The 214,959-nt window shown below is 35.4% G+C and overlaps 20 protein-coding genes, 1 long non-coding RNA gene and 1 other non-coding gene across 46 annotated transcripts; 13 read left to right on the top strand and 9 right to left on the bottom strand.

The window, feature by feature from the left end:
• The first annotated feature begins 8,766 nt into the window (after window positions 1-8,766).
• Window positions 8,767-15,243, top strand: LOC127801219 (60S ribosomal protein L3-2). 2 transcript variants are annotated; one of them, XM_052336138.1, is made up of 6 exons: window positions 8,767-8,911; window positions 10,288-10,400; window positions 12,158-12,268; window positions 13,186-13,490; window positions 14,282-14,691; window positions 14,789-15,243. In XM_052336138.1, exons 2-6 carry the CDS (start codon window positions 10,316-10,318, stop codon window positions 15,045-15,047), a joined length of 1,170 nt encoding a protein of 389 aa, XP_052192098.1. In that variant the 5' UTR covers window positions 8,767-8,911; window positions 10,288-10,315; the 3' UTR covers window positions 15,048-15,243. The 2 variants fall into 2 exon arrangements, with proteins under 2 accessions (XP_052192098.1, XP_052192099.1); XM_052336139.1 differs by having other exon boundaries at window positions 8,792-8,911; window positions 10,296-10,400.
• Window positions 15,244-16,797: 1,554 nt separating this feature from the next.
• On the top strand, window positions 16,798-20,282 carry LOC127801220 (uncharacterized). Of its 6 annotated transcripts, none has more exons than XM_052336143.1 (6): window positions 16,798-17,117; window positions 17,714-17,763; window positions 18,727-18,824; window positions 18,964-19,081; window positions 19,565-19,920; window positions 20,010-20,282. In XM_052336143.1, exons 5-6 carry the CDS (start codon window positions 19,633-19,635, stop codon window positions 20,154-20,156), a joined length of 435 nt encoding a protein of 144 aa, XP_052192103.1. In that variant the 5' UTR covers window positions 16,798-17,117; window positions 17,714-17,763; window positions 18,727-18,824; window positions 18,964-19,081; window positions 19,565-19,632; the 3' UTR covers window positions 20,157-20,282. The 6 variants fall into 6 exon arrangements, with proteins under 6 accessions (XP_052192103.1, XP_052192100.1, XP_052192104.1 ...); XM_052336140.1 differs by lacking the exon at window positions 16,798-17,117 and adding an exon at window positions 17,129-17,287; XM_052336144.1 differs by lacking the exon at window positions 16,798-17,117 and adding an exon at window positions 17,315-17,599.
• A 781-nt stretch (window positions 20,283-21,063) lies between these two features.
• On the bottom strand, window positions 21,064-29,462 carry LOC127801218 (MACPF domain-containing protein At4g24290). Its single transcript, XM_052336137.1, has 7 exons — window positions 28,600-29,462; window positions 27,433-27,671; window positions 26,017-26,218; window positions 24,568-24,636; window positions 24,256-24,442; window positions 23,733-23,899; window positions 21,064-22,077 (listed from the first exon to the last, which is right to left on the bottom strand). The coding sequence occupies exons 1-7, from the start codon at window positions 28,849-28,851 to the stop codon at window positions 21,388-21,390; spliced, it is 1,806 nt and encodes a 601-aa protein (XP_052192097.1). The 5' UTR covers window positions 28,852-29,462; the 3' UTR covers window positions 21,064-21,387.
• Window positions 29,463-35,480: 6,018 nt separating this feature from the next.
• Window positions 35,481-43,246, top strand: LOC127802046 (coatomer subunit delta-like). 4 transcript variants are annotated; one of them, XM_052337693.1, is made up of 12 exons: window positions 35,481-35,566; window positions 35,918-35,987; window positions 36,226-36,265; window positions 37,504-37,727; window positions 38,214-38,456; window positions 38,544-38,721; window positions 39,292-39,596; window positions 40,649-40,841; window positions 40,933-41,086; window positions 41,749-41,811; window positions 41,898-41,994; window positions 42,829-43,246. In XM_052337693.1, the coding sequence occupies exons 2-12, from the start codon at window positions 35,985-35,987 to the stop codon at window positions 42,916-42,918; spliced, it is 1,590 nt and encodes a 529-aa protein (XP_052193653.1). In that variant the 5' UTR covers window positions 35,481-35,566; window positions 35,918-35,984; the 3' UTR covers window positions 42,919-43,246. The 4 variants fall into 4 exon arrangements, with proteins under 4 accessions (XP_052193653.1, XP_052193654.1, XP_052193656.1 ...); XM_052337694.1 differs by lacking the exon at window positions 35,481-35,566 and adding an exon at window positions 35,641-35,786; XM_052337696.1 differs by lacking the exon at window positions 35,481-35,566 and adding an exon at window positions 35,655-35,679.
• An 823-nt stretch (window positions 43,247-44,069) lies between these two features.
• LOC127802047 (uncharacterized) lies at window positions 44,070-46,583 on the top strand. Of its 2 annotated transcripts, none has more exons than XM_052337698.1 (2): window positions 44,070-45,368; window positions 45,956-46,192. In XM_052337698.1, exons 1-2 carry the CDS (start codon window positions 44,870-44,872, stop codon window positions 45,991-45,993), a joined length of 537 nt encoding a protein of 178 aa, XP_052193658.1. In that variant the 5' UTR covers window positions 44,070-44,869; the 3' UTR covers window positions 45,994-46,192. The 2 variants fall into 2 exon arrangements, with proteins under 2 accessions (XP_052193658.1, XP_052193659.1); XM_052337699.1 differs by lacking the exon at window positions 45,956-46,192 and adding an exon at window positions 46,546-46,583 and having other exon boundaries at window positions 44,073-45,368.
• A 2,877-nt stretch (window positions 46,584-49,460) lies between these two features.
• On the top strand, window positions 49,461-52,310 carry LOC127801688 (uncharacterized). Of its 2 annotated transcripts, none has more exons than XM_052337026.1 (2): window positions 49,461-50,423; window positions 51,008-52,310. In XM_052337026.1, exons 1-2 carry the CDS (start codon window positions 50,177-50,179, stop codon window positions 51,844-51,846), a joined length of 1,086 nt encoding a protein of 361 aa, XP_052192986.1. In that variant the 5' UTR covers window positions 49,461-50,176; the 3' UTR covers window positions 51,847-52,310. The 2 variants fall into 2 exon arrangements, with proteins under 2 accessions (XP_052192986.1, XP_052192985.1); XM_052337025.1 differs by having other exon boundaries at window positions 50,987-52,310.
• A 609-nt stretch (window positions 52,311-52,919) lies between these two features.
• Window positions 52,920-58,542, bottom strand: LOC127801685 (stromal 70 kDa heat shock-related protein, chloroplastic). Its single transcript, XM_052337021.1, has 8 exons — window positions 57,751-58,542; window positions 56,215-56,467; window positions 55,563-55,642; window positions 55,306-55,448; window positions 55,115-55,213; window positions 54,659-54,848; window positions 54,046-54,444; window positions 52,920-53,594 (listed from the first exon to the last, which is right to left on the bottom strand). Exons 1-8 carry the CDS (start codon window positions 58,303-58,305, stop codon window positions 53,193-53,195), a joined length of 2,121 nt encoding a protein of 706 aa, XP_052192981.1. The 5' UTR covers window positions 58,306-58,542; the 3' UTR covers window positions 52,920-53,192.
• A 463-nt stretch (window positions 58,543-59,005) lies between these two features.
• LOC127801686 (phosphoribosylamine--glycine ligase) lies at window positions 59,006-64,294 on the bottom strand. 3 transcript variants are annotated; one of them, XM_052337023.1, is made up of 5 exons: window positions 64,175-64,268; window positions 63,483-63,832; window positions 61,694-62,067; window positions 60,740-61,270; window positions 59,006-59,704 (listed from the first exon to the last, which is right to left on the bottom strand). In XM_052337023.1, exons 2-5 carry the CDS (start codon window positions 63,721-63,723, stop codon window positions 59,300-59,302), a joined length of 1,551 nt encoding a protein of 516 aa, XP_052192983.1. In that variant the 5' UTR covers window positions 63,724-63,832; window positions 64,175-64,268; the 3' UTR covers window positions 59,006-59,299. The 3 variants fall into 3 exon arrangements, with proteins under 3 accessions (XP_052192983.1, XP_052192984.1, XP_052192982.1); XM_052337024.1 differs by lacking the exon at window positions 64,175-64,268 and adding an exon at window positions 64,007-64,150 and having other exon boundaries at window positions 63,483-63,748; XM_052337022.1 differs by having other exon boundaries at window positions 59,007-59,704; window positions 63,483-63,748; window positions 64,175-64,294.
• A 1,060-nt stretch (window positions 64,295-65,354) lies between these two features.
• On the bottom strand, window positions 65,355-75,919 carry LOC127801789 (shaggy-related protein kinase kappa). 2 transcript variants are annotated; one of them, XM_052337192.1, is made up of 13 exons: window positions 75,622-75,919; window positions 74,227-74,466; window positions 73,836-73,928; window positions 73,658-73,717; window positions 73,305-73,577; window positions 70,192-70,266; window positions 67,905-67,961; window positions 67,682-67,822; window positions 67,516-67,566; window positions 66,827-66,922; window positions 66,334-66,417; window positions 66,002-66,104; window positions 65,355-65,810 (listed from the first exon to the last, which is right to left on the bottom strand). In XM_052337192.1, the coding sequence occupies exons 2-13, from the start codon at window positions 74,371-74,373 to the stop codon at window positions 65,722-65,724; spliced, it is 1,269 nt and encodes a 422-aa protein (XP_052193152.1). In that variant the 5' UTR covers window positions 74,374-74,466; window positions 75,622-75,919; the 3' UTR covers window positions 65,355-65,721. The 2 variants fall into 2 exon arrangements, with proteins under 2 accessions (XP_052193152.1, XP_052193153.1); XM_052337193.1 differs by lacking the exon at window positions 75,622-75,919 and having other exon boundaries at window positions 73,817-73,928; window positions 74,227-74,375.
• On the bottom strand, window positions 67,987-69,491 carry LOC127801790 (uncharacterized). Its single transcript, XR_008023188.1, has 2 exons — window positions 68,713-69,491; window positions 67,987-68,620 (listed from the first exon to the last, which is right to left on the bottom strand). It is a non-coding gene; the product is annotated as an uncharacterized LOC127801790 (long non-coding RNA).
• A 3,776-nt stretch (window positions 75,920-79,695) lies between the features above and the next one.
• Window positions 79,696-90,727, bottom strand: LOC127802652 (prolycopene isomerase, chloroplastic). Its single transcript, XM_052338586.1, has 10 exons — window positions 90,343-90,727; window positions 89,603-89,826; window positions 88,585-88,695; window positions 86,212-86,265; window positions 85,562-85,849; window positions 84,518-84,709; window positions 84,262-84,420; window positions 82,488-82,724; window positions 81,442-81,765; window positions 79,696-80,418 (listed from the first exon to the last, which is right to left on the bottom strand). The coding sequence occupies exons 1-9, from the start codon at window positions 90,710-90,712 to the stop codon at window positions 81,451-81,453; spliced, it is 1,950 nt and encodes a 649-aa protein (XP_052194546.1). The 5' UTR covers window positions 90,713-90,727; the 3' UTR covers window positions 79,696-80,418; window positions 81,442-81,450.
• Window positions 90,728-92,409: 1,682 nt separating this feature from the next.
• On the bottom strand, window positions 92,410-106,196 carry LOC127802361 (regulator of nonsense transcripts UPF3-like). 2 transcript variants are annotated; one of them, XM_052338119.1, is made up of 13 exons: window positions 105,745-106,196; window positions 104,683-104,789; window positions 104,293-104,388; window positions 104,083-104,181; window positions 103,871-103,950; window positions 102,965-103,066; window positions 101,187-101,334; window positions 98,259-98,332; window positions 95,596-96,043; window positions 95,214-95,297; window positions 94,959-95,083; window positions 94,838-94,890; window positions 92,410-93,221 (listed from the first exon to the last, which is right to left on the bottom strand). In XM_052338119.1, the coding sequence occupies exons 1-12, from the start codon at window positions 105,882-105,884 to the stop codon at window positions 94,852-94,854; spliced, it is 1,542 nt and encodes a 513-aa protein (XP_052194079.1). In that variant the 5' UTR covers window positions 105,885-106,196; the 3' UTR covers window positions 92,410-93,221; window positions 94,838-94,851. The 2 variants fall into 2 exon arrangements, with proteins under 2 accessions (XP_052194079.1, XP_052194081.1); XM_052338121.1 differs by lacking the exons at window positions 92,410-93,221; window positions 94,838-94,890 and having other exon boundaries at window positions 95,214-95,301; window positions 95,574-96,043.
• A 1,353-nt stretch (window positions 106,197-107,549) lies between these two features.
• Window positions 107,550-111,699, bottom strand: LOC127802500 (elongation factor 1-gamma). Its single transcript, XM_052338337.1, has 8 exons — window positions 111,579-111,699; window positions 111,297-111,341; window positions 110,398-110,544; window positions 110,251-110,311; window positions 110,120-110,172; window positions 109,816-109,917; window positions 108,624-109,137; window positions 107,550-108,312 (listed from the first exon to the last, which is right to left on the bottom strand). The coding sequence occupies exons 2-8, from the start codon at window positions 111,303-111,305 to the stop codon at window positions 107,933-107,935; spliced, it is 1,266 nt and encodes a 421-aa protein (XP_052194297.1). The 5' UTR covers window positions 111,306-111,341; window positions 111,579-111,699; the 3' UTR covers window positions 107,550-107,932.
• Window positions 111,700-130,244: 18,545 nt separating this feature from the next.
• LOC127802344 (putative 12-oxophytodienoate reductase 5) lies at window positions 130,245-133,551 on the top strand. Of its 2 annotated transcripts, none has more exons than XM_052338096.1 (5): window positions 130,245-130,481; window positions 131,248-131,388; window positions 131,742-131,872; window positions 132,280-132,441; window positions 132,575-133,551. In XM_052338096.1, exons 1-5 carry the CDS (start codon window positions 130,408-130,410, stop codon window positions 133,168-133,170), a joined length of 1,104 nt encoding a protein of 367 aa, XP_052194056.1. In that variant the 5' UTR covers window positions 130,245-130,407; the 3' UTR covers window positions 133,171-133,551. The 2 variants fall into 2 exon arrangements, with proteins under 2 accessions (XP_052194056.1, XP_052194057.1); XM_052338097.1 differs by lacking the exon at window positions 130,245-130,481 and adding an exon at window positions 130,600-131,028.
• Window positions 133,552-135,768: 2,217 nt separating this feature from the next.
• On the top strand, window positions 135,769-138,245 carry LOC127802455 (12-oxophytodienoate reductase 2-like). Its single transcript, XM_052338289.1, has 5 exons — window positions 135,769-135,908; window positions 136,110-136,250; window positions 136,812-136,942; window positions 137,258-137,416; window positions 137,614-138,245. The coding sequence occupies exons 1-5, from the start codon at window positions 135,814-135,816 to the stop codon at window positions 138,210-138,212; spliced, it is 1,125 nt and encodes a 374-aa protein (XP_052194249.1). The 5' UTR covers window positions 135,769-135,813; the 3' UTR covers window positions 138,213-138,245.
• A 3,146-nt stretch (window positions 138,246-141,391) lies between these two features.
• Window positions 141,392-144,793, top strand: LOC127802456 (ras-related protein RABA2a). Its single transcript, XM_052338290.1, has 2 exons — window positions 141,392-141,694; window positions 144,089-144,793. Exons 1-2 carry the CDS (start codon window positions 141,530-141,532, stop codon window positions 144,569-144,571), a joined length of 648 nt encoding a protein of 215 aa, XP_052194250.1. The 5' UTR covers window positions 141,392-141,529; the 3' UTR covers window positions 144,572-144,793.
• Window positions 144,794-144,906: 113 nt separating this feature from the next.
• On the bottom strand, window positions 144,907-152,362 carry LOC127802457 (probable serine/threonine-protein kinase At1g09600). Its single transcript, XM_052338291.1, is given in 8 exon segments — window positions 144,907-145,366; window positions 145,732-146,264; window positions 146,347-146,447; window positions 146,714-146,773; window positions 146,775-146,942; window positions 148,179-148,496; window positions 150,148-150,432; window positions 151,340-152,362. Coding segments are annotated over 7 exon segments (1,494 nt in total). The 5' UTR covers window positions 151,766-152,362; the 3' UTR covers window positions 144,907-145,366; window positions 145,732-146,128.
• Window positions 152,363-155,728: 3,366 nt separating this feature from the next.
• LOC127802866 (sirohydrochlorin ferrochelatase, chloroplastic) lies at window positions 155,729-160,325 on the top strand. 3 transcript variants are annotated; one of them, XR_008023353.1, is made up of 8 exons: window positions 155,731-155,936; window positions 156,317-156,473; window positions 156,767-156,975; window positions 157,091-157,152; window positions 158,696-158,806; window positions 158,984-159,076; window positions 159,537-159,716; window positions 159,812-160,325. XR_008023353.1 is itself a non-coding variant. In XM_052338934.1 (8 exons), exons 2-7 carry the CDS (start codon window positions 156,427-156,429, stop codon window positions 159,636-159,638), a joined length of 624 nt encoding a protein of 207 aa, XP_052194894.1. In that variant the 5' UTR covers window positions 155,731-155,936; window positions 156,317-156,426; the 3' UTR covers window positions 159,639-159,680; window positions 159,763-160,325. The 3 variants fall into 3 exon arrangements, 2 of the variants coding, with proteins under 2 accessions (XP_052194895.1, XP_052194894.1); XM_052338934.1 differs by having other exon boundaries at window positions 159,537-159,680; window positions 159,763-160,325; XM_052338935.1 differs by lacking the exon at window positions 158,696-158,806 and having other exon boundaries at window positions 155,729-155,936; window positions 159,537-159,680; window positions 159,763-160,325.
• Window positions 160,326-162,033: 1,708 nt separating this feature from the next.
• LOC127802702 (uncharacterized) lies at window positions 162,034-165,911 on the top strand. The gene is made up of 2 exons (XM_052338675.1): window positions 162,034-162,225; window positions 164,023-165,911. Exon 2 carries the CDS (start codon window positions 164,452-164,454, stop codon window positions 165,652-165,654), a length of 1,203 nt encoding a protein of 400 aa, XP_052194635.1. The 5' UTR covers window positions 162,034-162,225; window positions 164,023-164,451; the 3' UTR covers window positions 165,655-165,911.
• A 1,325-nt stretch (window positions 165,912-167,236) lies between these two features.
• LOC127802829 (cytochrome c-like) lies at window positions 167,237-176,675 on the top strand. The gene is made up of 3 exons (XM_052338876.1): window positions 167,237-167,521; window positions 175,102-175,235; window positions 176,137-176,675. Exons 1-3 carry the CDS (start codon window positions 167,410-167,412, stop codon window positions 176,227-176,229), a joined length of 339 nt encoding a protein of 112 aa, XP_052194836.1. The 5' UTR covers window positions 167,237-167,409; the 3' UTR covers window positions 176,230-176,675.
• A 1,229-nt stretch (window positions 176,676-177,904) lies between these two features.
• Window positions 177,905-191,190, top strand: LOC127801904 (uncharacterized). 7 transcript variants are annotated; one of them, XM_052337418.1, is made up of 21 exons: window positions 177,905-178,030; window positions 179,157-179,227; window positions 180,818-180,928; window positions 181,717-181,773; window positions 181,870-181,940; window positions 182,660-182,759; window positions 184,099-184,169; window positions 184,321-184,421; window positions 184,508-184,611; window positions 184,709-184,762; window positions 185,014-185,069; window positions 185,159-185,197; window positions 185,314-185,557; window positions 186,411-186,592; window positions 186,670-186,737; window positions 186,972-187,044; window positions 187,116-187,177; window positions 187,258-188,185; window positions 188,514-188,804; window positions 189,656-189,967; window positions 190,802-191,190. In XM_052337418.1, the coding sequence occupies exons 2-20, from the start codon at window positions 179,162-179,164 to the stop codon at window positions 189,933-189,935; spliced, it is 2,958 nt and encodes a 985-aa protein (XP_052193378.1). In that variant the 5' UTR covers window positions 177,905-178,030; window positions 179,157-179,161; the 3' UTR covers window positions 189,936-189,967; window positions 190,802-191,190. The 7 variants fall into 7 exon arrangements, 5 of the variants coding, with proteins under 5 accessions (XP_052193378.1, XP_052193379.1, XP_052193375.1 ...); XM_052337419.1 differs by having other exon boundaries at window positions 185,314-185,458; window positions 190,818-191,188; XM_052337415.1 differs by having other exon boundaries at window positions 190,818-191,188.
• A 10,804-nt stretch (window positions 191,191-201,994) lies between these two features.
• LOC127802967 (small nucleolar RNA R71) lies at window positions 201,995-202,101 on the top strand. Its single transcript, XR_008023412.1, has one exon. It is a non-coding gene; the product is annotated as a small nucleolar RNA R71 (small nucleolar RNA).
• Window positions 202,102-214,959: the final 12,858 nt, after the last annotated feature.

Below are 214,959 nucleotides of genomic sequence, written 5' to 3'. Positions count from 1 at the left end.
TAATAATTAATAAATTTTTATTTAAATCTTGTTTACATATGCATAACACAAACACCCGGCACACTTTACGTGTGTGTGTGTGTGTGTGTGTGTAGGCTGAAAAGGAAAGCCCCACTGCGTGGCCCTGACAGTGAACAGTAGTTATCCCAGTGACAGTGAGCCACACCAAACTAAAGCTCCCAAAAATCACTGGCTCGCCCCCTCCACTCCACTGTCCCTCACTTTCTCCTTTTTGAACGTTTTGGGCACTTCAATGCTCCCTCAGTCAGTCTACAGTCAGCCATTATCACCTTCGGAGTCGGTCCAAATCCAAATTAAGTACTTTAGGGTCCCACCAGTCGTCCCTTAAATTTGATTTTTATAATCTTATATTTTACTAATATTTTATATTATATATTAACATTAATATAACTATTTTAAATATCATTATTATAAGTGTTAAATTTGATTGTTTTAATAATATTTTTGTCTTATTAATCCCTAAGGATAGCAGAGGTAGTTTATTGCATGCATTCCCGAGTTTGTGATATAGTGAAATAATAGATTTGATTATGTCTACGTATGGAACTATGTAGTTGGTTATATATATTTTAGGAGTTATGTCCCAAACTTTAACTTGTAACGAATATGTTTATACACCTAAGTCAGATCAGAATAGATTGTGAATTTTAAAAAATATGAGATAATTCAGATCAAAAAATGTTAATGATCAAGGACTCCATGAGACTTTTTGCGTTAAAAATAATATTTTTATCTTGTTAACCTTTAAGGATAGCACATACTATTTGTCGCACACATTTATGAGTTTGTAATACTGTAAAATAATATATTTGATTATGCTTTCGTAATAGACTCCATAGTCGTATGTGTCATTTTAAGAGTAAGGTCTCGAACTTTAGCATGCGACGAAACTGTTTATACACTTGAATTAGATTAAAGTGAATTGTGAAATTTTAGAGAGGGTCAAATAATTTTGACCAAAGACTAATAGTGGTCAAAAAATTTCAGAGTTTTTCATATTAAAAAATATATATATTTATGTGTTGTTAGTTTTACATTATTTTATTTTCTTTTCTTGGAAGCTTAATTAGATTCAAAAGTTGTCTAATCCAATGATGAGAGAGTGCAATGAATCATAGAAAGATCTGATTGCCTTTCTGCTGAGTGGGATTTTTGACAGCAACATCTGCGTTGGGATTAAGTTAAAAAAAATTAATGAAATCATTTTTGTGAGTTTTTTAATATTTAATAAGAACTAGAAAAGCTTTTACAAAAAAAATTATAGTTTTTTTACTAATATTTAGAGTTTAAGTAGTCTATGTTGTCACTTAACGACAAGACTACATGAGAGATACTAAGTAGCATGAACACATAGAAAAATGGAAGAATATAGTGTTGATCTTATGTCGAATATGGTCACATTGGCCAATAATTATGTTGCACGAAAATAAAAATAAAAAACGTTTTTAAGTAGAAATGGACAATTTTCTAAAAAAATAGACATAAATAGAATCCGAAACGAAAATAAAAAATATTTCAAAAACGTTTTGAAAATAGAGAAACGACATCTATGAGGTGTTTCCATGCAACATAAGTCAATAAAACTCTAAACACACAATTTTATTAAAAAAATAAAAAAAAAAATACAGATACACACGTCCAACATTTAAGATTGAATTTGGTATGAGCATGAATAATGTCGAGATATCATAATTTACAATTTATCCTGTAACCTGAATTTGAGTTTAAGTTATTTTTAAATGACAATGACATGTAGTTGCCAACAAATTTAGAGGACAGTGATTTTACAATTTCTAGTAATTTTTAAAATTCAAAGAATATTTTATATTATCGTACAGATTTAATGATAATTTTTTTGTAAACTATTTTAATTATAGGGAAATTGAATTTATAAATTACACTTTTTTTTTATAATTATACACACTCAGAGCACCTCTTTTGATGTATCATTCGGATAAATCTAGATACAGTCACAGTTTTTACGCACTCAAAGCTAGACATTCGACGCAATTCATGTGGAACTTGTCTTTCAGTTTTACTGTTACCTTTCTAATAATAATTTTATTTTTCAAGTCATCGCAATGATTCAAATTATGATACTCTTTGTGAAATTCTAAATATTTTATCAATTTGCCAGGCCTGGAGGCAATTTTTACTACATCTTGGGATGGTTGCCCTTGCGCAGCCCTCGATAAACATGCCATTGATTATGCTAGAAAAAGTTAATCGCAGGTTGAGCTTTTGACTCTTGTATAGGGCAAGAATTGAATTCGCAACTCACTAAATTAATATCGACGTATTACTCATCGACAGCTCTCTATGAGCTGCAATTTTTACTACATCTTCAAAAGCAAAATCCCTCATCTTAAAGGCCCCTCTCCATCGACCCCATAGATGAAGAGAAGAGGTTAATCAAGAAACCTAACAACTAAGGATCTAACAATTTTTTCCTAATCTTGTACATATGTCATGTGGTGTCTATATCACCGTATTCACCTGCGCTACTTAAAAAAGCTCTATAATTGCAATGTTAATGCACGTCGTAATCTATTACATCATTTGATTAAGGCTTAATTGAGTCATGACTGATAAGAAAATCCATTATTTCTTGGCCTTTTTCGTATTTGTCTTAGTATAACGATGGGCAGATTAGGAAATACATGTGCCAATAACGTCTTAATCATCATTTTATTAACTCTTAATCATGCACCATTGTTGTGCATGTTGTCGTCACTTAGTAAGAATGGATTTTTTTCCCTTTTTATTTAAGTAATAAATTAATGATTTAGGATAAAATATACCGTATTTAGCCTTATCTCATAGGATGTAAGTGTAATTTATTTAAAAAAAATCTTCAAATTTAAATTAGATAGTATTGTCAATCGAACACAATAATAAATATATTAACTAAAAACGTCATCGTCAAATTACTCGAATTCTATAAAAAAAAAAAATGATTAGAAAGCACAAAAAATCCCTGCGCAAATGTTTCGATATTTAAGTCAGGTATTAAAGTATTGAAAACCTATTAAAAACAGTATTAGAGATATATCTCTTTTGGAATAAGAGTTTATTTATTTATAGATAAGCATTAACTTTCTTAAATCTATTAGAATTATGGTTTTTCTTAAATAATGTTTATCTAAGAAAAATATGAAAATAGCATTTTCAAAAAATAAAAAAAATCTGTCATATGATGGGAACACGTTACCAGTTTGAGCATAGTCAGTGCAGTTCCACTCCTCCTGATCTCTGCAGTTGAATTAATTAATTAGCAGAAAGGATCATTGTCGGCCATGAAAGACAAATTAAAGATGAATTTTGGCGGGGAAATCTATAGGGTTTTGTCGTTAACGTTGTCCAAATCAAAAGCATGGCATGCATGCAAAGCCTCTAAATCTGCCAAAATCTTCGGCTCTATTTGCCTTTCATGTTTTGCATTAATTAATTATGTGATCATGAGCGGACCGATCATCAAAACTTGTCTCCACGCAGAGTATCTGTAAAAAAAAAATGTAAAATTAATTTCTCCGGATTTAATTTTCAAAATTAAAATTCATAAAAAAAAAACAGAACTAGAAATATGTAACGAGTACTTATAAGTTAGATGGTTTAAATTAGGGATATTAGTCTTTATACAAGCAATGCGGATTAGGATATTCCAGAGTTATCTCTAAAAATCTCAATCTCGATTATCTTATACGATAATAAATTTGTCAAGTCAATTTCAACTAATAATTTATTTATTGAATAAGTTAAGATATAAGATTTAAATTTTGTTAACTTATCTCTTAAATAAAAAAATACAAGACGTTTTATTATTTAAATATAAATATACATGTAAAATTACAATTAGTTGTTTCAAGGAATAATAATAATAATAATAATAATAATAATAATAATTTGATAATCTCAATCTTTAAGTGCTCCCCCTCCATCAAAATGTGAATTTAAAGCAACAGAGGCACTATCAAAAAGCATATGGATTTGTGGCTTTTGAGATTTGTCCCATCCTCAGGGCTCAGGCTGAAGCAGCTCCACTGTGCCAAACAAGATATACGTAAGGTCATATGCATTAATTAATTGCCTCCTTGCAGCTCTCTTCTTTTGATTCCTTTTGACTTTGTATGTCCCAATTCCAAAATTGATACGATGCCCATATTTATAATACAAAATATATAATACATTAATATATATATATATGAGTATTGAAAAAATATTATACTTGAGTGTTTAAATAGCATTTTTATTATATATATATAGATGAATTAATTATGATAACTATTATCCTAATAGTAATATTCAAATACTAATAAATATACCATATTTAAGGTTTATATTTTTCAAAGTACTAGGTGTCGCGTTAATATGCATTGATTACATTACTATTATATCATTTTTATATATATTGGTTGAATCGAGCGTCGAAAAATCTATTAAGAGATCGAATCATACATCTTTTTGCAAATAGAGCCAGTCTAAATAAGTTCGGACTCGAAAATTACTAAGAATATCTTGAAATTGAAAAAAAAAAAATCATAATAGAGTAATATTGTGACACACCCTTATTGACACCATTTATATATACAAAAAGCTAGTTAACACGTGGTGGTCAATGTATCGATCACTGCAGGAACCTAACTCTAAACTCCTAGCTAGATCTATCACTACATGCATGCACGCACGTACTGGGCAATTACTTGTAGATTAAATAAAGCATTATCTTATCACCTTCCACTCTCTTCATTGTTATTTCTCCCAACGATTCGTTGCTTCTTTTTGTGAATAAAAAAAAGGCACATTTGGTAGCACCAATGAACTTACAATATATATGCTTCAGAATCTACCTTGAAATTCTTTTGTGATTTTCCATGTGTCAGTGTGTGTCTGTACACATTAGAGGGGTGTAAAAAATAAATATTTTAAGTAGAAATTTAAAGTGATATTTCACAGATCATAATGTTTTCATTTGGAGTCAATCGCTAGTAAAATAGAGTAAATAATATTTTAATTAAATTAAAATAATTGAATTGAATTGAATTGATTGAAATTATTAATTCAATTCAGTTCAATCGGTAGGTTAGTTCATTTCAGTTTCTAAGTTAATATGACAATTCAGTTCAATCGTGTTATTTATATGTAAATAAAATAAAAAAGTTAAATAAATATTTATAAGGTAACATTTAATATTAATTATTTAAATTTTAATTTTTTAGATAAAATTTTAAATGAAATGAGTTGAGACATAGTGGTAAAATTATTTTTAAAATTAATTATTATTTAAGAGTCATGAATTTAATTTTTATTTTTTATTAAAATACATGAAAAATATTTTTTAAAATAATTTATAAATAAAGCTTCGTAATACTAAAATTTAATATTTATTTATATAATAATATAAAGGTATGTATATATATCTGCACAATATGTTGGACTCAAAAAGTGAAAGAATCGATGCCTTTGAAAAATAAAATAAAAAAAAAGTTGAAAGAATCGATGCCTCTGAAGGAATATAAGACTATGCATAGTGTGACATTCCTTAATTGGTAAAAATATTTTAATAAGTAATTTTTATAAATCAATGTGAGATATAAATTTATAATAATTTTACCTTCTTTTTTTTGTGTTTTAGAATACGATTAACTAACATATTAATTAATTTATTACGATAAATTAGATAAAATTTTACACTTTTTCTTTTACTGTGTCTCAACATGACATAAGTGTTAAAAGAGGTAAGAATTCATTTTATATTTATAAGGACTAAAATTACTTATTTTGGCTATATATCAAAGTCCATTTTGTTTTGAACTTTAAGAAGTCAATGTTGTCAATTGAACACAACAACAAATTTAGTGTTGATAAATGTCGTCGTCAAGTCACTTGAGTATTTTTTTAAAGTGAGGGCATGTTTATTTATAGTGAATATTTGAATAATCTTAAATCTCTTATAATTATGATTTTTACAATTTATGCTTATCTTAATATTTTGAGATTTTATTATGATTATAATTTTTAGAATTTTTATAGGGGATATTCGAATATTAAAATTATCTAGTTTGAGCAATATTGTGTGAGACCCCCTCCCATTTACCATAAAATTTACACATTTATAGCCAAAAAATTATTTTAAGCTTTTGAGATTTTTTATTCTTTTAATAGGATTTTTTCTGTAACACAACAGTTAAAGACTAAATCATTATTATCAAACACGACTTAATAATAATATTTTTTTTCTCCAACCATGCCCTTTGCCCTTTAATTAATTTATACCATTTCTCTATTAAACTAAAGGTAACCCTACCATATAGGGCTACTAAAAAGGAAGAAAAAAACATTTGTGCCCAAAGGGCAAAGGTGTTTACCAATGTAAATCAATGATAATGTGTGCATTTTGATCCCCTTTGACATCATGGGATTGACTTGGAGTGTGGTGGGAGCTTATCAGCCCTGGCACTAGTGGAAATCCAAGTCACTTTGAAATGGGATTGTCCACCCTTTCCCTTTGCAGCATCATTGTCACTCATTGCCACCCTCCACAAAATTTATATTTCCCCATTCAGCTCCTCCATACCCTTTCAAAAGAATATATTCACCATTCCCCTGAATTATTGCTTCTGCATGCCCAATTTTTTAAGGCACCCCCCAACCCTACAAATATTTATAAATAAAGGGTATTATACAATTGTTTGAGTTGTCACTCTCTATGAGATTCACAAAGTTAAAAGGAGAATATAATTACCATCATGTTCTCAATTGAAAGCAAATGTGGTTGCAAAGTGCTCTTTTGTGTGCTGTTAATGCATTCACATAGTTAATTTGTTGCCTTTTTTGCCAACATTAAGTATTGTTTCCAAATGCAAATGTACAATTGGCTATGCCCTTATGATAATCTAGTCAATGAGATTGGTATTTTGAATTAAATTGCTTTCTTGGGCCCTGTGGTGAGAGTGTTGAAAGTGGTATGGAAGAATATATTCTTCTCTTTTCTGTTGAGTTTTTGTGATTTTAATTTATGTTGATAGCTAGATATATGCTTTATTAGGTTTTTTTTCCTATTATCATAAGTTTTTATAAAATTTGATAAGAACAGCAAATGTCTCGTCATAAAAATTCATTTATAAAGTTCCCTCTTCTCATGTCTGTCTTTAAAGTTCATTTACTTACCTTTTTTTTTTTTGCGGAACAATGTAATTAATGATTCAATTCTATTATTCCTTGAAACAATCTATATAAATAATTTATTCTTAAGATTTATTTCATGTTTTTAATCTTATTTTTTCTTCCTTTATATGGGTCCCTCATCTAAAACTACTGCTAAGATTAAATATATATATGTATATATATATGCTCTATCTTTGTTACAAACACTTATAAGAATGTGCGGGTCTATGTTTCTAAGATAATCTTCGACGCTTAGACTAATAATAAAACTTAAAAAAAATAATTATAAAATTACAGTCTCATGATTTTACCTATATAATTTGTCCTTTATATAAACTACAAAATACAAGATATTTAGAGTTATTATCGAGATTTATTGAGATTCTCAAGTTTGACTATTATGCGATAATAATATGGCTAATTTGAATTTACAGAACAAAAAATGGCTAATTTGAATTTAAATTCAGATAGACTTATCAAATTTGACACAAGTTTTTTTATATTAAGATTCAAGACAAACTTTTAATTTAAACAAAAGTTAGATAAGGATAGCATATTACTTTCCTATTACTTAATAATTGGAAGACAAGACTAGTCGTGACTTTTAGTCGAGCTAACTTAATAATTTCTATATCTTGAATACTTCCACAATAATATGTTAAATAAAAATATTTTTGAAAAACAAGGAAAAGACTAGGAACTAGAGAGGAAAATTAGCAAAGCAGTGGGTGGGACATCTATAGGAATAAAGGGCAAAAGCTGACCCTACCCTCCAATTCTTTAGGGTTCTTCTATGGCCCTCTGCCCCTTTTGACATGATGGGATTGAGCTTTGCATTGTTGGCTTCCCATTAAGCATTCCCACAAATTTATTTATTTTTTGGGGGGCAAAATATAATATTTTTATCAATTTATATTTTCTTTTAAAAAATTATAATCAGAATGATGGATTTTCCTCATTTATTCTCTAATTGAAAAGATAAAATATATTATCATTACAGACATATTATTATCAATATTTTTTTTTATTTATGCATCATCACGAGCGTCCTCCATTATTCGACCTCGCGATATCAACAGGAAAGGTAAATCAGGAACCCAACAGGCAACAGCTGAATTTTGATACCAGATACATTCACTAACGTGAAGACAGAATACCCATCTCTCAATCGTCATTTGACCGCTATGCCCCGGGGGCTACTGTTATTATGACTTTGTTTAAGGGAAAATCAAGTAACGTTAGAGAAAGCATCTTTGTTGCCACCATGTGGTACTTCTAGAATGGGCTCAAAATTGGGCCTTCAAAAGGCCCAAATGGGCCGACACTAACAGCCCAACATTCCGTTCACTAGACTCTAGGGATAGCAGTCCCAAAAAAGCAATAGACTATCTAACACAATTCGGGGGGAGTCACAGTGGATCAAGGCCAATTCAGAAAATGAATAGTAGGAAGGTGCATCATAAATTTGATGAGCCAATCAGTTTGCCCAACGTTTGTAATCACAAAGATTGAATGACTTAGTTCCGGTCCCGTCGAACGTTGGGCTAGGGCTTTATAGAGTCTTAGGAAGAGTAAGCTTTAATCCAACGGCACCTATCGAACCCTCGAAGTTAACTACAGCCGTTGATTCATCCAATCCAATTTTATTTAAAGGCCATCGCTCACACACACGTAGGGTTCATAGGTGCCTGCGGTGCGGCTCTCATTTTCGCGTCGTCGAATCGAGGTAATATCGTTCGGTTTTGTTTGATTCTTAGCCAATCTATCATTATGCCTGGCTTCCGAGAAGCTGAGGATTATCGAAGAAATCTGTGCTTCTGATCGGATGTTGCTTCTGTTTTTTCATGGATCTTGAGGTTAATCAAGTGTGCCTATAAGCGAAGGTCACAAGAAGCTATTTTGTGGACGATTTTTGCCTGATTAGTTTAGATCTGATAGTTGTAACTGCTTAGTTAATTCGTAAGAACTCTCTGATTGTTGATAGCACATTGTGGAGCTTGAAACTTAATATCCTGTGCATGTGCTTGCAGTGCGACATTTGATCTATTATAATACGAACTTTTAAGACGTACTACTTTTTTTTCATTCGTGTGTGTTACCTTTAGCTCCGAAAATCAAGTGTTAAGTGTATTAATGAAATACAGTATGTGAAAACAAGTGTGTTTAAACAAATTATAAAGACCGTGTTCTGTAATTGCACACGTTTCTACTTCTGCATGTGCTGGACTATTGTTTGTCGGAACTCAGGTCTTGTTTGGGTTGAAAATTATGGATTTAGTCTGTCGATAGATCTAGTTTTTGACCTAGTAAATAGTGCCACCTTCTCTGTAGTTCATGTTGTTAACTTGATTTACACTTCTTTTTTAAGACTATTCTCATTAGCTGATTTTATTCTTCATCTATTTGTTTGAAGTACTTATTTTCTACTATATTAATAAATTTCAGATTTTAATTGATTGCCTTTTCATCCGAATACCAGTTTCCATGTGATGATTGAAATGCCTCCCACGAGTAACATGAATGAGTAATCAAGGCTGGAGTCTCAAAAGGGCTCTTTCGACAATACCCAATTTTGGGTATTTGGAAAGAAACACTAATGAGCCCGAGAATTGGCATAGTATTATGCCATAGGCCTTTGGTAGGAGGGGCGCATTTCATATCATTTACTGTAACTGTTGGTGGTTGAAAGGTATATCTATATTGGCCAAGATTCACAAATTTCAATAGTCTGGAAATTGCTTTGCTGACACATTAAGTTGTTGAAATTAACTTTAGAAATTTGTTTGCTGTAACCATGTAAAACCTGATTTGCTGTCGGATTGCAGTGTGTTAATGTATTTTGACATTTTTAGTTTCAATTCTTCCAAGACTCTCTCAGAGGTTGTATGTGCGCAAACATGTGCACATGATATGTAATTATGTGCATAAGGGCATTGTATGTTATGAACTCGAGTATTCTACTGGATAACTTGCATCTGAACTTACAAAAGAGCATGGGTGTACAAATGTGTACTCGGAATTGTTTGTTTAAATATCATTTTTTATTTAAGGCCTTGTTTATTACGTTAGATTGTTGAAAGTCAGAAGAGAAATTTATTATAGTTTTGCAGAGAAATTATAAGGTAGCAAGATGTCTCATCGCAAGTTTGAGCACCCTAGACATGGCTCCTTGGGATTTCTTCCAAGAAAAAGGGCCTCTCGACACCGGGGAAAAGGTATTTAATTTTGTTTAGCTTATACTACTGTTTTTAGTTTCTAACAATCCAATTCTAAGATTGTGATATGTTTTTATTTCACTGATGACATGCCAAGGGTTGTTTATTAGTACTTCTTTAAAATTTTTTGACAAAACCAAGGGATTTTACTTATGGGAAAGATTTTGATATGTTTCCCTATGTTAATCACAAGCTTGTTGAACCTTGTGTTATTGGCTTATGGAGGGCCATGGGTAGGAAAATTTACAATATTTCTTTTAAGGCTTTAACATGGTTGCATTGTAACTTAGATTTTTAGTATTTTACTAGACAATATCTTTCAGTAGTTGCTTGGACAACATTAAAAGTATTAAGAGCATGGTTTTAAAGGTGTGAGCATCACATGCCTTTTCTCTGAAGGTTTTTATTTTTATGTTTTTTTGGTTTGAACCGGGGCTCTTTATTTTGTTTGTAATCATACAAGTAATTTCTTGGCAACACAAATGCTTATTAGTGTAGATGTGGGTCAGGCGAGCCTGTCAGCGGTGACTGTCTGCTGGGGCTACTGCACTGTCATGAGCTGGCAGCCCTCTGCACATGAGCCTCACGCCTCGGCAGACAAGCTATTTTGTAATTGCTAATGCTTATGTTGGTTAATTTCAATTTTCTCACCGCTGCAGTGCTGTGGTTTCCTGCTAAACTTCTTCCCCCAGAACCCCGCTCTATATTTTCTTTTTTGTTGCTGGACATTTTTTTTGTTTGCTGAACATGCTGTTCTCAATTGATTTTCACTATTATTTTATTCTTTTCAGTATTATTTATATGGCGTCTTTTTAAAGAATTTTTATGGTGAAACTTCTTGTTTATTTTAAAGTAATTTATATGTTTACAATAATTATATTATATTATATAGTATATATTGTGTATGATTTAAGTGTATTATATATTATTTCAACTTGTTTATTTGCATCTATATTATTTTCAGCATCTTTATAGATATTGAAAGTCTGACATGAGTATTTTATAAACATTGTGAATAAATGTGCTTCTCACATACATAAGGCTCACACTTCACCTCGTGCCTTGTTCCTTGGCCTGAACCACCCATTGCTCCTCAGTGTGCCTTGCATCCTTGGCAAGTATGATCCAAGAGTGGATCTTTTTGCCCCATTGACGCATCTTAAGCTCACATCTTTGTCTGGAGGCATTCTTTTTCAATTACCCAGCTCATGTTACACTGGAGGACCAACCTACCATTTCACTTGTTTTTAAAGTCATGGATGAGTTATATACATGGAAATGCAAACAGTATGTAGGTTATTTTGCTATGCTTCTTGAACATGCTCTTGGGTATCTTGAAGCCATAAGCCGAAACATGCATTTTTCCAGAAAACATTCTCCTGTTTGGAAATGTCCCAAATGAGAGTGATTCAAACAATTGAAAAGTTTCAAAATTTGTTTAATCTATTTTTCTGCAGCAATCCCGATTTTTTTTTTTCACAGTTAGTTGAGAGAAATTGATGCCCAACGATATTCAATCTATGCATCTGTGAAGTTGGCTTATCATTGCAATATTTCATTAACATATTAATTTTTTTAAAGTCTTGATTGAATGTTAAATTGTGGTTTTATTGCATTGTAATTTTGGAGTATATTTGTACCCTGTTTCTGCAATGTTCTTCAGTCCTTTAATAAATTGCATCACCTCTTTAGTTTTATACAAAAATTGTTTTTTTGGTACCTTTGTCTGTGACATTTGTGCATTTTTGTTGTCACAGTGAAGTCCTTCCCTAAAGATGACCCATCAAAACCCTGCAGATTGACTGCTTTCCTTGGATACAAGGCTGGCATGACACATATTGTTAGAGATGTTGAGAAGCCGGGATCAAGTGAGTTGCTCTTCATTATGCATTAGTGCCGTGGATCTTTTTGTTCTTGAGTATGATGGGATGGACCATGGATGTAAGGGGTGAAAAACCATTCAAGTTTTAAAGCTAGAAGAAACTAAATATCTTTGTTCCCTGCTTTTTTGTGGAGTGCCTTGAATCCCCTGACCTCTTGAATCCCCATTTTACCTTCTGTAACGAGTGAGTGGAAGTGGTAGTTCTTGTGTAAGAGATTTGCAAGGTGATAAACAGACTTGGAATTCCATTTGATAGTTTTTTTTTTCAACTTCCTTTTGTTGGTCTGTGTTTTCCATTTAGGAATGACTCATAAGCAGTAGGGAGGGGGGTTAACATGGCTCTGAGTCGAGCCAGACAGAAGTGGCTTGCCTAGCTTTAATTTGAAGTGTTCATTTATCCAATCCCATCTATATTGATCTTCCCAGTCATGAGATGAGGGGGAGCCTTCTTCCCTCTGACTATTAAGTCTTCTTCAACCCTTTTTTCTCTCACCTCTTTCCACAAGGGAGAACCACGAGAACTGGATAGAATTCTGTTATTTTGTAAACAATTTTTTTTCATAGCTTCAACAGTGACCTATCTTTTCTTTAACCTGGAGCCAGGATAAGTTGTTTATTTAGTTATGCTGCCAGTACTTTTTCACTTCAGAAAGAATGTGTTCTTTCCTGTATAATTTGCCAATGAAACTGTTGAATGCCCATGAAGTCATGTTGACTTGCAGTATTCAATGAAACTGTTGAATGACTTCATGGGCATTTGATGAAACTGGCAGCTCAACTAAATAAACAACTTATCCTGTTGACTTATCCTTTCATAAAGTCATGAAGCCATATTTTCATTTAAATATTGATGTTTTCTATTATGTTTCTTTTGCTTTACTGATGAATTTCATTTTCTATCAGAACTCCACAAAAAAGAAACTTGTGAAGCAGTGACAATTATTGAAACGCCTCCAATTGTAGTAGTTGGTGTTGTTGGTTATATTAAAACACCCCGTGGCTTGCGGGGTCTAAGCACTGTTTGGGCTCAGCATCTTAATGAGGAAGTGAAAAGAAGATTCTACAAGAATTGGTGCAAATCTAAGAAGAAGGCTTTCACAAAATATACAAAGAAGTATGAATCTGAAGAGGGCAAAAAGGACATTAAAGTGCAGTTGGAAAAAATTAAGAAGTACTGTTCCGTGATTCGTGTTTTGGCTCATACCCAGGTATTACTTTTATTGGTCTTTAGGAAACTATTTACTGTGATATATAGAGGGAACTTGGTATTCTTTTATGCTGGACAAACTGTAGCGTGAAAGGTCCATATCCAAACATTGGATATGCTCTTGGACATGCATGGAAAACATTTTTCAGGTGTTACTATATGAACTCTCCAAAAATAAGGATCTCACTAAAATTAGCTTTTTTATACATTAATTTTGGCCATTCTTAACCTAAATAAGTCTGACATTAACAGCCAGCCAACCTCTCCCTAATAACCTAAACAATTCCTTTTCATCTCTGCCTATTTTATTCTTCACCCTGCTATAGTATCATTTTTCTTCTCTGTTCATTTTTGTCTTGATGACTGAATCGATTGTAACTACTTTTTTTTTTTTTTTTTTTTGGGGGGGGGGGGGGTTGTTATTGGTTGAGGCTTTAGTAGATTGTAATAGCATTTTCATTTCTGCATTTGTCATGCTTTTTTATTGTTTTGTTAATTAATATATTGATCTCTTAAGCTTTTCCATTTTATTTACATAAAATTTATGTTTTACTTGTATATTTTAAGTGTGTCCATAGTTCCTGTACGTGACATGGTGTTTTTATTGACTGTCCATGCCCTTTCTTCATAGCTTTTTAGTATCTCTATTCTATTTGGTATGATGTTGATTAGAATGTCCTGATGCTTGTTCTGTGTCATACCCACCTGCAAGTCATGTCTTTCCCGTGTACTGGGTGGGCTTCCATTCATTCCTCAAATAACAATGTTCCTTTTCTGCATTTATGGTTGTAGATTCGGAAGATGAAAGGCCTTAAGCAGAAGAAGGCCCACCTGATGGAGATTCAGGTTAATGGTGGAGATATTGCTAAGAAGGTTGATTTTGCGTATAGCTTTTTTGAAAAGCAGGTTCCTGTGGATGCAGTGTTCCAGAAAGATGAGATGATTGACATTATTGGGGTTACCAAGGGTAAGGGCTACGAGGGGGTTGTTACCAGGTGGGGTGTAACCCGGCTGCCTCGTAAGACCCATCGTGGGCTTCGCAAGGTAGCCTGTATTGGTGCCTGGCATCCTGCAAGGGTATCATTTACCGTTGCCAGGGCTGGGCAAAATGGGTACCATCATCGCACGGAGATGAACAAGAAGATTTACAAGCTGGGGAAGTCTGGTGACGAGGCTCACTCTGCCATCACGGAGTTTGACAGGTTAGAGATTTGTGGTGTTTTTATTTATTAGTTTACCTTGAAAATTGCAATGTTTGGGTGGTCTGATTTTAGCAAGGATATTTAATTTATGTTGCAGAACTGAGAAGGACATAACACCAATGGGGGGATTTCCACATTATGGTGTGGTGAAAGATGATTACCTGATGATAAAAGGATGCTGCGTAGGCCCAAAGAAGCGGGTGGTCACCTTGAGGCAGACATTGCTGAAACAGACATCGAGGGTTGCAATGGAGGAAATTAAACTCAAGTTCATCGATACATCTTCCAAGTTTGGCCATGGCCGCTTCCAGACGACACAGGAGAAGGCCAAGTTCTATGGGCGGCTCAAAGCCTGACCTTGAAGGCGGCCTCCTCACCCGGGAATGGAAAACTTCCATATCTATCTGTTACCGTTTTGCTACTGTGTTTCTTCCTCAACTGTTTTCCCCATCCATTATTCCTTTTTTGAGCACAAAACTTATATTTCATTGATACATCTTCCAAAAGTTTAGTAACTATGCGATTGAAAATTTGTGGTGCCCTGATTCATCATATTGGTCTCTCTTTGCAATGCAAGCTCAGAGTCAAAAAACTGTGTTAAATGTGGATAATTTTATTTTTGCAGCCCGGGATGTGGCAACCTTAATTTTATTTTTGCCATACTAAAGTTGCAAAATATAATATGCCAGGCCCTGGCAGTTTTGTTGCTGGCTACAAGCATGCCGAGCTCAATATGGAATTAATTTTTCGCCGTTAAACGGAATTTGACCAATTTATGTGGGGATAGATTTGGGTTTGGGGGGGGTGGTTGTTTGGCCGCTTATAAGTTACATAGCTTATTTTTTTTGAAATGTTTGGCAATATTTATTAGTTTAAACGTCACTAAGCTTAAATGATAATTCACTAACCAAAAGCTCTTCCCTTCCTTTAGTTTTTTAAAGAACGCTATTAGAAATGTTTTGACCAATGAATTTAGCGATTTACCTTCAAACATTTTACATAACTCATTTTCTGCCTCCTCCATTGCAGTAATGCCACCTGCAGCAAATCGGCCGTCGGTTTCATCCCTGCCTTGTTGTCTTCGTCGGATCTCTTTCTTTGCTGCGTCCACCGTCACCTCTTACTTGTAGATCAGCTATTGTCGTCGCCACCTTTTGCTGAGTCCATTGTTGCCTTCTTCTATTGCCTCGACCATCGCCTCCTCTCGCTGTCGCAAGCCACCCTTCACTATATATATATAATTATATATATATATAACACAATATATATTAATTTTAATAAGACATTGTATTAATATATTTTTTAATAATTGTAAGTAAAATTTTATCAATTAGACATAAATTTATAATTTATTTTTTAAAAATTAATATTTTTATATATTTTATTTATATTATTCAACATGTTTATTTTTATTTTTTTGTCAAGTTCTGATGATTTATTAATTTTTTTAAATTAAACACATAAAAATACATTTATTTAAGCACATTATCAGTTTAAATATTTTTTAACTTTTACTTTACATAATTTAAAAACTAAATAATTTAAAAATTACTGAAAAAAATGATAAGCCAAAACACCCCTAGAAGTGTTTTCGACTTGTTAAAGTCAAGTATGGCTCCAACTACAGTTATTAGTTACTAAAATCAGAAAGAAGTAGGTGGTTGTAAGAAAGAAAGAGAAATTGAGTGACAGATTGTTTATTAAATTTTAGGGGGCAGCGTGGTCTTTATAATTTTTAAAAAATCACCTGTAAATTAGATATGCTGCTGACATGTTAAAATAAGTAACTCGGAGACTATGAGAAGATGACTTGAATAAATTTTGTTATTTTTTAGAAGTTATTTAACTTTTGTTGGGCATTTATTTGTGTCTTTACTCAAGTCAAGTGTATGGGTATTTCAGTGAGGCTTTCAGGATGAGACTCAACAAGTACCTATTTATACCTTTGATTTAAGAAAAAAATCTTATCAAGAAATAGAAGTGGCAAATAGACATTGGTTGATGATATGTTCAAACGTATCTCCTTAATTTTTGCAATAAATTCATCATCCACAAACGATAAAGAAATTTGATGCTGTAAAATTCAGTTGGTTGGTTAGTCTTGATCTTGTGGGCTCCTGGGATTACTTGGCACGAACAATGTTTTGGAAAAGCAAAAGTTTGCTTCAGTGGAGGGACTTGTGCTCAAAAAGGAACAAGAAAAGAACAGAAAATATGATGATTCAACAAATTTTTTTTCAACACTCTCTTTAGTGTCCTTTCTTGTCATGGGCCCCCTGCTCTCTTTAGAAAATGTCTGATTTAGAGATGGAAACATTCCCCATTTGCATGAAGCCAAGAAATTGATCTATTTATTGGCTTTATTCAAGAAAAGCATAATATATCCTCATATCAACAAACCATGAAGTGGATATATTTTAATTCAGGTGAAGATTAAATCCCACGGTTTCTTCTTCTTTTTCCTTCTGTTTCTTTATGGATAAATAAAGCAGCTGCTTCAGGTTGGAAAAAGCTTAAAACTTAGAAATTGAATTATATTATGTCCTGAATCCAATGGGTTTTGTTGAAATGAGGCGAAATCATTTGCTGGGAATAGGTATGGATAGGCTTTCACTTCTTTCTCAGACATGGTGATTGTCTTGTTGACAAAAGACCCTCTATGCATTGGAGGGAAAAGAAAGAAAAAGCTTCCTTCTTCCCCTCTCTCTCTCTCTCTCACTCACATGGCCTTGCTTATCAATTAGATATCAATTATTGCTTTCATTTCTTTTCTAGAATTATCAAAGGCTCTTGGCTCCATGTTTACAATTTGCATAAACTCAGATACAAGGGCATGATCCTTGTGTGGTGCATTGAGTTTAGGCAGGCACTTCATCTGTTTGCTTTAATGCTTCTGACAAAAAAAGTTGTGGGTTCCTCTCAACAGATCTTTTAAGGCCAAAATTGAGGAATAAATGTGGCTGTGGACCTCTGGTCTCCATCACCTCCTTTTCTAATAGCTCTTCCCTCTTTTTTGTTGCAGACCCATTTCTTTCTTCACTTGAATCATGGCTGATCTGGTAACGCACAGCTGTAAGATATCCAACTTTGATTCTCTCTCTCTCTCTCTCTCTCTCTCTCTTTTCTGCTACGATTTGCTGTACTTCTTTTCTTTATGTATGCATTTGATCATGCACCTTATCAACACAATTGCATATGGAAAAATATGATCCTAATACATAGATTACCCACCTTGTAGCAGCCTTTTGTTTTTCTTATGTTTAGATGGCAGCTTTCATTTCTATTCCACATAGTGGGAGATTAGGTGACACATGGTGCCACCTTTCAAATGATGAAACCCAAATGGTTCTGTTTGGTTTTTTCAATAGGGCAAGTGGTGGTTAGGAGGTTCCAGGCGCCAGGCGGTGAATCTACCAACCTAGTTTCCTAATCTCTCCACAGGAACAAAATCCTTGATATTTAGCTATTTGAGAGGTCAACAACCATACTTACTGAAAAACACTGGGCCTGTGTGATTGTGGCCTCTGTGTTTGGTTTTGTTTTCAATGCTTTCAAAGTCAAAAGCTCTGAAAATTTTTGCAACAGTTTCATCTTTATCTAAAAATAGTTTCCAAAACCAGAACAGTTTCTTAAAACAATAACTTGATGAACTGTTTGCTTTGTGGTTAAAGTCAATTCACAGACTAGAGCTCAAAATATTTAACCCCTAGAGGAGCCTAATTTGTGGGGTATTCACCTCAGTGGTTACTTATAAACTTACATGCTTTTAGAAGGAGTTCACAAATAGGCCACTCTGTTTTGGCTCTGCAGACAGGAAGGCCCATACTTTTAATTTCTTTAAGTTTGCTTCTCCAGACAAGGTATAGTATTCATTAAGTTAGGCATCAAGATCTTGAGCATCAAGACATCAAAAAGTGTGGTACTGGGATTATCATACAACTTTGTCTTTACATTTTCTATTGGTATAAAGCTAGGAGTGTTGGGTTGCTTTCTTTCATGCAATGCTTTGTGTAATGTGGTGTCTTGTTCTTCCAGGACATAGAGCATCTAGTATAGGAAGTCTAAGATGACAACAGGTTGCCACTGCCTCTCTGGATAAATACCAAGGCCCTTGCAGATTCTCCTAGCTACAGGTTTGGAGTTACTTGTGCTTCTTTGTTTATAAGCATACAACCTTTGATGTGAAAACACATTTCTACCCTACCATGTTTTCTAAATTGCATTTCCTTCCAAGTTTGAATCAGTGATTCATCGTATTCTTTGCTTGTTCAGAAGCTTCTCCAGGAGCCTGAGACTCTGGCAACCAGGCTCATGATAAACATTTCAGGAGAAACTGAGTTCGGATTGAAGTGTGTGATTGATCTCAAAGCAGAACCAATATTTCCGTTCAGTAAGTTGATCTCACTAAAACAACATGGCTGCTAATTTGATCAGTGTTGACCTTTAGCATTTGAAGATGTTCCATTTTCCTTTTCTGCAATTTCTTGATTACATTTGATTGGATTCTTTCTCATATTCTCTGTTGCTACAATTGGGATTGGGAACGTGGGCAATGAAGATTGGGGACTATTTTGAAAAAAAATAGAAACTTTGAAGTACAATGGGTCGGAAACGTATTCTTTCCAATTTTCCACCTAAGCACAATTTGCAGATCCTTCTGCATTTTCAATTCAATTAGGAGGGGACTCTGATAATTTGAGTTCATGGTGTTGTTTGTAGTAGAGCATCATAGACCAAACCATCCCTTAAAATTTGCTACTTTCTGTTCTTCTACGAGTGTTGAAGTGTATTAACCAAAACTAGAAAAATGAGGAGTTGCTTAGTTGGGATGTCCACCTGATATTCAGTCCTCAATGTGTTGTTCTTCTCCCAGGGCTTGTTGCAGCCACAATCCAATTTGCTCCTATAGCCCACTTGAAGGACCTGAAGCAGATATAAACCATGGATGAGTTTGGCTCAGAGAGATCAAAGACATGGAACATCTATACCAGTTCAGACCCTAGCCCTTCCCATACTGTTGTCGATAGAGAAGGTCCATGGAAGAGCTATGGCTCATCCATGAATGCCATTTCATTTGGCTTTGTTGCCACAGCAATCTTAATATCAATGTTTCTCATAATGGCCATATTTGAGCATTTGTTCAGGCCAACTTCTTTCTCTTCCAGTCAAGACAGCACCAGCAGGTCCCTGGAAACATGTACAGCTGAAAAACTTAGGAACCAGCAATCAGTAAGTTGACAGAATGGCATACTCTCTTTTCTTGTTTATATTCGATTTGGGTTGACAATTTTTGATTGGTTAACCGTTCCTGGTGACAGGCGTCGACAATGCAGGCATCAGATTTCTCAGTGGTGATGCCAGGGCAACACTGTCCTACCTTCATAGCCCAGCCTGCTCCTCTTCTTCCCTGTCCAAGGGAAGGTGTCCACTGGCCCCCCCATGAACATGATTCCACCTTGCCTTAGCCTATCTATGTATGCTACGTCAGTGTATGCTCCTATATTAATGATTTTATGTATTTCCCACAGAAGGATTAAGACATCACCGATCTCATTCTCAACCCTTTTCTACATTGCTTTTGTTTCTGAAAATGGAATGCCAAACATGATGCCCAAGTGCTTGAAGCCCAAAATAGACGAGCAAAAGAGAAGGGAGACGCAAAGCTAATTTGAGCATTGGTGAGTAAATGATTTCATGAAAGCTATTAGGGCAACATCATGAGCACAATGACTACTTCTAAGTTAAGGGTAAAACCAAAATCAATTTTGGTTAATTCCATTAAGTTGAATTTTGGTTTTAAAAGATTGATTTTCAATTAATTTTGTTACCTTGACAAATTATGGAATGCACTTCTTTTTCTTTTCTTTTTTTCAAGTTAAATGCAATGTTTTCATTATTAACTTGGACACCCATTATTTTGAATAACTTAATAATTCGGTTATTCCAGTAAATTTTTATTAGAATGGTTAAAGTGATCATCTAAATTGCAATACGGCTAGTAGAATTATTCAGTTAATTCAATTTAATCCTAAACTATTCTATAACACTCTTATGAATTAACCGAATGTTCACCCCTCCATCTAAAGATAGATGGGTACCAAAGTGCCTATAACAAGCCAAATACATGGTACAGATGACGGAATACGTGCAATCTGCTGTTAACAGTTGCGTTAAGTTATGAAGCATGAACTAGACCATCCCGTTTCAATCTTTCTTCAACTAGGGTTTTGGTTCGCTAGCTTCGTTCAGATAAAATGATAAGAGCAACAGTAGAGTGAATTATGCCATATGTTAGTTCCCAATAGTGTTGGCATCAAATACACCCCCACCCCCCCCACCCCCCCCAAAAAAAAAAAAAAGTACACATCCAAAGATCAAATGGGTGTCAAACCCTAGTAATTATATTACACAAAGGGGGAACCCATTGACAGGACGCAGTAAGAATTACACCAAACGAGAAACAAAGAGAGATCAAACTAAAACTTCAAATACAATCACTGTTATAGCTCTCTCTGATCTTTTGACGTCGAGACAACTACAACTTCGAGCTGCCTTTCATTTTGGCGTGACATGCATTTCAATTCCAAAAGGGGGATCTACGACAAAATGCAGCTTCCACACCCCAAAAGCTTTTGCTGGTTTGATCAGAAGTTTCACTATTCCAGTTCTGAGGAAGACAAAAAGAGGACTTCTTCCTTACTGCTCTTCTGGGACTTCATCATCAGGTACAATTACGGTCAAAAGAGAATATTTAACCCGGAGGGAGATCTTTCCCTTCTCAACAAGGAGGCTGGCACCGGTAACGACCCAATAGCCAGGTGTTTCCTGTGGTCCTCTCGTCATTTCTGTGGTGTCGACAAACTTCAGTAGTTTTGGTGCTTGTACAGGAACCGGAGGGCCCCCAGGGTAAACGGCAGAGTTAATGTTCACTTCAGCAGGGTGTGGAGGTGGCTTCACAAATGTTGTCGTGAAATGATGACTAATTAGGGTTGATATAAGTCCCGACTTACGAGTCAAACCTGGTGACCCAGCCCATTCTGGGTGCTTCACCAACACAGCTCCCACAACAGTTGAGAAGCGAAGTCGCAAGAAAAGAACTTTTCTGAGGCCATAATCCCCTACCTGTAATTGAGCTCCAGTTACTATGGAAAGATCCTCATCAGACTCAACTGGTGCAGTGCAGACATGTGAGAAGTTCTTCCATTGAACTTTCTCATAGTATTTACGATCATAGGACTCCCTGCGGAAGTTTCCATTTGGATCATCTACAAGCTTGATTATGTTTGGTAGGGAGGAGAGATGCTGCAAGTGTATGGCTAAGCGATTGCTTCTTTTCCCTTCTAGGTACAGCCGAAGGCCAGTCACAGGCCTTTTACCCACATCAACCTGCCATTAAATTGATTAAGGGGAGCAAGTTAAGGTCCCGCTTCAACAAAAGACATATCACATGTTGCACTAATCTCTATTTATTGTTAATCGTAGTAGTTAGCATGCCTATGCAAAAATAAGTGTCAAGCATATGTGCAGAGATAACAAGTTTCCAGGACCATCAACTCAAATTTGATTCACATGTAATGCCATCAATTCAACAGTTCAGTTGGACTAAGGCCTAAACACATTGAATAATATGCCAGAACCATATAGAACAGTAGAAAATTAATTATGAGATTCAAAAGAAATGGAAGTTTAATCAGATTTATTTCTGGTGGCAACATCCGGGAGTACAGCCCCAGAAGGAACCTGCAAGCTACCACTTGAGCAAAATAGATCAACCCGGGTTAAAAACCTTACATCCTTTATTTGGAAAATTTACAATAGAAGTAGCCAGCTCAATAAGTAGAGTCCATGTAAAAATGAATTAGCTTGCATAAAATTTTACTGCCATAACATTATGGAGCATAAGCTCTCCCTCAAGGGATGAAAATCATAAGTGTTCTACCCCCACCCCCCCAACAAAAACACCATCGATTCATGTAGACCCATGCCCAACTTGTTACATGGTTCATGGAATGAGTACATCCAAAGTGACATCATCAAGTCACTAAATAAAAGCCACATCCATTTGAAACTCTTTTTTTTTATAATTACTTAATATCTTATAAAAAAAATCATACATAAACACCCCCAAGGAAAAAAGAAATGTTATCTATGATGGCTCATGAAAATTTTGCATAGCTGATGCCAGTAAAAGCTTTAGATGGTACACTCCCGACACACACACAAAAACAGAAAGAAAGAAAGAAGACAGAAATAAAATGGTGCAAAGGAATAACACAAGGAAGTCTTATCCAAAGATAGGATCCCAGTTCAACATCACTTTTATCATTTCATATTTGATTCAAAATCCTTTGTGTGTGTGTGTGGGGAGTTTTTGTTTTTTTTTTTTTTTTTTGTTTTTTTGAGAGGGGGGGGGGGGGGGGTGGCTTGTGAGCACAAATGTTTTCAAAATTATATAAATTGAAAGCATATAATAAAATGAAAAGAAGCCAATGAGAAAGCAACAAAATTATGAACTTAATGCACTCACGCTAAGAATTTTGGGTTCATACTATGCCCTTTTTCAAGAGTTACATTATTTTATTTCAAGTTCGTGAATTATTTGTAAGTTTATTTATGGTTTCATATGTCTAAGGAGTCTAGGCCCTCATAATTCCAAGATTTGCTAGGCGTGGACTCCAATTGTAATTTATGGAACTTATTGGGAGTGTAATCTATCAATTGGTCAAGTAGCCTGTCAATCTTATTGGGAGTAATCAGTCCATGGGTCTTCCATGCTGTTTTTGGTAAGAATGTTCTCAATGGTTAAGGTTTCAAAAGCCCCTACTGTGGAGTATCAATTCCAAGATAATGATGAGATGTCAGCAAATTATCTAATATCTATGTTATCCTCCAACTCTAGAGTTCATTTTGCCTGAGTCTTTTGTGGAAACATGCTCCAGCTTCGAATGGAACAGAATGCAAGAGTAGAATACATTCCAGATTGCGGATGCTAAAAAACCAATAAAAAGATGAAAATAATCTAAGAAGTGAGTATGCTTTACTGGTGTGGTATTCACGTAAAGCTTGGGACCCATGAAGCTGAACTGCAATGATGCTGTAGTTTGTTGCTTCCGCTGAGGAGCAAGCGGAAGTTCACTAAACACCGGTGCCCATTGCCGTGGCAGTTGAAATTCCAAAAATTGATGCAGTTCTTCAATTGGTGGCTTATCTGCAAGTAGAAAACATGATATGTGTCAGATATAGTAAGCTTGAATGCTTAGGGATCAACTAGCCATAGAGAATGAAATGGTACATTGAGCAAGAAATTTATTGGTCCTGCCCTCAAAAGGTCCATGCATACTTTTTCCTTTCTTTGGATGGAATCTTCATACCTTTTGAGGTGTTATCAACTCACTCAAAATAAATCAACCCCTTCAGCCAAGATGGTAGAACAAGGGTTCATCACAATAGTAAAACTCAGGGGACAATAAACTTTGACATAATAATTAGTGTATGGAGATCCATATGATGCAAACATAAGAACCAAATTCAATGAATAAGCAAGCGAAAGCATAATTTTCTTACAGCGTAAATAAAGGTTTATGGCGTGGCTCAAAAACCCACTGCCAGAGACACCATTCAACAGAGAGGTTATTGGGATAAAGGACATTGAGATCACATCAGGTTCGAGTTGTACTGTCTGCAACCACTCATTGTGTGATAGATTTCTATTATCACTTCCACCTCTCCTCTTACAAATGCTCACAATATCCTGTTATAGAAATAACTAACTGTGAAAATGCAAACTCAAATAAAAGTAACATCAAGTGCAGATTTCTTAATCCATTGAGCAGGCACCAAAAAAGGCTACAGAGAAAAGTATTTGCAAGATCAAACCTCCTTGCGTGAACAAGAACTTGATGGGCTCATATCCACAAACCTCAACCTCTGCTCCCTGATTTCATACTGAAACAAAATATTAGATGAGAGACCTTGAAAATAAATCCATCAAAGTGCAAACATAGCAGGTCAAACATCTTGATAAAGTTCAAAGAGTAATGGAGTATACACATCAAATTGAGACAATAGGAGTAGCAGTTAACCACCAAAAGCTACATTCAACAACCTCCTCCCCAATCCTCCTCAAAAAGAACAAAAAACAAACAACACAAATATAGAAGAAAAATGGTACTCAAAACAGCTTAATGAAGTTCAGGGAGTAGTATACACATCAAATTGCAACAACATAAGTATCTGTTAACCACCAAAACCCTGGTACTTCAAACATTAAAATTTGGTATGACACATTGCGCTGGCAAAATGTAGACTAGTCAAACCTCCTCTCCCACCAACTCAGATGAGAGGGAGAGGGGTCACCAAATGATCCGTGTCTCTTCAGCTACCCAGTGCATGCAACACCAGAGGCATCGTGGAGAAACATAAAGGGCATGGTTAGCAAAAGAATCAACTCGCAACTTCCGCTCTATGCCCTCAACAACAAAACCAAAACCTCAATTGGCATGACTCACTGAAATGACAAAAGACTTAAAACAGCACAAAATCTCCGCACACCACACCCCCCCCCCCCACCCCCCCCCAAAAAAAAAAAAAGAAAAGAGGAGAAAAATGAGATGCATACACACAAAAAGCAAACAGAGACAACGATTAGTTAATGGTTTGGTATGATATTACTCCAAAGCAGACAAAGTAATGAAAGAAACATTCAGTTAAGGCTCCAAATTATGTCTCCGTTCTTTGCCAAAGTAGAGATGCAAAAGTAAAGATTCAAAATTGGCACCATAACAGCAGTCCTTTAACATAGAGGGGGGCAGGCATAGATCAAGAGCTCAATGTCACAGTACCCCCAAACTCCTCTTACTAGTATTACTCAATGTCGGTCTCCCTTGATATGTACTCCCTGTACATAATTGCAAGTAGAAGCTCCATATTTTAGGCATTCCAAACTCTGTCATTGTAGTGAATTCATACCCAATAATATCACTACTAGAACATCTACCTTTTCTTTAATTTATTGTTTGCACAAGGGAATCCATTAAGGCGGCAATGAACCAGCGTAAGTGTTGGCCTTTAACAAACCACAATATTAACAATTTACAGATCTGGAATGAGCTGATTTCAACAATCCAAAATCAAATCTACAACCAAAACACAAAAAGGATTAATTCCATGGCATACATCTGATTTAACCATATTTTTCATCTCACTCCAACAAATCCCCAGGAAGCAACAAACCCTTTACTACTAAACCAAAAAACAATTAAATAACTTACACACCAAAATTGTATTTTTTAAATAGACTGGCACAGAAAAGATAAAAAAACAAACCTTGTCGCTCTGATAAACCCGTCCAGAATCCATGTTAAATTGTTCATTTGCATCTAAAAATCTCTTGTCTGCCATCTTCTTTAACCTTTTCTGCACATCAGCAGGTTGAAGTGCTGATGAATGCTGTTGCTTCATATAAATTACATCCTTCCCTCCCATTTTCACACCAACAATAATATGAGTCCCAAAATTTTCAATGAACCTGGTTTATAAAAACAAGCACTAAATTCATCATGATTCTAATGTGTAGACACCATGCAATTTGATTAAACAATGATTCAAAGTAGATTGAAGTAACTTCTCACATAAAAGTTTTAGGTTTTATTCACTCACTGAAATCATGAAAGCTAAAGCAGGAAGATGAAAACGGTGATATACCTTAATAGAGAAAAATGAAAACACTAGAAAAGGATTAAAGTGGATTTTTGGAGCCAAGTCTTCTAAAATATTAATGTTTGCAAGGAAAAAATTGTAGAAGTAGGACTGCCTGATTTTTCCACTTTAAGATATGGCTATATAATTATAATAATGTGTTTTTGCAGCACCAGGGTCCATATTTAAAAATATAAACAAAAATGACCGCTCACACTACTGCATCTTAAAACTCAAAAATAAAATCTAGAAAAATAAGAGTAAAGAACAACATTTGCAAGTACAGACAACTTAAGCAGAGGCTTTTGTGAAATCCACCACTCTTCAAGCCATAAAATGACTTTAGTTGCACCTCCTAGACAAATGATTTCCTCTTCTGAAACCACTCTTGCACATCTCATTAGAAAACTTCACTTCCGCCAGATGGAGCATCAACTAACTTGGTAGATGGTACAAGTTCGAGTCGCAAGTGAATCTTTGCAGCCAACAAGAGTCAAAAAAGATGAAACTCAGCATTCTACTAGCAAATTTCACCAGAGAAACCTTCATTAAAACAATCTAGAATGAAACTCAGCATACAAATGATTTCCTGTTGAAGTACCTCACTTGTGCCTTCATCCCCTTCCTTTCTCCCCATTGCTTCTTCCTCTCTGCACTTTACCAATGATTAGCACTTCCTCTCCACCACACCAGGCCATTATTCTCTAGTTCTACACCCATCACTTATATCACCACCAAGGTTACCATCACAACCAAATCATGACAACAATCAAACCCACTTCCATATCAAAACAACAAGAACTTCTGCTCAGATAACCTTGTTAGAATAGTTTCAAAAACCTTAAAGGAGGGCATGGCAGGGGAAATGTAAGTTAGCATCAATCTCAAACTTCAAAATGATGGAGAAGATATGAGCTGAGCAAAGAAAAACACAATACAGATTTCCTAATTGAAGTGAATATTCATTCAAGAAAACCATTGTTGGGGGTTGGGGGGGGGGGGCGGCGCAGCACGGGAAGAATACTAAAGAAAATTTTTATTCACCTTGACAATGCAGCAGGTTCCCACGATGGTGGAACAGCTTTCTTTACACGATCACACAGCATCATCTGAGATTTTTCTAGTGCAACTGTGTAAAGAGTGATGAACACTCCGTCAAAAGCAAGGGTTTTAGTGTGAGTTGCATCTTTCTGCCAACAACCTGAGAATTCAAACATGGAGTTGAAGAGGCCTGATGGAATTTTCCCAGTCAAAGATATTTCCTGGTTGAATTGTTCTGACATCTGGAGGCAGAAAAGGGGAATGTCAACACAAATACAATGAAAGGTACAGTATACATGCACCCATTCACATGCTTGTGTATAAGGACCTATGAATTCCCTAACAAAGACAGCATTGTCATGGAATAAGACAAGCCTACATGCACACAGAGTCTTCTCTACTTTCATTAAGAAAGATGCAACAGAAGATTGCATATTTCATAGTGTCAGTATCTCAAATACTGTGAGCTTTCTGTACATAAAATAAATAAAAACATATAGACATAGGGTCACAGGCATCTATTTCTTTCCACCAAGTCAATTTAGAAGAACACAAACTTGAGATGGAACAAAGATATATTCTCGGCTAAGAAAAATTTGGAGTTGCATACTGGCAGTAGAAGGCAACCCTTGGTAGAAATAATTAGATTGCTCCATGGTGACAAAAATGTCACAGGTTCAAGTTGCAGAAACAGCCTCTTTGCAAAGCAAGGATAAGGCTGAATATAAAAATGACCCTCCCCTGACCCTCACAAAGTGATAAGCCTCATGCAATAGGGACGCCCTTAAGCTAATAAAGAATCTATAAGCCCGCCTGAATCAAATTCCCAATATCTTGGCTAATTTGGAAATCCCTGTTCCTCAAGTATTTAGCCATGCAACTGAACTTAACAAAAACTAGGTGAAGCGTCCACAATTTGCAGCTAAAATTTTTCAAGTCTGAATATGATTGATGCTCTGGAATTTGCAGAACAAATAATTTCTGAAACCATGGCAACAAGACAGCTGAATAAAGTTCTCAGCCTTCAACAACACAATGAGGAGAACCCACGCAAATGCATGTGTCTATGTGAAAAAAAAAAAAAAAATTGAATACACGAAAAGGAAAAAGTACAAAGAAAAGAAAAGCAAAGATAAGTAGATTTACAGAAAGACCATCAAGTAAATATACCTGCTGGAATGAAAGAACATCGGACCGAAACCTTGTTCGTTCACCTTTATCACATCTTATTGATTTTGACACGTTTGGGATTGAAATCGAACCTGGAAGAATAATCTCCCTCCCGTGATCCTCATCAATTTCAATCAAGCGCGAATCCCCCTTGCAGCACTTCAGCCTCAGATCTAATGAAATGTCATATCCACGCCCAATTGACTGAATTGCTATATTAGCAGCTTCAGAAGGTGAAACCTTGAGCGCCATTACCGGGATGAACACTCTCTTTCAGTAAAACCACACACAAAAACCACGCATGCAGTCCAAAAAAACCCTACTTGCTTACGCCGAATTAAGCGTGAGTCCGACCACGCAATGCAAATATAAATGCATTGAGATGCGTATCAGTTCTAAATTTACGCTAAATACAAACAAGTCCAGATCAAAAACTAGTCTCAACTCCGAAAATTATCACAGAACCCACACGATTCCACTTCTGCGAGCTGAAAACCCTTGCTTTCGAAATCAAATTTTCGGTATCCGAAACTCGGACTACCCTTATGAATCCCCAACCAATCAACACAACTCGAAATCACAAAAACTCGAAATAAAAAAATGAAGTGAACAAGCAGCAAATCCCTCGAAATTGCCGGAGAGCGCGCTGCGAATCTCAAAGTCACTTCGAACGCAAACGCGAACGCGGGGGGGAGTCTTGAAGTTGGTCAAACTGCATTGGCGGAGAGGCTCGAGAAAGAGAAGCCGTAGAGAGAGATTCGAGATCCGGAAGGGCTCTTTGGCAGAGACAAATAAACCCTAGAAAACAGAGCCCGCTGCTTAGTTCTGGTGAGCCAAGTTGTTCTCAGTTTTGACTCCCAAGTTTCATAACGAATTTATACTCCCCGGCGGAGGAGACTTTATGTAAAACGACTTATTTCGGGTGAGGTGCTGAGCCGCATTGGAGTTTAGGATTTTTATTAAAATTTTTAAATATTTATTTATAAATTGTTTGTAAAATATTTAATATAATAATATAAAATTTTGTTTTATTTTAAAATATATATATATTTTTCTACGGGTTTCTAATTATATAAGCTAAAAAAGATAAATGAACCAAATGTTCAAGTACATATTTTTTGCTCTTATATTCCCTTTTTATTTTAATGTTACTTGAACTTTTTTGTCATTTTAGTTACATTTTCAAATTACACATTTTTGACTCAATTGTACATTTCAATTAGAGTGTGCAATACACAAACACTTAAATGCCTAAATTGTCCATCACACACGATCACTATTTTTGCCACAACTTCTTTTTTTAATAAACAGTGACGTGATAAGTGTAAGCTAATAACTATGATGAACGGTGCAAAAGCTGTCGTCAGTCGAAAAATGTGGAATGCGAAGACGTCAACTGTAGCCAGAGATATGAAGGCCGTCAAGGGCCTTTTGCCACTACAGATGCCCTCACCTTTTTGCCTTCCACCATTGTCAAAGCCTTCATTGATGCCTTTACCTTTTCACATTCTGCTTTCTCCAATTGACAACAATCTCTATATTTTTTGCCATATTCGTCAGCCTGTACCTACCCCGTCGCCACTATTTAGATAATGTTTATTAACCAATATATACAAAAAAAAAAATGACATATTGAAAGTATTTCGAATAAAAGTATTTTTCGTTGTATTTATTAAATTTATCTGGGAAAAAAATCACGTGACTTTTTATCTTAGATTTTGCAGATAAATTTATCTATCTTTCCGTTTCAGATAAATTATCTTAAATTTTACAAATAAGTTATTTTGATGCAATTTATCTTATTTATTTTAACAAATGCTATCTTAAATAGTAAGTTATGGCAAATATAGTGATCGTGTGAGGGATAATTTAGGTATTTTAGTGTGCGTATATTACACGCTATAACTTAAATATACAATTAACTCAAAAATATTTAATTCATGTGTATAATTAAAATAATAAAATATTTGAATGACTATAAAAAAAATGGAAGTACAATAGTAAAAAAATATAGCTCATAGCACGTGGTGTTGTGATTGCTATAGTACTTTGGGCAGTCAATATCCAATGTACAATATAAAAAACAATGGCAAGGTGTAAAACTAAAAGTGATTGTAGTGTAACACTAATAGATATAATAATGTAATTCAAAAATAAATATAATGTAATTTTTAGGAGTGAGGGGTATATTCTAAGTACCTTAGAATTTCCTGATGTGTTGCTAAGTTCCAAAGGATTAGAGTATAATGGTAACAAAATGCATTCATTTATATTAATACCGGGTCAACCAAAATATAAAACTTAAGATAAAAACAAAATAGAAAATATATATACTTTTGTATCTTATAAAACTATTACACTTACAAAACACATTAGGGGTAACTTTTATGAAAAATTGTAAATAAATTATAAGCGTCGTATGAAAAATTATAGTGTATATAAAAAAATACTTTAAAGATTAGGGATATATGAAAAAAAATATTGACATATAGAGGGTAAATTAAAAACCATTAAGGTTAAGAATTTGTTTTTATATAAAATGGTGATTTATTATTTTAAAAAATGACAAGTGATTTAAAATAATAAAATTATCCATCCACTCTTAATTTAATTTGTACAAATAATAAAAGGGTAAAATAACTATTGTGTCTAAGAAAGTGAGGTTATGCCTAATGATTAGAGATGGCAAATGGGCGGGTCGGCCCGGCCCGGCCCTGCTCGCATCCTGTTTGGCCCACCAATTTGGTGGGCCGGACCGAATTTGGCCTACGAGGAAGACGGGCCGGGTTGGGCCAAAGAAATGGAAACTTGGGCCCGGCACGGCCCTGTGACCCTTAATAAATGGGCCAAAGTGAGTTGGGTCGGGCCATGGGCCTGCTGGGTCGGCCCGTGGGCCTGCTAGACAGGGCCAACCCGTGGGCCTAGCTATTTGGGTCGGCCCGTGAGTCATTTATTTTTAATTTTTTATATATATTTTTTTAATTTTTTTTCAAATGTAACTAATATTTTTTAAAATATGTTTATTAATGTTTACTTATAATTTTGATGTTTGTAAAATTATGATGTTCACAGTAAATATTATGTTTACAAAAATTACACTAAAATTATATTTACAAACATAATAAGCATTATGTTTATAAGAAACATAATTTTTAATTATTATGTTTATAATTATTAAATACAAACATAATTTTTTAAATATTTTTTTATTTTTTGGTCGGTCGGGCCGGGCCGCGGGCCACATATTGCTGACCTGGCACGACCCTCATTTTGCTAGGCGGGCCGGGCCGGGTCGGGCTATGAGGCGAGGCGACCCATTTCCCATCTCCACTAATGATAGACTTAAGCTCAAAAAAATAAAGTGAAAAACATATCAGAAGAATAAATCCACAAAAACAAGCCACATAAGCACGAAGTCATCGAATAATTGAGATCGAGGGAGATCACTCCTAAATGAGAGGTTGGGGAGAAACTTGCTTGCTAGAGGCTCGTAAACACTAAAGTAAGAAACTTGGACGAGGAACCAATGCGGCCAAAAAGCTAATAAAGTCACCTGACAACGAGCACAACTGAGAAACTGAGAAAATTTAACCAAACTTATATTTGATGTGCTCACCTACAAATTTGAAAAAGAACTCAAAATAATCGCCAAATATTTTGGTTATCTCTTCAATTGTTTGTCTCGTCACTCTGTAAATAAGAAACTCATCATCTAACAAAGATATGTTTACAACTCCAAAAAGACTATAGTTTGATATTTTTTTATTTTTTACATTTTATATTTCTATCCAGAAATTGACTTAAGTATTAAAAAATTTGAACTGGAGGTCACCCGTGCCCTCAATCGATTTATTCCTTATAGATTACCTGTAGACTAATTATTCACAAACTTCTCGAGATACTTTTATACATAAAAAAAATATTATTATATTTAAAAAATAATAATTACCTTTTATTAGCAAGCAACGGGGGGTGAAATGTGTAATACCCCATGTTCGTATAAGGATGCCACGTAATTTCGATGAGTTTAGAATACCGAAAAATTGGCTTGATAGTAGTTACAAGTACCGAATCGACTGCAGGGAATGCCTCGGAGTGAAATTATTTAAGGAAAATTATATAGTCTCGACGAGCGTATTGAGATAGGATTTATAGTATCGAAAGAAATCAAATTCGGAACGATTTTTGGTACAGCTAACTGCCATTTAGGCTGTAAAACCGAATCGTCGTATTGGACTCCCAAAAAATCAACGGAACCCTAGGGGGCTCCGGTTTTGCATAACGAACAGCCCTTCAGTGGTTTCAGGAGGAAACAATAGCTTGATGAGAACATTGGGATGAAATCGTCATTATCGAGTAATTTTAAAGTTATTAATTTTGCATTTTCGGTATTATAATGCAATTTAATTCACTGTTTGAGGGTATATTTACAATTAGGATATTTTATAAGTGAAATAGGGATAAATTTTTAGATTAAAATATGTAATTTTTCTATTATTATAGCTTAATATATAGTTATATATATAATATAAATGTTGGCGTATGTATGGTCCATTCCCTACATCTTTAATCCATCCCTCTGCCAAATCATGTCTAGGAATTGAGTAATCTTCACGCCAGCAGTGTGGAAAAGTAATGTGGTGTTTTAATTGTGATGTGAAGTGTATATATATTTATATATGTACGTGTGAAAGGAGGCCATGCCTCTGCAACGCCGAGCCATGCCTGCAACTCCAAATTAGCCGCGTCTCTGCAACCGAAGATTACCCTTGCAAGCTTGGTAGATTTTACACGCCAAGTTGAGTAATGCCCAAGGTACATTTTGCTATAAATAGGAAGCTTCGGAGAAGAGAATGGCAGGAAATGGGAAATGGAAGCAAGGGAGAAGCTGGTCGAGAGAAGGAGCGGAGATGGAAGCTCGCCACGATGGCCGGAGGCAGCCGCGAGGGAAGCCGCAATAGAGCAGCTGTAGCGGAGATGGCCGGCCCAGCCATGGGCGGGCGAACGCGAGTTGCTGTACGCAGCCATGGCCGACGCACAGCGAGCATCATCAACGGCAGTGAGTGGCTGGTTCGCGGTAATGGCGGAGCTGGTTGCGCGCGGAGGAGACGGTGGCAGCCATGGTGGTGACCAGCGATGCTGGTGGCAGCGGGAAGAGGCCCAAGCGTTGGCGGCAGTTGGGCATGGTCGTGCCCAGCCCATGTTTGGGCGTTACAGAGAAGAAACAGAAGAAGGAAGAGAAGGAGAAAAAGAAGAAAGAAAGAAAGAAAAAAATGAAGAAAGAAAGAATGGAGAAGAAAGAAAATGAGTAGTTGCAGGCGCTGGAAGAGAAGTTGGAAGAGAAGTTGGAGGTAGAAGATAGAGTGGAAAAAAAAAAAGAAAAAAAAGCAAAGAAAAAGAAAAAGAAAGGAAAAAAAAAAGAAAAGAAAAACAAAAAAAGAAAAATAGGAAAAGGTCTCGAAAAAATTTTGAAAAATAAGATTTGGTGATCTATTACTATTCCGGAGATTTTGGCAAAGAAAAATTGTCCGGGTAGGCGTTTCGAGGATATGGCACGCATATCGAGAAAATCGAAGATGCTAAGTTAAAGGTAAGTAAATTCTCTAGAAAATTTCAGAAATTCAAGAATATTATTTTATGAATTTTCGTAGCGAAATAATTGAGAAAATATTTTAGAAATATTTAATTTGGAATTATTGAGGAAAAAATGGAGAGAAAATTATAGAAATACCAGAAATTATGAAAAAATAGGTTTTAATGTTTATTTAAATAATTATGGTGATTATGATACTTTGAGGCTAAAGTTGAAAATAATTATGGTGATTAGGATGCTTTGAGGAATAAGTTGAAGTGACTTGTCAAATTTTGAGGTTGGCACGCAAATCGAGGTGATGTACGATGCAATGCACGGATATCGAGGTAGCCCGATAATCTTGAGAATATAAGTGGTACTCCCCAATTAAAGTTAGTTTTATTGAAAATGGTTGAGTTGTAAGTGATTTATGTTCCTCGAAAATGTTTTCATCATATTGACATGCCCTAATATGTATCCATCACGTAGACTGCATACATGACATGACTATGAAATGCATAAATACACGTTGATATCATTGATCACTCGCATTTGAGGCCGTAGGGAGTACGAACTAGCACCGCTACTTTACTAAGGGTGCACTCATACACCTCGGCTTCGAAAGAAGGGACTGCAAAAATGGTAGGTAGCATGAGGGGTGCAGTTGACACCTACGAGGTAATACATTACATACACACATGATATAACATTATATACTCTTACTTAGATGATTCATCATCTAACTTGAGTTTTACCCCTGGAATATTCAAACGTTCTAGGTAGAGATTATAGCAGATTCGAGGATAAATGAGGCATGAAACGACACTTAGCAGAGAGAGTGTATGAAGAGTGAAATGTATGTTGTACAGCCCATGTATTTAAGTTTTGCTACTTTAGATTCTGAACGTTTTGAGGAATGTTGAATTTATTTACGATTAATGTTAAGATATCAGGTTTCGATCTTTGCTTCCTGCATTTAATGTGTACAGTGATTCTCTTTCGAGATTAATGTATGGGAATTCTAGGACGGATTCGAGGAATGATGTGGTTTAGCTTTAGTGATTGAAAGAAAAAAAAAAATTTGTCCCAGAATTGTCCGAATTATAACGCACCCAAGAAAGCGGGGCGTTACAAAATGACTCATCTAGGTAAAATTACAAGGACTCGATAAAGGTTTTTAATTAAGTGGAAGTGTTTATTTTAAAAAGGGAGATTTTTGAAGATATTTTTAAAATACAGGGTGTTATTTGTAAATAGCCTAGACCACGAGGGTTTAGGTGCAATTTACACAACTATTTATATATATGCTGCAGTACATATACGGTGATTTACAAATTTATAAATCACGGTTCTCTCCGTTTCTGATCTCCATCCCGGTCATTGATTCGATCTCTGGTAAGTTTCGATCTCTCCAGTATTTAGTCCTCAACGTAGCCTCCCTCCCTCTCTCTCTCTCTCCCCCCCCGTGTGTGAGCATTTCAGATCTAAATTCAGTTCGATCAGTTGGTGTAAGTTATTGGCGCCAGATCTAGGTTTTTTCAATTCTGTTAAGGCTCTCGTTGTCCGATCTACATTGCTGTGCTACTTCGAGATCCAATCAATTAGACGAATTGTGGTCGGTTAGGGTTTCTCGCAGATCATTTAATTTGTTAAATCAGGCTCAATTACACACGCGTGTCTTGTAATCTCTAGCTACATTTTCGTGTATTTGTATGGATTTGCATGTTAACTTGTTCTATTTGCTAGGTTTCCGGTACGATTGGTGGCGCTATTGCTTTCCCATCAGTGAACGTAGCTCGGCCATTTGGTTACAATGGTAAATTTGCTGATTTCATCATTGGAGATCAGGAGTTTCTGGAACTAATTTATAAGCTAGTTTGTATCTTTCGTCGAGGTGTTGAAATTTGACGAGGATCATAGTTTGTTTTCTTGCTGCTAGATACAAAATTTATCACAAGATTCTTTGATATGTTGCCGAATTTGTTTTTATTCATGTCCAGTAGTTCCCAATGTAATTATTTTTTGTGTGATTAATGCATACGTTTGTGATGCAGGTTGTTCTTGCTGCTTCTATCATTAGTAAATCTGGCAAAGGTGATTCTCACACTCTCTTCGTAGACACGTCAGAATTATCAGTGCATATAAAATGCGTATGCTGACTCATTTTGTTTTTATATTTTTCTTTTTTTCCCCAATCACCATACATAAATGGTGCAATTAGGTAATCATGGAATGGATTACATTTGGGTAATCCTGAACAAGGAATTGTGTAAATGTTCATATTTACCTCATGACTAACTAAAAATTACCGAAAAGAAATGCATCCAAAAGAGAATGTAGACGGATCATTTTGGATAGATTGCCATAAAAAATAAATAGACACAGCTTCAGAAAAGTTGGGAATACTAATTATTATTCAACCTTTATATGATAGTATGCTATATATTTGAAATATGCATCGCTTGAGTTTTGTAATTCGTTCATGGTTTCTGATACATTGAATGGGATATGACAATGCCTTAAATTTAGATTCTGGTGTGGTGTTATAATTATGAGTCAGAGTGTAACACTGTGAAACAGTTAACTCTAATTCATCTCTTGTATTTGCATGTACTTCTAGAAAATGAAGTTATTGAACAAGAATATATGTGTGGGCTCTTACGATTATAAGATTTATCTATGTTATCTTAGGCTACTGGTTTGGGCATGCATTTGGATTTTATGGGCATACTTAGCAAAAGATGTAAAGCAAGACTAAGAAAAATTTGACGGAAGACTCTTAGATATTAAGAATCATCCTCAAACATACAAAGCATTCAGATCTTTGAGTGTTTGTTTTTTTTAACATAAAATACTTAAAAAATAGAGAAAAATGTTTTTATATAATAATAAAATAATTTTCAAGCATAAACATTTTCTTAAAAAATATGTAAAATATATTGTTTTTTTAACATATATATTTTACATGAAAATGCAAAACCATCATTTGTATGCATTTGAGAACATATTTTCAATTTTTGTGGAATTTGAAATGCAACCCAAACACCAGAACATAAGATAAAAAATAAATTGTGTAAATTTTTTTATATGAAAATTGTTATCCAATGTAAAATATTTTATACTGAAGCAAACAGAGCCGAAATTTATGACATTTAGTATTGGAAATTTTCCTGGCGGTAAGTTCATTTCTAAAGTTGAGATCTGCCTGATGTTTTGTTCGGACTGCTGCCAGACTTCCATATTGTGCTTTCCTTCATCTTCTACTTTTTGTGCATATTTGAACTAATGCTGTTAATTGTTTTCTCTCACGTGTATATACATATATATTGCAGCACTTGTTTCCAGACAATATGTGGATATGTCTCGCATTAGAATTGAAGGGCTCCTTGCAGCTTTTCCCAAGTTGGTTGGCACAGGAAAACAACATACATATGTTGAGACTGAAAATGTCCGATATGTTTATCAGCCAATAGAGACATTATATTTACTGCTTGTAACAAATAAACAGAGCAACATTCTTGAAGATTTGGAGACACTAAGACTTCTTTCCAAGCTAGTATCCTTTAACAATTTTTAGCTGTTATTTTTACTACTGAACCTGTGGTCTTGATATACGTGCCCATTTGTTTGAGAGAGTAGGATAATCTTTCTTTTTGACCAGTTCAGTTTTTCATGGCTCTGGTTTTGAAAAGGAAAGGAACGCATTTGCCATCTGATTTTGATGTTTTGAACTTGTGCAGCTTTGTGAGAGACTTCTCTATAGTCTATACAAACAAAACTTTTTCCTAATAGTGATGCTTTTCAAGATATTGATATATGTGTCCATTTGTTTGAATGAGTAGGATAGTCTTCCTTTCTGGCCAGTTCAGTTTCCCATGCTTCTGGTTAGAGAAGGAAAAGAATGCCTTGTGTCTTTTATCTTCTGATTTCGATGTCTTGACATTGTGCAGCTTTGTGAGAGCCTCCCATATACCAACTGAACCTTTTATTACCAATGATGTCAGACATTGTTTATTGCCTCAATTCCTTAACTGTTTATTAGGTTCCTGAATATTCTATTTCGCTAGAAGAAGAGGGCATTTGTAAGACAGCATTTGAGCTGATTTTTGCATTTGATGAAGTCATCTCTCTCGGGCACAAGGAAAATGTGACTGTGGCACAGGTTAAGCAGTACTGTGAAATGGAGAGTCATGAGGAGAGGTTGCACAAGTTGGTAATGCAAAGCAAGATCAATGAGACTAAGGATATCATGAAACGCAAAGCCAGTGAGATTGACAAAAGCAAGGTAGATGCCAGGGTCCCAAGAAGTAGTCTGAAATTTGTCTTGTTCTTTTATCATTTGTTAACCATGTTTTTAACTAAATGTTTCCAGATTGAAAAGAATAGAGGTGAAAAAGGAGGGTTCATGTCTTTACAGTCAATGGGTTCTGGTAGACTTGATACTGGTTTTGGGAGCGATATGAACATTTCCAGCAGTGGAACTGGATTTGGCAGCGGTTCTGGGCTTGGATTAACCACTGACGTGGAATCCTTTTCTAGCAAGTCTAAAGGTTTATCCTTGTTAATTTTTGTTTAATTTGGTAATGCAAAGTCTATCATTTGGATGCCATTTCAAATTGTCTGTGAAATAAAAAATGTGAGGTAGTATGTTAACTTGGTAAACCATAGCTGAAAAATCACCAACTGCACCTTATATAATTAGCAATTTTTTTATTTTGCTAATTAGCTGTAAATATTTTGCATGAAATTGATGTAGAACCCAAAAGAAAGAGCACAAGAATAAACTGAAAACTCAATCAATAAACTCAATAATCAATACAAGTAGTAATCCTTGAGGTTGCTCAAGTCTCTTATTACTTAAAACATACACAGATACACAAACTCCTTTTCATTTGGTTTTGCATTTTTTTTTTGCCAATCCAAAAAAGGAACAAAAGAAAAAAAACAACACTGGTTTATGCACTTCTGAAATCAATTTTATTCTTGCAAGTTTGGTTATGCAGCGTTACACTTGCCAAATTAGTGTCCATTGTCTCTCCATATCAAAGGCATCTGCTCTTCTTGATATATGTTATTACTTGTTAGATGATTGGGAATCAACTAGGAGCATTTTTTGTTAGGTCGCCCAGCTGCCTCTGCTACTGCACCTCCAAAGGGTCTGGGCATGCAACTTGGTAAAACACAAAGAACAAACCAGTTTTTGGAATCTCTGAAAGCTGAAGGTGAAGTCATTCTTGAGGATGTCCGTCCAAGTGCTGGTCCAACCAGAGCAGTTGCTCCACCACCTACGGATCCAATCACATTGACTGTTGAAGAGAAGCTCAACGTGACACTCAAGCGAGATGGTGGTGTCAGTAACTTCGATATTCAGGGAACCTTATCTCTTCAAATTCTTAACCAGGATGACGGTCTCATCCAAGTTCAGGTTCTCCTCTCTCTCTCTCTCTCTTGTGTGTGCATGCTCTCGTGCGTTTGTATCATTATGTGCTTATGCAGTGTGCTGCATGGATCACACAGCAGTATGATAATGAATGTGCCTGTATGTGTGCACACTTGTGTGTTACTTGTAACTTTGTGTATTAATGAGAGTATGATGAATCTAGTACACACCAGGAATGTTGTAAAAGGTTAGTCCATTTTAAATAGAGCTTCAGTATCAATATTCTTGGGGGGATACATTATGTTTAACCTTATACTGACTGGGTTTGTGATGAATTATGGTTAACATTGTACTGAATTTGTGTCGGCTTGCCTGACTTGAGATATTTATAGAAATCTGTTATCGTAGATATAATTTGAAGTGTTTGAGGGAATATAAAAGTAAAGTTGTCAAGTGATAATTTCCAATCACTTCACACCCTAAGATTTCTGTTGCTGAAGCATTTCATTTGGTAAAAGCATTTGCTTTTCATTTTATAGAACTTGCTACTTGAATCTTGCTTACCTTCACTGGCCAAGAATCGTGTGGTGGATTTAAGTGTAACAAATTCAAAAACAACATTGGTAAGAAAAGATACCAAAGAGTACTCTTCTGTAGTTACATATAGGGCCTGCCTAGACATGAATTTCACCATTAACAAAGTATATGGCATTTTTACATGAAGGTAGATCAGATTGAATGGAGCCATTTTGAAAATTTTGGGCATTCATTGATTTATTTTCCTATGATAATTTGGTTTTTACAAAATAACTGTCTTAATATTCCACTGCAACCTTGAGACACCTACCATATTCATAAATGCCTCTGTTCGAGGTGCGCATGTTTTACCTTGAAATATTTGTGAGAGTGGAATGGGTCTATTCACTTTTAGTAGAAGTCTTCAACTCGCCTGTAACTCTTCACCATATCTAGGGAAATGCCACCTTTAATTTTTTTCTGCAGTTAAAGATTAATGTTATTCAATTTCAGTTTTTATGATATTCTAAATTCTGATGTTTAATCCAATTGCATGCTTTAACATTTTGCTTCACTTTCAGATCGAGACAGGGGGAAATCCAGGCATTCTCTTCAAGACACACCCAAACATTAACAAAGATTTATTTTCTAATGAAAATATTTTGGGCCTCAAAGATCCTAACAGGCCATTTCCTGCTGGTCAATCTGGCGATGGTGTTGGTCTCTTGAAGTGGAGAATGCAGAGTGTAGATGAGTCAATTGTGCCCTTAACAAGTGGGTTCCTTTCCATGTATCTTTATGGTGTGTAGCCTTCTAATTGTCTTTTATACCTTTTTTAATATTTTCTGATATCGTTTTGTCTCAGTCAACTGCTGGCCTTCAGTCTCTGGAAATGAAACTTATGTCAGTATCGAGTACGAAGCTTCTTCAATGTTTGATTTGCAGAATGTTGTGATCTCAGTTCCTCTTCCAGCTCTTAGAGAGGCACCTAGTGTAAGGCAGATAGATGGTGAATGGAGGTAAGTTTCTAATTATACTGTTAAATCTCATGCTACATTTTAGGTCATTATTGTTTCAAAGTGGAGAAATATTTTATGGTGTCTTGGACTGAGTTAAAGTTGGTCTTACTTTTATGAGAATTGGATTTTGGTTAGATTGTATTATATTGTTAAAAACTCATCTTGGAAAGTAAGATGGCATACAAGGTGGGTATAATTCCAATTTTAGGCTCATTATTCTTTTTATTGATATACTTCTTCGTGTTATTTGGCTGTGTCCAGTGGTATGAGCAGAGGGGGAACCTGGAATGCATTTTGGGTCCAGGCAGCCGGTTTTCTTGCATCTTACATATCATAGATTTTTAATTCTCCAGATTCCATAATGTTATATTAAGATGCTTTTTTAAAGGAATGTTTTAAGGGCGGAGAATAGATGTTCCAGCTCAGTTGAGCTTCTTTGTTGCAACGTTCTCAAGTTATAGCTCAGTAGTCATCCAAACATTACCGCAAGCAGCCTTGTATTTGTATATGTGTATGAGCATTTCTTCTCATGGTTCAGCTTCACTGAACTTTCTATAAAATACTGAGTTTTTGCTTTTCTCAGTAGTCATCAATGAGCTCTTTGTATAACTTCTCCTTTTTGATTGAACTGGATTTACAATATCCTCATGTTTTGATCACAGGTATGACTCCAGAAATTCCATTTTAGAGTGGTCCATACTTCTTATCGATAACTCAAACCGAAGGTCAGCATAGATAATGTTTAATATTTCCACACAAATTGCATTTTCTAGTGCTTTGTTGTTTCTAACTTCACATTGGGAACTGGCAGTGGATCTATGGAGTTTGTTGTCCCTCCAGCAGATTCATCAGTGTTTTTTCCCCTCTCTGTTCGTTTTACTGCAGCAAGCACATTCAGTGACCTAAAGGTTCATTTTTCTTTTTATTTGCATTGTGCTATTGTCTGACAATAATAATTGGTCCATTCTTGTAGTACAATTCTGCTAGCATTCGAGTGCATGAGCTAAGTCTGCAATGGATTCCTGCTATTACACCCACATAACTCTTGAATAGTGAACAAGTTCATTGATGGGAAGATAGCTGTATGCACTAACTAGTCAATTGAAATATACTCATGGAAAAATACAAAAGAGATCTTAAGGGAGTAAGAAGGTGTGAAATATCTCAACACCCCCCCCCCCCCCCCCCCCTTTTTTTTTACCTCAGTTGATGCTTATTTCATCTTTATTTGCACTGTTTATTTTCCCTTGCAAAGTGGGGAGGCTTGTGCACTGGGGATGCCCTTTTGAGTTTTACTACTCTCTTCCCCCCTTGTGGGCGAAAGATGTTTTACTGTTGAGATTCTGGTTTCAAACAATTTCCTCAGTGTAGAAGGAGACTCCATTAAAACTGGTTCAAATGTATGAACTTGAAAATGGATTACAGAAATGGAGAAACTAGAGTTTAGTTACAAGGGAGGATGGGTGTTCATGGTTAAGAGAATCATATAATAAGGGACTTGTAACATGTTGAAAGTAGCAATTATTGGGTTTTTGTGTTATTTATGCTGTAAAGAAGTCTCTTTTCAATAAACTTCTATGAGAACATTGAAATCTGTGTTTTTCTTTTGGTGTTCCTCCTCATTCATTTTCCGTCCTGATCTGCCAAAGTTTTTCTGATCTGGACTGATAAGCCTGTTTCTATAGTGCCTACAGTTGATTTCAAGGCACAGTTTTTGTGACAAGTGAGAATAATGTTTGCAGGTCGTTAACGTCTTGCCACTGAAAGGCGGGCCATCTCCAAAGTTTTCCCAGAGGACGCTTCTATCCACGGAGAACTACCAAGTGGTGTGACCAAATGGTACTCTATATATTGGGTATAGTTGGAGCATATTTTCGAAGATGTTTCCTTCGGGATTCCTTTTTCGTCGGCTTGTTTCATGCTTGCTCAATTATTCGTCATACGGTTTTCCATTTACTTGAACCTTCTTCCTCCCTGGTCACCCCATTCCTGCACCCCTCCAAAGAAAAAAAAACAAAGGAAAAGAAAAAATATATCTGCAAGCAGTTGCTATTGTTTTAGAATTATTTTGGCACTATTTTACAATTTTGTGGCACAGCTGTAACTCATTATTCTTATAGTTGTTTTGAACTAAAAATAAAGGAGATATTTTTGCCTGCATTGTTTCTCTTTCATCAATGTCACATGTAGCGGAAGGATGGCAGTGACCTAAATCCATGTTCTTTTTCCTTGCCAGTGAAGTTAACTTCCAGGAAGCAACACCAGTCAATGGAAGTGGTTGGTTCTGTGGAAAGTCCGATCCCAAGTTAGCTAAAAGTAGGGAAAAAAATGTAGAATTGCTAAAGAAGAGTCAAAAATGGCCGTCTTTTGAGGAATACCGATCATCTACTTTCTACTATTCTTCCTGCTTTTATGTCCTACCGCCCAAATTGCTTCGCTGCATGTTGAAATCAAAGCCTATACGCAATATTTACTCAATTATTCTGAGGGGACGTCTGAAGCGTTCATGCAAAACTCTCACTTCTTTCGCCTAGTACTAGTTGGCATTATTATATTATTATTAATTGGGCAGCAAACATCAACATGGCCAGCATTGAAAACGTTGAGAAGATGTTCCATCAACCACCACAGTAAAATTTGGGGGGCCTTCTCATTCTGTTCTGTGCTCGGATCCGGATGTTGACACGAGTGGTGATCCTGAAGCCTCAAGGCATGTCATCAACATCTCCAATTCTCTCTTTCATAAGTAGCCATGTTAGGTCGGCAGCGTCCAAATTGAAATTATTATTATTATTATTATTATTATGAATCTCTCCTCTCGTGTCTAGCTCATTTCCCACCTGAACTACTCACTATTCTAATCTAATGCTTGGCTTAATAATGTTGACCATATGATGCCGTGGTTCCTGATTTCTGTACAATTTTTTATCATCACATCTTAGACTCTCGCCACTTCTACCCATATGACCCTAATTTTTTTAATCATCATCTCAGGTCACAGTTCCCCTCCTCGAGAGAAAGCATAATCCTAATCTTGTTTGTTTATACCCTAAACATGTCCCTTCACATTCCATAATTACCATATGGTATGGGTGGGTTACACTCAAAACACACAGCATAAGAGTTGACCTGGTGGTAAGTCTGCAAGCAATGTTTAGACATTGGAGATGAGTAAATACACAATTTTTATGTGCTTTGATTTTCGAATCACCCCAAATTCTTGGTTATTTTGGAATATAACGAGCATGGAAGAATAGGGCAATAGACCATTGCTCCAATCCCCATCATGCTTCAAATGAGATTAGTTTGAAAGGTAAACTCAAAAAGCTTGCTCCAACCTTTTCCCATTCCCATCACATGGTTCACACGAGATCCCTTTCTTTCCCTCCCTCCTCCCTCCTCCCTCGTACCAATATTGAATTCTCCCCATGGACCATCATTTTACAATGATGACACCACATCTTGCTGTTGCTGCTGTCCCAATTCATCCCACCAAAATGGAGCCCTGTTTCTACATATGTCCACTGAGCAGTCACACATCAAGATCGAACATCTTCTGTAATGTTCTCCTCCAAAATCTACCCTTTTCACTAGTCCAGTAATATTCTCATCCACATCTTCCGTCTAGTCTTTTCTTACCTTTCATGCCCCCATCCTTTGTCTCTCTTTCTTGGGCCCCGCCCTCGATCGAGAAACCTACAACTGTTCCTCCTCCCCCAACTTTCCATATATAATCTCTTATCTCAATCTCTGGTTCTTGCCCCTTTCCTCTTCCCAGCAAAAATGTATGGGTATTCAAAGATCAAACTTATCCGCTCCACCAAATCAAGATCCCTGGATTTTGAAGATCTCCTATCCCTGCCCACAATCCCAAAACCCACTGGGGATCAAACTATCCCAAACACCACTTCCTTCACACTCGAAGAAACCAAACAGATCAAAACCACGGATTATGCCAAAAACACCAATACCCATGAATCGCTTTCCGAGCTAGAAGAAGATGAGGGTGGGAGAGGAGAAAGGTTTGGGGATGTTTTGAGGAGGAACTTTTCAGTTTCTTCAGCAGCCTCCCACAGGAAAGAAAGTCTGCAGTCTGCAGTGAAGAAGGCATTCTCAATGAGAAGATCTTCATCAGTTTCTGAGAGGTACTGTAGGATCCATGACCAGTGTGTGGCTCTATCATCCCCTTTTGAAGATGATGATGATGATGATGATGAAGTCATGGACAAGAGCTCAGAGCAGACAAGATCTGTGAAAAAGAAGAAGAAGCAAGGGAGGACTGGTAAGATCCTGAGAGCCTGTAAGCGCATTTTTGGGCTTCAGTGAGTGGCAAACAATTTTGTTTTATTTTACAGTTCATGAATGAATTAATCCACTTTGAGCTCTTTTGTACTGTCATTTTAGTATCTTATTATTGTGATACATTATTGTTGCCTTTTCACTGGCTTTTCATCATGGGGCATCTCTGTCCCTCTAGGCTCTGGCTAGCTAGGTCTTTTCAAGTACTTCAGATCAGAGTTACTCCTGATTCTTAATCATAGGGTATCATTAGTTTATGATATTTGTAGCCTTGTTTTCAGTGTCTTGGACTAGAAAAATTTGTGAAAATTTTAAGAACATTTTGTTTTCATATAATTTTTATTTTCTTATATTAGTGGCTTTTTAGTATTAGAAAAATATTTAATTTAATAATTCTTTTAAAACCAAAGAGTTATAAGTTAAATTTTCTTAAAAATGTGTTTTTTTACAAACATGAACAAACAAGCAATGTATTCCAATCTCAGAATATTCACCCATATAGCAGTAGAAGCATAGCAGGGTAGTTATTGCTTGTGTTCTCTCTCTTCCAAGAACTTCTTAATCTTGCAGTGTATCAAGAAAAAGGGATGATGTTAATGGCACCCTGAAAAGAAGAGAAAAAGAAAAGGGTTTAGAATAGCAACAATGATTGAGGAGAAATACAATGAAAAAGGGAAAGACTCAGTTGAATCCATCTTCCCCAAATACAGCTTGCTTCTGTGATTGTGACTTCATGACCCTTTCATGGGGCCAAGCCAAGAAAGTATTCATCACCTTTTCAATGCTGTCTCATCTTTCATCTTCTCAGTTGGGATTTTGTATGTCAACTTGTGAGACCTTTGGTTGAATGAACTGTGAAATGCAAAAAAGAGGAATTTATTTGCAAAACCATGTTGAAGCATTAGGCTGTGCTGCCAGTGCTAGGGTTCACGCAACTGTCTGCTGGTGAGACCATGCTATCAAGGAAAAGAATTATGAAACAACATTATCTTTTTCATAATAACCATAAAATTACTCTTTCTTTACAAAGAAGTGCATAAAAAAATTACATATAAATCTCAATTCTTGCAAAATAGAGAAATTCATGCACCCGGGCACCCCTCTTCTTTTTATAGCATTATTACTGGCATCTCTTTTCACATCATGAATGTGCAATCCAGCATACAAATTGGCCAAAACCTGAGGGCTTTTCAGGGAAGCAGAGTACGGATGCTTTTTGATGGGACAAGACTGAATCAACATGGAGGGTTGTCATTGTTTGTATATCCCTTGGTGAAAAGCACTGGCTGAAGAGGTTGAGATGTGTGGTAGTGTACCAATCAGCCAAACTCTGAATCTTCCTCTTGTTTGGACTTGTTATATAAATAGCAATAATCATCCACCCAAACATCCCTTATAGATATAACCACAAAAAGTTAGGCTTGCCCATAAACCATCTTCTTTCCCTTCCTCTTCCTCCATCTCTTCTGTTTATTAAAAACTAAAGGTGTGACCTATACTATATTATTTACAGATAAATAGGAAGATAAAAAATTTTAAATTAAGATTCATTAGGTCATGTAGTTAAACTCTTACTTTTTTAGGAAAACTTAAATAAAGGTAAATTTTAATGTAATGATAAAATTAAGTTTATTATCATTTGGAGGTAATAAGTTTAAATTTTATTTATAGAGTTTTTGTTTCTTAACAAAAATTATGTAAAAAGGGTATTCTGAAAATTCACTTTGTTTACAAAGTTCCATAAAATTATTTTGACTCCACATTTCTTTCCTTCCATATGTATATTTTCCTTTTGTACTATAAGGGATAGTAGACAAATAGAAATTTTATATAAACTATTTAACTCATTTTTTTTATTAAAACATTAATAATTATACATTAGAAAACACTTATTAAAGTGATTGATGATGATAATATTTTATTAGTGCATCATTTTACTAACAATTTTTATATAAAGGGTAAATTTCATATGCTATTAAGATTTCTCAAAATTACATCAACTGTCCTTGTGTTTTGGAAAATGATGCCAACCTTCACTAATTGTAATAAACTCTAAAAATTAACTAATTTGCCCTTGAATTGTGGGGAGAAAAGACAACAAATCAACAACATAATACAAAGATATCTAAGGTTGTTGATTTTTTTCTTATTGCCTGAACTTAGTAGGAATTAAACCAATCAAAATATAGTGTAATACAAAATATGTGTAACAATCAATCAACCACAAAATAATTAAATTTATGTGAAAAACTCTCTTAATATGAAGAGTAAAAACAATAGAATTAGAGTCCAACCAAATCTTCTTTTATCAAACAAATAAAGAGAATTCATAGGAGTCTTTTTTAATTATCAATAATTAGAGATATATAATAATATATCTTTGAGAATAATTAGTAATTACTATTGAAAACCAAATAGCTATAATAAGAAAATATGAGAGATATCATAAAATAGAAACTTGAAAAATTATTATATAAACTTGTTGACAAATAGCTCCAAAATCGATCTCTATCGTTTAGATTATAGAGGTATGTGTTGTGAACACACTAATCAAATTTCAGTCAAATCGAATCACGTATCAACTTTCAAATAATCTCTTGATCAAAATTGAACTATATATCTTTTAATAAAATTTTGCATTTTTTTTAATATACAACAACCACATTAAAGGGGTTAAAACCTTTTTAATATGAAACTCCTTGATATAAAAATGCCCTTAGATCTTTCTTATGAGCTTAACTCACATGGGTTTTACTAATTAATTAATAAACTAATGGGCTATCTACACAAAGAAGCAAATCAATCCAACAGTTACTAGTGAGTGAGTGAGAAGAGTGAGGTGAAAAACGGAGAGAAAGAAAGATATAGGTATATAAATAAAAAGTTATTTTGGATATTTAAAAAATCATAATTTTTAAAGGACGAAAGGTCTGTACTATTTTAAAAAATATCAGAATAATCAGTACAATTTAAGCAACTAAGACTTGTGAAGCTTAGCCTTTATATAAATTATTTTTATTTCATTATAGAACAAAATAAACTGGGTGGGCCAGGTCGGCCCTTACAGGCCCAACAGGTCAGGCCCGCCAAGCCTGTTGGGGCTCTTATCTTTTTAATTTTTTCTATAAAGCGTTGGTGTTGGTGGCTATGTTAAGGGCTCCATAATTTGTTTAGGGTACACTGCTACTCTAAGGTATTTATTTTTTTTAAATTAAAATGATCGAAAATAAGATGTTTGATTGGCTGCATTTTTTATGCAAAATGATTATTTTTCACCAAAATTCCAAATTTTAATGTGTTTGATTATCCAAATTTTTTATAAAAAGTAATTTCTATCTTTTAGTCATGTGGTGGCTAATTTTCACTTTTGCTAAAAAACAAATTTTCAGGGAGATTGGAAAAACTTTTCTAGGGAATTGAAAGTAGGCGGCTAGTAGGGGGTGATGAATCGAGATAGTGAAAGAGAAAGAGAGAGAGAGTGCTTCACTGAAGTTTGCCGAATTGAGCGACGATGACGAGATCAAGGGCAGGGGAAGAGAGGGATGGCGGGAGAGGTGGCGGAAGAAGGGAAGGAGGGCTGGAGCGATGATGTTGGCGGTGGGGGTTGACGGCGATGCAACGACAAAAACAACGAAAGGGAGATGGAGAGAAAGTGAGAGACGAAGATAATAATGTTGGGAGTTAATGACGATGCAACGACGTTAAGGGTGGGGGTCGACGGGGTGCAGTGACAGAGATGGCGGAAGGGAGAGAGAGAGAGAGAAAGTGAGAGAAAGGGTGAGAGATAGAGACAACGGTGGCCAGTATGGCAGGAAAAAAAGAGAAAAAGTAAAGAAAGATCAAAGATTAGGTTTAGGGTCAGACATTGAATATTTTCATAAAAATTAATTACTATCAAACATTAAAAAGTTAAAAAAATACAATAATTTTTAAGTAAAAAATTAAGTCAATCCAATATCTTGGATTGATATTTTTTCAAAAATTTAATTTTAGATAATTTAATTGTTTAAAAATTATTTTTTTTATATAAATTTTATGCAAATGCACCTGACAATTGTTTGAAGGCAAGAGTGAATGAAAGAGAAGACGAGTGGCACTGAGAACTGAGAAAACACAGGAGAGAGAGAGAGATCAACGAAGGATGAACCAAATGCAGGCCGGCCACGCAATCTTTGGCGCCGTATACGGTGGCAGCTTAGAACGTCCGCCGCTGCATTTGCGCCACTGAAAAAGATGAACGTTGACGAGGAGGAGCTACCTGAGTTAATCCCCTAATTTTCACCTGAATTTTCTTATTATTTACCAAATTAATCTGTGAATCTTAAAACGTTTCTCTCATGAAGAGAGAGAGAGAGAATCAGTGGTGAGGATGAAGGGATGGAGATGAGTCATTGGATCTTTCCCTATTTTTCTGGATTTTATCCAAAGCATTTCTAAATATGGCTTCTTCTCTTCCCTTATCTCAGGTTGCCCGCAAGGTGTTTGTTAATTTCTCCCAAACAGCTCTTCCTTCCTCTCTATCTATATATATCCATATCCACCCCTTTTTTTGTGCGTGTTCGTTTTTGTTCCTACAATCCTGGCTGCTTATTAGTTATTTCTTCATTCCTTTCCATAAAGTAACCCCCCATTTCCAAGATTCTTCTGGGTTTTGGTTCTCCGATCTGATTCTTTTGTCACTTGTTTGAATCATATTACTACTTCACTTGGGAATCCAATCTAGAAACCCGTCCATAATCTAAGGTGGCTTGTGGGGTTTGCCTGTTTTAGCTAGCGGTTTCAAAAGGTGTGATGGCGGAGGAGGAAGGTGGTGGTGGTGGTGGTGGTTGTGGAGAGAAGAACACGGCCACCGCCATGCCCACGGCGATGACTCCAGCTGGCACGCCGCCGGGGTCGGCACCCGGGTCGCCGCAGAATAAGGTGAAGTTGCTGTGCAGCCACGGCGGGAAGATACTGCCGAGACCTGCCGAGGGAATTCTCAAGTATGTCGGCGGCGAGACCCGCGTCGTCTCTGTCCCCCGGAACATCAATTTTTCCGGTACTTCTAACCTCCCTTTGCTATCTCATACACCATTTATGCAAGTCCATGGATAAATAATCTTTCTATGAAACAACATAATTTATCAAAAACATTTTCCCTGGATCCGGTGGCCCCTGGCCCCTTGTCCTGGAGGGGATTTGGTAAAAGGGGACAAGTTTTGGAGATTATATAGGAATAGGTCAAGCCCTTTTGCCTAGATAGCTCATGAGATGAGATTTGAAGGGGGCAAGTCATACACCTTTTCTTACAACATTCAGATGATACCATTTAAATAGTAGCATTATTAGTCTCTCCATCTTTAAACTTAGAAAATCACATGGTAGGCCACCAACTATAGGCTCCAAATGACAGGAGCAAGGTGGCTGCTGCTCATGGAACTTGACCTTTATACCTCTTAAAACATGTACGCCAATGCACCTTGGTCACTGGCTAGCCTACCGGCTTATATAGTTCTTTCTTTCATTTCATTGGTCGTGATATGTCATCTTCATCGACATATAGAAGATTTTGGGCGCTCAGCTTATATACATTTCTCGTGCTCTTTCTTCCCATCCGCGCAGAGCTGATGAAGAAGCTTGCAGGTTTATTAGATGGACACATTACAGTGAAGTATCAGCTGATCCCGGAAGAGCTTGACGTTCTAGTCACAGTAAAATCCGACGAGGATCTCCGCCACATGTTCGACGAGTATGACCGGTTTGAAGGCGCTGGAACCTCCAAGCTTCGAGTCTTCCTCTTCCCGGCCAACCCCACCACTGTAGCGGACAACCAGGTGAGTTCCATCGACCCCCAGGCTGTTGAGCAGCGCTACATCGATGCCATCAATGGCATAACCCGCCCCGGAGCTGTGGCCAAGAAGCAGCCACACGCTAATGGGAACCCGTCCCCGCTCGGCCCCTCTTCTGCCGGCTCCTCCCCGAAGTCACCGGAGAGCTGCATGATAGACCACTCAAACCATGAAACCGTCCCACAAAACAGCAACCACCATGGCCGAGTTGGTCCTGGCATGCATAGAGTGAAGAGCTCGCCGAGCATATCCAACCTTGCCAGCAACCAGTTGCAGTTGCAGCAGCAGCAACCGCCACACCACCACCACCAACACTGCTACCCGAACTACCATCAGCCCCATCAACAGCAGCAGCAGCAGCATCACCACCATCACGGGTACCATCCTCCGGGAGGACAACCGCCTGAAAGGCTGATGTCAGTTAGGTCCGTGGGGAGAGCGGACTCCTGGAAATACCAGGTGGTGATTCCCACCAGCCCGAGCAACCAGTACCCGCCACCAATATCACCGGTGGCGGCGGCTAGACATAACCGGGGAGGTGGTGGGTACTGCAGCAAATGCACGCATTGGGATGACAACGGTGGGTATATGGGTAGGAAGTATGATATGACTGAGAGTCGGAGCCCGGCCTAAACCCTAACACCGCCGCCAAGATTTCTGCCGGAGAAGCTCATATTTGAGCCAATGGTACTAGTAATGAAGGGACTAACAACTAGCAGCACGCCTAGCGAAGACCATTGCCAATTCGGTGATGGGGTGTTTCTCTCGATCGCTATACCTTACTGTAAATAGTACATATATAGGTCTAAAAGCACTTGGGCTGTTCACCAACTGCCGTTAGTGCTGTTGTGTATTTCCTATTAGGAAGGATTGGTCCGAGTTTGGGACCAATTTAACTAGTTAATCCTCCCATCATGTCAGGATTTTTTTTTTTCTTTTTCCTTTTAGACTGAAGATTTTCAGATCTTCTACCCTGATCCTATGACGGGAACTTCATGGTACCTCAAACCTTTTTGTTTTGTTGAGGTATAGTTACATGAATTTGAACTCTTAAATAATCTTTGTTCATGATAAGATCTTTTAACAATCTTTTCGGAATTGCCTTCAGTTCTCCGGCCAGCATTGAACAAGTTGAAATAATTTAAACTTGCACGGATTAACTAGACAATTTTTGGAAAATTCAAAACCAAACTATGACTGCATTATTATGTTCAGAACAAATCAAGAACAGTCCTCTTCATGTTAATATTTAAGACATTTTAATTGTACAATTGAAACACATTCCGGTTATACTAAACCAATTGTTTCTTTTAAACCCATTCTGAATTATGATTACTCCCTATAACCAACAACCACCTCATTACGTTAAATCCTCATGTGGGATTGTTATTCACTTGGTATGTTAAAGAATGCCTTCAAATGCTCTTTAAGAGGAGATTGGGAGAAATTTTAAGTTTATCTTGTGCCTGAATGAAGTCCATACAAGAATTTCTCAGAGATTGGGCCATGCTGATCATCGTATACGTAGTTGCTAAGATACTCCGAATTATTAATTTCGAAGAGATTCCACACACAAACACAATGGCAAGGCCAAAAAAATAAAGATACAAACAAGACATTTCCTGGCTGGCTCATTCCAATGCAAACAAGCTGATTGATAGTAGAACCAACGAGTATATTATATATGGGCTCTATAACCAACAATATATAATGAAAATACAAATGTATCATTCCATGTTATCCTCTATTCTTTTTTAGAATCATGGGAGTTAATCTAGAATTACAAGCTTAACCATATGTACCAACCAAGAAAGTCAAATCCATCCGTTATTTTCCTCATAATTTTTCCCACCACCCCATGGAATCAAAATCTTGAAATAAACCCCAGCTACAAATTCCATACTCGCAAAATCATCTCTTATACACAATTTAAGTGGAAAACTCAGCTAACCATGAATATTAATATCTGGTGTTTTCCATCACTTGCTGTCTGTGAAGTCTGCATCAATGACATCCCCGTCAGGTCCCTTGCCCGATGATTCTGAAGGATCGGCATTGCCACCAGGTGAAGGCCCAGCACCGGGTGCTGCACCACCGGGCTGGTTATACAGGGATTGGCCAAGCTGCATTACTTCCTGGTTAAGGGCAGCCATGGCATCTTTAATGGCCTGAGTTGACCCCCCTGAGATTGCATTCTTGAGCTCTTCAAGTTTTGCCTCAACCTTTTCCTTCACTGGACCTGGAACCTTGTCTCCCAAATCCTTCAGCTGCTTCTCTGTTTGGTACACAACTGAATCTGCCTGGTTCTTTGTGTCTATGGCATCTCTCTTTTCCTTGTCTTCCTTGGCAAACTTCTCAGCTTCTCTCACCATTCTCTCTACCTGCAAGATTTCATACAAACTCTCTTAACATTATTCTGCTTTTTCTAGCTTATAAAATGTATCTCTTGCCTTATTGTACAATTAAATAAGTAGATAGTTTTAGGCACATGAAAAATGGATGAGGTTACTGGTTGCATGTGGTCCAAATGGACCCGTGCATCATAACCCAAGTCCCGTTCAAAATAACAATTGTCAAGTATGGTCCATACAGGTTTACTGCTTGCAAACAGTGCCACAAAAGGTTAATATAGCCCCCCTCTCAGTCAAGCCACAGGAAAAGTCCCCACTGTATTGAAGTGGGGGAGAGAAGGCTAAGAAAGCACGGTCATATCTCTAATGGGGCTCGGAGAGATTTGTCTGACGCAGTGGCAGGAGATGGCACCCCAGCTAGCAACTGGTCATAATAATAATTACTTGGATGATAACAGAGACTTCAGGTAATGAACCATACCTCATCACCTGGTAAGGTGCTAGCACCAGTAATTGTAATATCTTGCTTCTTCCCAGTGCCTTTATCAACAGCAGTGACAGATAGAATGCCATTTGCGTCAATATCAAACTTGACTTCAATTTGAGGAACTCCACGTGGGGCTGGAGGAATTCCGTCCAGACGGAAGCTACCAAGAGATTTATTGTCCCTAACAAATTCTCTCTCACCTTGGAGAACATTAATCTCTACACTGGTCTGCCCATCTGCAGCTGTTGAGAACACCTCAGATTTTGAGGTGGGCAGTGTTGTGTTTCTCGGGATAATTTTTGTCATAACACCACCAAGAGTCTCCAAACCCAGAGATAATGGTGTCACATCAAGGAGGACAATGTTACTGACATCTCCAGACAAAACACCAGCCTGAAACAAATTGAATGAATGCACAAAAAATTTAGTCAAAAATCGGAAGCTTACGACATAGTTTACATCAGAGTCATACCAAGAGGTAACCATAACTAACAATCCAACTACAAGACTACTAGGCTTTACCATGGATTGAACTGAATGATGTGTACACAAGCATACAGTTTAATGTGATAAATATCACAGCAGGAAAAACAAGAGAAGGATTGACCTGAACAGCAGCACCAAGGGCAACCACTTCATCAGGATTTACAGACACATTGGGTTCCTTTCCAGTCATTCTTCTAACAAGTTCCTGAACAGCAGGAATACGCGTTGATCCCCCAACAAGGATCACTTCATCTAGATCATTAAAAGAAAGTTTTGCATCCCTCAAAGCAGTTTCAACCGGTTTTTTAAGCCTAAAGCCAAAAAAGAAGAGAATTTAGTTATAACAGCCTTCATATTTTTCAAAGGATCAACCCCAAATAACAAGTCAAGACAATAGCCAACCTAAAACAAGAAAAGGGGGAAGAGAGGAGGAAAAAGTGAACAACCACCGGGATAGTACAAACTGATATGGCATGACTTATAAGGAAGGAGTAACAACTGAGCATTTTATAGCAAGTAATGACACAAACATAAAAAGAAAAAAAAAAAAAAAAGTCCATTGGAAGGACCTAATCACCTGTCTAGTAAGTCGGAACATAATTCTTCAAACTTTGCCCTTGTAAGGGTGGTTTCAATGTGTTTGGGCCCATCAGCAGTTGCCGTAATGAAAGGCAAACTGGACAAAAAGAGTACAAAAATAAATAACAGAGAAGATAAACATGTTAAAACAACAAAACTCAGAAATATCATGAATAACACCACATATACCTAATATTTGTCTGTGTCAAAGATGACAATTCCATTTTTGCTTTTTCTGCTGTCTCAGTTAGACGCTGAAGAGCCTGTTTGTCCTTCAAAAGATCTATGCCTTCATCTCTTTTAAACTCAGCAGCAAGCCAATCTACAATTCTCTGTAAGAATAATACAAGTCATGATTCATCTTCAGCAATAACCACCTTAAGAAAGAAAAAGCAAGATAAAACTAAGAAATGTTTCATCAAATGGCATAGACAAGTAACAGCAACCTTGTCGAAGTCATCACCACCCAGATGTGTATCACCAGAAGTAGAAAGGACCTCAAACACTCCATCGCCAACCTCAAGAACTGTGGTTCAAAGAGGCAAACAGCATCACCTCAAAGTCCCTTACAAATATAAAAAACTAGTACATTTTCTGTGAAGGAGATAAATATCCACGGGGCATGTCAAGAGAATAACATCTACTTAAAAGAAGCATATATCCCAGCTAATTCGGATTATTGGAGTGCAACCAAAAAAACAATAAGAACAGGAACTGATAAAAATTCAAACCTAATTAGTTAAAAGCAAGATTAAAATGCATGCATGAAGGCAACTCATGCATCTTATACCAGTGCACCAAAAGTCTGGAAGATAGAAATTAATAAAATTCTAACCTAATCTGCCAAAGCATATTCAAATGCATGCAACTGGGTCACAGAGGTTCAACAACTGATCTCCAAGTAAAGACTGGTAAGCAGAATAGAAGTAATCCCCAGGATAGAAGGAAACAGACACATTATAACAATAAGGAATGACTTTTACCGTTTCTTTTCTTGGTTCACCTTGGTTATGTATAAGAATGGCCAAAAAGGTTTCAGGATAGAGAGATGCACATCCCAGATGCAAGATAGACATGAAAGTGAGACAGTTACCATACCTGAAACATCAAAGGTGCCACCTCCTAGATCAAACACCAGAATGGTCTCATTGTTCTTCTTTTCAAAACCATATGCCAGTGAAGCAGCAGTAGGTTCATTTATAATTCGTAGAACTTCTAAACCAGCAATCCGGCCTGCATCCTTTGTTGCTGTCCTTTGGGAATCATTGAAGTAAGCAGGTACCGTGACTACAGCTTTAGTGACTTTATCGTTCAAAAATTTTGATGCATCATCCACAAGTTTTCTCAAAACCTATTTCAGAGTGAAATAGAATTACAAATCCACATTTTGAAAGGGAAAAAAATAAAAAAAAGAATCTGGGAGGGCATATTTGGCATAATCATTGAGACTTCTTCCCCCGTCCCCCAGTCCACCCTTTTCCTATTAAGCACAAAAATTTATAGCACAAACAAGAATCTAATAGGAGCATATTAGAAAATGGCTGTTATTAAAGTTCCCAGCAATCAGATACAGCAATAGGGTATGCCAAGTTTGATTTCCAAATTTGATCAATTCTAAAAAGCATGGCCCATGATATTTGGCCATGAAAAAATACTAAAAGAACATGTTGGGCTGGCCCCTTTAATGAAAACCCATTAGGGCAACGAATTAGGGAGTGGCTTATACCCCCATGTTCAGCTGCAACCCCATTATTTTGGTGTATATACAAATCTTCTCTCTCCAGCTCAATAATTCCCAGATCTTTAGAATCTCTCCATGTATCTTGCTCTCCAGAACTCTTTCTTTTGGTTGCCATTTCGTGCTTGAACTCATTAGTACTTCACTAGGGGGTGAGCTGTTAGTGATAAATGAGCCATTGTGGGTGTCTCAAAACCCTTGGTAGTACAATCAGTTATATTTATGGGTTTGAGTTTTGTTCTTGGGTGAACTTTCTCAGTTGGAATTTTTGAGTTTGAAGATGTTGATTAGGGGTTTTGCTATTCCTTTTCTTGTCTTCACGGTTGTGTTAGGTGTAGAGGTTTGGTTATGCCATTTTTGGTCAATCTTCATCTTCTTCACGTTGATCCCTTGATTTTTCTCCTCACACAGAAACCCCTTTCTCTTCATTCCAAGTTGGGTCACAATTCTAATTGGGTTGTTTACTTTTAGTTTCATAATCTGTTCAGTGGAGTTCCAAATGGATTTTGGGGCTTTCACATAGGAGAAATGGAATTTTGTTTACATCCTTTTCTTGATTTCAATTTTGGTTTGGGCCAATTTGCATTCTAAGTTGAAATCAAGTAATGGCCCACAAGCTTTCTATATCAACATCTTCTTGAGTGGGTCGCACGTGATTTGGTTGTATAGAGAAGGGGGGGGGGGGGGGGGGGGGGGGAGGAGATTGAAGCCTAACCATACGATTTGGGTTTGGTGAACACTCGACAACAAACCTCAAACCTATGAACACGTTTGAGAACAATCGGACGCTATCTTCGATGCTATATCTAAAATCCACATCAATCAATCGTTACATGCTTGTAAGTATACAAAGTAGAATCTCTTAACTTCTAACAGAAGAGAGTCAACGGCTATACCTGAGCAGAAATTTCCTCGGCGGCAAACTCCTTCCCCATGGCAGGGCACTGGAGCTTGACATTGCCATTCTCATCACGGACCACAGTGTCGGAAACCTGCTTGGCCTCCTCGCCGACCTCCGACATCTTCCTGCCAATAAACCTCTTAACGGAGAAGAAAGTGTTCTCAGAGTTAACCACCGCCTGGCGCTTCGCAATTTGACCCACGAGCAGGTCGCCGACTTTGGTATAAGCCACCACCGACGGCGTCGTCCGCTGGCCCTCAGAGTTCGTCACAATGACAGGCTTGCCCCCCTCCATCGCCGCCACGGCGGAGTTGGTCGTGCCGAGGTCGATCCCCACCACCTTTTCCGCCACCACCCTGACCGGCCCTGCGACGCCAGAACTCCTCCGGCAGCTCTTACTCAACGCCGGCAAGCGAAACGACGCCGTCCTCCCGCCCAGGCCGTGGCCAAAAAACACTGTTCTCGGAGATCTTATAGTGGAATGCTTCGACGATGAAGAAGCGAAGCCATTCCCTCCGAGAACGTGAATCTGAGCGGTAGACGTCGCCATTTCCCTCCACCAGAAAAATTCAAAACCCAACCCTAGAAAGAAAATTACTATATATGTGTATGTGTGCGAGCGCGCGTGTTTATCTTTCTGTGTCTAAGCGTGTCTGCAAGTAAAACAGAGAATTTTGGGAGAGAGAGAAGAGACCAAGAAGAAGGAAGGGTTCTAGAGAGGACGAGAGAAGGAGAGAGTGAGTATATGATGCCACGTGGCCCATTCTAGAAACATCTTCTTCCCCCAAACCAGCCCGTCTCACTCTAGTCTAGAAACATCTCCTTGCCTAAAGTGACCGTCCTTCCTTCAACATTCCGAAAATAACTCGCATACGCCTCACCGAAAACCAACTTTTTGCCCTCTTCTTTTGCATATTTTTCACGTGATTATTTATTTTTTTATTATTTTAATTATATTTATATTTTTAAATTAATTTAACATGTATTTTGATGTATAAAAAAATAAAATAAATTAATTTAACCTTTTTTTATGTCAAAATATATAAGATTAAATTAACTTAAAAATATAAATATAAGATTATAATTAAAATAATAAAAAAAATTAAGTTGACATAAAAAAAAGTTAAAAATATAAAAAAATTAATTAATTTAAAAATAAAAAATTAAGTGTTCACAAAAAATATATATATATATATATGAATTTTGCAAACTTTTTCATAATTATTATCCGGCACATCAAAACATTCATTTATGTTGAACAAAGCAAACAAAAATAAAAGCTAAAACACACTGTACACCCCTGAATTCAGTATAAATATAGAAGGTACCCCTCATGTTTCATAAATTCATTTTTGTCGTCCAAAAATTATATCAGCTTATCCTCTAGTGCTGGATACATTCGATACACACGCAGGTAATTCTCGACATTTACAATCCTTGCCAGATTTCTTAAGATAATGTCTGTTTATGAGAGGTTAGCATAAATTTCAAAACGAGAGGGGTACGCACTGTAATATATATTTTAGAGGGGTTTCGAGTGTAATTTACTCTACAGAACGGGGAAGCGCCCTCCAGCCGATGTCTCGCCGATAGAACCCGCCTTCCCAGTTAATTTCCTCGACAGCTTGGTAAGCTCGGTCCCGGGCCTCTTGGAGATCTCTTCCCTTGGCGGTCACGCCGAGGACGCGGCCGCCGGTGGCGATCAAGTTGCCCTCCGGATCAGATGCAGTTCCGGCATGGAAGATCTTGACGGATGGGGCAACAAGCTCTGCTTCTTCCAGGTTTCGAATCACAGTTCCCTTCTCGTAGCTGCCAGGGTAGCCTTTGCTTGCCATGACCACTACCATGGCGGACCCTGGCGACCATTTCAAAGAAACCCCACTTAGTTTACCCTTACAAGCTGCAAGTAGAACTTGGGCCAGATCGGATTCCAGGCGAACCATCAGCACCTGTAAATGTGAACCATTAGACACAGAAAATGTTAGATCGTTTTCAAGAACATGGGGATGTGCAAGATAAACTTGAGTTTTGGGACCAATAACTTCATGCAGCTTGAAGATAAAATATGCCAATGTTACATGATTATTCCGGTGAAAGTATCTGTCAGTTATTTTCAACATAGACATGATCCTGTAAATTCACCAATAAAGCAGAGTTGGAGCCGTGTGGTAGTATTCTCAATTATAAATGATGAATGTAACTCAAGAAAATCGAACATGAAAATATCTCCCCTATGCTGTAAGATGCAGGGCATATTTCTTGAACCAACTAGCAGTGAATCACCAGACTGCATGTCTTAACCGTTAAAAAACGAGGGAAGAGAAAAGGCTGATAAGATTAAATAAAGAAAATATAGATTTTTATTCAAATTTAACTTGGACAAGGAACTTGTCACGACCTAGATGAATTAAGAAGTTATTTTTATTCAGTTGTTATTTACAATTATGAATTAGGAGGAGCTAGGCTTTATTTACAGTTAATTTATATTTATGTAGTGGGGAAGTAGTGGAATAATAGTAACCGCTGTAAATAATTGGTCGATAACTTTATATAAAAGACTGCCACAGTTCTGAAAATGACGACAGATGAGATCAGAATTTAAGAAATATTAGAATTCTGGTTCTCCCTCATTTCACTATGTTTTTCCTTACTTTCTGTTAATCTCTCTCATTTCTCTCGGTTTACACCTATTATTCTATCTGTTTTTCCCTCACTTTCAATTCTATTTTGAAAGTAAACCTTAATTAGAACTAGAGTCCTGACAGAACTCACTGTTCACTTTCATTAAATTAAATACTTTGCTCCTATCTGCTCAAAATCTGTTGAGGCTGCATAAATGAGAAGCAGCTTTCTGGGGGGAAAATGACTGCTACTAAATGCAGATTCAATATCTACTACAGTGTCTAACAACTAGGCGACAAGTCATTATCACCTGCAACTTAGGGTTATTGTAAATGGAATATCATTAGCTGTACTTTACTCACCTGACACTCGGGATCTCCAAACCGCACATTGTATTCAATTAATTTGGGCAACCCAGACTTCTCTTCAATCATGAGTCCAGCATAAAGAACCCCAACAAATTTGCATCCCTCTTCTGACATCCCTTTTACAGTGGGAAGAATTATGGACTCCATAACCAAAGACTGAAGTTCTTTAGTTAAGATAGGTGCTGGAGAGTAAGCTCCCATTCCACCAGTATTAGGCCCCGTGTCACCATCCCCTACTCGTTTATGGTCCTGTGCAGATTCTAAAGGTATGGCATTGTCTCCATCCACCAGAGCAAAAAATGATGCTTCTTCGCCCTGTAAAAATTCCTCAACAATGACTCGGCAACCAGCAGAGCCAAAAGCTCCCTTTACAAGCATCGAGTCAACAGCTTCATAAGCCTCCTCCAATGTTGTGGCAACAATTACTCCTTTTCCAGCAGCTAATCCATCTGCCTTTATAACAATAGGTGCACCCTGCTCTTCTATATACTTCTTTGCAGATGACGGATCCGTAAAAGTTTGATACTGCACCATATCAATGAATACATAAATAAAAAACTATTTTTAGTCTCATTAATACAACATTAATAAATTAAAAAAAGATAGAAGTACAAACTTTCTAATTGCATACCATGGCCAGAACGATATAATGCCATCACACCAAATGCAACACTGGTTATCAGTAAACATCAAGATAAGTTATTACCATCCTGTTTTTCCCAACAGTTAATTTTCATTGTCTATTTCTCAGAAACCGATCTTAATTCTGACAACTACAGATTCACCAATATAATGTTTAATTATCCATCTAAAAGAACTCAAGCCCTTAATCCCTAGAAATTTTCGGTAATAACTAATCCAAGCTTAATAATTTTCATGTAATAAAAATAAAGCACAAGAAAGAAATATCATTAAGTATTTTGATTTGAAGTTAAAACAAGTGGCAACCTTAGCAGTGGGAATTCCATATTTGACGCACAAATTCTTCATGAAATTTTTGGAACCTTCTAATGCAGCAGCCTCTGATGAAGGGCCAAAAGTAGGAATTGCAGCCTTAACTAGATCATTTGCAAGACCCGCAACAAGAGGAGCTTCTGGTCCTATTACAACTAGCCCCACACCCCATTTTCGACAGAAGGAGATCACAGCTGAGCTGTCAAAAATATCAAGATCTGAAATGCAAGTGGCATCTCCTGAGCTGGAAATTCCAGCATTTCCTGGTGCACAAAAGACAGCATCACAAGAGGGAGATCTCTTAAAGGCATAGCAAAGTGCATGTTCTCTTCCCCCTCCACCAACAACCAACACAACCAACCGTTCTTCTGCAAAAACCAGTTCAAAATATGGGCAACTTAGCCAGATGGGACCAAAATGCATGGCTATGTGATCAATAATTTACACACCGTTGTTTCTTCTGATGGGCATTCTAACATAATCGATATTTACTACCAGCACCTTAGATTTTTCTCAATATCCAGGTAAAAAGAATAAAATAAAATAAAAAGTAAGTGCTATTCTTGAGTAGTGCTTATGTATTTGCTGGACCCCTATCAAGATTGGTAGCCTCCTAACATTGTGTTTGGAATGAAAGGATTTGATGGAATTTGGAATTAAACATGGAATTTAATATGTTGTAAAACAGGTAGAGAAAGGCCAAGTAAAACATGAAAAAAGACTCTTAGGTATGATGAGTTATAAAATCCTTCCAGAGGATAATACCATAGATAGAAAGAACTAGCAAATTAGAATTCATGTCGCCAACCACACATAGTAGGAACTGTGGGATTAAGGCTTGATATGTTGTTGTTTCCCCTTAATTTTTAGTGAAACTACCCCATTTTATTGCTATTACATACTCTCCAACTAGATAATAACTACTTCCATAACCCCTTATATCACAGACACTAAGACTAAAATTCTAGATGTGCTTCATCAATCAAATATTTTGGTCCAACATGGTAGTGTTTGTCCAGTAGAAAAAAGTAGGGAAAGAGTTGAAACTGAGTTGAACTGAAGGAAGCTATAAAAGTATAGCTTTTTCCTCATCACGCATACCTTCTCAAACAGACAATGTTGACAGACATAGTAAACGCTTATAAAGCATGGACAGCTTGATTAGATTACTATTGGGACATAGGAGAAAGAAACATAGAGAAGGGAAAAGGAAAAGTTTAAAATGGAATTTACATGGATCGACTATTAAAAGAAACAGAGGCAAAGATGGACAGCAAATTGGAAATCTATAAAATGGTAATACTTTATTCAAGACATGCAAACTACAATATTTAGTATTAATAGTACAACTCCCCAATCTGATGGAGGAGTTCCATTCTTGTCTATGTCCTACTCGAATAGCTCTCCTGGGTGTCAAAAAGATCCCGTAAGACTTTCCTCTTACCAGTAAGCGGAAACATGTTATTCACAAAAAACATCAATATGCACCATGAAATAGAACAATATATAGCCGCGAATGGGAACACAGCATTCACATATGAGGCGTTCTTCAGCTACTGCACTTTCAAGGGGATGCCAAGGCAATATATTGAAGAATCCATGATATATATATAAATTGTAATACCATCAAAGTTTTCCTCTTAATATAAAAATGAACTAATTAAAACACAGAAAACTAATTCAAGAAATGAACACTCACATGCCCAAAACACCAAAATGAAAAAAAAAAAAAAAAGAGAGAGAGAGAGAGACAGCTGAAGATGCATACTAGTCTAATTCTTACCAGGGACACCAATGTTGGAAGAATCACTGGAGACGACGGCAAACGGTAGAAAATCATTGAAACGGCAAGAATGGCGTCTCTGGACACTCCTAAAATTCGAATTAAGTGACCCAAAATAGACAGCCGATGTTACATTCCTGAATACACAGCGTTGTGCGGCTGCAACTGGCCACCTCACTGATTGTCCATAACTCCCCAGAAACTTCACAGAAATACCGGTGCTACACAAATGGCAAGCCATATTCTGTTTGTTTACCAAGAAAATCCTGGATAAAACTCAGTTTTAATCTCCAATTCATCCTCATTGATATTAGAAAGTTCATTTACTTTTTCAAGCACCTTTCTCTAACCTGCCAAATCCCCTATCAGCATAAATTGGAAGACTATCTAAAAGTTTTTTTTATAGCAACAAACTCGTTAAGAAAAAGCACACAGCAGAAAAAACACAAATGAAATCTTCCGACACATTCAATTAAAAACAAAAAAAAAAACTTAAACAGCACATTCAATTGATAAATACATACCGTGTGAAGGCAACTCGGTTGGTGAGTAAAAATCCCCCCCAAAAAAAAAATCAATGAACACATTCACAGTAGAACACAAACCGGCAAACTCCCGATCAAATCCGGTTCTCTATTTTGAACCCTAAACCCAACTCGCAACTACAGGGAGAGAGCGCAAAGGAGGTATACCTGTCGCTAGCCGCCGGATAAAGACGTCGCCGACAAGCCACTAAATAGCCGGAATCCGAAATTAAAAGAGACGGGGACGGGGGGGGAGAGAGAGGGGGGGGGGGGCGGTTTAAGGAGTGGCTGTGGGCAATGGCGGCGTCGGAGACGGGAAAAAACCCTTCTCTCCCGCCCTTTTTTTGGCATTTATTAATAAGTATTTTAAATTAGTTTTAATAATAAGTATTTTAATTTTCCAATAAAAAAGTGTTTCAATTTTATTGTAATTAAACAATTTAATTAATTTATTAATAATATGTAAGATACATTCGACGAGAAGTTACCAAATTTGCAATTGAGCCCTCAAAATCTGATAAATATCACCAATAAGGCTACCTATAGTGGTAATTAAAATATTGAAAATTAGATGAAAATAATCATGTTTTTGTTAAGAAGTTTTCCAAAAACGTTATCAGAAAATAAGGAAAATGTATAAAAAGCTTTCACAATGTTTAAAATAAATCCAAAACCTAATTATAAGTATTAGAAATTTAGAATTACTTGAAATGAATGTTTAAGAAAGAAAGTACTCAAAATTGATAAAGCTTTAAATAAATTATAACACATACTAGCATATTTTAAAAATTACAGTTTCACCCCATAAAGGGCAGAAATTACTGTTTCACCCAATAAAGGGCAGAAGGAGAGATATAAATATTTCTAGCAATTTCTTCATGTTATTGGATGCTCGATATTTCTTCTCATCCCAACGACCAACACAAAGCAATTCTTTCTGACTGACATGGTTTGTGAAGCTATGAGAAGGAAGAGAGACAGAGAGAGATGAAAATATTCTACGAAAAATCATATTATTTGTACATTATTTATGTACACTTTGGACTATACAAAGTATATAAATAATATAAATACTTCTCATCTCATTATGCCTCATCATCTTTGAGTGATGATATTTTAGACATTGATACATCATTGTGTAGCCTAAAGTGTACACAATCATATACCAATAACATTTTCCATCTATAAAGCATTATGAGCAGAAAATAAATATGTTTTTAAGCCTAAAATGTACATAATAATATACCAATAGCATTTTCATCTATGAAAGCATTATGAGCAGAAAATAAATATGTTTTTAACATTCTCTCATTTGTAGTTCAGCGTCAAAGCAAAAGGCAAAGGCAAATGCAAAGCAAATATACACATGATATGAGATGATGAGTCATGAGATTATACAGTGTCCCAACAAGATGATCAAAATTATGTGTGAAAATAAAACACCACCTTCGCCCTTCACTTCACTTCACTTCACTTCACTTAAACGGCCAATTCAAACTCAAAACCCTCGCGTCTCTCTTGCAAATATTGTGTCTCAGACACAAACACAGACAGACAAGACTCTTTTTGCAGATCCATAGATATAGATCTTTTCCTCGGAAAATGAAATGAAAGATTGACATATATAATAAGTAAATACATATCATTGGGCAGCCAATTTTACAGACATTTCAGAGGAAGCCGCGCAAAATACCCCAACAGAGCTGCTGCTGCTGCTAATTGTGCAATGCCATGAACAAGTTCTTGTTTCGTGCATGTTCGGGTATTAGTCGCTGAATAATATCAGGTGGAATACCTGAAAGCTCTGTCACCAATCACAAAATGGGCATTTTCAGATGATGCATGAGAGGAGAGTTTCACCATGCTAGTCACTCACTAGTCACTAAGACTCATTCTAATTCGCATATATAATTCACTTGTATCACGAAAAAACAAGGGTCAGAAGAGGTCAACAAAGATGTAGGATATCAAAAGCTTCCCGAGAGATGTATGTACCTTGGGGCTTGAAATTAAAGAGTGGAGGAAGAGGGCGGCCATTAGGAAGGCGAGTGTCGGGGTGCCTCAATTCGTCAAAGAAAGGGTGAACACATGCTTCCAGCTGCATAACATAACGACAGAGCTACTTTACAACCAGTTGAATTTCAGATACAACTACGGTCTTCTTTATTTCATGTGAAAAAGATAGTATCCCAGCCCAATGAAATTAACCTAAACCAGATAATACGTTGTCTACAAAAGAGACAATTAACAGCAAAAGAAAAATCACTTAACTGCAACAGAGCCAAATATGCAAAGCATGAAGTAATTTCAGTTTAGGTAAAACTTACAGCAGTGCATCGCAAATTGGGGGAGTACTGGAAAAACCTACACACCAGGTCCACAGCTTCTGGAGGCAAAAGCTTTTGAAATACCTAAGCATGGGAACAAATGCAAAATGAAACTAACCACCAGAGATATATCTTATATGAAGGCTAATGAAATACAATTTTGGAAACAATTTATACACGCAAATGTAAATTACAGTTGACCACAGCAGAGAGATTCCAGACCAGAGGAATGAAAAATGGCAGAGAAATATAATTGAATCAAGTCAGAGGGCTCACCAGAGCCACTTAAGGCTCTATTTTGTCTCACTATGCCCATTACTGGATTGTGTCTTAACATACAATATCATCCGCTGGACCACAATTAACATGAAAACAAGCACCAAACAAGGATGACTGTTTCTTAAATTTACGGTGAGATGTAGTTTCTGAACTTCTAAAGATAATGCACTAACAAAATACAAACATAAAGATAAGAGATATATAATTGAATTACCTTGTGCCAGGGATGAGGCTTTATCTGCGGGAACTTAAATTCGGTATAGTTTGGGTTCATGCATTTTATCTCCTCCCTGGTAGGTGTTCCCAAAACCTGTATGACAAACATTATCCTTGAACCACAGTAAGAAATATATCCCATAGATCTCCGTTTTCCAAAACTAACTGAAATCTGAAGCAAGCTCTCCCCCCCCCCCCCGCGCGGTGTCCTCTTCCCAAAACCCCCTCTCTCTCATGCAAGGGCATTACATACTTAAACACTATATTTCTGTACTTGGTATTATTTTTCCAATTTTATTTTATCTTTGCAATTTCCTTTCTTAAAAAAAACAATGAAAGTCTTAGTTGTGCAATTTTTACCTAACCAAACAACGAAAAAAAATCTGAGTTTTGATTACAACGTTAGATTTTGGCACCAAAAAAAAGATAGAAGAAATTAATTCAAAGCAGAAAACAAGTTTTCAGGGATACTAGATTGATCAAAAAGTGAATTGGCAGTTCAGATCACAGAATCAAGGCTAAATGTTTTGGTTTAGAATTTCTAAAAGCTCCACCTCTCAGTCACTTTCTTCTATTGGTACTTGACAACTGACTCAAATTCAAGCTAATGCCTCAAATTTTGCTTCTTCTTCTTTCTTTCTTTTCTTTTTTTGTGTGTGGATGACTAGACAACACTTGAGAACATACCTTGATTATCTCAACTAACTGATCAACTCCACTCTCTCCGGGAAACAAAGGCTGTATAAAAGTTTAGTCAGTTCCTCAGAAGAATAACTTACAATAATAGATGGAAAACTTTAAGTTTCACGAACAATAATATATAAAATACCAGCATATGAGACAATTAAACTACCTTCCCAAGAAGTAATTCAGCCATCACACAACCTGTAGACCATATATCTATGGCAGTTGTATATTCAGTAGCACCAAATATGAGTTCTGGTGCACGGTAATATCTTGAACAAATGTAGGAAACGTTGGGTTCTCCTTTCACCTGAAGCAATAATAGATCAACTATAATCAAGTAAAGAAACAAGTTTTGCCGATAAATAACTGCTGTTGCAAGAAAGACTAACCAAAACTTTTGCACTCCCAAAATCACAGAGTTTCAGCTGATGTGAATGTGGATTCACCTGGATTCAACAGTTTAAAAGTTGAGTCTCTAAAACTTAATGATGATTACATCCAGAGATACTATGGAACAAAACCAGAAACTGTTAACCTCTATACTTGGATAAAAATATTAGATCCAGATGATTGCCATATTTCTGACCTTATCTTACTAACAATAATCCTCTTCCCACCACCCCCATCCTCAGTTGACACCACAAAATGATATTCCATTTTTGTTATTTCTTTTTAAGTTAATATTTCTGCAATCAATAGTCATTATATTATTCTTTTTCTTGGTATTACCAATTTTATATTTCAACACTATTTTACTGCAGTCTAGCAAGTCTCCTATGCTTCTTGTCCTCTAGGAGGAGGGGGTTGTTACACTGCCATGTCACTGCCTCATTTTTCGATCAAGAATAACCCAGAAATGCATATATCACCCACAAACATCATGCATTCTAACCAGAAACATCTAGTTCTTTAGACATCACGTGGTGTGCATAGCCCACCATGTCCAACATGACATTTGTAAGCACAAAAGGTACAAATGCATCATGCATGCATACGATTCAAATGTTTTGTTCTACCTTGGCATGCACATGAAATTAGAGGGTGCAAGTTACAAAGTTCATGAGGTTTCAAGCCAAAGATCCTCCAAAATAGTAGGTATTTTGTCCTACAAGTAATTAAACTCAACCAATCAAACATTCATCAATGTCTAAGCTTTATATGAAGTTATATTGACCCATGCTCCCTAAAGTTCCTTACCTTGAGAAAGAATTATCCAAGTATGCCCACAGAACTCAAGCAAGAACACAACTCAAGCTCCCTCCTCCATCTATCAGCCACAAGGTAGGAGAATGAGAAGAATTTCTTCTCCCAAATCTGATATCCTAGTTCCTTCGCAAGAAAAGACCATCCTGACCCTCCCTTTTTCCTTCTTTTGCATGTTTTTTTTAGGGAAAACAGGTCATTTTCCAAAAGGGCTTCCCCCTCTCATGGTTTACTGTAGCAGATGTATCTCCCTTTGTAGGAGATTTTCTACCCCCATTATTGGTCCCAAAATTTTTGTCTTACCTTCCTTGCTCATTGATTGGCCCATAAACTCATGCATGCTTGTCCTTCTCCACCAAGCTATAGAATGCATGACCAAATGGTCTTATTAGGGTTAAAACTTAACCCTTGTCTCGTTACTTTGATCCCTCATGCACACTTCAATTCACAAATTAACCCACCAAATGATCAAATCTTTTTAATCCAATATATCCAAAATATGGGTAATAATATACTAAAACCGTGTTTAAAACCCGATAATCATGGGTCCAAGTTTGGGTCTTCAGTTTTATCATCGAATGAAAACCCACAAAACTGCCCAGTATTCCAGCAATTATATTTCAAAATAGCCATATTCGATTTCAAAATAACCCTCTATTTCAAATCACTGTTATTTCTCTGAATTTTTCAGTAATTCAATATTCTATTTTGAAATACCCCAATCATATTTCTGAAATAGACTCAAAATTTATATATCCATTTCCCTAAACCAATCTTACCAAATTATGGCTCACCAATGCCATCCATTGATCCTCAAACCACCAAATGGGCTGGTTTTACTCATCGCGAGCCCAATTTTGAAAATTTTCTAGCCTCATGCTATTCTTCTCATTTTCTTCCAGCCTGAAAATTCTCCAAATGAATTTTAGAATCCAAAAATAGGAAATAAAATTAGATGTTGATGCACATGCAACAATAGACTGGCCTGGAAAACTACTTATTCTAGTATGAGATAATGGCTCATGATTTGATGTATCATAGTGACATTTTTAATTCTTAGTTTACTCTGTCTATATGATTGTTCTATCATGCAAATATGTTTGCTTAGTTGTATTATTTCTTACGCATATAATCTTTATGTTATGTGAGTGATGTGTTTTGACATTTGAAGTATGAAAATTATGGCTTCTTAATGTTGATACTTCATACTATTATCTTGCATTAGTATTATATTATATTTAAAGTACAAACAAGTCATGAAAAAGAAGAAATAAAGTCAGGACACATGTATTATTACTGTATTAAAGAAGAGATATATCATTACTGTGAAGGTCATGACCTTTTGCACTAGTGAATGAGATATTATTATTTATACATTCACTTATAATAAAGTCAGGACACTGTATCAGCATGCATAACAAGTCATGAAAAAAGAAATGAAAGTACTGACTGTGATTCAAGAAAGAATCTTACAAGCAAATTCTGAGGCTTGATGTCACGGTGACAAATACCAATACAATTATGGATATAAGCAAGAGCTCTGCATATCTGCAATAATAATAGGGAAGATCAGCACAACTTTGGAATGAAAGAGTAAATAACCCCAAAAAACTAAATCAACACTTACCTGTCACATAACATCTCATACAAATGTTCAATTCCATTGAAATATAGTGACAAAACTAAGTCTATATCTAGTACAGAATATATAATATTAACATCAAGAATTTGTTGGAATGTGCTTACTTCTGTGTCACAAATGGTGACAATGTCGTGACATCAGCCTAGGCGGACCTGTTTAGTAGTCTTTCTTTTCATGCTATGCTGTTTTATTTTATTTTACTTTATGCAATTGTACTCATTGGAATATGCTAGCTGTAAGAAGATAGGATATTTTAGAGGCAGGTCCACGTGTAAAGGGGCCGGGGAAAAGACAAAAGAGTTAGTTATTAGAGGTGGGATCTGCTGTGGCAGCACCCCACGCTAAGGGCTTAAATACCCTCTCGACCCAGCTTGTTGAGGCTATGAAATTTCAGAAGAATCTTATTCTCTTCTCGGCTAATTTCTCTCTCTTGCTCAATCTCAAATCTCTCTCATTGCTTGCATTCTCCTAAGATCCCGACTGACCAACTAATTCATGCCGAATTAGTAGGCTGCACCCTTTGTCACTTCAGGGTTTGTGGCATTCTGTCCATGCAGTCAATAATCAAGCCTTAAGGAAATACTAGGAGATGTCTAAATTTTTCTTTTGGAGTATCATAAGCAGAATGATTATGTTTTAGGAGATCAATCAGATACCACTAGCACCACATTAACATTTAAAGATCAATCAGATACCACTAGCACCACGTTAACATTTAAAGATCAATCAGATACCACTAGCACCACATTAACATTTAAAGATCATACAAAGGCATTATGGTTGCAAAGGACAGATACGTATACATCTGAATGTCAAATTTTCATACAATACTCATCCTAAATCACACCATGCATGCAGCCCATTCTTTGTGGACTAAATGATTAAACAGAAAAAGGCAAACTCAAACATCAGCGGCAAAAATAAATCATTGACCTAGAGCTGTGGTATCAGATTCAGTGAAAACGTTTAGCTGATGAAAAGTTTGAAAGTGGCAGTTAGCTGGGGCAGACTCAAGAAGGGCCCAGTGGGGGTGGCCGCCTTCACTGAAAAATAAAATCTAATTAATTTCTCAATCATGTTAACTTCTAGATTATATATTACTTTGTAATGTGTGTGACCTGCTAAAGGTGGAGCTTTGTTTGAGTGGTTTAGGTGCTCAAATGATGTACAATGTGGCATGGGTTCAAATCCTTGCAAAAGGTATGCTTGTTTTTATTTTAATTTCTTATACCTGCCAATGTTTGACCTTTTCTATTTTTATTTTTATTTCCTATTTATTATAAACAATTTAGAATGAACATTTTCTCTAACAGTTTAAAATAAATATACTATTACAGCGCAGATATTGGCCAAAGTTACATATTTACTTATCAAGCATTGTCATACATCAAAATAATCCACTATTCCAGTTTTCAAAATTTAATCATACAAATAATTTGATCGGTTTAAGGTTTTAACGCTCTTTACTTTGCAGGGTTAAAGAGAATTATTTGATCTATTAAGAGTTGACTTATTGGGTTTACTTTTTCATTATATTTTCTATTTTTACTTATTTTCCCCTCATCCTATTCATCTATTTCAAGCTTCAATCTTGAAGATTTATGTTTATCAAATAAAATTGTCCTTTAGTTTCAAGACAAATTTATAGATGTTTATTATAAGATTAATATAGAAATATTATATAAATGTATTGTTTTTATAACTTTTTCTTTTTTGTTATTCGTTTCTGACTGAACTAATTTTCTGGGTTCACCACAGGCTGCTAGACGTGCATACACCAAACCACACCAGATACTCTTTGAACATGACATGGAAAAAAATGAACAAATTCCATAAAACTGCAAAGCATACTAGCCAATGTACTGGTGAATCAATTAGCACGTAAAATCTCATGCTCAACAGTAATAAAGAAAGTGTAATGCTATACAAGAAATAAACAATACATTTAAAAAATAACAAAAATAGAAATTAAGCAGTAGTAGAAATAGTAATCTGCAGCATGTAATGAAATGATAACAAAATTATTCTAAAATACCTACTGCATAGCAAAGAAGGAAAGCAGCACTAAAATTTTACATCATATGAAAATCAAGTAATAATATAAAAACCAATCAAGGATGAGGCATCCAGATGGAACAAAATCTTTATTTCAACTTATATCTTCCTTAAGATCAAAATGTCAAAAACAAAGTATAGGCCTGGAAATTGACAAAAAACCAAGATAACACCTTAATTAATACAACACAAACACTTCATCACCTAGCCTAGGAAGAGATTATGGGGCTGTTTAGTTGTGGAAGAAAACAGACCTGATTTCTGGAAAAATACTACAGAAAATGGAAAAGTCATAAAACTTGTTCAAACACACAAAATTTCTAAATAAAAAATGGAGATTTGGAAAACATGGTTCTCCAAAATTGAACTAAAAACTTGGAAAAATCATTAGAAATGAGTTTTCCAAATTTTCCTTACTAATTTGAAGGTTTTGAAAACGGGGTCTCCACAAGAACACATTCAAATGTAAGAAGTACAAAAAACTAATTTCTAATCTAGAAAATTGGAACACATGTTCAAAAAAGAGAGAGAGAGGTTTTTCTTTTGTGGAACTTGTGTTAGAGAAGGAGATGAAGTTGATATGGAAAATGGAAACTACAGATTTATAGAAAATTGGAAATAGAAAACTGGATATCATTTTCCACAATTAAACAGCCCTTAAAGGGCCTAGGTTCTTACTTATGCAGAATGTATATACCAGACTTGAAAGGAGGATTGACATAGAAAAGCACACAAACTGATACAAAACCACAAAAGTGGGAGAATTCACACATACAGGTACACACTGCAGGAAAATAATTGACAAACAAGTGCAATGAATTTTGGGATAATTAAAAAAAAAGCTAAACAAAAGAAAAAGAACTAATGTTGTTAAACAGATTATACATGCCTGATAGGTATAGAGTTTGACATATATCAAGGGCATCCGCTGGTTTATCCGGCTGTACTGTCTTGCAATACGGTTAACAGTTTCAGGAACAAATTCAAGTACGAGATTAAGGTAGAGCTCTTCTTTGTCAGTTGTTGAAAAGAAAGAATGCTTAAGAGCAACAATATTTGGATGGTCCAGCATTTGCATAATCTGTAACTCCCTATTCTTATAGCGCTTGTCCTGGAGAACCTTCTTAATAGCAACAACCTCTCCTGTCTCTCTGCATTTTGCCTATACAAGGTATTTTAAATTATATCTCAACATGAAAAGGGTATAACAAATTAACAAAATAGCATAATAGTTCCTCTTACTTGGAAAACAACACCAAAAGAACCAGTTCCAACCACATGTTCCGCGATGTAACTCACATTCTGTCAACAAAAGGCTTTTTACAAAAGGAAAAAATGTTGCAAAATATAAAACAAAAGAAGAATCTTCACACCATTGACATGAAAATTTTTATTTCTTACAAACAAACATCCCGCCAACCTGCTTAGATTGACCATTGCGACCACCAATGGTAGTCCTTATCACATGACCGGCTTCAGCACCAACACCATCAGTTATATCTGGTTCACTATCCTGCAATTGATTAACGGCCTTGTTTAGTAAACCACTAAGGGTCATTATCAATTATAGCAGAAGCAAGTGTTTCATTTCTCAGTCGAATCTCCCACAAATCAACTGCCTCTTTTAAATCACGCTTTTGTAAATGATACACAGACCATACTACTAAATGCTTCTTAGTATAAGTGATTTCCAAATAGCTGAAATTCAAACATAAGGGCATTGCACAAGTAGATGAGAACCACATAAAGTACAAATGTATAATAGCGAAGCATAAAGAAATAGAATGAAGTAATAAAAAGCAGAAGCTCACTCTGTCATCGTCATGGTCCACCTTGTCCCTCAATCTCATTTCAAGCATCTCTCTTCCCAGCCAATCAACTGAACTAGATGATCCTTTGAAGCCATTTACACTCCTGGAACTGCCTACTCCCCCATGTCCTAGCCTGGCAGACGCCATTTATGTGTTGAACAAGTATGACAAATGCTATTATTTTCTATCCATAGAATTCTTCGCGATTTGGCATTCACTCCCGTCCAAGCACCTGCCTTCCTAATAAAACAACAAGATACTGAAGTCAGAACAAAAACAGACAAGCAGAAGATTGTAACAGCACGATTTTATGCTCTTTTTCCTTCCCTACTAGGAATATGCTCCCACCCTTTTCATGGTAAAAAAGATATCCTTTCTAACATATAATGTCAAAAGGAGTTAATAGCGTGCATCTTTTAGTATCAATGAACCTCGACTCCACTGTTGTGTTCCTTATCGAATCCAAATGCAGCATATTTGGATAAAAACATGCACCCAGGTGTCCTTACCCATATATCTAGCCTATTCTGAACATATCTAAAATGTAACAAAATCTACAGCCCTTACATACAATCACAACTGTTCTAAGAAGTTGTACACAATTCAAATTAAAATCCATTCCGTTCATAGCATAATTAAGACAAACCCATTTGTTATAATAGATTAAAATGAGTAATTTCTATTTCACATCGTAGCATGTCTCGTGCATCAGGATAATTCTCAAGGCAAGGCCTGGTTCTTTACATACATACAATGATAACAGCATCAGTAACTCATCATTATTTTTGCATATCGAAGATGAATTCACTTGTTACAATAGATTAACACGAGCTATTTCTCATAAAACGTCCATGTCCCAACATGAGTCATGCGTCAGGGAAATTCAGAAGAAGCCGTCCAGTTCCACAGAAAATTATTGACAGAATAGGTATAATAGTTTAATATTGTTACATATATTAACTAAAACGCGCAACACAAACAAATCCTCTCCACCCTACTCTGCCTAATTGAGCTACCCTCAGTTAATGTAGGAGTTTTGCTAGCTGACGACCCAATCCATATTTATCCAACCAAAAACTTCAAAGTATCCATGGTAATTTATTTATTCCATCTCTTTGATACAAATTAAACATAAACATAAGATTATGCGACCCATTTCACCTCCAGAAATCCATTTCTGCTCCCGATCAGATCTAAGACCAGAATCAAAATTATGCACTACTTTACGCAAGTGATGAGGAACCAAATCGAAAACCCTAGACCTACCCGGAATTTTGCGACACATCGACCTCAGACGTCAATCCCCAGAATCTAAACATCTCAAGTACCCCTACACACAGAAATCCAAACATGCCTGCAAACATATGCACACGTATGCGAAGTAGGTCTCTTCACCTGGACAAATTCTGGCACCAATTCGAAGCTGATGAAGCGCATTTTGCGGGGGCTTTAACGCTGAAATTCGAATCGATTTCACCAAGAAAGACGAGCCGACGAGGTGATTGAGGAGTCGGATCCGACTTAGAGAGCCGTGGGCCGCGTTGATCTGATAACTGATCTCTCTCTCTCTCTCTCTCTCTCTCTCTCTCTAGCCTTTTCTGCTGTGTTTGGGTGTGGAGTTTCTGCTCTTCTCAGCACTGATGAGTACTGACTGACTGATGGTACCTTCCGCAGAGCTGCCGGAAATGTTCCGCTGTTCTTCAGCCTACCATACGTGGCTGCATACTCAACGTCTTGTGATAATGAAGCTATTATACAAAAATGAGACGATTCATTATTATTAATTGTATATAAAATAACTATAATGTCACATCATGTGACATTATAGTTGCTTAAATTCCATTCAATCATGCTTAGGAGAATTCCCTTTTATGAGAGCAAAAATAAAAATGTGACAATATAATCTTGTTACTTATTTTAGAGAGATTTAAAATTAAAGTTTTTTTTATAAAATAAATATTTTAGAATATGGCAATGTAGCATATATATGTTTTGTTGGCTAAAGAATATAACATATATTTTTATATGTAATAAAATGAATAGTAGCCCAAGTCATTGACGACATAATGTATTCAAGATGATCACCAGGTCAAAATTTAAGAGTGGTTGGGTTTGTTATTTGTGAATAATAATATTTTTTTATAATTAAAAATTAAATAAGATTTATTTAATTTTTTTCATAATCTTTTGATTATCGATTAAGCCAACGTGAAAGTTCGTTCGCTTGTTATACTAAAATATTCATTACAATGATGATCTAGGTTATCATATTGACATTGTATTATAATCAATAATAAAATTATCATATATCGAATCTTCAAATTATGACAATTGGTATAATATGTCAAAACACAATGGTATAATATTATTGTCGCATTTAATATTTCTTTCACACCTATTAAGCTTAACTCATATCCCTTAACATTCGAGATGTCTCTTTATCTTTAGCAAATAATAACGAAAAAGCTTACTTAGTAAGCACATTTGTCAATTAGAACATTTGGATAAATTTTATCTTAAAAGGTATTAGAAATAACATATTGATTATCTTGTCCTCAACTTTTAAGCAATAACTTAAATAGTCGATAACATAATAGTTAAGTTTAAATTCTCAAACCTCAACACAAGGTACAAGAAAGAGATAACTAACACCCTTCAATTTAAAATTGAAAGGTAAATAGTCACAATTTTAAAGAGCCCTAGTAGTCCATGTTTCATGTTTGTTGCATCTAATTTGACAAGGCCCAAGTAGATTGCTAACCCTTGAAGTTAGCAATCTAATTGGATTATTGGCCATCCAACCTCTTATAATCTCTTTTAAAGAAATTTAATTATTTTTTTATTTAAGATATTAAATAATTTATAATCTTTAAAGATCAAACGATTAAAAAAAATAACAATCGAGCCAATGAACTAGTATTATTGAATTTAGTAACTATAAATAAAATAATGTTACTTTCTATTTGCAATTATTATTTATTAGAAAATAAAAATTTCGCTCTAGTGAGTCCTATTTTTCAACTTTTATATTTATGAAATGTCTCGATAAGGACATTTTACACAATTAGCGAGAAAAAGATAATAAGGTCACGCGTCAAGATTCAATCATCTCAGTAGTCGATCATGACGATTTTAATCACTTTTGTCTATTTTTGTAGAGATTTGAACCAAAACGTGTTACGTGGACATTTTTAAATTTTGGTGGTCCATAATGTCAAATCAGTTGATACAAGATGCAGGAAAGAGACTTGCAGGACCACGTTGATGGGTCTCAAGGCCGTTTTATGAAACGAAAAATATTATTTGTACACTTAATTATAATATTAATATGATAGTTTATTATATTTTATGTTAGATTAATATATAAATGTTGTAAAAAATATTAAAATTAAGTGTACAAATAAGACGAACATGGGTATAAAGGGAAAGGGTAATGGGGACTGAAGAGTCCATCTTGTTGACTTCGTTGTTGTGACTTTTTCTTCCAAATGGAAATCTTTCATATCTTTGGCTAATTTGCTTTATCATTTTTGCCCTTTCCACATTATAAAGTAAAGGTGTGGATGGACCTTATTGGGAGTCTAATCTATAAAATATGCTTACTTTTTCAAGCTCTTTTTAATTATTTCTTTTAATTTTTAAAAGGGTTGATGTTATTTTTTGCCAATTTTGGGAAAAAAAATTATTTTTGGAATTCTCTTTGGCAAATCATTTTAAGATAATTTATGTAAGCATTATTTGGTTAATATAGGGCTTTCAAATTGAACTAATTAATTCGTTTTAATTTCATATGAAAATAAAAAAAGATTTTGTCTTTGATTTGATTTTGAAATAGTAAGATCGTGGATTTGATTTTGTCTTCATGTGTAATTGTATAATGGCTTGTGTCTGTCGACTAGGCTAGATTCAGGGTTTGGCTCACTCGAGTTTTTTACATTATTCAAAAAAAAAAAAACTAAATAAACCCAATTTACCAAAATATAAACCTAGCTCAATGTCCATCTTAATAATTGTATATATTAAACTGTTTCAAATTTTTACTAATTTTTTTTAACATTAGCTATTTTAAATAAAATTTAATTATTTTAACTAATTTAAACCATCTCAATTATTTAAGCCTTAAATGGTTAAATTGTTTTTTTTTTATTTTAATTTTGTTATGTATAAATTTGTTTGATAAATCACTCTAGAATCGTCCAAAATAATTAACTACTAAAAGAGAGTAAAAGTTCAGTTTACCTGAACTAATCAAACTCAATTGAACGAATTTGTCGATTCAATTCAATTTTTTTGTTGCATTGATTCGATTAGATTCGGTTCAGTTGGGTTAGGTTATTTTTTTCAAAAGTATGATTTTCGATTTTTAATTCAAATTTTTGGTTAGAATAACAAAACTAATCAAATTGACCGAATTTTAAAATTATATCATTTTAATATTTATAAAATGAAGTCATTTTTTTTCTATTTTATGTGTTTTCTATTGATAATTTTAGTTTTCTTTTAGTTTTTTTATATTTCTTCAATTTAATCGATTATGTTTAATTTATACTGTTTGAATTTAACTTTTTCAGTTGTTGGTTAGTTCAAGTTTTTAGGTTAATCTTTCGGATCAGTTCAGTTCAATTTTCTTCTCGAATTAGTTTAACTGATTAATGAATTTATCGAACTGACCATTTACATACCGCTAATGACGGCTCACCTTGAACATACTTTTTTATCAGTAAATTTATCATACACACACTCAACAAATAACTATTAAGTTCAACATAAAAAAAAAGGGATAAATGTAAAGTTTACTCCTGTCTAGTATAATAAACTGGAATAATGAAACAATGGCGACCCAAAGACAATGAAATAAAGTTCCAGCTTTGAATGCCACACAGCCACTTAGAATTAAAAGAAGCGAGTGGGAGGCCAACTTTATTCATTTCCATGTGCAGAAAGAAAATGACTTGTGCCCAAGAGAGGAGACTGCCGGCACCAAAAGAAGAGAAGATAAAGAGGCAAAAGAGACTTTGCAATATGACTAAGTGGCAAGATGACTCCTTTCTCACAACTTCTAACTTCAAAACAAGCATAGTCTTATCCATTTTCTTGAAAGAGTAGTATCCATTTTCGAGAGAGTAGTTTTTGGACGAAGTCCTACGCTTAAAATTTTTCTCATAACTCTAATTTGTGACGAACAATCTTATTATTCTTATCTTAACTAGATAAATGAGATATTATTAGAAATATTATTCAAAACATAAGATGGCATCTAAACTCATCAATAAATAGAAACTCAACATGGGTATGAAGCCACATCACATATTAGGTCTAGTACTTGACTCACAGCTTGATCTTTCTTTTGTTTTTTTTTTCAATAAAAAGATTATTTTCACAACTTAAATATATAATTTTTTATTCACAAAGAAAAAATCTTAATAATTGTTATTATTGCGGCTCCATCCTATCTTCTGAGAGAGAAAATATTATCACAAATATCGTTCAAACACCATTTTCTAAAAGTTAACAAGAAGGCATCTAAATCCAACAAAAGATTGAAAGCTCAACAAGGGTATTTGGTGGACCACATCAAATGTTAGGTCTATAGTACTTTGTTTGCAGCATAATGTGTGAAGACTGGACTTTAGAGCAAGCCACAGACCTTGCGGGCATAGTGCAATATGTGGGTGGCCCTCCACCACATCTCATGCCTCATAATTCTCAGCTTTATAGTGTGCTAGACTTTGTATGTCAGCGTCAATGCTAAAAATTGTGGTCCTCCAAAAAGGACATGGATGGAAAAGCTAGGTGAACTTCATAATCAACCCTTAAATTCCCAAAAGCAATCAGCATGCAGGTTTCAAACATGATGTGGGTTCCATCTGATTGCTCAGTAGAAAGACACACACACATATTGCTCCAACATGTTTATCCATCTACCATCTATTCTGCACCTCAAATGTCTATTTATTCCATGCTACAATAAAACCCTAAAATATGTAAGTGCTGATTGCTTAAAAAGTAATACGGTAACCTTGATCTTCTCCAAGAACCTTATTTTGACATCAATTTCTCCTCGTGATTGAGTTTTCTGATGCAAATTGGAACAGGGAGGAAGCTGAAGTTGTTTGGCCTGGTCGGCCCCAGAGTCCAATAGGGTTCCTTGGATCCACATCTCAACATCCCTGATTTAAAGTTCATCCTCACCTAGCAATGGGATAATACATCAGTATTTATTATATAAGACAAGTAAAAGAGAAGAAAATCTAATAAAGCCCTCATCAATTCAAAATGTAATCCAAACAGTCCTTCGTATTGCAAAAAATCCAACAGTTATAATCCCATTTACTCTCCAGACAATCATTCAGTCGACTCCCTTATTGATGATTTTTTGAACTATTGAAGAAACCAGATACCCCACACGGTAGGCAATCCATAATATTTTGATCTACTGGGCATGTAGCTTATTCAAAATACTGAGCCGCTTTGCAATTATGCTGAAGTACTATATTTGGTAGAATGCATGTGTGAACAAATTCGTGAAATTAAGAACTGCTAGTTAATTTTCATGCATGCGTTTATATCATGAGCTCGTCCAGGATGCATCAATCAGGCTAACTAGCACAAACTAAATGGCAGGAAACCTTGCATGGCCATATATATATATATATTTTTGTTGTGGGGGGGGGGGGGGGGGGGGGGGGGTTTGTTGTCAAACAATACTGGCAGTTCGTAATTCAACCATCTCTGACTACAATGCAGTGGACAGATTATGTTTTATACCCGTGAACTCAGAAATGTATGCATTAAAATGCATTGACAGATCATGTCCATAAACGGAACTGATCAATTGTTGCACCATAAAATGGATCGGCAAGATGGGAATACCATCCCCAGGAAAAGCAAAAACATTACGCCATCTCCTGCAGGGAAAAAAAAAAAAGATGCACTGCAGCAACATGTTCATGCATCAATGCTGATATATGCTTCCCCATCTATATATATATATAAAAGGTGTTCCTTACTTCCTTTCCATGTAAAAAGGAAAACAATATTCCTTGCATTTTCTATTATTTTTACAAAAGCCATTTGGTTGCTTTTAGAAAACAATGTGAATTTAATTTTGTATGAAGACAACAATACTTATTTCTCAAAGAATATAATGTACAATATTAATAAAGACACAACAGAGTGGGAAAAGTTTTAAGGGATACTCATAATAGAACTCACCCGTTTTTATCATATTCCAACAGCATCAAGGAGCTGTGAGTGTTGCGACACAGAAACCAATGAGTTAGCAACAATGGCACCACTAGCAGCAACTGCTGGGACCCCGATGCCAGGAAATGTAGAATCACCACAGCAGTAAAGTTGGGGGATGGGAGTTGGATGTCCAGGAAAATTGCCTTTTCCAGCTTCTATAGCTGGCCCATAAGTTCCTCTATTCCTCCGAAGGAACCTTTGGTGTGTCAATGGAGTTCCGACCAACTTTACCTCACACTTCTCACGATCAAAACCTGAACCAAGTGCACGCTCAACAGCCCTCCACATTACCTGAATTTTTAGGATGAACAAAACGTTTAATAGGACAACAGTTGTCTAGTTTTGAATAACAAAGACAAATTATCTGGAAATAATTGGATGCCACCAGAGCATTTGAGAACTTCAAAAGGAGAACAAGTCAGCTGAAAGAAGGAAGCTAATAGGAAACTCAGAATTAAGTCAATAATATTCAGGAGTAACATAGAAGAGTGAATTAATCACTTATCAGAATTAGTGACCCCTTGATGATAAGTAATTACTAGCAACATTCAGAAGCAAAAACATATGGTAGTTCAAATATGTCACATCACATAGTAAAGTCAAGGTGCATAAATCGATGAGGATTCTAGGTATACCTTGAGACTCACAACTCTGCACTAGAGAAAATGAAAAGAAAATCAAAACTTATGTATTTTGGTCATGAATTGGGCAAGTTAAATTGGAAATAGGGTTTCCAATGAATGAATCATGCTTTGAGATGCAAAATTAAACCTTAAATTACCTAAAAACAAGTTACAACTGTCTATCTCATTGTTGTAGTCAATACCTCAGCTAAGTTTAAAAACTGGCATGAATTTCTGCATCATTTTTAATTGTCAATGCATCATCACAAGTTAAATGAACTTACCCTATTATACCTACCAATGTTGTTGAATTTCTCGGTTTCCATGTAGAGCATTTGTCATGAATGACAACATAGAAAAGATAATGACACAAAACACCAGTAAGCATACCTCAGATCTTTTAGTTTTGAGTTCCTTGTATTCTGCGCTTCTACGATCAAGTCCTTCCCAAAGTTCAAACGGTTCAGTTCCTGGTGTATATGCATGTAAAATATGTTTCCCAGGGGGTGCAAGATCTGGACTAAGTGCACTAGGTACAGATATCAAAACAACATTTTGATCAGCATCAACACCTCGATCCCAATCATTTACAACTATATGATGAATTCCCAAATCCTCACGTATGCCCTGACACATAACATATAGGTCAAATGTATTTATCATTCAGAATTTCAGATAATGGAAAAATACACCCAACATGGTAAGATAAGACCTGCTTAAAAGGATTACTAGCACTTACATTCATATTCTCCATGCCACAGATGTAGACAGAAAAGAGAATAAAGACATCACTACATAACATATCCCAAAGGATAGTCAATAATCTCTTTAATTTGTTGTTGTAACAGGAAACTTTAGAGTTACCCCTAACCACTTTGTGAGAGGCCTTGTAGTTTATCCAAGCAGTACCAGTTCATTACTACAATTTGTCATCCCTTCTCCACAATTTTTAGAGATAAGTATCTCTATTTAAAGAGTTACAGTAGACTCTAGAAGATCGTACATCATCACCAAGCATTCAATGCACTTTTATTGAGCCTTATGTCCAAACACTTGCATGTACATGGTAATGCTTTCACTACAACATGCAAACTTTTAAGTGCCAAATAGTGCATGTGATAAACTCTTTTAATGTGACTAATGTCATTTCACATAATTCTTATTATGTAAATTTATAAATAAGAGAGCAACTAAGCACTTTTTTTTTTTTTAAATTCATAGAATATTCAACCTTTTTTCTTTTTCTTCAACGTGAAAATCATTAATGATAGCCTTTACCATGTCAATTATATCATTTATGAGAAATTTTTAAGGTTCTGCCATAAGATTAGAGAGGCAATAACAATAGGAGTTTGATATTATTATCATGTCTAGAATTATAATATCATCAAGGGAACCCTCTGCTGAATAAAAAGGTAGATCAAACCCAAAGATGGAAATTAGGATATTAAGAAGCATAAGTGGAAAGGTAGCAAAAATATATAACTGGAAGCATGTGTTTCAGGAGAAATTGGTAATGGCAGCAGGAGCAACATGATTCTATAAATTTAGTGATGATTGTTGGCTTGTTTTAGGCAATCAGTTGCATTAAAAATTTTTAAACTCATGTGCGGTGCGGGAGATATATAAACATGACAATGTACAAAGAATAAACAAAGTGCACACGGATAGAGACAATGATGCAAGAAAAGATCTGAATCAGAAATCTTATGAATCAAATGTCATATCATGTTAGGCAACCACTTGACACAACAGCTTTCCAGTTTAGTCATCCCCAATAACAACAACAACAATCTTAAGCCTTAATCCCACTAGTTAGGGAGTTTAGTCATACCCAACAAAGACAAATAAATAAATCACTTAATAAATATCAACCAGGTTCAAGTTCAAATTGCAAAGGACTTGAAGAAGAAGAAGATAGGAAGTATGGCTTAGGGTAGTAAGATGAGACTTGACACCTATATAACAGAAACTATGGCCTGTAAACAGCGGAATATGAGAACAAAATTTTGTAACTGACATTTTAAAAATTGGTTGGAGTTTGTTGACATCATACTGTCTAAAAACACTAGGCAGAGATGTGGAAGTCTAAAAATGAAGTGTAATAAATTAAACATACTTTTTCCCAATAAACCGTATGGGGGTTAATAGGTACAATAATCACCTTTGCTTCAAAACCCAAATGAAGATGCATAAATGATTCACATTGAGGAGTCATCTTGATCCTGTCCTGGTAGGACTTTGGGATGACTTCCTTTGGTAACAGATTCAATGTGTCCCACATGGATGCATTACTAACGACGGCCTTCTGAGCACGTATGAACTGCACAAACACTTGGTTCATCAATTAATGAGTAACAAAGTAATATATCCAATCTGAATCAGCTAATCATATTACTTCACTTAAATCCTTTGCTCACTTGACCACTTCTTAGCTTTACCCCTACTGCTCGACCATTTTGAACAACAATATTTTCCACATGGCTCCTCAGAGAGATCCGTCCACCAAATTTCTGTATTCCACGCACAAGAGCATCAACTATTGCCCCACTACCAAGAAGAGGATACTCGAGAGTGCAACCTGGTTTGTACCATTCCGCAAACATGTATATCTGAAATTGTTGAAGGAAACTTTCTGTATTAACAAAAGCAAAAGCACAAGCACAAGCAGAAGTACATTTCCTAAACATAAAAAAAGTGATACAAAGATGTTATCTAGGGAGAAGTAAATAAGGAGGGAACAGATTAACTTTAAGAAATACCTGTTAAATTCACAAAACACTTCAATAAAACTAAGAAGTCATCCGTATGAAGAACTTTATGACTTTGTATATGAAAATGAAAGAGATTAAATATCAGGACTCTCTCCTTTTCATCTTTTTATGGTATCACCCATGCAAAGTTGGTTGTGCATTGCCTTACTTAGAGTACATACTCTAAATGTCAACTATCTAAGTATTTTCATACTTCATATGTAAATGCAAGATCAATTTGTTCAATTCTTACTCTTATCAGGAAGATTCCATGCTTAAACAGTCTAAAAAACCAGGACCTTGAATAAAAGCCATGCATGAAGGGCATTTGCAGTGCATGAGAGACTGCTTTGTGAGGTTAGGGGAGGATTGTCTTTGTATGCAACTTACCTTGTAAAGAGATTATTTCCACAATTGAACCCATGACCTTTCAATCATAAAGGAGCAACTTCACTGTTGCTACCAAGGCTCACCCTCAGAATATAAGTAGCAATGCATCAGAAAAATAGGTTGCAAGAGCATTATAAATAGAACTAAGAATATCTCCCTCTATCTTTCCTGTGCGTTGGGGGGGTAGGGGGCAGTGAACGAGCTGTGGTTCTTTTCAATTCACATGTTGCATTTATAATATTTGCACACGACTACACATACACCAGTAAACATGATAAAAATTTAGTTAAAACAAAATCAAGAAGAACTCAGATGCAATACCATCTCTGCCGAGAGTATACCATTAGATTTCACTCCTGCAAGTAAGAATGACAGAAGATCTATCCAGTTACGTATAAAAGGATCTTTCAGTTCCAGCGAGTCAATGATTTCTGAGAAGGGTCTGAGAAGTTTTGTAGCACCAAGAGCTCCCTGAGGTCCCATTTGGGCAAATGATTTCACAAGAGAGGGGACATATCTAGCAGCAACAGTGGAAAGAACACCCAGATCACTGCGAATAGATAAAGGAGGCAGAGCCATAGCAGCTGCAGACAATGGAAGTATTGTATCCTGTAGGGAAATGCATGTCATATATGAATATAAGAGAAACAGTTGAGAATCATGAATGCAACTTCCGTAAATCACTTCTCAAGACCATTGACCAATCTACCGATCAACTTTTTGTATTTCATATGGAACTAAGATTTCACAGGGACACAGTGAACAGCCTTGGATACAAGTAGAATTCACCAACAACTTTGACTTGTTATCAATTTTGAGAAGAAAATGCAAGCATTTATTTTCGTGTATAAATTTTGAGAACAGAATGCAAACATTGATTTTCATTTATAAACTCTCTCCCTAATGCTACACCTGCATATTTAACAAGAGAAAAAGACTAACCAGGAGTAGAATATATATGAAATACTCACAAGAAGTTTCTTCCATTCTCTGACAGCATCAAGACTGGCATACTTCTCAAGGTCCTATGAAGTTAGTAGAAGTCATATTAAGAGACCATAACAATATAGCCCTTAATTGAAATGTTGTTTCAGAAAGTTCATCTCAGCCATGAAGATGATGCAATTGTGTATATGGGCGTGAGCATTGTATTTATGGGTGTGAGCATGTCTCCTGATCTCAATGTTAAAGTATTCTTAAGTGCATAGCATTCACAGAAGAACTAATTTTTTAAATCATTCATCAGAAAGCTTATTTACCTTGGCCATTCATCTTGTAAAAGTAATAAACTAGTTCCGTGCTTGCATTTACTTTTCCCCAATAGAGTGCATACAATCATGACAATCACTTTCTACATTACTGTGTATAATTTACCGCCACAGAGTACCTCATCAAGAAAACTAGTTTTTTCTTAGTTTTGTCAAATGATTCACATGAGAAGTTAAATTTAAGTTCTAGCATCAGTATTAACGACTAATGTACATGCAGTCAACTTTTATGGTATCAATTTATCCTAGTAAACCAGTCAATCTCTTCAAATGACCATGCTGAACTGTATTTCCATCATTCAGGTTCTCCATCCATCGAAAATTACTTGTATTTTCTTTCTTGTCATGATGGATAAAAATATTTGTAGGTGGTAAGATGCATCAAGTATTTTGGGCTACTTGTATCAGCACCACATATCCATGTCAAAAACAACACTATCAAACAAGCAATTGTGTAAGCAACCGATATGTCTGACTCTGTCCTCATTGATGGTTAAATCTCATCAATATCTAAGCAAAACCTATAGTTAACCAGATCATTATTGCACAGAAGATGAAACCTCCTCAGTTTAGCAAGTATTCCATCAGAACAGTAGCATGAAGAATTGAGATAAAATAGAAAATAATATTAATAATAAAAGAAGACAATTTGAGAGAGAAACATGACTCAGACAAAATTAGAGAGAGAGATTATCAATGAAAAATAATAGGAAGAAGACTAAGAAGTTACGGTTTATCTGAATTTTTTTGTTCTCAAACCTAATTTCTTCTTCTTACAAGGGGTTATTTTTCAAGCCTTTCAAGATCCGCATTTCTAGTAATTAACCTATGTTGCTACCCTGGCTCAAATCCTAACAATCAAGGACAAAAGCATCATATAATTAGACTCCAAATGTATCAATAGATAACAACAGATTACAGGATGATAAAAAAGGACCACTCATAGTCATAATGACTCAATTAACAGTATTTACTGACTTGATAACAAGTCCAAAATAATTCCCATCTTCTAAAAGTTCCACCTCAAGTTTTAAAAATTCTTCTAGTTTTGAGATGACATCTGATGTACCTCATGTCTCCAGTGGCCTGATAGTTGATGTAACAAAGATTTTGTAAGAATCACACCAAATTCATGATACAAAAACAATACATATTAGGAGAGAGAATAAAAATAATTAACAAGGGAAAGGGACCCGGAGGGGGGGGGGTTGATTTTGCAATTTGTTGGCCATGAATTATTGTCTTCTCATGCGTCAAGTTATATCATTTGATCATTGCATATCATATTGGTCTAGAGTATCATATTTAATTATAGACTGTTAATTTTTCATGGGGTTTAGATATCAATTTTAAAAAACCATAAAATAGCTGTAACCATTTCCTTTATAAAGGTTAATAAGAATTACATTAAAAGAACCTTTTATTGCCAGAAACTCAACAGATTCTTAACAAAAGCAATTATGGGTATCATAGTTACCCTGAATTGTTACTGCTTAGCATATTTCAAAAATATAAAATCCAAAAGAGTAGCCAATATTACGACCATGAATCAGAACTACAGTTCATGTCCAATGAATGTGAAGATATCCCACCTGAAATCACAGAACATGAGGGAAAAAAAAGTTGTTTAACAATAGACCACTCACCCATAAAAACATCAAAATAAGGTCAAATACACCTCCCTGCATGATCTCCAATTGTTGCTCCTTTTTCCTTATTCCTAATTTTAGCAGCTTTCAAATGAGTGGACTCAAACTTTGATCCAGTTCTTGTTGAGCCTTAAATGTCTGGTACTTAGAAGAAGACAAGTTTCTAAAATATGACTTTGGAGAAGACAAAAATAATTTTACTTTGGTTTACTCTTTGGATAAGACAGCGTGGATTTCATTGCTAGAACATTAAATAATGCAAGTTTCTCTTGACAGCATCATCTATGAGACATACTGCATGTAAAAATAGAGTTTACCTTTTCCAAGAAATCTATCAGAGGAGCAGGAACTCTAGGAGCATTTTTCATGGAGTTAAAACAGAGAATTATTGTAATGTTACAAACAGAAGTAGATACTGATAGTCCACCTTAAAAAATTCTGTTGGGCCTATGCGTGATAAGAATTCACCTTCAGGTATGTAAACCATCCAAGAGTCATAATTGGCACAAGGAATTGACTCACCCAAAGCATCCAGAACCTGCAAGTAAATGGACCCAGTAATTATACTTCTTTTCATATGGAGTGAAGAATCTAACTCGTTGAATTCATTGGAGATAGTGACAAGTCAAAGTGGTTCTACAAGAAGTCCGAAGGAACCCTTCCACTTTACCACCACCATTGTTTCTTTTTTCATTAAATAAGCTGCAACCAAAGCCAGACCAAACTATAATGCTAGGTCATCTTTGTTAGACAGTTGTAATTGACCATGACCATGCCACCATATGGAGACTGTTAGAATATCTTCAGAACATTACTAGAATATTGCTAATATATTTTGTAGATCTTTTATATATTCTTCGTAATCTTTCCATAGTTGTTTACTGTTTTTTTAGGTTTGTATCAGAACCTTAAATGTAATAGAAAAAATAGCCTAACCATAATGATAACCAATACAATCAATAACCTAAAAATGATGAGAACCAGATAAGTCTCAAAATCTGCTTTCAAGTCTAAAAATGAGGATTGTGTGTTTTTCCTTTTCATCCCCCCCCCCCCCCCCCCCCCACTTCTAAGTCTGAGGAAGAGGATGCCACTCAGTAACCTTTCAGTTACATTTTTCTTCTGCTATAGATTTCAAAAAGTTTCATTTGGAATTGTCACTTATGGAAGCTTTTATAATTGCAGGCAATGCCTTGGGTTGTTTAGTCTATCGAAGTTCTTTGTATTAGACTAAATTATATTTCATTATTCAGTTTAGCCATTTCCAGCCATCAATAATTATAACTTCAAAAATAATTCTATCTTTTGTATTGAACACCACCAGGGCCCAACTACAATGTACAGCGTAGTTAATTGTTCTTATCAGCAAGAAGAAGCTAAATAACACCTAAACACAGATAGGGCTGAGTATGTAAGCGGCAAAGCAATATTAAAAGACGATTTACTTGTGCAAGAGGATTAGCCTGAGGACCTCTTGATTGGAAACCAGAGAACAAAGATGGACCAGAGTCAAATTTGTAGCCCTTGATCTCAAATGAGTGAGCAGCGCCCCCAGGCAAATCATGGCTTTCTAAAACTAAAACATCTTGCTGATATCTAGATAGCAGTCCTGCACAACATAGTCCACCAATACCGCTCCCAATTACAACAACATCTGCCTCTGGCTTGCCTGCAGAAAGTTCCAGTTACAACACTGTTCCTTTAGAGGCCCTTAATGATGCTACAGATATTTTGAGTCTAAACTCTAAAGAGTGTTGCAATTTCCATGCGAAGCTTATATAAGTTCACAGATTTTATCCCATAGTCATTCTACATCTGCATGACATGAAACTTTCAAATGACAAAACAACTAAATTCAATAGCAGTTCACGTTTTACATCTTCTCTAGCGTCGCCCAAACTACCACAAATGACCGAGGATGCAAGAACCATGGGAGGAGCCATAAAAAGCAGTACTGGACTATCAGCTATTAAAAAAACAATGGACCCTACGAAAAGGAAAACACAATGAAGATTCAGCCTATGTTGTTTTGACAATTTTCAGGACATACAATGGTTAGTCAAACAACATCTCATTTTTCCTTCACCGTGGTTACCCAAAAAAACTATGATCTATATATTAATAGACAATACAAATCACATGTGTGTGTGTGTGTGTGAGTGAGAGAGAGAGAGAGAGAGAGAACCTGGAATCGATGTAGTTTGAGTTGCAGGAGGGGAAGAGACCCCAATGCCGCTAGCATTTCGCGCCAAATTCGACTGTTTTCTGCCGCGAGATTTACAAATCGAATTGAGAGTAAGAGACTGGTGCTGCAGAAAGTTTGGCAAAACTGTACTTAATGCCATGGAAGGCAGAAAAAGGAACTGCGAATTCACAATCGAAAACTGGTGAATCGAAGCGAACTCTCTTTGCTTTGGCAGAGGAGAGACGATGAAGAAGCTGACGTTTCTGCAATTCAGAACCGGCCACGTCGCCGACAAAAAATATCGTTGGCTAATCCATCCTAATTTTATCTTATCTTTATCGACCCACCTAATCGCCACTGCTATCTTCATTCTAATTTATCAAAATTGTTACGTTCCACACATAATATAAAGTTGATATGACGCGAACAATATTAGAGGGGACGTACCCCCAAGCCCTCTGCATGCCCGTATTGGGCAAACTAATTTATATCTCATTTTTATGTATATATTTTTATAGGTTTTTACACCGTACAACCAATGCTTAAAATCAAGATCTTAAAATATTATATATGGTACTCTATTAAGTTGTAATAATATTATTAGGGGTGCGCATTCGGTTGGTTTGATAATTCAAATTAAATTAATTGAAATGTTATCAAGAATCGAATCGATCGAATAGATTTTCAAATCTTAAAAATTGAACCGACCGAAAAATAAGAAGCTTAGAGGAACTTACCAAAAAAATCGACCAAACAAGCAAGCGGTAGTACTTGAATTGAAGCCAAAAAGAAAAGTCAAGGTTGGTTGGAGCAAAAAGAAAGGAGAAGAGTTAGAGTCGGCAACGATAATTAGTAGATCAAAATCAAATCGAAAGGCAAAGGGCTAGAAAGTCGGAGACAAAGGTAATGAATGAGATGAAAAGTTGGGATTAGTCACTGGTTGAAACAAAGAAAGAGGGGGAGGGTCAAGGTTGGTTGACGGTTGAAACAAAGAGGAAGAAGAAAGGTTAGGTTGGGGTTGGTCGAAATAAAGAGGAATATGAAGGGTCGAGGTTAGTTACAGGTCATGGGTTATAGCAAAAGGATTGGGAAGGCCAAAAGGATCAAGATAAGTATGAGATAGGAGACCTAAACTACTTAAAAGGAAAAGCAAAAATGTCAGTTAATATATTCTTTTGTTCTTATTTTCTTCTTCAATTATTTTGTTCTGTCAAACTGTTTATTAAAAATAACATCGTTTGACATTTCAATCGATTTAGTTATTTTGATTTTTTTTCAATATAAGAACTTAACTGAATCGAACCAAAATAACTGAAATTGTCAAATTCAAAAATCGACCCAAATCAACCTTCAATCGAATCAAACCGACAATTTCAATCTGTTCAGTTTAGTTATTTCGATTAAACCTGAAATACTGCACACCCTAAGTATGAAAATAAATATGCTAATGCATGTTAAATCTTAAAACAGATTTTAATTGGAATGAAAATAAATATGCTAATGCATGTTAAAATTTGAAAAGCGTATTCCACCTCACAATGCATAGTCTTTGTATTTCTTAATTCTATTTATCATATAATCATCTTCTTTGTCTGGTACTAAAATAAATCCCCACTCACTATCTTTTAAGTGTATTTTTATTTTTAATATGAATTAAATAAGTGTGAATAGTTGATAGATATTCATTAAAAACAAAAAATAAAAAATTAAATATATTACCTAACAACTGCAAGAATGCACGACTCACAGCAATTCGCAGTGTAGGAATAAATGAAAATTGACGGACTATTGGGGTAAATTGCCAAAATAAACGAAGCTTACGGGGCTTGAGAGAAATTCAGGTAAAATTTGCACGTATTGCAAAGAGCTGGGGCAGGAAGGGAAATTCGAGAAGATAACTTTATTATTTATAGATAAGATTCAGGTGAGAATTCAACAAAATATAAGGTAACATAACAATCTGAGGAAGAACGCCAGTAGTAGTATTTTGCTCATCATGATGATAAAAGAGAGAATTCAAACAACATGAAGAAAAGACAGAATCATCCAAAGGTAAGGAGCAAAGAATTTAAGAGCAGTGTCCAAAAGGAACAAAGCTTCTTCATATAACATATATTATGTGCATATATTCCATTTCTGTTCTGCTGCCTCATAAACCACAACACACCATATGGATTAAGAGAAGAGACTCTCCAGATCCAACTTCCTCTCATATTCCAGTCACCCCCCAGTTTGTACTTGTACAAGTCAAAGATTAAAACCATATATATTCATTCCTATGCCCAAGGTGGCTGCTACCAGTCTCAAACTCTCAAAACAAAACCCAAATTCTTCAGTTACAAATTAAGACGACCCAACTATGTGCCCTGGGGCTTAAAACAACACAGCTCGCCAACGGCATCGGGGCATCATAATCAGCTCAACGAAGCATTGTATATTTAGCAACGTGCAAGCAATATACGCATCTATCCCAGATCTGTATTTACAGTTTTTACAGAAAGCAAACCCCTGTGAACTAAGTATTCCCGATACCAGTTCTGTCAATTGCAAGAGTGAGATAGATATACCATAGCTCCTCTTTGCAAGCAAAACCCCATTCAAGGGTTGCGTCTACAAAAATTGTGTTGTTATATAATAATGGTGTTGTTTCTTCTCCCAGCTTTGCTTTCGTTGCTCCCTTTCTGCCCACCTTTGACTTAAGTAATCAGCAGACTTTCAACCCCCCCAAATTGCAAATACACCAATTTTCTGCAGCATCCAAGTTACCTGGAGTTCCTCCACGGTCTCGTAGAAAAACCATTTTTTCCTTGACAAGCGGAAATAGCCTCCATCCACTAGTATATACATTAAACCAAGACGGTAGAAGTCCAGTAATTTCACTGCAAACCATTAAATGAGACAACCATAAGATCAAGTAATTAGTATATCTAAATAAAGTATTCTTTTAACCACCATAGACAGAGAAAAGGCAATACACATAGATGAACAGACTCTTCACAAATTATGTAGAAGATACCATTCTTGTCTCTATACAAGTAGACCTACCTCACCCACAAAAAGTCCCAGCTGGGCATACAAATACTATATAGTTATTCATTCATTAATTTGGCATGTAAACAAGCATCCTATACGGATTAAATGATAGTCAGTCAAAGCACTAAACGATGATTCTCCTAGAAAAAGAGACAAACATAACCACCTTGCCTTCCACCAAGTTAGGTGTTAATTGATGATTCGTTGTATAAAGGTGAGTTCTAGAGGCACATTGGGCTTCTAAAAAGATGCAAAACATTGAAAAAGAATCCATTCATCCAAATATTTATGGTTTCTAAAGTAGTAGCAGTTCTGTAGGGGGTTCTGTTACGACATGGCAGACTTGGAAGGCTTGGTGTGGCTCTACTCGTCATAACTTGTCACTTTTACCTCCTGGAAGGCAATGCTCAGCCATTCACCCAAGTGAATCCAGCAAGCTAGCCTTGTCAGGTGGTCCACAACGTGCCCACTCTTCCTCCATCAAGCCCCTCATTTTAAGGGACTCACTCAGCCTAGCAAACACATCAGTGCCTCAAGTTGGACAAAGTTAATCACCATCACCAGCCTCAGGCAAGAGAAACCAGCCTCCCAGCAAGACATAGAAGATGCTGCAACACCTGTCCTTACGTTACTTTCACCTCACAATTGCCAGGATCACTCTCCGAAACTTTACATTATAAAGAGGCTTTTCCCCCTCATTGCCCAAAAAAAAAAAAAAAAAAATTTCTCAAACATGCCAATATACATACCCAAAGGCCTAGGGTTCCTCACCTGCCTCTCCATATCTCTCTTAACTGGTGTGGTTCCTCCATTCCGACCTTTTAAGTGGTCCCAACACCCAAGACCCCTAGATCCTTGTCATTAGTTCCTAGAAGGCCTTGCTTGTTTAGGTCCACTCTGATGTAAGTATCCTTCACTTACAAAAATACATGACTATCAAACCAGAGGTTGTATTATAAATGTTAAACTGCAACATATCAAAGACTCAATCCCCATTGCGAAGGGGCCAGCTAAATCAACTTAATCCCCTAGCACATCATGAATCCTAATTAACCTAGGAAATAAGAATTAAGAACATAACATCTTAAACCTTACTAAAGTAGGAATCCAAATAAAACTAGAAACAAAGCTCAAAATTTAAACGACTAAAATTATAAAGTTCTCAAATAATTAGCATTCTTGATCTCCATCAAAATTACTTTTTTTGTGGTATGCTAAAAGGAATCTGAATTAAAATAAGCACATCAATCGGGCATCCCCAACTGTTTAAATTGGCAAGGTAATCAGTAAAAGAAAAAGATAATCATTATCCAAGAAGCACACAAGTAAAATTTATTGCTCAATATGACATTAATTTGTAGTATTCACTTTGTTAATTTCTGCAAGCATTTTGATTTCCTCAGCCAATGTCATGTTCCCTTTCACATAATATGGGAAAAAAGGACAGGAAAAAAAGGCTCACCAGTTAAAACAGCCCTAAGAACCAGCACTTGACTTTTGAACCCACACTTGTTTCTGCATTTCAGTAATAATTAGAAAATTGCAAACAGAAAAACCTGATACCTCAAGTTGACCAAGAATACCTCATGGGAACCATGGGCAGAAGAACCTCCTCTCTTCAAGGGCTTCCCTTCACTTAAGATAGAGGACCTATCAGTATCCTTCACACCATGAACAAGACCCCTACGACCACTGTGTTTATGGAAACCTGCATAAGTTAGGGTCTGCATGAGTTGTGGCATGTGGCATGAAAGTGTTGGGGAGTAGATGCTCAGGCATTCATATTACACAAACAAATATGCATTATAAACTTTTGGGGGCAAAAAGGCAAAACTAACCATTATCACTCACACGCCCACCGCCAACAGTTTTGACCTCCCCACTCCTTGCATTTGCCATGTCAATTTTTGTTTCTCCATAACCTGGTGAGAATAAAAACATGTAATAGAATGACAACAAATACCTAACCAACGAAATAACAACAAGATCTGCAAATGCAGGCTATTCCAAGTTTCACCACCCTTACTTTTAGTTTGTAAATGTGCCAATGTGTGCTTTGCAGAGAGAGTTGGACATGGGAGGCACCAGAGAAGAATTTTTTAAAAAAAAAAACAAAAAAAAAACAAGGAGAGGAAGGGTAAAAATAGGGGGAGGTCAGAAAAATAATTGCCATGTATTAAAGTTGTAAACATTCCTGGACCATGGTCAAGTAAGGACCACCTTCGGCAGAATTAGGCTGTAACCGCATAGACCGAGAAGCAGACAAAGATAAAGATTCAACACTAGCAGGAGCTCCATCTGAACGGCGAAGGGGAGCCCAAACACCGCGGTCAGGCCTATCCTTGTTCCTTGTATGTCTGTCATGCTTCTCACTGGGAAAACCATGTGACTCATCCCCAATAACCTTGTCTTCCAGTGCTCCGTTGGTATCCTTTGAGAATAGTTGAAAATTCTGGGGTCGAGGAGGCCTTTTCTCCTTTTCCAGATTTGAGAACTTGGATTGCTGTTCAGAATGAACTGCAGATGATGATTGACTTTGGCGAGCATCCTTGTTTAGAAGTATGCTTCTAATTATCCTTCCACTGGCTTCACGTTGCTGGTTTTGTTTAACAGGACTTGAACCAAGTGAACTTTTAACAGATGTTGCACTCTTCTGCAGTCCAGCCACCTATAGCAAGAATGAGAATATCAGCAATAAGTTTTATCAATCTAAAGATGAACAGAGAAGTTATAATTCTCTTAAAGAAACATGATGATGAATGCACAAGCCCTATGAATGAACAAGGAGAAGCATAAATCTAATATATCATACAACAGCATGACATATATATATATGTTCTACGCCAATACGGGCAAAACACAATTCTCAGGCTCACACCAACACCCCTCATCCAAATTGGGCATCATAGGCATGCCAAGATACACCCCCCTTTCCTACCCTGTCACACCAGAGTCAAGTTTTTATTTAATGTATTTAACAATAATTTCAAATTTTGATAGAGCCCAGAACATAATCTCCAAATCAAACCAAACCAAATTAACTGATTCCGTTTGGAAATTCAGTTTTAACCAAATAATGCTCACCTCTACATATGAGTATTTGTATCTGCACAAATATTTTCTCACCCATACATACATCCTATATTTTCTTTACTCATATAACATCTATCTGTAAAGGGAAAAAAAGAAAGAGAAAAGGAAGATTGGACGGCAACCCAGTGGGTTGCTGGGTGGAGAAGAAGAAAATGGAAGAAAAAAGACAGATCCATGGCCAGCGGCAAAGAAGCAGCAGGTGAAGAAGAAGGAGAATATGAAAAGAAGAGAAGCAGAAGCTAACGAAGACTCTGATTGATGGGGAAAAAAATGAAAAATTGTACAAGAAAGCCAAACATGGAACACATTTTTCAAAATTTGGAAACTTGTTGTCCTGTCTTTGAAAACATAACATATACCGAATAATATTTTCTTGTCCCCCTCCCCCCCCCCCCCCCCCCCCAAAAAAAAAAAAAGAAAAAAAAAATGGAAAACAGAAAAATAGAAAAAGAAAAAAAAAGAGGCCCTAAGTCATTCATTGCCGAATTGGCAGGCCAAATAATTATCACAGCATATAAATAGCAATGGATATAAATGAAGTGGCAGAAGAGGGCAAGGCTGCTTGGCAATGGGCAATCTTATGATAGGCTACATTACTAGGCTTGTAGCAGCAAGGTGATTGAGGATGTTTGATGCAGACCCTGAAGTCATGGAAACCAAAAAGAAGAAAAACCCATAACATGAAAGTTCCAATTGACAACGAACATTTGAGAAAAAAAATAATCATGGGGGGTTGGTAAATATATCCAAGAATTAAATTGTAAGCATAGAGGATATGCACACACCGACATAGTAATTTCCAAAAATATTATGACACAAGTCCTCACCGTAGCAGGGAACCCCCAATGAACAAATATTTGATATGTAAATATGAAAATGTATCTATTTCTTTATTTTTCCCAATGTAAACACATTTATATCCTATTATTTATTATAACAAAATAGGAAAAAATTATTTCACACCAAATAATTAGGAAACAAATAATTAGGAAAACGCCACTAGAAATTCATGGTATCCATTCTAGAAAACCATTTTCCCAACAAAATTGGCAAGTTAACATTGTTTTATTTTTCATTGATCTGATTTTCAACTCTTTTTTTAAACTTAGGGTACTAATTTGCTTTAGTGGATATATATGTACTATCTACACAAGTCCCCAAAGTATTGGACAAGTATTCAATGCTAAAAAAAAATAAAAAAAGGTATCTAATGAATAATCCAGAAGTGTTTGACAAGTTTCAGGGTCAAACAGTAGATGGCATCTAACTAGAAGCATTTGTATAGCACCCCTTCTGCATCTCTGTGCCTTCGGCAAAGCCACCGTGAGCCGACTGGGAAGGTCACTATATTCACCTAACATAAGGTCTTCAAAATGCCAAGTATGCATCCTCAAAATACCCCTACTATACAGGTCATGACATGGTCCTCGAGTAAGGCATCCCCACGGCATGCCATTAGGGGGGACCCCTTGGAATATTCCCAAAATTGGCTCAAGTTTGATCAAAAACGAGATTTCAAGATGGCTCACCCTGAAGTTTAAGGAATTTAACCTCACTTCACAGGCATTTTTGTAATTTGAGCTACAAGGACAATTTGGTGTATCAGTGCCTTTATTATCACACCCCCATTATTTTCCTCTACTCCATTTGTTTTACTTCAATGGTTGCATCAAATTTCTTCATCAACTCAGGCAAAAACAGCCAAATACACGGCACAGAACTATGTAAAGCTGTTGAACGTGGTCAAGGGGACTTGCAAGTCTGGCTGATTGCAAGAAACAAAGTCTTACAAGAGGAATTTCTTTCTCTTTTCCCTTCAAAAGCAGGATTTTCTTCTTTGGTGTATGAGTGCCTCCCGATATTCCTGAAAGATCAGTGTTGAAAGACAACATATTTAAGTACATATACCATAGAATAATTACCAAAAAAAAGTCATAAACCATAAACCAATAATACGCTTCAAAAACAGGCATCCTATCCATTTACAATTAATAGAAAATAATATATTCATAACAGCAACAGATTGACTAGATAACGTGGATCAAAACATGTAATGTGATGAACAGAAAAACTTGTAGGTTGTACCCAAAAAAAAAAAATGATAACAGCTACAAAATCTGCAATAAAATGGACTTCCCACTTAAAAACAGCCACATTTTCTCCACTTAAATTCTGACTAGACATTAAATTTGACATTTCATCCAATGAAGCTGGCACCAACACAAAACATTCCATCTTCCAAGAGCTACTGGAATCTGATGAGTTTTTTTATAACATTTTTTAAAAAATAAAAAAAAAAATACTAAGACCAAACTTTTTCCCAAAATACTACTGAACCTTTCAAGTTATCTACAAGGACGACAAAACTGACAGCTGACCCAGAGTTTGGTAGTATCTTTCATGTCAGCTACAAGAAAGACAAGACCAACTCTTCTTTGAAAGAGGTGTGGGTTCAACCAACAGTTCTTAGAAAAGAAACAATGGCTGAACCTTGCCTGAATCATGTTGATGCGTAAGTTGGGAAATATTTTTGGAAATAGTATGGGATTAGTAGTACTTTAGGAATTATTTAAATGGTGTTATTTTTGAAAAGATAGAAGAAAGAACGCAGACCTGATTGGGCATATCACACATTTATCTGCAGGCAGCACCTCACATTCCTTCAAGACAGGTGAAAGATGGAATGCTTTATTTGGAAAAGAGGGGTGGGCTAGGTGTAGGAGAGGGAAAGTTACATAATAGGAAGGAATGAAAGTGAGGGGAACATAAAGGAAAATAATGTAGCCTCATGTTATTTGGATAGAGAATCAAAGGGGAAGGAATGGTAAAATACAAATATAATAAAATCATACTCTTCATACTCAAAATATTACATGTATAAATTTATAAGGTACAGAGAATTATGAGTTTAATTATAATGCCTTATGGTTGATTACCAAGCCGCAGAAAACCAAAAAAAAATTGAATTTAATGCCTTGGTTATTTAAAAGATGTATTAGACATTAAAAAATGTTAATAGGTAATAAAGTATACTGTGCAAGAGTAATTAGAGTTTTACTTCGGTTAAAGATAATATTGAAATTTTGCACAAATAGTAAGGATAAAATAGTAAATTAATGAAAAACATTATTGTTCATGCTCCTTCCCAGTTCCTCCTCCCTACACCCCAAATTGGGATGTGCAAGTAAAACTGGGCATGGACAATAATGTTTTTCATTGTTCAGGTGGCCTCCCCTTCCCTTCTTTTATAAATTACTCTCCAAACAACAGTAAAATTTTACCCTCCCCTTCCCCATTCAAACGCAATGTAACAGTGCTTTTGCTTTTTGGATCTCATGCTTTTCAAACCCAAAAACAATCAAATCCAGGCAAATGATAACCTAAACAAACCTGACTAGACTTGAACAGTATTATTTCCTCCAAGAACTGGTACAATCTCAAAATTTGTCCCAAAAAGTTTACATTTCAATAAAAAGAAGAAAAACAAGTGCCCCAAAGAGCCAAAAGAACGGAGTGAATAATTATTACCAAATACCAAAAAAGGAATTGACAAGAAAAACTCCACCCACCAAATCTGGACAAAGAAGGGAAATACATGGTAATTTGTATAAGCCGTTCCTATGATCAAAACACCAAAGTTTATCTTGGAAGAAAGCAATCAAGATAACCAAACTTTAATAAGAGTGTCTATTTTCACAGAATAAAGCAAATCAAAGTAATACAACATATTAAGAGCATTCCCTAAAAACTTGCAAGGTTCTAATTGAAATGAATCTATGGAACAGGATATGTTTATATAGAAACTGCTTCAATTAATATAGTAGTTGTACCTGTGGATTAATTGTTAGATCTAGATATTTTGGCTGTATTTTTAGTTGAGACAAGAAAAGATTTATATCTCATAACTGGAGGACCTTCAGTACTTCCTTTTTTCACCCCAGGAAGAAGATTTCTCCATTATTCAAACAGTAATAAATCATGTTAGAAAAATATCTTATAGCAATCAGCCTTATCCCAACAAACTTGGTAGTGGTCAGGCTTTACCTTGTCCTTGATAAGATCCAATTCACTTTTTGACTCTAAAACCTCTACAAAAAGGAGGCTCCCTCTATTCTGAAGTCATCATTGGCCATATTGCCTCACTCTCTACTGATAAATTGCTTCATCCTTCTCCAGGTCCATTCTTCCCCCTTGTCAATATGTGTTTCTCCTAGTCAGCCTTTATTCATTGGTGTTTCGGGTATAATTAGTAAAAAGAAAACCTGTCACTTTCAAATTCTTCAAAGTTCAGATAATCCCTCTACTTTCTGAACATAGGTGGTCTTCTAAGAGCATGCTCACACGGGCAGGTTTTTTGCACACTCATGCATTGTAAACCTCCCTTCTAATGTGACAGAACTCTATATGAAAACAGGAAAAGGATGCTCTTACAAGCATGTGATCATAAACAAGAGAATCATGAATACATCAAAACCATACTCCAATGTGATAACAAAATATCATAACAGGTCCCACCCAGTTCCTGTCATAGTTGAATAACATGCAGATTTCCAAGTAAAGTCAATACTTTAAAAATCCTTTGATTTCATGCTCCTTGAGCTTATTATTCAAGGTTAGAATCTAAAACTAAGTTTCTGCATGTGCACAAAAGAAATTATAGTGCCTTAAACAAAATACATCTCCACTAATCAACTAAGAATCCAATAAATGAGTCATACCAACTTCCTCTTCAAAGACCTCAGTTCCAGATGCAGCAGCTAAAGTAACAGACTTGTCAGATGGCTGCTGGTCATCACTTTTGGAGAGCACAATGCTTGTAGATTTGTCTTTTCCACTTGCACTCTTTGCAGGATCCCGTAAAACATACTGCAAATCAGATGAAAAGAAAAATTAATAACCCTTCCATCGACCTTAACCGTAGCATGGTCAGGAATACGATAAACAAAATGACTCAGGATTGGAGAACTAGTCTAAACAATGAAGGTTCAGAGAATCCCCTGAACCTAAAGAAAGATAGTATTCTCTTAAGAGCACAAAACAATAACACAATAAATGTCTAAACATGTCTTTATTTTAATAAGAATCAGAGAAAGTAATCGCTGTTTTTTAAGTCAATGCATGAAAAATTAATTGGATAGAACCTTTCTGCCTCACTCAACATATATAACTTTAAGCAATAGACAAGTAAAAATGATAACTCTTACATCTCAGCTGACAAACAATAACAGCTCAGATTATCTACTTCAGAAGGTATGAAATGATTTCCTTTAGGAAGACTGAAATAAGTTAGCTTCTTTTCTCCAAAACAATCCATCAAGCACCCTCTTTTCTGCTATGACCAATAAAGCACAGACACCCTAGAGGCTGTCAGGCCGGCGTGTCCAACACACCAGCAATACATCTTGGACATGCTCATGTGGCATGCCTGGCTCGATTTATTGTCTTTAAAAAGGATAAAGCCAGGGACATGAGTAGGATACACATGTCCTTATGCAAACACGAAGACTCAGAGAATAAGAAGTTTCCAGTTCTTTTTAAGTTCTTTTTTGCACAACTCATCAGTTTCTTGACTGTAGGACTATTCAGTTTTCAGACTTCAGGCTTTTATTCTCTTAGTCTTTGTTTGTTGTCTGGACTGTGAGGGATGAGGGTCAAAGACGACTGGACTGTAAGTGACAACCAGCAAGGGATGACTGGACTGTGGGTGACAACTGGTGGCAAGCGGTGACTGCAATGTTGGGACTGGAGTCTGAACAAGTAGTGACTGAATTTGGCAAGGACGACTAGACTTTTTGGTTGCTGCTCGGCTAATACCGATGAGTTGTGAGACTTCCAACTAGATTCTTGATTCTTCTTGATATTAATATATTTTGTATTTTATCACTGGAGAGGATTCTTCTTGATATATATAATGTGTTTTATTTTATTACAACGGATTCTTCTTGATAAATTAAATAGACTGACCATATTGTATTTTATATCTATATATATGATACTTCTCCAATTATAATAGAAGGTTTTGGGAATCTTAGAAAATGAATTTTAAATGTTTTAGAAGTTTGGAATATAGTTTTGATACTTTATTATGCCATTAAAAATATAAAAGTTAATCAACGTAGCCCAACCATGTTGCATCCTACCTTTTTGGAAAATGCCACGTCCCCATCCTGTGTCTGTGCTTCATAGCACCCATAACATTATGTCAATCGCTCAGGTATCTAATTCAAAACTGAAGCAAGTACAAGGACTTGATCAAAATGCGCATAAACAAATTACATAGAGTTGGCAGATTGACCATATGGAACTTGTTTCTATCTCTTTCCATTTCTCAAAATCCAGCAAATAAGCACAAAACAATTAATTACCTCACCAAAAATTACCAAATCAAAATTTATGTGGTCCAAAACTATGAAATTGAAATTAATTACAATTAGGTAGGTAAGAGCTAGATGCTTTTGCCATCACAAAGAAACTAATTGTTGGAATAGCAAAGTACCATCGCTGTAGACTTCTTGGAACCTCTTCTTGATGAAGAACTGACATTTCCAGATGATGATCCAGCAGTTTTTCTGTTTAGCTTCCCATTGGACAAAGACCTCTGTCATAGAACAGTACCATAATCAATACATTCTTTACATATAATTTAGTAAAGATCATATAAAAGTTGATAGTTAAGATGAGGGAATAGGGATAAGGGTAAAGGACATGATGAAGATATGCTAGGATGAACTTTTGAGGAAAAAAAAAATATCAAAATCCAAAAAAAAGTAATGAATGCATTATTCAATAAACAAAAATCTATGCAAGCATGTAAAGAAAACAATGTTATCCATTTTTCACAAAGCAACTAAATCTTTCACATAATCTAAAAATAAGAACAAATAGTTCATAATAAATAAATGGCATGCCCTAATGTCTTACTTCCAGATGCCTAAACAATTTGTAACAAATTGAAAGTTGCAAGGTTCAGGTTTTGAAGATCAACAGCAGGTCTATCTCTTTCTTACTTCTATTTTCAACTGCAGCTGCTCTGAGTTACCGATTTGTTTCACCAACAACTATTAGTATAGGCAATAAAATCAGCTGAAATATAGAACAAATTTATTTTAACTACAATGGTATATTTGGACATCTATACAAAATTTCCAATCTCTATGACCTATGAGTCCTTCAAGAGGCCAAAGCAATCAAACAAGGAAAATATCTTGTCACCTAAGAAACAAGCTGTTCTACCATAATAGCATGCACAGAGAGAATGCCAAGATGAACATAATAATTTTCCGCATGGAACAATTATATGCCCTGAGTATATCAGCAAGGAGAAATATACCACACAATAAGCATCAAATATGCCCGATCACATGCATATACCAACAGATTGATACTTATAATAAATTTCTACCCCAGTTCCACCCTTGGAAGCTCTTCTCTGACGAACAAAATCCATCAGTGGTGTGACTATAGGAGCATCCTTTGCAGCAGCTGGAGAGAGAAAAAGAAGAATTGGAAAAGTAATCCGTTAACAAATTACTGTCACGCCATTTGTAGACTCTTCATCTCTCAAATTTGCCTTCACCACAGGAAAACATATATGGCAACGAAGTTTGAACTAACCAGATCGTTCAGCTTCCCTTCTCTCTAGTTGTATCTCTGCACTAGGAAGATATTCCACGGGCTTTGCAATAGATTCAAGGAACTCAAGATACTCAGGATCTGGGTTAAATTATGAAAAGTAATTACAATTACAGAGAGAGAGAGAGAGAGAGAAATAATACAGACATAAATGTTGCAGCAAAATTGCACGCAGAGTAACCATTCTGGTACCTTTAAATATGGTCCCTTCACGCCCGTCTTTCTTGGAGCACTCCTTTGGAACACGTTGTGAGGGGGCATACTCAACAATTGCTTTAAGTTGAGCACCTGCAGAAGGGAAGCTGATGAGAAACTGAATTTGGGGAGAAATAATCAATGCAAACAGTATCCAATCAAATTTTCTCATGACACAAAACAGCTCCACTATTTTAATCTTTCATTAACAGCTACTGATTGTGGAAAGGGAAAGCCCCACCACCATGTTCGTACATGAAAACTTGAATGATGAAATAGTATTGTTACAAGATTTTATATCCCTAATTATTTATCCAGAAAAGAAAATAAGAAGGAAAGACTTGAAGCATCCAAACTATCTCTTCATCATATATATTCAAGGATTACCCTTCTCATTGACAAAAACATGTCCATCAAAGAACTCAGCAAAATCAACAACATCCTCAGGTGTCTTGAAGTCAATGTAGGCTCTAGAATACGATTGATGCTTCTGGCTGCAAAATCAATTGAATAAATAAAAAAGTATGGAACATACTATGCCTGGGACAAAAACTATGATTCAAATGTCTACAAGTAATTAGCTCTATGATAAAATGATTGAATATACCCTAAAACACAAAATAGAAAGTATTTTCCACATAAATCTTAGTGTTCATAGTGAAACATGTGTTAGATAAAATTCAAACCAATGCGGTAAAACAAGGTAATTGATCCTTCCGTATTTAATGAACTTGGTGCAAGCAGATTCAAAAATATTACAAATGTATGATGCACAGAAAGCAAAGAAGAATACCCAAATCTGAGTTGCAATATAAGATATATTACTTGAACTTCTACCATGAACTGACCATTTTTCCTAGGGCCACGGCTGTGCCCATTCTCCCCATAACCATATATCTTACTAAACATCTCCCGCCAATAGCTTTCATATCATTTTCTGCCATCTGCTTAAACATAAACTGGCAACAACAGGGAACCTGTATAGTAATTAGAAACACGGCGATCCCTTATCCATTATACTTTTACAACCCATTCAGTTGCAAAAGCTATGGACACATTCACGAAAAAGCAAGTCTTCTGAATCCTCCCAAACCCAATATCTATTCTAGCGTAACCCCAGAGTAGAGCAGGCACTGAGAAATTCGCCTACAAACCATTAAAATTACTAATAGTGTGCGTCTCCTTGTTTGGGAGAGACAACGGGAATGGAACACATTCAATGAAAATGGAAGGAGACAATTTCCATCCATTCTCCCCCAAACCCCTAATTTCTAGTCTCCCCCAAAATAAACACCCATTTTCCAAAACCCTTCAAAAATCTAACAGGCATCGCTTGCCTAAACCCAAGGAAAACAAGTAATCAGATTACCGATCAAGCACGCTGTCGGAGCCAAATAAATACAGGCCGTCCCAAAAACAAACACACGAACATAGACGAAGAACTCCAACCTGCTCCTGCCGGGGTGGAAAGAAACCCAGTTGTAGCGCCCAGGAAAGCGGCCGTCGATTTGCTGGGCGAACGCGGCCTCCGAAATCGTCGGCGGCAACTGCCGGACCACCACCTTGGTTCGATCTGACGCGCCCTTCATGCTTAAACCCTAGAAACCTGACTGTTGGATGGCAAGTGAAGAATCAACGAAAGTAGTCGCGCTAGCTAATAAACCCTTGAACAACCCCTCAATCGCATCTTCTCTCGCTGCCGAATCCGTGCCCTAGCCCCGAATTCGCCCTCGAATCAGCATTCAGGCAAAGAGCAGAGCGGCGAAGAGGAGAAGAGCGAGGATTGGGATTGGGAGGAGAGAGAAGAAGAAGAAGAAGAAGCGAACGGGGGAATTTGCGTTCGTATGAATACGTACGCTGCTGAGTTGATAGTTTTGAGAGAGAGAGAGAGAGTGAGTGTGTCTGACGAATTCTTCTCCCTTTTTGTCTCCTGAAGACACGTTTATACATGTACGGCCAAATACGGATACAAAATACATGAAATATAACAATATTACAATATTATTATATATATTATAATATAATAAGATAATATATTCCTTTTTTTCTCTCTTATTTTGTTACCCTTCTTGATTGTGTTTTAATAGGTAATGATTAAAATGTAATAAAATTTTTTATTTTTAAATAATATTTATTTATTTATTTTATTTTTATTTATGTTGTTATTAAAATATAATAATAAATTTATTTGATTACAAATATCATTGTCAAATTTCTTGAATTTACAAGAAATAAAATAATCAGATAGTACAGTAATATTAAATCAAATTTTATCACATGTACAAAAAATATATATATGTATATATAAAAAATGATGGAATAAGAGAAAGAAATTTGAAATCTCTAGACTTATTCAACCTAACCATTGTTGTGCAAGAAGTTAATCATGCTTGAATTTGTATAAAAAAAAGAAAATGACAAAAGATAGAGATAAAAATGTCATCACTAGAATTGTTAAAGTTGTAATTAAACAGAGTCAAGTTAAGCACTGATCAACTTAAGGTCAACTCACGAACCAACTTTCAAGTTCTAGCTCGAGTTCATACTTGACAAGTTTATAGTGAATTTGAGCTTTGATTCATTCAAAATATTTTTAAAAACATAATACGTAAATAATCAATAAATAATAACTTCAAATTATAATATCATTTACCATAATTTAAAGTTTGATAATTTTATACTAAATAATATGGTTATAAAATTATAAATATATTTATAAATAAACATATTTGCAAATTTCTAATTAAGTATGTTTATAAATTTGTAATCGAATATATTCACAAGTTTTAACAAATTGGCGTTTATTCATTCAGTTAAAATTTGATTCATTTACAATTTACAAATTGAATTTCAAAATTAAGTTCAAACATGTCCCATTTATCTTAATGAATAAATTTTTACCTCATTTATCTTAATGAATAAATTTTTACCAAGTCAAATATCAAGCTGCTCATAAATAGTTCAACTTGTTTGCAATTCTAACTATTGCTTAGATAGATTAAAGTCTTAAAAAATAAGGAAAGAAATATGAAAAATTAATAATTATAGGACGAAGGGGGAAACAGGAAAATGTGATAAGAGAGCGTGAGAGTACTTTGGTTATTTTCCAAAAATTTAACCACAGGAAAGTGTTGCAACATATTAAACATCGAAGGTATTGAGTGTAATTTTTTTAAAATTAACAGGTGGTACATTGAATTAAAGCTCATCTCATGCGTAGTTTAAAATTTATCGATTGTGTTGGGACCGAAACCAAGACAAACTATAGTCTCCCATAAGATTCAAACAACTCTTAAGTAATAGTTCAAATTGATACATTTTAAGGGACTGATAGGTAAATTTCCCTTCTTAGTAGAGAAGATGAAACAGTGAACTACCGGAGGGTTGCAAGATAGGAATATCATTTGCTTCATCTCCAACATGATCAAACAATGTTTGTTGCAACCAAGGAAAAGATAAAGAAAACTATACCAGGTTAAAAGGCACACTTATCCTGGAATCCGGCAAAATTCTAAATTACACTAAGGTCGGTCCTTGACTCGATCAAAATCCTAGGAAAAACAGAATAAATAACCCCCACCACCTGGGACAAAGAAGTGACAAAATTAAGCAGCTGGTGCAAGCAAGGGTGGTGTTGTCACTTAAAGCACTTGGCATCCAAAAGGCTCTCCCCCTCGAAGGGCTCGAAATCTTCTATCATCTGGTTGACCCTCTCCTTCTGGGCTTCATCCGATATGTCGACCTTGGTCCAATCATAAAGCTCCATGTCGTAGCATTCGTTGAGTACAAATTGGGGAATTTCGGGGCCACGGAAGAGCCAAAGTCCCTTCACCTTGAAGGGGGGCTCCGATCCAATAACCAACATCTTCCCAAAGGCATACTTGCGTACGAGGTCCATCCTTTGGAGAAATCCACTGACCTTGTTCAGTGTTACAAATGAAACAGTATTCTCATCATTGTACTTGTAATTGCAGAACCAGAGTGAGTATCCCTCGGGATCGTACATGTCCCAAAAACCTACAATCGGCAGAATTTTAGAAAACAGACACCATCATTTGAAGTAATGGGAGTTCTACCCCAGTTTTGTTGGAAACATGGATCTCCTAGACAGCTAGGTAGCAACATACTATATTTAGCAATCGATATTGAAGGCATCAAATCACTTCAGTAAACAGTGATCCAATATTATTGTCAGTTTAAAAGATGGACAAGCAACCAAAATACAAGTTCTTTTGTAAAACCAAAATGACTCAAGATATAAACAAAACACACAAAATGCACCGAGTAATTGCAAATTAAGAAAGTAAAAGCAGAAAATAAACATATACCTTTGATTGCAACTTCACGGAAATTGGTCTTGGTATTCGAGTAGAGCCTCTTCCACTCATCCAGTATCATTTTACTTGGGGGCAGTAGATCGAGAGGATTCTTAGGCTTGGGTTTTGGTGCCTCCTCCTCCTCGTCAGCTTCAGCTTTGGGCTTTTCTGGTTCCTTCTTGGCTTCTTTCTTAGGCTCATCTTTAGGCTTTGTTTTAGTAGCTTCTTTTGGCTGGGAAGGCTTCTTTGATGATGAAACAGGAGGGACCTTTTCTGTCTGCTTTACCTCACCCAATATCTTGCTGAAATTTGGTTGATTAACCATGGTCCAAAAGTATCTCTCAACATGAGGGAACTCGGAGGTAAAGCTCTTAGTCATGAGCACTGTGAATCCTAAATACAAGTTACATGTCATGATAATGTCAGCCAGGGTCACAGCATGCCCAACCAGGTAAGTGTTTGAAGCCAAATACGAGTTCAAGGCACCAAGAGCTCTTTTCAATGCAGAAATAGCAGCTTCTTCAGCCTTCAAACAAAACATATAAAGAGGATCAGACAAAAAGCTTCTGTGGTGTAATAAATTCAGATTAGCAAATCCCAAATTGCCTAAGATATGCCCATCGTTATTTGAAATACAGGTACGAAACATCAGGATGCCTCATGGAAATGAACCAAGATTCTTCTATGTCAGAACATATCTAGAACTCAGGTAAAGAATAGCAAACTTTTATTAGTTGAATAATAAAAATCCAGAAATTTGCAATCTTATATTAATCCAAAATTTTCACATTGAAAGACCTCCATCATGGAGAGGGGCTCTTTTAGTATGGACAACATTGGTAATTTGTCTTCTGTTCACAACAAACCCTACAAGTGGGGCACAATTGTCCTTACATTTTGCCACTATTCTCTCAAACAACATACTAGTATATACATTCTCCATTCCTTTTTTTTTTTTTCCAAAATCCATTTGGTGCACAAGATAAATCCAATAAATAGTACTGATCAGAAAATTAGGGGGAGGATATAAAAAAAAATCCAACAAGTAATGCAAAATAGACATAGTAACTATTGCAAAAAAGTCTTCCTACAAAATTCCATAAAACAATTGATCATGGTGAGACAATCTGACTTCATATATTTCAATAGAGCACAGTAGGAAAAACGAAAATTACAATCAGAGACACAGAGAGAGTTAACTAACCGGAGGAAGGTAAGACGCATATCCAAATCTTGGTCTAAACCAGATAAGCAAATTAGCATCAATCTCCAGTGAGGCAAAGTCAATCCATTGTTCAATATGCCCCTATAAAGCAATAATACCATGAGGACTATAAACCTAAACACTAAGAACGTTATAAAGTTCCATTTTTTCTTTATTACATGAACCAAACAAAGAAACATAAAATGACCCCTACTAACAATGGAATCTAAAGAATGAAAATCCCATGAAATTAAAGAAATAACAGTTAGTGGCTATGGTGAAATACAAAATCAAGATATCTTACATATTCTATTAGTGAAGAGCCATAAAGAGGACTGTCAGATTTCAAACGACAAACTGCAGCAATCCAGAAAAAATGTAAGTTAAAATGAAAATCAAATGAGGAATAAAGGGAAGTTGGGAATATGCTCTAACCATAACGGGCAATTGCATTGCTCTCAAAGATGGCACCATCTGGGGTCTCCAATACAGGAACCTACACATCAAGAATGGAGCATATTTTTATAATTGCACAATTAATATAAAATCCTGCTAGCTCAAAAAACTTCGTGTAACTTTTACCTTCCCAATAGGGTTCATCTTAATAAACTCTGGGGTTTTATTTGAAACTCCCATCTCAAAATTCTGGGCAAGTTCAACTTTGATGCCACAGTACTCTGCAGCAATGAGAGTCTTGAAAACATTTTTGCCTTTCCCTGCATGCAAGACCTAAAGACAGGCCATAACATGTTATAGATTTTCTTTGTAAAGGTGTTATATTTCTCTGAGTAAACAAATTCTGCCTCCATTGCAACATGCTATTGAAGAAGTACAAATTTTCATCAGCTATTCAGAGACTAAATTATTTCAAACATTTGGCAATACCTAAGAAGGATCAACTTCTTGTCTAAATCCTAGAAAATGGTAGCAGTTTAACATTCTAACAAACAATCCACGGATTGACAGTACCCAGTTGAAATACATTCTATAACCCATGTGATTTTGGAAAGACCTGAGAAAAATTCGGATTGAAGCAAAAAAACAACTTAAAGACCAGAAGAAATAACTGGAAAACAAAAGGAACAGGAAACGTATTAAAAAAACCACCGCAAACACCTTCAACAATGCTTGTTAGAACCTGTGAAAATATGATTCAGTTTTGTTCTGTTTGGCTCTTGAGAAATAGCCCGGAAATGCTGAGAAATATCAAAAAGACTGAAGGGGGTTAAAATAAAATCTTATTAGTTCAACATCCACACAAAAAAAAAATATCTTTTGATTTTATTCTATTTTCCTGGTAAAAAGGGAATAAGACGAAATCCAGATTAAAAGAGAAAAACAAGAGAACGAAGGCAGACAGAATTAGAAACCAAGTCAGTTATTGAGCAAAGATGCTATCACTGTCAAACTCGTTCACACAATCATGCAGCATACAGTAACCAAATCTAACACGCAGTCGGATCGAGATCGAAATCACTCACCAGCGCCATTGCTTATCGGAAAAACGTTTGCTTCTGATATCAGATCTGAATAACAAAAACAAAAGGAAGATGAAAATCTCAGAGAAAAGCTCCACAGAATTTGGCACTAGACAACACCAAACTGAAGTGCAACAAAAACAATAAGAACGCGAAATCTTGGAGAAAAATTCCACAGAATTTGGCAGCAGACGACGCGAAAATGAAGTGCCGCATATACATACATACGTACATACATACATATATATATAGAGAGAGAGAGAGAGAGAGAGAGATGAGCTGTACCTTAGTTCACTAGCGTTCTTCCGAAAGCAAGAGCTTTGCCAGGGGGAGAGAGAGACGGAGAGCGAGAAGATAGAAGTATATATATATAGGAGAGGCAAATCTAGGGTTCGTAGAGAGCGAGAATATATACCGTCAAGCCGTGAAGTTTCGCTGTTCGGCGAATCGGATTATTCGGTTTCGACATTTTCGGCCATTATTTTTCTTTTTCTCCTTAGAAATTGGCCCAGCTTTTGTGAGAGCTGAGCCCAATGGGCTTCTTCTAGTGGAATCCAATGCACGCTTCTCCAATTGGCCCAGTTTGATCGAGAATTCGGCCCATGGGCTTCCAGATAGGTCGTTAGTTTCGTCTCTGGTTGATTTAGGCATGTGGCCTTTCTCCTGTTAATGTCGAAAAATAAAATAAAAAAAACTCCATAAAATTTAAAAGTTTTTAAAACTTGAGTATTTTTAGTAATTTATTCTTAATTTATAAGAATAACTCATAACACATTAAAGCTTGGTTTTACATGATTTTTCATTGGTCGTCGGATGAATTAAGGGTATTCAAATTTTGTTGCATCTCGATCTACTCATAAAGTTTAATTGGTTTTTAGTCTAATCTAGTTCGAAATCAGTCACGATTGAAAATTAGTCGTAACTAATATAATATAACTATTTATTATTAATATACATATTGTTATCTTTGTAACAAAATAATATATTTATAATCGAAAAATCTTTAATTAAGTTGTTCCAAACCCAACAAGAAAGAGCACACTTAGAAGCCGTAAGATAGTCCATACATAAATAGTCTAATGTTTAAATTAAAAATTATAACACTTTTGAATCAATATTAATGGTCTATATTTTCTAAATGGAGACTTTCTTAATAATATAAAAGTTTAAGAGTTCGTGATAACTTTCATTGGTATTATAAAATTGATTAGAATTAAAATTTTTATAAATAATGCCAATAAATTTTAAATATCGAACTTTATCATGCTTGAATTTTAATCAAATCTTTCTCGTAAGAAAGAAGTCTTCAAGATCGAAAATAACATTTCTTGTTAGTGTTATTTTTTAAATTCTCTTGAAACTATGAGTTGTGTTAATCTTATCAACCATTGAAGTCAACCCAACGTGACTCGATCCCATGGTACGGTCTAATGCGACGGCCTATGAATTTAGTTAGTATCAATCCTTGAGGTCAACCTACCATGACTCGACCACATGGTAGGGCCTCACACAATGTGAATCCGACCCGCCTGACAATTATACACGGATCCATCTATTGACCCGTTTTAGAAATAAGGGCCCCGGACAAGGATGTCAGATTTTTATTTTTTTTTTCCCCTTGCCTTTTTGGTAAATAAGGACCACAGCATTGATGGCATATGCCTGGATTCATATAGGCCCACTATGAAATGGGATTGGGCCCCATTTGACACTGCCAAGCCCACTATCCTCCAAGTCCAACCAACGGTCCACGCTAACAATATATCACTGTTTTTGGTTAAAAATATAGCGTCCTGTGATATTGATCACTTGTCAAATTTCGATATTTTCACAGGTCATTGTCTTTACCTGCATTAGGCTTGTTGTCCAAAAGGGGCTCATATTTAAGGACACAAATTGAGGGTTATTCCGAGTAATAATAAATATCTATTTTAAGTAAAATACATTTATTGTATCTTGTTGTTTTTATATTTGAATAATTATATTAATTGATTAAATTGTTTATAGTTAAGAGCAATAGTTCAATTTACCCGAATTAATTGAACCTAACCGAGAATCGATAGGACTTATCAGTTCAATTAAGTTAATTTTTTTCAAAAGTTCGACTTTTTAGTTAGAATAACCGAACTAACTGAATCGACCAAACAAGGTTGTTAAAATTGTAAGAGGGTTTTCGATATATAAAATCGTAAAATCGAGTGCGATTCAACTTCAAAATCGTAAAATCCTAATAATTTTTTATGCAAAAAATCATAAAATCGTACCCGTAAAATCAGGAGTTTAACAACTACGCGACCAAATTTTAAAACGATATTGTTTTGATATTATTAAAACGACGTCGTTTTTTTCAATTTTTTGTATTTTTTATTGATTACTTTATTTTTTTACATTTATTTTATCTAATTAATTCGGTTCAATTCAGTTTATATTGTCAATCAATAAAATTGTCTAAATATTAAAACTATGACGCATTTATTGTTGCTTTGCTCAAGAGTTAGTATTTCCCATTTTTAAATTATGTAAAGACAAAAGAAAAGACTAAATTTAAGATATTACATACTAACTAATAAAATGTGTTGCATGGGGTAAGTTATAGTATTAGTCTCTGTATTTTCTAATAAATTAGTCATTATATTTTATTTTTTTGTTATCACAATTATTAAATTTTTAATTTTATTATTAAAATAAAAATAATATAAAATTGGGATGTCAAGTGAGAGAGAATTGGGATGTGATGATTGGGGTTTTGAATATTTTGATTTCTCATCCAATTATGCCAGTGAAAAATTATAATAAAAATCTAAGTTTAGTAATTGTAGTGATAAAATTTAAAATACAGTGATTAATTTATTATAAAATATAAAATTAAGAAGTTAAAATTGTAATTCAGCCCTCTATTTGACAACAAAAAGGAAACTCATAAGATATCAAATGCTAAGTATAAATTGAAGATTTTTTCGATAAAAAATAGCTAAAATTGCAAGGGATTTATGGAGAGCTTATGTTAGAAGTGAGCAACATTTTAATTCCATTGAAATAACCAAAAAAAAAAAAGGTTTGAAATTGACAATTCCTTTTGGTTCAACCTATAAATTAGTTCGATTCAATTTTTAACTCTGGCGATTCCAATTATCTTGGTTTAGTTTGGTCTCCATATCGAAAAAATTGAAATAATTGAACCGACCAAAATATAAAAAACAATATCGTTTTTACATTTTGTTATTTCAGTTTTTCAGCTTTTTAATTTTTTGGATTTTTTCAATTTTTTATTTTTTTTCATTTTGTAGTATATTTGATTTTTTTTATTTTTCAATTTTTTTAATTTGAAAATATATTCAGTCAGTTCAATCGAGTTTTTAATATAAATTTGATTTGTTCAATTTGAACAATTCAATTAATTTGGTGCTCACCCTTGGTTTATTTAGCATTTTTTTAATTGAATTTTTTTATTTTGTTATATTAATAAAATCTTGATATTATTTTGAAAGTAAATGATATAATCCTTACTTTGCGTTTATCATTTTGTTTTGTTTCTCTTAGTTCTCATTTCAAATAAAGAAAAACGAACACAAACATGAAAAATGACAACTTAAAAAGGCAGGTAAAATAATTAACCAAATTATATATGACATTTACAAAACATGAGATTATATATAAAAATGACTAATGAATAAGATTTTATAACCAATCCCAATAAATTTTTGAAATATTATTATTATTAATTTTAATTTAAAAAATTATTATTTTATGTTAAAATAAAAATCAATTTAATGTAGATAGAACTCGCTAAACAAAAGTCTAGAACCAAGAGGTTGCATAAAAGCCCCAGAAGGGGCACAAGAAAAAACTCAAAAAGAGTTCAAGAGATTTATCGAACAAACTTTACGAGAACTCTCAATCAAACTTATATTTTAAGACATAATAGAAAGACTCTTTGAGAGACTTGAAGGTCTCTCGGAGACCCTTCAATATCATACTTTGACGAAAATAACTCAATTTACTTTCAAAATTTGTATGTTACAAGTCTAGGCAAAGGTATGGGTTAAGCCTCAAAAGTGGTAAATCCTCACATTTATAAGTATAAATTGATTTCTCCCATTTGGGTATCCAAAAAATCTTGTTAAAATTGAACTATAGTTTTCACTTGAACTAATTTATGCATAGAAGAATTTATCTTCCAAAAAATACCTCATCTCCTCTTATTACCTTCTATCTTTTAGACTCTTAAATGCTCAAGAAGCCATTCATAGATATAAATTAAATTATGATATTTCAATAATAATTAATAAAAGATATTAATATTTAAAATAAAATATAATAATTATTTATTTAATACTTTTTTAACCATGATATTAAAGAGAACCATGAACATTCACTTAAAGCCCATTAAAATTATCTTTTTGGGGACAATGACAAGAACGAAGTGAGGGTGGCGATTAAATTACGGCTGTGCCCCCGGGTATGTTTCCCATATTACAAAAGTGCATTCAGAAGATTGAGGCCGTGAATAACGTGAGTCCACAGGTGGGCCCCCCTTATGATCCAATCCGCCCGCATATTCCCCACTTGCTCTCGGCGGTAATATGAATAAATAAACAAACAAATAATTTTAGATGAGAATTTATATTTAATAATTTTAGCCATTCGGCTCATTTCGCTTAGTCTCGCGAGGGATCTAATCTACCGAATGTGCTGTGAATCCATCTTATCATACTTGGTTTTATTATACGGTTGTTGTCGAGAGAAAAAAACCTTTTCCGGCAAAAATAATATTGATAATTAAAAAAATTAAATTATTTAAGAAAATTTATTGACTTATTCCTTGACATTTTCTCATAATTAATATTTGTTAATTAAGATATAGATTACAAAAATAGAATATAAAAAATATTTTTATGATATTTATTAATTTTTTTTAATAATCATTAGATAAATTTATCTCTTTCTCTCCAGATAAATTTATTTTGAACCTTACAAATAAAAAAAAATGATACATATATTATTTAGTATATTTTAAATAATTTAATAAAAATCTTAAAATAAAAATATTTAAATCTTATTTTAATATAATTTTATCTTACTTATTTTAACGAATAATACATTAAATAACATATTTTCCTAAAACATCGATGTTTCCTTCAAAAAAAAAAAAAACAAAACATGACTAAAGATAAGTTACAACAAGTACAGTAGTAGTAAAGTTTTTATTTTTTTTTGTGTTGAAAGTCATGCCTTAAAATTAAGAAATAAATTTAATTTTTCAACAAAATATGTTAGAGATATTTTTAAATATATAATTAATTATTTACTAAAATAATAAAGTAAATGTGCGTTTGATTTGAATTATTTTTCATAAAAAATATCATATCAATGAAAAAAATTTCATACTTGCATTTTTGATTGCTTAACATTTTTTATAAAAAATTTTCAAGGGAAGCTTTTTATCGAAAATGTTAAGCAATCAAACACGGTATCGAAAATTTTCTATTGATGTTCCATTTTTCATAAAAAATAATTTTAATTCTACATATTTATCATAAAAAATGTGTAATTATTACATATATTTTTTATAAAAACAATCAAACATTCGTAATTTTTCTATGAAAAAATATGTGTATGGTATAAGTATTTAAAATTTATTTTCATAAAATTAATTTTTCAAAAGGGTGGGGTAATTTTTATTTTTTAGACAATCATTATTTAGAATTAAATTGTAGACAATACAATTAAATACACCATAAAATATAACTTTTCATCGAATGAACTCCAAAATATTATTAACTAATATTAAAAGTTCTCATTAAAATCGAGATTCATTTACTTTTAGGAGTGACTCAGATAGTGATTAATATTTAATAATTTAATAAATGAATAAATATGTCTTAGTGCTTTTGAGTAGTTATGATATAATGTTATCCTATTACTTGGTAATTATGATTTAATTATATTTTATTATATATTTAGACCTAATTATCAATCTAATCACGCAATAACAGATGGCAAAGACATAATTGTATATCAATGTGCTGACGTGGCACGTTGAATTGTTTTACAAAGTTATTTTATTAATTTTATTTGTAGGGATATTATATCATATCATTCCCATTCCCATGCTTGTAATTAAGAAAGGGGCAGTAGCGTGCGAGCCCCTATTATTATAATATTGTTGCGTACTTGCAGCCAGGGAGTGACGTAGCAAGCCACCTGGCAAAATCTGATTCGGTGATAATGCAGCGCGGTGCCCAACGCGATATTGGCACGCAATCGAGAGATTTCCTTGTCGGCCCTGGCCTGGCGCATCTCAACGGTAGTACCCTGATGATCACGTGACAAAAACACATAATTTACAAATATAATTAAAATAACAACGAATTTATAAAAAAATAAATTAATTACACACAATTAAATTTTAGAGTATGTAATACATAAATGTTAATAAAGAATTAGCTAAGAAGTGAAAAGTTAAAAGACTATAAGTGACCATAGGAGAAATACTTGATCCTTTCATAAGATTTTTGTTTTCGATATTATAAGAGGAAAAAACAACGTTGCTATGGGTAGAAACCTCGTAGAGAGATTTATAGAATAAAATCTAAATGATCAAAACACCCTCAACTGCATAGCTCAGCCCTTGTCTCTCTATTTTTTTTCCTCCCATGGAGGATCTGCGCATGGAGCCCTCGCCTCCCTTCTCTTTGCCTTCTCTGCGCGACTGCGACCGCTGACTGTCACGCCTCGCCTCGCTCGTTCCAATGACTGTCGACGAGGCGATGAGCGAGGCGAGGCGCAACGGTCGACGGTCGCATGGAGAAGACTAGAGAGAAAAGAGGCGAGAGCTCTGCAAAACAGCCATGAGAGAAGGGAGAGAGAAGAGAGGCGAAGGTAAGCGAGGGCAACTGGGTCATTTTGACCCCATTTGGTAAGCCTGTTGGTAAGAGCGTCAGGCAATGTAGAATTATTCGGGCATAAAATCAATTTTGGTCACTTTGCACGACACAACAGCCATCACTGGGGCTTTCCTCTACTGATCCTTCCATCCATAGCCACTAGTGGATATGTCTCACCACCACCCCAACACCTCGTCGCGTATGTTTTTCACCTCCAATGACAAAATGTTTGCTGCCACAATCTATGTGCTCACTCCACCGAAGAACGTCACCTTCTTTTATTGGTCAACACGAGTCACTTGACAAGTTAACAAGATACATAATTGACTTAAAAATATATAATTTAATAATAAAATTAAAATAACAAAAAAATTAAATTATTACACAAAAAACTATAAAAATATAAAGATTAAATTATAAATTTAACCACCATTTTATATGTTCACTATAGCCAATATTAAGATGGGTAAGGGTAATTATATTTTGAATAATATTAAAATTTGTTAATAATGATATTATTAATTATTTATCATATTTTTATTAAAGAATGTGTTATATAGAAGAAATAATGATATATAGTCTCTTTAGGTTTGTCTACTAGGAAGCTGTCACATAATTGATGGTATTGTAATTAGCAACGACTTTTAATATTATTTTTATATTTACAAAAATTATATATAATTAAGGCGCATCTTCCGAAAAGTAACGTATACTGACGATGGTGATTGATATTACTATTTAATTTTGTAAGTCAAAGACTAATGAATGGCCATAACTACTTTAAGGTCCACATTCAGGGGTTCCAAGCTCCTGCTATACATACACGTGACGAATCAAACAATATCAAGCCCCTGGGCGCATTCATCAGCCCCCGCTAAAATATTTAGTTAGTTGGGTGACGTCTCGGTTAAATAAAAAAATATAATTGGTCGAAAATTGTTGATTCCATTTAATTTAAGTTTTAAGTTACTTTAGTTTGATTTTTAAGTGTAATAATTTTAGTTATTTTAGTTTAATTAGAGATAGTCAAGTGTTTTGGTTTAAGTTAAAATAATTAAATTGAATCGGTTGAAATTATTAATTTGGTTTAATTCAATTCATTTAAATTGTAAATTAAATTAAATTAATTTAATTTTTAAATTTGATAATTTTAATTATTTAGTTTCGTTTTGATCTGTATATTAAAAAAATGAAATAATTGAATCAATTAAAATATTAAAAATGATGTCATTTTTACATTTTATAATTTTATTTTTTTCTATTGATTTAAATTTTTTAATTTGAAAATTTATTCAATCAATTGACTTCAATTTTTAACATAAATTTAATTTATTCAATTTAAACAAATTGGTCAATTAAGCCATCAAATGCTCAACCATAGGGGGGAAAGAGCAAAAGACAAATAAAGTGTAATATTTCTTTTTAGGGTAAATAGGAAAAAAAATATTTTATGAATTTATAAATTTATCTAAATGTTTCAATTTTAATAATTTTATTTCAATTGATTTAATTATGTGTAATTTATCTAATAACTGAAATTAATTTAAGAGATATGTGTCATTACTCATGTAGCACGCCACTTGTTATAAAAAAAAAAAAAATATTTGAGTAAAACTCACGTATACATTTATGAAAGAAAATAAAAATAAAATTGTTTATGTGAGTCCAAGGTTATTAAAATTATAAAATCGTAAAAGGGTTTTCGACATGTAAAATCGTAAAATCGAGTATAATTCAACTTCAAAATCGTAAAATCATAAGGATTTTCAATGCAAAAAATCGTAAAATCGTATCCCGTAAAATCGAGAGTTTAACAAGCGTGTGAGTCTCACTCATATGTATACATGTAGATTCTCACTTTTATATTTTTTTTATAATAGATGTATTATCACATCAATAATTACACACGTATATTAAATTAATTTCAAGTATTGAATAAAATATATCTAATCAAATGAATTGGGATTCTCACTTTTGTCCATCTTTTTTACCGACCTCCAATTATCTGGGGCCCCCGTGTTGCACTCAGCAAGTAATCTTTACCTTTTGCATTGTTAAGTTAGCCTTCCTCTCTAAATCTTTTTATTTTACCAATAAGAGAACCACTTAGAATGAATTGGACAATCTTAAATAATTTTGAAACAGGTTTGAGTAGGCTTGCCGTGCAAACACCACATCACCGCCTAGTCATCATGTCCAAAGTCATATAGGACCCCCTAGAATCCCTTAGAATCTTCGGGGCTCTTCTTGACAACATCTAGGTCCTTGCTTTAAGCTTTGGTATCCATCGTCTAGCTATATTATGCCCAATTGAGTCGTGTATCGTGCCATTGGGGCCCTACGGTGGCGCTGCCGTGGCCCCAGCGTGGCCCAATTGTTTATCATTCGCCCTAGTTGCATTATTCATATGCGCCGTGATTATGCTTATTTGGATAAGTGTGGAAATCATCATTCCCTTCTCGGCTTAATTCTCGTGCACTCCTCTTCATGGCTTGCCCCAGATGGCAAAAGTCTCATATCCGCCGTCCCTAGTGCATGATTTGAAAGGAAATCCACCAGTCTCTAGATCTAGCGTCATATTTCTGCACGACACGTCATCAAATTTGATTGCTGTGTTGGTACATTTATTTTGAGAGCATGCTATCTATTTTGCGTAATTAATTAATTTATTTTTGATGTGCTTACACAAGTAGGGTACAACTCATGACAGGTTCAAGAAGAGAGACCCAAAAAGGAGACCAAAGAGACCATTTTCATAAAAAAAATATTATTGATATACCTTTATATATATTTTTAGCTACATAAAAGTGTATTAATAATAAAAAAATTTCTCATGAGGTGAGGTGCATAAAAGCGCGTGAAGGGCATGTGAGGCGAAGATTATTTTAGTCATAATACCTCCTTATATTGCTCAAGATGTATAAAAAAGTTATATGTCTAGCATGATTTTTTCGATAAAACAGTCTATGAAAACCCTCTTGGGGGGCCTCTTTCATCTCCCAGACATAATTTTTGGGAAACCCTCTAGGTTATGGTTCGTCAAGGTCGACTCTAAGGTTATATTTTCAAGGCAGTCGCTTAGAGCCCCCACCAAGATCAGTTCTAAGCCCATTTCATAAATAATAAAAAAAAGGCAAGAAGATTGTATAAAATAATGAAAATAAGGCAAAATTTCCTATCTTATACAAAATACATGGATACTCCTCTATTTGTCAGTCTTGTTGTCTATAAATATGAAGTCATTCATCTAATTGAGATACGTTTAGAACTCTATTAAGACTATACTTGTACTGATAAGATATCATATTTTTATAGTAGAACTAACTTCTTAAGGAGCAGTTCTAATTATTTTAAAGTTATCTTATTTATTTTAAAATTCTTGGATTACTAAGGGTTGTGATATTCATCCTTAAAACTATTTTAATTATTTTAATGCAAATGCTCCTTGGATTGTTTGAAAACATTGTAAAAAAAATTCATTTCATCGTAATATAACAATTAAAACTTATTTGTTTCGAAGAACCTTAATAGAAAGTCGGTAGGGCTAAGTAGAAGAGGTCATCGAAAAATGGCTTCAAAAGGGTCTTCGATTGTCTAAAGTTGTAGAATGATCTTCCAACCTGCAAGGTAAAAGATAGTCAGAAGACAAGTATTGGATCGATTTAGTACCCAGCCAACCAATTTACTCAAATTGAACAAATAAAAAAAATCAACCAAAAAAATTAAAAACCAAAAAATTAGTCAACAAATGATATTGTTTTTGATATTTTGATCAATTCAGTTAGTTTGATTTTTTAAATACGAAAATGAAATCAAATTGAAATAACCAAAATGCACAAATTTAAAAATCAAATCGAATCAAAATACAAATTGCATGGTATCAAACTATCAATTTCGATTTGTTTAGTTTAATTATTTTGATTTAATTAAAATATTATTCGCTCGTCGTCTAAAATATCATTTTTATTTTAATAATAATACGTATGGCTATGGTAAGGATTAAATAATAATAAATATATATATTTTTAAATAAATTATATTTTATTACAACTTATTTCTAGCTTGTAAACAATTTTATTAGATAACAAAGCCATCTACTTAGAAGTATTTAATCATTAAATACAAAATACTCATTAAAACTTAGCTATTAAAGAGTATGATTTACTAAACAATAACCCAATTTAACGAACACAATTGCTTTCAAATAACAAATTAATAAAGCCGCCGATTTTTGAAAGGGATTGCTATCGGCAGGTGCAATAATGATGCTCTGTCGACAGCTTTGGTGTCGAATCCGCTTTTATTATTATTAAAATATAAAATATGATATAAATTAAATTAAAAATAAAAGTTAAATAAAAAAAGTAATATATTCCATCCATGGCCACCGGCAACTAACGACGTCGTTTACTCCCCTCACATTATTATTAACAATTCCAAATGTGAACGCGGCGCCACGTGTGGGGATCTGAACGTACGCTGCCACGAGGGATGCAATCTTTATAAAATATAAAATAAAATTACCTTCAACGGCTATAATGATTTTATATTTAAATACATAATAACATATTATTAAATTGTTAACATAGAGTCAATAAGATACCAGAATGGAAAATCAAAAATTATTATTTTATATAATTAATCATTTTAATTTAATAAAAAAATTCATATTTTGATGACGATTGAAATTTATCACCATCACTTTTGTCTAGAGTCAATTTAAAATCTTCATATTAGAGTGTGTTTGATGATTGTCTCTTAACCCAAAATTGTCCAAAACTTGTTCAACCTGTAAGGTAAGATTCAATCTCCCATTACACACTATGACGGTAGAATTAGACTTAATTTAAAAAAAATAAAAATAATCATACATAATAAATGACGTGACATAATTTTAGATTTCATGTATTTATATAAGCCTAATATGAGAAATGAGAAAGTCACGATTGTATCACATGGGCAGTCAAATTTGAGTGTGATTATAAAATTTATTTTTTAATCATATATTTTTTATTTTGACTAATATTATTGTAAAAAAAAAAAAAGAAGTAAGCTTCTTACCTTAATTCTATCAGTGTGTAGTGTGAGTCCTTATCTTCGTCATATACGATCAAGTCTAATATCGTAAGTGAGTTTGTATTTGAACTATGATTGCATCCTATAAACACCAACAACGAAGGGTGTCTCTAGTGTCGATCCAACAGAGTTGGAGGTCTTAGGTAAAAGGATTTTTTGAGGCCTTCGAGCATTAATTTTTTTATAAAAAAAAACATAATACATTTTTTTACATAAATATTTTATTATTTTATTAAGTAAAAAATAAAATTCAATCAACTATAAAATATAATAATCTCTTAATAATAATAAATTTTCAACTAAAATACAATGTCTCAGATATAAGAAAAAAAAATCAAACAACTTACAATAATAAACAAAATAAAACAAAACTTAATTTTTCTTGAAACTTTAAGAAAATCAGTGTAGCATCCCAAAAATTTAGAGACAAGTAAAAAAAATAATAATAAATTTGGGTGTTTGAGATATTTTAGAGTATTTAGAGATTTTTGAAAAAAAATACTTATCTATGTTGTTTTGAGGAAATAGGAAATTAAGGTAATTAATTAGTTTAATTGAGAGTATTTATGAAAATTATGGAATAAATTAATAAAAATAATAGGGATAATGCTAATAATAATAAAAATGTGTAAATTAAATTAAATTAACTTAACTTAAATTAATAAACTAATATATAAATATATATATATAATACATATACATATATACTTATATGTAATGTGCGTGGCCCCCAAACATGCTACAGGGGCCAATTTCGCTGGAAATAAAAATAGAGAGAGAGAGGGAGAGGTTGCAAGAGAAAGAGCAATGAGCTGAGAGATAGAGAGAGAGATAGCTCGAAGGCCAATCGACCATGGCAGCCATTGCCAAGGCCGACGAGGAAGAGCAGCGGCAGGCCAGCGTCGATGCTGGGAGGAAGAAAAGAAGAGAAAGAAGAAAGAAAAGAAAAATGAAAAGAAGAAAAGGAAAAGAAAAGGGGAAGCATGGCGTTGCAGGAGTAGAGGCGGGAGAAGAAAGGAAGGAGAAGAAATAAAGGAAAATAAAATAAATGAGAGAAAATAAAAAGAAGGAAAATAAGGGAAAAATAAAGGAATTTTAGAATTTTTCGGCATGAAAAATGATCAGCAAAATATTTTACTTTGCAATACGAGCACAAGAGAGGTCGGAATCAGTTGATTTCAGTCAAGCTCCTAACCCTCTCCTCGCTTTATTTATTTCTTGTGAAAGTGTTCGAGATTTCTTGTATTTTAAACCTTCCCTCATCTTGATTCGGTTCCACGCATTAATAATAATAATCCGCATGGTAACCACCATATGACTCATATTTTATTAATGAGTTTATTATTAATAGAATGAGCTAAGTGAGGATATCTTGGTGTCTTTCATTTTGACTGTTACAGAGCTTCGTATCGCTCCGTTTTCCTTGGGAATGATGTCGAACCCGATGTGTTAGGTTCTTAGAAGAGTCAGTATGATTTATGGGGTTATGTTAAAGACTTTAATTGGAAAAGTAAGTGGTTCATTTCCATGTTTATTAGAGATGAGAATGAGAACGGTATTATAATGTTCATGGGATTATATACATGTAGAGTTATGGAGAAATGTACTGTAACGTTAAGTTTAGAAGATATAAAGTTAATAGTGTCAGTAAGTGTGTCTAAGGGTATGGGGTACAAAGCCACTGATTGTTGACCGTAGGTCGTGGCAGTAGATGGTTAGATGTATGGGCGCCAGTCATCGACTGTTACGATAAGCACTAGACGGGCTAGAAGAGCTGGTGCTACCAAATTTCTGCCTTGGCTTGTGCATATCATGATGTGTGTGTTGCATTGGGTTGCATTCATTTGGGGACATGCTTTGTGTGTGATGGGATGTGTGAGCATCTACATGACCCGGTTGGTCTAAGAGTTAACCTGAGTTCTCTAGGTGAGCCAGTGCATTTAGAGACATTTCGCATGTGTGAATTCTTATGTGTGGGCATAGCATAGCCTGATGCTTGGTTTATGGGGGCCTTGCCATCACGTTTATGCTACAAAAGTCGTTGCATTTCTTATTGGTTGCACTGCATGGTGAGAATGTGCGGTTTTAAGTGTTGAGTATGGTGCTGGACATGGCCACGGTGAGACCCATGGCGGCGTGGTCCATGATAAGACCAGGGGTTAGAGTCCCACGGCAATAATAAGACCGGGGGTTAGAATCCCACGGCAATAATAAGATCAGGAGTTAGAGTCCCACGGCAATAACAAGACCGGGTGTTAGAGTCCTACGACAACGGCATGATAAGACGATATGATGACAGGAGAGAGCATGTTTGGAATAGAGGTGATATGGTAGCCTATAAAAGGCTGCCAACATGTTTGTATGCGGGACTTTGGTGCCAATGTATGGCTTATGTGGGCCCCAAGAACCCTTTTATGTGTAGTTGATTTTATGTTATGCATTTAGAAGTAAGGCACGTATGGATCATGATATGGTGTGGTTGCATTGACATGAATTGCATGGGATGTTGGGAAGAGTCCTATCTTAAACCTATAGCCTTCCTTTCATGAGATTGCTGAGTCTCGCGACTCACATTTGCTTTCCATCATTCTAGATAAGAGAAACGCCTAAGATAGCAAGTACATTCAGCGGGGTTTTGGTCCAAGCCGTCATATCATGGTAGCAAGTGCAAAGCTCTCCTAAAACTAGATTCTGGGTGTCGTGTGTCTGGATAAGAGTAATGTTTTATGTTTGTGAGATGGAGGTATGTTATGTAGGCCTAGGTGGGCCCAAGTTGTGAATGATTAGGTAAGAATGACTATTAAATGACTTGTGATAAAGAGTAATGGTTTCTAAAAGAGTCGTGTAAGAGTTTTAGTTTATGATATTGTTCGATATCATTTAAATAATGACATTCTCACGAATCCTCTATCTACGATAGGGGCTCTGGGAGGCAGGCCGTTTCAATCAGTGCCAACAAAAAACTATACATTCATGAGATATTGGGGAGGGAATGTGGTTTTATGGGATATTGGGGTTTGAGAACACCATAGTAGGTTAAAAATTGGAAAATGTTGAATGGAAGTGAAAAAAATTATAATGTTTTGTACTTAATTTTTTAAATAAAATATTAATTATTAAAAAATAAAAAATATATACATAAATATTATAATTTTTTAAAATTTCGGACCTTGTAATTTTAGGTGCCTAATGTGTCATGATATATATGGCTTAAGAGGAAGGTGGGGTGTCTCGTCAACCATTAGACTACTAAAATAAGAAATAAAAATTTGGCAGTGGTTGTAAAGTAAGACGTGCAACCGGTGTTTATTTAATATATATAAACATAAAAAGTAACATTTGCAAATGTAAAATACTTATATCATATGTTAGTTAACAATTAAACAACTCATTTGTCGTCATAATATTTATCTCTATTTAACTCTAGTTATTATTAGTTAATATTTTAAAATATTACAAAATATGATAGATTTATCATTAATTGATATTTAAATAATTAGATGTTATAATATCATATATATTTTTATATTTTTTTCTCAGGCAACTCATTGCAAATCTTTTTATTTTTTTACTTGGAGTGTATGAATTTTATTTGATTAATTTTCAAGAACGTGTGACATTCCCCCTTAGTGCATTTACTAGATAAATCTGTATGTAAAGACAATCTATATACATGTAGAACTGAATATTTAGTGTAGTCTATGAGGATCTTGGCTTCCAACGTTATTATTGTTTTCTAACTAAATACTATTTTTCAGCCATAAATCTATCTTTTAAGTCATTGCACTAATTCAACTCATCAAGTTCTTGGCCACTACTTTGTTTCCTTATTAATATAATTGTAATTATATAATATGCAAGTAAATAACATATTGTATAGATGCAGCCTCTTTGTATTGTATTATTATATATATATTAATTAGAGACAAATAATATTTATGTTAAATTAAAATAATCAAATCAAATTAATTGAAATTATTCATTTGATTCAATTTAAGGTGTAGACGTGATCAGTTGAATTTTTAAATTTGATAATTTTGATTCTTTTAATTTGACTCATTCTGTATATTAAAAAAGATTAAAATAATTAAATTAATCAAAATATCAAATACAATATCATTTTTGACCCATTTTCTGAGTTTTTTTGTATTTTTTTAAAAATTTTCAATTAATTTAATATTTTTATTTGACCATCTATTTATCAATTTTTAACATAAATTGACTCTATTCGATTCAAACAATTGGATAATCAAATCCATCCATTGCTCACGCAACCGTGAGTTTGGTATATTTAAATAATAATAATTGGATAATAAAGCAATTTCCAGGGTAGAAAGGGGACAAATTAGTTGTCGGCAATTGAAACGACGGCGTTAAATCGGATCGCTCCGACGTGAGTCTCACGACACTGACGGAAACAAACCACGTGACATTGATGTGATGATACCTTTATTATATATATCATTCATTATTTTATATAATCGAACCGTCCACGGTCAGGCGATTGCCCCTATGATTTTTTTAATAATTTTAAATGGGGACGTGACGTGAGCACTCTTTTCGGCCAAAAGTGCTTAACTGGGAAGTGGATTCGGTATATTGGGTCTTATTATGTTATTTGTATCGATCAACTCTTTTATTATCTAATGGTTATATGATTGTACTTGCAATTTTATGAGAATAAATTATTTACTTTATTAATAATATTCATACATTTTTATTTTAAATAAGACTTTAAATTTTAGATGAGCGATAGATCTGCTGTTAAGATCCATTTACTAGACCATTTCATTAAGTACTAAAATGGATTTAAACTTAAAATTTGATGGGATTACTTTAGTAGGCTTTATCCATTTCGCGTTGGTATTGAAATGGATTATATAAAAGTGATGTTTTATGTAATGTGAAAATTGTTTTGTAAAAATGGTGTGTTATACCATACGAATATTTGTATTTTAGGAGAGTTTATTCGGTATAAACTTTTTATTTATGTTATTGAAACTTATAAAAATCCATTCTTAGATTTTTTTGTAGTAGTTTAAAAAAAGAGTTATTGACAACAGATTACTAAGTAATTTTTTATATTATTGTCCCAAACGTTTCATAAGCTTAAGTTTCATCTTGAGTCAAACCAGACAAATTATAATACATTATTTATGTGAACTTATATTATAGTGCAGATTATCCACTATACATGTTTAGGAATTTGAATTATCGTAAGATCATGGATTTGAGTTTATGTATGTGCAGCTATCAATAATCTATGTTTATTCAAAGGGTCCAACTCGTTTCTTTGGATAATAAGAATAATCTTATTATTACACCTTAATTGTTATCCTAATCGGATTATCTAATTTAACAACGAATATTATTAGCAATATAAATGGACATTATTTTTAATTATGATGTATTTATTATATTTTATTTTTAATTTTCAAATACTCTTAACTAATTCCTCATAAATATTTGTTATCGCTGCATTCACTACATGCCACCACACCCAAAGCATCTTTGACGTCTTTCTTGTTTCTCACGATCTATTATGATTTGAAATTAATATACGATATATTTATTATTAAATAATATAATTATTTAAATATTTAAAAATATATTATTGCATAATTAAAAATTATAATTTTAACCTTAAATGGAAGTAATTAAATTGATATTGTGTTGGGTCACCTGGTCAGGTGCCGAAAATGGAAGTTTAAGAAAGGTTGAAGCATTTGCTAGTTAAGCTGCACGAAATCAAAATTGATAAGCGAATATAATATGAAATGAAAATAGAAAAATATTATTTTTTAAGAAAATAAAAAAATTATATAAATAAAAAAATGATTTTTTTTTGTAAATACAATTTTTAACATAAAATAATATAAAAATAGTTATTTAATATAAAAAATATAAATTTGATCATGTATTTAATTAAATTATAAAAAAATTAAAAATTTTGAGTTAGAGATGGGAACATTTTTATTTTTATTTATGGATAGAAATGTATTTTTAAATCGAAAATATATTTTTAATATTATAAAATAATCATAAAAAAAATGAAAATTATAAAAAGTAATCTAAAACTGTTTTTTAGTGGTTTGAAAGCGAAAATATTTAGAAGACGTCGAAACTGTGCGTGCATCATAGGATGGAAGTACATCGCCGACCTTTTTAATTAGGGATATAGCCCCCATCTAAAAATGGTAAGAAAAAAGAAAACCTTAAAATAACAACCTCCCTCCTCGAACTCGAAGTTGAGTTTTCACGTGTGCCACGTGTCTCGGAGATTGAACCCCGTTGGCTTCCCTCCGTCCACGTGGGCCCCCAGTTTTAAGGAATATAATATTTATAACACTAATCATGAATATTAAATTGTTTAGAATTTTTAATTATTTAACTTTTACATTTTTTTAAATTCTAAAATTTTTGTAATGTTAAATGTGTCAATGAACTGTATAAAATTATTTTCTCTCTTTAATAATGTTTTTTTTTTATTTTCTCTTTCTATGTCATCATAAAATTATTATGTACACTTTCGTATCACTTGTTTGTGAAGTATTTAAATAAGTAATTTTATTTAATTTATAAATACATTTAAAATCATAAAAAATATAAAAATTTATAAGAAAAAAAAATTCACATATATTTTTTTGATTTACGTTCACCCTTCAGGGCAATGATTAGTAGTGGTACGCGGCGAATAGGAAGACTACACGTGGACCAATCACACGGCCACCCCAAACAGGGACCTTTTGAATAGCATTTTTTCCGTTACCGAAACTGCCGTGACCTGGGCTTCGCCTTCCCCGCATGAATCAATGAAATTATTTAAAAAGGGAAAATAGAAAACGGTAAAATACACATGGCGGATGATTAAGGGCGGGCAGTGGAGATTACGGGGGAAGGCAATGGTGGGGATGGGGGGCCACAGATTACGGGGAGAAGGCAATGGTGGGGAGGGGCCACTTGTGCCATAGAATATAGATTCCACGGCTCAGCAATTGTGGGGGAGCGCTCTTGCTTTGGAGATATAAACTCTCTCAGCCTGCATCATCATCATCTTCATATTCGGAGCTTTACACTGGCCTTCCTCGGCTGAAGCTACAAGAAGAGGTAAGAAGAACGAAGAAGCAGCTCAGTGCGAGATCGCGGAAAAAATGGCGGAGAAGCTTAAGACGGTGATGCCTCTACTCACTCCCTACGTCATGGGGAAATTCAAGCTCTCTCACAGGTATGGATTTCGATTCTGGACTTGTTTCGATTCTCGGCCCTTAACCGATGGTTCTCTCGAGTATTATCGAGCCTTACCATGTCCTTGGATGACATCTGTGGAATCAAACGAGAAAACGGAGTCTGTCACGTGCCGTGACGGTCGTTACTGATTCCGTCACGGCGTGACGGTTACGGTGTGTGCCGTTATGTATCCGCGTGACGTTAACGGTGTTTGTGCCGGTATGGATCCGCGTAACGGCCGGTGACTTAGATCTGGACCGGATCGGGGTTCTCAGCTGCGAGGAAAGTGCTGTGTGACGGTTGTTCGTGGATCGCTGTAAGATCTAGGGTTTCAGTAGCACTCGCAAACTCCGATCTGCTTTCTGAAGCATCCGGTTGAATGATCCACCTGACCTGCTTGAAGTCCTTAGTTCTTTGACAGGCTCGGTTGAAGGCCTGACGCTTTTGTTCGCCGGGTTACTTGTACAAACATTTGGGTGCTATGTTTGTAAATTTCTTCCGTCTTTAGAGAGAATAGTCTGTACTCGAAAAGCTACGGAATCCATGTATTGTCTGACAATTCGGTCTTCTTTACGCAGTTATCAACATCTTACACATTTAATGCTCCATTCGACACTTCATTTAATTGATTTTGAAATCAAATCCATTTTTAGTACCACAACTTCCCATCAATAGAACCCAGAAGAAATATCAGCTTATCGATATTTTGGATTTTCTTGTCTTTTACACTTTTACAAGTAATTTTTGTTTTTTTTCCTGTACAGAGTTGTTATGGCACCAATGACCAGAAGTAGATCTTACGAGAACGTTCCACGGCCACATGCAGCAATTTACTACGGCCAACGAGCGTCCAATGGGGGCCTTCTCATTGCTGAAGCAACTGGAATATCTGACACTGCACAAGGGTATGTTTTCTCTTCTCTTGCTTTTTCTCTACCAGATTATTTGATGGTATTGAGAGTTCTGAGATGTTAGTCTGTATTAGTATGTCGATTCATAAGTATAAAAAATCAGATTCATATGAACAGAGTACAACCCAAATCATCTAATCAAGAGGTGCATCAAAACCTGGTCATAAATTTTTGATAAACAAGACTTGTGCTCCACAATTAGGGAAACAAGCTTTGCTTAGTCTCGCAGAATGATTGTGGCACCTTTTCTTTTTCTTTTCCATCAAAGGATGAAACCTAATTAATTGGACTTCAATGGCATTCTGTTGAGTTTTACATTAACAAGGATTGTTTCCCATGGTTAAAAGGTATCCGGAAACACCAGGAATTTGGACCAAAGAGCACGTCGAGGCTTGGAAACCGATTGTGCAAGCGGTTCACCAAAAGGGTGGGACCTTTTTCTGTCAAATTTGGCACGTTGGCCGTGTCTCCACGTTTGGTATGTAATTTTCTATCCCCTGGCTTGAGGTTTTGTTGCAAGTTTGTTCCGAGAATTGTCACGATATATTGTTCCCGTGAAACGTCCAAAATCGTCTGCAGATTGTTCATTTCCAACATGACGTCAATGTATCGTGACACTTAAAGAACACCAATGTCTAAAGAAGTGACGTGCTTATTGATTGCTCAAATAAATTTAATCCATATGACAAACTCAAAGGGATGAAGTTAGGAAAATTAGTTATGGTTTATGTCTCTTGATTTGGCTTTGATGGGCTGGGGCTTAAACATTCTGAATCCTGTCTTATCAGCCCCGATCTAGTTAGTTATCACCCATGTCAATGAAATCAAGGACAGGCTCATATTCAATTGTCAAATGATCAAAATCAATTTGAATCTGAATTGCAGACTTCCAGCCCAATGGTCAAAATCCAATCTCGTCTACTGACAAGGGAATTACACCTGGTTATGCTGGAGTGCAGTGGGCTCCTCCTCGCCGTCTGAGAAAGGAGGAGATCCCTGGCATTGTCGATGATTTCAGGCTTGCTGCACGTAATGCCATTGAAGCTGGTGAGTACCCCATAATCTAATTATATATATGGCTTCCCACCCTTTCGAATCATGTTGCTCCTCACGGTTGCCGTCTACTTACTACGCATCCAACCAAGTACGCATCCAACCAAGTTTCCCATCTGGAGTGCAGGATTTGATGGAGTTGAGATTCACGGAGCAAACGGGTACCTGATTGACCAGTTCCTGAAATCTGGCGTGAACGACAGAACTGACGAGTACGGTGGCAGTTTAGAGAACCGGTGCCGCTTCGCACTAGAAGTAGTGGAAGCAGTAACCAGGGAGATCGGAGCTGACAGGACGGGATTCAGGATGTCACCCTTCCTGGATTTCATGGAGATGAGCGACGAAGACCCTGTAGGCCTCTGCGTTTACTTGGCCACCCAACTCAACAAGTACAACATCCTCTACCTGCACGCAATCGGCCCCAGGGTTTCCCGCCACAGAGAACCCCACTGGACCCTTGACCCCTTCAGGCAGGCTTTCAACAACACTTTCATCGCCAACGGTGGGTACACCAGAGAGGATGGCAACCAGACCATAGCGGAGAACAAGGCGGATTTGGTGTCCTACGCAGCCCTGTTCTTGGCCAACCCAGACTTGCCCAAGAGGTTCGCGCTGGACGCCCCACTCAACAAGCCCGACAGAGCCACTTTCTACACTCAAGATCCCGTGGTTGGCTACACAGACTACCCATTCCTGGAAGAGCCCGCTTCTTCTGCTAATTGATTTCTCCCAATCATATCATATGTTTGTTAGAAGAAGACCAAATAATTGAAGTGATGGAAGTGTTTAATTATTTATTATGATTTGCAAGGGTCTTTTTGTGTCGGTACGTATGTATGTCAGGCGCTGGGTAATAATAATATGGGGGCTGAGAATGTCGTCCGTGTGGAACCTACAACGGAGAAGTGGTGGTAGTAGTGGTGGTAGTAGTAGTAATAGTAGTGGCCTGGTTGCCTGGCTGGCTTATGGTTTCTGATTCTGAGTGTCGCTTTAGGGTGAAGTCGTCACATAATGTGCAACAACAACGACGTTTACACTTCGTTGGTGGATTACTTTGTTATCGTGCTTTTTAAAAGTAATGTTGAGAGTTTGTCTGCTTGTTTACTTTCCTCTTCCTCCCCTCGAATCTGTTCCCTTCTTTCCATGTAATGCTCTCATCACATGAATTCCAGTACTGTAGCAGACAGCAGACACCTCACATCAACCACTACGCATTCTCTTGTTATTGTGTTCTATTTGGATTGGCTTTGAGCTTAGAGCCAGTTTTTAGCCTTGAGGTCCATCAAAAGGTTGACAAACAAAACTCGAGTTCAAGCTCACACAAGCTCAAATGTATTGAGATGAGCTCGAGCTCGTTATAATTTATTATTTTGTTTAAATTTTATTTTTATTTTACTTTACTCTCTCTCTATATATATTATATATGTTAAATAATTAAACTAGTACATATAATAATTTTAAACATATTCAATTTAATTATTTTATAATATAATTATTTATAATTTTATATTAAATAATATTTATAAAATTATAAATAAATGTATTGATATTTTTATAAACTATCATGTTTACAAACTATTTGTGAATTTCTAATTGACTATATTTACGAGTTTTTAATTGAATCTATTAATATTTATGAGTTTCTAATTAAACGTATTCGTAAATTTTAATGAATTGATCTTTAACGAGTTTAAATTCAACTCAATTATAAATCGAGTTCTAAAGTTAGATTCAAATTCAATTTAGTTTATTTTAACGAATGAACTCGAATAAATTTTTGTCTAATAAAACACCAAACCAATTGCGAATGACTCACTTTATTTATAACCCTAATTGGGAGGCTAGCTCTCATGGTATTTATTGGTATTTATTTAGGCGTCACTAGTTATTGTTTTTAAAATATTGTAGTAATAGTTATTGGTGATGATCCGTGAAAATCGTTATTTTTGTATTTTTAATTTAATTTAATTTTATGTATTTGTTATAAGTTTGTTAACAAATTTTTATCTTAACTATATTTTCCCATTTAGCTTAAATTTAAAACCTATTAAACTAATATAAAAAATCTGAACAAAAAAACTTTTAGATTTTAATATATTTTTCCTGTTTTTTTGAAAAAATTTAAATTTATCTTCAAAATCTAGTTACAATTCTAACAGCACGTGTCTATATCTATTAATAAATATTTTTTAAATTTAAAATTTTAAAATAAAATCAATTAAATTTCTCGTGACATTATCGTTTTTATATTTTCAAAAACAGCACTAATCTCTTATATATTGTTAGTAGATTACAAAAATGAATGCTTTTGCTCTTATTTTATAAAAAAATGATTTTCAGGCCGATCGACTAAGCTGCTATATTTTGTGACGGGATCTTAAAAATCACCATCTCCTTTTTAAATTATTTTATAAAAAAAGGTTTTTAACCAAAGTCACATTTCATTATTAAAATTAGCTGATTTTTCTCGATCAGCCCTAAGTTGCTGGTTTATTTTAAGATGATATTTTGGTGGTTTACTTATGCGTCCACTACTTTTTATTGGTCCAAAAGGTGAAGTCGCTCATTCCGGACGTCTCCCACACCCAACTCGACAGGACGTGGGGGGAAGTTAATCATGGTGACCCAATCAGACGCAGTGGCTAGACCCGCGCTGCCTCTTGCAAGACTCGATTCTCGATCTTGGTCCAAGATTCACGGAAGACACTTTGTACTCTCTTCTTGACCAATTGGACTGCCCGCATATGAATAGGGTGAATCGAAATTTACAAAGAACATGTAAATTTGCAAAGCAAAAGAGAAAGAGCGAGAAAATGGTATTTTAGAAATTTGCAAGAACAATAACAGCTATTTTTTATGATTAGGGAAAAAATGATACGTGTTATGAAAATCAATGTTATTTTTAAAAACATGTAAATTTTGATCGACAATTTACCAATGTCACGTAACAAAAATTTTAACTATTATTACATCATCTTCTTGCACATGGCAAGTGTCAAGTTGTACCATTTTTGTCTTCTCGTAAAGGTCGTGTGCCAAACGAAGCATTTAAATTTTGTCTAAAATTTAAATAAAAAATATTATTTGTTATCGATAAAATGACTGAAGGTGCTAAATTTCAAAAATGACATTATCTAATTTCTCGTTGTTGCATCTCGATAAAGTTTGATGATGAAATTCGATCTATGAAGTCAAATTTAGTTATTAAATTTGTATATCTCGTTGGTACATGTAGCACGGTCTAATCTGAATAATATCGCGACACCCAATTATGACATTTTTTATAATATTCACATGCAAAGGATAGTGAGAGTGATGTTACCGCAGACTAAGATCAAGATTCTAGCTCAGTAGAGGGAGTCGTCCATGGCGGAAGTTCGAGAAACAATGTCGGCCAACGGACGCGGTTCAATCCCTCTCCTCTCTCCTTACAAGATGGCGAACTTCAATCTCTCTCACAGGTCTCTCGTCTTCCATTAATTCTCTATAGTTCTCTCTGTGCGTGCGTGTTCCCTTGATGGATTCTTTTGATTCATTCCTTCTCATTTTCTTCGTAACTGAACAGAGGCAGCTATTCTGTTTCCTTTTCTTTTTTGTTTTTATTCAATATCGAAGAAATCGGTTGGATTATTTTTTTTGTTTTGTTTTTCCTGTGCTTTCAGAATTGTTTTGGCGCCATTGACCAGATGTAGATCTTACGGCAACATGCCGCAGCCGCACGCGGCGGTGTACTACTCTCAACGTACGACCAACGACGGCCTTCTCATCTCTGAAGCCACTATTGTATCTGAAACCGGTCTAGGGTACTACGTTTGCCTTTTCATGTTCTTGTCAAGCCACAGTGCTAATTCGGAAAATGCAAGTTCCAAAACGGAAATTAGGGAAAAAAAAAAAGAAGAAGAATTAATGAGGAAATTAGTTCCTTTCAACATCTAATACAGAAAATTGACAATGCGTCTTCAGTGGGCATTTCTGTTGATATATGTTCCGTTTCCTTCAGTTTGATAGTAATGGAAGATCGTTTGGTTATCTATTGTTTATGTGTTTATATTGTTCTTTGTTTTCCCTTGTTTTGAAACACAAAATCATAACATTCAAGAGATACTTTTGTTTCCATGGATCTTAATTTCGTTTTCATATAGCAACCATTCTTGAAACTAGTGAAAATATTTTGTTTTTGTTGATTAAGGCCAGTTCATTTTCAGAGCACTTCTCTCAAAAGCGTTTCAAGAACTGGTTCTAAAATCAAAAAGCAATTTCTTCTGCAACAATAACTAAAAGAGCCCCAGTAGCTGCAATTTTGTGGTCTTGAAATGTGGAACCCTTACATGAATCAAAATCATTCCACTTGATTCATTTGAAAGGTACCCAGAATCGCCCGGAATTTGGACAAAGGAACAGGTTGAAGCATGGAAACCAGTTGTGGAAGCTGTTCACAACAGGGGTGGGATCTTCTTTTGTCAAATTTGGCACGCTGGCCGTGCCTCCAACAGTGGTATGTGAACAATACTGTTATTGCCTTGAATCACAGCCTTGAATTGAGAACTTAATTTTAGGAAACTGGTGTTGAATCCGTTTTGTAAATGTTTTAATGTCAACTTGAATTCCCACATTGCGGACTTTCAGCACCCCCGAATTGAGAACTTTAAGGAAAATGTTGATAAGTTCTCCTTGTAAAAGTTTAGATGTCAAAATGAGTTCCAATATTGCAGACTTTCCCGATTCCTTGAATTGAGAACTTTCAGGAAAATGTCGATGAACCCTTCTTGTAAATGTTGAAAATGTCAGCATGATAGTTCCAATATTGCAGAGTTGCAGCCCAATGCTGAAGCTCCAATCTCGTGTACCGATAAGGGAATTACTACTAGTGCTGATGGATTTTGGTCACCTCCTCGACAGCTAAGAACCGATGAAATCCCACTCATTGTGAATGATTTCAGACTTGCTGCCCGTAATTCAATGGAAGCTGGTCAGTTCCATATGTCTCAATCAAGTTTTTCCTCCATCTATACACTTATCTATCTGCTTACCATTCACGTATAAATCTTTTAGTTTCATTAGTACTCATGAATGTAAAACTGTCTTGGTATGATATGATCATTTCCACATCTTCTAGATGACTAGATCCAAGATTCTATCCAACCTAGGCTTCAATCTTAATTGCAGGATTTGACGGGGTTGAGATCCATGCAGCCAATGGGTACTTAATCGAACAATTCATGAAAGATGGAGTGAATGACCGGACAGATGAATACGGTGGGAGCTTAGAGAACCGGTGTCGCTTTGCACTGGAAATAGTAGAAGCTGTGGCCAAAGAGATTGGATCCGATAGAATTGGAATAAGACTCTCTCCATTTGCTGATCAGTTGGAATGCTCCGACTCCAACCCTGAAGCTCTAGCCATTTACATGGCTAATGCTCTCAACAAATACAACATAGTTTATCTTCACGCTGTCGAGCCGAGAACTCTAAGATCAGGCGAATCCTGCAAAACAAGTTACAGTCTTCTTCCCATGAGGGAAGCTTTCAAGGGAGCTTTCATGGTTGCTGGTGGGTGTGATAGAGCTGAAGGTAAGACGGTCATAGCTGAGAAGAAGGCGGATTTGGTTGCGTTTGGACGCTTGTTCTTGGCTAACCCGGATTTGCCAAAGAGGTTTGAACTTGATGCACCACTCAACAGGTACGATAGAAGCACTTTCTATACTCTGGATCCGGTCGTCGGATACACAGATTACCCATTTCTTGAATATGTTCCTGCTAATTAACTAGCAAGAATTTGGCAGCTCTTGCAGAGGATTGTTCTCTAGTCATTCTGTGATTTTGCTCTCTCGGGCTCTTTGGTAACAATCCATGTGGTTTATAACCAAAGAGTACTAACCATGAGGCTGTTTTGCTTACCCCTTTTTTTTTATTGAGCTTATAAGCCTTTCTACTTATAATTTGTATAAAATTTAAAAGTTGACAAGTATTTAAATTGATAATATATTTAGATAAATGTAATTTAAATTATTATTTATATAGTTAGGTAATTTGAAAAAATTGATGAATAATTTGAATATAACAAAAAGATTAAAATAAATATGTTATTAAATAATATAAATAAAATTTATAAAAATAAATTATAAATTAATATCTAACAGATTGATAAATTATATATAATTATTTAAAAAAATATTAATATAATATTTTATATTTAGATTTAAGTTTAATTTATAAAAATATTAAATATATATGTTGAAATATTAAAAAATATTATATATATACATATATATAGAGAATGAAGAGTAGGGGATGGAGTGATGACAACGTCGATAAGTTGGAGGCAACCGCCAATTTAGATGTTGGAAGTGGTGATGGAGATGACAAATGAGGAGATCAATGCGACGATAACGGTGTTGGGCTAGAGGCAACAACTGATCTAAAAGCTAAAGATGGCGATGCATGTGATGGTGATGGTACTAGGTTGGAGGCAGTGCCCAATTTGGAAGATGCGATGGGAGAGGGGTGAGAGAGTGCAATGTTTAAAAAATAGAGAGTTAAAAATATTTGAGTTTTTTGAGAGCAAAATGGTAACTAATTTGGTCAACAAAATAAGCTAGTGACAACGATTTTGAAAAAGTTAGAGGGAACTTTTCTAAAATGTTGTTAGAGCAACATTTAAATTTGATAGTGCTTAAATTTTTTAATTTTTAATAAATATATAATTAAATAAGCTACATAACGTATAAAGTGAATAAATAATTTATAAGCAGTCAAATTGCTAAATCAAATACCCCCTAAACTTTAGATTTAAATGACAATATGAGACAGGCTTTGAAGTGGGTATTCCTCCCATTCTTGTATTTTATTTTTTTCTTTAGCGATAGCTGTGATTTGAAATTTAAAATTAACTATGATTAAAATATTGAATTTGATTATGATTCAGACATCATTTACAATTGAAGATTTATTTTCGTAGCTTAGTAATGTTTATTTTCTTGGCCTATCTTTTGATTATCATATAAATTTATACAATTTAATCATTTTTTATACATATTTATAGATGATTGATAAATTTATAAATAGTATTCAATACCCTAAAATTATTAAAGTTATATCACTAATATTGTAATAGTATCATCATAGTGATATTTTATTTTTTTTATTTGTGATTTTTTTAATTTGAATTTTTCATATAATTTTTTTGCATTTAATTACATATTTAAATGTTTGATCTTGATTTATTTTCGATCTTAAATCCTTGCATCTTCTCATCTCTTAGTGGCTTTTTATCCACGCTACCCATTACTCAAAAAATTATTTTACATTCCCAATTATGTTTTCCTATCATTATAAGTCCTATGTCTAAAATAGGAACTATTTTAAAATATGTATCAATTAGGGACAGGTTTGAGGACTCCATAACCCTCCTCGGGCAGAAAACTTTTTTTTTTTTTTTCTCTAATCCTTATTTACTCCATTAGAGAGATCTCCTCCTCCATACTCATCACTAGATTTATATTTTTACTCTTTTACTTTTATATTTTTTATGTAATTACTTAAATTTTTTATTATTTTAATTATATTTTTAAATTAATTTAACTTTTATACTTTAATCTCTTTTGTGTGATAATTTGAATTTTTTATTATTTTAATTATATTCTAAATTTATATTTTTTATTTAATTTAATTACTATACTTTTATGTATAAAAAAATAAAAAACACGTTATGTTTTATTCACGTTAAAATATATAGATTAAATTAATTAAAAAATATAAATTTATATGTGTAAGTAAAATAATTGACACATAAAAAAATAAAATATAAAAGTTAAATTAATTTAAAAATATAAATTTAAAGATATAATTAAAATAATAAAAATTTAAATAATAATATAAAAGAACATAAATTTACAAGAATAAGAATATAAATTTGGTCTCATAAACAGGGTAGTTTTGACATGAATACGCTGAGATGTGTCTGCCTCAACATTCATCATCCCTCCTAAGCTTTACTGCCACATGGCTAGAGAGGAAATGAGGGGCAAAATAGCCACTTTTTGTTTTTGTTAACAAGCGGACAAGATGGAAGCTGTCGGTCAATAGCTCAAGCTTTCATAAAGTTTTCTACCTAATTAGGAATGGCATTTTCACATTTAAATTTAATATTTTTAGTGATATTTTGCATTAAAGTTTTGTATTTTATGTTATATTTATATAAATATTAATGCAGAGTATTAGTTAAAAATATCAAACTTAAGTGTTTAAATAGTATTTTTATTTTATTATAAAATATACTAACTATTGCTACTTCGATAATAATTAAGTACAATAATTTAAAGAGTTCTCGTAACACAGTTATTATTTGATTCGACACATTTCGTCATCTCTAAAAGTAAAACTCATAATCTATCTCATCTTAGTCCAAGGTACACAAACATGTGAGTTGTGTACCAAAGTCGATATCTTAGTCCTACGAAAAGATAAAATTGGATGCAATGTCTTTACAGAGATAGAATTGAACCTATAACTTATAATATCTTAAAATTTTTAAAAGCGTGTGGTGACCTACTATGTCCTATTAAGTCCTAAGGGGTTTAAAATAAAGTATAAGTAAGTGTACTTTGTTTAATAAAATGTTGTATAATAAATCAATAAAAGTGTTTTATAACTAAAAATAGGATACGAATGCACTTTATGTAAAATTAATTAGAATTGCCTTCTTATTATATCCTTTAAAAACTTATATAAAGCATTTTTAATTTATTTATTAGAATTTGAACAGCTGTGATTTGAACAGCGGGAATTTTAATCTCAAAATTTACAAATTCAGTTTATTGGAATTCCGAAAAAGCCCTCGGAAGACACCCGGAGGAAATGGGCAATACCGCCGTGGATGCGAAGAAAGGAGCAGGGGCATTTTCGGGTGATAAGAGTTTATGTTCTCACCGCCATCATCATCTATCATCGCCACGGAGCGCTTTGATCGCTGGTTCGGTACTTTTCGCAGTATAGGAGAAGCCGCGGAAGAGGGAGAAATCGAAATTTCTTTATCTTCCTTCTTCGGCGACCGATTCAACAGGATTTACAGAGAGAGAGAGTAATGGCGAGGAGGCCGGACGAGGAATACGATTACCTCTTCAAAGTCGTGCTGATCGGCGATTCTGGCGTCGGCAAGTCGAACTTGCTTTCCCGATTCACTCGGAACGAGTTTTGCCTCGAATCCAAGTCCACCATCGGCGTCGAGTTCGCGACTCGCACTCTGCAGGTTTTGAAACACTCTCGCTCGCTCTCTGCAAGTAATGGATGTGTTTGGTTTATCGCTTTATTTGAGATCTCTAACCTACGCATCAAATACCTAGAATTTTGGCTTGATGTGTTTGATTTCTCACTTGCTTGTAAATTTCAAGACCAATCGCGTTGATCTCATTTCTCATGAACACTATGTTGTGGATCTGTATTGGCGCATACATGGATGATGGATCCGTATTCACAGGCTCTTTGTGTGCTTGGGTGTTGTGGTAGGTAATGGAAATGACTGAATAAAGCTCTAATTGTTGGTTTATGATTATTGATTTGGGATTTTGTCGCTCAAGTCCGGAGTATCAGCATGAATCCTATTGCCTTAGTGAGCACTAATTTCATTAATTAGAAGTGTGGAATCTTAAATCAAACTCGTGGGGGCAAATGCATAATATACACCAAAGAACCAAACCTGCCGCATCAGTGTTCTTCATTAAAAAAAGAAAAAAAAACATTAAACGCATTGACCAAAATTTTTATATTTACATCACCGTTTATACTAACGCAAAGGTGCACTTAACTACTTAATAACCAGTAAGAATCCTTTAAATAAAATAAAATAGGTAGTGAGGCTCATGCTTGGCTTAATGCCCGCATTGCAGCTCTTAAACCAAGCTTATCAAATTATGATTCCCTTCACAAGGATGTTAGGCATTTGACATGTCTTCCTATATGGCTTTGGATATATGCTTCTGTTTGCATGCCATACATTTGTTATTGAAGTATTTTGTTAATTCTGATTTATCTTAAACATAAATTCTAGGTAAATGAAAAGTTCACTTCTTAGCAAATAACTGCATGTTAGCAAAAGTCCTGGATTATGATGTTAAGGATCTGAATTCACGCTACTTTTTAATAATAATGTTGGTGTTTGTTTGATTTCTCATGTCTGTTGGGAGATGTACAGGATAACCTCAACTAAAAGATTTTAAATAATTTGCTTAATCATGCCAATCCACATGATATCCCTGATTGCCCCATCCTGCATTTTCCTTTGTAGATCCTCATGAAGTGTTAAATTGTATGTATTTATGTAGCAAGATAGATTGGGTGTGATTTTATGTCCAAGGCCTTCCCGACCATTTTTTATTCCTGCGTTCCCATTCTCTTCTCGTCTTTCTTGAAGAACATAACTATTACTTCAAAAGAGGAAAAACCAGCAGTGAAGTCCTTTGGAAGAAAGTTAGTAGCACACGAACAGCCAAGCAGATTTGGAGATGGTCTATAAAGAAACTAAGTGACATTAATTGGCTATGTTATTATATTGTCTCTGCATTAATGCATGCAACTGGTCATGGATAAAGTTTTACATATGTAGTTGTGCTGTTCAGCAACTTGAATCATATGATTTGCCTTTCTATTTGTCTAATCATACCCTGCATAGCAGTTAAGGTATGGTGTTGTGCAGTGCATGGATCTTCTGGAAAACTGAGATGTCAGCTAAAAAAAAGGTTTTCTATCGTGCACCTTCTTATGGATGAAACTTGCAACTCAGTTGAATTGCTTCTTTTGGCCATAAAATGTAAAATTTTTCTTGGTCTGCAGATCCAAAAATTCCCAGATTCTTACAAGTTTGGACCATTAATTGGTTTCTGGTTGCATATCCTGGAACCTGAGTGGGCTAAGAATGATGCAGTCCTTTGTAGCTGAAATAGGATGGAAATCAATCTGATAAAATAATCATTCCAGATGATTTTCAGGCGTAGATCCAAGAATTGAGTTATTTATTTTTTATTTTTTTGGTTTTGGTTTGCTGATGAGAATTTGAAGTCATCTAATGTTATTTAGGCCTTCATCCTTTAGGTGTTTTCCAACTTATGCTTATAATTTTAACATATTAAACTATGGGAGTGCAAATTTTAATCTGTTTCTCCGTGGGTTTCTTCATGAAAAATTGATATGATTGGACTATTACTTGCAATATTGAATATGTTTGCTTGAGTATTGAGGTAGGTGGCGGCATTTCTTGCTTTCTAGTACATTTTCATCCTTGCAAGTGCGTCTGTATTTTCTAGAACAACTGTTATACAAGAAATAAAGTACAATTTGGGATAGGAGTCATAGAACAACTGTTACAATTCATAATGTTTACTTAACAGCAATGATGACAAACCTAACTAAATAGCTGCTTTCTTGACATGCAGCCTTTGATTAGTCTTGCATTCTGGCCTCTTCAAATTACACAGTTAAAATTGCTGTTTCATTTTCTTGTGATTGTTATTGGTCAAATGAGGTTTTTATATACGTCATTTCAGCTTTTCATATGTACTGCAAGTTCTCAAAAGAATTTAGGGATGCCCATTCATTGCTATGAAGGTAATTTTATGCATTATCTGAGCTCATTGCTGCCTTTGTTCAGGTTGAGGGTAGAACAGTGAAGGCTCAGATATGGGACACTGCAGGACAGGAGCGATATCGAGCCATTACCAGTGCCTATTATAGGGGTGCACTTGGAGCTCTTCTGGTTTATGATGTGACAAAACCAACTACTTTTGAAAATGTCAGCAGGTGGTTGAAGGAGCTCAGGGACCATGCAGACGCAAACATAGTTATCATGCTTATTGGGAATAAGACTGATTTGAAGCATCTCAGAGCAGTTGCTACAGAGGATGCTCAAGGTTTTGCCGAGAGAGAAGGACTTTCCTTCATCGAAACATCAGCTTTGGAAGCAATAAATGTTGAGAAGGCTTTCCAGATGATCCTCTCAGAGATATATCGGATAATCAGCAAGAAGTCACTTTCTTCAGAGGAGCCAGCAGCCACTAACATAAAAGAGGGGAAGACTCTTGTTGTTGGAGGTCAGGACACTAACTCAAAGAAGCCTTGCTGCTCTTCGTCCTGAAGGGTATCATTCTCATTTCACCTCCCCCTATCCAGTTTCTTTCAGCAGATCTATTGTTTTGAGTTGTTTTGTTTATATTTTGCATTCAAACTTTTTTTGGCCTGTTGTTGTCGGATGGTAAGGATTCTTTTCAATTGATAGTTTTCATGAGATATGTTACTCTTGGTGTTTCCAGTCATAAGAAAATGAATACAACTTCTGAAGCTCATGGGATTCTCTACACTTTCTGGAGATTCTTCCAAATGAAATGTTCTCACTTTGGTCAAGTAATAAGTATGTTGTCCTAGAGATGAATTTTACAGAAACTGTCAGTTATTGTTGGAAATATGCAACAATGGATTAGGCTTCACATAAAACGATGGAAACCATTTTATTCTGTAGAAGATGCTTCAAGCCACAAAGGATCCGCGTCTGACCAGTCTAATCAACCGAGGCTACCATGATTTGTACATAATCTAAGGAAGGCCCTATGAATATGATTTATTTCTTAACTATTCAATATTCTATCACTCAAATATTTTCTAGGATGAAGCTTGTTTTACATACCTGGGATATATATACAACTGCACCATTCTCTACTGGAGTTTTGCGTTTCCCACATTCTGCAGCAACGATTCAGTTCAGTTTGTCTATCTATTATCACAACATATCTTTGCTCTTTGTCTTGTTGAGGCGAGCTTTACGCACAGCATCTTGGATCCGTTTCTCATGCTCTTTGAGCATTTCATCAACGTTTCTCCCTGTATGAAGCAGTGGACCTGAGTAGTGGTTTCGACGATTGTTTGGAGCATAAGCCTGAGATCAATCCAAACCAAACCAATGAGTACATAATTAGAAACATTTATCTAGAGACACAACTTGAAAATACAGATCTATGTTAGCTCCGTGGTAAACTCTTTAGACGGTTTGACTACCAGTTGGTGGATTCCAACTTTGTCTTGCTAGTAACCCTTTTCTGAATGTTCCAAACCATTCTACAACAAAGGTTAACTTGCTCTAGATCTATGTTATCTGAATCATTGGATTCTAGTACAAAACATTCCAATTGCTCTCTTGATGTATATTTAGCAACCCCATCTCTCTCATGGAAATCCATGAATCATTCGTTAGGTAGGTCTTCGAATTTTCTCAAACAACAGTAGAGAAAAGAAATCCTTTACCGTTGTAGATCCTTTCTCATGCACTGATTCATTCTTGCTACAAGACTTTGGAACATCGTGCAAGCGGTGAGGCCAGTCGTAGCTTACAGAGGATCCCGCATAATCGAGCTGATCATATTTGGCATTGCAACGCTCCTCCGGCCAGTGTTGATTCCTACTTGCTTGTTGGCTCATATCAAGCCTAGAACTGCCTCGAACAGCAACTGAATTGGAAAACACGGACAATTCAGCTAGCTCCGGATGTCTGAAAGCTTCTTTGGTCCTCAACACCGTACCACTCTTTGGAGACGAAGATGGCTGCCCAGAATACTGCCCCTGTCGCCTCTGAATGAGCCGAGGAGGCAGAAGCAAATAACACAAAAGGAACAAACAAGTTGCTATTTGCCTGTACTAAGCCTTATAACGCAAATATTACCTGAAGGCGCTGCCGTAACTCTGAATTCCCATCAGGTGTTGGCACCAGTTGGGATTCTCTGGTGTCTTTGGTATTAGATTCATGGGCATGCCCCCCTTTACCGACAGCTGTTTTTTGCCTGCATCAGGAGGAACCGATATTATGTACCATGATAGCGTGCAAAAATGGAGAGGTTAAGGGCATTCGACTTTATTCTATACCTTCGTGCTTTTTCATCGCGAATCTTCATATCGAGCTCCTTGCTTGGTGGGTACTTGGGCAAAGTTGATGGATCACAGGGGAGGGGTTTGGTGGTGAAGAACTGAAAAATAAAGTTGGGGGGGGGGGGGGGGGAGAGAGAAGAGAGAGAGAGAAGCAAAAATATCAAGATCTAAAATGTAGACTGTATTAAGAAGAAAAAATATCCCTCATATATTGATAGAAAGTATCAAGAAAGACAAGTGACACAATTGAAAATGGCTAAGGCATCCATTGTCCATTGACAGAAGTCTCCAAACTAGAAGAATGGTCCACTAGGAGCATTTGTTGATCCCAAAAACTGAATCATCAAGGAACTGATCTTCTTACCTCACTTTGAAGGGCAGAGGAAGCTGACCCTCGAGCATTTGGTTCCACTGCTAGGAGGGCCATCGAGGAGAGCTAAAGCTGAAGGTGGGAAGTCCTTGAATGTCTCGGCAATACAGCGCTTGTAAGGCTGTTGAGGTTTGAAGATAGTTGCATTTGGCAACCTTGATCTTTGCCAGTACTCTTCAGCTGGTGAGCCACAGAGTTTGAATATCTTGTGCAGTTGTTCTACCTAGAAATGATACAAGAAGAGGCACACTTTTTACCCTCAAAGTTTGAATATCTTTGTCATTGACCACAAGAATATAATAGTAACTAAAGTTTAAATGCAATTATTATTTATAATTAAGAGCAGTTGGTGTCAGGGTAATAGAGATTGGGAGCACTTGTTGAATTATTTACAGTTCTAGGCTTTGCCCGTTATCAGTAAAAATCGATATATATTTATCCTTTTTTGAACAAATATGATGATCCAATGACACTTCTTCTTCGCTTTCTCCTTTTTGTTGTTCAAGAATAGTGGCGTTGAGTTTCTCGACCCTTTGCCTTAGGAGTAGTCAGTTCTATTTCTCGATGAAGGCAAAAAATGGATATAACTTAATGGTAGAATGTCACCTTGGCGTGGTGGTAATCGAAAGAAGCCTAAGTAATCTATATAAATTAAACTATGTCAGATTACCGAAATCATGCATGAATTATCATGAAGAATATTAGAGTCTCTTTATTTTCCCTCAAAATTATCTATTTTATTTCTCATTTCTCCTGATTTCTCTTTACTCTCTATTAAAATTTTCAATTATTTTTGTTTGTTCTCTCTATTATTCATTTTGTTCTCCCACATTTCTATCCTTCTTTAATTCCAACTCCATCTTCAAAAAAAAAAATCAAACAATCTTATTGCCCATAGAATCCAATTAGATTTGTTGTTACAAGATCTGTTAGGTCTTTTATTTTCTAAATACCCTTCATATTATATTAAAAAAAAACCTGACAAAAACACAACTAAAAAGGTGGTTTCTTGAACCTATAACTTCTACTTCCAGATTGCAATAGAGTAAAAACAAACATGTAGTTATGTCAAAATTCACCTTCACTTAATATCTACCTAAAATTATATAAAAATTAAACTACAATGGCGAAGCACTACCCTTTAAAGTTAGCATTCATTTCAAATATTCGAATTTTTTCTTTGCACATACATAACACTTAAACTTTTTGAGAGTTACCCACAGAGCATAAAAGTTTTAAGTAAAATCTACATTTATCTATACAATATAAAGAGTGTGACACCAATAGTGTAATGGGCACACGAAAAGGTGTATTATGTAGAGATCCTTCATGTGTGTATTGTGTTATACAATACGCTTTTTGTGCTGCAAATCCAACTTTATTGCATTATACTAGATACCCAAACCCTTAGGTTTCCCAAAACTTGACAATAATTAAACATGTCAAATTGGGAAAGTACCTCAGTTCTTCCGGGCATAATTGGCTTTCTGGCATAGAGTTCTGCAAGAATGCAACCTGCACTCCACAAATCAACAGCAACTCCATAATCTGTGGCACCAAGCAGAAGCTCAGGAGGTCGATACCACAAAGTCACTACACGAAATGTTAGAGGTTGCTTTGAATTGGGGCTGAAAAATGTTGCCAATCCAAAATCACCAATCTTTAGATTTCCATTATTGTCAATCAGAAGATTTGAGCCCTTAATGTCACGGTGCAGGACTCCATGGCTGTGGCAGTGCTCAAGCCCACAAAACAGTTGCTGCATGTAACACTTGATCTGCAAGCCCACCACATGAAATTCCATTCTAACTATGCTAATCAAAGAAACACACTTTATAATTACCTTTTAACAGTAATTAACCAGTAGAAAAAGAAACAGTCAATTGGCTCCATATCCTTCAAACTTTGACCTTTTAGCCTGAATACCCCTTAACTTTAGAATTTGTACAATTAGTTTTTAAATTTTTTTAAAATTATCTACAAGGCCCTCTCAAAAGACCAAAATTCACAAGGTGTCATGGCTAATTTTGAAAACTTCAATGTCCAAGTTAACTAAATGATTAGAGTTTAAACATGCTCAAATCAGTTATGCCAATTAAAATTTTTCTAAAGAAAAAAATATGAGAAATAGAGAAAGAGAGAGAAAGAGGTTCGCCTCGCCTGACTAAAACCGATAATGATGAATGAACAATGCACCTCGATCTTATCCGACAATAATGAATAGATAATGCACCTCGATCTTACAAAAAGAATAAATTAATAAATTACCTATGGAGTCTTATTATTTGAGTCATTTGAATAGCATAATTTAAAAATGACTCTTAAAATCCCTATAAATTGCTTTTCTTGCGAAGACACCCCTTCATTAGTGTACCCCTAAAACCGCTTCAGTTTAACACAAAATGGGTTAAATTTAACCAAACCCAACCATCATACCCTGGTGACCAGAGAGAGAGAGAGAGAGAGAGAGAGAGGACATGCTGCCGCGGGTCTTAGAGGAGGAGAAGAGCAGCCTAAGCAAGCTGCTGCAAACCCTTCGTTTTTGCAGAACAGCCACAGCAGCCTACCGCAGAGAAGAGGCCAGGGGGCTTTTGCTCTAAAACCCCATCAGGGAAAAATCGATGGTTGGGTTTAGAGCAACCCAGTCTGGGTCAGTGAACGGTTGGGTTCACTCTGAACCCAGAAACAATTCATAAAGAAACAACTCAATATGATTGGAATAATGGGAAATATGATTGGACATGAAACAATTCAATAACTATGGTAAAAGTATCAACTAGTTTATAACATATTGAAGGGTACGTAGCAAAGCAGCATAACATATAACAGGGCAGAGCAAATATTACAACAAAAATAGCACAAAGCAAATGTAAACCCATTACCGGAGATAGATTGTGTAACATTCACATACATCTGAATGCAACATCAGAAGCCCAAAACAAAACGACAAAATAAACAAACGGGAAAATCCCACAATCAACAGGCCTTGCATGTGTGTGTATATACAATTCTGTTACAGAGGGCTTTTTCCTTTTGATTCGGCAGCTTGATGTGAATGGGTGGCCCAAAGCATTTTCCGTCTCTTCATCACAATAGCTCCACCAGTGCCCAGTTCAAGGGGTGACTGGTCAATTTACCAAAAAAATGTAGTGGGTTTGTCCTTACACTCCTACTATTGGATTTTAATTTATATTTTTCCACCAAATTTTTCTTAGTCCTCTTTTGCTAAAAACTTCTTCAATTCCACCCATTCTTCTCGCAGGCCTCTCTATCAGTTTTCTTCTTCTCTCGTGACCAAATTATCATTGTAATTTTATCCAAAAAAAAAAAAGAACAGAAAAAATCTAATTGCTGAGTGTATTTGATCACTCTTTACTATAGATAATCAAATTCATCATGGCTCCAGAATAAGAAGGAAAAGCACACACCTGTGGTTCAGTGAATTTGACTTTGGGTGAAGCTACAAGTCCAGCAAGGTCATGCTCCATGTATTCAAAGACAAGATATAATGTCCCTGACACCCTCAGAATGACCAAACCTTCTAGCTTCATAACATTTGGGTGATCAAGTTGGCGCAGAATACGAATTTCCCTTGCCATAAAACGGACACTCTCTGGGTCCTTGTTAACAAACCTGACCTTCTTTAGGGCAACAAGTTTTCCAGTCTCAAGATCACGGGCTCTGTACACACTGCTGTAGGTCCCTTGTCCAATCTGCATCATTAGCATGGGATTTGAACTTATTGACGGCAATGGGTGAAAACATGGGAAACCTACATATCTTTTAAGAAAAGAACCTATATGGAAAAGAGTTTCTATCATCATGGAAGTGAAGAAAAGAAATACCAATTTTAAGAACCCATATGGGGGAAAGGATAATGCAAACATGAGTGAGTTGCCAAAGAAATCACTAGGGTTTGAAATTAGTGGAGCCCATAAGAGCTTAGACTTTTTTTTTTGTTTAAATTCAAGTTTGAGTTGAACTCAATAATAAAATTCAGACTTATTTTTTTATAAATTCAGTTTCATCAATATTTTTAAAGAGCCTTAAATAAGTATTTTATAAGTTTTAAGTGAGCTTTGTATGAATTTTAAACGATATTTATATAATCATTTTTATAGGTTCTAAATTTAAAGATCATTATAAGTTTGATTTCAGGTTCATTTTTGCAAAATATATAAAATTAATATATTTCAATATATATTATATTTTTGAATAGAATAAAATATACGAAAAAATTCTCAATTATAAAATACATTATTTTGAAATATGTTTCATGTAACCCTATAAACGAGCTCAAAAGTGAGCTCACAAACAAACCGCAAACGAGTTTGTTCAGAAGTCCAAACGAACGCAGTATTTTAAAACTTAAGCTCACCTTATTTACTAAATGAGTGTCAATTGAATTGAACTTTAAGTTGTTTGTGAATCGCTCTTGTTTATTATATGAGTCTTAACGAAACTGAACTGTAAGTTGTTCGCAAGCAGCTCTTTAGACTCGCATCCCCAAAAATCACAAGCAACATGCAAGAACTATTAATTAGGCTAACAACAACATGCAAACTTGATAAAAGAAGCAATCTCTGCTGGTTGAGACAGAAAAGAGTTTTGAAATTGAACCTTTTCTAATTTCTCAAAGGAGTCTGCCTTGCGAGGTACCCACCCTTGAATGGCTTCCCCAGCCACAGACGTTAACCAGAGTGGCCATCCAGCAGCAACCTGAGCCCCATCAACTCCATTGCTAACACTAAACACCCGAGATATCTGCTCGTCTTCCCTTGTGCCTTCTCGTGTTACATCAGCATTGGAGCTTGCATTCTTCTTAGCAGTAGCCATTGCTTTCTTCTCCCAATCGTCCAAAGCCAACGAAGCCGAGACCAAATTCTTCGCGGTTGAGACATTGCCACCGTTACCAACATCGATTACAACTTCCTTTCCTCTTGATGAAGCAACAGCCTGCTTCGAACTCTTTTTCGATCCTTTGTTTGTCACGCAATTCTCAGCATACTCATGTACAACTGTCCCCTTTGAACAGATACAGCCCATGGTGATCAAACTTCACATTCCTGGTACAAGAACAGAATCCAAGTATTAAAGCGACAATCCCTCAAAACCCCCACCGAATTCAACTACTGCTCGTATTTTTCCAACCTAGCTACCCCTCAATCCCAAACAGTCTCCAATCCAATACCCAACTCAATGAATTCTCCACATCAACCCCAAATACCATTTTCTCAAACGGGTGATTGCGAAGCTGAAAAAATCCAATTCTCTTTCTCCAATTTTAAACCCCACATTCAAATGTATCGCAAGAACAACAAAGACCCGAATTCAGAAGCCCATAAAATCAGAAGACCATGGTAATGAACTCAGCAATCACCAATCTACGAGCAGCCCTTATCCATATTAATCTGAACAAACCCACATTGGAACAATGCTGGGAATGAAAACCAATCGCCAGCTGCTTTCGGATGTTCAAAGTCTGATGCATGAGCTCTGGTTCGGGGGGGTGGACTGGGAAGAGTCCCGAAAATTTCTACAGCCGATCGGACGAAACCGTTGATTGAACCAATCCAAGGGAGTAAAATTGATAATGAACGATTGACCGTAACGGATTCTCAAACGAGAATCAAGGACGAAGGGGCGTCGAGGCCATGCCCAGCTACAAAAAGCGGGAAATTCGGATCGGGGTACCCTACAAATGCGAGGAACCGCTTGATAGTTTGCTAGGTCTCGTGACAAAATATGAAAATGTAACTTAGATAACAATCATAGTGGCACTATAAATTACACCTTTTTTATTAACAAAAAAGGAACGCAAGGGACATTACCCTATAGGGGTGCACCGAATAACTCAATTTAGCTAACGAATTCATTGAAATAATCGAATTTATATCAAAAATCTAATCAAATCTAATTAATTAAACAAATGGAAAACTAAAAAAATTGAATAAATACCAAAAAAATTGAACTCATCTAAAAAATAAATTAATTAATTAATTAACAAAACTTTTCTTCTTTTGTCAAAATGTTGGTTAAAAATGACATTGACAATTTCGATTTGTTTGATTATTTAAGTTTTTTTCAATATAAAAATCAAACCAAATCAAAATAATTGTAATTACTAAATTTAAAAATTGAATTGAACCGAATTGACAATTTCGATTGATTTAGTTTAATTATTTCGATTAAATTGAAAACTTACTCACTTTTATTGTTATTTATGAAGCATCAAAGTGATGCCGTTTTGGTTTTTGGTTGAGGAGGGTAGTGGGGCAACCCGGTTGTCTTTTGGCAACCTGCTGGAAGGCCACGTGGCAACCTCCAGCTGGCCAGCTCGAGTCGCTTTGCCCGATCTGATCTGTCCATCCATCTTGCTTTATCCCGAGCTGATCCAAGCCATCAATCTTGCTTTATCTCGGGTTATCTCAACCATCCATCTTGGCTATTTAGGTTCGCCTCGGGATTCGTTCATGGACGACGGGGAAAGAGAAAGAGGGAGTAAAGGGCTTTGGGGACTAGGGTTTTTCATTTTCTGTCGTCTTGGCCGAAAATCTTTGAGGGGGTTTTCCTCTCTTAAGGGGTCCGGGTGAGATCATTCTATTCTCTATTTTTGTCTCTTGTAAATGCTCTGTATATTATCTTTGTTCACTGGTTTTGATTGGTAGATCTTTGATCTTGATTTTGTGGTCATTGGGTCGATTGTGTTAGCAAGATTAGTGATGTACAGAGAGTTTGATATGTTGATGTAAATCAGTTGTACTCCTTCTCTTTATAGTACAGTGAGCTTTTCATATCAGAGCTCAACGTAGACGTGGCCCAAATTTTGGATGAACCACGGTAAAAATCTCGTCCCCTTTGCGTTATTTATTTTTCTGTTGTTACGTGTATCTCTTATATGTTTGCTATGATTGCGTTGGGAGTTTTAATCCTTTTAGTTCTATCGAAAGTTTATGCTATTTGGGATTTGTTTTTGTAAGCCATTTTTGTGCGTGTTTCACAACACTTATTAATAAGTCATTGACGAATTTAAAGCACTTGATTGTGTATTTGAGTTTATCTATAGTGATTTCATTTGTGAACTCTCATAAAAAGGACTTGTCAAATCATTCATACCTTTGGGTCAAACTCTGGTAAATCATACTAAGGTTTACAAAATTTTGGTGTCCTTTTTAATTTGGTCACTAAATTTCAATTCCTTGCAATTTAATAACAAAACTTTAAAATGTTTTGCAATGTGGTCACTAAAGTAATTTTTTAATGGTTCATAGCCGAAATTGCTGACGTGGCAATGATGTGGCGCTAACGTGGCGATGATATGGCCATTGTCACATTAGTAATTTTGGCGAGAAATTGTCAAAAAATCACTTTAGTAACTATATTGAAAAATATTTTAAAGGTTTGTTATCATTTTGCAAAGAATTGAAGTTTAGTGATCAAATTGCAAAAGACACTAAAGTTTTGTGATATTTGATGTGATATACCCGTCAAACTCTCCTTATAAACTTTTTTTTAGAGAATTATAAATCTCCACTTTAATAAGCCCATAAACAAAATATAATAATTTAGACTATTATTCTGACTTATTTATTGATTATTATACAATGTAGAAAAATAGTGGTAACTATATGAGAGAAAAAAAAACATAAATGACGATTTATTGATAGTGGAATTCATAATTGTTGTTATTTGAATACAACAATTAAGATTGCGTTTTCTTTATTGTTTTTAAATTATTTTTAGTTTTTTATTTTTTAAAATAATGAAAATGTGTTCTCTTTATTGTTTTTAAAAATGTATTTTTGAAAACAAAAAAAAAAAAAAAAAAATTCAAAATAACAAAAATTTATTTTGAGTGTTTTCATCCAAAACAAACTCTAAACTCAAAATACATTTATTTATTTATTCATATTTTATTATTATAATGAGAAAAAATATTACAAATTTATTAACTTTAAAATGTATGTATTTTTTAAAGAATACATTAACATTAAATATTTCTAATTTATTGAATAATCAAATTTATTGAATAAAATATCATTAAAAATTATTTTTAAAATTTTAAAAAGAACGCATTTTCTAATTTTCAATTTTGAGAAATAATTTTTCAAAATTATAAAGAGAACGCGTTTTCAATTTTTTTTAAAATAGACTATCAAAACAAAAAATTAAAAATTAATTCAAAACTCAAAACTAAAAATTGAAAAGTAAAGAAAACGCAGCCTGAAATTTACATCACAGGGAGAGTTTAGAAGTTGGTAAAATTTAACGAAAGAACAAGAATTATATGGGAGATAGTTATATGAGAGAATTGAAGTGGGCTTTGGAGAAGACTTGTAATGTAGAAAACAAATCAAAAGGCACACAGAGACTTCTTTTCTCACATGGACTTTCTGATACTTAAATTAAAAGAAATTGTGGTGAAGATCAGATATAAATGAAATTATGTAAAAGTATATGGTAAGACACAATTGAGAGTCATTCAAAAAAAAAAAGTAGTTCTTTGAGAGAACTTGTGTTGTTGAGTACCCGAAATCCCAAGGTCGAAAAAAATGAGAAAAAATAATCTTCGAATATAAAGGGTTGAGCGCTATTTATAGTCACTAGTCGTTAACTAGAACACGCGACACATGTGCGGGGTGCAGTGTTTTTCTAGATACGAGATACAATGTTGTTCAGGATAACTCTTTCTCTAAGGAGAACCTCTTTACATATCTTCTCCTAAGTATGATGACTTTTTCAAGAGAATTTCTAGAAATATATTACAAACAATAATGAATAAGAAAGGTAAAGTTTTTTTATTGTCACTTGATGCAATAATTTTTTCCAAAATGTAAAACCCTAAAAAAGGGGTAAACTCAATATTTACATTTAAAGAATAATGGATATTTTTGAAACTGGAATTAGAATTAGAATCTTTGGGTTGATCAAAAATTTCCCTTTTTTATTAATAAACGTTTCAGCCCAATTTTCCATTTTTTTAATTTTGCTAAATTTCAGGGCCGTCGGTGTAATTTACCCAAAACAGACTAAGCTGCTGCATCATCTCCTCTCTTCCGGGAGGTAGCTTCTGCCTTCTCCTCATCCCCTTTCAGCGGCCGCTTCAATTCGTCAACTGCCTCCACGATTCTGTTTCACGGCAGGCTTGGTAGCTAATTGGGCATCCCCAAAATGGATAAGCGAAGTTAAGGGTGCTGGAGTGGAGACGGGGAATCAGGTGATTGATTGTGTTATGCCGAGTTTAGTTGACTTTTTTGGGCTATCTAGAATATCTAAGTTGGGCGATTCGTTGTTTGTTGAGGTATTCCAAAAGATTGCTGATGAGTTGTTTGTTAAAATGCTCAAGAAAAGAAAAATTCTGACTCAAAATTCTACATGCCGTTGGTTGATATTCCTAAACTATCTAGAGGTTTTTGTTTGAGACAGCAATACGGTAATGACTAATCAAAATGTTAAGTGTTAGGGTAATTTGGGCGAACGAAAAAATTGGATTGGGGCTAAGACTTTAATTTGATATGAGTTGTCCATGGAAGAAAATTTATCATATTTTTCAAAATAATTTGTGACTTCACATTTGTTTATTTGTTTGTCTAACAGGAAAGTTGCCAGATCATATTATTTGCACCGATTGCTGGTGCACTAAATTGCAAGCTGCAATTATTCAATTCATTGCCACCCCACAGAAAAATTCATCAGAGGGCGCAAAAATGTCAGTGGAGTCATCGTCTTTTACTTATCGATTTACTGGTAAAAGGTACTTATAGTTTTCTTTGTTCACATATATTTGTATGTGTGAAGCAGAAGAACATGGTTTTCTTCATCACCATTTTAGATGCTTCTTAAATTTGGTTTCACTTTTCCTTCCTTCAGCATTTGGTCTCAAAATGTTAATGATTGCAAACTTAGTAAACCTTAATTCTAAGTTGAAAGCAAATGTCCATCAAGCTTTTTTGGTTTCTTCTATGACTTTAATTTTTAATTTTATTTTCCATGCTTTGTTATTCGTGCTTTGAGTAATTGATTGCTTTGGTCTTTTCACAATTGAAGGCCTATAAGTGAACCTGAAAGAAATACTAAATGGGTACTTAAGAGCCAAGTGAAACCACATATATATCCTAACAAAAGCAGACATCCATCAACTTTATGTTTGGCCACTGGAAATGGTGGGTTTAGTCAGACTTACAGGATTGGAGACAGAGATGGTGTGGTCATTGTGGACCATGGTTCGCGTCGGAAGGAATCCAATCTCATGCTAGGTGAGATAAACTATTCCTCCTCCTGTTTTATGCTGTCACGACAATAATCTTGTCATTGATTACTTTTTGGTTTATGGAATTAAGATGTTCATGAAATTAAAATTTGTGATTTCAGATGAGTTTGTGGCGATGTTTAGAGATAAAACTGGCTACCCGATTGTAGAGCCTGCTCATATGGTAATTTTTCTTTGGTACTATATTTGCACATGCAAAAAAGCGTGGAAAAAGCAAAAGAAAGACGAGTATTTGTAATATTTATGTGTCTTGGATTTAGGAAAACATAGGAGCTGAACACAACACAAATAATTATAGCAGGTGCAATAAACTGAGGATTTTGTTTAAGTTATCTGTCAAAAGTGGAGATTTACTTGAATATAGGGAAGATTGAAAGAATCTAAAAATAGATCCATCATTTTTAACCCTAGTCGTGTTTGAACCAGATGGCATATTTTGTCCTGCTAGTTATTATTTCAGGAATTTTTCATTATATGGTCACTAATGACATCATGATCATATATTTTGTAAGGCCATTATTTACCATATCACGCTTAAGACTTTTCCACTATGTTCTCTCGCTCACCAATCATGTCCCTCTCTATCTTTTAGCTACAAATTTCTTCTATGCCATCCACTTTCCTTACTGGCATGTCTATTCTTCTTCATCTTACATATGTCCAAAGCATCTTAAATTCCTGTCTCGCATCTCATCTTTGATAGGTGCCACTGAAATCTAATTATGAATAATCTTATTCCTAATTTTTTCCTTTTTCTTGTATGGTTGCATATCTACTGTAACATCTTCAACTTAGTTATGCTCATTTATTGCAAAGCAGGAAGCCTCCTACACTGGGGATCCCTTTTATTACTGAAAATGTCAAGGTGTGGATATGAAAGCAAACTTATCAAAAAGCCGTTCCTGTTTGTTCCAAATTAATGTTAGCAGTGGAATGGTTGCTTTGTGTTATTGAAATTCTGCAAATACCACTAGGTAGTCAATGTTTTCCAGACTTCCAATCTGAAGGGAGGTTGTAACAACAACCAGAGAGGATGTTTTAGAGGGGCCATGCTGGAGGCATTAGAAAAATCGAAGTTGCCTCTGATAAACTAGTCACCATTATGCAAACAACATTTTTGAAAGAGCTCCTATGCAAATTTCTTCTTTGGTGCAAATTAAGGTGTCCTCTGGCCCTCTACATAATTCTACAGCAAGGAGTTTCTAAAAGGAAATACTAATAATAATTCTAGGACGCAACTTTTTCCTGATAGAAAGGTAATTAGCAGTTGGAAGTTTAACTTTTGACCTATATGTCATGCTAAAGACAGGTGGAATGGTGGATAACTCATATCAATCTGGAATGTCAATTCTTAGTCAATTTTGCTCTTGATCAACAATTTACTGACTTGCTGTGCCTCTATGAGGCACTGAGGGCAGCTTTTTCTTGCTATGCTGTTCCCCTTCCTTTGAGATACCTCCATAATCTGTTCTTTAATGAACCTTGAAAAGTTACTCCAATGACAAGAATCTGAGACTTCTTTGTTCTGATAAGTTGAAACTTGAAACTGACACCTTTCTGTCATCCTTATTTAGTCTGAGCAGCTTGCTTGCATTATTAAGCATTTTGGCTTTTAAGCAAAGTTATGAATTCTTGGCTTCCCTCAAGTTTTATTTGGAGCTGTTAAATTCTTACTTTTTTTTTTGATGACTATTATTTTACACTAGGAGTTGGCAGAACCATCAATTAGAGATGCATTTGGCTTGTGTGTTAAACAAGGGGCTAAACGTGTGATCGTAAGCCCATTTTTCTTGTTTCCTGGACGGCATTGGCACCAGGCAAGTCAAATAATTATGCTCTTTGATAACTAGATGGTAAAGTGGTGACTATAATGTGGTGTGGTTGTATAACGTATATAAGATAATTACATAGGAATCTAGGATGGTTGAAAAGCTCTAGGAAGAAAAAGTGCACTGTGCTTGTGAAATGCATAATGAATTTCTGTTCTCTTGTAGGACATTCCTTCCTTAACAGCTGAAGCTGCCAAGGAGCACCAAGGCGTTTCATATATCATAACTGCACCTCTTGGCCTTCATGAACTACTTGTGGTACAAAACTTATTCCAACTTTGGTCTCCAAGATTTTTTGATGGAGTTCAATTAGAAGCACAGACTATATTGGATATTACTTGTGATTGCATCTATTGACAGCCATATGCTCTTCTTTCCCTCTTTAGAGCAAGCATGCTGTGCATTGGATCTTGTTTTAACATGTTCTTGTTCTTTCTCCAATGAAATCATTTCAATCCTTTTTCTAGTAGCAGAAACAGAGAACCTGCTTTTGCTCAAATCAACTGGTTTCTATTTTACATCACCAGTAGTCAAAGAACAGGTTATTTTGCCAATAATGAGCCATTCTCTTTTTAGACAGGGTAGTCTTTCTTGGACCAACTTTTATATGTACCTGTTGCCAATAGCTTCTGGTTACTCTGAACTGTAGGGAACCTGCGTTGACTGTTCCAAGTATCTGTATAGCCCATTCTAATGGTAAAAGGTTTGATTTTTGCAGGATGTTGTGAATGATAGAATAAAACACTGCTTAGACCATGTAGCTGGAGATGTAGATGAGTGTTCTGTTTGTGCTGGTACCAACAAATGTCGGCTCTATTGATAAATGGAAATATTAAAGAAAGCACTATGTGACCTATCAAAAGTGAGTGGCTGCAGGACACCCCGAGCAAGCATATCGGTATCTAATTGTTCTGCAACCTAATTGGAAATATATCTTCTTTCAGGGGTGAGCAAGAACTTTCTTGTTACAAGAGTCATTGTTGAATCCTGCAGGCCTTGGATATCAGAAGCTGCTGTGATTTGCTCCCATGCATATGTTCTCTTGGAAACTTGATCTGATCCGGTGATTTCAGACATCTTGATATGTTTCAATTAGGAATCAGACGTTCAACTAGTCTTGGACACCCATAGACAATCAATCTTTCAGAAGCATCATGTGGCAGCCTGCTGCAGGATGTGGTTAGCACGAAATGTCTTCTTCCTACTTTCTATTAGATTGAAGCCATGCATATTTCTGGCCATGTTATGCAACTCTTAATAATTTATTCGAGTTGAAGGTTTTTTACTCAGTCCAATTGGTGGAAGAACCCTAGACATCCTCAATTCAAAAAGTAGGTAGTGTTCCAGCTAGATTCTAGAGTGAATGTTTTGAGAATTTTTCATTGACTAGATTTTGGAGTTTTTCTTTTCCAGCAACTGAATACCTCTACTTCAATCTAGAAACAATTTGAATTCTGTTCTGCATAAGAACACAATTATAGTTCCAACCTACAATTATTAGAACCCATGGATGAATGTCTTCCTTATAGTCTGATTTGAATGGCTAGGATGGAGAAATTTGTTCTTCCAGGTGTCTGTCATAGCTGTAATGAGGATGCTCATCCCCCTGCCCTGGAAATCCTTGAAAGCTAGAGAAAATTTGGATGGTATCTAAGGGGAAGCATACCCCTGTGTGGATTGCTCAGCCTAATTGCTTAAGCTGGGGCACTGTATTTGCTACAGATATCACTATGGATGGCTTTTATGCCCTTAAACCTATCAAAAGGATTTCAAGGAGATTATATGTAGTTAGTTTGCTTCTGTCTGTCCTATTTTTGGGATCTTAGAAGGATGACTTGTCTGCTCTTAATCAGCTTGTGCTGTTGCCAGGCTGCACCTGAAGCTCAACATTACTGCCTTCTTGCTAGTTGCTACCATTTTTATTGTATTTATTTGTGTTCCCTTGCTGTATGTTACAGCCAGAACTTTCTTGCTGCCAGCTGCAATGAGCTATTCCTCTGCATAAATGGATGTAGCTCAGTGGAATACATGTCTTTGTTTGTTTGTTTGCTTGCTTGCAAGTCTGCTTTTTCTGGACCCTTTGGGTGCTTCCTTTCACCAGTTACTTTACCTTAAAAAGAAAAAAGAAAATAAAATAAAAAGGTAAAGGAAAACCAAAGATTAAGTGTTATGCCACTTTGGCTAAGGAGATAAGATTTATTTTGACGAGAACAAGAGGTTATAATATTTTCTCTCGGTTAAAAATTGTCTTTTAGTGATACTTGATGAGTCTCTCTTTCATTAATATTGTGATATTTAGCTTCTGTAGAGGCTCCATGGGATGTGCTTTATCGGTGTAAAAATTGAATCTCATAATGGTTTTTAAATTTATTCATTCAAAAACTATAATATGGATGATTGACTGGTAAACTATGAACCATTTAATGCAATGGTGTTCATTTTCCTAGTTTTGGGCTCTTTGGTACTTTTGTTGGAACCTTTGGCCTTGATAGTTGTCATGTTGTGCAAGTGCCACTCTTCTTAGCACATATTTTGAGTTTTATGCCTGACATATTTACGATAAATGATGAGATGATCTAGTTATAAGGTATTCAAAGTATGAATAATTTAAAATATGAGTAATTGAATATAGATGATGACAGGTATGAAATCATGTTAAATTTGTATATCATATATATATTTTAATTATAAGTGTAATTTGATATGCTGAAAAAAAAGGGAAAAACAAACTAAATTGAATGCTATTTAACATTAATCAGGTAAGAAAAAAATATATTGTGTTTTGAATTATTTATTTAATTAATAAAATTATTTAAATATTAAAAATAATATATATTTATTATTACTTAATTATTACCCTTAAGATAACTAATTTGCAGTAATACAAAAACAATGCTACAAATTAAATTAACAGTTTGATTAATTCTGATGATTTATAAAAAAATAAAAATCCATATAATACAAAAACACGTGTCATAATATCAGTGGCTGGACCATAGTACTTACCAAGAGCTGGAGTTTGGATGAACAAAACTCGTTCCAACATTCACCAGAGTACGCCGACTGCCACGTAGGCTCGTTTTGGCACCCGAACTCCCGAAGCAAGAGGCTCGGACTGTCCCTGCTGTGTACAGCCTGTCTTTCCCCTAATCTCACTTTCAAAATAATCTTACTTTTGTTGGTTTATTTGCTGGAGACAGCCTGTCATCAACAAAGTGCCCCTCTCCCTGTCTCTCTCTCTAATTTCCTTAGCTCTTATTGTCTCTCTCTCTCTCTCTCTCTCTCTTCTGTGTTCTCTTTCCTTCTCTATTTGTGTCAAAGCATTTTCTCTCTCCTAGGGTTTTCCACCTGCTCTGCCGCCTCGGAGATTGGTCGCTGGAGCTTAACAGATCGGCCTTCCCTGTCCCGTAAGCTCTCTCCTGATGTCCTTTTCGCCTTGTTCTGCGTTTTCTTTGTGGTGTTTGCTTCTGTCGAACTGTTGAGAAACTGTTGGATTTGACATTGCTTGTGGTTGTTTGCAATAGACATGGCTGTCTGCGTGTTTGTTTGGGCGTCGCGTTTGTTAATTAGGAGGATTTGTAGTTGATTGAGTTTTTCGGACAATATTGTTGGTGCATAGGTTGGTCGTATGAATTCCTAATTGAGATTTTCCTCCAAAAAAGTGACTCCAGTCTTAGTCCCATCAACTTACGTTTCAGAAAAGAGAGAATTACATGTTGTTCGGAATTGGGAGGGAGATGAATTGAAAGATTATATGCATTTGTCATTGATGTTTATGTGCATAAGCCGATTAAGCTTCTGGTTGTTGAATATGTATCTTACGTGCATATATGTGGATCTGGTCTGGATATTGTTTGTTCCAGAGTGTTGGCAGGGAGCCGTTGTGGATTGATCTGGCATAGGCAATCTTAGGATTTGGACGTGCAACCCTTTCTCTCACGGGATGATTGTGTTGTAGAGGCATTTGAATGAAAACTGGATTCTGAGGTGAAGGGAATACCTCATGTCCTCTGTTTGTGCTCGGCTTGGACAGGCTTCACATAACTCAAATCACTTTGGGGGTGGGGGGGGTGGGGGTTGGTAGGGGATAATTGGGGTTTGTTATTGACACCTGTTATATAGATGTTTTGAACTGATGGGTTTTGTTAATTGGCATGGGTTCTAAACGTTGCCTCTGTTGTGCGTGCTATATGTATTTTTAATTTCTACAACCAAATAGGTCTGTTCCCATTTGTTTTGAAATCGGTTGTTAAAGAAGTGAAAATTTTAAAGGTAACCTGTTATTCTGTCTACAAGTTTGTTTGTCCCTTGTAGATGAGACACTGCCAACTATGAATTGACCTGGCATACAAATGAGGAGAGCTAACTTGAGGATACACGAGAGACCTGGGGATATGATTGAGTGGGGCAAGAAATAGGTGATGGTGCTGGGAAAACAGGATTGGCAACTTAGATCAGAAGGCAGGGCTTTTTTGTCATTTCATATTCGTTTGCTAAATGAGAAGAGCCCCTCTTCTCATTTAGTGTGGCCTTTCCAGTTAATGTGGTGTAGGTGTAAAGTGAGACTAGGTCTTAGAGGGGTCCAGGTAGTTAACCTTTGTTATTTTAGATGGTTTGATATTGTGTATGTGTCAAAACAACGTGGGATGACCTTGTTATGGAAGCTAAGGTTAAATGTTTCAAAGCGTGATGACCTTGTTATGAGAACTACGTGTTCTCCCTAGTTGGTCAATGTGGTTTGCTTTGTTGACGATAATGATTCCTGCACTTCAACTGGAACAAATATGAATATATACCTTCGTGGTTTCTTGCTGCATGGTGTACAGAGAGATTAAATTCCTAGCCCAAAACAAGCCTTCTAGGTGCGACCAGCCGAATTTATTGTCCATGAAACAAATTAAAAATAATATTAATACTTATAAAATTTAATTTGATTTAAAGATTCTTAAGTTGCTACTAAAAATTATAGGTTCTGTGATAATTTGTGCTAGAATTTCTGTATATTTAGTTTTTTAGTCTATACACATACGCGAGGTTTAATAATTGCAATAGAACTATGATGTCATATTGTTGATTTAGGTATATTGTGACCATGTGCTAGATTTTTATGACCTGCCTTTTGTTACTACATTTCCTTTCCCTTTTTGCCTTCCTTTATCCTTTTTGGCTTGTGGTTAATTTAATTTGCACTTACTACGTTTTAGGTTCTCTGGCTGCTGGCCTATTTTGGAGCCTGAATGCGAAGGATCAGAATACATATGTGGGATTGAGCACACAAGTTTGCAGGTTAAGGCACTGCTGTACTTTGGATGGATGTTATTCGTAGAATATACTGATATTATAAAAGAGCTGAAGCCCAAGTACAACATCTGTGGCCAATTACACACTCAGAAGTTTCCATGGTTGTAGAGTTGCAGATTACTTGTTTACTCTCAGTGGACTGGGGGTACCTGCCTTGTGATTCCTGCCAAAGGATTACTGCTTAATTGACCTGAGTGATTGTTGTGTATGGTTGTTTAGGGGTCAACTTTGGTCTTTGAGATCTATTTTGTTAGTAGGAAGCATATAGATATCAGAGGGTTTCTCTGTATCCATGCTGGCAGAGAGCATGCGTGGAATTTGTGGTTTGGGTAATGCCCCTGACGAGATTTGCTGCTGATGCACTTGGTGTGGTGACAATTTGTCTTGTTGCTGTTTTGGTTCTTCTTGGTCTGTTCTGCATTCTGTATACCTTCTACTTCCGATCTCTCATCCATGGTCAAGGTTTTATTCAGCTAAGTTATTTTGGTGGCCCTTGGGTCATTCGGATTACATTTGTCCTGTTTGCAATCTGGTGGGGGTTTGGTGAGATTGTTCGGTTAAATTTGTTGAGGAAGGAGGGCAGAGTGTTGGATGCTCTTAACGTGAAATGGCAGGAAACTGTTTGCAAATGTTACATACTGTCAAACCTGGGGTTTGCAGAACCTTGCCTGTTTCTCACTCTTGTGTTTCTTATTCGGGCATCCTTACAGAAGGCCGAGTCAGGGCCACTGAATCAAAAATGGAATGGAAAGACAGCAGGTTATGTTCTCCTGTATTGCCTCCCAGTTTTTATACTCCAGCTCATTATTATTGTCATGGGACCACAATTTAACAAGGGGCAGAGTCACGTGCACAAATTACCGCATTATTTCACAAGTACAGCAGCTGTATCTAAGAAAAGTAACCAAGATGATGTGGCCCTCTGCACCTACCCTTTACTGAGTACCATTTTCCTTGGTGTTTTTGTTATCATCCTAACTGCCTACTTGTTCTGGCTTGGGAGGCGGATTCTAAATTTGGTCATTAATAAGGGTATGCAAAGGAGAGTATACACATTGATATTTGCTGCTGCTGGTTTTTTCCCGTTGAGGGTTCTGTTGCTTGGTCTATCTGTTTTATCTAGCCCAGAACAAATTCTGTTTGAAACTCTTGCTTTCTTAGCTTTCCTATCCCTTTTATGTTGTGCTGGGTTAGGTATTCGCGTGCTTGTCATCTGCCCAGTTGCAGATTCTTTAGCCTTGAGGAACGTGCGCGACATAGAGGCTAATAGAAGGATTAGTGATCAACAGAATGATACTATTTCGCTAATAGCTAACCAAAGCCCTTTGGATGAAATTGTGGAAAGTCCTGGGAGAAGATCTAGTAGTTCGGCAAAGCGTGGATCCATTTCTTTTCGGGCCATGGAGAAAGATGAAACCTCCAGGGAGTTTGTGGAACTAAGTCTTCTTTCTTCTAGTCAGCATTCCACCCCACCAGGCTCACCCCAACTTCTCGGCTGGCCTATGACCCCTCCTACGCAAGTTCATGGAATATAAAAGCAAACAATTGAGGACTTGTGGTAAAACTCATTTTTGTGGTAAAGAAAAACTGTTTGTAAAGGGTTTAATTTCAATAAGGATTGCAATTTTTGGTTTTCTTTCTAGGTATAATGTTTTTGTTGCTACCCGCCCTTTTTTTTTCCCTTCTTTTTTGGGTGGAACTCTTGGTGTGTATCTCGGCTAATTTTTATTTTGTGTAACCATTTAAAGTTTGCAGCCAGTACTTGTGATTGATGCATCCTCTTTCCTCCCTACTCTTTAGTATATTCTTGAAGGGTTGTTGTTGGTCCTTGTAGTAAAGGTGTGCTGTCATAATCTTTCTATTTTTGCCTTGTCTGCTCGATATAAATTCCAGATAATTTTTTGAAGGGTTGTTGGTCCTTGTCGATGGCTCATTTGCCCCAGCAATCGGAGGGGTAGGGGGCCTGAGGTTAAAGCTTCATGTGGACTTCGAATCAGATCATTCATTTGATATAGCCCACAAAAACCGCGTCAGTGTGTGCTGCTAACCCGTGAATAATAAGATTTTATTCATCTGATACTTCAAATCTTTGTCCTGGTTTGAGGATGGATGTATTGCTATTTTTTACCCGACAGCATACATGAGTAGATAGATGGGTGCTTGCTTCAATTTTGAAAGAAATAGAAATCAAGACTTGAATCATAACCACATATAAAATTTGTCAACAAAATTAACATAAATATATGAGATTTTATTTTTTCAGCTTTTTTTTTCCCTCTCTCGTGGGGTTAACAGTGTGATTAATTAGGGATTTATCTATTTGAACAATATTTAAATGTTATTCATGAATTCGAAATTTAATAATATTTTAATAAGCTTTTGTTGGATCATCTTTCTTCACATTTTAATTACCCATCTCCCGCGTTCGCCTACTCAACCGGCGACGGCCGCCCGCTTTATTTGATTTGATATCTCTTTAAAACAGAACAAACATGCTTTGTCAGTTGCCGCCCACGCCCCCACTGACCCGCCCACAATCTTGACCGTCGCCAATTCACTTGACGCCGCCCAAATTCATATTTTCTTCATGTAATTTTATAATTTTTTGTGTAGTTATTTGTATTTTTTTTATTTTAATTACATTTTTTATTTATATTTTTAAATTAATTTAACTACTGTTTTTTAATATGTAGTAATTTAAAATTTTCGTTCTTTTAATTATAATTTTGAATTAATTTAATTATTATATTTTGATGTATAAAAAAAATTAAATTAATTAATTTTTTATTCTTTATATATAAAAATAACGAAAAATTTAATTTATGATATGTAAAAGAACACGAGTTATATTGAGTTTAAAATATAAATTTTAAAGTATAATTAAAATAAAAAAAATTTAAATAAACACGGAATAAGGATTGCCACGCGTCTCGTCCTCTACCGCTCGTTACAGCCCTCTCCCCGAAGGACGCGGAGAGCTTGCTACTTGCTGCGTCCACGACCACACGTTTCTTCTCGGTTCTCCCCCAACTGCGTCCATCTTCCTCGCCGTATGGGCCCAAGGCTATTTCCGTCTTTTCAGACAAATTCCCGATCCACGCTCGGACAAATTCGTTAACGGAGAGGGAGAGGTCTCCGAAAAGAGCATAAAGCTTCGTTGAAAGTTCGTGCAGCCTTTTTACCTTTTTGGTTTTCTCTCGTCTTCTTCTTCTTCATCCATCGAGAGTGTGGTGGAACCCTAGATCGGGAACGTTCGCAGCTCAGCTTGTTTGTCTCGCCAGGCGTAGGTGATGGCCACATTCGAGCAAGCTCCGCCCGGCGATACCAAATCGGGAGAGAAGATCTTCAAGATGAAGTGCGCGCAGTGCCACACCGTCGAAAAAGGTGCTGGCCACAAACAAGGTGATCGATCGCTTCCCTCAACGAACACGTTCTTCTCTATTTGTATCCAATCATCTTTCTTTAATTCCTTCCTATGATCTCTCTGTTGTGTCTATATCTATATATGACGCAAAGATCTTGTTGCTATACGGGCTTCTTGCGTTTAAATATGATTGGATATTCTATTCAATGCTTATTTTTCTCTTCTCTATTTGTTGATTGCGTTTGCCTGATCTGCGTTATGGATGATTGGTCTTTTTTAAGATTCAGTTTGGTTGCATATTAACTGATTCATAGCTTATCGATTTTAGGAAGTTAATTCAAGATCTGTTTTGGCTGGCCAACGAAATAGTTTTCTGTGCTTCCACATGTTTCCAAAGCCAAACACGTAAATTATCAAATGAGCCAGTCAAAGATTGCTCAGTTCACAAATTGAGGGTTCGAACACCTTTGCTGACAAATGTCTAATTCCTTAATTAGGCTATAATCTCTTCAGTTTCTTTGTGTGTGTGTTTTCCTCATTGATTTAGATTAATGATAAATGCTGATTGTGATCTATGATGTTGTGTCACACCCCACCCTGAAGTGGGGCGCGCTCCCCACCAACTCTCCTCCTAGACTTCCCAAGGGAGTCTCGTGTCAGTATTTAGAAATTCCTACAACAACTAGGCCTTGTGTACAAACTACAAATCTCCTGGTAAGATGTCATTTCTCTGATACATTCTAAACTTTCATGTGGGCCCAAAAGTATAACCACTAACTAAGACCATCTCCAACCCAAAACTTCAAAATGGTGCAACTTTTGCACTAAAATGGTGCAACTTTCACACTATCCTATCAAGACATCTCCAACCCATTACACCAAAAGTTACACCAAATGAATGGTGTTATTTCTATTTTCTTATTTCTTTAATTCATAACAATTAATTTAGTTCAAAAAATTACTTAATTATTTATGCAATTGCAAATTAAATATGTAAAAAAAATTTATACATATTTACATAAAATATTGCATTTATTTAAAAAATAAAATACGATATTATATATAATATCACAATCTACAAGATTTATAATTTAACACGACAAGATTCAAAAGGGATTATTTGATCGAAAAAACATTACAAAGAAGAAAATACAATTAAGACTCGACGTTTAATTCTCAGAATTAGTATATTCCTTCCACAAATGTTCAATCAATTCATTTCGAAGTGCAATGTGAGCCTCTTTATCCTTGATTTTTTGGTGTCGAGTAAGGAATTCTTGAAATCGGGTGCCTTCATCAACAACCATCTCAACGTCTAGACTTGGTGCTTTTACCCAATCTCGAATTGGTGATTCAACATCACGTTCATCCTCAATAATTATGTTGTGCATAATAATGTACGCAGTCATTATATCGTGTAAGTCACTTTTTTGCTAAAGCGTGACGGTCCTGCAACTATTGCAAACTTAGATTGTAGAACCCCAAATGCCCGTTCTACATATTTTCTACAACTCTCTTGTTTCATTGCAAAATATTTTTTCTTGGGACCACGTGGCTCATGAATTGTTTGTACAAGAGTAGATCACTTCGGGTATATACCATCTGCTAAATAGTAACTCATATTATATTCGTATCCTTGTATGACGTAATTAGCGGGATGAGCAATACCTTCAGCTAGGTTGGCGAACAGATGAAAGGCCTCCAAAACATTGATGTCGTTATTTGAACCCGGCATACCGAATTGTGCGTGCCATATCCAAAGATCGTAATTTGCAACAGCCTCGAGAATAATTGTTGGAGATCCACTTCGGCCTGCATATTGGCCGGCCCAAGCGGTTGGACAATTTTTTCATTTCCAGTGCATACAATCCAAACTACTCAACATTACAGGAAAACCACGTTGTCTACCAACATAGAGCAGCCTCGCAATGTCGTCAGCGTTTGGTGATCTCAGATATCGATCGTTTGGTGATCTCAGATATTGATCCCCAAATACCTCCACAACAGCATGACAAAATTTCTTCATACTTTCAATAGGAGTGGACTCCCCAATTTTGATGTACTTATCAGTTGCATCTGCTGCGACACCATATGCCAACATACGAAACACAACAGTTACCTTTTGAGTCGAGGACAAACCGAGTCTTCCTAGAGCATCCCTCTTCTGTACAAAGTAGTTGTCATGAGTTGCGACGGCCTGAAGTATGTGCAAAAATAATCTTCGTGACATTCAAAAGCGGCGGCGAAACATCCCTTTGCCGTAACGTGGGTTCTCGGCAAAGTAATCATTGAACAATCTTTCATTAGCAGCCTCCCGATCTCAATGAATAATTATATGACCAGGTATCGAGCCTCCATGTATCAGTTGGTGTTATTGCTGATCAAGCAGGTGAGCGAGAATGATATTGTGTTATACAAAAGACTGGCGGTTTCAATTTGGGCATCAATTGCTGCTATGTGATTCGTAAGTTCTACTTCGCTATCATTATCACTTTCGGACAACGATGCCGAAGAAGTAGAATAATTTGAGGGACCTCCAAGATTGAAATTCATTATGGTCAATAAGGAATATCGAATTTCAATGATTTTTTGCAAATATTGAGTGTTGCAATTTATAGTTGTCGGATATATTTTATCCCCATTGTCACATCGTTATGTGAACATGCATCACAACTATTGATTGGATATCATCAAACTTCACTCATTGGATTTAATTCTCCATACCTAACCTTATCTTATCCCCAAGTCTCACCTCGTTATGCGAACATGCATCACAACCATTGATTGGATATCATCAAACCTCACCCATTAGTATATTTTATACATACTAAAACAAATTTAAGAGGGGACATAATAGGAATAACATTTTTTCACATTGGAGGGAGGGGTAATTTGGGAATAAAATAAAAAACGGCAAAATGCCGTGGGTGAATAGTGGGGCGCCAACTATGGCGTCCCACTGTTCAGGACGCCCTTTTAGCGTCCAGTTTTGCCGTCCCATTGGATTTAATTCCCCATACCTAACCTTATCTTATCCCCAAGTCTTACTTCGTTATGCGAATATGCATCGCAACCATTGATTGGATATCATTAAACCTCACCCATTGATTGTCGTTTTGCCGTCTCTAATGGGACGGCAAAACTGGACGCTAAAATGGCGTCTTGAACAGTGGGACGCCATATTTGGCGTCCCACTATTCACCCACGGCATTTTGTCGTTTTTTATTTTATTCCCAAATTGCCCCCTCCCTCCAATGTGGAAAAATGTTATTCCTATTATGTCTCCTCTTAAATTTGTTTTAGTATGTATAAAATATACTAATGGGTGATGTTTGATGATATCCAATTAATGGTTGTGATGCATGTTCGCATAACGAGGTGAGACTTGGGGATAAGATAAGATTAGGTATGGGGAATTAAATCCAATAGGTGAGGTTTGATGATATCCAATCAAATGGTTGTGATGCATGTTCGCATAATGATGTGAGAATTGAGGATAAGATATATCCGACAACTATAAATTGCAACACTTAGTATTTGCAAAAAATCGTTGAAATTCGATATTCCTTATTGACCATAATGAATTTCAATCTTGGAGGTCCCTCAAATTATTCTATTTCTTCGGCATCGTTGTCCGAAAGTGATAATGATAGCGAAGTAAAACTTACGAATCACATAGTAGCAATTGATGCCCAAATTGAAGCCGCCAGTCTTTTGTATAACAACAACATCATTCTCGCTCACCTGCTTGATCAGCAACAACACCAACCGATACATGGGGGCTCGATACCTGGTCATATAATCATTCATCGAGATCGGGAGGCCGCTGATGAAAGATTGTTCAACAACTACTTTGCTGAGAACCCATGTTAGGGCGAAGGGATGTTTCGCCGCCGCTTTCGAATGTCACGGAGATTATTTTTGCATATACTTCAGGTCGTTGCAGCTCATGACAACTACTTTGTACAGAAAATGGATGCTCTAGGAAGACTCTGTTTGTCCTCGATTCAAAAGGTAACTGCTGTGTTTCGTATGTTGGCATATGGTGTCGCAGCAAATGCAATTGATGAGTACATCAAAATCGGGGAGTCCACTGCTATTGAAAGTATGAAGAAATTTTGTCGTGCTGTTGTGGAGGTATTTGGGGGTCGATATCTGAGATCACCAAACGCTGATGACATTGCGAGGCTGCTCTATGTTGGTAGACAACATGGTTTTCCTGGAATGTTAGGTAGTTTGGATTTGTATGAACTGGAAATGGAAAAATTGTCCAACCGCTTGGGCCGGCCAATATGCAGGCCGAAGTCGATCTCCAACAATTATTCTCGAGGCTGTAGCAGATTACGATCTTTGGATATGGCACGCACATTTCGGTATGCCGGGTTCAAATAACGACATCAATGTTTTGGAGGCCTCTCATCTCTTCGTCAACCTAGCTGAAGGTATTGCTCATCCCGCTAATTACGTCATACAGGGACACGAATATAATATGGGTTACTATTTAGCAGATGGTATATACCCGAAGTGGTCTACTCTTGTACAAACGTGAGCCACGTGGTTCCAAGAAAAAAATATTTTGCAATGAAACAAGAGAGATGTAGAACGGGCATTTGGGGTTCTACAATCTAGGTTTGCAATAGTTGCAGGACCATTATGCTTTTGGCAAAAAAATGTCTTACACGATATAATGACTGCGTGCATTATTATGCACAACATGATTATTGAGGATGAACGTGATGTTGAGTCACCACTTCGAGATTGGGTAGAAGCACCAAGTCCAGACGTTGAGATGGTTGTTGAAGGCACCCGATTTCAAAAATTCCTTGCTCGACACCGAAAAATCAAGGATAAAAAGGCTCACATTGCACTTCGAAATGAATTGATTGAACATTTGTGGGAGGAATATACTAATTCTGAGAATTAAATGTCGAGTCTTAATTGTATTTTTTTCTTTGTAATATTTTTTCGTTAAAATAATCCCTTTTGAATCTTGTCGTGTTAAATTATAAATCTTGTACATTGTGATATTATGTATAATATTGTATTTTATTTTTTAAATAAATGCAATATTTTATGTAAATATGTATAATTTTTTTTTACATATTTAATTTGCAATTGCATAAATAATTAAGTAATTTTTTGAAATAAATTAATTGTTATGAATTAAAGAAAATAGAAATAACACCATTCTTTTGGTGTAACTTTTGGTGTAATGGGTTGGAGATGTCTTGATAGGATAGTGTGAAAGTTGCACAATTTTGGTGCAAAAGTTGCACCATTTTGAAGTTTTGGGTTGGAGATGGTCTAAGCTACTCTAATCTCTTTTTTTTCCCCCTCAACTTACCCTTATTCTTTTATTCACATTTGTACTTCATTTTACTCAAAAAGAGTTTTATGGCTCCACTTAAACTCAGTTCTAATCTTGCTAATTTTGATCCTTTTGTCTTTTCATTTCCCTTGTCTGTATCTAGCTTGTGTTCACCCAAATCCATGGGGGGTTCATTTTAAGCATCACAGGCCTTTCTCATTTACTTAGGTTACGATTAATAGGGGTTATTGTCAAGCTGTAACTAAGCATTTACATGCCCATTTCTTTTACCAACCTAGGGCTGTCATATCACGGCATGTTAATCGCAAATAACTTTAAACAGAACATTCCGAAGTATGTGAATATTTTATTTCAATATACCAATAACATGCTTCTAAAGACCTCAGTTTTGTTCATAAAAATTACCACACATAGCTGCTACAACCCAGGGGTAGATTAGTCATTGAGGGTGAATTCTTGTAACTAATTGTAACAGCAAGATTCTTTTCATGTCTTAATTCTTCTAAGGCTAATTTTGGCCACCAAATGGCTAGTCATTATCAACTCTCTGGGTAGGCATCTCTTATACTTTCTTATGTATGTTCATTCCAAAAGAAAGTCACATAATTTACATGGTATGTATTACATGTGGATATGCTTTTTCCACAAGTAGTCGGTCCCCTTTTTCTTTAATTTCCATCTAGCTCTTTAAATAAATAATCCCAGCCAGAATTTAGTCTGACCACAATTAATATTTCAAAATATTCAACCTGATGGTTGCATTCATCATTCAGTTTTGTAGTCAAGACTCTTTAGGTTTGGTTCAGAAAATAATTGTACTGCCTTTGAATTTGCTTATTCATTTAAGATAATTGTTTATGTTAGGTTGTCAGATGGAACATCTGCAGAAAGAAATTTCTTATTCTTCTATGTAAGTTCAGGCCTTCATTTGGTTTTCAGATGAAACAACTGTAGAATTATAAATTTGCTTCTTTTAATGGAGTTCAGGTTTCAGGTCCTCTTAATGAAAGTGCAGCATTTTGTCATTCTATTTAAAGATTGGTCATAAATGTTCATTGATTTAGGATGTGTATTATGTAATGCCTACAAACTAGATTTTCCTTTTTGTAATTTGACAGTTTTTGAAAGAGTTGAAATTGAAACGATTAGCTTTTACAGAGAAGAACGGTAATGCATATAAAGATGTTTTAAGTTGAAATTATGCAAGTTTTCCCAGAATTACTTATTATCAAATGTATATGTTAAATCAATGGACATTTTTTCTTATTCTTATGTTGATTGTATTGGCAATACAGCATAACTTGGTTCCTTTGTTCTTTTGTCTCAATTTAAATTACATACATGCAGTTTATGTTGCTTTTACTTCAAATAAAATGGGGCTGGTGGTTCATAGAACCTGATAGATGTCTTGTGCTTGACTGAACTTTAAGGGAATCGCTCTATGGGGTTTCTAATTGATCATTATAATGAGCTCAAGAATGCCTTAATGCCATAAGGTTTAATATTTATTTTGATAAGTAAATAAAAAGAATCTTGGATTGCCATTATAAAAAACAGCAAGAAAAGCAGTTTGTTGTGTAATAAAGATGACTGAGGGCCTTCTTGATTTTGCTCAGTTTTCATGTTTTATTTTTTATTTGTTTTTGTGTTTCCATTGTTTTTGTTAGATAGAATTATCATTTTTCAAAATTTGAGTAAAAACTGAAAGTGATACTGGATAAAAAAATGTTGCATATTTTATCAGATAATTGAATATATAAAAATTATTTTATGTTGACAAATATACCTATTCCCTAAAAACTCGCCAGGGTTTAAGTTGATAAAGAGGGTGTGGCTAGTCAATCAACATGATTTAGGCTGATGAAGGGGATGGCTAGTTGGACGAATGGGAATTGGAATACCTTTTTGGTGTTACTTTTTTTTGTTAAAAAATGAAAATTTATTTGGGAAACAAATACAATGCAACAGATGCTACTTTTTGTTTCTTTTTCCAAAAAGGTGAAAATGAAAATAGAAAACTAAAAATTGATAGTAAAATCAAATGGGTCTTAAGTTACCTGGTGTAGATATGAAAAAAAATTTACTTCAAAATTATTTAAATACAAAATGTTGTTACTTATTATTTGAGGTTTTAGATGCTTTTTTAGTTCTTTCCATTAGTATTGTCCAGAATCTATCTTCACACTCACTTGTTACTTTAATATGTTTGTAAGTTCCTTTCTGTATCTTTTTCCATCTTCCCCTTGCAACACTAAAGGTTATTATTCTGGTACCAATTGAATTGTCCAGGACCAAATTTGAATGGCCTTTTTGGAAGGCAGTCTGGCACCACTCCTGGGTACTCATACTCTACTGCAAACAAGAACATGGCTGTTATCTGGGGGGAAAATGCATTATATGACTACTTGCTTAATCCAAAAAAGGTAACTGTGCTGTGCCTCTTGCCCTCTTAATGGTTAATTGCATAATTTAGGTGGTACTCCAAGAAATTTCTTGTCTTGTTCCACTTAAATATTTATGTTGTCTGTGATGTGTGTCTTCTGTTGTCGCTTGATTGTTATCATGCTTTGTGTTCATGTTTCGGAAAACCTGGATAAAATATTGGTGCTGTTTTATATCTAGTTAATTGCTTCCACATAGTTGTATTTAAGCCTAGATTAATTCAGAAAATCTCCAGTAGGGGGTTAATCTATGTATTTTTTTTTCTTAGTATTGATTTTAACTGCCATTAAAATTGAGAGAACTGCAAATAGAATTAAATTACTCCAGGAATTTGAAAACATTGCAGCAATGACTCTCTCTCTCCCTCTCCCGCCCCCCTTTTCCATGTCACCAATGGAGTATTGTTTTCTTGGAAAACCATCCTATATTTATGGGGATAAAGACTTATTTTGGGTTTGGATTTGAACCGCCTTCTGCATTCTTGAATAAGAGGGCAGATCAAAGGTTCTAGGGACCGCATGCTACACTTGGGAGATGAAGCAAGTTGAGCTCTTGGGAATTTTTCATCGTTCCTTGTATTAACAATTAGCACTTTGATGGGTCTCTTGCTTGGATTTCTTTCATTAATGTTTTTGTTCCTATCCGTTAATCTGTGGTCCTTTTGTTTTTTTTACTTTCTTATGGAAAAATTAACCTTGAGACAATGATCTAGAAAATTCAGTTGTGTGCATTTAGGTATACGTATTCAACTTGAGATTGTACATCGACTTAAAAGTAATTAATATGTTGAACTTGCACGCATGGATATTCTAGGAACTTTGCTCTTATTTATCTCCATGTAGCTTAATAATTAATTAATTCCTGGGTATGTTGTATTTGCAGTACATTCCTGGGACAAAGATGGTTTTCCCGGGATTGAAGAAGCCGCAGGAGCGGGCGGACCTCATAGCATATCTGAAGGAAGCAACTTCCTGATTCGTTTTTTGGGTGTCATACAGATACAGGCATGCATGCTATTTTTTTCGGAAGAGTTTGGTCAATCCAATATCCATCCGATGGAATTCTTTTTTTTTTTTTGGGCTGAAACTATAGCTTACCAGTACCACATAAATTTGTTCAAATAAAGAGACCATGTATTGTGGTCCCCGGTTCTTCCCCAGAAAGCTGAACCCCCCCATATTGAGAGAGTGTTAATTCTCCATGGAAATGGAGCCCCGCTGATTACAGCCTAATTTATATTCATCGTTGATAAAAAGGTGTTGAAATGAAAAGGACACCATATGCCATTTTTTAGTCTGATTGCAGGATCACTTCATCCTCTTCATCCTAATGCCAAGTTGGTGGCATCACCAAACTGTATTTATTTGTTGTTATGAGATAAGATGATACATACAGGGGAGACGCCCTAGTTATTCGCTCCACTTCCCCTTTTTTATTTTTTTGTGTTGATATTCAATCTATTTGTTGACCTTTTTGTTTTTGTTTGATGATTATCCAAAGTCACTACAGAGAGTTAATTTACCAACAAAATTAATTAATACTTCTTACTTAGATCAAATAAATGCTGCATTAGGTAAATTACATAGAAATTTGTACTCAGGTTTGCTCTTGCTCGTCTTAGTTGTAGAAGAGGAGGCCGCCATTATTCGTTAGGCTTATATTATATCACTACAGTAGCTAAACCTTTGGGAGTATTGAGGTAAAAGTGTGATTTATTGTATTTTGTTATTTTAGATCCAAAACATTTTTATTGATTGCATTGGTGATGTGTGTGAAAAATAAAGTATACTTATTGTTAATCAATAAAAAAAAATATATATTTTAACTCTTGAAATAAGATGATTTTATTTTTCTTTAGGTCCAAAAAAGAAAAATCCAAATTCATTATTATTTATAGAAGGGCAAAAAAAGAGTAGGTGGCAGGCCAGGCATATTTGGTAAGCTGTCCGTCCTCATGTTAATCGTCACAATCAGTGGAGATTTAAGTAACTTTTAAACGCAACAAGCCCTTGTCTAATTAATCCCTCTTGTTCAGATTAATAAGCTTGTGGGTGATGTAATCCAATTTGAAAGGGAATCAAATCAATCTGTGCAATCTATAATAGACTTTATATAGGTTCTCATATTAAAAAAATAAAAATAAAAAACAAAAAACTGATTATTATTTATATCATAATAATTTTACTATTCTCATATCATAATAGTAGAAGGAATTGCTTTTTTTTAATTGTTAATTATTATTTATATTTCAAAACTCAATTATTATTTTTTGGGTAAATGAAATACTAGCAACTTCATCCAGAAGCAAAATCCACGTGTTAACTGTTCATTAATTACTAATTAAACTCTTAATAGTATCAGAAGCCAGAATTTTTAAATATGAGAAAAAAAAAAAGAAGAAATTTTGAAAGAAAGAAAGACAAGCCCGAGTCATATTTAAAGAATTAAAGAGATAATGTAATGTATGTCCAAAAATAATGACATGGAATTTCATGGTCCCAACCAACCAAAGGACAGGGAGGGAGGGAGGGAGTATTTTATTCCTTAAATTTAGGGTTAAGACTGTAATAAATATTCTAGCAATAATGGGTCATACACAAAATAAACTAAAATTCAGGGGCTACTAGTGATATTACAAAAAGAAATAATTCATGAGAATTCAGATCCCAGTTCAAAGTGGGGGTGGATCTATCCACGGCTGGTTAGAGGAAGCAACAGCGACTTGATACGTAACGGCTCTCTCCGCCTTTCTCTACGGTATCACAGGCAATCTCCGGTTAGGGTCCTTCCTCTATCTCTCCTCTTCTCTATTATGCATTGTGAATTAAGGCTTTGAATTGCACATCCACGTTGGATGATCGAAGAAGTATGACCCTGAAAAATTGTTCCGTTTCTTGTTTAAATCGAACCCAATTTCTGCATGTGTTTATACCTTGGTGGGTGATGATTGGTTTTCATCTTTAATTCGCGTCTTCTGTGATAAGTTGGGTTTGAGTCTTTTCCCGTCTAACCAAATTTTTTTATTAATATTTGAGTATAATAGCTATTGATCGACTACACAATAAAATCGTATTTGTTCGGAAGGTCTATCTTTCAGTTTTAGTTGGTTGAATTGATTGTGAGCCAGTTGAACTCCAATTGCATTGACTGCAATAGTGATATCCTTGGTACTAATTGAAAGACAGAGGATAATCTCTCTATATTATTTGTGTTTGATAACTCCTCAAATTCTAACCACATAGAGATTGATGTGATCTCATCTGGTGAACTCGGTCTGATGAAGAGAAGAAGTCTCTGAGCAATCCTGTGTTCTAGTAGATATAGGGATAGAGGTAGGAGACTCAATCCCATTCAGGTTGTTGCCTACTGTACATAAATTAGCAACCCCCAGTACAGTTACACAAAGAGAGAATCCCACAGCCAGACAAACAGAGACCTTGGAGTGTGAGTGACCATTTATATGGAGTAGAGAGTATTGTGAGGCTTTTTCAGTTTTATCCGTGCAAAGCTGTACTTTTTATTGAATTAGTAGATTATCCCACTGTTTTGAGATCATAGACGTAGGCATTGAGTCTAAATCATGTAACCAATTTTCTGTGTTGTTTTTCTCTCGATTTCTATGGTTGATTTGTGAAATCAATCCTAATAACTAGGGAAAACATTTTAGGTACTTTGTTATATTTATGAATTTACTTTGTTAGTATTTGTGAGGTTAATTTATAAATCCCAATTCAATTCTTTGGTTGGTGGTGGAGAAAAAAATTAAGGAAGCACGCAAAACTGAAGGTTGTACTGTTTATTGTACATTGTACATATTTTCAGCCAAATGATTAATCATCATGACTTCAATTTTCTGTATATGATATAGGATATCTCATGTTTTTGTTCATGTACTGCATTAGTCAAGATGCCAGGGAATGGTTTTGATGAAGTAGAAGGAGAAGGAGAACCATTGAGTTCTTGGAATGATAAGGTAGGCTGTCTGCTTCATTTATGGTGACATATTTGGCTTGTTCAATTTTTGTGTTCATCATCCAAGTGTTTCACAATTTTGCATTGTAGCCAGCTATGGCATTTTTTTTTTTTCATTTTTCTATATCAGATGCAACTACAATCAAAGTCTGCTGCACTTTCAAATTAGTTCCTGTTGTTTTTGTGGATGATTTGGCCTCTAAACCTGGGTGTTACTATTGCAAAACTATAGATGTGTAGGATTTCCACATGATGTCATATTTTGCACATGTTGGTACCTAAGCATCAGATCCTGGGGTCTGACAGAGGTTAATTCCGGTAGAATGAGAGAGAATTGGGGAGAAGAAGACTGAATAGGGAGAATAGCAAGAATTGGGGAAGGTTAGAGGGTTTGAGAGAGAACGAACAGAGAGTGGAAGGGAAGATTCGATCTTTTATTCCATGAATGAATGCCCAATTCCTTACAACTGGCCTTTTATAGGTATACCTTGCTGTTCTTCAGTTATTGTAACTGAAGCTCAACAAACAAAACAACAGCCAGGTCTATCTAACCAAATTACAACAATATGCAGCCCAATTACAGTATTACCCTTCTAATATCCTAGGGCCACGACAAACTGCCCAATGTTTCATTCTATACAACAAAATTGGTCTCAAAGACAACAACTATGTATGAAGCCTTAATCCCACTGTGTGGGACAAAGCTATTTCACAACAGCAACAACTTACAAGCTTTTATCCTAATATGTGCGATTGACTATATGAATTATAGCTATCTAGTCATTTCTTTCTATGGCCTTTTCGTATATAAGGTTCTTATAATCAATATCACACCTCAAAGCTATTTCTCAAGAAGGAAAAGGATTTAAGATTTTGGAAATGTGTTTAAAGCTTTATGCACCTTGCTAGCAGTGTTATTGACATAGGTTCATGTCTTGAAAGTATTATCAAAACCCCGGTAATGGGAGTATGAAATTACCGAGGCCAATTGTTTAGGTAGATAATTGCCAAATCTAGACCCTCCAAAGGAATTGTGGTTTAAGACTACGCTTTATGAAGAAAGTTGAGGTTGCTTGGGCATAACTAGTTGACTAATGAAATCGTGGTTGTAGAGTCAGGCTTTCTGGATTCACTACTCAGCAAATGTTGCTCTAAACAGAAGAGGGTGAGAGGAGGGAGGTCTATGCAGAAGCAAAAACATTGTTTTAAACAACTTTCACCTTTCACACTGAAACTATTGATTCCCCTAAAAACTTGGTTATCCAGATTAATTATCTCCATGCATCAAACTAATTATTTCAGGCATGGGCAAATAATGAATTAGAACCATGCTTGCATGGGATGCAATGTTTTGGAAATTATCTGCGAAACCCACCTCTTGGTATTTTCACATTAACTTTGGCTGGGTTTCTAGAAAAAACTATCACGCAAAATTTAGCTGTTCTTTTTTTCTTTAAAAAAGAAAACTATTATTTCTTGTCAAAGGTTTGGTTTTACTTTACATATCTCAGAGCTACTGCCTGCTTTGAATGTGCTTCAGAATTGGTGCTTTAATTACATTGTTATCTTATTCCTTTATTTTTTTTCCCAGATTAAGATTGACCCAGCAAAACCTGCATTTCTGACATGGCAGCGGAAAATAAATAGTCAGGAAAATGTTCCTTTGGAGTTTTCTTTAAGTTTGCAAGAGATTATTCATATGGTATGTTCTTTTACTTCACAAAATCATGGTCTTGAACACACTCATGAGTTATCAGGAAAATAGCTTTTTGATAAAAGAAGTGTGTGCTTCAGTTTCAAAATGCTAGCAATGTTTAACATTGAAGTTGAAACTTCTCTTTTCAAGGATTAATAATGGAAATTGAGCAGTTGTTTATTATCTTTAAAGTGACTTGTGCTCAAATTGAAACATCAAGGATCAATGAATATAACTCCTATTATAAATTATAAGAGCTGAAAAGTTTCCTCCCATCTTGACATTGGTGGCAAACCATGAATGATAAATATAAAGACTACTTGCCGGTTTGGTTCTTTTTTAGATTTTTCTTACATTGAAATTGAATCTTAAGCCCTGACATTGTCTTGGTTTTCTTCAATTTGTAACTTAGAGAACTGAATTTAGTCATATACATGAATGTTGATACTTGTGAAACAAATATTTAGCCTATGTTGGTATTGATTGATCTTTTGGTGAATTACATTCTAGAGAGCTAGAACTTGAACCAAACTCTCATATTGCTTATTACAAGACAATAGTTGACATAATATGCATTATTATCATGCATGGACATTTGATTAAATGCACAATAGACTTGGTGAGTACTTGATGAATATACGTCTACGATGGACACACAAGTTTTACAGCCCATGACAAACCAGAAAATGAGCTTTGTGTCCCATGTAGTTGCTTTTCCCTTTGCTGCTGTCATTCTCTTAGGTGGAGCTCTTTCAGATTTGTTACCTACACAGTATCTCCTTGGCTTTTGGCAGGCTCCTATAGGTTATCGGTTATGGCGTCATGTCCAAAAAGAAGCTGCGGAAGGAAGGGTAATTTTTTTTCCCTGTAAAATCTTTATGTTATTTAAATGGGTATCTGGTTACTGGGAAGAACTAATCTCTGCATTTTTTTATACCTTTCTGCAGGAGGCAATGATTAATCCTTTTGTGAAGCGCCCTGTCGCATCATGTCGTGGTGTTCCACTAGGTGGTATTGGGTAAGTAGATACTCGTCACCGATGACCACAGTCATTCTTTATCTAAAGAAATTCCTCTCTGATTTATCATATGCACTGTAACTGTACCTTTTTGAGTATAGGGCATGACACTCTTTTGTCATGATCCAATCCCATATCAGTAGTATACCACGAAAGTCTTGGGCATATTACTTGGACCATATGTTTTCATCAAAGTGCTAGCTGAAGCTAAATCTTGGACTCTTAGAAAGTTAGGACTACTGATGTGGGATTGGGTTGTGACGCTAGTTCCCTCATGCCTGATTTTGTTCTAGGGACAAATGAGTGCTCCAACTTAGATCTGCTTAATCTATAAATCTAACCATGTTTTAGTTGTACAAATGACCTGTTTTGTTATTAGGATTTTCTGTATGCTACTCCAAGTGAAATCAAGACATTATCTGAGAGGTTCATTGACATTAATTTGGCTCCATTCTAAAAATAGACTGCTGCTTCCAACCTTGTGATTAACTTGGGAAGAAGTTAAGTGTCTATCTGGAGGCCATAACACTGATTCTACTGGGCATTATTTTCTAATAAATTATTTTGTTTACTCTAAAATTGAAAAAAGTAATTTATGGGAACTAATTGGAAGAATTTGTACTCTTTTACTATTTCTTATGGGAAGTTGCTTAACACCCTTTTATATTCACGCACACATACAAATTATCCTGATTGCTGGGAGAAAAACTGATCTTCAGTGCAGGAAGCATCGAAAGAAACTACAAAGGTGAATTTCAGAGATTGCAACTATTTCCGACAATATGTGAAGATAAACCAATTTTAGCAAATCAATTTTCTGTAAGTTTGAACTTTTCTTCTGAAGACATTTATCATGCTCTCTTTATGTGAATCCAGTGGTTTCACTATATTCATATTTCCTTTTTTATCAATTGTGGGGACTTAGGTTGCCTCATGAGGATATAAGACTAAAGTTGCTCCTCTCTAACAGTTTAATCTTTGAGAAGGTAATAGATCCTCCAGTCGAACCTTATTGTTGACTTGATGATTGTGATATTTTGATGTGCTGACCTGTTTGTGGAGGAGAGACTGGCCAAAGTGAATAAAGTTGACAATGAATACTTATATCTCTATTAGAACCTTTTAAGTGAGATGGTCATTCATAAAGAACACCATGAAACTTTCCCAATAATACTAGAAAAGTATATTGGACTTGGTTCATTACTTACATTTGTATGTCCAAGATGACCTAAAAACTTTGAATATGAAATTCAACGTATGCCAATGTGACTCTGGGCCATCAAAATCTCTGCCCCTCGTTAACCCCACATGTCCCAGTGAGTGGCCCAAAATCAATAACAAATACTGCTAGCTGGGTTGTACCTCCATATTAAGTCCCTCACACACTATCCTGGGGTGCTATCTGTGCATCTGTTGGCTCTAGCCTCTAATGCCATATCTAACAACCAGAGGCATTCCCTGAAAGGGCCAAGAAGGTGTTCCTTTTGGGTTCATTGACCCTTTCTCTTCCAATTCCTGTGATCATATTATTATTATTATTATTATTATTATTTCATTTCTTTTTCAGCATTAAGGTCTTGACAATATTTGATTTCCATTAGTAAATAGTATTGCACCTTTGGACATAGTGTCAACATGAAGGACCACCTTGCACATGCATTTCTTGCACATGCATTTTTTAGCGTTTCTATCCGACAAGAGAGAAACATTGTCCCTGCTTGAGGGGTCTAAAAAAAGTCAGTCTTTGGATTTTGATTTTTTCAGTTGTGTTGGCTCTGTGTGGCTTCAGAATAATTATCCATTTCAGAAGAGGCTAGTGATGGGTGAGAGAGGTTGACACCTAGCCTTTGATAAAGGAAATAACTGTAACTAGAAATGGATTTGTGCTGCTAACTGGAAGTATTTGGAGATGAGTCATTGTAAAACATTTAAGTTCTTGCCATGCAGGCTCAAAAACCCCACAGTGGGATAAAGGCTTGGTATGTTGTGGTGCAGGCTCAAAAACTTTGAGCTCCAGTGGTACCAAGCTAAGATACTACAATTTCTAGATGTAGTAGCACCAAAAGGACTCCAAGAGCTTTTTGTCATTGTGAACTGCAACTTACTCGGCTGCAAATATTGTATCATATTCCTAATATGCATGTCATTCCTTGTGTAGGTTTTTGTTTCACGCTCAACAACTGAAAAGTATTCTACTGTACTCTGCCCGAGGAGCCCAGAAACGCTTAAGTAAGTTACTGTGTTGTGCTAATGTCACTTTACTGTCTGATTGTATGAACAGATATTTGTGTATCCTTATGAAAATGTTAAATATTAGTGAAATAGAATTTTATGTGATAGAAGCAAAGAAAACCTCACGGAAAATTACTTGGATGAACAGAGAAGGTTCTGAATCCTGGATTAAATCCTGGGACTGGAACTTGAAAGGACATGGTTCTACATATCATGCCTTGTATCCTCGGGCTTGGACTGTATATGAAGGTAATCTGTATACTTTAACTGGTTTTTCATTAGCTAATTTACCTTCATTTGTAACTACACATGGTCACCCTTCTCTAGAAATTCAGGTGAACCTGATCCGTTGCTTAGAATAGTTTGTCGTCAGATTTCTCCTTTCATCCCCCATAATTATAAAGAAAGCAGCTTCCCTGCAGCAGTTTTTACTTTCACGGTAAGAATGTGCTTTTTCTGAAAATTATTTGTAGTACATATGATCTTCTGTTGTGGCCTTGATGTAAAAAAAATTATATTTTTTTAATTATCTTCAGCTGTTTAATTTGGGAAGGACTGATGCAGATGTCACCCTGCTTTTCACATGGGCTGTAAGTGAAAATTCTTAGTCTCACCAATGCGTACGCATAATTTTGTTTTCCAAGTGAACTTTTGTTGTATGCCCAAACTGTTTCTCCAAGTCTTGATTAATGGTCTCCATTATTGTTAGTGTTCATTATCAACTGCTTTATTGGTAGAATTTCTATTCAGCCATCATCTTTGCATGAGGTGGTAGATTGTTCAAAAGATTATTACTCAAGGCATTAATGCTAGTGGAAGTTTCTTGTTTATGTTCATTCAGAATTCTGTTGGTGGGGTTTCTGGATTTTCTGGTAATCACTACAATACAAAGATCAGGTAACAGTGAAGTTGATGTAATCAACAAGTGCTCTTGATGTGATTGAGCTCCATTATATTCTTACTTACAAGGTGAATTATTGTGCTAGGATGAAGGACGGTGTTCACGGCGTGCTCCTACATCACAAGTTTGTTCCATTCTGGTTATGCAATAAAATTTTCTTTGCGCAATTTGATTTATTTGATATGTTGTTAAAGATGATTATGATTTTCTGTTGGTAATGCTCTATGTATGTCATCTCAGAACTGGAAATGGACTGTGCCCTGTAACATTTGCAATTGCAGCAGAAGAGACAAATGGTGTTCACATTTCAGAATGCCCTCGTTTTCTGATTGCTGGAAATTCCCAAGGAATAACAGCAAAAGACATGTGGGATGAAATTAAAGAGGTTTTTTACCCACTCTTTGTGCCTGTGCAGTTCTTACACCTCACCCCACTCCATGCCACCCCCAGGCACCTGCTCCACGTGTTGGAAAGCTTGATATGTGTAGTTGTCCCTTTCCCTAACAACTTCAGCTTTTTAGGAGTGGTTGATTTCACAGTATGCTTGATATCTTATTTTTCAATCTTGATTGCTTCTAACTAAGCTCATGCCTTTGAAAGTTTCAACTTTTAGTTCTTGATCCTAATCTTTTCTTCTTCCAGAATTAAGACATGAAATCTCAAATAAGCTTCCCAAGTTTATATGACATGACCAGAAAAGAAATATTCAGAACATGGTGAATGAAGTGCTAGATAAGATGAGGCATGTTCGAGCTGCTGATCTGCCTCATGTTTGTCTGACCTGCTCTCTGGTTTTAAAGACATGAAATCTCATGGTTTCAATTCCTAGCTAGAGCCAAACAAATCTAAACATGTCATTTTCTTTTCCCTTTCATTGGATACATGCTACACAGGAATGCTTCAGGTGTCCCATTGTGTAGCTTGGTAGAATCTAATGAACTTCTGGCATGATTCGTCATTTCTTTTGTAGTAAGATATTCTGTTCCTTTGATTTCTTCTGGAATTGACTTCAAACCAGGGACCATATTTTTGGTTGGTAAACTTGTATTAGGCACTTTTTTGATAATCAAACATACATTCTAGTTTCCTTTTTTGGCTCAGCCACACGTTCTAGTTTCCAGTCAAGAGGTTTCTCTCTCTTTTTTTTTTTTTTTCTTTGTCTCATTTCATTTTTATCTTCAGATGTCTGCTAATTCTTGAGATTTTTTTTTTTTTCAACTTTTATCCCTGGAATAAGTTAAATAAACCATGATCTATTTTTTTTTCCCTTTTTGTTTCTTTTCTTTTTTGGGTGCTTATTTTATGATGATTTTTCTGTTCCTCATATATCCCATCAGCATGGCTCCTTTGATAGCCTTGATTCTACTGAAACATCAATGCCGTCAGAACCGGGATCATCTATTGGAGCAGCCATTGCTGCATCTGTGACAATTCCATCAGATGCAGTACGTGCTGTAACATTTTCATTGGCATGGGACTGCCCTGAGGCAAACTTCATGAGTGGAAGAACTTATTACAGGTGGGTACCGGGTGGTAAAATATGTGCCAGGTTAATTTCAGAGGAATTAGGATTTGCTGATACTTTTTTGTTTCCAGGCGTTACACCAAATTTTATGGCACTCATGGTGATGCTGCTGGAAATATTGCACATGATGCTATTCTTGGTACGGTTTAAGTCTAACCTTTATGCATTGGATGATTTAACTAGGACTGAGAGAGTAGTTAATTCCTTTGGAGTCTAGTACTCTGGAGTAGGCTAGGAATCCTGCAAGATGTTTGGTTCCTTTCCTTTTCAAATTTTTTTACATTTTGAATTTTCTACTTTAAATCAGGATTTTCCCCTGCAATGATTAATCATTGTTTGAAGTCTTATTTTGTCTCTTTTCTTTGAAGCACAGAGAATAGCAACTGGGAATCCCAGATTGAAGCATGGCAAAGACCTATTCTCGAAGACAAGAGACTTCCTGAATGGTGAGGTTTGAGATGTCACTTGCAGACTGCTTTTTTGGTCAGAATTTGAAGTTTCTAATGATTCTTTGCAGGTACCCGGTCACTCTTTTCAATGAGCTCTACTATCTTAATTCAGGAGGAACAGTTTGGACAGGTGTTTCCTTGAACATTAACCCTTGGTTCTCAGTGTGGCTAAAGTAGCTAGTCTAAATTTATTCTTTTGCCTTTGTGCAGATGGATCATCCCCAGTCCATACTTTAGCAAGCATTGGAGAAAGAAAATTTTGCCTTGACACGTACAATTTAAAAGTTAATAATGCTATCAAAATGTCACATCAGAATAACACTGCCGTTAACATTCTTGGGAGAATAACAGAAACACTTGACGAGATACACTATCCAGTTACGCTAAATTCTGCATTTGGGACAAATCTACTTCAAGATGGAGAGGAGAACATTGGTCAATTCCTCTATCTTGAGGGTATAGAATATCACATGTGGAACACTTACGATGTTCATTTTTATTCATCTTTTGCAATAATCATGTTATTTCCCAAACTTGAACTCAGCATCCAGAGAGACTTTGCAGCAGCTGTAATGATGCATGATCCCAGTAAGATGAGCCTTCTGCATAACGGAAAATGGGTTTCAAGAAAGGTTCTTGGTGCAGTTCCCCATGATATTGGACTCAATGACCCATGGTTCGAAGTAAATGCATATAACCTATATAATACAGATCGATGGAAAGATTTGAATCCAAAATTCGTACTACAAGTTTACAGAGATGTGGTTGCAACAGGAGATAAGAAATTTGCTCAAGCCGTTTGGCCCTCAGTTTATGTTGCATTGGCTTTTATGGACCAGTTTGATAAGGATGGCGATGGGATGATAGAAAATGAAGGCTTCCCTGATCAGACCTATGATACATGGTCTGTCTCTGGAGTGAGTGCATATTGTGGTGGTCTGTGGGTAGCAGCCTTGCAGGCTGCCTCAGCTATGGCACGTGAAGTTGGTGACAAGGGCGCTGAGGCTTACTTTTGGTTTAAGTTTCAGAAGGCAAAAACAGTATATGATCAGTTATGGAATGGTTCTTACTTCAACTACGATAACAGTGGCGGAAGTTCAAGTTTATCCATCCAAGCTGATCAGTTGGCTGGACAATGGTCTGTTGCAACAGAAATAATTTCCTTAATGTTACTTGATCTCACATGCTTCAAAATATTATTCAAAGGACCCTCCATGTGAAACTAAAGGGGTTTTCATGCATGTGTACTCTCATGGGTTGCATATGGGTGTAGTTTCTTGATTCACAAGCATCTCTGTTAAATGTTTTGCTTTTGGACACCCACATGTGCACACACAGAGGTGAAAGTATTATATGTGAGAATGGATTTTTATTCTAATGATTGATTCCTTTTTTCTAATTCTTAATCAAAAAATTTAAATAAAATTGTTGCTAACAAATTGGAACTTATCAAATTTTCTTTGTAGGTATGCTCGAGCCTCTGGTCTTTTACCAATAGTTGACAAAGACAAAGCAAAAAGTGCGCTTGAGAAGGTTCATAACTTCAATGTGTTAAAAGTGAAGGACGGGAGAAGGGGTGCTGTGAATGGAATGCTACCGAGTGGAGAAGTTGACATGTCATCGATGCAGTCAAGAGAAATATGGTCTGGAGTTACGTATGCTGTTGCTGCAGCTATGATTCAGGAAGGCATGGATGAGATGGCATTCCAAACTGCAGGCGGAGTCCATGAAGCTGCTTGGTCCAAAGAAGGGCTTGGGTTGGTTCATCCTTCTTATTCCTTTCCTTATCTAGGTGGCAATGACATATTTTAACAACTTATTAGCAAAAGATGACCTGAACTTAGGTCACAGGGAGGATAACTGTTATTGTTATGATAACTTCATCTTAGTCTTCAGTTTCATAGACTAATTCCATCTTAATAACAAAATTGCTTACTTCGCAAAGCTTTTAATTTACTATTAATTTTTAAGAAGAAAACTAATTCAAGAGAATGCAATACAAATGATAGTACTCTACCTAGTTGGCTAGATAAGAGTCTATATCCATTGGTTTAACTCAGGTTATAGAAAGCATAAATATTCCCGTTCCTATACATAGTTGTCTATAGATAATTCAAGTTAGGCTTGCTTCCATAAATATTCCAGTTCCTCTACAAAAGTCATTGGATTTTTGCCCCCCAATTTCCTTGACTTATGTTCGGCTCTGATACTCTTTTATAGCTAAATATTTAGAATAGAAGTTTGAATGTTTTCTATTACCTCTTCATTCAGGTATGGACCTATATTTCAAATCCCTTCTACATGAGATGTCGCAGACAATGTTTCAACTATTAGACCTTAATCTGATTGGGGTTAGGTTTGACTCCAACTCTCAAGTATACCAAGTTTGTGTCTCAGTTAGGGTTTAAGTTTGACTAAACTTCCTAGGTTGATCCAACCTGACTTCTCTGGCTGCCCTGATTTGGTTTCAGAATGGTGGTTTTTTGCAGAAATGACTTAGTTAATATCTCAATTTTTATCATGGTTAGCTAAAACTGTTATCACTTCTGTACTGTTGTTTTAGATTGAGCCTAAGCTAGTATGTTGATGCACTCATGTCCTTTGACAGATATTCTTTTCAAAATCCAGAAGCCTGGAACACAGATGACCAATACAGATCCCTATGCTACATGCGTCCTTTGGCCATATGGGCAATGCAGTGGGCATTATCACATCCAGAGCATTTGAATCAGGAGACAGAGCCTGAAACAAAGGACGATTTGTTGGTTGGGCGCCAAGCTGCGGCATTCACACGAATCGCACGCCTTCTGAAGCTGCCAGAAGAGGAATACTCTAGTAGTCTTTTGCAGGTGGTTTATGATCACACATGGAAGAAGATGGGATTCTGAGAGAGGTCATATAACTATCTGGAAATGTAAAGGTAAGTTATACCTATTTCTATATTTCTAGTATTTTCTGCGGGGTTAACCACTGCTATATGCTATGGTGGAAGGAGGTCAATGGGTCAAGTTTAATGTTGCATTGATTGGTAGTTGACTATCAAAATAAGAAAACCCAAATGATTATATTTCAGGAAGCTTATTCAACGTAGGAATTAAAATCTGCTATCTCAGATGTGCTTTTTGGCACTTCCTTTAGATATTTATTTGAGGATAAATGTAATGATCTGGGTTAATTTTTGTAGGAAATGATTATAAAGTTTTGGATTATGCTTTTTACTTAAAGATTTTATTTTGTCAGTCACTGTAGTTATATACCTCTAGGATGTTATGGAGATTCTAACTTGGGCAGAAGCTCAAGTCTCCATAATAATAATTCCATGTGATGCCATAGCATCCAGTGAGTGTGCCACCTAAACTAGAACCACAGGTGCCCGTCCACTTGCTGCATCAGATTTGCATGTGGCTTCATTACGCGTATGTAATCGTCCATTTTGAAGGACCCTGATAGTGGGGCTTTGAAGGTTAGGATTGTTGATATGTTGGATGATGACAGGCTACAAGTGATAGATTAGTGTAAAATAAGGTGAGGAATACTTAAAAATGTTTTCAATGCACGGAGCTCCTCAGTCTTTTATGGTAAAGAGAGTCATTTTTGTACCTAATCTTGTTCTTCATTTGCAAAATATTATTTTCACTAGTTGAACTCTAACCGTTCGTATACAAAGGAGCAACGAATCTCCCACTTAAGGCTTTTGACACCGGTAACTTACTTTTCTCTAGCTTTTGGTACGGCTTTTACTCCCTGAAGGTAGTGTTTTTGTTATGCAGAAATGGAGGTCTAAAACAACATTCTTGGAAAGATGGGGATACCAAGGGGCTCACTGGCAAGCTTTTTGCTGGAAAACTTAAATCACAAGGAGAATGCTATAAGAATTTGTAGAAGAGTGCTGCTCCCATTGAGCCATGCCCAAAAGCACTAGGAGATCCGTGCTTAATGTGCCTACATAGGTGACAACATCTATGCAATATCTGTACTTGAACTCATTAACATTCTGTTTATGCAAAACTTTAACATTCTTTTTGTTGAAAGATGATAAGGGTTTTTCTTGTTATGTCAAATCAAAACTCTGGAGAACAAGAACATAAAATTCTTCATATTCATAACACAAGCATCGAATGTTTGCATAATTTGTTTATATGTTAATACAATCACAATTAATATAGTTTAGATATATGAGAAAAAGACCAATGAAGCACATAAATGATTGGGTGAAATGAGAGAAATTTGCTGCAAAAGAAGATTAAAATGAAGAAAAATTTGTTTTTCTTGTTATGTCAAACCTAGAAAAATTTGGGATGGGAAGGAAACCTTAAACGAAGGAGCAGTCACACATTACATCCCATACAAAAACACCCAGAGACAGAAAACCACAAACAAATTTAGGCCATCATCGGATCATTTTCTGCCCAATTTTGTTGTTTTTCACCCATGTCTTGTATGTTTTTGGCTAAATTCCTACTTCATAGCAGAACTCCTCGATGAGCACTCGCTCCCTTTTTGTTGTTTTCCACCCACTATGTTCAACAAATTCATGCATCTTTACCCGCTGCAAATAGGTAAACCTTGTCTTCTTGCTCTGCGGTGTTGTTCCGCTCGCCTCCGATGCTCGTAGAGGAGGCGGTTGAGACGGTGGACGTGATTCTGATCCATGAAGAACGGAGATAATCGTCTAGGTCGATGACAGGCTAGGCCTCTGGGTAGTGGAACTTCTGTGGCAACCACAAGCGCCACAGAATATGGCTTCAACCTCACTAGGGAAGAATTCACAACATCCATCTAATAGAACACATCCATTTGATAAGCCAAAGTTTCTAAAACACACCTTATAACTAACTGGTCGGGAATTAGAAGAGTTTTTTGCCATTGCTCAAAGAGAGAGAGAGCGAAGTGTTTGTAGATTAAGTGGATGGATGTGTCAATATATACATAGATGAAATTGGATTTGGAAAGAGGATTAGACTATTCTTATATAAATTTGTGATTTTCAATGTGCTTATGGCTTTAGAGAGAGATATATAGACAGTCTAATTATTAATAGCTTAATTTGAAAGCTAGTTTTATGGAGAGTTATAGTGATTTCAGCTTTGCATTTTAAGTTTGGCGGGCAAATGAATTCGGCAGATAGAAGACTTAGGCAGGCAGCAACCATGCTCAGGAATTGGATAATCAGAGCTCAAGGTTGGATAATTATATATATATAAGTTTGTCATTGCTCATCAGAAGTTGTTGAAACACAGCCACACACACACACAGTCACGTTAAGCGAAACAGCAAAATCGTATTTGAAATAAGTGGGTATGAGATCTATATATGCCGGCCGTTGAAATCAAATGAAAGTAAAGGAGCATTGGATTTATTAAGGAGCGGATCTATACTGCAATGAAAACTTAAACAAAACTGTCACACGTTACATTTTCATGGGATGGGAAGGAAACCTTAAACGAAGGAGCAGTCACACATTACATCCCATACAAAAACACATAGAGACAGAAAACCACAAACAAATTTAGGCCATCATCAGATATTTCTCTGCCCAACTTTGTTGTTCTTTACCCATGTCTTGTATGTTGCCTGAATTCCTACTTCTTGGCAGAACTCCTCGATGAGCACTCACTCCCCTTTTCGTTGTTTTCCACCCACTAATTTTAACAAATTCATGCATATTTACCCGCTACTCATAGGTAAACCTTGTCTTCTTGCTCTGCGGTGTTGTTTCGCCCGCCTTCGATGCTGGTAGAGGAGGCGGTTGACACGGTGGACGTGATTCTGATCCATGAAGAAGAACACGCCGGAGATAATCGTTTAGGTCGATGACAGGCTCGGCCTCTGGGCGATGGAAACTTCTGTGGCAACCAAAAGTGCCACAAAATATGGCTTCAACCTCACTAGGGAAGAATTCACGGCATCCATATGAGATCTACATATGCTGGGCGTTGAAATCAAATGAAAGTAAAGGAGCATTGGATTTATTAAGGAGCGAACATATACTACAATGAAACCTTAAACGAAACAATCACACTTTACATTTTCATGGGATGGGAAGAAAACCTTAAACGAAGCAGTAACACATTACATCCCATACAAAAACACACAGAGACAGAAAACCACAAATAAATTTAGGCCATCATTGGCTCTTTCCCTACCCGATTTTGTTGTTTGTCACCCATGTCTTGTATGTTTTTATCTGAATTCCTAGTTCTTGGCAGAACTCCTCGATGAGCACTCGCTCCCTTTTTGTTGTTTTCCACCCACTACGTTTAACAAATTCATGCATCTTTACCCGCTGCTCATAGGTAAAAATTGTCTTTTTGCTTTATACTGTTGTTCCACCCGCCTCCGATATTGGTAGAGGAGGCGGTTGAGACGGTTCTGATCCATGATGAAGAACACATTGGAGATAATCGTCTAAGTCGATGACAGGCTTGGCCTCTAGGAGGTGGTATCTTCTGTGGCAACCACAAACGCCGCAGAATATGGCTTCAACCTCACCAGGGAAGAATTCACGACATCCATCTTATAGAACACTTCCATATTGGATATGCCAAAGTTGCTCCAACACTCCTTATAGTTAACTACTCGGGAATTAGAAGAGTTTTCTTCCATTATTGAGAGAGAGATAGAAAGAGAGAGAGAGAGAGAGGGAAGAGTTTGTAGTTTAAGTGGATGAATCAGTCAATATATACACAGATGAAATTGGATTTGTGATGAGGATTAGACTATTCTTATATAAATGTGATTTTCAGTGTGCTCATGGCTTTAGAGAGAGATGTATAGAGAGGCTAATTATTAATAGCTTAATTTGACACCTAGTTTGATGGAGACTTCTAGCGGACTCGTCTTTGAATTTTAAGTTTGGTGGGCGAATGAATCCGACAGATAGAAGACTTAGGCAGGCATCAACCATGCTCAGGAATTGAATCATCGGAGTTCAAGGTTGGATAATTATATATTACCACACACACACACACACACACACATATATATATATATAAAAGTTTGCCTTTGCTCATCAAACGTTGTTGAAACACACCCACACATAGCAAAACACACACACAGTCATGCCAAACGAAACAGCAAAACCCTATTTGATTGAATAGCAAAATCCTATTTTTATTGTTATTATTATTATTTTAGATACATAGATAAAGTAAATCACATGATTAGACTATGTTATAAAGAGATGATTAGCTCATGTGTGGGAATCGAGAAAACTTAATGAGTCAAATTCTTTTTCGAGATTAGAGATTTTAAAAGAACTTAATGCTTACTTGTTCTTTTGACATCTATTTAGAAATTTGACGGTATAATTAATTAAATTAATAAAGAATTAATATGACGTTAGAAACCTTATTAATTAATTGAGGAAAATTTATCATTACGTATAATAATTTTAAAATATTATAAAGATATTTTTTATTTTAAATTAGATTGAATAAATAATTACATGACTTAGATTAAATGAAATCTAAACCCTAGTTGTATTTATTTATTGAATAAAGAATTTAGTTTTGCTTGTTAGTTTTTATTTTGATTCATTCAATTATTAATTAGTTTAACTTATTAATTTAAAATTAGTTTGGTATTGTGATTTAATCTCTGTGGGATCGACATTCTTTTTATCACTATATACATATTTGACTAAGTTATATTTATTTGAATTAATTGGGCATAGATTACACATTAAGTTTTTTATGACAATGTCAGAGACTAATTTATTATATATCAAAACTACAAAAATTAGCTTTAGATTGAACATTTATTTACTTTACTTTAGGATTTAAATATTTTAATTTATTATTATTATTATTATTTTGTTTTAGGAAATTTTCAATTTTAAATTTTACTTCCTTCTTTTCCTTTTCTTGATAGGTTTTCTTTTCCGTATTTAAAATTTTAACTTATTATTATTGTTATTATTATTATATTTTTTACTTAAGTATGTCCTTGGGCTGTGAGCTCTGGCCTCCGTTGCCTGGATCGGACACTTCTCTTGCTCAGCCCACTACGAGAAATGCCGATGGGCCTTACTCAGTCGTTGATTCGGGCCTGGATGGTAGGCCTCGTCCTCATGTGGGCCCACTATTTGGTAATGGAGGGTTTCCCTAATTCAGTCTTTCTCGGCCAAGGCTCCCTTTTGGGCCCCCATCCTTCGCTGACTGAGAAGCTTTGATGATTTGGCCCGCATGGCCGATGCCTTTCAGGATATGGATTATTATATTATTATTATATGTTTAAATTAGAAGTCCACGCACGCTTGTGATTATGCATTACTGAAGACACGATTGAGTCACACTAATCTTTATTCAAATATTTTTTAAAAAATAAATTATATTTAACATCTACCATATTTGATAAAGGGATGGGCGTATTCCAATCATTGGTGTGGTTATAAATTAATTAGTACGCAGTTGAAGAAAGTTAAATGAATATCTTGCATTTAACATACATGTTTCTAATATATTTATATATATATATTAATATTTATATCAGTTGGTATTAAATATATTGCATTATATTTAAAATATTTTATTAAATATATTCAGATATTAAAAATTAAATACGTTATAAACATCTTTAAGAAATTGGATGATTATGTACAGCTGAGTGTTCGATGATTATATATATATATATTTGGCTTAGGCTACTGTTTAACTGTTTAATAATGGGTAAGATAAATGGGTTATCCATTATGTTTAACACTGTCTCGACTACTACGTACTGTTTAATAATGGGTAAGAGGAAGAGGTTTAATTATACATTCCACTGTCTTATGGTGGACCAAATAGTAGATATATCTGTTAATACTGCAGGAGCACTGTAACTTTATGATAGTTTCATTAATAACTTCTGTAAAACACGCAACAGTACTAGAAAAATATTTGGCAACATCTAAGGTTACTAACCAACCAAGTTGGACAAAAGGAAGAGAATAGAAAAAGAAGACTAATCTCTCTCTTTCTCTCTCTCTCTGACTACTGTTTCAATTGGGTCCAATCGAAATGCGTGAAGGTGTTGAAGCATTTCAGAATATAGATTCCAGCACTATATATATTGCATATATTACAAGAAGACACTAAAAAGAAACCTTGAACAGAATCCTTTTATTCTTTTGCATTGTTACATAAACATATATAGCAAAACACACACACAAAGAGAAAACCACCACAAATGAACATAGCAAAAACAGACACACACACACAGAGAAAATCACAAATAAATATAGCAAACTCCTTCATCTTAACCCGCTGCTGTTTCGTGAACGTTGTCTTTTTTCTCTTCGGAATAGATTTTGTTGATGGGAGGCATCTCCTCTGGGCGGTTAAAACTCCGGTGACAACTATACAAGCTGCACAGGACATGGCTTCTTTCCCACTACGGCTGAATTCACGACAACCGTTTAATATAACTTTCCCATAGTCTTTGCCATAGTTGCGGCAGGCAGCACTCTCCGTACCGAACTGCTTAAGAATGAGAAGGATATTCTGCCATTGATGAGAGAGAGAGAGAGAGAGAGAGAGAGAGAGAGAGAGAGAGGAGTTGTAAAGGTGGATGGACGCGGCCTAGTAGTGTGATTTGGAATCAACTTTTGTGGGGAGAGTCAATACATACACGTACAGACGTTGGATTTGGAATGAAGATTTAACTATTCTTATAATTAACAAGGATATCTATATATGAGGATACGTATATATATACACACACTTCAGTGTGCTCATGTCTTCAAAGAGAAATATACAAAAAGGCTAATTAATAGCTTAATTTGCAAGTTAGTTCTAGAGAGAGTTCCAGCAGTCTCGTCCTTACATTTTAAGTTTTATCCCAAATTTAGGTGGGCGAATGAATCTAATTAAGATAATGCAATCAATCTGTTAATAAAGATTGAGGAATTGAGTGAATTTAAATATAAAATATAGAAACAATCAATGGGGAGATCCTGGAGATGGGGGAAGGGAGGAGAAGGAAAGGAAAGAAAAGAAAAGAAAAGAAAAGAAAGGAAAGGAATCATGCTATATGTATATCACTTTTGTGTATCTTGAACTACATAAAGGGGTATTATGATCAAAATATCCCTCGTTTCCATGTGTATCACGTGCCTCTATGCGCCTCTCATTTTTGTTATTAATACATCTTTGTGTAGCCCAAACTATATATAAAAGTGTACTAATAACATTTTTCGAAAAAAAAAAAAAAAATCATCTTGGATGGTGGGAATAGACAGACGGTGGAAGAGCTGTTTCCTTTTCTCTTTGAGTTACCATATATACTATCATATATCTTGACAAACATCTAGTATACGACAGTTATCACATATTGCCATATATCTTCATAATAAAATGTCATTATTAAAAATTGTGCTCTATTTATGATAAAAAGATTGTAAATGATATTTAACCATTTGTCATTCTAAACTTCATATTCAGTTACCATATATTGTGATATATCTTCGAAATATTTTTTTTATTTAGCATCTAAATAAGCATTTGTGAAAAGACTTTTGAAAATCACGATTTGAGTTACCATATATTGTCATATATATATATATATATATATTCACAATAGAATGTGTCATTATTAAAATATGTGCTCTATTTATGACAGAAATTATAAATACTATTTAACCATTTGTTTTTTAAACGACATATTTAGTTACCATATAATACCATATATCTTCAAAATCTTTTAAGGGGATTACTATTTCTCTCCAAACACTAGAAGACGTTTAGATTTGTTGTAGACTTATTGGGGTGGGGTTTGGAGTATTATGTCCGGCTAATTCTATCCCGTATGTAGACGGATCGTGACAAGTAATACAATGATGAATAGAGTGTCGTATCCACGAGAACTAACTTTTAACGTTTACTCTAATTGATTTAACCTTAACCTAACACACACATTAACAATGACTTCAATTGTAATGAAAACTAATTTACTAATAAAAGATGCAAACAAAATAATTCCTTTGATTTAAAACTCACAAGACTAAGGCGCTAGGGTTTGTGAATCCACCATCGACCTCCTATGATTCAATTATTCATTATTCAGGTTTTGTTATTCATTATCTTTCAATTTTTGCTCTCGACACTCTTTTGCTTTCTTTTGAATCGATACCCGACCATGCCTCCAAGCTTTATTTCAACTCCCATCATGGACCAAAATCACTTTTTTTGCTCCATGTTCGCTTTACATGCAATGTGTACCTATATTGACAATATTAAGCCCAAAATGAGTAGCAATCATGTTCATTGAATAATTAAATGCTAAGTTTATAAACCAAAATAAGTGTACAAAAGACACTTATCAAATACCCCCAAACTTAGACTCTTGATCATCCCGAGCAAGATTATCGACTCAAATATATCACCCCTCAAGTAGAGAATAGTTAATATTTCAAACTCACTTACAAGTTGGATAGCCTTCCAGGTAGCCTCAATTTTTGGTACCATTCATAATTCACACAGAGTTTTCTAGTAATGCTAGATAAATGTTCTAGACTTATTCCATGTTTTGACGTGTGTGTGCGAATCCTGTCAGGTACAATATCATCCATAAAGTTGTTGGTATCCCGACCCCTTGATGGTCCTGTACACTTTCTCGCTCGTAATATGCACTACACCCCCAAACTTGGTCTTTTCATTTAGTCCCTAGGTACTCTCAATCACTCTTTTATTTCTTGTTCAAGTTTGGTTGGACTCAGCCAAAAATGGCGTTGTCTTGGTTTGTGAGGACTCTCTTTTATTTTGAATGCTTCGGCATGCTAACATCCACTGGACAGTCAAACCCACCAGTTTTCTCAATCCCTACGAGTTACAAATATTGGCACCATTATTGAGATTTTTTTTTTTTTTTTTGCTAAACGAGTGCATTTTATGCTCCATCTCGTTTTTTTTTTTTTTTTTTTATATCTTATGTGCAAGCCTTCACTCCATTAAGCTTTCTGAGTGACCCTTGTAACGAGATTTCAGCCGATGACTCCCAAGCCAGATGACCACGGGGCACCAGGTTTTAAGATACCTCTACGGGCATAATCACTCAAGTCATTCAGGCTACGAAGAAAGGTATAAGATATATGCAGGCTCAAATTTACATTGGTGCACGACATAGTGACATAGGGATTAGATCACTAGCCTATGGTCATTGCCTAGCTTCCCTTAGTATGCCTAACACATTCCACACAAAGCACGGAGTCAACACATTCCTCAACATTTGCCATCATGGCTCAATCTTCCCCAAACTTTTCTTTTCATAATGTTTGATGATTGAGTTACTCACAAGGTTGGTTTAAGGGCGAAAGTTTAAATGGAAACCTATGCATTTAACCTCCTGACACTTGTGCTCACATTCATCTATCATGGATAATGAATCACAAAACAAAATGAATAACATCACTCTCTTTACTCATTTCATCAAAATGGTACCAAATAAGCTTCATCATTGATGGCACGTCTACCCAACAACACAAGATAATTTTTTTTTTTTTAATAAAACCATAAAACATATGCAAGCTGCCCCTAGTGAAGCTTGCCCATAGTGAACCTCCCCCCAAACTTAAACATTTCATTGTCCCAATGGAACAAAGAGAAAGAAAAGGAAGGAGTGTACTCGGTCCATAGTGTCAAGGTTGCGATGGTAGGTAGATCAACACACGCTCGTTTTGAGGTATTGGAACTTTCGACAATGGCTTTGCCCTTGTAAGCAGCTGGTGTAGGATGGCTCTTCGATTGCATTATCACTTCTAAAAATGTACCTACAATGCACAAGTTTAAACATGAGAAGGCAACAATGAATGACAATGTGCAGGTGAACATTGGTTGGGGTGTTTTATCAAACACCAAGTGCATGCTGTTATGATGACCTCAACATTGTTTTTGTGCAAAAAATCCTAAAGAATGACACTCTAACCTAACACAAAGTAAAGAAAAGAAGAGAAAAAATAAATAAATAAATGCAACATGCCAATAAATGAAAGAGATAGGAAATTGGGTTGCCTCCCAATAAGCACTTGTTTAAAGTCATTAGCTTGACTAGGCCTCCATCTTCAAGGAGGCTTGAATTCTTTTTCCATCAACATTTTGTGGGTGCTATTTAATGAACTTATTTCTTGAATGTTAGTAACTTTCAATCCAATTCCCTTCTTTTGCTCCCTCAACACCCTTACCAACTTTTTCTTTTCATGACTTGGTGGCTTGGCTTTTGAAGAAGAAGAAACATCCAAAGAACACAATTTGTCTCTTTTGAATGGACAATATTTTTGCTTCTCTCCCAAAGAACCCACGACCATAACTTTGTTCTTGGCATCCAAACTTTGCTCCTGCTCATCAAAAGAGTTAGCAATGCAATTTTATTTAAGGTCATTAGGTCTCTCTACTAAATCAACAATGCCATCTCTCATTAAGACTTCTTTTTCATTGCCACTAGAATATTTCATAGCCTTAAATACATTAAACGTAACCGTCTCATCATAAATTCTAACGCTAAGTGTTCCTTACTAGACATCAATCAAAGCTCTCGCTGTGGCAAGAAAAGGTCTCCTTAAAATTAAAGGCATATCATAATCTTCTTTGATGTCCAGAACAAAGAAGTCAACAGGAAAAATAAATTTATCCAGTTTTACCAAAACGTTCTCCATTACTCCCCTCGGATATTTGATACTTCTATCAGCCAATTGAAGAGAAATAGTGGTGGGTGTTGGTTCTTTTAATCCAAGCTTCCTGAAAATAGAGTAAGGCATTAGATTTATACTAGCACCCAAATCACATAGAGCTCATTCAAATAATAAACTACCAATAGTACAAGGAATAGTAAAACTCCCTGGATCTTTAAGTTTCGGTGGTAGTTTGTTTTTCAATATAGCGCTGCTCTCCTCTGTTAGCATAACAGTTTCATGCTCCTCCAACTTTCTCTTATTTGATAAAATTTCTTTCATAAATTTTGCATAGCTGGGCATTTGAGCTAAGGCATCAACAAATGGGATGTTTATGTGAAGCTTCTTGAATACCTCGAGAAACTTCTCAAATTGCTTATCCAGTTTGTGTTTGCGCATCCTCTGAGGGAATGGAATTGGAGGAACATATGGCTTAACCAGCGGTGGAATTACCTTCTCTTGTTTAGCTACTACTTCAGGCATTTCAAGTTGATCCGTTGTCTCCTGAACAATACCATTTTCTTTTACCACACCTGGCCTTTTAACATGAATTTCTAGTAGTTGCACCCCACTCCTTGTTGTGATTGCATTTACTTGCTCCTTTGGATTAACTTCTGTATTGCTTGGCCATGTGCCCGGTTGTCTCTCTGTTAGCATTTTTGCTAGTTGCCCAATCTGATTTTCAATATTCTTAATAGCTGCGTTGGTCCGGTCACTTCGTTCTTGAAGCTTTGAAACCGCTTCTTCCCATCCTCCTTTTTCCCCTTGTGGTAGCCCTTATCTTGGTGGATTTTGGATGTTCTGAGTATTACCATAAGAGAAATTATAAGATGATTCCTCCAACCCATATTGTATGTTTGTGAGAATGGGTTATTTTGCTGCCTTGAGAAATTTTGTTGACGTTGGAAATTTTGAACATAAGCAACTTGCTCCGTGAATGGTGGATTTATGAGCAACGGATATTCAGGCGATGGATGAGTTGCTCCACAAGTTACACATATGGGAAGTGATCCTTGCACCATATTAACATTCGAAGTATACTTTAAGGCTTCCATCTGCTTTGATAGTGCATCAATCTTGGCCAACATCAACGTGTTAACATCCACTTCATGCACTCCAGTTACTCTTTTATGTGAGCTTCTATCTGGCCACATGACTAACTGCTCACTCATTGTCTCAAAAAGGTCGTGAAGCTCCCCGGCTGATTTATTTCGCATAGATTCTCCTGTTATGGAATCAACTGCAGAGCGACTTTGAGGAGTAAGTCCAGTATAGAAAAAATGATTTTGAGCTGGTAGTGGGAAGCTATGACTCGGACACTTTCTCAAAAGCTCCTTGAACCTCTCCCATGCCTCATGAAATTTTTCAGACTCAGCTTGCTGAAAAGTTGAAATCTCATGCTTAAGTTTGTTAATCTTGCCCGGTGAAAAGTATTTGAGTGTGAACTTCTGTATCAAATCTGTCCATGTGGTAATACTACCCGGTGGTAATGAGTCTAACCACTCTCGAGCCCTATCCTTCAAAGTGTGAGGGAAAATGCGCATCTTGAGTGCCTCTTCATTAATTCCTTGATACTTGAAATTTCCACAATATTCCAGAAACCGAGACAAGTGATAGTGTGGATTTTCCTCGCTCATTCCATAAAAGGGTATGTTGTTGGCAAAGAGATTGATCACGTCCGGCCTCAACTGAAAGTTCTCATGCCCGTAGGGAGGATAGATTATGCTTGACCAATTCTCAATCATTGGGGGCATCATGAAATCCCCCATCAGAATGTCTCTTTCATTGACTTCAACGGGTTGCGCCATTGGAACGAGTTGGTTTGCGTTGTCACCCATGTTACTTAGTTGCTCTTCCCTCCTTGCTCTTTGTTCACGACGCCTTTGATGGAACGTTCTTTCTATCTCTGGATCGAACTCACAAATATCCGAACGTTCTGAATGGCTCATGCACTATCTCAATCCCTGTACACACACAAATTGAAATAGCTTAACCCAAAAAAAAATGAAAATAGAATTTAACAATTAAAGTTAATATCAATCAAAGCAATAATCAAAAGAGTTAATCACCGGCAACAGCGCCAAAAACTTGTCCGGCTAATTCTATCCCGCAAGTGGACGGATCGTGACAAGTAATACAATGATGAATAGAGTGTCGTACCCACGAGGACTAACTTTTAACGTTTACTCTAATTGATTTAACCTTAACCTAACACACACATTAACAATGACTTTAATTGTAATGAAAACTAATTTACTAATAAAAGATGTAAACAAAACAATTCATTTGATTTAAAACTCACAAGACTAAGGCGCTAGGGTTTGTGAATCCACCGTCGACCTCCTATGATTCAATTATTCATTATTCGGGTCTTGTTATTCATTATCTTTCGGTTGAAAATCGATGATCCAATTACAACCAAAAGCCTCTCTCGATGGTCATTCAGTTCTATGTATATATATGAGATTAACTATCTCTAGTCAACCTTCGAACATATAAACATGCATTCAATCACGGAGATCATCACAAAATGATTTCATAGGGCATAACGGCATTTCTACCTATTATAGGACCCTACATTGTTTGCTACCATGTCTAATCCATATTGAATCTCTCGAAAGCAATACAAATCACAAATATGTTCCAATGGTGATCAAGTATCAAAACAACATTATGAACATAACAAACAATCAACCCGAATGGATAAGAAAATAGCAAACCGAATAACTTTAAATTAAACCATTAGAAGTCAAGGTTTCATCATTCACCCTAGCTATAAACACTTAGCAATGCATTCTTGCAATCAAAAGAAAAAGGAAATAGTTGGAATCCATAGCAAAGAATTGAAGAAGAAAAGAAAAATACAACCCAATAGTAAAATCTTCAATCTTCCGTCGGCTTCTCTTCCATGCCAAAAACTCTCAAATCCCTTAAGAATAAGTCTTTATATAGTCCTCTTTAGGTTATCAAAGTCATACACCTTGAAGGAGTCTATCTCTCTTTTATTTGGATTAAAACGGGCTTAATTCCGCCGAAACCGTTGTTTAGGACGCTAACATGGTATGCAAACGTTTCTGTTGTTGCATGCGATTATGCCCAGTACGTAAGCCTAATTGGCAAAAACTCTCTCTCTCCCTCTCTCTACTATTGTTTCAATTGGGTCTCATTGAAATACGTGAAAGTAGTGTTGGTGGCAAAGAAGATGATGCATTTCAGCATAGATTCCAGCACTATATATATTGCAAGAAGATATTAAAAAGAACCCAACCCAACCATATATATATATATATATGCTCAGGAATTGGATATATAATCTCTTATTAATTTACTGCATCCTCCCCCCACCGCCACGCTCAACCCCAACCCCAACCCCAACCCCAACAGCAAATCTGGATGTCCTTTCTGTTCATCATCAGCAGCCTCCACTTGCAACGAAAGGCGCGCGGGGGGCACCTCTACGTACGAGACCACTCCGGTCTCAATTCTTTTGCATTGTTCCATAAACATACATAGCAAAGCAATATACATATTGCAAGAAGATATTAAAAAGAAACCTTGAACAAAATCCTTTTATTCTTTTCTGAGATAAAAAAGCACTTACATTTTATTCTTTTGCATTGTTCCAGAAACATAGCAAAACACACACACACACACACGCACAGAGAAAACCACAAATAAACATAGCAAAACACGAACCCTACAAAGAAGCATATTAAAACACACATGATACAAAAAAAAAAGCATCCCATAGCAAACTAAATTCTTTTGCATCCCATAGCAAAAACACACACACAGAAAACTTATTCTGGGTGTTCACCACCCACAATATTTAGCAAACTCCTTCATCTTGGCCCGCTAGCTGTTGTTCCGTGAACTTTGTTTTTTTTCTCTTCGGTGTTGCTCCGCCCTTCTCCGACGCTGCCGACGGAAGGCACCTTCTCTAGGCGATGGAAGTTCCTATGACAACCACAAGCTGCACAGGACATGGCTTCCTTACCACTGGGGCTGAATTCACGGCAGCCATCTAATATGAATCTCGCATAGTCTATGCCATAGTTGCGGAGACACTCTCCGTACCGATCTGCTTGGGAACGAGAAGGAAATTCTGCCGTTGATGAGAGAGAGAGAGAGAAAAGAGTTGTAGATGGTCTAGTGTGGTTTGGGACCAACATAGTCAATATATATATGGATAATGCTATACGGACGAATGATTGGACGCACGGCTTGACGAACCCGATTTATCGCGAGATTTTAGTATCAAAATCTCGCGATAACCTGGGGTTCAATTTTGAGTTCCTTGCTCAGACTATATTCTCGCCCAAATTCAAAAATTAGGGTTTAGGTCGCCCGCTCTCTCTCTCTCTCTTACTCTCTCCGTCCTCACCCCCCATTGCCGACGGGATAATGCTTGACGGACGATTCTCTTTCTCTCTCTCGCTCGCTCTCCGTCCTCACCGTCGCGGGCTGTGAGGATATTGCCGACGGGTTCTTGCTTTCTCTCTTTTCAGGGGCTGTTCCCCCATTGCCAACGGTAATCTCTCACTCTTTCTCTCTCTGATTTAGGGCTCTCGCTCGCTCTCCGTCCTCACCGTCGCGGGCTGTGAGGATATTGCCGACGGGTTCTTGCTTTCTCTCTTTTCAGGGGCTGTTCCCCCATTGCCAACGGTAATCTCTCACTTTTTCTCTCTCTCTCTCTGATTTAGGGCTCTCGCTCGCTCTCCGTCCTCACCGTTGCGGGCTGTGAGGATATTCCCGACGGGTTCTTGCTTTCTCTCTTTTCAGGGGTTGTTCCCCCATTGCCAACGGTAATCTCTCACTCTTTCTCTCTCTCTCTCTAATTTTTAAGTTGGATTAAGAATGAGGATTTGAATATTACCGTTTCACATCTTATTTTTTATTTTTAATTTTTTAAAAATTATATATATATAAATATATAAGTTTGCATTGGGCATAAGAAAGAAATGGTTGTCATATATATATATATATATTAGTTGAAATTTATCCTCCATGTGTATATATTTGACACCTAACTAATTTTTTATTAATTACATGTAATTATAATAAATTATATATGTATTTTTTTGTAGCTATTAAAAATTAAAAAATTAATTAATTTTGTGAGTTGAATTCAATTCATACATCTATATATATTTTGAACTAATATTTGTTATATTTTAAATAAGAAGCGAGAAAGACAAACACGAAAGGTGACTCTTAATTAGTTTGAGAAGATGATATATATATATATATAATACAATACTCAAGGCCGGACCTTTCATGAGGCCCATGAGGTGGTTGCCTCAGGGCCCATGAATATTGGAATATTTGGGGCCCATAAATTGGAAACCCTCTCTCTTTGTAATTAGGGCCTACTACTCTGTCGCCCAATTTCTCTGGCCCCTCTGCGAACATAGTTTTACCCCTGTCTTTCTCTTTCTCTCACTTTTGCTCGTTGTCTTATCTGCCTCTCACGTTCCGTCACTCTTGGCTTTATCCTCGCCTTTGCCATTGCTCTTCTGCTCCGTTGCTCACTACTTCTCTCAAGGTTGTTAAAATCGGGATTTTAAGTGGGATCGAAAAAGTGTCCATAAAATCGGATCGTAAAATCGAATCGTAAAATCGTAAGATTTTAGAGATAATTAAAAATACCCTTCAATTTTTGTAAATATATGTTAATAATAACATAATTTTATAGAAAATGAATTAATATCTTTTAATAACCTGATTATTCCTTATTATAGTTCAAAAAATGATACTTCCAAAATATAGCTCAAAAACTAACCGGTTGGTATAGGCAATTTAGAGGCAAAATATAGGTAATTTAGAGGTAAAATATAGCTTAAAATTCTTTAGAGGATTCTTTCAACGTCTTCCATTAGATTTATGTTGCATTTTTTTCTTGATTTAACATTGATTAAATCAAGTAAAATCCCGATTTGGGGTTTGGTGGTCCATTAATTAATTACTTGTTTGTCTTGATTTAGTTATGCAATCAATGTTAAATCAAGTAAATTGGAACTTATTCAATTAATGTTAGATGTTATGTGACATTGGAACTTATGCAATCAATGTTAAATCAAGTTCCAATTTAGAGGCAAAATATAAAAATTTATTGCATAAGTTCTAATGTCAGATGCTATGTGACATTGAGACGTTGGAAGCATCCTCTAAATTGCAACTTAAATCAATGAAAGTCTTTGAATCGTAAAATTGTTTAGAGATATCTGAAGCGTAAAATCGTAAAATCGTATATGTAAAATCGAGATTTTATAGGATTTTATCTCAAATTGGATTTTACATGGGATTTGAATCGATTAGGGGTCTTCGAATCGTAAAATCGTAAAATCGTACGCATAAAATCGGGATTTTAACAACAATGACTTCTCTCTCCTTTCGCTGCTCCGTCTCTCTTTGCCCTCGCTCTCGCCTCTCTCTGCTCGGTCTTTAGCCCTCGTCGGCTCACCTCGCCCTCATGGCCGCCTGGCAGGTTGCTCGCTCTCCGTTGCACACTGCCTCTCTCTTACTTCATCGCTTCATCGCATGGTCGCAGTTTCATACTTTCGCTGACTCGCCCTCTGTCGCTTGCCCTCACCGGCTCGACCTCATGGTCGGTGGCTCATCACTCTTGACTATTACTCCGTTGCTCGCTATCACTGGTGACTCATTGCCTCTCAATTGTTGATTGGCTCATCAGATTCATGGGCTCATTTTTACATCTCGTCTCAGGATTCCAAAATCTCAGGTACAACACTGATAGTATTGTCTTAATAAAATCTAATTAAGATAACACAATTAATCTGTTAATAAAGATTGAGAAATTGAGTGAATTTAAATATAGAAACAATTAATGGGGAGATATGGGGAACGGAAAGGAAAGAAAGATGGAAAGAATCGTCTTGGATGGTGGGAATGGAAAGACGGTGGAAGAGCTTTTTCTTCCTCTCTTTCCACCCACAATAGTCACCTTTTTCCTGATTTCTAGGATTGCATGTCTTTGATCGCTCACCCCGTGTTATATATGGAAAGTCTCACTGACTCCAATATTCACTTTGATTCATCCTTTACTCGTTTGATTTGAATCATATAACCATAACAAATCAAATTTCATCGATTAGATATTCTTTTATATCCAATCTAATCTAATCATTGTTTATAACCACCCAACCTAACCATTCTTGATTTGGTTTGATGTAGGCCATTAGAGCACTTATTTATTGATTTTATGTTATCGGGCTGAATTTTTTTAAACTACTTAAATGAACTTTAATTCAAAAATTCAATTAATTTAAATTTAATGGAATCAAATCCAAAGATTCAAGCTCTAAGCAAGCACTAACTCGCACATCTATGGAGGGAGAAAATATATTGCAAACTAATTAAAAGACAGAGGCAGAGGCAAAAGATGAAGGTCGCAAGCGAAGAGCGACGATGCAAAGGCTGCAGGCCGGCAGAAGACAGGCAACAGAACACCACCGCGGGAGACCCACGACTGGAGGTCGGCGACGATGAAACAACTGCAGGACAACGAAGCCAGGGGCAGTAAGATCGACGGTAGCAGCAACAGTGATGGCGGAAGACCGGTGATAGAGATTCAAGCGACGGTCGTGGAAGACCTAGACCAAGATGTTGCCCGAGAACAAAAGGGGTGGCCGCGACAAGCGGCGACGGCAGCGGCACTGGATGGAAAAAGCGGTGGTCACACAGACGACTAGAGACAGAGAAGGCTCGTTAACGTCTGCGCGAGCGAGGCCAGCGACAGCCGATGTAGGGTTGGGCAATAGCGTGAGAAAGATTCGCAAAAAACCAGAGCAGCCTCGGAAGAAAACCAAGAAGAGAGCAATTCAAGTTGCGATTCCTATTGCATTGATTAGCCTACTGCACTACAAGAAAATAGTTGCTTAGAGACAGATTTTTGATTTGAGACAAATTTTTGTTCATCACAAAAATGCTCCTCGCAAAATTTGAGACGGATTTTAACGTCTCAAATTGAGATGGATTTTTTCTATCTCAAATTTGAGACGGATTTTCTCATCTCGAAATCCTTTTCAAATTTGAGAGGGATTTTGAGACGGATTTTTCATCTCAAATTTGAGACGGATTTAAAGACAGAATTTTTTCTTTTAAAATTTGAAACGGATTTTTCTGTCTCGAAATCTGTAATACCCCATGTTTGTATGAGATTATCACGTAATTTAAGCAAATTTAGAATATCGAAAAATTGGCTCAATAGCAGTTATAAGTACCGAATCAACTGTAGGGAATGCCTCGGAGTGAAATTGTCTAAGGAAAATGATATGGTCTCAACAAGCGTTCCGAGATAAAATTTATAGTGTCGAAAGAAATCAGATTAGGAACAATTTTCAGTACAATTAAAATGCAGCTGTCATTTAGGCTGCGAAACTAAATTATTATAGGTGACTCAAAAAATCAACGGAACCTTCATGGGACTTCGATTTTTCGTAATAAACAATCCTTCAGTGGTTTCAAGATGAAATAATAGCTCGGTAAGGACACTGGGGTAAAATCGTCATTTTCAACTAAGTTTTGATTATTAATTTTGAATTTTCAGTATCGAAATGCAATCTAATTCAATGTTTGAGGATGTAATTGCAATTAAGGAATTGTCCTAATGAATTTATGATGAAATGTGATGTTTAAATATATAAATTAGTGTAATATATAATTATATATATATGTATGCACGTATATGAGGCCATTCACAGCCATTCCTCTGTAACTTCAAACTCATGCTCTGGATCTTCAAGCCACACCCTGCAAGATTGAAGCCATGCCTCTACAATTCCATGGCTGCAAGTGAAGTGTTTTTCACTCCAAAAGGGATGGGCAAGGCAGGCCGTTAATGGTGGAAATGGTTATAAAAGGGGAAGGAGAAGAGTGAAGAGGCAGGGAGCTCGAGCTTGGCCGAGAGAGGAGAAGAAGCAAGGAGATCGTGAGAGAGCTTGGGCTGAGACGGAGCTGTAGCAGCTGCGAGGGAAGCAGCATTGGAGCAGCTACAACAGAGGTGGCCGGCACAGTCATGGGCGGGCGGGCGCAAGCTGCTGTGCACAGCCATGGCCGACACACAGCAAGTAGCAACAATAGCGACGAAGAGGAGGTCGTGGTGGCTTGCGACGACGCTGTTCGTAGGAGCTGGTGCACGCAAGTTGCGCGCAGTGAAGAAGAATAAGAATAGAGGGGAGAGAAGAAGAAGAAGAAGAAGAAGAAGGAAGAAAGGAAAAGAAAAAGAAAAAGAAAAGAAAGGAGAAAATAGAAGAAGAAGCTATGCGTAAGTTGGAGGAAGAAGTAGGGAAGAAGAATGAGGTATAGGAAAGGAAAGAAAAAAGAAAAAAATAATAAAAGAAAAGAAATAGAAGAAAAATAGAAAAAAAAATGTCAAAAATTTTCAGAAAAATTTCAAAATATAGGAAGTGAATATTTACTAATATTTTGGAAATTTTGGATGAGAAAATGGTTCGGACACGCATTTTGAGGATATAACACGCATACCGAAGAAGCCTGAGATGCTAAGTTAAGATAAGTAAAATTGCTTAAAAATCTAAAAATTCATAAATATTATTTTATGAATTTTCATAGTGAAATATTTGAGAAATATTTAGTTTGAATTTATTAAGGAAAAATAGGAAGAAATAGAGAGAAAAATAAAGAAAATGCAAGAAATTATGAAAAAATAAGTTTTAATACTTATTTAATCAAATATAGTGATTAGGGTGTTTTGAGACTTAAAGTTGAAGTGACTTGTGTCAATTTTGAGATTGACATGTAAATCGAGGCGATGCACGAATATCGAGATAGCTCGATAAGTTTGAGAAAGTAAGTGGTACTTTCCAATTGTATTTAGTTTTATGAAAAATGTTTGGTTGGTAAGTGGTACGAGCCAAAACTCAATTTTAAGTAAATGATTTTATCATGTTGTCATGCCTTGATATGAATATATCATGTAGATTTTATTTACATGTATTGATGATAAAATGTGCATATGTTCATGATAATATTATTGATCATGCATCACATAAGGGTTTGAGATATGGACTGGCACCGCTGCTCTGCTAAGGGTGCACCCATACATCTCGATTTGATAAGGAGATTGTAAAAATATGGAGCAGCAATTGGGTGCAGTCGACTCAAACGAAAATGATATGGAAATGACATTTTTCATTTTGTATTCATGTATGAAATATGTTTATTGTTCCATTACTTAGATGATTCATCATCTAACTTAGGTTTTGCCTTGGAATATTCAAACGTTCCAGATGAAGACTGTAGCAGATACAAGGATGAATGAGGCATGAAATGGCACTTAGCAAAGTGCATGATGAATTAAATGATGAATGAAATGTATGTAATGTAGTCCATGTATTTAAGTTCTACTACTTTGAAATCTGAATGTTTTGAGAAATGATGATGTAAGAACTAATTTATGATTAATGTTAAGATGTCAAGTTCGATCCTTACTTCCACATTTGATATGTTTAGTAATTCTCTTTCGAGATAAATAAATGAAAATTTTGGAATAAATATGAGGAATGATGTGGTTTAATATTAGTTTGAAAAAAAAAATTATTATCCCAAAATTATCCTAATTTATAACGCGCTCAGGAGAGCGGGGCGTTACAAAATCCATCTCAATTTTGAGTGGGGTTTTGAGACGGATTTTTTTGTCTCAAATTTGAGATGGATTTTTTCCTCTCAAATGTGAGAGAGATTCTGAGACAGATTTTTTTTGTCTTAAATTTGAAATAGATTTTGAGACAGATTTTTCTATCTTTAAAACTGTCTCAAATTTAGAAACAAAACAATGTCTCTTATCTCAAATTTAAATATAATTAATTTAATTTTCTTTTAAAAAAATTTAAATTTAATTTAATTTTCTTTTAAAAAATTTCAAAATTGAAGCACTACATCTATGTCCATGCATGCTCGAAGCTTTTGTTGTTATTCGCAAAATTTAAAATGTAAAATCATAGGTGGCCCTTCCTCCGTAAAGCAACGAGTTTTAAATTTTTTTAATCTTTTTTAAAAGCCTGTCCTATTAATTTCTTTCTTCATCATTACTTATCTCCCTCTCCCCACCTCCTAAAGCTGCTTCATCATTACTTCTTTAACGATTCAGACACACACTCTTGAGTTGTTTCAACTTCTTCTTGCTCTTCTTCTTCAGTCTGTCTCTGAACCAGCAAAATAATCTCCTCTTTTTTCTTCAAAATGGCAGCACCATCAATACCGCTGATTGCCAAGGTATTTTTACCCATCAATGTTTCTGGGCACCCACCACCGAGCGTTTCTTCTACACTATCGTGAATTCACAAATAATCTTATTATATATTTTTCGATCTGGTTCTTTATTTTCAGACTTGGGTCTTGAAAGTCTCCATTCACTGCGAAGGCTGCAAAAGGAATCATCTGAGAAGAAAGAGAAGAAGCAAAGCAAACCGAAGAATAAAGAGAAGCAGATCGATCCAGGAAAATCCGCTAACGTGGGAAGCACACTTGTTGAACAGCAGCAGATTTTCCTCATCCAATTCAGCTATGGTTGTCGAGGAAGATGAGGATTAGGCGGTTTACCTGATCCGGGAATTGCTCTTGAACGAAATGGCTTACTCCGGGCGAGTAAGCTATCTCCAGGTGGTGGGTAAATGCTTTCACCTGTCCACTCCTTGTGTAGTCCTCCACTCTTGGAAATTTGAGAAAATAATCCTTCTCGCCCATGATCAGCAATGCTAGAGCCTCGACTTTCATCTCTGGTGGGTCGAACTTCTCGCGGAGAGACCTGTTAAATAGGGGTCAGTAATAAGTCACTCTTCCAGATCTGTAAGGTTTGAATTAGCAAACTTTCCTTGGTTAACCCGCCATCTTGAGATGTAGCAACCTTCAGGAAATTAAATCATATCTTTTCTATTTAATTTTGATAGCTTTTGAACGGTCCCAAATACAATTTGTTCCCCACTCTTAAAAAGGTCTCGTCCAACGTGTAAGCCATATGATTTAACTTTTGTATTTTATATATATACTAGTGCGTCACCCGTGCAATGCACGAATATCGCAAGAAAAAATATAATCGATAAAATAGAAGTTATATAATTCAGTAGTTATAACAAATAAAAATCATAATAAAAAAGTAAAAAATAAACAAAATAATCATGTTATAATCATGAGAAATGAACAAACATACAACAACACATATGTGTGTATTTAACAAAAGATTGTATCCAACGTCTATAGTATTCGTGACTCGTTAGAGTGAGATTAACATCTACCATTTCTAACACAATATTTTCACTTTGATGCATGAAACACTAAAAATATGGCATTTCTTATTCTGAATTCTCAGCAGTAAAGTAGTTGATTACTCAGTATAAATAATGATTTCTCGATTCGTTTTATTAATTATTTGATTGAAGATGTTTTTCGTTCGTTATTATTTCAATATTATGCATGTTATTAAACTCTAGCTAAATTATGATAAATTCTTGAGCAATACATTGAAAAGAATAATTTGTGCAGTGAAAAGAAAAAATGCAGATAAGAATGTATTTAGGAATGTTAGACACTTACTATAAATTAGTGGACTAAAAAAAATATACAAATAAATAGAAGTGAAAAAACATAAAAAATGAGCAAATATATAAGTGTGAATCAATAAAAAAAAGAAAAAAACTAAATAATAAAATAAAACAAAAAACATGTAGATCAAACAAATTGCCTAGATATAAATCCAGCAACAACCAAAATATTTAGAAATAAAAAATTAGCAAACCAAGTTTACCTTGCATAAGAAATTATAACAAAAGTCAATAAATAAAATTCAGTATCAATTAATAAAACAACCTCAAAAGTTTGATAGGAATAGGTTATAATAAAAAAAAAATTATAATATGAAACCAATCAAATAAACTTTTTTCAGTTATTCTCTTTCTTGATTATCGATTGAATCTTCTTAGTTGCATTAGGCAACAAATCGCCAAAGAGAACCTTTTTAGTAAAACACCATTTATAGTTTTTCAATGTATCTATAACTCATGACTCGACTTCAATGACGTAGTAACCTCATCATTAGATGAAAAAATCTAGAATATAATGTCATTAATTAGTACTTACATCATACATATTAGGAACCTCCAAACTTATTTTACAAATATAAACATTAAATTATGAAAATTGATGAAACACATTTTTCTCCTCAATTTTGGTATTTTCAATATTTCAATAAAGATCAGACTCTTATTGTTGAGAAAGATAAACATAATACGTTAGAACATATTTTAGCACATAGTCATTCTTAACACATTGCAAACCTTAAACACTATAGTAACTTAACTTACTTCTAGCATACACGTGCACTTAGAGATCAAAATAGGGTTAATTACCAATTCAATCACACTAAAAACTTCACTACGTTTGCAAATAAAGTTAAAAAATAAAATTATAACATTTAAGTTATATATAAAATTATAACATTTAAAATTATAAAAGATAAATTTAAATTAATTAAGTTATATATAAAATAAAGATAATTTAAATAATCAATTAATTATATAAATGATAATAATCAAATTTTCAAAGTTGATTATCCATATATGACTCCACATATTTCTCATGTCAATCAATTACCACATTCAAGATATGTCAAAATTTTAAGAAAGCAACAAAAAAAATAATGTTAGAAAATAAAATTATAACATTTAGTTATATATAAAATTATAACATTTAAAATTATAAAAAAATAAATTTAAATTAATTAAACTATATATAAAATAAAGATAATTTAAATAAATAATTAATTACATAAATGATAATAATCAAATTTTCAAAATTAATTATCCATACATGACTTCACATATTCCTCCTGACAATCAATTACCACGTTCAAAACATATCAAATTTTAAAAAATTAACAAAAAAAAGTTAAAAAATAAAATTATAATATTTAAGTTATATATAAAATTATAAAAAAAATAAATTTAAGTTAATTAAATTATATATATATAATAAAGATAATTTAAATAATCAAATAATTATATAAATTATAATAATCAAATTTTCAAAATTGATTATCTATATATGATTTCACATCTTCTTCCTAACAATTAATTATCACATTTAAGATATGTCAAAAAATTTAGAAAGTAATAAAAAAAAGGTTAAAAAATAAATATTAATTAAAAAACTTAATGTTAGGACGACTTCTAAAAAATTAAACTGTTAGACAAATCTGTTCACATTGACATGACTTTAAATATTGATTATCT

This window comes from Diospyros lotus, chromosome 5 (assembly GCF_014633365.1).
Source record: "Diospyros lotus cultivar Yz01 chromosome 5, ASM1463336v1, whole genome shotgun sequence".
NCBI lineage: Eukaryota > Viridiplantae > Streptophyta > Magnoliopsida > Ericales > Ebenaceae > Diospyros > Diospyros lotus.
Note: the sequence above shows the minus strand (reverse complement) of the source record. Positions and strands in the feature narration are given on the sequence as shown.

Bases quoted from the DNA above. Each gene is read 5' to 3' on its own strand.
- LOC127801219 (XM_052336138.1), top strand. From the start codon at position 10,316: ATGTCTCATCGCAAGTTTGAGCACCCTAGACATGGCTCCTTGGGATTT. The intron at 12,269-13,185 runs GTGAGTTGCTCT...ATTTTCTATCAG, and splicing joins TGTTGAGAAGCCGGGATCAA to AACTCCACAAAAAAGAAACT. The intron at 14,692-14,788 runs GTTAGAGATTTG...TTTATGTTGCAG, and splicing joins GCCATCACGGAGTTTGACAG to AACTGAGAAGGACATAACAC.
- LOC127801220 (XM_052336143.1), top strand. From the start codon at position 19,633: ATGGATGAGTTTGGCTCAGAGAGATCAAAGACATGGAACATCTATACC. The intron at 19,921-20,009 runs GTAAGTTGACAG...TCCTGGTGACAG, and splicing joins AACTTAGGAACCAGCAATCA to GCGTCGACAATGCAGGCATC.
- LOC127801218 (XM_052336137.1), bottom strand. From the start codon at position 28,851: ATGGCGCTCAAGGTTTCACCTTCTGAAGCTGCTAATATAGCAATTCAG. The intron at 26,219-27,432 runs GTGAATAAAAAT...TTTATAAACCAG, and splicing joins GAACCTGCTGCATTGTCAAG to GTTCATTGAAAATTTTGGGA. The intron at 23,900-24,255 runs GTAAGAAAATTA...TTCTACTTGCAG, and splicing joins CATAAACCTTTATTTACGCT to ATAAGCCACCAATTGAAGAA.
- LOC127802046 (XM_052337693.1), top strand. The intron at 40,842-40,932 runs GTGGGTTCCTTT...GTTTTGTCTCAG, and splicing joins GTCAATTGTGCCCTTAACAA to TCAACTGCTGGCCTTCAGTC. The intron at 41,812-41,897 runs GTCAGCATAGAT...GGGAACTGGCAG, and splicing joins ATCGATAACTCAAACCGAAG to TGGATCTATGGAGTTTGTTG.
- LOC127802047 (XM_052337698.1), top strand. From the start codon at position 44,870: ATGTATGGGTATTCAAAGATCAAACTTATCCGCTCCACCAAATCAAGA. The intron at 45,369-45,955 runs GTAAGATCCTGA...TTAATCTTGCAG, and splicing joins GAAGAAGCAAGGGAGGACTG to TGTATCAAGAAAAAGGGATG.
- LOC127801688 (XM_052337025.1), top strand. From the start codon at position 50,177: ATGGCGGAGGAGGAAGGTGGTGGTGGTGGTGGTGGTTGTGGAGAGAAG. The intron at 50,424-50,986 runs GTACTTCTAACC...CCATCCGCGCAG, and splicing joins CCGGAACATCAATTTTTCCG to AGCTGATGAAGAAGCTTGCA.
- LOC127801685 (XM_052337021.1), bottom strand. From the start codon at position 58,305: ATGGCGACGTCTACCGCTCAGATTCACGTTCTCGGAGGGAATGGCTTC. The intron at 56,468-57,750 runs GTATAGCCGTTG...ACTCTGAAATAG, and splicing joins CCGAGGAAATTTCTGCTCAG to GTTTTGAGAAAACTTGTGGA. The intron at 55,643-56,214 runs GTATGGTAACTG...TTTGAACCACAG, and splicing joins TGGCACCTTTGATGTTTCAG to TTCTTGAGGTTGGCGATGGA.
- LOC127801686 (XM_052337022.1), bottom strand. From the start codon at position 63,723: ATGGCTTGCCATTTGTGTAGCACCGGTATTTCTGTGAAGTTTCTGGGG. The intron at 62,068-63,482 runs GTAAGAATTAGA...TGGTTTTTGCAG, and splicing joins TTCCAACATTGGTGTCCCTG to AAGAACGGTTGGTTGTGTTG. The intron at 59,705-60,739 runs GTGAGTAAAGTA...TCACATTTACAG, and splicing joins TTGGAGATCCCGAGTGTCAG to GTGCTGATGGTTCGCCTGGA.
- LOC127801789 (XM_052337192.1), bottom strand. From the start codon at position 74,373: ATGGCGTCTGCCAGGCTAGGACATGGGGGAGTAGGCAGTTCCAGGAGT. The intron at 67,823-67,904 runs GTTAGTCTTTCT...TTATTGCTTCAG, and splicing joins TTGGGAGTGCAAAAGTTTTG to GTGAAAGGAGAACCCAACGT. The intron at 67,567-67,681 runs GTAGTTTAATTG...ACTTTTATACAG, and splicing joins CTGAATTACTTCTTGGGAAG to CCTTTGTTTCCCGGAGAGAG.
- LOC127802652 (XM_052338586.1), bottom strand. From the start codon at position 90,712: ATGAAGATAGCAGTGGCGATTAGGTGGGTCGATAAAGATAAGATAAAA. The intron at 85,850-86,211 runs GTGAGTATTTCA...ATTTCCCTACAG, and splicing joins GAGAATGGAAGAAACTTCTT to GATACAATACTTCCATTGTC. The intron at 84,710-85,561 runs GTATTGCATCTG...CAACAATTTCAG, and splicing joins GTATACTCTCGGCAGAGATG to ATATACATGTTTGCGGAATG.
- LOC127802361 (XM_052338119.1), bottom strand. From the start codon at position 105,884: ATGAAGGGCGCGTCAGATCGAACCAAGGTGGTGGTCCGGCAGTTGCCG. The intron at 104,389-104,682 runs GTAATCCTTGAA...TCCCTTCTGCAG, and splicing joins TGTTTTTGTCAATGAGAAGG to GTGCTCAACTTAAAGCAATT. The intron at 94,891-94,958 runs GTATTCTTGGTC...ACTGAAATGCAG, and splicing joins CTGCCCATGGTTCCCATGAG to AAACAAGTGTGGGTTCAAAA.
- LOC127802500 (XM_052338337.1), bottom strand. The intron at 110,173-110,250 runs GTTAGAGCATAT...GGATTGCTGCAG, and splicing joins CAATGCAATTGCCCGTTATG to TTTGTCGTTTGAAATCTGAC. The intron at 109,918-110,119 runs GTAAGATATCTT...ATTGCTTTATAG, and splicing joins GCTCTTCACTAATAGAATAT to GGGCATATTGAACAATGGAT.
- LOC127802344 (XM_052338096.1), top strand. From the start codon at position 130,408: ATGGCGGAGAAGCTTAAGACGGTGATGCCTCTACTCACTCCCTACGTC. The intron at 130,482-131,247 runs GTATGGATTTCG...TTTCCTGTACAG, and splicing joins AAATTCAAGCTCTCTCACAG to AGTTGTTATGGCACCAATGA. The intron at 132,442-132,574 runs GTGAGTACCCCA...TCTGGAGTGCAG, and splicing joins ACGTAATGCCATTGAAGCTG to GATTTGATGGAGTTGAGATT.
- LOC127802455 (XM_052338289.1), top strand. From the start codon at position 135,814: ATGGCGGAAGTTCGAGAAACAATGTCGGCCAACGGACGCGGTTCAATC. The intron at 135,909-136,109 runs GTCTCTCGTCTT...CTGTGCTTTCAG, and splicing joins AACTTCAATCTCTCTCACAG to AATTGTTTTGGCGCCATTGA. The intron at 136,943-137,257 runs GTATGTGAACAA...CCAATATTGCAG, and splicing joins TGGCCGTGCCTCCAACAGTG to AGTTGCAGCCCAATGCTGAA.
- LOC127802456 (XM_052338290.1), top strand. From the start codon at position 141,530: ATGGCGAGGAGGCCGGACGAGGAATACGATTACCTCTTCAAAGTCGTG. The intron at 141,695-144,088 runs GTTTTGAAACAC...GCCTTTGTTCAG, and splicing joins TCGCGACTCGCACTCTGCAG to GTTGAGGGTAGAACAGTGAA.
- LOC127802866 (XM_052338934.1), top strand. From the start codon at position 156,427: ATGTCAGTGGAGTCATCGTCTTTTACTTATCGATTTACTGGTAAAAG. The intron at 156,474-156,766 runs GTACTTATAGTT...TCACAATTGAAG, and splicing joins TATCGATTTACTGGTAAAAG to GCCTATAAGTGAACCTGAAA. The intron at 159,077-159,536 runs GTACAAAACTTA...TGATTTTTGCAG, and splicing joins GCCTTCATGAACTACTTGTG to GATGTTGTGAATGATAGAAT.
- LOC127802702 (XM_052338675.1), top strand. From the start codon at position 164,452: ATGCCCCTGACGAGATTTGCTGCTGATGCACTTGGTGTGGTGACAATT.
- LOC127802829 (XM_052338876.1), top strand. From the start codon at position 167,410: ATGGCCACATTCGAGCAAGCTCCGCCCGGCGATACCAAATCGGGAGAG. The intron at 167,522-175,101 runs GTGATCGATCGC...TGAATTGTCCAG, and splicing joins AGGTGCTGGCCACAAACAAG to GACCAAATTTGAATGGCCTT. The intron at 175,236-176,136 runs GTAACTGTGCTG...TTGTATTTGCAG, and splicing joins ACTTGCTTAATCCAAAAAAG to TACATTCCTGGGACAAAGAT.
- LOC127801904 (XM_052337418.1), top strand. From the start codon at position 179,162: ATGCCAGGGAATGGTTTTGATGAAGTAGAAGGAGAAGGAGAACCATTG. The intron at 181,774-181,869 runs GTAATTTTTTTT...ACCTTTCTGCAG, and splicing joins AAGAAGCTGCGGAAGGAAGG to GAGGCAATGATTAATCCTTT. The intron at 185,198-185,313 runs GTTTGTTCCATT...ATGTCATCTCAG, and splicing joins GGCGTGCTCCTACATCACAA to AACTGGAAATGGACTGTGCC.